Here is a 282,328-nt window from a genome sequence, read left to right as displayed (position 1 = left end):
GCATTTAAAATTTGGAAACTGCTTCACATCTTTCTTGAAGAGTATTTATAGAATTTATTAATATAACTTTGCTGTGCCCCTGAAGTAACAACTGCATCCAGTTTTCTTCTCACTCCCACTGGAGTTAAAATTGCAGACATATCACATTATACATCTGACAACAGTTTCAAAAATTCTGGTTCTTTTAACCAGAGTGACAACTGCAAGTAAGCTACTGACCTCCTAATATGAAGGGAGTTTGCACGATTTTTGTGGCAGTACGTAGCATTTGTTCCACTAGTTTTCTTTCTTGGAAGATACAGGAAACCTTGGCTCTCCAATAACCTCTTATCCATCCCAAGCTTCCAGGAGGGGACAGCCCAATGCACCAAAGTTATTAGACCTCTATTTACTTTAGGGAGAAATGAACAGCTTTCCTCTGTTTCTCCTTTCTACACTGAACTACAGAATGCCTTGAAGAGACTCCCTGACAAGAGCAATAAGCCACAGTCACTCTATGCAGTTCCTTGAGCTTTGGAATATTCCCTTTGACAGACAAGTGATTAGTTACTATTTTCTAGCATATGCATGCAGTTTATTCGTGTGAAAGAGGTTGGAGTACCCTTAGACTAAACTAGATGGCAGATCTTGTCTGTTAACTTTACTACTGATCAGTAAATAAGGCTGTGAGATTAAAGCCTCTTTTCCCCCCTTCCTTTTTCTAAGAAAACACAGTTCTTTGATAGGCACATTTCATCACTTGATGCTCTTGTTGACAGCATCTATGAATGTTGCTCATATTGCAATGCCTCTGAAAAGTTTGCTGAGTATAAGCTTGCCTTGATGCTATGATAGTAACAAATTATACAAGTAGGGTTTGATTTGAGTGTCTCCTTCAGAGGATTTCATAAATTCATTGTGAGTTTTATGCTGAATCTGATTTACACCTAAAGTTAGTGATTAAAACCAACACTGGATTTGGACACAGGATGTCATTTACTCTTCCATCAGAAAGGAAAAAAAAAAAAAAAAAGGCAAAGTCAAAATTTGGTGGAAAGGAGTAATTTTAAATTCTCCTGAGGTCAAGGCTCAGCTAAGCTTTCTGCTTAATCCTTACCCTTTCATCTCCCCTTGGCCACTTCAGTTCTTGACAGATAACAAGCCCTCAACAGAGAGGAGAGAGCAAGGAGCTTGCTTGCAATGACTGGGATACCTGTACTAACCTAACTATCCGAATTCTGAACTAACTTCTGCTGGCATAGCCCTGGAACAAGTTTGGCTGTGTATCTATAATGAACTAACAGAATTCAAATTCTGTTTATGGGATGGAAACATTTTCTCAACTCCATGAAAGAGAACTGAGCAAGGCTCCCTTTGGAGTTTCTGTATTAGGAGATGAGATAATTCCTGAACTTTGACAGCTCCCTTCCCTGATCTTGAAGAGCACATCTGTTCTGATGAATCCCAACCATGTCTATCCAAGGAAGATGAGGATGGGCTCAGTGCCAAGAATCTAGTTACCATCCAACACCAGGAATCTCTCACATGTCACTGTAGAATATTATAATTTTGTTCCTACAATTTCGTACCAGTTGCTTCTAACACCTCTGCAACAGAAAGATGAGTCTGACTATGATTCAGACAGCTTAACCTAGAATTTCTCTAGCCAGTCATAAATGATCAGAGAGCTAAGGCTAAGCTCACCACTCAATACAAAGTAGTTTAAGATTTTTAATTTCAATAGTCTTGAAACAAACACGGTATTGTAAGATTTGGTGGGCAATATTCTAGCAAAACAAGTTCTTAGTTGCAAAATGACAATTTCTTGAAATGGAAAGGTTTCATTAAGAGGTTTTAGGTCCAATAAATTTAGGCAGAGCAGAGGAAAGGTTCCCTTTCCGTCTTCCACTTTCTGCTCCAGTTTTCCACACAGGCTGCTGGGAAGACAGACACAGTCTGCTGTGAGTGATACATATACACTACAAGCCTTCTGGCTTTGCAACAAAACGGTTAGATGGCCAACTAGAGCTACTAGAGGCTTTTGAAGACCAGGTCCTCTCTCAAGATACCATATATGCTTCTAACCAGTGGGCTAAACTACGAAGTGATGATATGCAGAATGGAGTAGCAAAGATCCATAGTTATTAATTGCATACATAGTAATAGTATTGTCATTTCACTGTCTCTGGAGTGCATGTCTACACTATCGGACATCTGTATATGTGGCATACAAATCTGGACTATCTATATGGTTTTGTCTGATGAGTCATGGCATGCTTATTCACAGCCTGGTTGCACCTTTTTTATTTTTAAAAACAATGTCATTAAAATAAAGGAACACAAAAGAGCTTGTGATGGAGTGCAGCAAAGTAAAGGCACCCTGTAACATCTAGATTTCTTGCTTTTTGGAGGGACCTGGGTAAAGCTTTCTTGGAAATTCCAGGGTCACAGGAGTAATTCACTCACTTTGAAGGAGACTTTTTTAGAGGTTGGTGATTACAAAGTATTTCAGTGAACAGAGGTGTCAAATCAGCTGCAGATTGGACCAGCAAGTCAGCTCACTGTAGAGCTCCGGTAATGAGTGAATGTCACAAACATCCATCTTGACACAAGCAGGGATAAACCGATAACAAGTGAGTGTTGTAAACGTCCATTTTGACGGATGCAAAGGACAAACAGAACCTGTGGAGGCAAAATAATCGTCTTGTGAGCCCATTCCCCTGTTCCTGAAACACGTAGACAAAAGACCATCTGTCTCCTGAGCATGCGTGCCTGCGAAAGGTCGTTACTTGATCAACCCTGAAAGGGGGGGACTGTGAGACCCCCAAGACCCCCACAACCCACCAACTCATTCCTAGAACATTCCTGAGCACATACTGTGACTGCTCAGTGATGACAGACCCCCGCCTATGGGACGGGCACATTGGGTTATAAAAGGGGGAGACATAAGTTTTCAGCATGTGCCCATCTGCCACCTGAGGACTACCACTATGAGCAGACAACATCGCTGGATCCAGGGGTGGTGATATCTTTTCTCTTTTCCTCCCTCTCTTTCTCTCTCTTTTCTTCTGTCACTCTGTCTCTAACTTAATTTTCAGCACATTAGAGTAATATCATTACAAGTTTTGCCAAGCCTCTATCTTTTGTAGTTCCGCTGAGTTTTAAGTAAATTTGTGATTTGTTTGAACCTCTTGAGTAACTGTTGTTACTCCTGATTACCATGCAGAGAATTAAAAAGTTAACCTCACCCTTTCCCACCGAGTGGGACAGGACACTCACCTAGCTGACCTACTATAAATACTGATTCATTACAAGTTTGGAAACATAATCCGTCAGAAGTGGGGAAAGATCTGGAAAAATACCAATAAACCGCTGATGTTAGCACAGTTTAAGTGGTGCCAGAGCATGTATTTCACTGACCTTCATCTCCTGAACCTCCAGAGCATGTGTTTCACTGACCTTCATCTCCTGAACCTCTGCCAGACAGGGAGGACAAAAATGAAAAGGCTTGAACTCTGCCATGAGTAAATTCAGTAATTTATCTCTCCAGAGACTATGAACTTGGTTCTTACATTTACAAAAATTATTTTGCCTTGCTAATAAACACCTTGCACCCCTTCCCAAGTGGGAAGGGAACAGAAGGAGAATTTGAGATGCATCATGTAGGGAAGGGAGATCAAGCTGATGCTTATTATCTCCTCATTCCTTCCTTTGCATTAGTCCTAATATTGGTACTAATATGACTCCTTGGTGAGCCAGTTCTACTCAGTGAGTCAGCAGAGAACTCACCCAGCAAAATACAGTTTTCTGCTGGCTTAGTGAGCTGAATTCATCACTGAAGTGTCAGAAGAGCATCAGAGCTGGAGCAAGGGAGGCAGCAGAGCTAGGAGCACACATAAGGAGGAGAGGGAAACAGAATCACCTCTTTCGGCAGCACCAATGAATTAGATCAGGTAAATGTGTCTCATCTGATTGCGACTTTACAGAAACACTGTGGTAATACTGCAAATAAACCTTTAATAGCAACTGTATTAGCTGTGAACTTGAAAATGGGACAGAAAGGCATTTGAAACTGGAAACTGAAGATTGGAGACTTCAGTTTAGTGATCCTGAAAAATACCCAGTTGGGGCTTTTAGTGGGAAAGGTCAGGTGAAATAGGTAAGAAAAGAACCAACCCAGCTGATCTGTTACACAGGTTCACTGAAGCCACAAGTCATCCACTCTGAATCCCATCAGTAATTAGGTATTGTTTTGTGGTATGATTATTGTCACTTGAGCTAGCTAGAATGGAGCATGCTGCCTTGGTACCATTAGTGAGTTCTCCCATCGAACCTTAAAAAAAGCAAAAAACAGAAGAGAAAAAGAAAGGAGGCTAGCTGCACAGAAAATGCTGCAGCCTGGAGCATCCTATGGTTAGCCAGCATAAGGAGTGCTGGGCTTTCCCATGCTCCCTGTCCGCGTACCTTCTGCTTAATTAACAGTACAGCGAACTTGAATCCCAATTTAATACAAACTTTCAGTCACTTGTTACTCTCTGGTGACATCTCGTGGATCGAAGCAAGGTGTCCCTGCCTGCTGGCAAACCCTGCAAAGCCTCAGTGTCTGAACCTGCGGAGTGGCAGTCTCTTTCCCAAGTCTAAGGAGCTCTACAGTGTCCGACGAGGTTTAGCTTTCCTTTATTTTTCCCTTCCTTTCCTGCTCTGTGGATAGTGCAACTGAGCACTGTAGCAACAAGACCCCTACAAAGAATTTAAAATAGAGGTAAGCAGGAAAAAGGCAAATGAGAGAGTAGAGCACAGAAACCAAGAAAAGAGGAGAGTAGCGAAAAAATTTCATTAACTGTATTTTCTATTAGTAAAACAGATTCTATAGTCTAAAGCTGAGTATAAGCAAGTGTTGAGCAATTAGGATTTCATAGCTGAAGTCAAGAGGAACATATGCACTCCTTGCCACAGCGGCAAGAGCAAGCAATTAATCAGCACCACATAATTGTAGCTCATTGTACCCTGCAAATAGTAAGCAATTAAACCTCCCAGCATGCCTGTGCATCATTCGCAGGGGCTGGAAATAAAACCTTGTCCCAGATTCAAGTTGTGACAGTAATAAATGGAAAAGTTAGTAATACTTTGCTCAAAATATTAATTGATTTTGGATGGTTAATTTTGGAGCCTTCATTTCAAATTACTTAGGCATTCATTATCTAAGTTAAATTTATATGTTTATTATATAAGATAATTATGTAAGCTTAAATTATAGCCTCACAATGTAGGAAAAAAATCACTTCTACATAACAAGAAATACAGTCCCTTGTGACCTCTGCAGGCACCTTGAAATTCAATCTGTCCCTCACGGAGGATATTAATGCAGAAAAAAAAGGAGAGTTCCATGAATGTCAGCTATTATGGAAGTATAGCAGAAAGGTATCTTCCACAAAACATTGGTAGACTGAAAGCTGGAAATGAGGAGACTATGGAAATGGAGCATACATAGGAAGTCATAAACTCATTAACTGTGCACCCACTGAAACCACAGTGAGCAGCATCTTTTTGCCACGCAGCCTATACCTGTGCAGGCTCTGAAGGGGTGCTTGAGCAGTGCTGAACATTGCAAGAGAACTTATGCAGAGCATGGGCGACATCCAGCACAGGACAGCACTGCTGACTGCCCATGGTGGGCCAAGCCCTTGACCAGTTTCCAGCACAGGCTCAAGCACACATGCCTCTTGTAACACTAAACAAGTGTCAACCTGTCATAGGAAGCCCCATCGGGTCTCTCCAAAAAAACCTGCATTTAGAGTAGCTAACTGAAAGAAAAAAAAAAAAAAAAAAAAAAAAAAAAAAAAAAAAGAAGGTAAGGTATTAAATAGGATTTACTGAACTATAAAACTTAGCAAACAACTAAGTCAATGAAAAAGCACTCCTTGTCCCTAGGCTAATAATATTTAAATTGATACTTGGTTCAGCAAAAATACTGAAGCATACTGCAATTTATAGCCAAAGCAACAGCTGGTTTGAACAAAAATATCAACATACACTATGGCAGTCCATAACATTAGTCAGGCACAAAATAGCCTGCCTGGATTAGTAATTCCCTCACAAAAATAATTTAAAAAACAGAAAAGCACTAGCCATTTCAAAGTCACATCATATGTGACACATTTCATGATATACTAACCTCAAACAATTTACGAATTACCAGTTAATTGCCTATTAAAACTGCCATAGTAATGAAAAATACTTGAACAAACAAAACTATATCTAGCAGTGGACTAACACAGCTTCACCCCTGGGGTTACTGAAGAAAACTAGATTGTCTCAGTGTGCAGCACAGACTAATTCCTAACAGGACTTTGCTTTGTATGCTTTTAGAGAGCAAAACAAAACTTAGTCATAAATCAAGAGTATCAGAAGGAACACTACAGACATAGGTAGCTAGGGCTTGGTAAATGTCAGAGAAAATAACAGGAACTGAAGAAGTGTAGTCTGTTTCAAATTTGGAGGCTACCCGAATGCCTAGTAATGCTGACTAAACTGTTGAATTCTAGTTGCCATTGCTAGGTTAAGCATTGGTAAATACTGCCTCTGAAATTTAACTGTCTCAGCAAGCTAGCTAGTCTTGACTGAAATCTTTGTAGAGCTGAAAACCTTTATGAGGAGACTGTAATTGGAGGACAGTGGAAAAAGTTTATTTCAAGGAATAGCTTAGAAGAACAATGCATTCAGGAAAGCATGGCCAGCAAACCAAGTATGTGTTGTGTGAAAATTTACAAGGTTTTTTAAAAAAATCATCCTGAATAATAAGGCAGCCAAAGGTCCTTCAAAATGTCACTGGGGCACATTCACAATCAATTAATCTGAGGCTTTTAGCTCTCCAGGCTGCTGATTCCGATCCCCTACTAAAGTTACAGAACTAATGCCACTGCCCATGCGAGAAAGTCAGACACGTAACTGAAGAAGAAAAGGTTACATAGGAAAACTCTTCAGAAAGCCCATTGCAGGACCACAGCACAGTATTGCTACACACTCTTCTGAGAAAGAGGCTGGAATTAGTTACGGTAGTTCAGCAATGCTTTGGAAGGACTGGCTGTGAACATAGCCTGTAGGGTGTGCTAAGTTCTCACACGTCTCTGAGGCAGTTACCATCAGATAAAGAAGCTTTCAAAAATACTCTGTTGCTTTTACAGCTGTGAAGTAACTCTTAAAAAAACTCTGAGGCACCAGTTTGAAACAGTAGCTCTGTTACAGAAGAACTGTAAAAAACCCCTCAAATTTATCCAAATACTAAAGCCTAATGATAGTCAACATTTACGCTAGACATAAACCAGTTAATTTTCACCTGCGCTAGCTCCCTGAACCAGGTCCTCACTCAGTCCCATGAGTTCTAACGCTGGCTCATGGGGAGGAGTATGTGGGCAGGAAAGGCGTTGCTGGCTGTAGGCCACTTGCAATCCACCAGGTCCAGTTTCAACTGCAAAAGCTGCCTGGGAGGTCTGCCCACAGCTGAACTAACTGGACGGCTCTGCTCCCTCCTACCCTACTTGAACATCCAGCACTTGTGTTGCATTAGGGCTAGCCGCAGCTCCACCTAGCAGCAAACTGAATTTATCTGGCAGGCGGAACAGTCTGCAGTGAAAAAAAGTTTCCTGGCAGATCAATGACCTGAATCAACTCACCTTGCGGTGAGAATACTCGATTTTATAATAAAAGGGGAGCAGAAAACTGTGAACAAGAGAGCAGGAAACTGTCCTCTTGGTGGCACTTAGCAGAACATAAAATTAAAAATAACAAAAAAAGACAGAAAAAGCAGCCCTTATTCACAGTAATGGCTGCCTCACGAAGAAAAGCACTGGGTCGCTGGGTCCAGTCAGAAGGGTGAAATTCCTGGAGTTTGCTCCAAGGTTGTCTGAGCAACTAATGTGTCTCAGCCTTGGACAACAGCAAGACAGAGAGACTGAGACTGTAAATTCCTTTTGTGCATCTAGAATACTAATAAAAGTGGGAGGTTTTAATTAAAAAAAAAAAAGTCACACCCCAAATTTTCAGTTGGCTCAGCTACTCTTTAGATATTAGCCTATTTACCACACAGCGAGGAATAGCACCAGGACTGGTACGAGAGGGGGGTAGGAACATTTTCCCCAGGGCAGCTCACCACTTAATCTGCTTCATCCTAAATTTCTCCCGGGGTGAACCTCGACTAGGCATGGCTGCCTTTGCCACTGGTGTCTGCAGCTTCACAAGGGGACGGGCAGATGGCCCTTACCCCATGCAGGATGCATCCAGCCTCTGAGACGGGCACCGGCCCTGATCACAACGAAAGATGCCAACCTTCTGCCCTGAATCTGCGTTGTCTCTTCTGCTCCACCGCCGCGCCCAGCTTCTGAGACCGCATGCAGGCAGGCAGCCCGCAAGCACCTGCAAGGCTGCGACTCCACCTTGGTTTGCACCACCTGCTGCGCTTCCATTCCCTACAGATGTCACCAAGCAGGCCCTCTAGCTACGGCAGGGAGCGACCGCCACCGAGTTAGACAACGCTTCTGGGGGGAGGATCGACTGCGGCGGTCCGTCAGCACCTGGCGGGGCCCGCCGCCCTGGGGCTGTGAGGGGGGGGGGGCGAGCCGCGGTTCTCCCCGTCCCTCCGTGGGCGCGAGGCGCGGCCGTTAATCGTTCCGCCCCCCCCCGGCGCGAGGCGCAGCGGTTGTGCTCGAGCGCGCGGCGCGGCGGCATGCTGCACGCCCTGTGCACTGCGCTGGCGGGGCTGCTGCTCCTGCCGCTGCTGCTGCGCTGCGCCTGGCCCTACTTCTTCCAGGACCTGCGCTTCGCCCTCACCATGGCGCGGGTAGCGAGGAGGGCGCGGAGAGCCGGTGCCCGCCGGCCCGCTGGCACCTTCCTGGACGTCTTCGCGCGGCGGGCGCGGCAGACGCCGAACAAGCCGCTGCTGCTGTTCGGCGACGAGGTCTCCACTTACGAGCAGGTGGAGCGGCGGAGCAGCCAGGCGGCGCGGGCGCTGCGCGACGCCGCGGGGCTGCGGGCGGGCGGCTGCCTGGCCCTCTTCATGGACAACCGTCCCGCCTACGTTTGGGTCTGGCTGGGCTGCGCCAAGCTGGGCTGCGCCATGGCTTGCCTCAACTCCAACATCAGGGCCGCGTCCTTGCTGCGCTGCTTCCAGAGTAGTGCGGCCACCGTGCTGCTGGCGGCCCCAGGTGAGGAAAGCACCGGCCCCGGCCGGGGGGAGCGGAGCGGAGCCGCGGGGGCCTTCTCGGTTGCCTGTCCCGCGGTGGCGGGGCTCCTCTCCGGGCTTGTGGGCGCGCAGAGGTGGCGGGGAGGCAGCGCCGGCTTTGCCCCTGGGGCCTCTCTCGGGAGCGGGGGACGCTGTCTGCGTCCCGTCCTCTAACCGCGAGTTTGGCGATTTGGGAAGTTGCTTCAGACCAGATGAAAGGAAAAGATTTTCAACAATTTGCACCGTGTTTTCGTTTTCAGCTCATGTACAAGACGTGGGCATTGAGCTCTGATACCTTGTTAGCTATTTGATAAGGATAACAAAGACCTAGAAATAAAATAGCCCTCAGTCATAAACAACAGGATTAATTCATGGTTATGTTCATGCAAATGTCCCAAACAGAAATAAGGTAGCACAGAAAAATCCTCTCGCTGCTGCTGGACAGCGACTTGGACACACGCAGGTGGCTGCAGTCTAAAAGCTTTCATCAAGCTTCAGTTCAAAGCAAAACGTGTGGCTCCATGTACATAAACCATATTTCCTTTTCCGTAGAAGAGACTTTGACATAATAATGTGTTTCAGAGAGCTGCATTCTGTTCCATATAGAGCAGAGACCTTATTTCATGCCCAATCCTTTATATATATTTGTATGTATATGCATACATACAGTATGAATGACTGACGTATGGGAAATCAAAGATACTCTTTATCTGCCTAGACTTAACAACTTCTACAGGAATATATACTCCATTTCAGCTAAATAGTCAAACTCTTTCATCTACTGTATGTAACTGAAATATTTTATATGCCCTAAAACCTTAGGAGTTCCAATTTCTGCCTCAGAATAAATTCTACACAATCTCTGAACTTTTGAAATTAATCAGTATTTGAATTATTAGCATATGTGGGAAAAGCTGTGGTGTCAGATAGGAAATATATTTTTCCTCTTTCTATAACATACTTGCCTCAAATTTTCTAAAAAAGCCTTCAGCTCTGAGGAAAAAAAAAGTAAAACAAAAATTGGAGCCTTATTCATAAAAATTGACTACCAGCTTGACTCCACAAGTGATTGCTGGATATCAGGAGAGGATAGAAGTCTAGGTCTTTTCTGCTGGACCTCAATTCTCTCTGTTCTTATTTTGATCCTTTATTATGCAGAAGAAAGATACTGTCTCATCAGAACTTGCCATCACATGAGATCTTGTCTGTGTGCTTGCACAGATAAGTTTCTGAAAAGAAATATGCTGTATTCATTAATACAGTTTATATATCATTAAAGTTACTTATACCTACAATAAAATATGGATTTCAAAGTTTATTAGAGGGTTATTTATCTCAGTGGAAGTTTATTGTGGGTTATTTATCTCTAAAGTGCTAGCTCATTAGATACTTGCATAAAAGGCCTTATTTTATCTCCTTTATGCCTGATAGCGTCTAAGGAGAAGAACTCCTCTCCCACCCAGCTTTACTCTCTGTGCAGTCCAGCATCTGTGTAGTGCTGGAGAGCATAGGTGGAATGGAGGAAGACAGGCCAGGCTGTGCTAATATTTTAAGGTTTCCTTACCTCTTCACTAAAAGAAGTCTTCATTAGATTTTTGTGAGTAGCCTGGTGGCTACAGGGCACCCACAGTAATCCCAGGATGGTTTTTGGACCAGAGTTACAGCAGAAGTACAGAATTGTTTGATTTGGAATTCCGGAGTCTGCCAGACTTGAAAGGGTAATGCTTTTATTGAAGTTACTGCTTTTGTGCAATTGAGACGAACTTTTGATGTGGATCTTGGCTTTATCTAGTCAATTAGTGTGGAAATATAATTTCCAGTAACAGATTTAGTTTTCAGTATTAAATTCCCTCAGACATTTGTTGATTTAATAATATTTAATTTATTCTTTGCTTTCAAATAAAATAGAAGTGGTAAAAAATAAATTACACATTATGGAAAGTTTTATATTATGATGTTTCAGTGAAAGTGGTGTTAGGAATTAATTTTAAATCCTGTGGATTATCTATTCAAATAAAAGCACCTGTGAGTTGGAAGGCTTTTAGTCTGCATTCCTAAAGAAAAATGGTGTATACAATTGCATCATTTGTCTGGTCATCTTCACTTGAATCCATTATCCAATTATCCAGCTTCTTAAGGGAATAAAAGCCTCGAGGATGACTACATTCTTTCCAACTTGGTTGAAACTGGCAGTGAGTAGAGGAGAGACACCTGCATTACTGCTTCAATAAGAGAAAGGCAGACAGGACTTGATCATGCAGGGAGTTAGCCCGCTCATTGCTCATAACTGAAACCATCTTGTTGGTTGGAGATAGCAGGGGAAACGTGAGGCGAACTGGGATTAATCAAGGCACATGTAGGAGACTGGCATAGGGAAAGACAGAACACAACTATCTAGGAGTCCGGGCTTCAGTAGTACCACTACTTACTAAGTCACTCTTCATTCTGCTTTTCAGTGTTTCTTCCATTTGTGTTGGGACTTGAGAAAGATGAGTTGCATAAAACATAGTGGTGATTTAAGCAGCACCTAACTTTGTGTGGGCGCTTGCCAGGCATTTCCCCATGGTGGAGAGGGAAGTTAGCAACATGGAGCTGGTGATGCTCCCTCAGAGTCTTGCAAGGTCTGCAGGCAAGGGGAAATGTGCTTGGATTGCTCCTCTGCAGTTCTGTTCCCGCTGCAGAAAATCAGATCAAATCAAATCACTCCCAGTTCTGTGGGGAGACACTGTTCCTCTTCAGTCCTTTTTGCTGGATTCTGAAGTGACTTGAGCATGAGTTTCTCCCAGCAGCTAAACATGAAAGCTGCTGAGCCAAAGTTGATGCACCAATAGCATAGGTCACAAAATAATACAGAATTTTCATATAATACTTCTTCTCTCCTCTTTAAGAACTGAAGGAATCTGTTGAAGAAATACTGCCATTCTTGAAGAAAGAAAATGTTAAAGTTTATTATTTAAGCAAGACATCTGCTACAGAAGGAGTTGAGAGCTTTCTTGATAAAGTAGATGCTGCTTCAGATGAGCCTACTCCATTGTCTTGGAGATCAGACATAACCTTTAAAACTCCTGCCATGTACATTTATACTTCTGGTACTACAGGTAACGTAAATTCACAAAAACTATATGGATGGCCATACATTCCTCCCAACATTGTGATTTTTTTTTAGTAAGGAAAGAGAAGCTGTTACTTCACATTAATTCCTAGTCACATTCATTCCCCCTCAGGAAACTGGAAATTTGATATCTGTATCTAACAGCAAAAAGCACATAGAATGTAGGCTGACTTCACGCACTAAATCTGGGGGGAGGGACTGAAGTAAAAGCCAATTAAACATACAAGTTTTATGCCAGTAAGGTCACTAAGACTCTCTCTTACCCTAGACACACTGTATGTGTCTTGGCATCCACCTTATACTCAGTATCTTTGGAGCGTGAACTCTAAATGCTGGCCTCCTCTTAGGGCAGGAACTCCTTTGGAAGGGAGGAAGTACAAATTTGAATCCTATTTGGACTGCAGAAGGCAACTCGGGTGTCCTTCATCCTTGTTAACGTCTCTGTTCTTACAGAATAGGCAGGCACTGCCATTGTTTTGTCTTCTAGCATCTGTTTCAGCAAGTAATCAGCTCAGCTGTATCTGATGGGAAACCAAGAGGAGATTTTGTAGTATGAATTCTAGTTTCATCTAGGACGACTCAGAGCTGCAAGGAGATCCCTAATTCCAGAAGAGATGTGAGATCTGAGATTAACCTCTATTTTAGCATTTCCATTCTCTTTGCTCAGCATGCTAGATTCCCCAAATCCCATTTCCTTATTCCCTAGGTGCTTGTTATTCCTAGGTACCATAGTACTGGGAATTTGGGCACTTTAATAGAGGGGTTATCACCTAACAGTTACACTTGGGAAGACATAGGATCCTCACTAAGGCTAAACACTGATGTGTTGCATAGACATAAGCTGCATACCTCCCTGAACTCATCACTTGCGTCAGTAAATAAGATAAAATCTTTTCTTAAGCCCTTGTGAAACTGACTGGTCTTACTATGTTTATTGTTCAGGTGAAGTTACATGTCTTTTTGCTTGACTTTAAACAGGTCTTCCCAAAGCTGCAGTCATTAACCATGAACGCATAATGCTAGCTTGTGGTTTGTTTGATGCTGGCAATGTTACCTCAGAAGATATTGTGTACACTGCTCTACCCCTCTATCATAGCTCTGCCCTTCTCATTGGAGTCCATGGATGTATCATGAAAGGTACCATGTACTTGACTAGTATGAACAGGTTTCTGTGCAGAATTCACACACAGATACGATCACAGAACGTAAGCCTTTCCCTAGCTACCAAACTTTGAGCTGAAATACTTGGTTATACACATGTCTATTACCAGAAACTCTGTAAGTCAATAGACGTTCTTGTTCCTCTGTCATCTTCATATGAGTCACACAGATCTTCACCCTGTACAAATTTTATTTCACCACCTGGACAAGCAGGATATATTCTTTCTTACATGACAGTTCTTTGCACACTTTTAGGGTAAATTAGTAGTGATGTTTAACTTTTGATGAATAGAAATAGAGGTTAAACCAATTATTCAGCATGGATTGTATTTAAATATGTTTTAGGAAGAGTTCTTCCAAAAAGTATATAATCCTAATTCTAAAAGTTTTCCACAATGCCATGCTAAGAAATTCTATATGGTCTTATGATATAATAAGAATTGTTCCTTCTGTTGGTTGTTCTACTTCTTTCTACACAGGTGCAACTATTGTTTTGCGTGCCAGATTTTCAGCAAGCCAGTTCTGGGATGATTGCAGAAGATATAATGTAACAGTGATACAGTATATTGGGGAAGTGCTTCGGTATCTGTGCAGTGTTCCACAGGTAAAATTAACCGCCTTTCTTTTTTGGCTAATTACTGGGAATATTTGTTATATTATGCTTAAAATCTAACCATAAGTGGAGGGGAAGAAAAGTTTGGTAATGTTAGCCACACAGAGACATTTAGCTTAACCATTGAAGTGACCTGTTTATCAAAAATAACAGATTTGTAACAAAAAACAAGGAACGTGAATGGCTGAACCTGAAGCGCACTGAATGATACAGTTGAGTGGTATTTGAGGCTGTCTTACAGATTACTCATTACTGATGGCTGCTTACCTACACAGGCCAGATTTTAAGATAATCACAGATAACTTAGCTCTCGTTATTTAACATAAGGATTTTTGTTTACTCAGTACGTAGAATTCAACACCAGTGGAGAAAACACTTTTACATAAGCAAAGTTTATAAGCTTAATATTTGATCCCATGTACCCATATGCGTGCTACTTTGAGTGCACAAGTCTCCCAGAAAGATGGGATTAACGTTTTAGGAATGCAAGAACTTGACTGAATGGATGGTATTACTTAAACTGTTGTGGTGCCAAAAGGGCTTGGCCTGTTGTTGCAGCTGTAACAGAGAGACATCTTTTTCCAGGAGAAACTCCTGGTAAAAGCAAGATCCACATTAACTTTTATCTATGCTATCATTTCTTTCCTTTACACATGCACAGAAGAAAAAAGCTCAGTATGTTTCACAGATTTCTTTCTGATTGTATTTCCAGCTAACTTGCATTGTCATTTCAGAACAAATGAACAGCCCAAGTATAGAAATCACCTTAAGGGTGAATCATTAAGTCCTTCCTTCCTTCTTTCATTAACTGTGACTAATTAATAGCTAAATAAATTTCTTTATCTGCCTAAGCAAATGGGGAAGAAAGATTGAAAATAGAGACTTAAGAACAACCAAGAGATGAGGGACAGTGTGGATCCAAGCAGCATCCTTTCCCCAGTGAATCATTTCAAAATAAAGTGTTTAAGGTCAAACATATAAATCCCAATTAACTGCAGTTGGAAAAAAACTTCCCATGAGAGACTAAGGTATTGTGTACGCTGTTGTAGAGCATCATCTACCACCAAAAAAAAAAAAAAAAAAAGATTTTCTAAGAAGTGAACAAGTCATTTAGATGCTATGCAGAATTCCAGCAGATTTCATTGTTCTATTTTAAGCTTGGTTCTTTGCTAACATGTTATTGGCAGATCTCCCAATATTACAGAGAGGACTATATATTAATGTGTTTCTTTAGATTAAATTTAAACATCCATTTCCAGACTATTCTGCAGAAGAGCAAGAGTAAAAATCCAGAAGTGATGTGACTAGGTCCAAAATAAAATTAAAGTTTTACAGTATTTAAAAATTGTAGCCATTTTTATTGTGGCAATTTTTGGTCTTTTCTGAGAATATGACACTATAAGACCAATCTATATTTGTCTTAATGGCCACATTTCTCTCTTGAATTGCTCCTTGCAAGAGCATTTTGCAATTTCAATATTCCGTGCCCATCTTCTATTCCTACCATCTACTGCATTGCCCTCTGCACTGCATTCCCTGAACTACATAAAACAAACATACTTATTCTGCAGAAATACATATTCTAGTTTGTTGCTGACAGAACAGTCTTATTCTTTCAACAAGTATTGCAAGATAAGAAGCCAATATATATTTTAAAAGACTCTTTGTGCCTTAAAATACTATTAAATTATGTAATAAAAGAAACAGTAGGAGAAAAAGGCAGGAAGTAGGACAAAACAGCCTTTCCATATTTTGCTAAAATTCTCTCAGGCTATTGTTATTCATTAGCATGTTAGATATGTTTATGAATTACAAGTGTCTGACCCAGTTCAGTACTTCCTTTTGTTGAGGATAAATATAAACATCTAAGAGAAGGCATAAGTGGACTGCCATCCTCATTCTCTGTTTATCGCTTTAGTCTGTAAACAGAAAGATCTAATAGCACTGTTAAAAGTGATATGAAATGTGGTAACTTAATTTTTAGCAGGCTGAATCCTGCACTTTAATGGCAGAAGGGATTTCCTTTCCGCCCAAACACCATTTTAAATCCTGCAAACCTTTTGCTAAATTCGGAGTAAAATTACACTCTTCTGCAGATAGTCACCACAAGGCTTACAAATAAAATAGTTTAACATGGTGCCTGAGTTTCATTCTGTCCATATTTGTTCCTGTCTTCACCCAAATCAAGTTAGCTACTAACTACACTTAGATATATGGCCTAACTTGCTCAGTAATTTCCTTTTCCATATCAAACTCATGAGCTTAACTGTAATGATGTTTGCACACATTTTACTTCAGAATATGCTCAACACTTTTAGGCTAAAATTTCCTTCAGAATTTTCCAGAAGTAGAAGCTTTCACTCAGCAGAAATGTGAATTCATGAGTGTTTCCTGTTTCTAGAGAAACAATGATCAGGATCACAAAGTCAGACTTGCCATAGGAAATGGAATAAGGGCTGATGTTTGGAGGGAATTTATCCGAAGATTTGGAAATATTAATATTTTTGAGTTTTATGCATCAACTGAAGGAAACATTTCTTTTGTTAATTACACTGGAAAAATTGGTGCAGTGGGAAGAGTAAACTGCCTGCAGAAGGTAAGAACAACAACAAAACCTGGCATTTTGTCTGTCTTGGTGAAGTCTGGTGTATTGCCAAGGGCATATACCAGGCCACTTGTATGACATGTTGGGAAGAACCCAGGGCCCAGTTATGGATTTGTTCAGGGAGAAGATTCTCCCCAAGTACAGCATATAGCTGCCCATGCTAGATATCACAGATATCTCTCACTAGTTCAGGCAAAAGAACATTTAGACTCAGCACATCCAGTTGAAATGTGATGAATTTGACTCCTGTTAAATAGAAAGTTGACTATGTAGTATAATTCTGAAAATACTTTTCAAAGATTGAATATTCATGTGTATATACATTTTGCAAATTTTCACTAGAAAATCTTACGCTATGAACTGATTAAATATGACGTAGAGAAAGATGAACCAGTCCGAGATGAAAATGGATACTGCATAAGAGTTCCAAAAGGTAAAAACTTAACTGCTTTAAAAAATTTCAGAAAGGTATTTACTTTTTTAAATTACATCTCTTTGCATCACTTCTGTCTGGAAAGATGCTAAGAATTGCCATTGAGTAAGCCAGGTTTTTAAATACAAGTTAGAAAGCATACAACAGATTACATACTACTGTAATACAGCTTAACAGAAAGGTAAAGCACAGTGGGGAATGCAGCATCTGTATGGTTAGATTTTAATAACTTGTTTAGTTTAATAGTGGACACAGTAACATTTTTGAGTACAGATCATGACTTTCAGCAGGAGCTATTTAATCCTTCCCAGACTTTGTACTTAACACGCCACTAAAGAAACATTTGCGAAATAGAAAGCAGTTTTCTCCAGCAGTGGCTGAAACTTTTTGCCATTGGCAATAGAGAAAGCACACATGAAAATACTTCTTTTATAATATATCTTGATATCAGTTTTTATAGGAGGGGTTTATGTATTGGCACAGGCAAAACTGTGTTTAAACCAGATACTTGTGATACTTTTGATTTTGTTGCATTCTGTCATGTGTACAGTCATTACTGTGAGGACAGAAATGCTCACCTTCTCTGCGCATAAGGGAGGAGGTGGACGTGTTACCAACTGTGTTAAATTCTCATTGCTGAGAAATATACCAGTTATCTTAAGAGTGTCTTCTCTATAGGCAAACTCTCCTATGCCAACTGTCCCTATACAGTCTCTTGAGTTGGGATATGGAGGGATGTGCACACATATATTCCATATTTACATAAATGCACCCAATGTTTAAGTTGTTGAACTGCAGAGACGTGCAAAATATCTACAATGTAAGAGAGAAACCCATGAAAAATGTAAATCATAGAATCATAGAATGGTTTGGGTTGGAAGGGACCTTAAAGATCATCTAGTTCCAACCCCCCGCTGCGGGCAGGGACACCCTCCACTAGACTACGTTGCCCAAAGCCTCATCCAACCTGGTCTTAAACACTTCCAGGCTTGATGAGGACAGACTGTAATTTATATTGTATAGAGATAAAATTCACTCCAGTATGTAACATCCGTGCAAAGCTCTATATAACAAGGAGTTGAGTTTCAATTTATATAAACATATAGGTGTTCCTGCTCCCTTCATAAATTACTCCAGCTCTAGCACATGAAAGACTAAAGAACATACTAAGCAGCCTTTTGGTCTATTTTGCATTCAAAAGGAAAGCTGAACCCAAATATCTGGTTCCTAAATCCAGCTGAATCTTTCAATCGAGAAGTAGGGCTGCCCCATGCCAGCTGAGTTATGTGGAAGTAATCAGTGGTCACCTTCTAAAGACACGTCTGATGCCATGTGTAAAAGTTTCCTTTGTAGACACAGCTCCTATTGAGTCAGGTGTTTTAATCAGGTTGATGAAGCTGTCTAGAGAAACTGGGCAACTATTTTCCACTAACCAGACAAGACCTCAGAGATTCTGTTCTGCTGCATTAATATAAGCAGGTGATAAATTGTATTATCTACTGGCATTTCTGAGGGCTAGTGAATTGAGAGGACAAGGTAAAACTCAGTCTGTACCTCCACAAGTGATTTTGAAAGACGATTATGACAAAATTCTTAAATAACTCTATAACATCTGCAAACTTCACTGATGTAATGAAAACTAGGATTTTTTGGCAATTTACACTGTGTTTTTTAAACAAAGAGCAAATGTATTTCCTCTTCATAGGTAAACCCGGACTACTGATCTGCAAAATCACCCAATATGCACCATTTAGTGGCTATGCAGGAGCAAAACAGCAAACAGAGAAGAAGCAATTAAGAGATGTCTTCCAAAAAGGGGATTTATATTTTAATAGCGGTGACCTTTTAATGATTGACAATGATAACTTCATTTATTTCCATGATCGAACTGGAGACACATTCCGGTTAGTTTATTTATTTAAATGTTTGTCACATGAAAAAATTCTTACTCATTTTCAGGTTTGAATTCCCATCCAGTATTTCCTACTGACTGACAAAGAGGAATTCCTCTGACTTCAGTCAGAAAAAGAGAGGACTCCAAGTCACCTCAATCAATTGTGTTTACAGTTACATACAGAGCCCACAACAGTTTCAGTTTAGGGTGATGAATGAATGCTATTTTGAACAGTCAGAAACCAGTCACATTCATAGAACAAAAACATTGTGGTTTCACATTCACTGTGCTTTTAAAACTCAGAAAGCATAGAGCCTAGGATGGAATCTAAGCTAAGTAATATTTTGGGGTTTTGTTTGTTTAGAGCCATTTTAAGCATGATTAAACTAACTGTGTTAAAGTCTTCTGAGATTTGAATAAGCTGAAATGCATTGTTGAATTTTGCGGCATATTTTTCTCTACTTCTGATAACAAGCTCCTTGTTCTAGTGCAAAAGTGCTTTCTGGTCTCAAGCTCAGTGTTCAGCCCATTATAAAATCAGACATTAAAACACTGGAGATCACTACATGTATTACACATAGACATCATGACTGTAGGCTGTTTATTTTCCAGGTGGAAAGGGGAAAACGTTTCTACCACGGAGGTTGCAGATGTTTTAGGACTGATTGACTGTGTTCAAGAAGTTATTGTATATGGAGTATCAGTTCCAGGTATGAGTGAAATACTTGAAGTATTTAGAAAAAAGAATTTTTTAATATACTAACAAAATATCACTGTACTGAACTGCAGAGTATATGTAGCTCTACTTCAGCTTATTTTTTGTGAGCTACATTTGATACATTCCATCATTTAAATGTATGCAATATTAATTAGCTAAGAAAACACACCCAAAGCTTATATGAATGTAGTACAAAAAGAATACTAATAGGAGAATGGACAAACATTCCATTAAGTATCTTGGATATAAACATTGTTGTATCTTTTACAGAAATATAGCTCTGCAATTACTGTAGAGTGGGACAAACAAAATAAACTTGACTTTCTAGAAGAACATCACTTAAGAAATTGATTCTTCCCTTTTTCACCTTTCTTTAACAATCTGAAGGAATGCAAGAAGTTCTGACATGTTTACTACCTTTTTTTCTATACTTCTCAAAAATCTGTGAACTTTTGAACTTTTATAAACTCTTTAAGTGCTTTTAGCAGCTTTTTTCTTTTTTTTTTTCTTCCTAAATTGAGAGGCACCACTGCTAAAGGCAGATTCTCAGACACATTGGAAGACAAAAGAGGGAACAGATAGCTTTACTCTCCCTTCTTGTCTCCTGTATTTTGGACGTACCTTCCCATCCATGTTTCTTACTTACCCAAGATCTGCAGGGCTCCCATCTAGCTCCTCACTGAATTTGGTTGTGATGGACAGTTAAAATTAAACCCATTCTTAGAGCGTAATGTAGGGATCTGAAATCAAACAAACAAGGTTAGATTTGATTGAAATCCCCAGTATGGCATTGCACAAGTGGTTTGGATTAGGTGGCATAATACATTGTATGCCCTTAGAGTAGTCTAAGGAGGAGGAGGAATTTTGGATCCCCTATTAACTAGGTTAACAGATACATTAACAGCTATAACACATTTATATATATATTTATAGATATAGATAGAAAGATAGATATAGATATATTTAGCAGGTATCACAATTTTCCAGAAAGGCTTCCAAACTGCAGTATATCATAACATGGGTCACTTCAGTGACAATTTAGTATTTTGGAATGGAAAGGTGTGTTAAGAGATACTGCTCTTCCTACATCCGCCACTTCCTTCCACCATTCAACATGTGCAAGATTCTGTTAATGTTAAGATCCACTCACTGTTTCCTCTAGTGGAAGACATGAGACTAGAAATGCCCAGTGTTTCTGAGGCTAGAATAACAAGGCTGTTTTATAAACCAAAATGTTTATCAGAATAGTGAATTTAATTCAGATGAAGAAACTGTTTATTAATTATGCATGTCTCTACCTATTAATCTAAAATTAAAGCCTCTCTCTTTAAATCACTCTTGTTTTCATTTGCTTTGGGATAGGGATAAACACACAGCTGCCCTAGGAGACATTTCAAAAGAAAGGTAACAACTTAAATGGTGTAGAGTTCTTTATGTATTTCTCAAATTACACTCCAGGAAACGAGGAAGATACGCTCTTATTCTCAATGCTCTTGTAAAACCACACAGAAGAGGTGTTAATACCTAATTATAGATCAACTTTATGGAAAAAAAATACTGTTCAAACCAGTTCTCACCTTGGATTTGTGTAAGAACTGGGTGGATTGTGTAATTTTGTTTTCGGTTTTTACATGGCACAGAAATACTTGTACTTGAGTAATGCAGCTGGGGGTGATAGTACACATCACCTGAGAACTCATTAATTCAACACTCTAGATTTTGAATAAACAAGTTGGAATGCCAGGTGTCATCAGTATATAGTGTTAAAGGCAAACAGAAACAAGACTCAAAAGAAACTAAAGAACAATTAAATCTTAAATTAGCATGTGCTTGTGCTCTACTTTTCTGTAAGCATTAGATGCTACTTTTGTCACCTCCTCCTGTACACAATTCTGTGAAAGCATTCATATGGTTCTCATGTAAAACTTCGTATAAGAATATTACATATTTCATCTTGCATTACATGTAATCCCAGAAGACAAAAGGAACACCAAAGGTTTGTGTTAAAATGGTGTTCCATCCCTCAGCCACCAAAAGGAGAGGGAAGAAGCCCTCTCAGTATGTTAAACAAGTAAAAAAATCTGAAGCACTTAGATTTTTGCAGTGCTTAATTTATCATTCATATGGTAATAAACAATGGTAAACTGGGTCTTTATTCCTTTCTGTCCTCCTTCTGCACGCCTGAGCTTGTCAGCACAACAAGTACAAGCAGATTTACTGTGATTTATTGTAAAGTAAATTAACCCACACAATTAAATGCTGCTGCAGGCAGACTTCTGCCTCAGAGTACTGAGACCCGATTTTCCAAAGTCTTTCCAAAGACTTTCGAAAGAAGGATGATTTTTTCAAAATGTCTGCCATCTATAATTCTGATGCTAGGCTTTCAAAAGAGTTTGGCTTCTAACATGCTGAAGCCGTAAGAAAATCTAATCACTTAAGATGTCTAAAGGAAAATATGTTAGTATGTTTTCTAAAGTGGCTTAGAAGGAAGGGTTCACTTACAGGAGAAAGAAAAAAAAAAAAGGTTAGCCTGAAGTTCAAAGTTAGATATGAACTACAATTCTTTGCTGTCATTATTCCCTCAGGTTATGAAGGCAGAACAGGAATGGCATGTATTCGACTAAAGGAAGATTGTGAATTTAATGGAGAAAATACTTACAGGCACGTTAACACTCACCTTCCAAACTACGCAAGACCTCGTTTTATAAGGATAAAGGTAAACCAGTGTTCCTACGTAGCTTTTGTGTGTCCATCTGGATTGTGTTTTCTCGCTTTTCTATGAGGACTACGGACTTTCTAGTTATACTAGCAATTCTCAAAAAGGCTTCTTTTGTCTCTCACTTGCTCTTGTCATTTACCAATGTGAAGGCAGAACTGCACCCAGATGTTTCAGTTCAGCCTGAAAAAAACAAGTTGTATGAGCATCTACAGGATACCTGGCACATTTTAACATACAAAATCAGGAAGATCTCTTAGTGGAAAACACATTTCCTGTTGGATCCCTTCAACACAGTAACACAGCTGTGTACTCTGTTTAGTGCAGCTCCTTCTACGGACTGTTCTGTGCAAAATAAAAATCTACACGCAAACAAAAGCTTGCAATAGAGTTGTGTTTTGCAAGAGAGGCCTTAAATTTTTATCCTACCAGTGAATAAATAGTGAAACTTGAATTAGGAAAATGTTGCAAGAATGTCACTCTCACCGTACTTCTCAAGTTATTTATTTAAAATAAACATTGCTCCTTTAAGAAAGGTTGTGTATTCACTGAGATGATTCATGAGGACTAACACAGAGATACTAACATGTCTAATCAATCAATCGTTAAACGTTTAGTTAAACAAAACAGTTGACCAGCCAAGGTAGTGGTTTGTCTTGCCATCCCATGTAAAGTACAGTGAGTCTTGCCCAGTCTCCAACTGCCATTTTCTTTGCTCTTCTGAGAAAAATTCTGCTGTTTTTTGATCCAAGAACATAATTAAATACATTTCTGGATAAACCCCTTGATTCTCTCTGAGTAAAAGCTGAAAACTAGTGTTTTCCTGCCTCATTTAAATAAAATAGTAAGTTAAGCCTTTCAATAATGTTTCTGTGGCCTCAGCACTTCTTACATTCAGAGTAATTACTGGCCCACATATTCCACGATCCAGTTATCTGATGAATGCAGATAGTTTAGACCTCTATTAGTAAGCCTTTGACTTCTGTGCTGTGTAGGTTTTCTTTAAATATGTTTCCCTTTGAATTTAGAAAATCTAATCTAATGCCCACTATTATATGCTGACATTGATAAGTAGAGATGTACTTTTGTTTTTTAGAGTGCCATTGAACTTACAGCAACTTTTAAGTACCGTAAAGTACAACTAGTGGAGGAGGGTTTCAATCCAGCAGTCATCAAAGATCGCCTGTATTTCCTGGATGACAAGGAAAAGCTGTATGTACAAATGACCCGGGAGATTTATAACTCAGTAAGAAAACATGCCTTCAAATTGTGAGTGTGCTAAAAAAAAAAAAAAAGAAAAATCTCTATTTTATAATATTCAGTTTTTAAAGCATCTATTTTAACCTTGCCAGGAAATGCTATTTATTAATATTAGCAAATATCAGTACCTGAAATAAATTGTGAATGTGAGATTGTTTCAATAAAGCAGAAATTCTGCAACTCTACTTGTATCTTAGCCTGGCTTCTCCTCTCCTTCATACTTTGAATCTTACCTACCTTTCTACTGTGTATGGATGTATTATTACTGCTATGAATGTTAATATTGTGCACCTAAGCATGTGAAAGTGGGTACAATATAAGACATCTTTATGCAAATACATTTATACTCATATTAAAGGGTGATCCACTGCATCAATAAAAATTACATCCCTAACTCAAAATACAAAACTCATTAAAAAAGACCATTAATGAAGCTTACAGGTGTCTCTAATCAAAAAGAAGTCTGTATTAGATGCTTACATTAACTTTTATCCATTGCAGTAGACATGCCGCCTTATTTTTTTATGCATCAAATAATACATACACAGAATGAGGACAATTTATAAGAACAAAGATGTATTTTCCTTCGGGTGAATGGCAGGCCAGATACTTCATAATAAAGTGTGGCTTAAATTTCCCTAGGATCTAAAAAAAGGCAAATAACATTACAGAATGGAATAAATCTGTTCTTCCTAGAAAGGGCTAGCAGGCCAAATATTACTACTACTTGTAACACATGCCTCACTATACCCCACTGTGAGCTTAGCTGATGTTGTCTAAAGGGATGGAAATTGTTCTGATTAACCAAACTGATGGTTTATATAACTTGAGAATAGTTGTACTGGGTCAGACTGAAGATCCATCTGGCCAAGTACGCTGCCTTCAGGATGGCGTGATAGTAGACGTCTGGAAACAATTATGAAGAAGGCAGCAAGCATCCAGCAGTGCTTTCCCAGCACAATCTCCTAGCAATCATCATGCTTCCTGACTCAAGAGCAGTATCTCTGAATTTAAAGCTCCTCTCGATAGATTTTTCTCCCATCAATTTTTTTTAAATTATTCTTGAAAAATATGTAAATCATTGGCCTCTTGTAGCAATAAGTTTGCTGCATAGAGACCCTTTCTTCTGCAATGTCCCTTAGTTTTTCTGTTATGAAAAAGGGTGAAATATCATTCCTACTCTCTTTCCTCATGCACTTGTGATTTACAGACCTTAGGTGATGCTGGGAAAGGCCACAGGTGCTTAGCCAGGGCAGCTGCTCTCGCAACATGGTTGCATAAAGCCTGGCTGTGCACTGTAACTGATTAACACACATGAAATGGCACGGCTGCTGTGTTTTTAAACTCACAGAGTTTTACAATTGCCCTAATACAGCAAAATCTCAGAGATAGGTTGCACAGTTCAGAATAGATGTTGGCATTGTCTGCACACACAGATCCTCACAGCAGTCTAGAGAGTGAAGTCAAGGTATTTAAAAAAAAAAAAAAAACCAAACAATGGTGCAAATAGAGAGCTGTTTACCCCACTACTGAGGCCAGTGTACTTTGTCAAAATGGTTCTAGCCTAGCAGCTAGAAACTGTCCAATACCAGGACTGATAAGGCAGAAATTAGCATTTTCTTTACCACAGTCTACAAACCAGAGTTTTGTGTTGTATGCCTACAAGATTTATTTGACATTTTAATCTATAATACATGAGGTTTCTATCAGTAAAAGCACAGGAGTTTTCTCAGTGGTCATTGCCACTGCTTACATATTGAACAAAATAACATGTAGTATTGCATATGAATAAGCAAACTTTGGTTCTCTTTCTACCTGTAGAGGTCTTAAGGACCAATCTCTCTCACTTGTTAAACAATGGCTTGCAGAGGACAACAAGGCAGCTGAAGGCCACACTGAATGCTACACTCTGGAAAGCTTGGGACACTGTAGAACTTAATTAGTTTTTTGAAGGCACTTTTTTTGAACATCATCACCTCTTCCGGCAGCCTGGAAAGAATTCTGGCATTTGCATGAGACTCCTTCTTGTCAGTGGCTGCTGCTTTGGGGTTACATTGCTCAAGACTACCAGTTGTTGGCACACTGTTGCAGCTAAGGGAACGTGCTGTCTTTTTCTTGCCTTGAACAGACAAATAACTGAATAAAAAAGAGGTTAACTTATGTTTGTTAACATCTTGGACATCTTCTGGAAAACAGTCATCTAGAGGATCCCCTTGACTTTTCACTTGTTGACTAATCACACATGTACTGGCACTCACTGCTAACTTCTTAGGCTGAACTACTGTTTTTCTGGAAGGTGTTTTGTATTTTCCTCCATTTAGATAAAGCTGAGAAGTATTACTAATGACATTAGAACTAGGCTTAACTATAATATTAGGGATTCTTGCCCCATCACCGTAATTGATGTGGTGCAGCGCATAATTCTGGCTAACAATTTGGGCTGCAGTATGTTGAATGATGTTCCAGTCTTGCAGAATATCTTCCCTGGTTGTGAACTGAGATGTTACAGTAAAGCGAATGATGAACTTGTCATGAATAGTTGCTGGAATCAGGAAGAGCCTGCCAGAACTGCTTAGTTCTTTCAGGAGTTTTTCTGTCAGCCAGTTGGGACCCTGTTTTAAATATGAATAAGAAAAAAACAAAACCCTGTAGTTAGAATTCCCAGTGACATCCAAACATCTCCGTAAGAATTACAGCATTACAAATTCTTATGTGAAAATTTATTCACAGTTCTTAATGTCTGAGGAGAAATCAGCTGTGGTCAGTTCATTCCAAAGAGACATGCAAAAGGCCCAATCTTTACCTTTAGACGAAATACAACCAGTCCAAGATGTCTCTTGGCAGGAATTTCAAAGAGTGGATCACTTTTAACCAAGGATTCAAAGAATTTGGCTGTTTCGGTACCCTATAATTAAGGAAGAAAAAGTAGTTATGTATTGGTTTGTCACAAACCCACTGTAAGACACTAAGTAGTTAAAAAGAATTCCTTTCCTTACGAAAACACATTGTTCCAACGCATGAATGGTAACAAACAGAAGAATGACAACAAAGCTAAGAATTTTAAAGTGTCTCTTATTTGCCCAAACCCTTGACAATGAACAAGAGTAAGTGGACTATACATAGGAATTTTCTAGAATACTTAAAAACAGAATGTGCCTTCTCAGATTAGAGTCCTTTTGCGGCAACCGTTGACCCACAATATGATCCCTTGTATTTACATCCCATCAAAGACTTAAGCCTGTAAATTTTCATAGCAATGGGTTCAGCCATCCCTCACAGCCTGCCTCCCAAACAGCTGCCACTTTGCCTCAAAGAAAGCTTCTACAGATTAGTACTCAGTAATGTGCAGAAAGCATTGACTTATCGAGCTGCTTTCCATTGCTTATTGCTTCCAAGAAGGGTACAGGAAATGTTTTGTCTACACAGTCGATCTTTACAGATTACTTAAGAGTAAAATCAGCATGCACGTAGTGTTCACACGCAAGCTTTGTGTGTGAGAGGATTTCTATTACTCATCTTTTCATCACTGACTTTATTAAAGTCAGCTACCAATAAATGAACATAATACATTTCCGCCTGCATTGTTAATTCACATACATGTCGGACGTGAGCTTGAAGCTTTTTCACCCCAAATGAACGAATCACAAACCACAGCTTCAAAGAACGAAATCGACGACTCAGTGGAATTTGCCAGTGCTGTGAAAACACAACAGCTTGTCAATGAGTGCAAAAACAACAGAAAGGAGCATTCTCTTACACTGCTATGTCTGTTGCTTCAGACTCAGGTCAGAAATCTCCCTTGATACAAATAATTTTCTATTACTGAAAATCTGCTAAGCCTAGGAAACAGCCATCAAAAAACATTATGTCTACCTATTTTTCAATTATTTGCAAAAATAAAATTTTGGCTATCCCCCTTAATCTATGGCCTAGATACACTTAGAATTTTTAGTTAATTACCAGCTAATAACAAAACCTTTTTGCAGTTAAAGACCATTATCTAGTTAAGATGTGTCCATTTACACTTTAGGACTGAGTGCTCACTTCAGTTCCTTTAATTTGCATATTTAAGTGCCATCCTCAACGTTTTCCCAAATCAACTATAAACAGTGAGAGTTGATGGAAGGGTAGACCCTCCCAGAGGGAGTAACACCTGCTGCATGGAAAAGAATGACAAAACTCATGAAAGAATACTGCTGGGGAGCTACGCAATTACGTGCAGGGTCCTACTTAACCGCAAGAGGGACTCATTGATATTTTTTTCTCCACCCTTCTCTACACTCACCCTAGTAAAAAGCACTATTGATTTCAAGAAAACAATTCTCTTTTCAGGATCAGGATGAGATCATAGCAGAAACAATTGGCAGTGAATATTCTTTTGGTTTACTGTACTGAAATCTGCTGTAAGATGGATGTAAATTTAAATGCCTCTTAGCTCTCCTCTGAATACCTTAATCTGAAGAAAAAAATAATTAATTCTAATGCTGTTTCAGAGTATAGTGTTTCCATTGCTTACTCCTTTTTCTTTTTTTATTACATATCAGAGATACAAGAAAACCAGCCAAAATTCCATCAGTAGGAATTGCACAACACAATGCACAGAAATGACCTTTCTGACTAAAAGTGCAAGACTGGATCCCCATCTCTGTAAAGATCTTAAAGTACTTCAATCTCTATATCTGAAAGCAATTTTATAATTTATTTTCATAACCAAGGCTTGCTTCAAAATTTTATTATTTAATCTGCATTAGGATCTCAGTATAATTTGGTTTATGCTTTTATGTAATAAGACCAGCTATAAGATAAGCACACTCTGGAGTGTGAGGAATTTTGCACTTTGAACATTTTATAGGCCATTTAAAATACCAACTCAAATACCAACTTACCATGAAATCAACAGCAGCTCCTGAATTGGGATGTCTGAGGTAGACAGGGTTAACACTGAAGGTTTGATGTAACTTGTATTTATCCTTAACCCTATCAATTGTAGAATGAAGTGTATTTAGCAAAAAATCGTGCAGAGAAAGACTTTGCAATTTGCAAGTTATCCTTTTGGGTTGTGTTTTGCCTTTACTCACCAAAATCCAGTGCAGTCAAAATGAACCATCATCCATTTAGAAGGATTAAAAGTAAAGGAGTCTGCATATTCAATTCCATCCAAGAATGGTCGAAATTCAGGACACACAAATGCTGTTCCTGCATATGCAGCATCAATATGAAGCCAGAGTCCCTCAGCATCACCTGTTGGAATTGAAATTGTTGTTATGTAAGGGACATAAGGAATCAAAGTACATGCTTCATCAATCCTCTCTGCAAACCAGGTCCATGTTTTTGCAGGAGGCGGACAGGCTAACAACAAAATAGCAAGCAAGACAAACCATTGACAATCTAGTTTTATTCTAAAGCTGTGGATCCAGAACCCCAAAATATAGGATAACGCTGAAATCAGATGGAGTCTATAACAAAATTCACTATGCCTTATTTCATATGTGTGAGGCTTTTTAACTTTTGATTTGTCACCTGCCTTTTTAGTAAGTGAAATTCCCCGGTACAATGCAGTTGCACAAAGCTAGAATAAAGACACGGTGGAAAGCAAAAAGAACCCAGAGATAGAAGCCACACTCTGACCCATAAAAGAAAGCGTGGCAGGTCTTCCGCAACTGCTTGTCAGAATTTATGCTGGAATAGAATCTGCAACTATGTCAAATTTACCTATTGGACTGGTGGCTACAAAGGCTGCCGTACCAAACTCTACCTTCAAAACTCCTTTGCTAGATTTATGTATCCATCCTACAACAGTACTGCACTCTGTACTGTACAGTCTGTATTCCCTAAATAACGACATTAAAGATTTATCAGTTGACAAATTTAATCAATTTTGAGTAGAATGTGTTGTAGCATCCTAACCTAAATCTTACAGAAATCACTGCAAATTCTTGTGCTGACTCCACCAATCTTTGAGACACATCTGAAAAACTCAGCTGATTAGTGTTGCCACTCTCCTTGGTTTTAGCATGAAAAATTCTCATACTATCTTTTCTGTGCTATTATAGTTTAAAATCAGGAAGAAAGGACACTTACAAATTGGACCCAATTCTGAAAGATTGTCAAAAGCACAGACACCAGTTGTACCTAAAGTTGCACAAACCTAGAAGAACACAAACCTGTTAAGATGGCATTTTTAATAAATAGATGCAGCACTTTAAAAGCAGAGCAGCTATCATATACAGTCGAAGTTGTATTAATTTTTTTGTTCAATAAAAGAGAAATTACTGTACACATTTTAACCTTCAGCTAATGTATTTTAACCCAGTAAGAAATGTTTCAGATGCAATTTTATATTGACATTAAGAATATAACACTATGTCAATACCCCCAACCAGAAAGTTGAACATACAAAGACTGGCACTAGGCCTTTCTTTCTGTCTTCTGCAATGGCTTTCTTCAAGCTTTCACCTCTGAGGGAAAAGTTCTCATCCACAGGCAGAAATTTCATCTTCACAAGAGAAATCAAGCCAGCCTTTTCTACAGAAGAATGTGCCTTTTAAAAAAACAAAACCAAAAACAGTAAGAAAGCAAGCTCTGAGGCTGAACAGCTGTGATAAGTTATGGCCTTATAAAAGACAGTGGTTGAAGAAAAGCAGAGATAAGATCCATATTATAATCCATATTAATACAAGTCTGAAAGTTTCTTCTTTGTGAATAGCTAAAAGAAATAATACACTGTAATTCCAAGGAATGCATATGTGCTGTTTATTTGGGTACTGGTCTCTAAAATGTACTACTAGGCATCCTCACCTTGTGTTTGGAGGGCCATTTTATCAAAACTCAGGTCTTAAAGGACCCTCTAGAAATGGATCAACCTCAGTTTATTCCCTCCTCCTTGCCCTAAGAAGATAAAAACACTTGAAGTGTGCCTACTTCTGGGCTAGGGTAGACCAAAACGCCTCCCAAGAAAAAGCCCTTTTAGTTATACTAAGAACCAGGACAAGTGTCTCTCCTGTTGCAGTTTTCCCAGGGGAATACGATTGTTCCGTTCAGGAGCTAAAGGGCAGAACAGGTTTGCAGGCAGAGTCACAGTGCTGCATAGATGTTTCCTCCAAGAACAATCACAGAGGCCTGGAGTGGAGATCACAACCAGGAGCAGCATTGAGGCAACGCCCTGAGCATGCCTGTCTCGGAGTGGAAGGAGGCCATGAAGAAACAAGAGCTGAAGCAGCATGAGATCAGCACCTAGTTACTGGATTCAGGCTTTGTGAAAAACAGGAAGTGCAAAAATAAGTCATGTGAAACAGTCTCTTGAGGACTGCCGGGACCCTGCAAAACCCCATCTCACATTGATTTTGTTTCCTCATCTGCAGAAAGCAAGATTAGAGGGATTCATTCATGCTTGCGAGGTATTCATGTTTGCGTTTTTCTCTTGGAACAGAAATGCAAGTTCACATTGTATGGTCTGGGTGAAACAGAAGCAAATTTGTTTTCTTTCTAACCATAAGAACCTACTTGATCAGACGCGTAAGCAATGAGGCGAGAATTGAGTGAGGACTCATCAGTGTCTGGCTCAGAAAGCTTCATCTCCAGAATTTTGTTTTTCCTTGCTGCTAGCAGTGCAACCAGGGTTGATTCGCTCACAGTGCTCTGTAAAGACATTGCTCATTTACTGCAACGTATTACTACTTTATTGCTACTTTGTCAGGGATTTACTGAAGTCATTGCTGTGCCCACACCCTCTTTTATTTCTATTCTTGCTTTTCTGGGATGCAGTGGAACATCGCTAGCTGATGAGCAGCTCTCTGGGCCAGCAACGCAAAACAAAGCCTTTTAACTGCTGTATATTTTTAACGTGCAGGACCAAGCGGGGGGGGGAGTAAAAAAAAAAAAACCAAACACAAACCAAAAAACAAAACCCACCACATTGTTCCTTTTGTTCTTGTACAGCCACAATGTAGTATCTCCCATAAAAATCACAGACCTGAGCAAAGCTCCTTGTAACAACACAGCCTCAGCACTGATTCCAGTGGACACTTGCTTAGACCTTATGAAAGGAGGTAAAGGTTCAGGCCTTGAACTTGCAACTCTCAGGGACACAAAGCAGACATGAAAAAAAGGAAAAATATTTTCTTGTGTGGCTAAGGACTGCTGGTAGAAGGACAGTGACAAGGATTCCTTCTCTAAGTATATAATAATCAGTTCAGTGATAATTTGGTGGTGTGAAAGACTGAAGAAACCAAATCTGACTCTCATTTATCCTTAGTAAAGCCACAAGACTACCGGCTCCTCATCCATTAACACAATTAGGATTAAAAGCAATAGCAATTCCTATTCTATAATCTTCTATATTTAATACTAAAAATTGGGGAAGTAATGTCAAAATTGGGATTTGTTCTTATTCAGATCCATAGAGCAAATCTTGTTGGTTTTGCCTCCAGGAAAACTATCACCCAGAGGGAAATTCACTTGAGCAAAAACAAAAGGCGGATGAGGCCACCTCTGATCTCCCCTACCTGTAATACTCCTCCGCCCACACTGTTGGGATGGTGGTGCAGGAATTTATCTGGAAGGCCCAGCATTTTAGCCAACCAATCCATCATATTCATTTCTAGTTCTGTACAGGCTGGACTGGAGGCCTAGAAAAATCAAAAAAACTAGAATCAGGCTGTAATTCACCCTGCAAACACAGCAGCACTATAACCCTTAGAGTAAACCATATATCACATTTTAATTAATAGCTATTAACACTTTTTAATTGCCTTGGGAGGAAACTCACCTAGATGCAACAAAGGTAGATGACAAGCTTTGTAGCATTGGATATATAAGCAGCTGTGTAATACTATGGCCCATACCTAGCAGAACACTATGCTATTGTAATAAAAATTATGTTGTTTGGTGAGTTCTGTAATACAGACCTCTATGTTAAGGTTGCAGTTGACCATACCTTGCTCATTGCCAGTTGCTCTCTTGGAACATCAAATACAGAGACTATCACCAACCTCCTTACAATGCTCTCCCCAGATTATCTGCATCACCTCAGTGTTGAGCTTCTACACTAGCAATAATTTTAGAATCATTAAAGAAAGAAATCACAATGAGCCATTTGAGACAAAATTGTGGAACTGCAATTCACCACACAAGTACATGCTCTTGATCCCTAAAGAGAAAGGGCACTGATCTGTCTTCCAACTGAGGAGAGTTAAGGAAGGCTTTTTGAAGAGGGGCAAAAGAAAGATGAAAGCTGTTGGGCAGTGTCCAGCTTTCCACTTATGAAAAAATCAGTTTACATGGCAAACTTAACAGACATCTATCAAAACTAGATTGAAGGCATGGAAATGGATGTTTGTGTGCGTAATCTGCTAATCTGATACAACTCAATGCAGACCATAGCCATCGATTTCTTACAGGTTTATGAGCTTCTACTGCTTTCTTACACAGAGACATGCATCTAAAAATATGGGCAACTTCACCACTGGGGAAAACACTGACTTCTGAACACTACTGACCTATGTAGAGTCATAACTAAGTAGCACTGTGTTGCTGCTGCAGGAGGATATAAAATATTCAGATGTTCTGGGACAGGCCACCAAACAATTATTTTCAGAAGAGGAAAAATAGGAAATGTGTTCTCTCAAAGGAACAGGAGAACTGGAACTGAGCCCAACCTAGCCCGCAGTCATGGGTGGTGGCTGCTCAGTTGCCTGCAGTGCTTGTGTAACAGTCTTGGCAACGAGACTAGACCACAGGGAACAATGCTCACAGTGGGACAGGCAAAGAATAAGAAAACAGACATTTCTAGTGGTATATTTTCTTCATTCATCTCTTACTACTAGGTGATATTTGCTCTCATATATTCTATTTTTTTTTCAAGTGATATTTTTCATTTATGCAAGTAAATAATTATACTGACTCACAGAACAAGAAAGAATCACTATGACCTGCTCCTACATAATACACACAGGAGAAGAGTATCTAAAATAAAAACAAAAAAAAAATTACCCATGTGAATCCCAAGCAGTTAATTGCATCAGCCAACATATCTCCAAGGAGTGAAGGCCAGGAAGTAAGAGCTGGAAAGTAGGCATGCATGTGTGGGCTTTGCCAATGGACTACCTAGAACAAAATTATCTAGAAGTTAAACATGAAAATGTCACAAAATTCTGCACGAGATGTAGTGATTAGCATCTGTTTAAAGTGATGGAAAAGGATCACAGCAACATAATATGTGCAATTACAGATCTGCTAGCAGAAAGCTACAGAGATAATAATCAACAGGAGTGCAGCACTAGCAAATGATAACACTGTGTCGTTATTAGATAAATTCCAAATTATAGCAAAAGCATTTATCTGAATTAAACAGGCAGACAAAGATTCTGAACAGGAAAGAATGGTCTTTAGAACATTGCACAACAGAGTCAGAAATATTTATCAAAATATTTATCTTTATAAGGAGAATTCTTGCAACAAAGTCGCTCTTGCTCATTTTGTCAAACAATGGCTTGCCTTTAGCTACACACAGCAATTTACAACTATATAGCCCCCCTCTATACAATCATGGAAAAGACCTTTAAGATCATCAAGTCCAACCTGAAGGAGCTTGTATGTGGGACACCACAGTAAGCATGTTTAAAGTGAGCACCTTTCCTACATCAGACCAAGTTTCCACAAATATCTATAAAGAAAATTTTAAAATAGACTTTGAAACAGCTTCTTACATAAAACATTCAATTAGGTAAAACTCCCTTAGCAGAATCTGCAGTATTTGCGTACAAGAGGAAGGATACCTTTACATTCAAAGAGCAGGAGACAAGTGTTATATGTACATGACTTTGGGCAAAAGATATTTTACCTTGTTGTACCTGAATTTCCACATCTCAAATTGAGATGATGCAATTTAGCAGGTAGAGGCCTTGTGAAGCTAAATTCACTAGTGTCAGAAAAATCATTGTTTCCCTCTAAGCAAACATGAGTTATTCTTAATGTATATAATACTTGAAAAATACATTCAGTCTATCCCCTAAAATTATAGTTAGGAAAAGAGTAATCTCCAGAATCCTTCTGTGGACATCATGTCTACAAGACTTAGTCTACATTTTGGGTGTTTTACTTATTTAGATAAATGTTCTGCAGAACCTGCACATTCCCAGGATTTGGTGTTCATCCCAGGTAGTAATGACTTTTTCCTGTCACGATTACACTTTATTTCTTACCCCAGGCATAATAATCTTCTCTATATCTCCAAAGATGTTGTCCCAGGTGTCTGGGTCCATTGGGGCAGAATCTGGCAACTGGGCTCTCATGTAACCTGGCTGTACATCAGGAGTCACCCGTCTCTCTCTCACATTGCTCAGGTACTGGCAAATGTAATCCACCATCTCTTTCCCTGGAAGAGGCAAACCAGTGCTTTGAGTTTCGATTGCAGGAAAACTGACTAGCAGTACTAGCGCTTCATGCAATCTATCATTAGCATTGGACAAGGCTTGGAATACTGTTCCCAGGATAGCCTTCCTACACCTTACTTGTGCCATCTAATAGTAATGTAGGGACATGGCTTCTAGAACAGCGTCATGGGGACAGAACAGATTCACAGGGTTATTTCAGTGTTGTCATTGAATAGTTCAAACGTACCTTTAAAATACAATCACGATAAAAGTAGAGCTTGTTTGATTATTGAGAGACAGATTTTCTTGCCTACAAATTAACTGAAACTGCATTTCATAAAGTTTTCATAACGCCCCAATGCTTCCCTGCTGTTATCGCATACCCCCAGCTGCACGGCTACACACCTTTTCTTCACTTTTTAGACAATCACCTCCAGTCCTGAGACCAAAGTTTGCTCCCCATCTCCAGAAATGTGCAAGTATCACTGAAGTTTCATGGTGTCAGCTAGGGAAGAACCACTGTGCATAACCCCTTACTAGAAGTTTATTCAGAATCACAGCTTTGCAGCTTTTCTACGGTATTTTAAGTGTAAGACCCAAAAGCCTAAGTCATCCACTGACTCTAAACCCACTAAACTCATCCCTGAGACACATTTTGTTCCTCAGCCTCAGCAGATGTGTCAAAGACGTGTGCAAATAAAGAGTATATAGCCCATCCTTATTCTGGGTACCACTCCCAGCCCTGCAACAGTTGTCCATGAGCAAATGCTACCTATTTCCAAGAGCAAAGAATCACTCACCTCTCCGTCTGTACTCCTCAGGCTCCATACCAATTCCTTCTAAAAGCACCTCTTCAAACCTGGGCCACAACTTTGTGGGAGCTGTGGGCAGTTTGGTCTGGTGCCCTGCTACTGCTTCACCCTTTATAGCTCCCTTTATCTCTCAGACTCACGCATTCTGGAAAAGGTTTAACGTAGGCAGGTTATTGGTGAGTGTTTATCTAACTCCTCCCAATCAAGGGCTTTTACAGTCTCTCATATGTTCTCATCTGTGCTCTTTTGATGTGTTAGTGTATCTGTAAGAAGAGCTGTCTCTGCACTATCCCTTTCCCATTTTCAAACAATCTTTCAGAAGTCTCCCAGTAATCCGTATCATGAATATAACACACATTAACATCAGAATTGTAGGAGAGAAAAAGCTCAAGAGCTTCCAAAACCAAATAAAAGCAGCCATGTTACTCTAGCACACCTAGCAGTAGTCATTAAAACAAGGCATCAGCAGGTAACAAATTTGACACTGCAGGTGGGGACTATTTTTTCGTTTCCCCCCTTCCCCCCCCCCTTTTTTTTTTAATTATAGGACTAAGTTTTCCCAAGACAGTATACCTGCATCCCACAAGTCCTCAGTCCCTATGCTGTTAGTTCCTTGCTGCTAGGAGAGGCATTACAATTATTACCAGTTCCAGAACAGCAATATAAAGCAATGATCATCTTTGTGGATTTCCTCCACTGAATTCACCTGATTGCTGAGCTGGGAAAACAAATCTTCACCCCCTCCTCCTGTGCTTGCTTTTCTCACATATGATATGCATAAGCACTGGGATTTGGCCTTCTATCTCCAGAATTCCTCCAAGTTCTCCACCTGGATTGTTCTCAGTTTGGAAGAACATCCTTGTAGATTCCCCCTTGTTCCATCATCAGGACCTGAAAACACATCCTGACCTATCTTTGGCAGCACGACCTTTGACACTGTACTCAATGTTGAGCACTTATCTTGACCAGAGGGAACTCACTTGCTCGACACTGATACCAGGCAGCCCTGCAAAAAGAGAGAGGTAGGACTTACGGACTAAGCATCATAAGGTGAAGTTATTACATAGTACAATATGTGGTTGCCTAATTTCTGCTATACCCTAGGCTCCTGCTTAGGGCTGGCCCTGTTGGAGACGGGATACCAGGCTAGGCAGACCCTTTGTCTGATACATGACAGCAGTTTCTCTGCTCTCATCATACAAGAGAGAGCTGGCTATCAGAGCAGCTTTGATTTTCTGCCTTGTGGACTATAACGCAGCCTAAATACCTTCATTATTCTAGAAAGTTGTTATGTCTTTCTCCACATCGTACTTTCCACAGAACAGCGTGGAAACCTTTCCTAGTTTCTGCTGCGATTAGATATTTGAGAAAGAACTATTTCATAGATATGACAAAGATGCTCCGATACACGCACATCAGATTAATATACTGAAATAAAACTTTTAAAAAAGATAAAAAAGGCATTGAAAGAAGTGCAGAAAAACCCCATACTATATGCATATTCATCTGCTTTATCTCACATTTCTCTGGAAACATTAGGGAAAAAAGTAACAAGCTGCCCACACACTTAGTAAATTTATGAACATCTCTTGGCTTTACTGTCAATGTTACCACAAAGGGGAACAAAGAAGGTGAGAAGGGACTGATATCAAGCACAGGACCAACTCAAAAAGACCTCAGAGTTCTTAAAAACTGTGATTCTAGTTCATTACAAGTAACTAATACATTATTTTAATATACGGACGTCTGTTCAAAGAAAGCTGGTAGCTAATTGCATTTATGATTTCAATTTGGAACAGCAAATAAGGAGCAATACTTTTAACAATGTTTTCAGAGCTAAACTACACAATAAATATTCCATGTGACATATACCCTGCACCTTTGCTCAAAGCTGATAGTTTCATCAGGTTGGTTTCTTGTTCTGTGCGGAAGAGAACAAACAGCAGGTCCTGTTCAGAACTAGAATAAATTACAGGTAGGGTAAATATTGCTGGTGATAAATAAATTTTTGTATAGCTACCGTGCACTTGGAAAGATTTTGTTACAGACAACAGGGAATAGAATATTTGCTCACAGGAAGCAGAATGAATAGAAAAGGTTCTTTTCATTGTTTGCTACAAAAGGTCTGTGCCGTCAAAACCGTGGGAAATTCTCCATTTGGACATGAACATTACCACTATCACTACTCAGACTAACGCTGAAATTCTTATCGTTATTAAGAGTTCACAGAGATTAAACAGCAGTTAAGGCTGTGGGATGTGAGGACACAAACATTATTTTGATCACAGAGTAATTCAGTTGGAGCAATGCCTAACTAGCACATTTAACTTGACTAACTGGTTCCTGCATTTGCTAGTGACATAATGGATAGTTTCTGAAACAAACAACGCCCCCCCAAAACAACCTCCTAAAATATAGCAATTTCCAGTTAGTCACTGCACAAGACTTGCTTCAAGTCCTAGTACCAGCTGAACATGATTATATCCTTGAAAATAGTTCTTCTAAAAACCATCACCCCAGATTTTCCATTTTTACTATATTTTGATTATTTTGGGGTCAAATTTGCCAACCGGGATCAAATTTGCCAAAGTTATACCAATACTAAGATATGTAGGATTTCTTCCTAATTGCCAATTCTATAAACTCAAATCAAAGTTTAAAGAAGGAAGATTTTACTTCATATTGTATAATGCAATTCTTTCCCCACTCCTCCCTCCTATCTTTGAAGGCCATTCTAAGCCTACAATTGTTTTTTCGTATTTTTCTGAATGCCTAACACAGCACAGCTTTGACCTTCTAACGTGCATACACAAACCAATTGAAATTGAATTGATTCTACACTATATATATGTGTAAAAGATATTTAATTGTAAAATAGAAAAAGTAGGCCAGAGTACAGTTTTAAGGGTAATTCTTCTGTGTACAGTATAGGTAAACTAGACTTTTTGCTTAAGTTTATACAAACAATTCCATAAAAGCAGTGAAACATGGAACAACAAAGCAAAGCACAAAGAGTTTTATCTTACAAAAAAGGAATCTGCACAGTAGTTCAAAATTTAATGTTAACACAGCACTGAATAATCTTAAGGCAGCTCAGTCTAAGCACAGGACTAAAAAGCCAGGAACTCCCGAGATCTAGTCCCAGGTCTACCACAGATTAATGTGGTCTTGGGCCAGTCATTTAACATTCCCTGTGTTGCGCTTATACCAGTTATAAAATTGAGACAGTAACACTCACTTACCTGCCTCAGGCAGTACAGTAAGGGTTCTTTAAAAGATTTTACAATGCTCTGAAGATGTAACGTGCTATATAAATCCTAAGCATAATAGATCACTGCACAGACACACACAAACACAGTATCACAGTGAAGAACAATGATGCTAGTTAAAAGCAGCATCACCACAACATAAAAAATTTACTTGTCCAATTGCATAATTAAAATGCAAAAGTCTGTTTAGAAAAAAATGCATCACTGAAATAATTTCAAGGCTATTGGGAAAAGAGATCAATAGTAACATTCTAAAAGAACTACTGTTTGTGTTCCAGTGGAGACATTCTTTTCTATTCATTACTGAACTTTAAAATGTTTGTAAGACACACAAAGTGAAGTTTCAATGCCTCCACTACCAAATTTTAAATTGCCTCTAATATGTAAATTAAGTTGGGGTTTTTTTTGTTCTTTTTAATTACAAATTACATTCTTCCAGGAAATATACCATCCACAATAAAACTGGCTGCTAGCTTACTTCAAATGACCTATAGGCTAAACATTTTTCTCATAGTTTTTCTCATCTTTGCTGAAAAATACCTATGCAAGATGTATGTGTAGAAATTATAAAAACATGCAGCATATGTACAAACTGAAAAGTTTAAAAAATATTAGCTTCATATACATGTAAATCTACTTGGATATATCTGAAATTAAATATAAAAATTTCACCGCCTAAAATAAAAAAAACCCCAAAAATGGTTTTCAGAGAATCTGAGACAACTCCTTAAAGCTGTACAAAGATTTCCACCTGGAAATGTCTTATTCAGAGAAGTTTAAGTTGTTACCATGTAGAAATAACTGTTAATTCATTTCATCACATAATTAATTTTCAAGTCGTCAGCTTAAATCAACAACATCACCCTTAAAACTGTTCTGTTTTTCAGAAGTTAGATTCATACTAAAATCAAAAATTTCACAAAAAACATTGGCTTCTCGTGTTTCTGGATCCCTTCAAAAAGATTTATCAACTCATTTTGAAACTGTAAAAAAAACAACTATTTACAGTATTTCATTTTAAATACTTTTCACAATTTCTAAATTCAGAGTTTTTATGTTACAAGAAATTCATCAGAGCTCACGGCTTAAGTCCAGTTATCAACTTGTAGCATCTTCTCTATCATGTAATCCTGTGTGTGTACCTATATAGCGTACAGTTCAAGATTGTACTGCAGGTTTTTGGGAGTAACAGGCTTTGCAGTACGTTCATTTTTTATTAAACAGCTTCTTTATTAGTCTGGAGGCGGTTCATTGCCTCTAACTTCTGCCGATAGGCCTCTGCTTCTTGTTCTTTCTTTAGAAGCTGCTGGCGATATTTTTGTGCTTCTCTGTTTGCCTCATCCAGCTGTTTCTGAAGAGTTTCTCTTTCCTATTAGAAACAGAACCAGCAACATTTTGTCAAATATGTATCAAATACAAGTTAAAATGGCAAATACTTTTCCTTTACATGCAGCTGAAGTGTTAAGGTATCATCTAGAAACTGTTCAGTTCTTACTTGGGCAAACCTATATGAATGCTGCTGCATAAGTTAGACATGAACTATCACACCAGACAACTCCCCACAATAAGACTTGAAGTCCAAATATAGTAATTTCTTTAGCTGCAAAGATACAAGGCAAGTCTTCCTGGAAAAAGAGTGAAATAAAAAAGTGGAAGCGTGGTGATCAAATAGTAACATAATGTGTTAACATTTCTCCAATGATTCAATGCCCTTTGTTACTTTTTTAAAATTGGAATCCAACCTAACAGGACTGTCCCTTTCTGTTGTCTTTCTAATCAGATAATGAAAATCTGTTACCTAACAGCAGTTTGCACTGGGAAGTGACAGCTGCTCACTAACCCAAATATACACATAACTGGTTTTTGAATGATCTGAAGTGATTGATACTATGCAATCCAGAGGTACAATTATACCCTCAAGGACACCACATTTTTATGAACTAACAGGTATGTAACTAAATAAGCTTTTTTCAATTCAAAAGGAGTAACTGAAGGCTCCATCCTGCATACAAGTTTGTTTGGGGAGGCTATAAAATGGTTTCCAAGCAAAATAATATGGGAAAGGCCACTTCTTATGAAGCTGCCTTAGGAACTAAGGAGAATGTATTTCTGTCTCTGGTGACGTAGGTACTGTCATTTTGTTTGATGCTGAGCTGAGCCCAATTGAAAAAGCAATTTGCTTGGAAAAGAGTTTTGTTTTGATCTTCAACCAAATACCATTTCATTAAAGTGCATCATACTTTTATGAGTAAGGTAGTATTTGATTTCAAATCATTCTTTGCATTGTAGTTGTTAAGTAGCCACGGGAAGGAGGTTGTCAGAGAAGTGAGCCATCTCCCAGAAAAACAAAACTCTTGTCAAAGACTGAGGCCCAGGGAAAACAAGTTGCCTTTTAATCTTATTCCCATCCCAGCAGTTCAGTATTGCATTCCCATTTAATACCTCACACAGTTGTTAGAAGTTTCTCCCCCCACACCCCCATAACAACAACAACCCTATTCTTCACCTCTTTGATGCGCTTACGTATTTTCATGGTCAGAACCTGAAAATACAAAATACTCTGCCTCCCTTCTACTTGCTACTGTTCTCAGTACTTGTCACAGTCACATTTAGCAGTCACATGCTGTGCTGAATGTGCTGGAATATAACGACATAGGTGATCAGATCATTGCTAACAGCAGCATCTGTATAGCAAAAACAACAGGTGAAGGAGAGATGTTATTAACAAGTTACAAAGACTTGATATAATACAGCACAATCAACTCCAGAAAGCACAACGTGATTTTACATAGGTCTTTAAGAGCTGAAGGAAGCTAGCTAGGGTTTGCTTCATCTGGAGCATATGCTGATAAAAATGAGAGCTCATCTGATATTCCTTACTCATTTGAAAAGGAAGTTCAGCTTCCACCTCTGAAAATTTGGATTCTGCTTTTTAAGCAATTTTATAAATGGCCAACCCATGTAGCAACTAGATTGATGAATGCCAAAGTAGCAGTAGAGCCTACACCTCAAAGGATCTGAAACACACCAAGGATGTTCCAGCACCAGGCCAAACAAAACATACTGCTATTTCTCTAAGTTTTCTGTGAAGTTTAAGGGGAGCCAATAGCTTACACAAAACAGCCTCAAGGAGTAGAAAGTTGGTGAAAGAGCTACAAGAGTGTTCTCAGGGAAACAGTCTAAACAGTTGAGTCTGCTACATGTGGAAAGCAACCCTTCCCTCTTGAGGGCACTGAGCTCTGGGATAGATAATGCCCAGCTCAGTATATCTCATGAATTTGTCACATAAACCCCATCAGAAATCTACTACTGGCAAGAAGCAAAGCTGCACTATCCACTGGGCTGCAGAAGAGTAAGAACCACCAGTAGCTCACTGGACAGTGGTTCTGCGCTGGATTACCAAAAGCAAGGCGCTATCACTACTACAGAGCGTGCGCAGACTGCAAACACTTCGGGGTGGGCAGGGTCTCAGACCACATCTTAGGAGTATTTCCCATAGAAAAGAGCAATAGAGCCATGTACCCATAAGGAGCATAGCACATTAAAGAAGGGATAGAAAAAAAAGGAAAAAACCCCAAGTCTCAGTGGCAGAGACAAGAAGATAAAACCAGTATCTACCAGACAGACTAACAATTCAAAGCATGTATATTAGTCCAGCAACTAATAGGTGTAGTTTTTAGACAGTCATAGTCCTAATGTAAACAGAATGAGTTAGGGAGCTAAGGCCAAGTATACTGTCTAACCAGCCAGTGGAAAGAAACCAATGCTTCTGGAGAAGCAATGCAGATCTACAGTGGACCGAACAGTTCCTTAACTTTATTGGTTCCTTAACTTTGACATCTACAATAAGGAGGACTTTATCTGGTCTATTAATTTAATCAAATCCAGCAAGTGTTCTTAGGGCATTCTTTAGAACACAACTGAAAGTCCTTTTGTATCAGTATAAAAACCTATCCAGGTAAAAGTGCTCTTAAGAAATCTTCCATTTTATCAGGAAATTTTCTTCATTACATGGAACTTTTCTTAACAGTCTATATATTGACAACAGGGACATCCATAACTAAAATAACAAAGCCAAGCATTCTTTTTAACAACAGAAAAACTAGGGATATGAATTCACCTATATAATTAATTTACAACTAAGATTTTTTTTTTTCCCCAGTCTAATGAAATGATTGTCCTGGTTCTAATGCATGTCACTTTTCAAACATACAACATGGGAAAAACAGTCAAAATCAAGAATGAATATTAAAATCACTGTATGTTAATGAATTATGCATGAAAATGACAGAGGAACTGTGTGACAGGTTTTTTTTGCTGCCCTCCTATGTTTAAAATATCAAACTGTTTAGGAAAACTGCTATCACTCTTCAAAATAAGCTGAAATGTTTGAACTTAACAGACCCAAAAGAGAAAAATAAGAAAACCACCACTACAGCTTTAGTCATTCACAAGACTTTCAGTGGAAAGTTTGTCACCTCATGTGAATGGGAGGATGTTCAGCCTTCCGAACTACAGTTAACTGTTCATACACTATGAATTTAAAACAGCTGAAGAAAGCACTCTTAGCCTTGAATCAACTCTTTATAATGAAATAAAGGAATGAATCACCAGTGAGGCAAAGAAACCAACTGTACATGCACTTCTTTAACGTTCCTGTTACCAAATTGAGGTAGCACTATACCCTTGTGAACCACAATAAGGCTCCTGAGGTCAAGTGGCCTCCACACAGAGGCAGAGGTCTGCATGTGCATTTCCAGTTGTACAGGCAGGGACAGAGTCAGACATCAAAGCTTGCACTTAAAAGTAAAAGATGAAGTTAACTCATTTAAACCAACTTCTTTTGATATTTGAGAAATGTGTTTAATATATATAATTGAAACTGGTAATCCCCTTAAAAGAATTATTTGTACTGTTACACCAACTATCTGTAATTAGGAACAGGTCAATTTATTCCTTAACCAATCTAATTTTTTTTCCTTCACCTAGCAGAATCATAAAAATACTTAAGGAAACATAATTTCCTTTAGGAATAATTCAGGCAGATGTTTAAAAGTGTGAACAAAAGAAATGCTTTTATTGTAACAGTCATACATTAAAAAAATGCAGCAAGAAAATTTCAACTGTCATGATATTCTGTAATGACCACAAAGCTGCAAAGGCCAAAAGTATTTGATGTGACAACTTAGGGACAGGGAAAGCAAGTGATGAAATGTGGTAATTATTGTTATTAGACATGGATAACATATAGCACATACTGTACAATAAAAAGTATTCAATTAGGCACAATTTGATAATATGAACAGAAGATGGAGAATACAACCTTTGATAAATGAAATATCATGGAGTTGACAAAATGAGAACTTACAGCCTAGTCAAGGCAGACAGCAATTTTCATAAACTTTTGGCCAAAACTGGTCAGCACAGAAGTAACAGAAAGAATGAGATGGTTGACCTATTGTGGTGAATATAAAAAAGCTACAACTTTAAATTGAACAGCTACATCTATTTGTCATATATAAAAAGAAAAGCTCTCTCAATGTTGTTAGGTCTTCTGCACTGTAATTTAAAAAAAAAAAAAAAACCACCAACAAAACCCCCCCCACACACACAACAGGATGGTGCAAAGATGTGTAATAGTAAACTGCTCCAGAATTTAAAAAAAAGAGAAAAAAAAAGAAAAGAAAAAAGGACAGATAAAAATTGACAAACACAGAATCTTACTGTTTCACATTTCCATTAACAGTTATCTAGATATCATGAATGGAAAGGAAACATTGCTAAAAGTATGATCTCACAATCAGGACAAGCACGTGGTCATAACAGAAAGATGAGGGTACAGTACTCTCATTCACTGCTAGCAGAAAAAGTCAAGTTACTTGATAATATATCAGTACCTAGTTTTAAAAACCAGCTAGTGATCTTAAAGGTAAAACTTATTATATACTTAAACAAGTGTCACTTTTATGTGCATGACCAGAGGATGAAGCAAACAGCCCTCCCATATTCTTTTTACAACAACTTTGTAAAAGATGAATTCCAGTAACAGGGGAGACTGAACAAGTTATTGTTTCACACACTTCATTCTGTGGTAACACAGAAATTAAACTCTAGGACAACACAAAAAACCACAACCAGATACTCAGTGCTGAACACTCTGGTTAACACATATCATGTAATATACTCCTTACTTCTATTTCTGCAGACTCCACACGATTTTCAACAATCTCAATGCACTGTCTCTTCACTGGCGGTTCTTCGCTTATCACAGTTTCTTCAGCGATGTCTGTTGCTGGAACTGTTAATACTGAAAACATATTTGTACATATAAATAAATTTACTTCAAACAATATTTGCACTATATAAAATTCAGATAATTAAGTAATTTCATTAACGGTAATAAAATGCAAAGACTTCTCCTTATGCAAACACAACAAAGTGCATTATAAAGCCAGTACAGTGCAAATTTAATAAAAACTTTAGCTGCTTGTATGTTACTAAAGAATTTTAAAATTCTTTGTTGCTGGGGTCTACAATAGTTAGCTGTCACTCTGGAGTATCATTGCCATTTTTCACAGAGTAAATAGACACAGAAGTGAATTGCAGCAGAGTTACCAGTCTGTCAATTCTGTAACTTATGTAGCAGACCATCTCCTTCATAGTGTTTCTTAAGCAAATACTAAATACAAAACTGGCTTTTATTTTGATTAATTAGAACACCTTAGGTAATCTGAAAATCCAGTAATTATTAACCTTGGAGGAAAAAAAATCAAGGATCTAAAGAAATTCATACTCTAATTTATTCACGCAACCATCTGGCAAATAAATGTTGTAACTGGCACTTCAATTACTACCTACAGACATTCATGCTTTCTGATTAACTAGCTATACTTGTTCAGACAGACAGTGAACCAAATCATTTGTCTCCAGTGTACAACTCTTCAAGCTTCACACTGGGAGTCCTCATGGAGAAACCAGAGAGGGAATTATTTTTGTCTAAATAGTAGTGGCAGAGCATCTTTAAAAGAACACCCAAAACCACACACATCACAAAATAGCACTCATTACACTAGCAGCTTCTACAAAGCACGTATGGCCCAACAGGACAATTTGTGCCACCCTGGCTTCACTAATTCTGCCACTGCTCCCCGAAAACCTCAAGTACGTAAGACTTGGCTTTTGTTTTGTTCAGAACACACTCCATGGGACTTTCATAGTTTGACTCGTGCATCAGATTTCTAAATCCAAGCTTCACCTCCCCACAATATTTCCAGCAAGGCAACAGCATAAGTATTGGAAGAAGGCTTTTGTTTTACTCCATCTAGTTTTCACAACAAGTTTGCAATAATCAAGCTTATTAAAGGCAAGGCAAGTAGCTATCACTTTTCCCTTAAATGGCCCATTTCTATTCCATACAGTTTAGTAATTCTTCCATTCTTTTTCCTCAGCTGACACATGAACTGCAGTAGCTCATGTGTCTGACCCTTCTGCAGCATAAGAATTCAAAGATGTATTTAAATTGACAATTACACAGAGTTGTCCAAGGTATTTGCACCTAACAATTTATTATTATTACTGTAACTAAAATAGTTCCTCAAGCTCAAACTGTACACGTTTCCACTCACCTTGCTGTCCATCTGGCATGGTCACAATGATTGGTTGCCCTATTCCACTGGTTGGAATTGAATGCAGATTACCAAGCTGAATGCCATCTGTAACTATAGTAATAACTTGCTGACCTCCAGAACTGACAACTTGCTGAATAGCACCATCCACAGATTCTGCAGTCACCACCTCTTCTGTGGCCACAACTATCAACAGATTAGTAAAGGAATTAAGTCAATTTGTAAATTAAGCTTTATGATTTCAAATGCATTTTAGTACAGCTGAGAAAATGAGAACTTACAGCCTAGCCTTTCTTCCATGTCTTTTAAAATTTGATCCCCCTCCAATTAATGCATTACTACATATTATATTGTTAAGAGAAATCTTTCACCAGGCCAACATAAAGCACTAACATTTTGAAACATACATGCAACTCTGTCCTTGTTTACTTTGCTCAATATAATAATTTTTTTTATTTAGCATGTTTCCTAATAGATACACTACACTCAAAACTGACACTTTGGGTTCAGTATTAACATGGCAGCAAGAACAAGAGTTGTTTTTAAGAACACAAATAACTTTTCCATTGTACGTAAGCTGGACTAAGTTATACTAACAGCAGAATAAATATTAAAAAAATTGTACTTGAAATACTAGCTTGAAATGACTCCTCAACCAGTGCTTTGCCAGGTGCACCTGAGGACCCAGCCTCAATTTCTCTGTTTACCATAATGGTCTTCAAGACAGTAAGAGACTAAAGGACTAAAGGACCTCTAGAGAATCTTAAAGTTTTGTCTGTACTACATGGGTACTTCAAACACAACCACAACTTAATTTATTCTACAAAGTATGAAACAGGACTAAAAGTTCTGCAGAGAGTTGACTTTTTTATACCTTTGAAGGAGAAAAGATAAAGCTTAAAAAGTAAAATAAACATTGCATGTGTATAATTTTATATCATTTCACTTTACATGAAAGTAAAAAAACCCATCAAATTCATGAATTGATGAGTATACAGCAGTGAACTCTCACAGTTCTATATTACATCTATAAATCAAAGTAAGATGAGAGAAAGACTACATTCCGAACTACAACACATACCACAGCTTGCACTATACACTGTAATTGGGGTCTCACACTACCACCCTTATTTTTTAAAACAAGATACTGAGACAAAGAGCAAGATCACTAGTAGCACAATCAAAGAATTTCAAGCACACTAACTCTGTATTTTATTCTCAATTTGTCAGGATAAAAGCAAAGCCTTTGATTTAAATAACAGATATTAGAGTGCTTTCTATCTACAGAGATGAAATTAAAACCCTATAGACTGTGTTGTGATGCTCAAGATGAGAGAAGGTAGATAAAACCCTGGAGCTTTCATCTTTTATATTAATTACAATATAACACACACACAAATGACTCTGTAGTTCAAATAATGACTGCAGTCATTGCCTTCTGAAGATCTTTATGTTCAGAGATTACTGTCCTATAGCACTACTTAAATATTCACAGACTGTTTATTCAGTAAACCAAAACAGTAAGTCCTACATGAATAAGTGGTGTTGTAATGAACTTGATTTGGCTTTCAAGTACAGGCTCAGCAGTAAGAAAGATCACTGTCACAAAAATTTCCAAGTTGTAAGTGCCAATACTAACTGCTGTGGCGAACAGCTCTGATCTTTCAGTTTCAAACTCAATGTTGGGCTTTTAGTTCTGGAAAGAAACATTATTAGGACTTCTGCAGACCTTGAAAGAAAAATGGAGATTTTGTCTAAAAAAGAAGTTATTCTATAAAAAAGAAAAAACATCTCCATGAATACAGTCCTTATTCCTTCCTGGCTCTCCTTCCGTATCCATATCCATATAATCACTAGTTACCACTCTACTTCATATGCCAAAGGAAAGCTGAAGTCATTTAAAAGAGCAGCACTATTATCTCTTATTTTCTTCTGCAGTGTGTGCAGGGGGAGAACACCTGCACGTGCAGTAAGACATATGCCTAATTCCAACATAAGCACACCAAATACCGCATTCCAAATACACAAATCAAATTTTTATCTAATCCGACTCTGAGTTCCATACATACATTATGCATCATATTTGTATGCAACGTCCATGTCTCCATAAACATTTCCTGTGAGTAACAACTAAAAAAAGCATGATTCTATGCAGCTCCAGGGAAAAGCACCTTTCTTTCTTTGATTTTACAAGATCGATATGTTTTTAACTGTAAGACATGAGGAACTAGGGGGAAGAGATCAGAGTGAAGTTAACTTGGAAAGAGGAGAAAAATCTAGACAGAAACAACATAAGAGGCAGAACCTAAGTGTTTTGTACAAGTTTATACAGTCTTAGATACAGGAGGCCAAATACAAGGTAAGAGTCAAAACCAGAATTCTCAATCCTATATTTTTTGAGATTATTTATAAATGGATCTTTTACAAGATGAGCACAAAGAGAAGGGGGAGGTTTGTTGTTGTTCTTAGGTGGTTTTTTTTTTGTTCTTGAACACACAAAACCAGCTTTTTGTCACCTGTGCATCAATAGTATTCTTTACACTTTATAAACTATTAAAGGAGTAAAAACCCAGGAAATAATTTGCAGACAGCAAGATGCTGCAAGATTGCCCACACATCTACATGAAAATCAAAGCAGAAGAACTGAAATAAACAGGAAGGTTAGGTATGATGCACACTGCATTATTGAAGGTGGGAAGCTACTGCATCAAGATTTCAAGCTGATTTCTTCCTGTCTGTCATCTCCTGCCTCTTCTCTAATAACTTTTATCTTCAGTAGTTTACTAACATGCAATGTAGATTACGCTGCACTGCTGCAAGGGTAGGACCGTGAAACACGAGAACACTTGGTTACCAGTGTCTACTACCAGGTTCTGGATACATATCTAATGCTCCGTAATCCCATGCAATCCCTTCTTGAGTTTCTCTCTCTTACAATTAGATCTGAGTTTCATTGAAATACATTAATTGATTGAAAACACCAGCAGCTTCTTCTATAATGAAAGGCACTGCATTCTGGTTTTGAATCATCTGCTTCACTTGCGATATTTAAATGTCATAAAATAGTATAACTGTACTTATGTACCGCTTTGAGGAGAAGTAGTAGAAGAAAAGAGCTGCATTAAGAAGAAACCCTGCAGGACTTCAAAATACTTAAGAGATGGAAACTCAGGTATATGTTAGGATGTAGCTCTCATGCCAGCAAGTCTGAGAGTACAGATCTCTTCTACATTTTCAGCAAAAACTGTCCCCTTAAGAATGACGTCATTTGCAAAGCTGAATTCTGTAAGAATTTTTAAGTACCAAAGGCTTTGGCCATGCAAGGTATCTCGGTTCCTTAAAATTTATCATACTGAGCATCACCAACAAGAAAGCAAAATAAATGCATTTCTTTAGAAATGTGTTCAGAAAAAAAAAACAGGTTACCATAAGCATCATAAATCCTTGAGCAACAGAGAGTTGTTGCTCTCCATTGTGATCTCCAGTCACTGCTTTAATGCTAGGCTCATCTTGCTACATATCACATCACTAATCAGTGCTCAAAATCCCAAGCTAATTTAGAAATAAGGCTATAGTGCTACATGTCAGCGTAATAAATACTAAATAAACAAAAAGCAATCTAGCCTAGCATAAAACTCCAGTAGCCTCTGCCATACCATACTGCCTGAGAAAACTGGGGAGCAACATACGAAAAACAGCACTGGGCAAGTAAAGAGTACGTGAAATACTTCACAGCTTTCTTTAGAAAGCCAGGTGTCCACCAAAACACCTCTTTGGACTCTCAAGAGTAACGGAAGTTTTTATTCAAGTACACCATATAGCCTACTTCAGAGACAGAAACTAGAGATTCTGTGTGTCAGCACCTGATCTCCTAAGAGCTAGTCTTACCTCATTTTTTATGCAATGGCAAGATATTAACATACACCGTAATAAAAACATATGTCTGGAACAGAAGTTCAGCGGCATCCTCTTATAAAGTAACTTTCAATAATTCAGAAGCTTTTGATCACATTTTAACTTTATTGTAGATGGTATTACAGCTTGCTTAAATTATAAAAGGATATCTTTTCCTGCTTATCTCTCTCTCAAATCTGTTAGTGGTGATAACTAGTCTTTATAATCCACTTTGATGCTATAAGACTCCTGACTGCCAGTTTTCTTGTCAATTTGCATGTTGTAATGAACAAAAGTCAAAGAGTACACAAAGCAGGCACCAAATTATTCAGAAAGAATGGAGAAAGATATCCAGGACAACTTGCAGAGTATGGAACCTTGACCAGAGGTTTTTTTCAGACAAGCAGTAACTGGCAAAGATCACGGGGCAAGGATGAAGGGGTTTTGTCTTAAAAAGAGGAATGCAAAACTTGGAAAATAGGGGCAATGGAACTCCTTGTGCCTTTCTGGCTTCTTGTCATAGCCTTATGGAATAAGAGAGTGTACAGATCACTGCAGCAAGGGATCCAGGCTACTTCCTCCCAGGAGGACAATAATGTACTGCTAGGCTTACGTTTACCGGAAGTGCCATGACAGCATACCAGCCTGAAGTGGGACATACTAATCACTATGTATTTTTATAAATGCAAGTAGAATGCCTCAAGGTTGAAAAGACAATCCACAGACATGGGAAAAGCGCACACTGAGATCACCAAATATTCTTGTGCTTTTGGGGTGAAAGAATAAAACTGCTGACAAAGTATATGTAAACAACATTGGGGGCCACTTCCTAATATTTAAAAGAAGGAAGCATTCAAAGAAAACATTCTCCAACCAGATGCAACTAGACTGTATGTAGACAAAGATGTAAATTCAATCTCCTGGATTATGCTTGCTTTCAGCAAGATGAATGCTACCCACATTAGAGTCAGAAAAAAAAAAATCAGTTGTGGTCAGAAATCTTACTAAGAAATAATTGTATATATGAACCTGGCAACCTTCCGGTGAAAGTAAAGGAAAAATTTTGTTCATGCTGAAAAAAGGAAGGAAGATTGTCATCTCATTTCTGTATGAACTGTTCTGTCCAAAAGTGCCAGCTATGTACTTTTAGTTTATTAAATGAGGTTAAATGACTTAGCTTTCCAACCTGGTGTTTCTGAAGAATTAGACAGTGGAGCTGATGCTTCTGCTAAAGCTGCCAATGTGGCCAATACTGACGTTGATGAATTTCCAAACTGTACTGCAGACACTCCTGTTTCATCTAGTAGGATGAAAAAAAAAAAAAAAGCTGATTAAATGTTAAACCAGTGAAGTCTCTTTTTCTATTATCATTGCACTGAAGCTTCTAACACACACTCTGTTCTCAGCAACATTCTGCTAAACCAAAGTGCGATTCTGAAGGCAAGTTTGTTAAGCAAATGCAACTTCTGATAATTTATCTCTATGAAGACTGTTGGTTTAGATATTTACAACACACAAAAAACACTGAAGAGGAACATGGTAACTATTCTTACCACTGTTTTTCCTCAAGCCTTTTCACTAATGGTGAAAAAATCAATTAAAGTATAAAATCCTAGTAGCTACCCTATAGGCATCTAAATACCTGTTCCATTTGATGTATTTGCAGAAGATACCAGACCTGTTAGGTTCACCACCCCTCCAGGTCCGATGATGAACTGTGGTGTTGCTGCATGTATTGTTACAGTGTCCGGACTCTCTGGATTCGTATTGATTTGGTTCTGCATTGCAATCTAGGATACAAAGGTAATAATATCATTCTAATTGTAGGTATAAGTTATTTATCTTGTAAGAAACAGAATTATTGCACATTCCACTCAAACAGGGAAGATCTCCCTCGTTATACTCATGCAATATATACACATCATGTCACATCTTGTACTCTGTGTAAGTACATGAGAAACAGTTTTTTCGCTGAAATCTAAAGACAGAAAGTCTGTTGAAGTGAAAGAGAATAATGACACAACACTACTCCTTACCATTTACTGTAAGCGAAGACGACCACATAAAGACAAGGCCCCTCTGTAGATGTGCAAACTCACGTATCTAAAATAGAGGCCTGAAGAATCAAGGCTGCTGTGGCAGCTACATGCCATGAAAATCAGCTCTGACAGCTTAGTAATCGCCATAAATTGTAGATGGCATTCTTCTTTTTGTCTTTCTCTGAATTATTATGGACTTTTATTTACTCTATCCTTTCTGCAATGAAGAGGAGGCTAACAGAACAGACCAGATGTTCATATAGTTCAAGATATAGCAGAACAATAGATTTATACAGTGGCATAATGATATTTTTCATTTGCTTTCTATTCTTTTCTCAATAATACCTAGCACTTCATTTCCTCTTAAAAACACTACTGAACAGTGAGCACACTTCCACTTTCCATGGAAGTATCTATTATAATCCCGATCTCAATCACTTCAATAATTCAATCCTAGTCTTTCTAATTCAGGAAAAATTGCCATCTCTTCTCTCCTCTCCTGATCTCCAATTGTTAGGAAACTAAAATCCATATATGAAGCTAATTGAATGCTAGGGTATAGTCAAAATTTCCTACTCTGCCAATATGTCACGTTTTACACCTTGCTTGCGAAGACTCCACCTAGTTCTGTGTACTACAGCACTCAAATTTAAGAAAATAAAGGATACTTATCCTTGACTTTGTAGGTGTGAAAATGCTCTTTGGCCAACTAATGTTTATTAACATTAATCTCATTTCCATGTTGTGAACTAGACTGGAGTTTAGCATTATCAGTCAATATATGGTCTCTCAGCTGCTGTATTAAAAGCTTAGTTTATCCCATGTGTAAACAAGTACTTTGCCATAAACTCCCTTAACATCATGAATCAAAAGTTACCTGTAATATTTCTGCAAGGTCTTCATTTCCATTGTCTACTGCAATATCTAATGCCGTTTTGCAAAATTTACTCTGAGCATGAACATCTGCTCCATACTTTATTAAGAGTTCTACAACTTCTTGGTGGTTATGTTCAGTAGCCCAGTGAAGTGCAGTCATTTTGAGCATGTCCTTCGCGTTGACATCAGCACCGTGCTACAAACAAGATCATTGCATAAACTATGTCATTAGAAGTATCTGAATTAAATAATGCTGGCCACAGAATGAAGCCCAAAATTGTCTTTTTCTAGCAGTAAGATCCTGTTATCTTACATTTACAAATGTATTAGAAGTACTTCAATGTAACTACCAATAAATTATTTGCGTCAAAGGATTAAAGACTCCCTAAAGTGTAACATGTCTTGGTTCTAAAGGCTGTTACTCACACAATGTCAAACTAGAAAGTAGTCTTATTTTGAAACAACAATAATTCAACTAAAATCATGATTATTTCAATGCTAAAATAAATTACCTTTTAATAGGAAAACAAAGCACCCAATGCATGCAGCATAAATATTCATGTAATTTCACTGTTGGTTTCATGACTAAAAGGAAATTGTGAATATTTTATCATAATCCATTGTAATATCCCCACCTCCGACCTTGTTTCAGGAGTCTTTACCTTAAGTAAGACTTCTACTATACTGGCATGGCCTTCTGATGCTGCCATATGCAATGGCGTTCTGTCCACTTTGGTTCTGGCATCCCGACTTACACCTGCTCGCAGCAACACTTCTGTTGTTGAGTAATGTCCATACTGCGCAGCTAGATGAAGTGGAGATGTTCCCAACTGTAATGTAATGGAAAAAGTGGAGTTTTAACAGATGTCACTATGAAGCATTTTTTCTTATTCTGGAGCTATCAAACTCAGTTGTCAGGCCACCACTTCAACACCATTTTCCCTTGCAGTCTCAAGGAAAGAAGCTGTCAGGGCTTTTATAGAGTACGAAGTTTGAAATTTTGTTTTCAATAATCCCAACACGCTACAAACAAGCAACTTTTTGAGGTCTGTGCTATGTTTTTTCTGTCTTTTTGAGGTGTGATGTTTCAAGGAGCCAACATGCCATACCAACATTGGAAGGGACCTCTGGAAGTCGTTTAAGTCCAATTTCCTGTTCAAAACATAGTCAACTTGAAAGTTAGGTCACTTTCAAGATTACAGCTCTTAAGGGCTTGTAAATACCCTAAAATTTTAGGTACCTGAACTCCCCATACAACCTATTCAAAAACAGGCACCTCCAAAAGACAACTCAGAGCCCTTATATCAGGGAACTCTCAGCTGCACATATCAGTTGGGACTGCTTTCTTAATTCAGACCTCTTACTGTATTAAATGCATAAACACAGTAACTAGGAGGATGATTGCTGCTTTCTCCCATCAACCACTCCAAAGTTCATATTAAAAGCCACCAGAACAAGCTCATTCACAGTCTGTTACTAAAATCAGTAGGAGATCATATGAAGAAATAGAAAATTTTAATTTTTCATTAGACATTAGATGACGTGATTGCAGAATTCCACAAAGAAACTCCCAAGGCTTGCAATATAAATGCTTAATTGTAATAATCCTTTCTTCTTCTTCACGTGAGAAAAGAAAGAGGCTTTACTGAACACTGCAAAAGTTTTCATTACCCAGTCTGTGGTAAAAGGTGCTCCATTTGCCATCAAAATGCGAACTTCGTCATCTTGACCTGCTCGTGCAGCTTCTAAAAGTTTCTTTCCCAAATCTACTAGTGACATCTATCAAAGGACACAAAGGAATAGAAAGAAAACAACGTTAATGCTATTTTAAGTACACAAATGCCACTGTCATTTTTTTAATTATTATTTCTGAACTACTCTGAAAAGTTCAAAACCAGGAGTTGGTATTTCAGCCATGAGAACAAGCTTTATTGATTGCAATAAGCAGTTTGATTTTATAATTACTTTTGTCAACCAAATGGAACTGGCACTGGGGTAAAGACTGCAGTATTACAATGCTTTAACCATAGCAGCTGCGAAGTTATAGCAAACTAAATTTAAACTAAATGGATGAACATTGCTTATAGCAGAAAGTGGTTTAGAAGCTCTCACCTGATACTGCAACTTGCTGCAGCTTTGTCCAGCTTTCAAATGGTACTACATCATGGCTGCTATGTCACACACCCAAAGGCGCTACATTCATTTCTCCAAAATGCCTACATGTATTTAAGAGTTACCGCTATATAAATACATTTAGGTAGATCTGAAACACAGCACCTTTCTGACATTTTGTCCATCACTATCACTTCACTTTGTTCACCCTAAAATATAATTTCTGTATTCCTAGCTACAAAACACATGTGTAATTGTACAATTTGCATCAGATATATGAACTAAAATGTCTATCTGAAAGCAAATACTATTACCTGCTTCAACTGTCTACAGTTACTAAAAACATGTTAAGTGCAAAATTTTGATTGAGACATGACTGAGATACTAGCTGAAAAACTTTCACATCATCTTTAGGTAATTTCCCTTTTACAGCACTCAAAGTTGCATATAACACAGAGCATGCAAAACTATATGTAGACAAATGGGACCTATCTATGTTTTTGTTGTGTCAAAAATTCCTAGTATAACAGCTTTTTAAACCCACTCTATTTCATACTTGCCACTAAATTTTTTTCAGTAAAAATAAAATTTAGAACTAAACCACAACTCATGCCATTAACCAAAATACTTTATTAATGTTTTAGTCCTACACCTATGTCTTCCACTACCAGGATGCTAAGGATGGAACTACTTTCATCAGTTTAGTTTCCAGTCACAAGCAAAAGTTAAGCCTGTATTACTAATAACAGCAGTTGCAAGGCCATGCAGCCTATTTCCCACACAAAGCCAGAGTATATCAGTTCAAAAAGGAATCCCAATAGGATCATTTTTTAATACCTTTTCTTAAACATACACTTCTATCCTAAAACCAACATATTTAGAAAGTTCTCTGCACCTGGCTCAACTGGCAAAATCTGTGTAGTATATTGCTCAATAAGCTGAAAGCTATTGACTTTGGAAGAAATTATGAAGACAGAAATACTGCAAACGCAGAACTCCAACATGTATCAGTGGAGCCATGAACTGGAGCGATTACCTCTTGGTCTACAGAGCTGACTGCAGGCAGCAATATCCCCTTCACCAAGATAATATTCCATTTATGCCCATCCTTCTAGTACACATGGACATGTTGATTTGTCTCCAGCCAGAAAAGGGAAGAGGAGCAGGAAGGTGGCAGGATAGGACAAATACTGACAATGGGAAAAGGAAGGAAAAAGGAGCACAGAGTCAGATGCGGAGGAAGGGACAACAGCTGACTCTCTTCCATAAAGAGCAAAAAACCAAACAGGAATAAGAAAATCTACTATCCCTGTTAAAGGGAGACACTAGGATTAATGATATAAAACAGTACTCAGAGAGGGCATTTGGCAAGTGCAGCAGTGAAATGAAGGAATATAGTACTCCCTTTACATGGCACCTTTTTTCTTTTTCCTTTTTTTTTTTTTTCTTTTTTGAGGTGGGGGGCAGGGCTGCAATGTAAGAAGGAAAAAAGCACACAGACACATTTTTTTCTAGTGGTTTAATACCACCACATCAAGGTCCTCAGAAGCAAAAGGAAAGCTGGAACTTCATGCAAAATACTAAAGTTAGGAACTAATCTAGAAAGACAACAATTCATTTTCCTTGTATTTACTTTTGTTTTAAACACCAGTAGAGAAAAGGAACTAATAAAGACTCATTTTGAAATTGCAAAATAACTGAGGCTGGAGAGGACCTCTCAAGGTCACCTAGGTCACCAGTCAGAGCTGGCCCAACAGGCTCAGGCTGTGCAGGGCTCGGTCCTGTGGAGTTTTGAATGTCTCTACGGATAAACATCCCACCATTTCTTCAGCCCCGTTATGGTATCCAACCACCCTCATGGCAAGAGCTGCATTCTGTGTATACCTGTCTTTCTCCATTAACCAAAAAAGACAGCCCTGATAACAAGCTTATACTTGATGTCTGTTAGACAAGAAAAATAGGTGAATGAAATTACATTATGTACATTTAGCAACTACACCTATTCAGAACCCACTGATCACATCTATACTAGTGAAATGAACTGCAAAGTTGTTACCAAAACCCCACATAGCAAGATCAAGCAGCAAAAAAACTCAATTATGGTGGCCTGCAAAATACAAGTCTCAGTCCCAGGAGGTTTTAGGGACAAACTTCAGGTTGAGATTGACACCTTTTCAGAGTCTCTCTGAATCACTACTGTTGAACATGCTGTCAGAGTGACAGTACATCAGTTCTCATCTCAATGCGAAACTAAACAACATTGTACTGCAGTCAATAAAAAATGTTTTGATCAAGGAAATAGAGGGACATGGAAGATCATGCATAACTTAACCTTCGTTACCACATATTACTTACACTAACCAACACTCTCTTGCTTGATATAAAGTGTTTGTATTTTAAACAAGCACAAAGCATCACAGAAGTTTACATATGTTTCATGATGTAGAATTTTAACCTCAGTTAAAATGACATGAATTTATTTTAGAAATGAAGTAAAAGTTTCAGTTTTCATAGGGTACTTGAAAGCATGCTCAGGCCATCTAGTGGAAGAAAGTTAAAAACCTAGCAAAATTACTATTGAATTCAAAAATAAAAATCACATTATATGTCACTAATGCACTAACAACAGCAATTGAAGAGGCCTTTCCAACAAAGCTTGTGTACATTTAGTCATGTTTTACCCATGAATACTAACATTCACAAAATTTCTCATGAGTAGTCAACCCAAAGCTGATTTCTACTTGGCAGACTATTCCAAGGACCAGTACTGTAAGGTCAGGAAACCCTGGAGTAATAACATGCCCCACACTTCCCCGCCATACGCTTCCACTGCTAGTACTGAGACATACTGAGAAGGGTCTGCAGTGTCAAAATTTTTTTCTTCCCTTTCCAGAAAAATTCTTCAGCTGCTCTCTCGAGATCAATTAGTAACACCACAATAACACAGTGATACTATCAAACTTCTATATATAGTACAATAAAATAGATTTAAAATTGAAATGAGATTTCCCTTTCAAAGCAGCACTCTTAGTTAAGTACCACTGCTACTCCATGTAGTGTTAACAAATCAACTCTGCTGAACTGCATTAGAGGGTACTCTTCGGTAACTGTGTCATTTCCATCAAGCTTGGCTAGCACGACAGCTGGGTAGTGCCTTATAACAGGATTCTTTCAGACAATAAAAACATCACTGGCTCTGAAAAAGTCTTGAGACTATTACAGTTATTCTTATAGCAATCTGAGTATGTTTCCAGACTTCTAACAGCTCCTACACATCTGTGTGAACAGAGGGTTTTGTCTACAGTTGAGTAAATAGGGAAGAGATTCTGCTGGGTTTGGACTTCTTTGCATTAACCACCTCCTGAACTTCCACATTTCATTACTGCAATGCATTCTGTACAGTATCATTAGCCAGAAGCCACAATGAACTGGTAATTACAATTTACGTCAAGTTATTATTGCTATTTTACTTCTGTTCAATAGGAAATCATACTGGTTTTTTGTACCCATCTTAGATTTGGTTTTATACATTCTGGAAAACTCTGGACATTGTGCTGTTACCAGAGGGGTATATAACAGCACTTGACAAGAGTTTGGTTGGAACTGTGTGTGAAATGAGCTGTGTGGGGAGGGAGAGGAGCTGAAAAACATGCAGCTTGGGGAGCCTACACCACAGCCAATGGAGCAGCAGTCTGTAGTCCAAAGATGATTAAGTTTAGCTTAAAATATTGCAGCACCTGTCAGACTGGTGTCCTGCCCCAAGGATCTTGGACCCAGCCTTTATTCCCCTTCTATCACTGCAGCAATGAACACTGGCAGTCAAAATCAACAGGCAAAAACAGTTGTTGCAGAACACCTGCTAACATGGAGATCTTGCAGTCACCGGTGTACTTCTACCAAGGCATGCTCCTAAAAGAGACATACTTTACACTAGAAGAGCATTGACTGCACCAGTGCAATTTACTAGAAGGTAAACTGAATCAATATATACCATATCTATGATAAGGATTTGCAATAATTCCTAAAAACCCCAGGAAAAAGTTCCATTAAATGCTAATTAAACAGGTTTCCCTACTGAAGTGACACACAGCAGAATTGTACTTGGAAGACAGCTTGAGACTCATCATCTTGCACACTCATTACATCTGCAAAAAGAATGACCTTTTCTGAATGTCTTTTCCTTTCCACTATTTACAAACAAATAAAAAAACCACAACCTGCTTCCCCAGACCTGTTCTTCAGAAATGCTATCATCTTACCGATTTCAACATTGCACAGTATCACTAGAAATTTAGAATAGCGATTTCTAACTAATTTTATATGCCTATCCATACCAAGGTCAAAAATATTTAAGTACAGAATATAAATAGTTAGTAACAACTATTTCAATCTTTAATCAAGCACTTCGTTTTGATCATTGTTAGAATTTAAATAATAAGATCAACTTCCTTTATTTTTTATGTTTTTACATCCTGATATAACAGCACAATACTTGAACTCAGAACAACTCTTCCAAATGTTTTTCATTTCCATTACTGGTTTGTAACTTTCAAAGGAACGGGAAGGTCTGCATTAAACTCGGTGGTATTTCCATGCACTAGCATCTCTTAAAAACTTTGGAATGATTTTACATTATATATAATTTTTATAGTGATTATAGTGACTTACATGGGATAAACTCAAAAAGTTCCAGGATTGTTTCCTAAGGGAGTCATATCCTTCCAAATGTATTTTGACAATCATTTCACATGTCATATTTCAAATCCTAATATAAATATCATAGGCTTAGAGTGTCCATGCTTCTATTACGATAATGAAAGTTACATTAACGTATTAATAGCAGATTGCTTTAATTCCAGTGCTTTCATCTTTCCCCAATGACTGTGTCGTGTTTGTAACTAAATTCTCTCTAGTTTGTTTAAACAGACTATGTGTGTATCAGATGAAAAATATCTGATTTAAGAGACCAGAAAAGCAAACACATTGTTGAATAGTGTAGTGGTTAAGATAGTCAAGCCTGTATTTATGCAGGTCTGTCCTCCAAACAGGCTCATACATTAATTTAAATTAGCACCAATCACCAACATAACTCCACTAAATAATGCAGATGGCAGAAAGGTCTTGTCCTTAAAAACGAGAGAGCACAGATTTGGCCATTACCTGCAAAATGCAATATCTAAAAAAATATTATTATGCAACAAGGGTGAACCATTGGCACCAACCAAGATTCGGGCTGGCGCTGCCGCCAACCTACAAAGCTTTCACAGATAAGTCTGGCACTAGATACCAAAAAGGTTACGTTGCAGCAGCTGTGATCGACATGAGGAATCTAAGGGCTTGTAATGTAGCCTTTGAACTGTACTAGAGCCTTAAGAGTATGTTTCAGATTGACTGAAACTTGAAAGTATCCTCCAACAAAAATCACCAGCCTCTCTAATTAAAACATCCATTTTATCACGAGGAATCTTCCTCGACAGTTTCTGTCTAGCACATAGGCCTAAAAAAACTAGAAAACAAACTGTTTTCAGCAAAGAAAGTGGGTCACGAGCAAGAGTCTACACATAGTGTATGCTGATCTGCCATGTATGATCTTAACCTTATTTACACAGCAGAATTAGGTACCCTTACAAGTATTTCTGTGTGCATACACAATTCAACCAAACTGCTTAGTCTTACTAATACGTCACAATCCATTAAGAATTAAAAAAAAAAACCCAAAACATTAAACTAAAGTACTCCAAGGTGTGCATTCACAACTTTCAGCACATTTAACTCTAATATACACCATTTGTCATTAAAGAAAAGCTACCTTAGTAAGCAGGATAAAGAACACCATACAATTGCTTTAAGTTAAAAACTCTAAGCACAGACTTCTTACAGGGGACTTCACTGATGTGCTATCAGACAGCATCTCACCAACAGAAACTACTTTGACTACAAAGAGAGAAAAGAAAAACAGCAGAACTAACACATCTTATCCCACGTTTATGCTCCCATCACACACTTTTTATTGAGTCCAAAGCAAGAGTTACAGACTCCGGGTGAGGGACACTGCAGAGGAGGGAAGCGCTCCCCTCCCACCGAGGCTGCCTCTCCTCAGAGCACCTTTGGCGCCAAGCTCCAACATGCAACTCAGCCGCTGCCGGGGCGCCGGGCCGTGACAGGAACCGGCCACCCCGTCCCACGCGAGGTCCGAGACCGTCCCCACGCGGCCCAAACCGGGCTGCCCGGCGGGGAAAGACGTGGGACGAGCCGGGCCCCGCTCTGCCCCTCAGCGCCCGGGCCCCTCACCGGCCGCGTCGCGCTCGCCCGGGCCTGTGCAGCAGCCGCGGGAGAGAGGCCGCGGCGGGCACCTGGGCCCCGAGGCGAGGCGCCCCGTGCCCCCGCCCCGCCGGCCGCGCGGCGCCCCCCGACCCCGGCGCAGCCCCCTGCCCCACAGGCCGCGCCCGGCGCCCCGCGGGCCGCCCAGGCCGCCGCCGCGGCCCAGGCCGCCACCGGCGCTGCCCGCGCCCCCCGCGCGGCGGGGTCCCCGGAAGGCCGGCCAGCGCGCCCGCTCTCCCCAACAGGAAATCCTGGCTGGGCTGGGCGCTGCGGAGGGAGCCGCGGCGCCGGGTTCCGGGGGAAGTGGAATTATTTTTTACCAGCGAAGAGATCAACTTCCACATCCGGTAACAGGGCCCTATACAAAGGCGCAGACTGACCTGGAAAAGCTTGGCCGGCCCGGGGGGGGTGAGGGAGAGACGAGGCGCGGGGATGGGGCCTTACCGTGCTGCCAGCCCGGCCGCCGCCGCCGCGACAACAACCAGGGGCACCGGAGGCCGCCGCTCATCGGCGCCCAAAAGCCCCACACAAAAGTCCCCTCTGCGCCTGGCGGAAGAACACGGCGAGCGGAGGGGAGGGGCGCCGTGCCGTACCGCGCTGCGGTGCCTCGCCGCCAGCCCGCGCTCGGGCGTGAGGCGGCGCGGTCAGCCCGCAGGCAGAGCATGGAGGGGCGCCCAGCACTTACCATGGGGTGCAGGTATTATCTTATTACACAAATATCCCGACAAAAGGGGCTTGGCGGAGGGATACGGCCTCTGTGCCGTCCGGCGCGCATGCGCCGCGGCGCGGGGAAAGGCGGGGGAAGCGGGGACTGGAGGGGCCCGCCATGTTCCGTCCCGCTTCCCGCCCGGCGGGGGGGGAGGGGGAGGGGGCGGGGGCAGGGCGCTGCCCGCCCGCCGCCCTCAGCTGGTCCCGGCGGGTGGAGGCGAGCTTTCAGCGTACCGGGGGCGGGGGGGGGGGAAGCCTCCCTAAAAGCAGCTTAAGAAATAAGAAAGAGGGTCGCCATCCCGCACGCCGGACTTCTTGGAGCTCCTCTTTGCCACAGGGCGGCGGGGGTTGCTCTTCCCGCCTCATGGCTGCTGAGGCTCCGATTGTGCTCCCAGCGAGGGTGCTCTGCCTGAACAAGGCTGCCTTGCGTCCCTTAGGCAGGGCTTTAGCTACGCTTTGGGATCCTAGGGATAGGATGTGATGTGGATGACAACTCCAAAATGATCCTAAGCCGCTGCTGCTCAGAGAGCTCTGGCCTTCGGTCTCAAACTGGCATTCGACCTGACAGCCCAGCCCCCAAAATGCTCCTGGTTTTGTTTCAACAAAGCAACATTGTCATGCTCACATTCTCCCCAAAGCTATTCCGAGTCACAGATCTTCTGATACCACTGCAAAGCATAGATCCCATAATCTGTGTCCTTCAGAAAAAGGTATCGATCACAAAATTCCACTCTGTTATTTTGGAGATCATAATACCTACTAGATAATCAGAGGAATACTCGTAACAACGTTGTTTACAGAGCCATTATTTTTTGCCCTTGACTTACCTAATACAGCTTTGGAGAAAAACAAATAACCAGATTCCAAAGAGCGAATATCACCTCACAAATGTCACAGAACTGAATCCTCGAGTCACTGCTCAAACAGAGACACGTTGAGTCACTGCTCAAACAGAGACACGTTCAGTCCAGGAGAGAAAAGAGCATTTCCCACATGCGGCACAGAACAGCCCTCCTGGCTGACGGGATGCTCTCCAGTTCTTGCAATATTTTTGATCAGAGTTAGACTACAGGGAGGAATTCTCTGTACTTTTTGGAAAGCCGTTTAATCTTCCTTGATATGTTATCACCAGGCTCGGGGACCTGTTGAGTTATTTTTCTAGGAGTGATCAGCCAGAAGGTGGCACTAGCGAATGAGTCCAGATACCTCCTCTTGGGCTGTCATTTGTCACCAAGGTACAGAAACCTTAAATCAGCCTGCATCACATCTCTTTTCCATTGTTGGTAAGTGTTCTGTGTCTCTCAACAAGCATTTAGCTTGCTGTATTATGGATTTTCATTTACACAGTAGTAGTAGATACAGAAAACATTGCTATGTCCTCATAGGCATGTGCCAATGAGTGGGAATGCCTTGTGGCGTAAGCTGCAGTGCTATGGAATTGCAAAACGTTCTGTATTATTGAATATCTTTTATAGAGGTGAAGAATACAGTCTGCATGTAGTCCATTAGCACTGTATATGAGTTTTCACTACTATGATCACAACTTCCATCTTTAGAATAATCATGTTAATGTTTTTGACAGAATTCACCAAGAGTACATTTAAGGTATACTTTTGATGTCTGATATAGGCAAGTCAAAACACATTTCACATCTGTAAAGTACCTGGTTTCTTTTCCTTTATCTTATCCTGCTTTATAAAATGTATAGGTTTTGTTAACTAAATAATCTAATACATTCTATTAAAAAGCACACTGATTTCTACTGAAAATTCTTTTTTTTTATTTACTCTATACTGCTCCACAGTAACATGTGCTGATAAGAAAATGTGTTTTAACCTAAGGCAACACCGCAGCATGTTATAACGCAATCAACATATTAGCATGTTTGAATAAGTTCTTGAATATGGTAAAGCTAATTGTACAGGCAGGTCTTCCCCAACACCTTCCTATATACGGTTGGGGTTTGCCCATACAAGTAAGACCAAAAGATTTTATGACACAATTTCTTCATATAAGAGAAACAGTAAAAGGGACACTCAGTGCAGTTTGGAAAGCAGCTAGTACAACGCTCAACATTAATTTGCACACTTAGATCCCAAGCCTTGACATCAGCAGACGTACTCCCTTCATCTTGTCATAAATTTCTGGCATGACCCATCTTGGCTAAAACAAATGGAGCAGTTCTGAAAAAGACAGAAGAGCATTGTGTTATTCAGTTCAGTTTCATGTTGTTAGAACATATCAACTCACTTTGGTATTAACCTCTCTGCACAATGCAGAAGACTTGGAGCTGTACTCGTTTCTCCCAGAATCTTTTACATGTCTGATCACTTACATGCACTGCAAATGAGAGATGGAGGATATTGTTTGAGCCTTTCATGTACCCAACACCAACCAACATTACTGTACCGCTAAGTACTGTGATACAATTAAGCTTTCTGGGCAATGAATCAGTAGTATTTCAGAAGGCTATGTGAAGATGCATCTTTCTCATTTTGGCTTCATGACCTCCCTTTTTCCCAGAGTGGCAGAGGGAAACAGCTCAACTTCACAAGACATTTCCATTGGCAAAATGGAGCAGTAGGTTAAAGTATCTGAATTAAATCCCCCACCTTGATGCAGTTAGGGGACAGATCGGGACTGTGGCAGGACACAGCATCTTTCTGTTTGTGTAAGATCTCGATGACATGACCTGCCTCACCGACTGACTGGACACAGGCTCAACATCACCCTCTTCCCTCCCTTCTCCCATGTTTTAAATCCCAGTATGACTATACTGGCACATCAGCACGTACCTGCCATCCCTGAGGTACGATGCTTGTAGTAACACCACAAGCTGCACAGAAAACAACAAAAATGAGATCTGAACTTGAATGTCTGCAGCCAATGCAGTTTTCTCTAGAAAATAAAAGGATATTTTCTAAGGGGAGGTGTGTCGCCTTCCCACACCAGGTCTCACAGTGCAGAAGGGTCAGTTTAACACCCTGTACAAACACTGCATGTCCCACAAAACGTGTCAGACCTCAGAGCCCGCTTTTAGTGGCTTGGCCTCGATAACACAAAGCGCCCAGAAAGGAAACGGGGCGCCAGGCCCACGGAGCTGGCAGGGCACGGCAGGGCAGCCTCGGCCCTGCAGAGTGCCCGAGCGGCAGCCACGGCGGGACTGGGCTGTGGGTGACCCTACGCTTCCTCTGAGCCCTCTCCAGGGCTGACCCTGAGGAGCCAGCGCGGGTGGCGTTGATCTGAAGTGAGCTGCCTCTTCCTTCCCCTCCTCACACCACCCCCAGAGCTACTCCCGACTCCGAGGGAGCTCCCTGGCTGGAGCGAGTCCCCCGCCCGGCTCGAATGCCCCTCGCAGGCCAGCAGTCCGGCGCCAGGCTCCCGCCGCGTCCCCCCACGGGTCGAGTCCGGCCCCGCGGCCCGGATAGGGCCGCGACGAGTCCCCGCCCCCGCGAGGGAGCGGAGGCCGGGGAAGGAGGGAGGGACACAGCTGAGTTCCGCCTCAGCAGCCATGGCCGCGTAGCGTCTTCTCGGCAGCCGCGCTCGGACATGGGCCTGCCCCATGCCGCCGGGCTGAGGCAGCGAGTCCCCGCGGCGGTGAGTACGCAGCCGGGCTTGCTGCGTTGGCCGGTGGCAGTGCCCGGGCCGCCGGGGTAGCGAGGACTGCAGGGCAGGCGGACTCGCCTCACGCCCTCCTCCGGCCGCGGCGGCGAGGGGGCGGGCGCCCTTGGAGGGGAGCCCCGGGCCCGGCCCAGCCGTGCAGGGGGGGGAGGGCGGCCCTCTAGGAACTGCGGGCGGTGGGGGGAGGCGGGCTGGGCTGCACGGCGGAGAATCGGGCCTGGCTCGGCGGGCAGCCCTCCGCCTCGATGCCGGCGGTGTGACCTTGGGCAGCCCGCAGTCTCCCCCTCCCAGCCCGGCCGGGGTGACGCGTGAGCGGAGTCCGGGGAAGCCGCCCCGGAGCCCGCGAGCGGATGGAGAAAGATGGCACAGGAGCGGCAGTTCCCAGAGTGCACTCCTCCGGCCGGAGAGGGCGAGGCGGCGAGCTGCGGTGTCATGGAGACTCCCACAGCCCCGGCCGTTCCTGCACCGGCGGGGTCCCGGGCCCGCAGCCGGGCGCCGCAGGGTTTTTAACAGCCCGGTTACAAACTTGGGAGGAGTTTTCAGCCTCTCTGTCGCCTCTCCGACTTCTTACCACCTATACAGCTTGCATACGCTTTGCAGATTTTTGTTTATCTAAATAAGAAGCGAAGCTGTTTTTACAGCTGCTCTTACTTAGATGGAATAACTTTCAAACTTCCTATATAAAATCCAACTTGCTTGTTAAATGACTTAACTTTGTAGTGTCTTCCCTCCCCACCAGTGTCAGTTAAACTGTTGGATGAGCAAATTGTCAGAAAGGATTTTCCTCACTATGCGGAAAGAATGGTTCCCAAGCTAGGCAGTGCAGGTGGTTTCAGCATGGTACATGGCCAAAGACAGACCCACAATGTGTTACTGCCATGATGACTGATAGTTCCCAGCAAAATGATGAAAGTTTGAGTACTCTGTGTGAACATAATGGCCTTGCTCTAAGAAGGCCCAGTGGTTAAATCCTATAGGTTATAGCTTATACGCATTACGATACAGGACCAAGGCCTGTAGTATTAACAAACAGTACCAGAGTCTTTCTGAAAGCAAGCTAGAGGGCTCACAGAGATAAGTATGCTGATTTATTGTATAGTTCAGTCATGTTAAAATACTGTGTGTTGAGATTAATACTAGTAACAAAACTAACTCTTGTGTACAGACTACAGATAGTAAAACTTAGTTTGAGGAGAATTGAGGAACTTAATGCCTGTGAGAAACCTGTTTCTCACTTGCTCAAGTCTTAAGAGACAAAAATAAGTAGGTGAATAACACTTCATTGCATACCTGAATTGGTGATGCACAGTACTTAGCATGTCAGTTTATTTCAGACTCTGTTACTGTATGCTGCTTGCAATATAACTGCTTCTGTGCGTTGTTCTTGCTACGGTCATTCCACTTAAAGCTTACTCATATCCTTAGGAAAACAGGCATGATAATTAGATGTTGAAAAACCTGTTACCAACAGGTATGTTTCCCTGTCAGTGTAAAACTATCCATTCTAAGTATTTTAAATGCTTATAAACATCCAAGCACGGCTTCCCTTATATTTTTGGGATATTGGCCTGGTTTTCAGCAGTATGAGAAAGGAGCCAGAGATAATATTTCAGCTGGGGCAGAACACATCCATGGTTTCAAGTTTGATCTTGATTTTTAAGAAAAAAAAGTTGACAAACATGAAATAGGTTGTTTCCTCTTCCTCATGGGGTTGACTAATAGTAGATTTAGCTATTACTGCTTCTTCAGTTACTTGTATTTATGGTTTTATGATCCACTTCTCTTTTCTTGTTGGGAAAGAAGATATCTCTCTTCCTTAAAGATGTATGAAAGATCCACCTATAAAATTGGAAGGGTTCATTGATGCCTCAGTGTTGTCATTGTATCGATATGGTGATTATAAGTGTGGAGGGAAATGCAGTGCTTGGCAAAAGTGAGCACAATCTAGTCAATACAGCCTGGAACAGCAAGAGTTGATCCTGACAAAATGGATGTGATTCTGGTAAGAAAGCACCGTTCATTGCAACTCCTCTAGTGGGAACAAATACAGACCTTGAACAGAACTTGCAGTAGCTGGTCTATCTCCATGCATTTCACTGCTGTATGTTAACTACCCCTGGATGTCTTTATTTGCACAACTGATTTTGGTGGAAGACCATCAAGACCAGGTCAGCTAGGAAGCAGATACCTGCAAAGATTAGGGTTCAAAATCAGCTGGTTATATTTATATATGAAGGAACTGATTTGGATTCTAAAAATCAGTGTTTTCCCAAGCCTGCTCAGAGAAGGAAAAAAAACCCTCATTCATTTGAGTATAGAAGAAAGTCAAGTTACAAGCACATCTTAAAATGTAGTAGAAGCTTAAGGAGTTTTACAGGTGGTTCTGAGCCAAGAGTCTGTGCAGTCAACTGGGAAGTAGTGGTCAGCCTGTAGGTTATAGTTACGGAATTTTTACTGCATAAAACTGGAAATGCTAGTTATAGTTCCATACTTAAAGTTTTGTGTAGAAGAATGAATTAGAAACTGCAACTGAAATTTCATATTAACAGAATTACATCTAGAAATGTCATAAGTAAGCTGTTGAGAATTTTGTATTTTTTTTTTCACTAAGAAAATGTTATTCCTGATCCATTCTTACTCATTTTACTGCAGCATATTGTATGAATTATGGTGCTGTGGGAGGTCAAAGAGTAATCAAAGAGTAATCAACTTCATCATCAGATACTGTGGTTAGTAGCTCATGTTTTGAAAAAAGGTGTAGAAATTTCTTCAGATCAGAAAATAAAAGTTCAGTACTGAACTTGTCTGGCAATTTAAAGACCTGCAGTTATAACTTAATAACCATAGCAGAAAAACATGGAAAGCCAATTTTTTTCTGGGCCAAACCTCAAATTTGGCTTTTATCTACTAGCTCTACTTTCATACAGATGAGGTTCCAGAAGAACTGCCCATATCAAGGTGTGTCAGCAACACTTAAGAGTTTACTAGCATCTTTTGCCTTCCATTAAATGGTTCATCTTCAACATAATCTTGGGTTTCTTCCTCATACACACACAGACACAGTAACATTATATTCATATCTTTTTTGGACATATTTAGTTACAATATTCTGTCAGAACACAACCAAATGCTGCCACTTAAGATTAATACTGGTTACATAACAGAGCAAACATTGAAGATATATTTGGAAAGGACTTAGCTTCAAAGAAAAAGTCTATTTACAGTTCCAAGGGGAAGAAAAAAAGCCAGGTAGACATGCTCTGAAGGTAGGATTTGACAAGCAATTCTAAAATCCTAATAGGAGTGAAGCCTTCCTTTGTAATTCTATGATGTTGTAAAAAGTATGACTTTATTTTAGGCAAAAAAGCTTTTAGATTGGAAAGGTGCTTTACTTTGGGGCAAGGGGTGTGTCTGTGTTTTGTTTTAACTGAATGCAATTCTTTTAATGAATTTTCTGCCTTGTTTTCAGCACCTAAATATCTCCCTGAAAATTAAAGTTGAACGTAGGACACCATATGGGGGGAAGACAATATTTTAAGATGAGCAGGGTATGGGTTATATTATTAATGCATTAAAATGAGTACTTGAAGAGTTTATTTACTTCCTAGAATTATCTAAAAATCAGTCCCCTAAGGAAGGATTTTTTACAAGTTTATCAACTTTGGAAAGTTGCTATGTAATTGGAAAATTAGCAAATACAGCATCTGTGTTTAAGCAGTAAATTACCTAGCTGGGTATTGTTTAGTCTGACCTTGACATGCCAGACCTTAAACCAAAGAATCTTCATTAGATGTGTATATTACATTATTTTTGCATTTATTTCCAACATGCACTTACCAAAGGTTTGGGTTAACTCAGTGTCTTTATTTGATAACCAGTTCCTAGACCAAGAATAATCACCCTAGTGATACTATATATGCAGTGATGCTTCAAAGAATAACAGCTATGTGCCATGGAAAGGGATCACATTCCCATCTCTGCTTGTCATTCTTGACTGCACATGCCAACTATTCTCCTTGCACAAGATATGTAGCCATTCCGCCTCTTCTGCAAGCTGAATTGGCTCAATAAGAGGTTGGACAAGTACCACATCAGCATGAGAAAGAGGGAGGGAAATCAGGACCACCTCATTTGGTGGCAGTCAGCTACAGATCAATTCAGTTCTGTGAAACTTCACTCTGAGGTCACTGGCTGGTGGTTTTTTGGTCACACTTGACATGCTGATCATCACCTTGAGGGTGGAAGGGAACTGCCCTACCTTTATCTTGTTAAAGGTCATGTGGGTTTTCACTACTAGGAAATAGTAGCACATTTGAGCATCTTTCCTCTAATTAGTTTCCCTTAATTTCTTCGGTATTGCTAGCACCTTAATGTCTCACCATTTTGAGAGGGAGCTCAGTTCCTCCCCTGCCACCCCCAAGGGCTAAAATAGCTTATTATGTATTAGATTCAATGATTTTTAGTTAGACTATCTGTATGAAACTTAATTGACTGCTCTATGCAGAATGTTAGATGAGATGATGTAATAGACCCTTCTGGCCAAACTCTGCTTAACTATTTCACGGCTGCTTGGAGAGCACTTCCAAATGAAAACAGAAAGACAATGATGCCTAGGAGTTTCAGACCTACAGTATGTCCAAGAAGTTTCAGGTCAACTTTAACAGTGCAACCTACTTTTCTCAGCTTGTCTCTTACCAAGACATTAGAAGTCATATTTCTGTGGATGTAGTGTGTATTTGCAGAGGTTTATACTAAGGTAGTGATAAAATAATTATCCATTACTAATTTCAGAGAAGTCAGCTAATTTTTTGTAATATACTTACTGGTGTTATAGTTGAATAAGTTTGCTGGATATGAGAATTTTGAACATTCTTAAGTCAGCATTTCTTTTCTTATTATTTTCTTCTTCTTCTGTTAGCAATGTATTGCTAACGGTCTTGATAAATTACCTAGAGTGGTTTCAAATAATTCTGTCACTTTGCGACGATTAATTTATACTGTTACCTGTTCAGCCACTCTTCATCGGTAATACTTAGAACTGATAAAAGAGGACTCAAAGATATTGAAGATTAACACTTCAATAGTTGCAGTTTAAGCAGCTACATTATTCTTCTAACTTCTGGCAAACAGGTTCTCTTAGGCTTCTGGAAATATTTTTTTCCTTGTATGCTTGTGTTACAAATAATTGCCCAGAATAAGTGACAGATTTTTTTTCTTTTTGCTTTAAACATATGTATCTTTCCATGTAAGTAATTCTGTTTTAATAGTAGTAATGTAGATTGATATCAAAGACATAGGTGTATTGATAAGTACTGATGCCATAGTATTATTATAACATTTTGCCAGATAGTTGTGGACCAGATCATATACTAGAGCTTCAATTCATTACCTACAATTAAATTACATTTAGAATTTTTTGTGTTAGCTTAATCTTTAACTGCGTAAGTTCCATATTGTTTTATACTAGTGATAATTCACATGAAGTGAGAGAAATCATTTAATAACCCCATACAGGTAACTATAACTGTATTAAAAGTCATTGTAATATAATTGACTCTCCATGCATTTTTCCCCCCCCACAGAAAAATATTGATAGAGACTTCTAAGCAGCAGTACCATCCTAGAAGGGACATAAGTAACAACATTAACATGCCTGCTGTGGCATCTGTACCTAAGGAGCTGTATCTCTGTACTTCATTGAAAGATCTCAACAAGAAGACAGAAATAAAACCTGAAAAGACGAGTACAAAGAGGTATATATATTTTAATTGATTATGGACTAATATTACAAGTATTAGTGTTACTCTGCTGAGCAGGTTCCAGAACACCTATGTTGTGGATCTAAATTTCCTCAATTATTTCTGTTAGATATAAAATCTTTGATAGTCTTACGTATATATCTCTCTACTGTCACATTGGATATGCTTGCTGCCTATAGAAGGTAACTTCACATACTGCCAAAACATGACTTGGACAAAGCATGGTGCCCATGAAAACTTGCATACTTAGAGAATAGGCTACACAAAGGCAAATTCTTAAAAATGATAAGTTTAACAAATGTGCGAATAGAAAATATTTTGCCTCTAGCATTTTTAGACAATCAACAATTTTCATTTTGTCTTACTATGACTTGGTTTTTCCTTAAAAAATGTTATTTTTTTAATGGAAAAGTACTTTTTCCGTATCTCAGTATCCTATTTAATTATGGAATATTTTAAATAAGACTAGTAAACAAACTAGCCAAGAGAAACATTATTTGGACAAACATGATTGTGATTCATATTTAATGAAAGCCTTATATTAAGATGGTAAAATAAAATGCTTAATATATATGGGCAGAGGCTGCGAACACTTAAAATGGCATCTTGTGATAAAAAGGTCAACAATAACGTGCTTTATTCCTCTGATTTCAGTTATGTGCAGAGCGCCCTCAAGATTTTCAAGGCAGCAGAGGAAAGCAGATTGGACAGAGATGAAGAAAAAGCTTACATCCTATATATGAAATATGTGACTGTTTATAACTTTATTAAAAAGAGACCTGATTTTAAGCAGCAACAGGTATAAAAACTTTCCGACTTACCTCTTCTGCATTGGTAAAAGTATTAGAAGTACAGAGAATTACACTAATGCACATTCAAAGGACTACACTGGTATTAAGTAAACTGTCTCTCTTATGATGATATTTTTTCCTTCCTATTTTTGACAAGTCTATTATTAATTGCTTTACAGTTTACTTTTAATACACATATTGTCAGATCTGTGAATATTTTTTCAGGGAAAGGTGTTCCTGTCATCTTTCCCATTCAGACTTTTTTAGTGCAGTTACCTTGCCTAGCCTTTATTAGTGCTATAGAAGAATTTTACTTACAAACTCATGTTTGAGAGGAAAATATTTTGATTCAAAACAGTTACTTCTATTGGCATTAATATCATTATAATAGCAGTTCTGTGTACATTAGTGGCTCTTGATATGCACAGAGTAGGCATTATCAAGCTGTTATATTAACATGTGGGGTGATGCTTGTAATTTCAGGATTATTTTCATTCAATTCTTGGACCTACAAATTTAAAAAAGGCTATTGAAGAAGCTGAAAGACTCTCAGACAGCCTTAAACTCAGGTACGTGAAAACAGTTAATAGGTAAGATACTGTTCATTATACCTGATGCCTGTGTATATGTGCAATTGCAGGTGTTCATGCTATTTAGTAGTAAAGGATTGCACTTGAGTAGACCTTAGATACCCAAAACTCTTGAGTGCTTAAATTGTTTATCCTGTTATTAGGGATAATTTTTGTCATCACATACTCCAGTAACTTGTCACTGTATACATTGTCTCTTAATTCTTGTAACTATTATTTGTTGATATTGACTCCTATTTTTGTTTAATGACTAATACAAAGAAACACAAGATATAAACTATATGTACGCTAGACATGATTAAGAGCCATTTCCTCTTTACCCTTTTCATCATAAGGTCATCTGAAACCAAATATACTAGTGAACGTTCCTAATATTTACATATGTGAAAAAGTCCTCCTAGTGTGGATTTAGTTTACACTAATAAAACACATTTTCAATTCTTTAGCTACTTGCTACACCTTTTCTCTACCTCTGCTACATGCAGAAATGAATATGGAAATGCATGGTTTTGCCAGTATGTAACTGCTAAAGGGCTTTTGGGTAGCTCATTTACAACTGTCTTGTGCTACAAGGCAAAAAATTGTGTCGGTAAGGTAGAATCTATCTTTCTGTGATATTTAGTGCAGTATGTCTTGCTTTCAGGCTTATCTGCTTCTCGAATCCTTAGCGACTATTTTTCTCAGCCCTTTCTCACCCTTTTAACTCTTTCTCTTCAGTTAGGCACATTTTCCTTCCCACGTCTCCCCTGTCCAAGAGTTTTTGTGAAAGCAGACTTTGAACTGCTTAATCTGTAAAGTTAGTTTAGGTGAACAAGTAAGAGTGTAGTCACACATGTATGAAAAGAGATTTTTCCGAAGATATCTCGTGATACTACGCATAAAACAATCTTTAGGTTTTCCTTAGAGTTTTACAGTTCAATAGAGCTACAAATTCACTGTAAGAGTAAACACTGATGGTTATAGGAAACCAAAACTATTTAGAGATTTATTGTTAGTAACTTGTGGCTTTTTATGAAAGAAGTAGAGTTCTGAAAGTTGACACAATTAATAACTTTCAACTACTCTGGGCAAAATATATATATACTTAAAGGGAATACAACTGAAACATGACTCCTATGTAACCACATAAGTGGTTTCAGGGAAATTATTTGTATAATTTCTTCTCCAGGCATTAGGCCAGCAAATAGTTGAAATGTTAATTGTTAACTAAAAGTGAAGCTGCTGAAACATCATTTGTATAGGCGTGGGAATACCTACATGAAAGACCTATGTGCTTCAAAGGCATAAATGAGAAATTCGTGGGTAAATATTCCATATTGACCGAATTAAATTAAAATCTGAAGTATGCTTTAGTGCCATTAACTCCATATGAGAACAAAATGCTCTGTTCTAACTTATGATGCCTTTGCCAAATCAAGAAGCCTGTTTAAAAAATAAAATTACAGCTTGCAGCCTCCTTCCTATTAGTGGCGAATTAATGGAGTAGACTTTGAGGCAGAATTTGATTTAATGATGTAGTTTATTAACACAGTACTCTTGATATGAAATACAGCTGTATTATTGTTGTCATTTGAATCTTGATTAGGGAACATCTGATTAAAATGAGCAATTACTAATACAGTTCAGTATTCATCTTTGGTTCAGTCATCAAAATTGTTAGTTCAAAACTCTTTTATGGATCACTAGTAACCCTTAAGCTTCTCAGTTATATTAAATAGAATGCTATTTAACATATAGCGATGTAACTATACAAACCTGCAGTTGGTGATCTAAAAAGCTGTAGTTTGGAGGCCACCAGTTTACAATATTGTGATTGTCCTTACAATGACAGAAGACTGGGAGTTTAATTTTAAAGTCTTCATGATGACTTTATTTTAAAGGCTTTATGAAAAGGACAGGTGTATGCAAGACCTAGGTCCACCAGAGCTCTCTGTCTAGCATACGTGATTCTTGCAGTGACTTCACAGTAGCCCCAGCGTTTGAAACAAACAGCAGGGACACAGGTGAGGACATAACAGTATTGGAAAAATCAGCTTACATCCTGAGGGTGACTGGTCGCTACCATATAGGTAGTTCTGATCTGACTCCTCAGAAAAGGGAAATTTAGATAACTGAGCAAACTTATTCCTAACTGTTGTTACTTCTGTTGCAAAACCAAATTAAATACCTGGGATGATTGTTATAATATACTGAAGCTTACCCGTAAGTCACAAATACTTACTCTTTCCTCTGTGAAATGAAAGACCTGTTACATTTAGTGACACCATAGCTACGCATGACCCCAGATTTAGAGGGGGAAAGAAATTAGCCTCAAGAGAAGTAGCTATGAAGTAGGACCCAAAGCAGGATTTAAAAATAAGAAAACCAATCCAAGAGTAGGAGAATTACTATCATGTAGTCATGGAAGAAAATGGGGTTTGTTGGAAATACAAACTTTTTTTTTTAAACTTTAAATACTTTTTCCTCCTGAAGACTTGATGCTAATTATCCAAGGCTAGCCAATAATGCAATATTAAGGAAAAAAAGGTGCTTTTTTTCCCCCCCACCAATAGATATGAGGAAGCTGAAGTTCGGAAAAAACTTGAAGAGAGGGACAGACAAGAGCTGCAGAAAAAGCAAGAACCAAAAGATGATGGAAAGAGTTCAGCCAAAAACTCCTCAGAAAGTGCTGTGGATTCCAAAGGAAAGAGCCAAAGGGTAATTGAAGATGTTTACAAACTCTCTAATTCAGTCTAAATGTATAGTTTTAATCTAGCATTTGATCTTTACTAGTAGCTACTTCCAGTTCAGAATCATTTTTTAAAATGAACTTACACTCCCCATAACCCTTCTTTGACATTTCTTTGGAACATGTTGAATCCTACCAACCTTCAAGTCTTGCATAAGATAGTCTAGGTTTTTTTTGTAAAGCCAAATTCTATTTCATAATAGAGCTAGCTACCCAAGGTAATGGTAATAAGCTGATGTTATGGATAACATGTCTCCTCTTTAGGAGAGAACTAACTTTTCAGCACTAGTGTGGAAAGAAACTAATTTCTCTGCAAATGCTTTACGAATTTCATCTAGCAGATGATGCTGTCCTAGGTTGTATTACCTTTTTAACTGGTTTTGGTCTAGGTAGGGCAGCAACCTTAGTATCTTTTTAGTACGTCTGTCAACACATCTTTAGAAGCAGCTTCCTTTTTCTAGGTTTCTTTCTGTAGCCTACAGTCTGACCAATTTCCTTCAAGCTCTGTGTGAGTCAGTGTCTGTTGGCCACCTTTGTTCTGAGTATTAGGTACTAAACGAACTTTTTTTTTCCTTACAACACAGTTTAATGGTGAGAGGAAGCATTCGCTGGAAAGAAAGGATCAATCTGACAGTCTGAGTGGTAAGAGATGCAATGTTCACACAGATGTGAAAAGGATCTCCATATACCTATGCACCTATCACTTAAGCAGTTGCAGTTCTTTTAAGGAGTTATTTCACAGAGTATTTTGATGAAATTTTAGTACCCTGTATTTCAGTACAGCAACTTAGTAATTAAGTAAGCTCTGTATTGCAGCCTTCGTCACTTCTCTTGAACTTAGAAAGCCGTACTTAGTTTTTCAACAGTTTAATAACTAAAGCTGAACTAGCCCTAGAGTGGTCAAAGTAGAAAGAAAAATGTCTCCTCAACTGATAAGAAAAAAACCTAGGCAAGGCTGAAATGCATCAGCTTTCTCAGTTAAATAAGAATTTTTTCCTTTCCCCTCCCAACCTTCTGGGTTTTGTTCCTGTAATAAATATGTGAAAATGTTCTCTAGAGCTTAACTGAAGAGGAACATCTGCAGTATGTAGTTTACAAATGCTTGCCTATATAGCTTGATATAAATGAGACCACAAAAAAGTTAAACTAGTTTATCACTGAAGTGTTCAGTATTGTCTAATTCAGCAGATCAGGTGCTAATCACTACGGTAGTAGGAGCAAAAGGACCAATACGTTTATTTTATAGCATCTCACCTCCATGACTTTGTGGGAGTTTTCTGTTCTGTTTCATCTGTTTGCAGTCTTGATTGCACCAGTCAGATGTGATCATAGTTATCTCCATTTATAATGTAGCTTTTTACATCTAATAGCTTCTGTATTTCAAGGAGTCATCACAGCTGAGAAACTGTTTGCAATGATGTCAGACAAAAATATTGAATTGATTATAATGGATGCTCGAAGATTGAAGGATTATCAGGAATCCTGTATTCCGAGATCTATCAGTGTTCCAGAAGAAGCTATCAGTCCTGGGTATGAAATAAACTTAAATGATAGTGAAATATTTAATTTTATAAATTTATAAATTAACTGAAAAAAGATCTTTTAAAGCTTGTACACTTAGTTTCAGAATCCTTGATATATACAAGTGGGTGAGACTTATCTGGACAGCTCTGTTCTTGCATGTACTGACTTCAAGCCAGAGCATACTTATTTTATCCAAGCACATAAACATAATATGGATTATATAATGTTGGACAAAATGTTACTTGTAAATTTGTCCTTAAATGCATATTTATACATTTCAGAGTTACTACAAACTGGATTGAAGCTAGACTCCCAGAGGATTCTAGAGATCCATGGAAGAGGAGGGGACACTTTGATTACGTTGTACTGCTAGACTGGTCTAGTTCTGCCGAAGACTTAAAGCTAGGAACAACTCTTCAGAGCCTGAAAGATGCACTTTTTAAGGTTGGCAAATTTTGTGTTTTATATTAATTCATCTCAATAAATAAGAAGGTCTTAAAGCACCTATAATTACAAAGTATGTGGAAGACTTAATGACACTTTAGGCAAACATCTTGGTTCAGTTTTCTGCTTATTTTGATAAGCAGAAGTGTGGTCTGAAGTCTCAGATTCCCATGCTTTGGCTCTAGTAGAGGACAGTATAATTTATTAAATAGGTAAACAGCAGAATGATTCAACTCCCCTCCTCAACAGCTAGCTCATAAACTTTAGAGTTCTTGGTTGACAGTGTTAATTGGGAGAGTACTTAGTTCTGTTTGCCAGAAACATTGTCACTCTCTTTTCTGGGTTGGCAACAGTAATTCCTTATTCATAGGCACTGGCTGGCCACCTGCATAGGCAGGCTGAAGAAGCCTAGCCTCTTTGCAGTCCTATCAGCCAGGCACTTTATAGAATGGAATAGTTTTATCAAAGGAGATCCCAGAAATATTTTGAACATGGTTAACTTTTGTGTATTATTGAAAATAACTTTTAGAGAAACATTAATTTAAATTTGAGCTTCATCAGTGGAAGGAGTCCATAGACTGAGCATGAAGCAGACACTCAACATTTTCAAGTCAGAACTCTGGCTATGTTGTCCCTACCCTTTATATAGGTGGCTCTTGTGAAAGACTGCACATCTTTCTGTTACCTAAGCATTCAAGACTGGGGTTCAGAGGTGGTTCAGGCAGTTTTCTGTATTTATTGCTTTACAGAATATTCTCTGAACCTCTGTGCCTTGCTCATGTTCTAATACTGAGGACCTCAGCATGAGGCCAGTCTGGAGCCTGAACTCATAAGGGTTTTTCAGAAAGTTAACATTATGCTTTCTAAAGCCAATACCCCTAATCACTCAGTAAACTTATCTGATAAGAAACTGAAGCAAATATTACAATAAAAATATTTTTCTGCATGAAGGATTGTTACCTGAAGTAGCAGTAAGTGGTTCTTTGTGTATTGGAAATATTCAGACCCTGTTGTAGGTAGAGCTAGGAACCTCACTGTCGGGCATTGTCCAAACACAAAGAGGATCCCTGTTCCCCAGCTTGTTTAATTCCTATTGAAAAATCTCAGAAATAACCTGTCTCAACATAATGACTAGACACAGAAAATTGTAAGATGTTAAAGTTTCTTCTCTGTTTTTAAATAATGTCATTTCAAAATTTTTTCTTATAGTGGGAAAGCAAAACTATACTGCAGAATGAACCTTTAGTTCTAGAAGGAGGTTATGAAAACTGGCTCCTTTGTTTTCCCCAGTACACAACAAATGCTAAAGTAACTCCACCTCAGCATAGCAGGAGTGAAGCTGTGACTGTTTCCTGTAAGTATAAAGGATGACACCCCCCCTCCTCCTCCTGAAGTGTTTATAATTACTGGATGTGTCTTTATTCAAATATGTTTGGGATGGCCTTGTTCTGGGCTAGATCTTGTATCTAAACGTTGGGGTCTGGTGGAACATGAGGGTTATTTTGCTTTTGCGTTTTTAAGAACTCTCTCATGCTTAACTCCTCTCCCCTCCTCTCCTAAAGTGGATTTTACATATCCATCTCTGGAAGAGCCAGCTCCTCTTCCACCTGTTGTTGCTATAAAGCCATCTCCAGCACAAGTGATTGAGAATGAAGAAACAGGAGATAATTTGGAAGAGAGACTAAAATCACTGAACAGACCAAATGTACAGGATGCTGCTGTTCCAAAATCTGACAGTTCAGTTGTAGTTAATCCAGTATCAATTACAAGAAGTATCCCTGAGGTAAGATGTATTTCTTTTTTTTCCAGAGTTAGTATATGGTTCATCTACTAAAGACCCACCACAGACAGAAGCCTAAATCCACAAAGAAACATACTCAGTATTTGTTTAAGGCTTGTATGCAAATATATTGGTACAGAGACTACTGGTGGTCTGTGAAATAATCTACAGAACTTTACAAAGCTGGATATACTTAACATAATTGCAAAGCTTTTCATTAATATTTGATTTGAGCATCTGAGATAATGAAGGTCAGCAATTGATCATTCATTCAGAAAGTCTATAAGCAAACTCTTCCACTCAAAACATACATATGATAAAATATAGGGAAGGCAGTTGGGCCATGGCTTACCTTGGCTATTCCAAATGACTGTATCTTCTTTCAAATAATAAAAGATTTAGGTGGCTCATCATTCTTGGCATAGTAGTGAGAGTCTAAGGATTTGTTTCGTCCTTTCATGGGGATAAAACTTTCTAAAGACACCTTTTGTAGAGTCCTTGCACTGAAATAATGTTTTCCTTCAGAGACAATGCTAAAGTCAAAATCTTCACTTTCACCCTTCTGGATACTGCCTTTAACACAGATTTCAGCCAAGGGACCCTAGACTAATAAAACCCCACCCCAAAACCAAATGCTATTTCTGTTCTTCCCTGAACTAGACTAGCTTTTATTTCTCCAGAACTTCCACTGCAGCATCAAAACCAACTTGCTCTCCTAGGTCTGAGCATAAGCCATTCTTAAATACCTCTCCTCATCAGACAGATCTGCCTTAATCACATGCTCTGTCACATGATTGAGAGAGCCAAGCCCAGATGACACTGCCTGATTGCCCTAAAATATTCACCTTTGAAAGCTTGAAAATCAAGAGTTGTAGTAATCAGTGCTTAATGTTGTCCTTATGGTTCTGTAGGGCTTGTTGATTCTTATCTCACATCTGTAAGTTAAGTGAATACCTACTTTCACTAACAAGCAATTTGAATTATCAAATTTAATTTAATAAAATTGAAAGTTCATTATCTCTCTGGCAGAAGTCAACTTTATATCATCTTTATTCTCTTACAAATCTCATTTAGAAAAGGCTTAGCTAACAGAGCAGTAACAGCTGTAGTGAATTGATGTTCTACACTTTGTGTTACAGGTTGATCGTACTAAAAAGCCTTTGCTAAAAATGCCTGATGATAACAGACCAAAATCTGAAAGTACAGTCAGTGACAGCCAGCCTGTTGAGAATGGACGAATAATTCCAGACCGGTCTACAAAACCATTACATGATGCAAAGAGCATTCTGACAGAAGAAGAAAAAAGTCGTGTACATGCAGAAACTGCTGCTCTGTTAGAGAAAAACAGACGGGAAAAGGAACTTCGTGAGAGGCAACAAGAAGAACAGAAAGAGAGACTTAAGCGAGAAAAAGAAGAACAAGAACAAAAAGCAAAAGAAGAACAGAAAGAAAAGGAACACAAAGAAAAGCTACAGCAATCTAAAGAGGACAGAGAACAGAAGGAGAGTGATGAACAAATAAAAAAAGAACAGGAGGAAAAGGAACAAGAAAGAGCACGCAAAGAAGCAATAGAAGCAAAAAAGCAAAATAAAAATGAACTAGAAAGCATTGGTGCAAAAAGGATTGAGATTGACAAAATATCTATGGAAGAAAGAGAAAAGGGAACTCGAACACCAGAAATGCAGAGACGGGCACTGGTTGATACATCTCAGACCTTTGTGACTGTTTCAGGCAAGGTTAGTGAAAAGAGAAAATCATCAACAAATGCGGAGTAATTATTCAGGATGATTTGTGAGTGCATACTCTAGTATCACTCTAGAGATTTTAAATACATCCTTGGATTTTTATTTAGGCCATTTTTACATAAATGTAGAGGAGAAACTTAAAACTAAGACATAAATGGTTAGATTTAAAAATTTTTTTTTCAAGACAGCCTCGATTTTTGCTTGTAGGTGGGCAGCAAGGAATCCCCATAGGATAATGGACCTAGAAGGGATGGTTTGTAGGCTGCAATCCTGTTTCAAAAAGAGAGACATGGTGACATTTTATCTCTTGTACCAGCCCAGTACTGTATGTTATACTGTTGTAACACATCCTAGGGACAGAATTAAGTATCATAACAAACTCTTTAGTGCCCCCAGCTGCATAAACACTGATATAACAGGATTTTGTTGACTGGCATAGGAAGCAAAGCAATAACCTGCTGTAGTATTTTTTGCTGAGAACAGTCCAGTTTCAAGTCTTGGGGGATATCACAGTTCCATCCTTCCTCAGATTCTTGAAAAAAATGGGAAAATTTGTGAGAGCGTAAAATTCATCTCATCATGAAACAAGAGCCCTTTGTGAAGCTGAGTTAATAACAGATGTCTTTAAAACCATTACTCAAAAACATGCATTAGGATATTTTTCTCTCCCTTTTCAACTGCAGTTGTTAGTTGACCAAACTTCAGTTCTTATGCAGGTGCACAAGGAAGCCAAAGTAAATCTTCCTGGGCAACCTTAGCACAGTCATTCTTGAGGTTTTGTTTGACTGACAGAGCAACTTCATGTAATCCCAGAATGACTGCCCAGGATAAAATAAATTCATAATGTTGGCTTCACAGTTTGCCTTTTTCACGGAGAGGCTTTGTCACAGTGAGAAGTAAAAGGGGAAAAAGTCTTTCATTTAAAAACAAACTGTAAACCCCACAGCTTTTAGGAGGAGGAAGTAGTGTAGGTGGAACTTCTGCACTTTATTTCTGAGCTTTTGAAACTACATAACAGACTGTATTATGTAATACAACATTCAGCTAGAAAGGCTATTCCAGCGAATTGCCTGTAGTATCGACCAGGAAGAGTAAACATGATGTGTAGATACCTGACTTTTGTGGTACGTGCATTTAACAACCAAAACCGAAAATATAATTCTTCCCTATTTTGCTTTATCAGCATTCTTTACTGACATTCCAGATGAAAATTGAAAGCCTTCTCTCAAAATCTTTTACAGCAAACTGGGGTTAAAGGACAACCAGACAGTGGAGCTCAAAAGCCAGGACCCCTTAGAGAGGATTCTGAACAAGATACTGAAACACTTAAAGTAAATACAATGTGTTGTGTGTAGCCAAAACTAATCAAGTGCAGATGCTTTATGATTATTATGTTAAATTCCACCTCATTTCAATTTTTAAAGTCATCATCTTAAGAAAAGACTATGCCATGTTTACAGCTGTTTGTTTGCTTTTTTTCTTTTGTCATATTCATCTGAAAAAATATTTGAAATTGTCACTAAAAATCTTCATATGTTTCTGATGGCATTAACAAGCATTCCACACTTGTTAGTCATCTCACACATAGTCCTTTGCATAACGCTTTGAAAGGGAGAAAAGATCATCCGTATGTGTTCAACAGAAGTACATGTTCCTAAAAAAGTAGCTTCTTTAGGGAGGAAATTGAGTATTGAGACTTTGTGAGACTGAAGTTTCCTTTTTTTCTGGAGCATGTCTACAAATGGGTTTTGTTTAGATTGAGTGAAACAAAATAGTAGTACTATATTACCATTACAATAAATTGTATTTCCAGCTATAATCAAGGATTTCTTATTGAACTGTTTTGCATTAAATCATGTAACTATATAGGGAAAGTCACAGGTAGCTTGCTGCTCTGCATAAGTAACTGTACGTGCCTTACATGTCCGTTTATTTATTAGTCTCAGCGGGAGCCGTTAATGAGAGCGCGAAGTGAAGAAATGGGAAGGATAATACCAGGACTGCCTGCAGGTTGGGCAAAGGTAACTTTCTATTCTGATGTTACAATCAAGTTGCAGTCTTGTAATACATTTCAATTGTGACTTATTTCTAAGTTGGATAATTTGCTATTTTTGGAGGGGGGTTTTTGCCCCCTTCAACTTCCACACAGTTATTTTCTGAACTTTAAAATTATTTGTAATGAAACTAAGAGAGCTCATCTGCTGTTTCTGGTACTAAGCAGTTGCTGTTTAATATGCATTTTGGTGAAAGTGGTGCCTTCCGGTAACTTTAAGCCATTAAGTATTGAGGCCAGTCATGACTGCTGACATCTCAATGTTTGACAAACTCATGCACTGTTCTTACAGTAGTTTAAAAATAGGTAAGTAAGTTCATGATGGATTTTTACTTGGTTTTAAAACAATGTGTTTTTTTTCTCCAAGTTTCTGGATCCAATCACTGGAACCTTTCGTTACTATCACTCGCCAACAAATACTGTTCATATGTATCCACCAGAAATGGCTCCTTCATCCACTCCTCCATCAACCCCTCCAACTCATAAACCCAAGCCACAGGTGACTGTTGAACGAGAAAGAGAACACTCCAAACTGAAGCGCTCCTACTCTTCCCCAGATATAACCCAAGCCATTCAGGAGGAAGAGAAGAAAAGAATTCCTGTAACTCCTGCAGTGAATCGTGACAATAAGTATGTTTGACAAGTTATACCACAACTCATGCAATAGAATAGCATATAGGACTTTCTTTGTGTTTAACCAACTGATTAATATTTTCTAAGTAGATTTGAAAAGATGGAAGAGCGATAGACTTAAATTTCATTGCCACAGGTTCAATGTATAGGGCAGTTATCTTTTGAGAATTAATGTAATTGTTATGTATTAACATGAATTTCAGAGGTCATGGTGTAACTGGACAATAGTTGCTTTTTAAGTGGTGGTATTTGTGTTAACATTAAATGCCAGTCTTCTGACAGGCTGTGATACATGGAGTTTTCAGTTTTTAAACTAGGTTAAAGCAACAGCTAATTCTTCCTCTGTGAATTTAAAGAAAACAACAACTACTGATGCAGCCTATAACTCAGCCTCATTATAGACCAGTGTACGTGGATTTCTCACTACTGCATTGACTGGCTTTGAATACCTTAAGCAATGGCATTTGGAGACATCCTGTGCCAGAATATTTCAGTCCTTGCGAGGGAGGGCGGTTCTGCTGGCTTACGTGCGGAGCCTTGTCAAGTCTGAGACTCCTAAAACGTAATTTCTTCCTTACAGACCAGTCTGTTACACTAAAGCAGAAATTTCAAGACTCTCTGCATCACAAATTCGGAATCTTAATCCTGTGTTTGGGGGATCGGGACCAGCTCTCACAGGACTTCGTAATCTAGGGAACACTTGCTATATGAATTCCATATTACAGTGTCTGTGCAATGCACCTCACCTGGCTGATTATTTTAACAGAAACTTGTATCAAGATGACATTAACAGGTAACAATCTCTTACTCTTATCCTTTAATTTATAATTGAAAGAAAAACATCTGCCTTTACAATTGTTAATTTAAAAAAAAAACCACTTAGTGTGTGTTTTTTGTAGGAGACAAATGCTAACTTCTAAGTGTCTTGACATTTTCAAAATTCGTGTGACAAAATAGGTTTTACTGGACAGTCTTAACTAAATTGTGGTTACCACATTCATAAATATCAGTGTACTAGAGTCTTCTAAAACCAGAGTATTTAAATAGCAGTTTACAAAACGAGCTGGAAACAGCTGTGCCTTCTATCAGCCCAGTCTTGAATATGGAACCAAATTACAGTGCCAAAGTAGACAAAAATTTTAACTCGGTCTAACAGCCAGTTTTTCTTTGGTCTAAAGAAATTACTTTGAAATTGGGATAATGTCTTGAATTAATAAAAATAATATTTTTTTTAAAAGTTATTTGAAAGGCTTACTATTTTTTTTGTCTGTTTAATTGTATAGATCAAATTTCCTGGGGCATAAAGGTGAAGTGGCTGAAGAGTTTGGTGTGATAATGAAAGCTTTATGGACAGGACAGTATAAATATATCAGTCCAAAAGACTTTAAAATTACAATTGGGAAGATTAATGACCAATTTGCAGGATATAGCCAGCAGGACTCTCAAGAATTGCTTCTCTTTCTAATGGATGGCTTGCATGAAGACCTAAATAAAGTAAGCAATACACTTGTAAGAAGTTTTACATCTGTCAGATGATCAAGAGAAATAAATTTTAAAAAGACCCTCTTATTTCATAAGAATTATGTCACTGGAACCTTGTATAGAAGGAAATGCGAGTATTCAGAATTAAAGTAGGAATTTAGTTTGAAACAGTGTAAGGTACTGAAAGGAGTAATGGAAGAAGCCTAACTAGATAAGAAATGGATGGCTACACTGTCACGTTTAAATATTCTTTGCAAATATTCAATAGCATGCTTGCCGACAGATGAGACTTCCTATTTTTATATATGTTAATCTATGGCTATGGTATTTAAACTTCTGTTATCCAGGCTGACAACAGGAAAAGATACAAGGAAGAAAACAATGATCATCTTGATGACTTCAGAGCAGCAGAACTAGCCTGGCACAAACACAAACAGCTAAATGAATCCATTATTGTGGCACTCTTTCAAGGCCAGTTCAAATCTACAGTGCAGTGTCTTACATGTCACAAGAAGTCCCGCACCTTTGAGGCTTTCATGTATTTGTCATTACCGCTTGCATCCACTAGTAAATGTACACTGCAGGTATGGTGGCACTATAGGGAAATGGTTCTTGAAGTAAAAATGTTTCTCTGTGACTTCAATATGATGTTGCTTCTGCTCAGCCTCTTGTTGAAGCGGTTGGTTGATGTTCCAGCTTAATTTGTACTAACCTGAAACATGAACAGATCTGAGTCTTCATTATTTTTTAATTCTTCTCAAGTTTTAAGGAAATGACCTATTTTTTTTTTTAATGTTTTAAAATACACGCAGGATTGAAATATCGAGGCTGCAGTAGCAGAAGACATGTATAGTATTTGCTTTTGTGGGTCACAGTATAAATATTTTGTGTTTTTAAACAAAATATTGTAGGTGTATTTTGAAGGACTTGCAGCTAATTAAGATATGCAGTAAAATTTACTTCCACACATGGATTTAACTCACTTTTGTTAATTTTTGTGAAACATAGCATGCGAATAATTGATGCAGGTTAACAACCAAAGAGGAAACAAACATTTTTTGCTACGCTTTGATAAACAGCTACCCTTCACAATCTGTGTTTGTATTTTGTTTTAGGAATGCCTTAGATTATTCTCCAAAGAGGAAAAGCTCACTGATAACAATAGGTTTTACTGTAGCCATTGCAAAACTCGAAGGGATTCTTTGAAAAAAATAGAAATTTGGAAATTACCACCTGTTCTTCTTGTGCATTTGAAACGGTAAGAGAAACAGGGATTGGTGAAAATCAATTAGGATGAAGTGATCAGGCTTTGATGGGGATTGATTGTTCCAGTGCAATAGCTAACCATTTTTAATTAGGGTTCTGGATGTATTTCCAGGTGTAATGGTGAAAGAATTTTCATCTGATGCCTCTCTTATTAGGCTGTAGTTCACAAAGCACTTTTTTACAAGTAATGTCTCTTCATTTGTGCTAAGAAACACATGTGCGAGCATTAACAGAATTGGGGGTCAAATGCTTTAGTTGAGATCGTGTCCTGGTTAAAACTGGGAAAACAAACATACTTAGTATTCTTAAATTCTTGTATTCTTGTGAACAACCTGTAACTTTTAATGATGCTTTTTAATCCTCTAGATTTTCCTATGATGGAAGATGGAAACAAAAGCTTCAAACTTCTGTAGATTTCCCATTGGAAACTCTTGACCTTTCACAGTATGTTATTGGTCCAAAGAATAACTTGAAGAGATACAATCTGTTTTCAGTATCAGTAAGTAACCATGTCACATCTCAAAGTTCAGCTGGTCTTTATGCCAAGACTTGGGTTTAGCCTGCGTGCTTCATCTAGATTTCCAGGCTGCCTACCTGTTGCAGATTAAGTTGTATTCTAAAAAGAATGACTGGAGTTTAGTAAAAATCTCACATTCTGCTTTATTTCCCTAATCAGGGAAGAAATGGCAGCTTCCAAGGCCATTAATTCTTTTCATATGTTTACAGAATCATTATGGCGGGTTGGATGGAGGACACTACACAGCCTACTGCAAAAATGCTTCAAAACAACGCTGGTTTAAGTTTGATGACCATGAAGTATCTGAGATCTCAGCATCATCTGTGAAATCTTCAGCTGCGTATATTCTCTTTTACACTTCTTATGAACAGCGAGCAGTGGACGTGGCCACGTAAAGTAGTGTGGGTTAAGAAAACTGGTTTTCTTTTTATAAGAGCAAAGTAGGTATGGGAACGCATAGAAATATGCAAAACTATGACAAACATAGTCACGTACAGATATGGGGATGATTGCAGCAGCTTTTCTGCAAAGAAGCTCTTTCTGGTCAGTACTAGTGCTTAAAAATCCGAAGACTGATTAATAATGCTTGTGGTAATACTGCCATCTGTGAAACCATTTAAAAAGCATACTTGCATTACCATTTACTTCAAAAACAACTATATTTTTAGTCTGCTCCAAAATTAAATTCTAGCTTAGTCATCTGAAATCTATTAACAAGTAGTTTAAAATGTCTTAAAATCCCAAGGCATATCTTGATTTTTTTTTTTTTTTTTCTTTCACTGTTACGGCCTTTTCACATTTCTAACCTTAAGCTTGATTCTACTGTGAATACTCTAGAATGATGTAAACAGTTAGGAATGTAAGTGTACATATTGATTGCATACTTGCACATCAGAACTATGTATATAATAAAATGTTGTCCTTTTTGTGAGAATCTCTAAAACTCAGAGGATTGCATTTATTTGCCAGCTCTAAGTAATTGCAACACTACTTAATAAAAAAGCAGAGCTGTATTTTTTTTCTGTTAGCTTTTGTCAATATTTGTGCACTTCAGAATTATTCTAAACAAACAAGACTTTCCTTTTTAATTTTTTAATATAAATTTTCATGTACACATGCATTAAAAACCTTAATGAAGAAATGATTTAAAAATATATCCTGTTAAATGTATGTTTGGGTTTGGTGTTTTCATTCTCAACATTGTGTAATGGTCAGGATTCTACATAATGACAGTCTGAATCATATTCACACAGTTTAAAGGTTCTTCAGATGAAAAAAATACTGCTTTGTATAGAAATGATTCACTTAGAAACTTCTGTGGTTGCATCTTGTGCCTTTCCCTGCTCTGGATTTGAGTTAGTTTTCCCTCTCCAATTGGGTTGGCATTCAGAAATCGTAAATCCTGCATTCTGTGCTTTTATCTGTCTATGTGCGTGCATCTTGCTGATGGGATTAAGACCAGGACTGATTGTTTTCCAGAAGCTTACAAGCTGCCAACAAATTTGCAGCACTAGAGGGACAAAAATGCCAGTACTAGAATAATGTCTTTTTCTTTCTGTTATATTAATGGTCACTTCATCATCCCCTGCTCTCTTCTGAAACACATACCCTCAGTGATCTGGTCATTTGCTTTCACCTTTGTATCCTACTGTCAAGTTCTGAAAGGCAGCTTAAACAACATCATATATTTAACCAGCAGAGGAGCAGGCAGTTTCAGGTCTGTGCAGCTGTGTGCTCGGCATTTGGTTTTTTTGAGGGCTGTAGGAGGTTTGTCACGGAGAACAACCATTAGACCTTATACAAACGGAGCAGATGCATGTTCCTTAATACGCTTGGAAGCTGTAACTTCTCTCTAGAAATTAGTTCCTGAAAGACCAGAACAGATGATCAGTAATGCAGATGCTCTAGTTTATTGATGAAACAGGACTTGGCTGATGCTGCCTATGAATTCTAATTGCTGGCCTACTCACTGTTCATTTTCCATGGCTAGCAAATTTTTAATGGGTCCAGAGAAGGCCTTGACAGGCGTAGAATAGGAGATAAGCTCTGTCAGTCTGCACGGAGGAATTTGGGATCTCGGTGATCTGTGCATCATCAAAGCTGTACCAGGTTTTGGTGACTGAGTGCTTGCAGAACGCCGTGTAGTGGCCATCATCCAGAAAACCAGAGTGGTTCTGTAAGGAACACCACAGTCTTAAAACAGAGGGTTTGCTCTTTCTTACAGGCAAAGCTTGGCTTTGGCAATCGGTTTTTGTTTGCACTTGGAAAAGATGGGAGAGAAGATTCTATACCCCTTTGGCTTACAGTGAGGAATATTAATTCAAATAAATGCTTTAAAACAGAGCAGATGATAGATGATGATTATGCTTTTCCATTTGCAATATTAAATTTGCAACCCAGCTATTAGCTATGATATGGGTCACTATATGCAAACCACACTTGCAGTGAGTGCTGGAAAAAGAGCCCGTTTAGTCCTTATTTATAGACGGAGCCACGCAGATCAGCGTGTGAGTGTATGCTGGAGAGGCTCCAGCCAGGTATTATGTGCCAGGAGTGTGTGCTCTTTAAAGTGGGGGGGGGGGGGAGGAGAGAGACATGGTAACTTCTCCTTTGGTTACATACTGGTACTGGGTTCCATCTATAGCAGGTTAAAAAAAAGTATGAAAAACACATACATAAAATATAAATCATACATCTAAAGTGCAAACTAACACTGGCTTCATCTGCTCCATGAGGCAGGGCATTACAAGTACAAACAGGGAAGGGAAGGCTCACCACAACAGCACACAGGCTGTATGTGTCCTGGCAGCAAAGGGGGGAACTGTAAGGAGAGAGATCCAGGCTGCTGAGGGGATAGCAGATGTCAGTTGAGAGTTTCCTTTTGTGTTTGCCTTGCCATTCAAACCTGAAACAAAATTTTGAGCTATTTTTAATAACACTAAACTTTTCTTGTATTGTGCTGGTTGCTTAACTGACTTTCCTAGGGGAAGGGAAAAACAACCACTGACTACCCCGCATTTTTTTGAAATAGATCTGTATTACTATTGAGTACTACTGCAAACTGACAGAAAAGACACTAAGCCCATAAGAGATGCCCAGCAAGAAAAGCAAAGATCTTGATCCTGATCCTTCCGTCTATTAGAAATGTCAGAAGTCAAATCTCTGCGTCACTGTGTCCCAAATCTTTTGGACTGCACTGTTGTCAGCCCTTTTGTGCCAGGCACCATCCCTCTTCCCTCTGTAACTTTTAGTACCACACAGTGCTTTTCAACTGTTACGAAGTGGCCAAGGGCTGTAGCTGGGGACCACAAGTTCATTTGAGTGTGTCAAGGAAAGCAGGTGCTGAATGGGAAATTAAATAATAACTTTGCATAATGTAGTTCTGGGAAGCCAAATCGTCCCAGAGTAATTTTCTGTATAGATGGGAAGCTGTTAGGAATAAATTTAGCATCTGGCCATGCGTGGCTAGTGAAGGCTGCTAGTCAGGAGCTCTTGCACTGATGCACTGCTTGGCTTAGTAGACCCAGCTGCTTAGGCCTGATGAGTTAAGGGATTAACAAAATTCCAGTGTCTCAGCTGCAATAATGACACGCAAAACACCCCGTTTCAGTCCTGCACTGAGAACCCAAGTCACAAGCTCTCCCACTTGGCACAGGAACTTCTGCTCACAGGGACGTCTGATCATACGAATTGCTGTACTAATCTGTAGTCAATCACTCCTCGGTGGAGTTTTTCTTCCCTTTGGAGAAGAGATCCCAAATGTAGTGAGTGAAATTTGGTGGGCCAGGTACAGAGTAAGGCAAAACAGACTGTCTGAGATTTCAGGAATGCAGCTTGCATGTTTGCCAGGTCTATTTCTGTAACTACCCATTTAGCTTCCAGGTATCAAAAATGCTAAACCCCCCCATGGGCAGTGATTTTTTTTCCTTTTATGCAAGTGACTGTCCTTCACGTCTCACAAATCCCACAAAATGGCCATGTCCTACCCCACATAGACTGTACCTCTTTAGGTGAAAAATAATGATCTGCGGTGCCTTGGTTATGGTGCACTTTACTGCAGCATCTTGTTTGGTTCCACACCAGGAACAGTGGATTTGGTTGTTCCAAGTCAGCGTGTCTTGCTGAAAGAAGCATTTGAGACAGTCCTGTCAAAGACAATAAAAATAATTTGATCAAACAAATCTCCACCCCTGAAGATCCTAAGCAAGGTAAGAGAAGGGTTTGCCATATTTTGGAGCTGTCTTCCCAATTGAAGCATGACGTCGCAATGCTGACATTACAAATACGCTTGGAACAGAAAGCAGCCAATGTTGGCTTCCTTTTTCTCTCAAAAAAATGAGGAAATACTTTGATGAGTGCAAGAACCCTCACGGTTGCTGTTGAACAATCTTAATCTCCTTCATCACACGGCAACTCAGGAGCGTTGATCCCATAACCTTACCAGCCTCTGCGGTCAGAGACCAGTAGAGAAACTCTCCTTCTCTTAGGACCAGTTCAAAGACCGTCCATTAGTGCCCAGGGAACCAAAGCAACTAAAAACCTGCATCTTTTTAGTAACACCTGTTAGTCTAAGCCACCTATTCCCATATGAAACAGAAACCAGGAGGAATGTGTCGGAAGCCATACCTGCAGAGAGCATGGTCTCTTGGAAGGGATGGGCAGGGAAAGAACGGTGAAGCTCTCAGGTCTATCGGTGGTGGTCTTGCACTCCAGACACGTGATACCGTACCTGAGTTGTCCCTCAAATAACTGTGTGATAATAGATGTTTCACTGACACTCTCTCTGCTTGCTTTTGCGTCAGTTACACATCTTGTGCTTGACTATAAAGAAGAAGAAGAAAAAAAACTAACAAAGCATAGGTAACTGACTGTTTCAGAAGTGCCTTCACTGGGTTTTAATGGTCGCTGCCCACTGCCTGCATAAGCTAGTCGTTAGTCTTGTCACAGAAATTGGTGCTAAAATGCTGCTACTTTACTTGATGTTTCATACGTGCAGAGTAACCTCAATTCTTTTTCTGAGAGAAATTAAACAAAAATGTAATATTCTGGACATTAGATGGGAGTGATTTAATTGCTAGACATGAAGCTTTCAGGCAGATGAAAAAGGGGAAGAATGTACAGCATGGAAGGAGCAAGGAGAGGAAGAGGTGAGGATAATGGAGCTACAGACAGCATTATCATTTAGCTGCGGGCTGCAATCCAGTGAAGCATTAGACAAGAAGCAAATTAATTATTGCATGTATGCGGGTATGAAACAAAGGAAGAAAATGACCGTTTTTAGCAGCCACATCATGGCTTTGGAAGAGGAGGGTAAGCAATTATTACATGGAATGCTAAATTGCAAAATGTAAAGAGGAAAGAGCTAGAGGCGCCAAAACATCACAGCTGGGCTCTTACCTTCTTGAGAGCCTCATGGAGCTCATTCAGCATGCAGATCAGAAACTCCTGTGCGTCCTGCTGAGTCCTCCTGCTAAAAGTTGGGTACCGCTTCTCTAGCACTGAATGAAAACCCTCCGGGGAAACACAGTTGAACTCTCCAAGCCACATATCGGACATCAAACAGCCAAAGGCAGTCACAGACTCGCTAATGTCCCTTGGAAAAAAATAAACACAGATTTCAGGCAAAGTATGAAAAGATGGTGGCTCTACCTTCAAATGGGAGCGTAATACATAAACTTAAAAAACGTATGTGGGTACTGTACAGCTCTGGCAGCCTCTCATTTGGTTTGAGGGACTCTGCAGATACTAGAAAGGAGTAGGAATCACCAGAGAGACAGCAATGACAGTAACTGGTATTCCCATCAAAATGACAAAGTATAATGCTTGAGTTACCAGCAAGGAAATGACTCAGGGTGTCAGAGGAAGGAGAAGGAAACCAGCTTGTGGCCAATTTGACTTTAAGTGCCTGGTGGGGAGCTGGTAGGTGGCTGCCTCGGACACTCTGCTGGCAACATGTATCCTTTGGAAGGAGAATGGCAGTACCATGCAGAAAAATATAAGTAGCGTGAATAAATCAACTTACTTCTGTAGGGCTGCTTTGTACTTTCCCGAGAGGAAATACTCCACGAGCGGTGGCACACTGCAGAGGCACTGCAAAATCGCGTTCATGTAGCATGTGTTGCCCAGATTCCTCAGGCCGGTGAGCCCTGGACAGTGGCTGTTCATGTCCTCCATCAGTTCCTTGCAGGAATACTTCACGCGTTCCAAGCAAATGGAGTCATACTTCTACCTACTAGGAAAAAAACCCACAACAATGGGAATCTAAAATGTTGTGGTGCTTTTTGTGCTATGTTTTTCAGAAAGCGGCACTGTCTTGAGGAGACGTTTCCTGCTGTTTCAGGATTTTCGTTATAAGTCATGTTCCTATTTACTTTTATCAAGCTAATACAGTGCTAAAGACTTTCTCCCACACTAAGTTCTTCCCAATATGGTGAGATATATCATTAAAAGATATTATTTAAATACTTGGGGGTTTAGAGTTATTCCTAAAATTCCACTGAGTCTTTGACTCCATACACAATTACTCAAAAACTATGACCGGCTGCAAATAGCTATCCTAAGCATTTCTCCCTACAGAATGTATATCATTATTTCCTCAGTGCTCTCCAGGTGCTACTATAAACAGATGGCTCTTTAGTCTTTTTTCATAAAATGTTACTTAATTCAACATTAAGACAATTTTAGTAAGTTTGTTTTCTTGCTGCACGAGTCTGTCCTGGACCAGCCTGTCCCCATCCCCAGTTAGGCAGAAGAGAGGTCTGAACACAGACCCTGCACAACTCAGATCTCCTCACTGATGTTGCCTTTCTTGAATTTTTAAAGGCCGTTATTTTATTCCGTATGCAGGAGGAGGGAAAATTCTGAACCCTCAGCAATCTTTGTAGAGCAAGAAAAGCCATTTCTTTCCCTTCAGCTCAACAACATGTGCCCAAGTTCCCGTGTCTGGAGACCTCCCAGGCTGACAGCCATTTTCTATCATCCAACAGCTCCAAAACAACTACAAGACTATTTTCTTTTACATTTCAGCAACAGTAGAGCCAACATTTCCAAATAGCTCTACCTATAGACCAGTCTCCTACGAAAATGTCATCTTTTATAAAATCCATCTTTTATAGCCATCTCTGAGAAACACCGACTCAGAGGAGAAAACATGTTGGGAGCACCAGGTAGGGAAGATGGCTGGGAAGCCATCGGCAGCCTCATGCCCCAGCTCAGGCCGGCTGCCTCTTGCCCTCTGTTCTTCACACCATCACCTCTTCCGTCCGGTTTCACGGCATAACCGACACAGTCCTGCGTGTCACGTCGTGTCCCGTCCCCCGGGCTCCCCTCGCCCCATTGCTTTGTGATGCCGTTCTATTCCAGCAGTTCCCATCTGGGGGAACGTGCCCGGCCTGACCTGCCGCTGTCTCCTTCCTCTGTGCCAGCCAAAACCTCGGGAACAGCTGGGCACCCACCCATTCCGCCGGGCAGGGAGTCTCGGCTTAACCCACGTTTATTCATGTTTGCTCATACTTGTATTAGTGTTTATTATTGCCATGCTCTGGCGGAAGGGCAGTGATGACCGAGGGTGTTTACCATAGATGGAACTACTTCAAAACACCATGCTGAATTAATTTATTGGCATTTAGAAAATTTTCCTGGGAAAAAAAGGTAGAGTGAAAAAGGTAGAGAGAAAAAAAGGTAGTGGCAGAGAAGTGTCTTTTTTATTAGCTAATGAGACAGTATAGTTGATCTCTGAATTTCATATACCACTGAAGAGCAGCAGATTTTCCCTATTTAACATACAGTTTGGGAAGTAACAATTATCCACAGAAGAGGAACAGGAAGCCATTAAAAAAAAAAAAAATCCCCAATTATCTTACTAGTTAAGCTTCAAGCCAGGCACATCTCCCAGCGGTCCTTGGACAGCTTATCTGCTGTCACTGCTGTTAAATCTCCCAAACTGTGCATCTGCAAACTGAGATCTGTAATACATCTCTACTCTGCACAGAAGTATAGGTCTCATGCAAATTCTGCGAAAGCCTGTTCTGATGGAGCCTTCATTCCCATGTCTATGAGAGCATCCAACGTTTACCGTGATTCCAAGGCCCCTTGCTTATTCCCGCAGCCCTTCGGGGGGAAAAAAGGTATGAATGAACTTCTAATAACATACACTAATACAGAAATCAAATTCAAACAGGAATGAGGACAGTTGCAACATTGGAGAAAATATCAAGAAAGGACAAGACCAGTAAAGAATTCATTTTACTTTATTGAAATTTAGCTACTTAGATAAATTGTATTCAATGGGATGACACTCCATATTTTCCTGATTTATCTTCTTTTTGACAAAACGGTCACAGTAAGTATCTGTTCCTAGTTTGGAATACAGGGTACAACTTGAGCAGCTTTGCATTCTTCCGGTTAAGGAATTTTTGATGCTTTGTGTGATTTTTCTCAATGTCTCCTTTATCCTTCATTTTAGCAGCTTTTCCAGTCTAAAAAACAAAAAGTCAAAAATCAAAACTGTATGTTGATGATGGGATGTATAGCTTCACACTTCATTAGGGTAAGAAAGGGCTAATGAGGCTTTCTGGCTTTGGGTCACTAGCTTACCTTGTCACACAGTTATAAACATCCCTTCATAGACAGATAACCAATCATATAATCGGTTTTATTCTTCTGTCTTCCCATGAACATTTTTGTCACTGGTGATTGACAGAGGTGCTTCCAGTACTTGTCTATCCGTGTTCCTAGCTGCTCATGGCACGTCTTTCCTACCCACGACTCGCAGCTTTGATTCACACAGCCACATCCTGGTTTCTGCATCCCCTGCTGCTCCCTTCCCACCGCCTGTTCCGGCTCAGGCGATGTCCATCCCCAGTCTCCACACATGAGTGGAACAGAAGCCAGATGATATCAGTCATTAAGTCTTAGAACAAATACTGTATTTTCTACCACGGATTTCACAGAGGGATGTACGGACTGATACTCATGTGGGATGGAGGAAGTCAGATATTTGATGCAAGCTTTGGGAAAGGCTGAGCTAAGGCCACGGCAGAGGAATGACCACAAACATCTGACTCAAAGAAACAAAATTCTAGCAAATTTCTGCAACAGATCTGCTCAGTTGCAGCAAGGGGGTGAGGGATGAGGAAGCTCGCTCCTGCCTAGTGTCATCTTCCAAGGGCAGCTTTTCTTAGTAGTTAATTGCATTTTTGTGGAAACAAGATGAGAGAAGGCTGCTACTGGTCACAACGGTCATTACTCACATCTTCTGAAAAGGGAAGGCCTGAAGTTTCAGTCTCAGAAAATCACCAGCTCACTGTTTTCCTTGACTTCAAAGCTCCCTGCGAGAAAGTATTTTTCAGGTACTGTTCAAAAAGCAGTTTGTCCTAATCCTCCTCTTCCTGCTCTGCAACACCCCAGAGCAATTGTTGGGGCTGAGTTTCCACTTCCACTACTACTTCTATCGCTATCTGTATCTCATACTCAGCAAAAACCCAACAATATAGCAGCATGCACGAACATGGAAAACCACTGTCTGGAACATTTTATTTATTTATTTATTTTTATTAGCTTCGGGTGTAGTGCAACCCCACATACTGACACGTCTTCACCCTTCTACACAGTTAAGTAATACCGAGATATATTTCATTATTACTAATGAAACAACAATAATTAGCCCTATAGCCCTGGTATATCTTACCTTTCCTGCCCACTTCATCTGGAATCTCCATGTTAGGAACTTGCTCCTTGATTTTCTTGACAAGCTGCTGTTACTGGACTAAATATTCTCATCATCTGCTCTAAAAAATGTAAATGCACAAAAATAAATTACAACCCCCAAAGGCTTAGCAGGTACAATTTGTTGACAAGCTTTATGTTTACAGTGAGGTGCTAGTGCACACAACCACAGGATTTTTAGAGTAATTCGATGTGTTTAAGTTCTGGCCCACCGTAGCTGATATGAAGGAATTATATCTCAATTTCATTCCATTCATGACAAGCACGAGCACAGCCAACTATTCATTTAGAGCAAGAGCAACAAATAAGTTATGTTGTAAAACATACTGAGAACAGCAGACAGAAGGAAAGAACCAATTTGTTTTTTCTTATACAGGACAGGGAACAATGACACTGCCAACTGTTCAGCAGCTGGCAGCATTAACAAGGGCTGGGCCAATCTCTACTAATTCTTAAAGACATTCTTACCAAAAGTAAGAGTGCTTGCCTTCCTCCAGAGGGGAGCACGTTAGCAAAAAGAAGGAAGATAATATGAAGAAACATACTGAAAACTAAATACTATGGTCACATACAGGCTGATGGCAGCATTAAAAAGCACTTTTTTAAACCATTATTGGGAAACAATAAATTAAATTTGATCTATAATAGCTGTCACGCAGGTAGAACAAGATTTGTAGTGAAAACTATAAATCACTGAAATTATTAAATATAGTGTTTTAAAAAGACTATAAATCCACATAGCTGAATTTTAGTACTAAAATCAGCAATGCTATCATTCATCATTCAAAAGGCAAAAGCACATGCTTATTCCTACTTCGTGCAGAATCCAAATCAAGATCTTGACTTACTATTTTAATGTAACACAATACACAAATCCACATCAGTGCTACCTGCTGCAAGCTCAGGGGCTGAGAATTAACTCCTGTTACTCTCACTACAAAATGTATTACTTGCAAGAAAAAGTGTTAATTTTAAGAAGAGAGATTAAATCATCAAGTCTTTTCAGAAGCACTGTAATATTTTTTAAAAATGTATTTTTTTCCAACTGATCTTTTAGGAACATTCAACATGAACTGTTACTGCCAAGTTTTCAGGTGTAGTCTTCCCCCGCCCCAAATTCTTGCAGTGTTAAGAGTTGTGGCATTAAGTGAGATGCAACCACAAAGAAGGAAAGCAAAGGAAATCGCTGCCACAGGCTTAAAAGCCAAATACCTCCTTTTCCAAACCACACAGCTGCCGGGCAGCAGCTAGGAAACCAGCTCCTCAGGACACTCACCTTTGTGTATTTTGCCACAACGGATTCGGGATTGGTTATCTTTCAAATGTTTCAGCACCTAAATACTGCAAGAAAGCACTCAACAATGCTGAATTTGCTGGACTGATTAAAAGACTAAATTAGCGCACACATATTTGAGGCTTTTGCATACAGAAATATTGATGGTGGAAGAAATCAAAGTGATTTTTAAGACAGAAGTTATGTAAGCATCCAACACTAGTATACGAGTAATTAATATTCAGTTTAATCTGTTATTCAATGGTTTTTCTTCTAATGAAAATATCCTGAGGATGGTGGTAAGGAATCAAAACTATCTGCCAAGGAAAATAATGTAGCTGACCTATTTCCCTATATGAGAGATATTCTTTAAATATCCTTTCAGTAGGGAAGTCACTGAAGCATTTCAGATTTTTACTAAAAATAATTAGAGAAGGTTTGAATTAAAATTCCCGTACTTAAAAACTATGGTCTAACAAGATGTGCTGGTATTTTGTTTCTAGAGAGTTAATAGAAGTCCCAATGCTGTTTCTACTTTCCTCTTCTTCAGTAATCTAAAGGAAATTTAAAAGCTAAAGGATCACAGCTCTTCTCTATTCACAGAGCACTTCAAGAGTGATGAGGTTTCAGCAGACGAGTGAAACTTGATGTTCTCAACCAAATTAAATTACATGGGGTAATCTTCATGTTCCTACAGCCTGACATCAACAGGACATGGTATTATCCTAACGAGGTCAGGCTACTTCTTCAAAACAACTTTCTTTTCTTCGCCAGTACACCTTTCCAATGCCTTCCCTGAAGGACACTTACATTTATAATTTTTTTTTTCTGCTAGTGTGAAGGAGAAGACAATTTGTGAAAGTTGTACTTCTCCCCCCGCTCAATTCAGACATAGGCTTCTCATATAATTGTAGCTGTAAGTCTCTCAGAGCAAGTTAGTGCTCCTTCAGGAAGATGTACAGAAACACGTTAGTGTTAACCACTCCAAGTCTTACATACATTCCCCAAGCCTATTTGTCCCTTTTGGTCTTGGAAAGGCTTCAGGCTCTAGTCGCTGCAATACTGAGCACAGGAAACACTCCCCACTATCACACACCCATTGCACAAAAGTCACATCTGTTTGTTTTGTTAAGAAATGATTCACAGGCAAAACTAAATTTTACTGAATTTGTAAAAATTAACTGTGCATTGTTAAGTATTTGTCAGGAAACAAAGGTTCCTATCCTTTACTCACAATTTTCCCAAAACCATTTTCCTATTTCATACACTGAATTTAGTCACATTTTCACAACACCTGATGCTCCTCTAGAAATCCTTCCCAATTTGAAGAGCCAGCCTCACTTACTGATTATCTGTTGCTGTTACCTGGCCAAGAATCTAGCATTAAAAAGGTGTAAGTACATCTTGAATAACTGCCCATTACCTCACAGCAACAAAAGGGGATGCAGTCAGGCATCCACAAAGCAGCTCCTAATTCAAAACAAATATTGTAAAGAGCTTTAAGATATTTTTGTCTCATTCACCCATTAACCCCATCACATATGTTTGTCTACTATGAGAGTTTTCACTTTCCTCCTCCCTAGTTTCTGGTGTTAGCTAAAGTTGAGATACCTCAACGGTGGACAACTGCTTTGATCCAGCATGGCAAATTCTACTTTTCTGCATAGAGTTACTTAAATTCACTCAAATAACCTTTCAGACTAAGATGGACAGCAGAAGTCTGTAAACAAGAATAAATTTATTTTAGATTCTTTAAAGATTTAATGATATACAAAATGTATACAGTATTATATCCTTATAACATTTTACCTTTCCCCGTCAAACATAAAACACCATTTAAACAGCTATTGTGTTCGTGCCTTAGGTCTGTATCTATAAGATACACTACTGAATAGAAAATTTATAGAGCTATATACTGCCCTTTTAATTAAAAATTACAAATTAGTACCTATGTAACAAAAAAAAAAAATCGCAGCATGAAACTTCAGTTGGACAACATTTTTTTCTTGCTGAATGCTCAACAATATTTGGGACAGTTAAATTACATTTTATTGGCATGAAGGTGCATTGCAATCTCCCGTACTTTACATAATGCTAATCCAACCCTAGTCTCTCTTAAATAAGTACCACAAATAACATAACATTAAAGATGTTTTCTACACAATTTTAAATACATTTAAAAGTTATGTGTACATTCGGTTTTGATATACTGGTTTTACGAGATCTTTGGAAGGCATAACTTCTGAAGCAGTCACTACATACAAGGAAAAGCACTTCCAACTTGTGTTCTTACAAGGCAACTTATTTGGACCAGTACATACTAATTCTTCTATTAAATATGATTATACCAGTCTATCATGGCTTTGTTACTATTTGACGGTGACTTGATAAAATTGAAATGTATAAAACAAGAAATTTCATTATGCACAATTAGGGCTCTATTCTACAAACCCCTCCCAGCTTTACAGCCATGAAGCTGAATCCTGATTCAGGAGACACTCTCTCGCTATTGGAACAGATCAAGTTCCTACCTTCAGCCTCAGCCTACACGCCTCATTTGGCTCTGTCTTCTTCAAAAGGCCAGATTAAAAGACATCTGGTGAAAAAATATTAGTGGAACGCTTCCAAAACCACTCAAAGAATACTCTGGCATTACAGAGGTAGGTACTTTCTCCTGTCTTTTGCTGATTGACAGTAAGACAGCTGCCAAACAGACAAATGCTTTACCTTAAAACATCAACTACCAAAATCCTTTTGGTTGAAGGCATATTGCACACCACAGGACTACAGAGAGGAAATCTTCCACTAAATAAACAAATAAACAAATAAAAATAAATAGACCTTCTGCTAAAAGCGCCTTTAAAAACGTATCTTAAATACTTGTCATTATTCAACCTTTAAAATGATCAGCCGCCGAGCGATTCTCTGTAGATGGTTATCACATGTTGTTAGGTCCTTAGATTACAGACCAGCCAAAATTCCACTTAGACAGAAATCCTTGTTTTGACATATCTTTCTTTTAATTATAGTGAAGGAAAGATAAGTGACAACTTTGTGACATTCCACGAAGTTTGGATGAAGCCACTGATTTGGTCACATCATTAGAGCATCAGACGAATAGAATTAGCTGAATCGGATTCTTTGGTGCAGCTTCCAGGCTGAATTGTCAATTCAGGGGAATCATCCTGAGGAAATATGATCTTGTCAGGTGTGTAATCATTTCTCTTCAGATCTGTACAAACAAAATGAAGTCATATTGATTACTATTTCTTGACCTAATGGAATCAATGGGGCCTAAAACTATTTCAAAGAATTGAGTATACATATGTACTTATAAAGAAGAATTCCTCAATATGCATTGTATCAAAAAAATGTTTTTATCATTTTTTTATCAGCCTAATGCTCTGCTTTAAAAAGTGATGGAAACCTCAGAATTATTTCCTTTATAGATATGACAGCAAGTATTGAGCCAGCTTTCCATGGAAATCAGATCCTTCCATTGTATGCTTTGATATTACCAGGATTTACAACTCAAATTTTAAATAAATGACCTCTCTTCATGTGAGACAGAACCTGGAAGAGAAGTGTGAAACAAGCAGGAGTCATGCAAGTTCCTTATGTTGTTCTGCTGGAGTCTAAAAGCCTGGTACAGTGAAACAATTTCAAGGTTTGAGATGAATGTAACTTAGTCCATGCAGCAAAAATATCTGGAATTGAAATTTTTTAACAGAATTAATTATGCAGACCTAGACATGGGCTTTTTTGGGGGGGTTTGTGTTTGGTTTTTTAAACCAACAAAAAACCCAAACCAAAAGAATCATACAACAAAAACACACAAAACCCCCAAACACCAAAAATACCACCACCCCCACACACACACCCCAAAACCCCAACCAGAAAACAAGCACCATTTTGTTTAAAAAGCCTGAAGGTTTGGAGTCATCTTGACCTGGTTTTCCTATTTTTTCAATAAAACTTTTTTACTGTATCTTCTGAAGTCTTGATCAATCTAGTCCACCTTCCTCAAATACTACAGTATGGATATAGAACACACAGACATTCTTAATTCCTTAATTTAGGATTTTATCTTAAGAAGGCGTATCGTTTCAAAAGTAAAATTACAAAACTGCTGTTTAGTACTTATTCCACTTTCATAGCACAACATAACTATTTCATTAAGTATTATACAACATTCCATGTGTGTTGGGTTTGTGTGGCAAGGTTTTGGTAGTGGGTGGGGGCATGGGCTATAGGGGTGGCTCCTGTGAGGAGCTTCTAGAAGCTTCCACAGTGTCTGGTAGAGCCAATGCCAGCCAGCCCCAAGATGGGCCCGCCTCTGGCCAAGGCCAAGCCAATCAGCGCCTCTGTGATAACATATTTAAGAAGGGGGGAAGTTTTTTTACATAGGGAGGGGGAAGTGCGGAGATGTAACATCAAGGTCAGTGCAGGAGGAGGGGGGAGGAGGAGGTGCTCCAGACACCGGAGCAGAGATCCCCCTGCAGCCCGTGGTGAAGACCATGGTGAAGCAGGCTGTTCCCCTGCAGACCGTGGAGGAAGGATGAGGGGGTGTAGAGATTCCACCTGCAGCCCGTGGAGGACCCTACGCTGGAGCAGGTGGAGGTACCCGAGGGAGGCTGTGGCCTGTGGGAAGCCCGAGCTGAAGCAAGTCCCTGGCCGGACCGGTAGACCCATGGAGAGGGGAGCCCATGCCAGGGCAGGTTTTGGTGGCAGGACTTGTGACCCCGTGGGAGACCCACGCTGCAACAGTTTTCTCCTAAAGGTCTGCACCCCATGGAAGAGACCACGCCGGAGCAGTTCGGGAAGGACTGTAGCCCGTGGGAGAGACTCCATTTTGGAGCAGGGGAAGGATGAGAGGAGTCCTCCCCCCGAGGACAACGAAGCGGCAGAAACAACGTGCGCTGCACTGACCGCAACCCCCATTCCCCCTCCCCCCATTCCCCCCCCCCCCCCCCCATTCCCCCCCCGCCACTGAGGGAGGGGAGGAGGTTTGAAGCTGGGAGTGAAGTTGAGCCCGGGAAGGGGGGAGGGGTGGGGGAGGTGTTTTAAGGCTTGATGTTATTTGATTTTTTTTTCATTGCTCTATTCTGTTTAGTAATAAATTAGATGAATCCCTTTTTTCTAAGTTCAGTTTGTTTTGCTCGTGATGATAATTAGCTCTCCCTGTCCTTATCTCGACCCAAGCCTTTTGTTAACTTCTCCTCCCCATCATGCTGGGGAAGGAGTGAGTGAGCGGCCGCGTGGTGCTCAGCTGCCGGCTGGGCCTAAACCACGACACCATGACATGAGTGTATCACAAGAAGAAATACAGCAACTCTTACCAGGAAGTTTAAGTTTCCTGCAGCAGGAATTACAGTGATGCTTTGCTCTGAAGTTTTTTATTGCATCCTCTCCCAAATTGGCCGGACCAAACACCATATCATATGACCTTAGAAAGAAAGTGCATGTGAATATGGGTTGCGCATGTTCTCTGGTGAAAATTTTATACTACTCTTCTTTAAACCCTTCTTTAACCTTACCTTTTTTCTCCAGCTTTTATCACAGAGGGATCTGTCAAATTTTCACCAACACCTTCAGACAGCACATGAAGAAAAAGTTAAATCTGATACATTACATAAATGCATTAATATTGAAAAGCCTTGGCATCCTTAGCTATGACTTCTCAGCTTCCCCAAGAATAAAAGCAGAAGGAAAAAAAATAATTCAAATGACATGTGATACTCTTTACCCTTATAAAGGTTGCTCCTAAACAAGCACTTTGTACTCCTCAGATTTCTTCTACCTGTTTTTACATCTGCCTGTAATTCCTAACTTTAGTTTTCACCCATGAGAAAGAAGTTTCCTAGATAGTTCTCACAGCAAGAATATCTGACACACAATTCAGAATAAATACAGCTTACCATACTGGCACTACAGAAATGTGCCAAAAAATAGAACTTTTAATGGTACATATCATTAGGAAAAGATGTATATATTTATATTCCCTGTGCTGCTGTAACATTTAATGCCATATTAAACAAGACGACCATAGATTCAGATTAACTAGACCAAGATGCACTAAATAATGCTTGTCATTTATTACAGGCATACGAATTCTTAATAAAATGCTATCACCAGAGAAAAACCCACATACATCTATCTTGGCCCCAATCCCAATTTCAAAATAAGGACATTACCTTGCAGATCCAGTACCAACAATTCTCCTCTTGTATATTCATAAGTCCAATGGCTGAAAGCTAGCATAACCTCCTCTAGCATGTTAGCTGGAATTATTTCATCACCATTATTGTTGTTGTATTTTCTAAATTCTCCAGTCATGCACTCTTCAACTGCAAACCATTGCCCAGCAGAGTGGCAATATAACAGGAAAACTTCCAAGAACCTAGTAAAAAGCATACTTAATGAATGTATTTCCAAAATAGATGACAAATTTATTATTGCTACTAGATTTTTATTTGATTTACTAATAATTTAAATAATTTGAAACTATTGTACAAAGTTATTTATATTATTACACTAGGCTAGAATCAGTGCACAAAGTATCAAGAGAAAATACTGCCAAGGATAATTCTGCTTGACACATCCATAGTAATGTTCTGAGACGTATATTCACACATCAGTACCTTAACATATTTGATCCATCTGTTAACAACATACTATGTCAAAAGTATGCAACATAATGAAAGTTGAAATGCACTCACCTTGGAGAGTATGGAATGGATTTGGGCTTCATTTGATTGAAAGCAAAGGTGAGCTTCTGTGCTGCCCTCTGCTGTTGTATTTCCTACAATTCAAAGCCCGTATTTCATTAGCTGTATTACATGACAGGGAACGGTAAGGAGCCAAAAAGGCAGCAGGAACAGTGTCTATTCCCCCAAGGCAGTGTAACTAATTGCTTGCTTTTTAAATTATGTCTACATTTTAAGAGTTTGAGCTCTTTTATTAAGTAAACTATACCGGAGCAGAGTTTTTAACTCTTCAGCTCACAGAACTGCAGACTAACCTTTTGTTTCTTTTTTTAAGAAGTATATACTATTTTTCAGAGCGGAGGGAATCCTGTTTAACATATAATGCCCATCTATGTTTAATAATTGACAAGTATAAAACTTACTCTCAAGCACAAGTGTAACACAGTGTCCTCCTTATAAATGCTTGACCAAGTATTCACAACTTCAGGAAGAAAAGACTTGATGATGTAAAGATGTCCTGACTTCAGAATATCATATTCTGACCACGTGCACACTACTTTAAGAGCTCGACGTAAACCTCCTCCCATCTCCTCTTTACTTAAAAATTCAATTTTAGCGCAGAGTCCTAGTTGTGACCAGGAAGACATGCTGTTGTTCAAGATGCTGGGAGAACTTTCTTCAAGGCGGTACACAGTGACTGGTTCACCTGGGTTACAACACAAAAAGCAATTAGTGCATTTAATTTTCCAATTAAAAACACTGAAAAACCTACAGTTTCTTAGATTTCAACATGCTGCAATATTAAGTTGTTACTAACATCCTGAATTTAAAAAAAAATAAATAAATTTAAAACTACCCAGTGGGAAGACCCCAACTTCTTTCATACAGCAGTTTTGTCCTCCTAATTAGAACTATTAATGACACTGTTCAAACAGCATTAAGAACACTGAATAAACATTTGTTTACACTTTATATGAGTCAGGACAACTTAAAGGAATCCTTCCAGAATAGTTTGTTAGAAAAACTGTTAGTGCAATACTATCATCATTGCATCACCATTTCTGAGGACAACTACAATTACATCTAGATTTCATAATCAAGTGAGCTGCCCTCGAAAAGGTGTCATACTCATGTATGACATGAGTGCTACAAGACAGACACTAGACTTCTTTTAGTTCACTAAAACTTCAGTTTCACACTTGCTTTGAGCAAGTGTGAAATTTGGCTTGATTGTTCTATATTAGAAGGAATCTGTACAGAGCTTCCTTTTGCTTTCTTCCCCAAAAGACCATAGTGAACCAACAACAAGGAGTACAATTCTTACCTCTGGGAGGCACAGGAGTGAATGGAATGCTCTGTGATAATCTCATCAAGTTATTTCTTTCTACAGCTAGAAGAAAATCACAGCATTTGTTAAAGGATCTAGTAAGTGTCATTAAAAATATGAACATTAGTCCATTAGAGGGACTGACCTGAGTAATAGTAATTGATATCCATGATAGGCTTGAAAGGAGAAGCAATGCCTGGAAGATTTAAAAAAAAAAAAAAAAAAAAAAAAAAAAGAGATTAAAAAAAAAGAGATACTGCCTGCTACCTGTATTGTGTATTAAAATTACTACACGCAAAGAACACTTGCCAAGTAACTAGAGTTTGAAAGATTTGCTGTGCAGAAAATTAAGTATCATGTTTAATTCTTCAATGGGGGGGGGAATAAAAAATTGTAGTGCTCAATGGTAGGCTATTTATAAAACAAAACAAACAAACCATTATGTGTCCATTAAGTTCCAACTTATCAGTAGTTAAAGGCATTCTCATACAAGATCCAAACAGTTGCTTGATTGAAAAGCTCCCAGCTTGTTTATAACAGAAACAAACTTACCATTCAATGCATCTTCTTCAGATGGCCTGTGAAGTGCCAGAAAACCAACAGTCATTGCTTCTTAAAAACTTATTTTGTATTCACCTATTTTGACACATCATCCTAGGTCACTTTGTTAACCTGGCAGTATTGCTTTTATCCTATTTTTTCCAAGGGCAGTACAAGTTTCTTAATTACAAAACAGTAATGGAAGGCTGTTAAGTAATCTCGTGTTTTTAGAGCTATACTTTAAATACCACCAAGTCACGCACAACATTATGTAAAGTTTGCATCACAAGAGCTCATTCCCACAGAGGCGTTTTAATTAAAACTTGTTCACAACAGCTTACCCTTCTGTTATCAGATTAATAAGGTAATGGCTTTAACAGTTAACTCAGGGGATAATTGTTAACAAGAGCAATGTCTGCACAATTTCAGAGAAGGTCTATAGTTTGAAAGGTTGGGTAAAGACCTTTACCAGGAAGCTAGCTCCTTAATAAGTGTCAACACAGTCATTTTCATTTAAGGGCATGTTTTGCCCTCTGACATGTGACCCCATTAATCTAAATAGAACCCGTCACAGCATTCCAGTGAACGCATTCAGTTATTTATTAGGAAAAAAAAACCCTTAAACCTTGTTTTTTCATTAAACACAACTGAATACTGCTATAGCCAAAGACAACAACCAAAAAGAAAAACAAATGTAAACATACAGTAATAAAATCGCTCCATTAGTAGAAAGCTTACTTACATTTGACTGCTATTTGAAGGTCTACCTTGTAACCAATCCTTTAAAACAAAGGAGAAGAAAAACAAAGAAGGTTTCAGTTTTGCAAGGAAAACATAGTACATAGTATATTTAATCGGAGGTGATAATGTGTTTTAAGATCTTGCACTACAGCCTGTTTATCGGAAATACTTTGCCTGGCTGTACTGAACTGCAGTTGAATGGAAAGACTCAAATACAGCTAAGGAATGGTAACTACAGTTAAAAGAATAGATAAGGTTACATATTCACTATTGTTTATGGACTATATAATTATTTTCTTAAACAAAAATTTGTGGTTTTCTCCATAATCAGGAAGCGGCATATGTTTTCATAGTGAGAACATGCACGACTTTCCCTTCAGTCAAAACAGGCTTCCTTCTGTTGCCTCCTTGAACAAATGAGTCCACAAATCAGTATTATTCTTTACACAATCTGTTTTATCTCCTTTATTTGTTCATAGTTTCTAGTTCTGCTTAACAACAACAAAAAAGGAGGATACAAACCGTCAGTAAGGCTGCTTTAGAGTCCACTTGCTGAGCGTCTTCACTCGATGCTCTTCTACTCTTGCTGTATACTACGAATGAAAGAGATTCATAACTGGACAAAGAATAGCATGCGTCATTGTTACTTACCTATTTTCTAATAGAGCGAGCAACCAGAAAGCTTAGTGTAGCTCTCAAAAAAGCCTGATTCACAACTATCTGATCTTTACGAGTTTCCAGCACAGTCCTGACTAGAACACTTAGCTTTTTATGACTCTAGCTGTCTGTGGCAAATGTAAGGTAACAGAATTCAGCTGGCATGACTAGAAAAACCACGATGAGACACAGGAGCAGATACAAGTAGCACCAATCATGAGAATATTTCAAGATGCTTTAACTTTTTGTGTTTCCTTTGTATCTTCTTAGAATATGCATTATCAATACAATTTAGAGATAAAATTAGGTCACTTGAAAAGATGACATACTTACATTGTTCTGAATGGACTGCCAGAGGGTCAGTAAACCCACCGCAAGAACTAGATTGTCTTAGACCACAGTCAGTTTGAAGACCCTACCAAAAAAATACACATATCATTAGTCTTCATTATAATTGTTTTCAACTAGTACTACTGTGGCACACAATCTGCCTAGTTTTCTTTTCTAGGACTATCTAGGATTTTTTTTTTTTTGAACTTCTGGATGTACCTCAAACAACTTGCTGCATAAAAATGTACAAATTAAGTGCATAATCCTGTTAAAATGCTCTTCATGGTCACCATCAGTTCTAACATTTTCAGGTGCACATTAAGACTACTGACCCATACTGAAAGAATTCTTTTAAAAAGAACGTTACAATAGGATACAACTACAGAAACGTACATTACACTGGATCTCTACAAGCACCAAGTTCAGCCATTCTGTCACATGCCTTCGTTAACCATCAATTCTCATTTAAGAACTTGGCTCTGGCAGAAACAAAAGTTCAGGCTGAAGTCACTGAAAATAGGTACAGAAAACTAGAGAAGCCTTGCCATCTAAACCTCTACAGTTTACGAATGGAATTTCCTCATGGACTTATTCTTTAATAATAATTACATACTGCCTGAGTATCTACCGAGGTGGTCATCTTTTGACAACAAAATATTTCTTTTGCAAAAATGAGAAAGGCAGTTTCACCACAAACTAGAGCTACATGTAGGCTGGCATAAGGCTAGAAAATTCCTTACAGCCAGCCTAATAATTCCAATGGTTACCTGAAAAAAAATTTCAAGATTTTAAAGAATAAAAAAACCTAGAACTTGGAATGCTATACCCTGCTTTGATTCCAAGATTTATAACTTAGGAAATTGTAACCACTCTTTTTCACCCTTCTCTCTTAAGGAACGCACACACACACACATGCTTGTGTATATGTGTGTCCAAAATATGTGTGTGTATATGAGAGAGAGAGTGCATATGTGTGTGTATATATACACATATATATCTAAGTGTGTGTGTGTATATATACATGAGAAAGACTATTACTTTACATCTCTAAACACAAATACTTCACTGGAAGGCAACACAGAGAATGCACCTACTGAAAGTGTCCTCTGAAGGCCCGTTTTTAGGTCTATATGCATTTCAGTGTTCAGCATACATCTTCAGTATCTTAAAGCCAATGACTGTAGGGCCTACATGAAAGGTAAGAATCAAACCAGTCCCGCCAGTTAAAATGGGACAACTCTATTACTAAGTGTTTAAAAACAGTGGTACTGTCTAGAAATGCTACTGGAATTTGCCTCCCAACGGCACCAAACACTGGAACTATTTAGACCTACGTCAAGGAGACATCCGGCTGTATTTGTACAAAGGTTCCACTGTACAACTTTTTTCTTTTTCTTTTTTCCCCCCACAACCAGGGTTTACTTACAGATAATTATGTAAGAAAATAAGAGTTCCCTGTCTTTGATGTAAAGAATACATTGGTATCTAGCAAAAATAATGCCTCTTATAAATGGAAACTTTTACTTACTTGAAGTCTGGTTGTCTCTATGCCCTCCAATATAGCTTTTTTGAAGTCTTCCTGTTGCTCCTATTAAAAAAAAAAAACAACCACAAAAAAAACCCCCACCCCAAACAACCCAAAACATGAAGCAAATTGTAAACATTATTACCAAAAAAGCCATACCAAACATACACACACACAAAAAAGCTTTTTGTCACACATTATACTTATCAGAAAGTCCAGAAGGAGAAACTCAGCAGAACACTGACATTGCAAATGGTCATAATGCAATTCTCAAGTCAGATTCTCCCCTGAATAAGGGGTAACTGCAAATAGTAACTTGTATTTACTAACTTATCTCAACAGCTACAGTGAGAAAAGTAGCTTTTTTATATATACTACAGCACTTGGAGGACAGGTTTGTTACAATTAATCACTTTCCATTTAGTTATTTTTATTATTCTTTAAGAAAATGGAAATTATATGCCATTTCAGTTTATGATAAGTTTATTAGAAAGGCTTTTAATTCTTGAAACCATAATGAGCAATTTTTGTCACTTTTAAAAATCATATATGCTATCATCTTGCTCTATAAAATACTATGGAAATCACCGAAATCTTCCTAATTTTGAAATTTATGAGTGTGAAACATTTCATTAAACACTAATTATGAGATATGTAATTTTATCTTAATTCACAGTTGTAGTCTCAGCTTTCATAACCTCAGATCTTGTTTAATATTTCATTGGCCTCATATTATGAAGCAACAGTACTTGATGTGTAGTTAAGATTTTCACTAGATTTTTTTTTTTTTTAAATCATAAACCAGACATACATTCTTTCCAGGCTGCATTTTGCAAGTTCTTTTATTATATTTGCTCTTAGACTTTTTCAAAACATATTGTGAAGTTACAGTTAAAAAAAAAAAATTATCCCCATTAACATATTTGATAAAGTCTTCCATGCTTACCTCGATGTCAGCACTTCTTTCTTTCATTTTGCTTGCTGCCTCTTTAAACCGCTGTAACTCCATGCTGTCTCTGTGACCTTTGACACAGTGAATTGAAAAACAATATTCAAAATCAAAGGCAACCTCTGATGTTCTGACCATGCCAATAGTTTGCATCACCATAGCAAAGGGTTACAAACCATCTAAGTTCTGTGTGCCTGTTTGCACTAGAGAAGACCGTCCAAAGAGAGTAAAAATCAGTGTAACAAAATATTAATATGAAACTATTGCTTTTCCCGCATTAAGGTGTGGATTACCACAATTCAAAAAGTAAAACTAACATCTTAACATTTTACTCAAGCACATGCTCCTCATGTGAAAGGAGCATGGAAGTCTGAATTACAGTATTTTTATGTAGGTATGGCAAATGAAGGAAAAGCAGACAGTTTTCTTGAAGTAGCTTTTACAATATACCCTTCATCCTCCCAGCTGCAAGAAATACTTTTCAGAATTTTACCAAGCATGTGGCTTTATAATGAATGAAAATCTACTTGGCTTTCCAATGGAAAGTTGTAATGTGTCACAAGTTTCATCAAATGTGGACAATAAGAATGAAGAGTATGCTCTAAATGCTACAGATATCAGAGGACCATACACTAAAAATTTGGCTCCAGTAAAATAAGTATAGTTAGTATTCAAAGTTATTAGTGGTGAAGGACATTTAAAGATTAGAGTTATACAATCACTGTCCATTATTTCTGTTTAGTCTTGCTTTCTGAATTTAAAAAGTTTTCTTTTTATAAACCATGAGGAAGTTATAAACAAATAGCTAGAGAGTATACAAACATGTAGATACTCTTCCTACGTACACATAAATCTAAAAATACGAGTGCATGTAGGTAACTTCTTAGAACTCCACATTTCACAGCAGTAGAATACACTCTTGTCTAAAGATTTAAATTTTTACATCCTCAACAAACCTTTGGAAAACACTGAGACATCCCTGAACAACTGGGGCAAGACAACACCTCTGCAGGCAACCTGACAATTCCAGATAGTGATCTGCTATACACTAAGCGTACTTAAAGTATTATCTACTTTACAGAAATCAGTTAGTAAACCCACACCTGTGTTTTGCAATGAATCTGCCACTGTTTTACCATTCAAATACATAGGTAACTCTAACCAAAAACATGCATCTTTTTACTGTTAAGCATAATGCTGTATTTAATAAAAGGACTTTGGAAGCTTCCAAAACGACTGCCAAAAGATACGCTAGCCGAGGCAACAGTGGAAGATCCAAGTTATAACAGTGTTTAGAAACATAGTATAGGAGGATCCCTCAGCTTGACACAGATACCACAAAGATATTTCTCCAGGATTCCATCAGCCTAAGAAGTCTTCTGTAATTACGTCAAGGAATAGACAATATTTTTAATTTATGCAATGAGAAGGTAGGAGCTTTATAATGAATCACAAAAAGTTTGGTCTACAATGCCCGTACCAAGTTGTAGAGCTGCTAATTGCATAAAACTGCTATACTGAACAACCAGCTAACGTTTTTCAGAAAAATATTGTCTATGTGACAGATTATAAAGAAATTTAAATTTAAGTAAAAAAAATAAATTCAAGCAACATAGGGAAATTAGAGATGTTAAAAGCAAAAAAAGCAGAGCAAAATGGTAGAATAAAGTCACCTGCAACCGGAATACACCCAAAATACTATACAATTCTTGATAAGTCAAACCTTGTGGCTTAGATTTGGTCCACAGTTTATGAAGCAGTCCCATAAGGATGTTAGAACATAAATCTTGGTTTTGTAGTTCCATTGCATGGACATGCTGAGTTTTGGAAAGTTCATCTTTAATATTCAATTTTCCATGCGAGCCGCCACAGTTGACTGTTGACATCAAGTTGCCAGTTGACAAAGAGAACTTCGTTTGGGGGTTGTTCTTCGATAAGTTGACAGAGGACTGGTGATCACATTTGTCAACTCTGCAGCTGTAGTTATCATTAGTGTCACTCTCATCATGAATAAAACCACAATTAATGTATCCTCCATTTTCAACACAAGGTTGGGTGAAAGCAAGGCAAGCAGAGCCAGAAGCAAGAGGATAAGAGCAGCTAATAACGACTTCAGGACATTCAGAATCTACTTTGTCATACTTACCCACAAATGCACCAAATTCTACATTATTATCTCCTTCTGTGGCCTTAGAGAAAACAGTCTCTTCATGCTTTGCTGAAGAATCCAGCTGACCTTTGCAACTGGGCCGAGATGGAGTGCTAACAAAAAATTTAGCTGTTGGGGATGTTACATGTGGCATGCTGTTGGACGAATTGCCTAATTTTTTACTTTTACTAATAGATTTTGAGATCTCTGAAGCCTGTATTCGTTGGCGAAGTTCTGGAGGGGAAACAGCATTTGAAAACAAGGCACTGCCTGAGGAACCTGCCTCTTGAAAGTTTGTTTCTTCTCTTCGGGGAACTGGAGCTAACTCCTGACCAATTGTCTTATGTTGGACTTCTTTTTCATCACGTATAGAAATGTTACAGAGTAAAGCATTATTACTTTCAAGGCCTCCTTGCGGAAAAGAACCAAAGACATTTCCAATGCTATGCTTTTTCCACACAGATGATCTTAGAGAGCCATCCTCAATGAGGTTTTGTGCCAAATGTTTTGAAATGCTCAATTCGCGTGTGATTTCATTATGAACCTTGCTGGCTTCTGAAGCTTTCTGTGCAGTCAGTGTTTTCAGAGTATCCACAGTTAGAGCAGAGAGATCCTGTAGGTGGCCAATCTGTGAATCTAAAGACTGTAATGACCGTTTTATGTAGTTGACACGATCACCAACTTCCTTTATCTGAATGCACATTTGTTCCACCCTATGAAAAATCAAATTATGAAGTAGCTATGAAAGGTATTTTTCTCAATATGCAAAAGAAACATCTTTTCAACTCTTTCTGCTCATTTAAGGAAAAAACCTCTGAAATTTCAAAATTTGAAATATAGTGTTGGACTATTTTATAATACAACATTTGTACATACTTCTGAATCACAGAATTAACGTACACATCAATAGGGTCCTATAGCACTTTTTCAAATTTATCAGTTCCTTAAAACATCATGAAAACTAAATAATACAATTGCCTCAGCTTACTGAGTGCTGCTACAGATCAGGAAGCATCAATCACATTATTAGTTTCTGCATAGCAATAGAAAGACATCATCTAAAGTTTGCATAAGCATTTATTTTCTTTAGCTGCATTTTACCCCCCTTAAAGCTCATTTCATAAAACTGCAAAAAGTTCTAAGCTTCTCTATTCAGAAATTTTAGTTGTAAATATTCTACCGTTCAAACGTGACTCGAATCCTCTCCTCACTTCCAGAATGAAATTTATCATCCTTTTCATTGAAATACATCTCAACACACAGCTCCTCAAAATCATGAAGCTTCTTTTGATCTTCTTCTGTCAGGAAGAGTTCTAAGGAGAGATTCAGCAGTTAAGAAGGTGGATATTCAGTGAAGTAGTACAGGTGTTGGAAACTAAATACCCACAACTTTACAAAAGGTGTTAAAAATAAAATAAAAAACCACCAAAAACCCCACAACCAACAAAAAACCCACAGTGCCACCAAAGACCCTTCCCCTCTCCTTGCTAGAAAAAAGTTCAAGGTCAAAGGTTTCCAGTAAAATAAAAATCAAAATAGTAATTCTGAGAGGATCTGTGCACCACATTACCATTCCTTACACTCCTACCCTCCAACTCCTTATTTCTTTGAGGCAGAAGCTAGTTCCTTAGCTGGATTTTAACATCTGTGGAACACTTCCCCCATCCCCCCTTTTTAAGTTTTCAAAGGTTTTCCAGAAAGAAAAAAATTCTTCCTCCATTAACACTAATAGGAAATCTAATACTATTTTTTTGTTTCTTTGTTTTTGTCATATGTCAGCTTGACTGGAGATTTCTAGGGGCTGTGCATTATACCCTTCATAAAAATGCTGGACTTTGAACAAAATTAGTCTCACTCAATATTATAAACATGGAAAAATAAGACTTACTTCGACTTTCTTGAGAACATGTATTATAACCAAGAACACAGTACTTTTATGACAGTTTGCCTTAATCGTATCAAAAAAAATACTGCAATTTTTTGGATAATAACTGTTCATACTTGGCCCATCTGAAGTCTTGTCTGTCTTTCTTCTTTTACATATACAACAGAACAGGGAAGCCATGTGGCTAAGAATAATAAGTGGTGGAGGCAGAACAGGTTTTTCATGGTAGGCCATAATGAAATGATAGCGTTGATACTTCCACACAATGTTTGAAATTGCCTTGACTTGTAAATACACGTTGCTGAAAGGGAACAGAAAAGAATTAACAGATCAAGGTGGTTTTTGGTTTGGGGTGGTGGGGGAGAGGGGCAGTTGGGTTACTGTGGGTTTTTTTTTTAGTTTTTAACACTTTGATAACAATCTTGAATTCTGAAGCTAGTTAACTAAGAGACAAAAGCACATACTTGTCTTTTACTACAAAATTATTTTAGCGGAAGTTGGAAACACAACCCATTCAAGAAAACACCATGATCCAAAGCAAGTAGAGGGTTAAAAAATTCTCTCATTTGGTAATATTTCAGTACCTTTCCTCAGAAATAAAGTACACTGAGATCAAATTTCAAGTTTGCCAAACAAACAAAATTAATTCTAACTAACCCCAGATTTTTATATCAGACCACAGTAATTCTGCAGTCTGCCATTCTTCAGTGTTATCGAGCTGCTTATACTCATAAATCTAACACTTGTGGACAACTGTACAAGACAATTTACTACAATTCAACTCAACCAACTAGACTATGTTAAATGAATTAGGAACAACAGTCAATATACAGATCCAGAAACAATTGTTTGTTTTCTGACAAAGAGAACTTAAAAATGCTTTGAAATTATCTTAAACTTCCAATTCCCCTGGCCTCAGAGATGTGACACATACCAGTCACATCACACACTTCCCTACTTAGTCACAGGCTTGCGGTGAGGAGGAGATGATGACCAGCCTTAGAACCTGTAAATACTTCCAGCAAATGGGATTGCTTTCAGCTGGCATCAGTTCTTCTTATCTCGCCATCTTATTGCAGTGAAATAGAAACTTATCAAAGGATTAGCAAAAATTAACAATTATCCATATACTTACTTGAAAAATGCAATAAGGAGATTAACCATAATGATGTACTGTACAAAGAGGTAGACGGCTTGAAGAAACGGGGTCAACCATGTTCCTGGGCCACAGAGATGAGCAACTTTTTCATCAGAATTATTTGCACATACTGCGTTGGGAAAAAAAAAACACAGAGAAAATATGTACAACTTTCAGAACTGCCAGCAGTTATAGACAGAGGAAAAAAAAGATCACTTATAAAGATTGCAACAACCAACTATCATTCACTGGTTCTGCAAGTCAAAACGTCTCCATGCATTTAGGAATATGGTAGAAAAATACAGGAGACAAAATTTCTGGTTAATACTATGGTATAATCATATTATCGGAAGAAAAAATAGCATAAAGCACCACCACAGCCAAAATTTTGGCATGACAGCTGTGAGGGAAAATTCCAAAATATTGCTAGGAATAGTCTCGTGAGAAATTGTGATTAAGTAAAGTTTTCCATCTAAGCCATTCAAGCTTTACAAAAAATAATGAAAAAGTCATGAAGTTACACAGCTGCAACCCACAAAGAGGAGATAATCCAATGAATGGAATCAATGGCAACAGTACTGGACACTTGATTTCATAAAATCAGGATTTTGTAAGACCTTGAGAAGATCTTATCAGAGTAAGTTTTCTCCTTACTCGCTTCAAAAGTGCAGTGTCTTACCATCAATTTCATAGGCATACACTTCACCAAAAATCATCCAGTATGGATGAAACACAATATCTCTAGCAAGAGTCCAAGATGGTGCCTCATCAGGATACAATATTGCCTTCCTGGGAACACCAAAACTAAGTAGTACAAGCGCCATGATCACCACAATGTAAAACATGTTGGCCACCTATTAACACAAAAAAGTCAGTTAACCCACAAGGTCATAACTATGATTTCACAACTGTAAACACTTTTACACTGACAGTGTAAGCTTGATAAATTCTATGTATTATATAAAGAAAAGAGTCAGAAATTTTCAGTCAGAAAATTTTGTTAAATAACAAACCCTGTAAAAAAGTCTGGGTTATTCCTGTCCGTTCTTACAGCCTATTCAGGATCCTTGGCCAAAGGCAACTGAGAGTATTTCCTTTGTAATACAAATACCTATTATGTGGATGAGTAGCAGCTGATAAAGAGAAACATTCTTTCCTAAATGCACTCAATAGCTGCAAAAAACACAGAGGTACTTTTCCAAGGGCTGAAACGGAGAACCTATGCCTCTTGCAAGAAATCCAAGTGAGAAATGAGCAACTTGATGCCCTTATATTTAAGGAATGACAGACTTCAACTTAGTAGGAACCATTTTACGAGGGGGAAAAAACCAAACACTCCTTCCACCTTTGTATATACAGCCTTAAAATCTCAAGCCTTAAAATCTTTTTTAACATTTAGCTTTACTATCAGTGAGCTAAGTTGTTTATTTTAAAATTTAAACAATTTGAATATTTTTTGTGTGAGAGAAAACAAGAACAGAGAACAACCTATTCCATTTTCCACAGCACAAAATACGAAGGTGCTTTATGACATAAAACAAGTTGGTCTTGCACTAGAGTGCGCAAAGGCAAGAAAACCAAGACTATAAATAAATCTCAGACCCAAAAGGGAAGCAATGCTAGATGAATCAAGAAAAAGGCATCATCATATTCATTGAAGTGTCTGACATCTAAGAACAAAACAGACCAGAGAAGGTTTACCAGCTTTTTACAGATATGTGATAGAGAAAGCTCCATAATAAAAGGAAGCCTTCTAATCAGTGCTTGTTTTGAAACACATTAAGTTATATTCCAGCTAGCTAATTCTGCACACTGAGTTGCTGACATATTATACCAGGATAAACAATCTTTTTCTAAATAAAACTTTGAGAAAATTTGTAAATGGATTCAGAAAGAAAAATATATTTCAGTTGGGGAAAAAAAAAACCCAAAACAAACCAGTAACAGAAGTAGCACTTACCATTTTCCCAATCATCATAACGTAAGGGCCAGCCTGTTGATTTACAGCTAGAAAATCCAGTAATCGCACATACCAAAAAATTATATTGAGACAATATGTTATTCTTCCAGCAACAAAGACGTAATTTTCTCTGTAAGTATTTTCACCAAAATTTCCCTTTGCTCCAAATCTTAATGCAAACCCAATGAAGAAAGTAACAATGGCAACTGTGTCACTGATATTGAAGTAATCACTGAACCACACTTTAATCTTCTGATTAATCTTCCCAGCCTCTGACATAAAAATCTGCAATAAAAATAAAAGTCAGGTCTGCTCACATTTATTGCACAGGGACTACCAATGAAATATATGAATCAGTAACATTTTTATACTTGCAAAAATAAAATATACATTCAAATGGATAACTCTTTTACACTAAGGAATCAAAACCAGTGTTTAACTGTGTCAGCTTCGCAACAAGGACTAGGAGGATGCATGTTTCCTTTTGTCTGAACAATTTATGAAACAATTTTGGGGTTGGGGTTTTTTTGGTGTTTCCTTTTGAGGCAGTTACTGTTAAAAAAGCGAGCCCTACGTTCTGCCCCTTTGGTTAGGCCTGAAGTACCAGGTTAATGAACTAACTTTCTCTCATTTAAAAATTCTTACAGAACTTCTCAAAAGTCTCTTGCTGACCAGTAACATCATAGTTGTGATAACTATCCTGTCCCCATAAATTTTTTTTTGTTTTGTCATCTTGGTCATAGCATAGTGGTAGAGTTTGACTGAAACAAATAAATACACATTTCACTCCTCAGAAAAGTAAGCCTTGGAACTCAGGGTGGGGTGTGTGATATTAACAAACCAAAACCAAAACAAAACAAGAAAGGAAAAAAAAAAAAAAAAAAAAATCAGACCAGGATGTCATGCCAGTTCCTTGAAATTTAGGAGGAAAAACCCCATCTCCTGTCAATAGACCTCTATCTCTTCCCCATTGAAAACACAAAGAAAAGCAAGCTAATTCCAAGCAGTAGGCCAAGAAACACTGGTATTGAAACTAGCAGCCTACGCCAAAGTTTAAAATGAAGGTATTACATCATGTACTCTGATGCTTGAAGCTTCTTAGGTTCTCTTGTTTATAAACACAGTTTAAAGCATATTGTTTTAATTGACAAAGAAAACTAAAATCCCAGATTGTTACAGGCATACCTCACGAATTTTCTCAATTGCTGATGTGAAAATGTAAGCAATAACAATCCACTCTTGAATGGACGGTAATTCTTCCATTTTTACAAGAACCACAAATGTGTAGAGCATGAGGAATCCTAAGTATGCCAACTAAAAAAAGCAATGAAAATTATACATATAATTACCAAAGGGTTCTTTATAGATGTGCATGGAATCTTTTGATGTGGTATACAATAAAAGCTTCAAGTAGGATTACAGTACTATATTTACCCCTTTAAGCAGACAAGTTATTATTTGTAAGGGGATACAAACATTTTCTTCTTAGAAGAGGAAAAATAGCTGTAATAAGCTATTTATTATTAGCTAAGCTTTGTTCTTGTTACAGCTATTTTTCCTTTAATACAAATTTTAGAGTTTCTATTACAGTAATTTAAACAAAGCTGTGTATGAACACTTAAGCCTAACAAATTATTATAGAAATCCTGCTTGCAACTGATGAAATTGATTATTCAGACAAGAATAAAAATGTTGATGCTAATTACTCTCTTAGCTTAAAAAAACCCAACCAAGCAAAAAAGTATTTCTCAAAGCCAACATCACAAACTTAAAAAAAAACCAAACCAAACCCAAACCACAGAGCACCACATATGCATATACAAGTTTTTCAAAATCAAGTAATTCTCATTTCCAGCTAAGCAAGGTAAGGGGTTTTTTGTTGGTTTTAAAAAAGTGCTTAAACTTTGATTCAGGTCACAGAGCTACATGTTGGAAAAAGAACAAAAAAATCCGCATTAGATTTCCAAATAAAATACACATTACACAGAAGAAAACTCACCGTATTAAACCAAAACTTCACAATTGGTGCATGATAAAATGCATAAAATTTCTGTGTAATTGGAAGTCTTTTAGGTTTTGCTGGAGTCTCCATATCATGCTTTTCTGAAGTACTGTCCAAGATCCTTACTTCTTTAAACACCTCCTGAAATGAAAGGACCATTAACTTCACATACAGAAATACATGCTTTTAGACATTCACTTTAACTCTTGCTTTAATTTTAAAATGCAATAATTTTAACTTAGACATATTGTTTTTAATATCACGCACACACACATATTACCATAGGTATTTCATCTGCTGCATTCTGGAAGTTGTTTTCACTGTCATCCATTGCCATTTGATGTGCATCTTGAGATTGAGGAATATGTGACATTTCAGCCTTGGTCTTATATTCCAACAGCAGTATAGCAGGGGGGAGTAAAATACTCAGTATCACCTGGAAAAGATGAAGACTAAGTGCAAATAGTTCACAGCTACATTAAAGTATCAGAATACACCAACACACAGAAAATCCTCTGAAAATATATTCCCAAATTTCACTTGCTTGTTATTGAAGAAAAGAAATGTAGAAAATAATTAGTTGTTATTATTCATACACACACTTAAGAGGCTAAGATCACATATACAGAGTGTTACTTGACTTGAAGTTTTAGGAAAAGGGAAGAATCACCAAATTCCAAAACTAAAAGCCACTAGAAAGAATGTACTCCAAGCCTGAAGATCCAGAGATATTCTGTTTACACTCTGTTCTTTAATCCACTCTCAGAAACTCTGGAACTGCGTACTGTCAAGGTGTATTGAAGAAGTATATATGAGTCGAGGTTGTGGTTTTGGTTTTTTGCAGGGGTGGGGGTGGGGGTGTGGTGGCATGTGGTTTGTTTGGGTTTTTTTCCAACTTATGGTAGAAAAATGAGCTAAGGTATGGATGAATAGAATAAGTGAAAGCTATTTATTGTTGTTAGCCTGGTACAAAGCAAGCAAGAAAACGATTAATCAGTTATTAAAGAGGATTTTAGTAGGTCACAAGTTAAATGACGCTTGTAGATATTTTGTAGGAAAGTTCTATTTCGTTATAATCCTATCAACAACTAGGGTTCGGTACACCATCTCAAAGAAATATGCAACTTCCGTTTTGGTTCAATTGATCTGTATCACAAAGGGCACCATTGGAAAACCTATCCCCGATTTGCCTACCCTTGTTTGATTCTGTGCCCTGCTTTTGCTCAGTTTCTTCCTCCAAAATAGGGTATACACAAAGCTTTTCTATATCAAGTCTTATGTGCTGCCTGTAAAAAGCCAAAGTGCACGAAACTGTATTTTTACAGCCGGTTTTCTGTCTGTTAAGGTTTTTTACCACTATGTTTTTAGTAGTAGATTAGTATTTACATGATCTCTAAGCCTCTGATTAAAGGCTACTTGCCTGTTTTTTGCCTTCTATATTTCTGTACCTTATTTGAAAAGATAATAGAGTGTCAAAAGAAGAGTTAACAATACATACACTTCCAGTTTTGATTATGTTAAAGGAGACTGTTTTATGGGATTTATTAACATAACCTAGAGCTGTGAAAGCTTTATACTAATAGCATTTAAAACACATGCTTTCCTTCCTTTTAAACATAAATTCCATTGATCCTTCTTACACCAATAAACCGCAACAATGCTTACTTTGTACCATGAATTCTTCCTCATGTTCAGCCTTCCCATCCACATGTCTGATAACAACATCTGTGTACAAGTATGTGCTACAAACGGACGAAGCCTTGATGACACTGCTAGCTTCAGACAAGTTGAGTTGCTCCAATTTTTAAGTTCATAGGTTAGTAATTTCATTGCCATAGTTTCATCTTGTCGGAAGGACTGCTCTAACAGTTCAACTGCCAGTTGACCAAACTCACTAGAACAAAGAAAAATCAACAAAACAAATTTTAGTATCTATGGAAATTACCTTGAGTTTAGGTCGAATTTTCTTGTGCAATCAAATTCCCAGTAGCACAACTTGAAGGGATTATTACCTGTCCCTTCTCTACACGTATGCCACACAGTAATTTATAACAACATGTGAATCTGTGACTTCTATTAAAAACATATGCAGGCTACAAACAGGAAATTGCAAGGAAATGCAAGGAAATAGCGTGGAAGTAAGTAAATGGCACTTGTAGTGTCATTTTAATTTAACTACAAATCATGACTTGGTAACAGCTCTCAGGAGAGAGCAATATCTAACATAAAACTCCTACTTGGGTGCCACTTAATCCTTTTTGCAAAAAGGAATTGTCTTCAAGTGTGCTAGTAGAACAGTTTGGGTTTTGTTCATATATAGCCCACTACTTTTATTGTAAATTTCAAGATCTTTAACTATATAAACATAATTTACTTGGAATACTGTTTCAGTTCTTCTGAAGTATCATCAACAAGGTCACTTTGTTTTGCTTCATATGCCATTGAACGATACACTTTGCAAGCAACTAAGGCTTTTGCCATGGACTCCTCCCCATGCTGCCAGAAGAACAGGGCCATCTTCTGCCTCTTCATTAAGACCGCCCAAAGTAACAGCTCGTTGAGAGGATAAGCAAAACGTCTCGTTTCAGGATCATCTATGTCTACTATTTCATCTTTGGTTCTTTTCTTTTTTCCCTCTTCTGCACCAGTGTCAATCTTTAAAATAAAATCAGAAAGTTACATTTTAAATCTCTAAACTTGGTCATTGCATAACTTGAAATAAAATGCTGAGAGATCCAATATCAAATTATATGTAATTCTAAAAAGAAAAGTGAATTTCTGAAGACTTGAAAAGCAGCTAGAATTTTTGTTCAAAAACTTCAGTTGAGTCCAATCCATTTTAATAACTGGGAGACTGAATTACTTTGATTTATAGATCAAAAGAAAAGCAGTAACTAATACACCTACATACGAATGAGGAAACTCATGGAGACACATGGCCAAATCTTGCCCTGTCTACAAAGCCATGTGAGCTCCCCCCACTGCTACAACTGTGCCAAAGATAAGCTTTTTGCTCCCTAACATATCAAAACTTATCCAGAAGACTACTATACAGAAAGTTAAACACTCTTTACAGAATCCTGTAAGGATGCTAGACAAGTACAATAGCAAGGCTGCAATTCCTACTTTACCAAAGTCAGTAAAACCGCTGCTACTTACACTTCAATGGCACTTGGATTTCAACCAGGTTCTCCCCTCTTAACTACTTAAAATAAACCCCACCACGTTCCCCTCACACATCTGTACCTTTGGTTTGTATGGCTGTGCTGTTTTGATGAAGTGATTATGGCGCATTTTTTCTTTCTTGTCTGCCCTGTTACCAAAAGACTCATGGCTTTTACACATCTGAGGAGTAGTGTTTGAAGGATTTCGCCCAGATCGCTGTAACAAGAATAAGAGGAAGGGGTTTGGTTTTGTTTCTTTACTCTTACCTACTCTGCATTATAAAATCATCTATTTATAGCTACTTAGTTGAGCAATTAAACAGCTACTTTGCTGCTGAAACAGTGATGAACTTGTATAACAGCAACAACCAGAATTTTCACTGGATATTTAACAAGTTTTTTGTTTTGTTTTTTTAAGTTACAGTTGTTGCTTTACAAGAAGCTAAGATATTTGCATCCCAAGCCCAGGTGAATCTGCATGTTTAGTGCCCGTTCTTCCCCTATGAGTAGGAAAAAGGGAAATAACAGAGAAGGAATTTAGATATGCTAGAACAAGGAGCAGGAGAACAAAATCTTTTGTTTGTCCTCAATCCCAAAACAGTGACCAGCTGCCCTCACAGGGCCTTTAAAAAAACCAGTCCATTGACAAGAAGAACAAAACAATATGGATTCAATTTTCCTCCAAAATATGCAGCTTTTTTTAATTGAGAACATATGTTATCCAACTGCCACATACCCGATTGTTCCCACTGAGACTGTTGTATATAGCTCTAAAGCGTTTTCTTGTATAGGTGCATCGATAGGTTCCTCCCATCAGATATTCAATAACCAGCCCCACATCAATCAGGTTGATTTTATAACCCGGAGGAAGATTTCCCTAGGAATACAAGAGGTATTTTTAGTTTTATAAATCATAATCTTAAACTTGCTTAGAGTGTTTCTACATGTCACATCACAGCTTTAAATAAAAAACAAATGAAATCTTTCATGATTTAAAAAAAAAAAAAACCAAACCAAAAACAAAACCACAAACAACCAACAACAACCACACATCTACATGGCTCAAATATTCATCAGTTTCAAAAAAGGCAAGGTTATAGCTTCTTTTCTGTATGATCTCCCCTAGGAGGGTAGATGTTCATTCCACTGGGGGTGCACATGGGTTGGTTTTTGTCTATTGTTTTAACAGCCAAAATTACTCCTAGCCAAGAATATCAGTTTTAAATCCCCCCAAAAAGCAAAACAAATCACAAGGAAGATGAGGAAGACAACACTCATCAGGAGCAGGGCAGTAAGCATATAACAGCAAGTATTGGAAACAATAGAATGACTGCAGAGGTAGCTTATTATTTACAATAAAACCTAATTAATAAACCCAAGATTAAATTGACAGTCAAACTTAAGAAAACATAAAAAAACCTAACACTGCTATAGTTTGGCAGATTTTTACATCTATAGCATACCTGTTTGACATCCCGAACAAGATGAAAGAGTGTTGGGTTAGTTGGGCCTTGTTTCTTTATAAAAAAAAAAAAAGGGGGGGGGGGGGGGGATTTGGAATGAGAAATTAGAGTGCAATGACAGCATGAGAAGATTACAGTAGAAGCCAAATATTTTTGCATGGTGGCTCAAAAAAAAAAATAAAAATCCCTGGTTTTTAAACAAACAGTAGCCATCAAATAAATGCAAATTATTTCAAAACTACCATATTTGCTATAGACCATTTCCTTTTTTGTTTCATATTACTTCTGTTTCAATTTGGGACATAATTAATACACCCGTAGCTTGTCCAAGAAGGAAGAAAAAAACCCCACCAGAATTCAAACAGCAGCATTATGGGGTTTTTATATTATTAAAATATAATATTATAGAGACAAGTTTTAACAAATAAGCATTTTAATTTACAGGAACACACACAGACTGATATTCATGTTTATAGTACTGCAGAATCCGTAGTAAAAGCTCCCTTACTTTTATAAGTTTTAGTCTAAACATTCCCTCTTTTTACCCAGGTGGATTCTTCTTCTTTCTCTGATTTCCTGTGAGTGGATGAACTGTTACATTTTTAGACATATGGTTACCCTTAGCTCCCATACAGAACTCAATTAAAAGCACATCAAGTGTGCAAAAGCAACACCATAACAGGTTAATTAAAAAAACCCAAATAACAAAACCTGATCACATAGGCTCCTCTACAGAGCTTTATTAGCTAAAAAATTCTTTCTTTTTTCTTCCTTTCTTTTTTTTTTCTTTTCCAAAAGCAGATAATGAGAATGTTAATGTAAGCCTAAATCATATTTGTGTACTACTCACTTTCGCTACTTTTTGGTGGAAGGTTTTTTGTTTTGTCCCGTTAGGTACCTAGTGTGTTACAAAACTACCTTAAAATTTTTAAATCAACACCTATGGCAACAAAATTTTTCTAAGTAATATTTATAACTATGCAGGTTCACAAAATAAGCTATGTTTACAACTATTATGATAATATTAACTGCTACAGACAGAATTCATCTTAGGAAGCTCTAACAATACTATCTATAGACCTCATATTTTGTGCCCGAGTTTCACCCATCTGACTCTCCCTCGTTCTGCTCCCCACTGTGGTTTACACATTTCATACATTGCACAACAAGGCTGCAATTTTCCCTTTAGTATCTATCCCATACGTCAGATACAGATGAACATCCCGCTGACGAACTATTTCTGGTACCATTTCTGGAGAGCCAGAAAGCAGCTGTGGCACTACAAAACAGCCAGACATCATGCACTTCTCAACTCTAACCTCACGCAAGGGATCCTTACCTATCAACATCCCATGGCCTTCAGACTGGTGCACATGACTCAGTATACAACACACTGAGCAACTAAAAAGCTGTTCTAAAAGAAGCCTAAAAAGCAATCAGTCACTTACTGTGTTATAAAGTTCTTCCAGCCTGGGAATTGTAAGAAATTTGTGCATGCTTACTCCATTTTCAATCAGAAGTTTCACAAATGCAACTCTATCCATCACAAGGGCATCTAACATAGCCTGTTCCAGAGAGCCAACCTGCAACAAATAATAATGAGGTAGAGCCTGAAGAGAACCAGTAAAACAGTACATCACAAAAGCAAGCATACTTAGATTACATATCAATCTCATTCATTTACAGGGCTGGGGAAACCTTATGCGTCTAACAAATACAAAGATGTCACCCTTGGTTCAGAAAATCCCCTGAACATCACATAATTACAGAGTGAGAGAATATTCTGAAGACTTAATCAGCAAGTCTTATATTCTTCCATAGGTATCTCCTGCTGACACAGTACATGGGACTAAGTAGGCATTTGGTTTAACATAGTTAGGCTGTTCTCATAGATTGATGTTGGATACAACAAAGACATAAAACATTTAAAGCACAATTTGCTTCAAAGACAAATGCTCAGAACCATCATTGCTATCAACAAGCCTTACAGTATGTACTTTCGACTACATGCTCGTCATGTAAGATTGTGCTTTATTTTTACAATAATATGGTAAAGAGGCGAGATTCACAATGTAGTTTTTGAACTAATTTGCAGACTATAAGAAATAGACATTTTGTCTTCCTCCTCAAAAGACACTGCAGTGCTGCCAACAGTGCATTTTACTAGATGCTTAAGAACTTCCTATGACCATCAACTGTAAGGAAGAAAGAGCATCTGACTAACATGAATTCAGCTTCCATCTTTCGCAATGTCTTTTCTCCCATAGTTATTCAGAACATTTAGCACATTTCTAAAATTTTTGGACCATTTTCAACCACACAGTAACAAAACAGCTGTATGACTATGCACTATGCAAAAGTTACTGTCCTCAAAATAAATGTATCAGTATTCTACAGTCTCTCTCTACAAAAGTCAAAAGATTCATTCTTTACAGTAAGTTGAATTTGTCTTCTAGAAAATATCATTCTGCTTAATCCAGACCATTACATACCAGCCATTGTTGCCCATAAACAAAAACATGATTTTTGGCTATGTCAACTCTATCCCACGCAAGTGTAAGAACAAGCTGGTCAAATGCAGATGCATTCGTGCCTTAAGAAGCAAAAAAAATGAAAAAAATTTAAAATTAATTAAAATATAAAATAAACATTCTTGCTTCCTAAAAAGGTCAAATCAAGCAATCTACCACAAATTTATACAGTATATTTCATCATTTATGACACATTACAGTATTATACAATGAGAAAACATAGTAGATAATTATTTGCTTAAAAACTCAAGATTCCTACAGACTATAGTATTTTATAAATAATTCATCATATAAACACTAAACAACAATAGCTGAGGATTTCAAATGCTCTTAAAAGTCTCACCTTTTAACAATGCTGTAAGTATTGCAACATCAATGTCCTGATGTTCGTCTGACCCAATATGAAAAACTGTGATCTGTCCAAAAGAGTAAAATGAGGAAAACATATTTTGAAGTTATTTTCAGGCAAAGGTGATTAGCTCCAGTCTTTTATGTCAGGAATTGAAATACATTAAAAAGTCACCTTAACTTCGATGCAGCTGAAGCCTATGCTTGATTTAAACTTACCTTTAGTGTACAGTCTGTTTTGTTTTCCTAACTGGGTGCCACACAAGACATTCCTTTATGATAAAAAGCATAGCAGACACCCTTTGCACTCTCCAATCAATCTCTATTGTCTATAAACACCACACAGTATTCTGTTTACCCCTCCAGTTCATTCTAGATTATGAGATTAACCTGTCAGCAAACATGTTTAGCTGAATATGACAATTTTAAACCTCAGAACAGCACAATATGATGTCCAAATGAGACACCAGTACCTGAACGCAGGCTACATATAAAGCTTTAGGAAGTGCTTTTGCTTTAAGCATGCAGTGATAGTAGACCTTTGCTAGTATGGTCATAATTAAAAGATTTAAAAATGAGTCCTAAGACTTAAAAAAAAAAAAAAAGAAAAATAAAGAAAAAAGGACAGCAACCCAAATACAAAATACATACACATACTATAAACAAACCAGAATCCTGTCATCTGAAAACAAATAGGCTTGGAAACAACAAACTCAGATTACCAGAACTAATCACAAAAATGAAGTCTCTCTTGGCCATGAGATAAAGTATACACGAAAACTGTATTTGACTATCTTCCATAACTGGAAGATCCACTGTGTCCAGAAAAGATTTCTGAATGACTCTTGATCATATACAACATTGAGATACAATTTACTATTGTATCCACAAATGCATGCACTCTGCATAAAAAAATTTTATGACAAGATCTACTTACAAGCTCTTTTTTTTTCATGCATTCCAGCAATGTCTGAAACAAATGAACTGCTTCACTTTGACCAAAGTTAAATGTCTTTTTGATGGTTGAAATGATTTCAGGCTCAGCACCCTCAGGAACATTCCTGAGATTGAAACAAACAAACAGGAAAACACATTGTTATACATGAACAGTAAGAACAACAATGCATTTATTTAGTTTCAAGATGTCCATTCAAAGTTCTGCTATCTATAAGCTTATTACTATTTCAGTGGCAAAATCTTGGGTAACCTTTAGAAAGAAGTATAGGTTGCTTAATCTACGACATTCTACTACCACCTCATTAAAAAGTAACTCAGCTATTCTCTATGTTATTCTCACATCTCTGGAAGGTTTGGTTAGCTCTCACTGCTGTTGAGCAAAACTCTGAGGTGCACACTTAAGAACAGTCACATTTATCATTTAAGTTACTGTGGCTTAGTCAAAATTTGAAGTTGAAGTAGACAGGGCATTTAAACCTAGAGTTTTGTCCTCTAGTTACAACGGTGTAACAAAATTACCACATGCAACTGAAGTTACACATGAGATGTTTCCCCTAATTTAGGATACAGGTGTGTACACTTTTGCTATCCTTTTTGTAAGTATTGCTCAAGCAAGCATAGGCTACAGAATGTGGTGCAACTGCTACAAGGTACATGGGAGGAACCTAAAACTAGAAAAGAAGTCTTGGTCTTTAGGCAGAGCTGTTATTGCAGTCATCCTGGAAAGCTGCATCACAGGCAAGATTAAACTCTCCACTTAGTTTTTCCACAGAAAAAGCTCTTGCACAAATTTATTAAGGAACGGTCTCAAAACTCATCTATGTATGAGATGAGGACTTACCCTCCCTCCTCTGTTTGCTTGTGAACATACGCCAATATGTCTGCAGCTCTACCAGTTCCTTCACATACTACCACCGGCACAGGAGGACTTTCTTGAAGGAAATCTAAAACTGTGAGAATGACGTTGGGGCCACCTTCAAATACAAGTGCCACCACTGGCACACCTTGTCCGATTCCTATAAAGTTGCAAATAAATAATAAAAAACAGATAACGTTGTAAGTGTACAGAGAATGTTAAGATTGATTTTATGTATTTAATAAACCAACTACGTCCCTTCTATTGAATGAAAATTAAAATGCTGCCTGCCAGACATTTCAACTGTTGCTAATGCACAGTTTCAAGCACTCCTTATACTTTGGGCTGGGAGGAAATAAGCTGATAAATGCAATGGAATACAATCTACAAAACAGGAGAGATTCTTCACAGAAATCTTCCTGAAATAATGCAGAAAAGGGAGCTTTTTTTCTTTAGGGAATTCCCCTTCTACCTTCCCCCCAAATAGTTTCCAAAGATGACGACACGTATACAATTTGAACATAGTTACATGGAAACCTTCTATTGACAAGGAGTATTGCAGAAGCATTCCTAGAAGAGAAAAAAACACACATGTGTTGCTCCATAATTGGTAAAACACCAAAAGACGACATGGCTTCTTTGCACAAACACAGATGATGTTTTACAAACTCAATTGCCGTGTTGTGAAACTGCAAGCGATCATTGTCAAAACCATGAATCAATCAGACCAGTAAGGCCTGACAACATACTAATAACTCAAGTGACGTACATTTGCTTTATGAAAGAAAAATTGACAACTTTATTCAGAAGAACTCTCCTCTCTGGTCCCAGGAAAATCCTAAATCTACCAGCAATATCTAGGGTCCAAAGCAGCAGCTGAAATTTGCAAAATAATCATTCAGACTTGAAACATAAACAAGAGACTAATTTTTCTATTTCCTCATTCGGATGTTTGGTGCACGTACCTTTGTCATTAAAGCACAGTGACACTTGGCCCCGAGGCATCAGAATTACTTACTTGCATGGATCCGTTGCAAATTAATAGTTTTTTCCAGTTCTCTCCGCAATTTAACTTCTGCTCCATACTTTCCAACTGTTCCATCATCCACCAGAATGAAATGGGAGTGGAGGTTATTTAGGACATTCAGTTTACTTAATGGATTTAACAAGGTTTGATATGGAGCAACCACCTAAGTATAAGCACATAACAACGTATTTTACTTATAAAGAATCACTTTTTTTTTTTTTTACATGAAACAACTGTTTGTGTAGACACAAAGACTGGTGGCTCAACAAGAAGCACTGACACATATAAGCATGCCTTGGGTCAGGATACACTAACAGCCGTAGCTCTTAACTTTTCAAAGAGTTTTTTCTCTATTATCCTTCAGAACAGAATTCTCTTGTAATAGTTATCTGCTTTCCTTCACAAAGTTATCTTGTGATAACTTGTGATTGCTCACGCAAACAGCATTGAAGACTGCATCAAAATTTTTCAACTTATCGGCCTCTGTAAACGTGATTTCTCTGTAATACTTTAGCATTTTTGTTACTTGATTCAGTAATATCAGTAGGGGATGTGGAAAGGATTAAGTACTTGAGAACAAGCTCCTCCTCTAGTGCATTTTCATTTTGCAACTTGTTTACACTAATGATCTTGCATAAGTCACCGATGTCAATGTATCTTCATATTAAAGCAAGTATTACAATGATGCAAAGCAAGTGAAAAAACCCACGCTTGAGCAAATTTGTCAAAAAATAAGTCAGGTAAATCATTATTTCAGTTAGATAATTTATCCTTACATCTCTTCCAACAAGGTCATTTCTGTTTTCAATCACTCCCCACGGAGCAATCCCAATAGTGCAAATCTTTCGAGATGATCTGGAAGCATGTTCTCTTAGAGCATCACCAACATGTTTTGCAACACCTGTTTGTGCACAAGAAGATTTCAAGGTCTTAAATGTTGTATCTTGTTAGGAAATACAACTGTTTTATTAGTTAACCGGGCCTTTAACAATCTGGGAACTTATTTGACAAAACACCAAAGAAAGAGCACCATAGTGCACCTACTAGAAGGAAACAAAGTACTATGTATCAGTAATTCAACAAAATAAATATTAGCCTAGAAAGAACCAAAGAGTTTCCAGTAAATTACTGTATGTGTTTTGATTGCATTAAGTTTCTCTTCTTGTGGTTTCAAAAATAAAAGCCAAAAAAACCAACAATAAAAAACCCAAACCAAACAAGCCCAAGAAAACAAAACCCCCTACCTTTGTGTTGTTTCTCTTTGCAAGACAAAACAGCAGTCCATTTCTAACTACATATGTTCAAAATGTATAATTTTGATTTCACTTGACCAAACTCACTCAAATTTACTTCACTTTAAGACGAACCTATGCATCCATTAAATCTCTTGGCTCTAATAAATCATAATCCACTTAACTGTGCACAGTTATTGGTACTTCTTTACCTGTGTTCACTCCTCCAGTTATAATCCAGGCTCCTGTTGTTACTGCAGCTTTAATAAGACCTTTGCCAAGCAACTGTTTGATGCGTGGGTGAAGTTCAAATTTCTGCATGCCCCCATGTACAGATATAACAAGCTTCGGCAACTCCATCTGCCATTCTTTCAGCATAAGTTGCAGAATAGCTTCAGGCTTAGTGTCATATGACAATCGCACATACTGGAGGCACAAGAAGAGGGTTAAAAGGTTCTTAAAAGAAATCATCACAGAATCAATGAGCAAAAAGAACCAGGATGTACTTCAGGATATATTATCCTATTCCTGGCTATGGAAAATGTAATTCACTTTCTCAAAATACAGTGGATGCAATAAATGAACAAGCTTACTTTATGTCCTCCAGAATTAAGGACAAGACAGTTAATGGTTTTGGAAGCAAGTTTTGGAAAGGGAACAACTGTAGAAATATTATACAGAAATATATTTCTTTTATATAGAAAGCACCTCTCCTATGAGGACGTACAGAGAGCTGGGGTTGTTCAGCCTGGAGAAGATAAGGCTTCAGGGAGACCCTATTGCAGCCTTCCAGTACCTGAAGGGGCCTACAAAAAAGCTGGAGAGGGCTGCTTACAAGGGCATGTACTAACAGAACAAGGGGGAATGGCCTTAAGCTGAAGGAGGGCAGATTTAGATTAGACATTAGGAAGAAATTCTTCACTGTGAGGGTGGTGAGGCACTGGAACAGGTTGCCCAGAGAAGTTGCGGATGCCCCATCCCTGGAAGCGTTCAAGGCCAGGTTGGATGGGGCTTTGGGCAACCTGGTCTAGTGGAGGGTGTCCCTGCCCATGGCAGGGGGGCTGGAACTAGATGATCTTTGAGGTCCCTTCCAACCCAAACCATTCTATGATTATATTAGTCCATCCTACTGGCATAGCGACCTAGAAAAATGAGTCTTTATGAAAGCACTGAATGATCTCTAAATGAGATTAAATTCAGAAATATTTATAAAAGTTCTGCCATCTACTGGGGAGAGGCTTGCATGTCTCTTGCGAAAAGTTTTATGGAGAGACAGTTGCTTGTTTTTCCTTCCCCATTCCTGGTGGGAAGGAAAACCATTCTTTAATAGAAAACTTCCAAACTAGCAGCTTTTTAACTTGCCATGTCTAACAGCATAAGATGGTTGATCAGTTAAAAATACTGCTGCATCTTTAATACAAACTATTCAATAAGCCCTACCTGAATCAAATTCTAACTAAAACCCCATCACTATTCCAATAAACTGGTTTTAGCAACCCCACCAGCACTCGGTAGAGGTAACCAGAGAAAGGAACACATACACTGCTATTACCAACTTGAAAGAATTCTGCTAAGAGCCCTTCTCTCCACGGAGATGCTCTCACCTAAAGTGCTGGAATCTCCTTGGGGACTCCGCTAGCTGCATAAAGAACAGAGCTCCCTCATTCAAGCTCTTCAGTTTGGCCACAGGAGCCACACTGTATCAGACAGAACCCCTTGCAGCTTGTAACTACAGAAACATTAAAATCAATTCTACCACAACGAGAAATCCTTTACAAAATGGTTGCGGAGAATGTGCCAGAATTTCCAGTTTTCTAGCCTCTTGATTACATGTGCACTTGTGATTGGAGTTGGTTTCCAAAATTTTTTATTTTTTTGGTATGCTTGTTTTTAACTAACCCGCTCTCCCACAAAACTTGTATTATTCTGATCAGTATGATTCTGCTTTAATATTTTGAACAAATCTACTAAAGAAGCATATTCCACATCCGTCCATAACTTTTTAAATTTTTTTCAGAGTTTGAAAATCATGAATAGAGGGTTAAGACAGCAGATGTTACTTAACAGGTCCTATAAAAATTTATCAGTAGTGAGTAAGCAAGCAGCACAGATGAGTAAGCTGTATTTTCATGAAGTCTGAAACGCTGACCACTGAATTCTTAATGTTATGTTTTGCTGAAGTGATTATGAATTCTTGTCACCATTTGCAATTTGAAGGTAAGCCTGTACATGAATACAACTAATTCTGATAGATCTGAGCAACTTTTGTTATGAAATATAAATTAAAAAATGGAAATTAGAAAGAATCCAGATCACAATTAAAGAATACTAGAATAGTAGAGGGTACAGGTTTGTCACAGTATGGGTGACATTGTTTTCAGCCTTCAATTTCAAAAGTTAAATGAAGCATCCACCATCTCTATCAACATGTTTAGAGTAAGAAAAAAGAAAACATCATACATGCCTTAGCCCTGTAAGAATGAGAGCCACCTTGAAAGTTGATGACACCGTAAGCATCAGTAGAGGTTTGTTCTGTATGTTTTTCCACTGACCATTCTTCTATTTCCTGATTATAGCTTTCACCCAGCTTCACATCGGAGTATTTCATAGCAACGCTTGCAGTAAAACAAGCATGTTGTCTGACCAAGCGTCCACAACAGCACCTGCATCCAACCATATCATTTAGAATACTTGAGTAAATACTATTATTAGAAGACAAGAGAGAAGAACTTCTTTTATCTATAACGGAGACACATCAGATTTAGAAAGCAAAGATTCTAAATATAATATTAACCTCTTTTCCAGAGCAAACCTTGTTGCCATAAATATTATAGCAAGAATTAATTAAAATACATAATTATTATGCAAAATACTGAAACTCATGGAGATAGCAAGTTGGAGGCCAGAAGAAACTAAATAGTCAGGACATTGAAAATTGATTCTTTGAAGCCAAATAATTTCTATAACATTTGTAAGTCTGTGATCTATATAGTGCAGACAGTTCTTTATTCATTAGTTATATTTATTTTATATCTAACCTTTCACCGACTTGTCATTTGCAATATTGATCAAAACTTTTTAAAACCATATTAGGAAAGTGCTTATTTAATGGAAAAAAATATTCATAAATATTGTAATTACAAAGAACTCTTACCTGACAAGTTGCTGACAAATCTGACATCCTGGAAGGCATCTATAAGAAATATTTAAATATACAAGTAAACTTCAGATTCAATTTTTTTGTGTGTGTGTGGGAACAGACCACTCACACCACATCATGTGCTTGCAGAAAGATTACTGAACAAAAGAGATCTCCAGTAAATGGAAAACATGCTGCTCAAGTTTGCCTGTTTTTAACGTGGTAACTTGTCTGTCTGTATTTTACATGACTGTAGTACACTTGGCAAGTAAACACACATAAACAGGCAAAAGCTTCAGTCCTGAGACTTCAGAGGGGTTTTCAGGGTTTGAACCATCAATATCTGAAGCCCAGGAATGTTTCAGACTGGATTATCTGCAGTACTCAAACTGAAACATTTTGCTAGATGCTGAGAAGTTACTTACAGACCAGCATTTTCTTGGACTCATTCTAAGTATACATTGTTGTATCTATTCTACAAATTCATCCTTCTAATATACATGCAAATTGAACTGCCTGTGTCAGGAAGTTATTTGATCATTTCTGAGTTGCATGTGCAGAAAAAGATATATTTGAACAAACCTTACACAGTAGTGTCTTTACATAAAGTTTATTACATAATAAAGAATTCTTCATTTCTACCTGCTTCCATCTCAAATATTTTCTGTGCTTTCCTGCTAACAGCTTTCTTAATATTTAAAATTATCATAGTAGATAAATTTATACCACTGTTTTCCATAATTTTCATAAGCAGCTGTTAAACAATTATGGTTAAGAGTTAGTATGGAAAAGTGTACAAATAGAGATGGTATACAGTAGTCTTAAACTGCTTTCAGACTTTGAGCCCAAACAGTTTTTTAATTTTGTCCTCTATAGAAGTTATACTCTGCTATTAATCATCTACAGTTTTAATAGTGAACTATACCTTTAGATCTTCTCTAACAGTTATTAAAGTATAGTTATCTATACCAAAAGGTGCAGATCAACAAAACATACCAAATACTCCTGTCTACATTTGATTCATTTATGCATAATTCATGAACAACAGTAAGCGTTTCTTAGAAACTGCAGGACAAAACCTAATGGAAAAGTTGTAAAGTCTGTCGTATGCTACAAATGGGTTAAACTAAAAGGGCAAGTGTTGAAGATCATTTTGTTCCTCGTGAAATGCTCTGGAAATTTTAACAGCTTCCTAATTACTTTGTTTGCATTTGCAAATTTTCCGTGTGCTACAATCATGGCTATAAATTCTAAAAGCTTCTCATGTCACATGGTTTCAAGGAAGGTGGTGAATTATTTACAATAACTTAAAAATTCTACAGCATTTACTTTGTTCTTTTTCTGCCTAAACCCAAAGTTCTTAAAAGAAAAATACTCTGCCCCAACAGAACAAGAGAGACGTATAATTTTATTTCAGTCTTTTGCATGAATAAAGTTTTCGAAAGTTCAGAAAAAAAGGTTTCTTAGCTGCTCTCAAGTACACATAAGGCTAAAAAAAAAAAAAAAAAAGCTGATCTGAAATCCATAATGACAATAGTAAACATTTTGGGGGAGACAAAACTGCCTTAAAATACCGATTTTGAATTTATTTTCAATTTGACCTTATTTAATCTGTGACACAGATGATATGACCATGCACATCAAGTTCAACCATTTTAGGAACTCTTAAAAATTATACCTATACCATTTAGTGAAGGTAAACTCTACCAACTAGCTATGTTAGATGTATCACTAACTTGCTTGATTTCACATCTCTAAATTAGCATAAGGTAAAAGCAGCACGTGAGATATGCAAAATATTCTTCATTAGTCTCAGCCTCCCCTCTAGAAATATATTTCCCCATTTTTCAGCCTCATTTTTTCCTTACAGAACTTAAGGATGAAAAATTACTAAATACCACATGAAATCTTTTGATACTCAAATTGTTCTTGTTTTATCTATCTTCTCTGGAAGCAAAATTTTCTTCAGCCGTTGTTTTGTAATTTTTTTCCTCCCAACACAATTCTTGTTTTTCTTAATTCTTCCGCCCTTTTCCTGCACTGTCAGGTTTATTTTTACACTTCACCCTACACTCACAGTGCTGTTCTTTAAATTCCAACAGAGTATATCTTTATCACACTTTCTGACTTCAGAACTATGCCATCAAAAAAACCAAAAAACCCCAAAAACACCTCCCCAAAAAACCAAACAAAAAACCCAAAACAAACCCCACGCACTGCAGACACACCATAGACATCACTAGGAAGACTGCAAAGAAGCAGCAAAGAGAACAGGGGAACACTTATTAGAGATTTCTGCAATGTCCAAGTACTTTCAGAAAAGGAAAAAAAATAATACGCAAGCTAGACACCAAGAGTGACAATATCCAGTCACAAGACAGTGAACTAAAGACAGTATTTTATACAAATAGAGCAGTTAGTCCAAAAATCTATTGTAAGCTCTCTTTACAATGCTGACTTTTTTTAATTTTAAAGAGCAGCAATGAGTTCTTGCATCATTTTTTGTTTACCTGTGGGGGTCTTTTGAACTTGGTATAATATAGACACACTCCCTCTTGGTGAAAGTATTTTCTATCCAGGATTTCTGGGACTGAAAAATAAAAAGTGTAACAGTATTACAAAATACAAATCATACAAGTTTGCAACTAAAAATGCCTTTTAAAGAAAAAAAGAATGAGAACATGAGGGTTGTTTCTGTTTAAAGATGAAGGTAAGTAGTGTCTAACATAAAAAAGTTAAATTGTCATTTAATGTTTTGCTGTTTCCCAAAAACTAACAAAACCATTTATGACCCTATAAAAGCACCTCACACTGCCTAAGAGTTTAGATAACCAGAATCATTATGTAAATTTCATACACAAATCTGATAAAATCCAAAGTAATATTTATCAGAGTAACATTTAAATATCAAAAATTTGCAATATGGAAATAAAGATGTACCAACACCCCCAAATAATTTCAAAATAAATTGTTTACCTACCATGCTAAGGAAAAAAAAAAAGTTAATTTTTAAAAATTTTAACTGCACTACACTGAGATAACAGTAATTTCATCTATTTACATCTTTAATAAAGTAAAATTTTCATCTTGAAATTGCAGGTAATGAAGTTTTCTAACAACACTGGCAATTTTTTCTAGTAGCAATAAATAGGTCATAAGCTTTGTTTTTCATCAAGAAACTTTTCGTTTCAATGAACAAATTTAATTAGCATCTCTAAGGTGTGTTTTAAGCTTAAACTTGAAATACGTTCCGAAACATGAAATTAAGGATGTTTACTTCTTTAGATGCTTACCTACTCTAATAGCTGGACATAACTTCATTTCAGTTGCTTAAAACAACCATATAACATTATCTTACATGATAATCTCAGGATTACATGCTAAACAATATGCATAACGCCCAATGTCTACGTCATGTTTCAGCAATACATTGGGAAAGAAACTTGGACATGATTTTTAGTAATTAAAAAAAAAAGAAGAAATCTTGGGATGCCAATTTGTACCTTATGTAATATTGCTTTAAATCCTTATTAAGAATACATTAAAAATGTCTTCAATGCTAACAGCATGTCCTCTTGTACATTTACATTTTATCCTTAGAAAAGTTTGAGAAATTTCATACCTGTTCTATTTTACAATGAGATTTACAAAGACCGATGTATATTATTCACAGGTATCTAAATACAGGTCTGTGGAAACGATGAAAAAATTAAGATTATTTTTTTTCCTCCAGATCCATTATAACAGAAGATTCAGTAAAGATGGATGGTTTCTCTCTCACCACAATTTCAAGATCAGTTTAAGAAAATACAGAGAAATTATTACAAGTAAGAATGTACCAGCTAGTTTTAACATAGGTCCCTGGAAAAGTGCTCCTCAACTGCCCACCTTCTTTCAAAACATTTCCCAGACTCAGCAGATCTTTCTCACATTATTCATCATGATCTCCTTCCAATATTTTGTTTTAGTGAACTTTGACTATGAATCTGTCAAGACAGCAACAAACTGCTGCTCCAGTTTCTGTCTTCACATTAAGAGGGCCACCAGTCTCTTCCAAGAAAAAGGAGAAAGGTAGAGGTACAATCCACAGGGAAGAATCATGGCAGGGAAGAGGAGCTGTAAACAACAGAACGAGCACTCACACCATATATTTTACATTTAAATTAATATGTTAAACACCTGGAATAAATAGCCAAACCCATTATTCACTACTGTCCTACCTCCCTTCCCTATACATAGGAAAGAATGCTGTTGTGGAGGAGAAAGAAAGAAGGCTTAGCAAGGGAAAAGCAGGATACTAGACATTATATGCAAACATGGTGTTATGAAAGATTCTATTACATTTATGGTGGTTTTTCCTTTTGTTTTTATTTTTTTTATGAGTTGTTTGGGTTGGTTTGGTTTTTTCCTCTCCTTCTTCCCTTCCCCTTTGGAGCAGAAGATTGAAGTGACTCTTAACAGGCTTGTGAAAAAGATTTCTTCCTCTGCTGTCCTCAAAATTCACTGCTGAACTCCTCAGTTCTTGGATAAGAAAAGAGAAGCACATCACTTTCCAGGAAGGAGCTGAGTATTTCATTGGATACCTGTGCCTTACATGAGCTGGACTCAAAACAGCATTAACTCTTCTGTACCTTTATCAGAAGATTAGCAGTGTTCTAAAAATAAAGTTGATATATGTGTATATGTACCTTTATATACGTATATCATATTATATGTAAAAAATACACATATAGTAGGCAGTCCAAATTTTTAGCTTCCTCCTCACATGGTATTTTTTTAACACTAATAAGCCTTAGCCTTTGTGATATGAATCCCAGTTCCGGAAGCTGCTTTCTGCTTAGCTGAGTGTCCCCACTGTTTATACGGGTATGGGTTTTTGGGGTTTTTTTACTTTATTCCTTAAAACTGAGGTCTTGTATAGATCTTCCCTTTAACATTGCAGTAGTTTAAGCTTACATATGAACTCTGCAGATCCTCCAGAATATAAAAAGATAAAGAAGAGTAATTTAATACTTAAATGTTTTAGTCAGCTGGCTAAAACCACACCTTGAAGCAAGCTATCACAGGCATAACATGCTAGATATTGGAATCTGAAGTATATAAACCACAAGTAATTGCGTCAATTGCTCCATGCAATATTGTTTTATTATTAAGTGGTGATCAAAGCTGGGGACAAGGAACACTAGCTCACAATGCACATCACTTTTCATAATAAATGGTTCTGAATATTTTTTTAAAATAATTTGATTAATTTTTATCTTAAAGAAGGTACAGTTTTGACCACTCATCAAGGATTTCTCTGTTTTCAGTAGAGCATGGGTACATCTACGCCATTTATGCGGAGCAGGCTCTATAATGTTATTAAAACACACTTTGAGCTTTTCATTTGGTAAAATTAGACTCTCTCCAGAAGCACTCTTGTATGCTGATCAATCTTTATCACAAGAGATTTTATACATTTGCTCATTACAGAGTCTCGGGTTTAGTTAAGGAGAGGGGAAAGGGGGGAGTAAACCAACAAGAGAACAGAGTAAGCGAGAGACATTTCCCATAAACAGGTAAAGATCACATTAAAAATGTAGTAAGAACTGACGCACGGTATTGCCTTCCCTGTAAGCAAGAACTACTATTACATAATGTTCCTGTGATGACTAGAAAAAGGAAGATGATGTGAGGACACTTACTGTTAAGACAAATTAGTTGCAGCAATTACCTATAAGAAATACTTCCTTATCAGCTAGAGATTAAGTTAAAATAGGAGATCAAGTCAGTAGTCAAAAAAATTAATATGCAAGTTATCAGACTGTTTTTTAAAATTTGCCTACTCTCACTAAAATTTCTTAATCATCTCTACTGCATACACAACTACACATCTTAAGCTGCTTCCAGTAATGGGGCAACTTCTGCTGATTGAGTGTTCTGTTTTGCTAATGTACTTTAGAAGGCGTACCTTACATGATGGCTATGGGCAACGTGGGTCAGGAGCTCTCAATACAGTGAGCTCTGTAGTGCTGCTATTCAAGAGAAAGGAAAGAAAAGGAGGCAAAACAGAACTATGAACCCTCCCCAAAAAAACATATGGTCAGATATTAGCAAAAAGCACAAGTAGTATCAACATATAATGAGCTACTTTTCAATTATTTACTTTCTTTCCTTTCAAACTTGCATCTTGAGGAAAAAAACTTAGCTTTCCAGATTCTCTTCTGTGCATTTCAAATCTCAAGCTAAATAAAATTTAAGACTTAAAAGAAAAATGTTAATACAATTAATATTGCTCCCAAACTACCTTCACTATCTTTTTCCTGCAAGTGAGATATCTATGAAAATTTTACCACATTAAGACCTCTTAGCAGTCAATGTTGGCAGGATCTCATCTGCACGTCAAAAAAAACCTTAAGTTTGACTTTTTCGAAGATGTACAACAGTAACTATTCACTCCTAGTCCCAAAGTGGCCAACAAGGCTTTTGCTCAGTCTTTAAGCTGTAGAGAGTTATGCAAGATACCTCATTCTGGCTGCACTGATTTCTGAGCAGACAAAGTTCACTGTGTCTTTCAGTACTTCTGAAAGAACTTCAAGAAACAAAAAGCACACAGATTTGATTCAATAAGCTACAAGAGATATACTCACCCTGGGATCATGATTAAACAAAATACTTTAAACTATTTCAAATAAATAAGTCCTTTCATAACAGTTTCACAATTGCTGAAATAATTACAATTGCTATTTGAAACAAAACATACACAAGTATTTGCTGACCTACAAACTCAAGAGAATGTACCCAACTACAGTACTTCCAACTTCTGTAAGTATCTAAATGCCAAAAATAATCCCATAACCTTTCACAACAGATGAAAGTTTTACCATAGCAGTTTTAGTATTAGTTATTTTTGATACAGCAATGGCATTAGCACTCAAAAGCATCATTAATAGAAATTATTTAAGTGTACCTGCTCAAGATGCAAGTAACTCCTTATGTTTTGTTTACTGAAATTCAGGATGGATATTTTTAGCAAGTCTCCTTGTAGGATGAAACTTTTAACACAAAGTTAACTATAATTTAAGGTTTTGTATATAGCAGGTTACAAACGAAAAGAGGCAGTCACCAAATTACAGTATGAGATCAGGTCTCTCTCCTCCCTTCAACTGCCCTAAGTGTTTTTAAAGAGCCTCTTATTCAACACATTAAAATAATAAGACAACTAAGTTCTAGCATGGCAGCAATTGATAGACAACAGTACAAAGAGCTTCATCAAACTATTGTGAAATTCTTCACGTTTACTCAACAAGTTTGGTCTGAATTATTTTCTGTACAGAAAGTAAGCTTTCCTATTTGGCAAGATCTCAGAATAACTCGCATTTACACAAATATGGCAGGTAGAAATATACTGTATAGCTGACAACCATGAACTTGTTCATGTACAACAGGATCCCAGTTTATTCCTTCTACTCATTTGTAATACTGTATACTGTTGGAGGCTCATAAGTTATAGAATATTTGTTACAAAACTAAACTAACTTATCCTAAACGTATCACTCTCAAAACTGCAACACTGCATACCAACCTAGCAGTTCCGCTGACAATTTTTCTACAAAGTTGATCAGGTGAATCAGAAAACTGAACTGGATTAAAAAACAATATTCAAAACTGTGACTTTTGTGGAAGGCTGATAACAAGAGATTTCAATTACTGATTGCATAGACCTCAGTGTCAGATTTAGAAGTCATATCACTTTCTACAGCATCTCGTATTTCAGCTTTCAAATCTTGCTTACACTACATGGCAGTTCAATATATGGAATAGTTTTTAAAAGAAAAGATCTTCCAATTTTATTTGTCCTTTATTTAAAAATAAATACTCTGTATTCTTTCCCCACTGCCTCCAGTTTTCCAGAAAGCTGAAGTTTCCATTTGGACAAAAGAAAATACATGGAAAGTTTCAGGAAGCCTGAAAACAAGAAGATACAGTGGAAACTGTCTGCAGCAGGAATACTCATGCTAGCACTGCCGTAGAGCAGTCCTATCCATCTAGGTCACTTACGACCGGGAAGATAAATTTCAAAACATTTCTAAAAGACATTCTGTACTAAGAACATCCTTTAGCTTGTCTATTCAAGGAAACGTCCACTGACAAGTTACTGCTTCTTATATAGCTATACACACTGCACACACTCTTTTCATGATTTACAAGAGGATCTCTTATCTGAGAAACCCATTCCCTTAGCCAAGCACGTGCTATACCATGGGACTGAACTGTGATCCCTGCCCAGCTAACTAACCTCTAACTGTGTACTGGGACCTGCAAGCTATAGCTGAAAGGCAGAAATTCCAAACAAACCTTTATCTTATCGCTTCTATACTCAATAAAGCCAATAAACCCAAATCAAGCCAAACAACCAGAGTGAATATGATATCCAATTAAGTTAATGCATATCAAGTAGTTTAGAATTCATAAAACTTGTGGGAAGAAATGCCATAAATAAAATGCATGCTAGCTCTCACTGCAAAGATTTCCAGCAGGGGCTTCAAATCCTTAAGGCAGTAAGAACTGTGCTCCAGGCAAAGTACCCGGACTCATTCTTAGTACAAATTAACTGAATGATACTGAAAATGTGTATCTCGGGACGAGCTAACAAAGCTGCTGTGGATGGGGTGGAGAGTTATCTGAAAGACAGTTAAGCCTACATTTCTCAAAGAAAATACCTAAAATTTTGTATTAAAAATGCTAGCAGAGCACAACTCAGTTCCTCAAGGAAACATTTATCATTTGAGGAAAGTCTTCAGAACTTCAGCTAACATTAAGTAAATGAGTAGATGGGAGGAGAAAAGGAAAAGGTAGGTAAGTTTGATGCCATATATTTGCTAACATTTGTTTTAAGCTCTTGGCTCCAGAAAACCCCAGACATTTAATTTACTTGCTTTCCTTGCAATTTAAAATTACATACCTCTATAATTACTGTTTGAGGTTGGGGTTTTTTTTTGGGGGGGGGGGAGAAGAGAAAACAAAGCACTTAGCCTGCTAGTATTACTAGCTATATTTAAAAGACTCTCTGCTGAAGAATAACAGCACTGTCTAGAGCATACACAACACACACAAAAAGCTTACAGAATTTGTTCTTGAATCAATAACTAGAATACCAGTCAATCTTACCAATTTTTTAAGTAACTTCTATAGAAAGTATGGATACGTGGGATGTTAGAAAGACAAAAAGACCCCCATATTATCACAATGCCAAATGATATTTACAGAGTGCTTTAATGTATCCCTCTGAAGTATGTCACTCTAGATGAAAATTGTGTATTAATCTTAAATTGTTGTTTAATCCACTACAAATGAAATTTTTTTGCAAGGATTATTTACCCACAGTCCACGTCAGGATTATTTTATTATTATTCTGAAATGACTACCAGCCTCATCTACAAGAAAAAGTTGTTTCATATAATTTTTCCCAAACCGATTGGGGCACCTCTTGTCACAGAACCCGAATGACTCAGACACAGACAGACCCATCGTGCACACAAGGCGTCTCTGCTATGTTGAAGATCCTGTTCTGAGCAGAACGGTTCACCCAGCTTCACTTGACTCATAAGAAACCAAACAGTTTTCTGGGTTGAAAGACTTCTCCAGTGAAAATATTTCTACAGTCCTGAAGATACATTGCTCAACAGCAAAAAAATATTGGTTTTATTTTAAATAAAAACTGTTGAGGAAGCAGGGAAGGAAAAAAGAGCAGAGAAAGTCTTCTGTCGATTCTCCTGCACACTGTATTCAGAAGCAGACCTCAAACAAGCCAGCGAGCAATGACACCAATCTTCACATCAATGGCTCCCTTAGTGCCGAAAACAAACCTTCAACAATCCTATTCTTTATTAAACAGTTCAGGAGATTTGCTCTGAACAGTTTTCACAGCAATCCAGGTTTCTAACAGAGTAGCTATTGTTCCATCAAGTTGTTCTCTGACGTAACGCAGTCACCACCAAACTCACCAAATCCACGTGCAGTTTTGGATGCAAAGAATACTCAGGATTTGTCAAAAAAGGATTTTTACAGCACTCTCAAACTTGACAACAGTGATTCCAATGGAGCCAACAGGCTGATTCTGGGGGAATTTTCTCACTAAACAATCACAAATCATAAAATTAAGTTGGTTGGGGATTTTTTTTTGTAGATTTAATTCAGAAGACCATAAATTCATATAGAGAATTTAACATTCTGAATTTGTTATTTTCAATCCTGATGCACCAGAATAACACCCACAGACCTAATATTTTTTGGACACTTTTATTACATTCAGACTCAATGCATTTTACCCACATTATTGGGAAAGTTATCTTCTAATTGCAATACAGGTCTTTCAGAGAGAAATTCAGAGCAAATCCAGCACCTTTTTAAATAAATTTCTAAAACATTGCTGGTTTAACACCAATGCGAAGATGCATGCTGTTCTGCAGTTAGACTAGTCATAAAATTACTCCTCCTTTTTAGAAAGCATTGAATCTTAAAATGCATACACCATCCATACAAGGCATATAAAAAAACCTTAAAATATACCTAGAAAATATTTCACAACTGATTCTACAGTATAAGAACCTCAGGTCACACTGGAATAAACCATCAGTTGATTTCAGAAGACGTGCGCACACTGGTGTTAATTCCAAAATGGCTTTCTCTCAACTGAGATAACAATAAACACCTTCAGAGTTAAATGCCCAATTAACAGATACAGTAATTAAATAAACTTGCCAAAACCAGAGACTCTATAAGACTATGTCAGCACAGCAGATGGCACGCTGTTCCCAAACAAGCCTTCAGAAAAGCGGAGTATTCTGGGGGCGGGGGAATGTATTTTGCTTTTTATTTCCCGTCTTTCATCAACAGAATTTGGAATTTTGGTAGGAAAATGAAAACACAAAAGAAGGTAAACCAGTTTCACTGCCGAAATCAATTTACTTACTCCAGTTTACAGCAGTTTACATTTGCAATCCTCCCAATTATGAAATACCAAGCTAAAGAATTTTAGCCCATCTAAAGAATCTATAAATTACTTTCTATGAGCTCCCAGACCAATCAGATGCATTCCATAAAGCATTTCAAAACATATACCAAAGCTATGATCTGGAAGCAAAAAAACAGGAATTAGCCCACTGAGTTTTCAAAGGAGATGAAAATAATTCTTCACTCCCTAAGACTTACAACCATGGTTTAAAAAAAAAAAAAAAAAAAATATAGTCATAACTGCAAGGAAAACATAGCTACAGCTTTTCAGCCAACATTTTAACTCCAATACCCAGTTTGTTGAAATGAGACATTCCAAAAAAATACATAGCAAAAGTACACAGCAATGTTTTCAAACCTCTCATACAGTGCCTGCTTCATTCTGCAAGGGTCCCTTGTTCAAAACCCTTTTTTAATTGCATCAAGTCACCAATGTAAACCAGTCCCAAATCTGTTACATTTTTAAACACACAACCTACTTTTCCTTCCTTTTCTACAGTGATACAATTGTACAGTCTGCATCCTCTTTGCCTCTCTCAACATCAACGACTTAGCTGCAGTCTGTGTTCTAATCTTATCGTTGATGCAGATTGCAAGCCTACACACTCTCTTCAGTAAGACCAGCAGGAAGGTAGAATCTGCATACCTACTCACCTACATGCAGCAGAAACGATGCCAAGCCTTGTTAAGTGGGTCAAATAATTTCTGTGAGTATCAAGGATGGCCACTCAACTTGGTCCTTTCTGCAGGGATTGATGGGACACACTGTGCATGGCTGCTAAAACCTCTGCACTTCCTGGCTCACCAGATTTACTCCACATGAAAGAATTAGTTTGGTTCATGCTCCACATTTCTGGCAAGTGCTGGGCTTACCTCACATGTGCTACACAGGGTGTATGAACAGACAATCCTATGAACTCTGGGTTTATTTTTGGAAGGAATGAGGCTTGGGGCACACTTTCAGAGGTTAAACAATTCACATAGCATGGATCCATTGGCTGTCCTCCCCAAGCAACTTCCAGTCCCTTCCCCATCACACAGGGAATACAAATCACAGATGCAAGAAAGCAGTTAGTGGTGGCCACTTCTGGAAATAAACCAGCAGGAAAAGGCTCCTGTGACTAGCCAAATAATTAATTTGCTCAATTTGCTTCCAATTTGTTCCCAGATGAAAAAAGCTCAGCTCTGGCAGCCGCTATTCATAGACAGCATACAGGCTGCAAGTTCACTTCACCTAGCGCAAAGGATATATTTCAGCTTTATTTGAGCTGCAGATTTAAAGGAGATCCTGCCTTTCTGGTTCATGAAGTGCATGAACATCTGATTAATGCATTACGTGCTGAAGCACATTACAACTACAAAAGCAAGCTGAAAGGGTGGATGTTGTTGGTCTTGCTCTACGACTTTTTTAGCCTGTTCCATTTACAGATCTGACTTATTTTTAATGTCATACAAAGAAAGGTACTTCTCTACCATCGCAGTGAAGATTTTGGTGCCTGCTGACTTAAGTAGGCTATTATTAACTCACTGGAGCAATGGAAACTTGTTATCACTATGGGATTTTTGACATAGCTAGCCTCATACAACCCTTTGAATATCTAAAAAAAAAAAAAGCCAAAAAAAAACAAAACAAAAAAACCCCCAACCAAAAACCAGGAAGCCTTATGCCCACATGTAAATTAGTACAGATCAGTAATATTTCTCTGAATAGGATGGATGAGAGGGAAGAGCAAGAGAACATACTAGTGGGCACGTGAAATAGGCGACAGCACCAGACCACTGCTAAGGATGATGAAATTTCACATAACTTCTCTTTAGACACAGTATCAAGGAAAACCAATTTGTTTTTATAATCAAAGCTACTAACATTAGGAAAGAAGCCCTTCAGCAAACATGCTATCAAAGTACGACCTGAAACGGATTTGGAATTTTGTTCACTTTAACAGCGAGTCCCGTAATTTAAAAAAAAACAAAAAAACAAAAAAAACCAAAAAAACACTTTGTATAAGTTATGCAAGTCATCTCAGAGCAGAAAATTAGTTTAAAATATTATTAAAATATCAGCATTGGACCTGATGTCTGAGGGAGACAGAAGTTAGTCATACAACCCCTGAACTGCCTTCATTTTCTTGGTAAGGGGAATATGTGCATTACTCATGTACAGGATCACAGAGGTGTGATGGGGTACGTTGTCTTAGGCCTTATTCTCCATGTTCTCCCAGTCTATACACATGTTTATGCCAATGTGCCAGTATTTGCTAGCTACAGTAGGGGAAGCCAATATTTTGGTCAACTCTCCACAGTGACCAGAATTCTTGGGAGATTAGAATAGGGTGGAGAAAGTAGGATGAGCTGAGACAAAACCACGACAAAACAAATTTGCTACAGTATAGTTCACCTACTATAGAATTACAAAGACTTAAGCATTCTTAAATTCAGCTCATTAACAAAGAGCTACTGGATTCGATTACAGTTTCATTGCTTGTCAAGACAGAGAACTAGCTCTCCTAACAGAGCTAGCTAAGTCCAAAGTTGCTCAACAGTGTACACTGACTACAGCCCTCATCTCGGGGCCTAAGTAGCCTGACAGCATTCTAGAGACATCCATGTACCTCAACCCTTATCAGACGATAAAGTTCCCCACTAAAACTATTTAAATAGTTTCTGTTTACTCTAGAAAAGTGCAAAGAGACTTAACTGGGTTTATTTAGGCAAATGTGAAAGCAGCTAATTACTGCCTGAAGTAATATATAACACTTATTTAGGCACTTCAAAAATTTCCACCCTCTTTTTTTGTGGGGAACAAACAGTTGCTTGAGCTACTGTGTCTTATTTTGTTGATCTCTCATGAGGCTACTTTTACATAAAAATTGAGCTTTCCATCACAACCTCATACTGACTGCTGAAATATTCTTTTACACTGATTTCCCCATTAGCATTCAACTATTTTATTATTAGCAAGTTTTGAAAGCCTCAACTACATCTTGCATCCCTCTTCATGAATGTTTCTTTTAAATATTACAGCCAGAGCTGTAAAACCTACACAATGCAGGTACTATGAGAGAGCTTAAAGTCATTCATTTTATCTCCAGGTCAATACTCAGGCTGCTAAAATGTACATTTTACTGCACCATTTACCAAAAGCACTACAAAGCTTCCTATCACACCATCCTGCACATGCACACAGCACTGCTAATTAAGATACAAGCACAGAGATCCTAATGTCTAACTGCTGATTTAAACCAAGGTCTGGCTGGTTCTAATGCAGAGGGAAACAGAAGAATGTCTTTTGGTGTTTCTCTTATGGTCTTACAAGGTTGCCTCAGCAAGCTTAAGCTCCCAAGCTGAATATTCAGATCTCAAATCAAAAACATAAAACTCTCAAACATTTGTATGGACTTGAAATACTGTGATTCATCAAGTTGGACAATAACAACTAAAAAGCAGAATAATCTGTGGGGACAAAAACTTGCTTTTTGCTGTAGCAAGGAAAACTAAATATATTCAATAAAAGGAAGATCAACTCAAGAAGAAAAAAAATTTGAAACATAAAAGAGATCCACTCCAAATGACACTTCACTAACTGAAAGTATAATGAAGCAATGTAGGGACATCCCCTGGAAATACAATTTACTGTCTACAATCTACTGTCTCAATCTTATCTCTTAATTTTTGTTTATTGCACAGTGATACAGGTATCCTCTACTTAAGCAGATCAAAGAAACTACAGTTTATCAGCTCTCCCACCAAATGCTGATGCAGAATTGCAGACTACCCACAGAACTGAACTACCTGCAACACATCTATGTTGAATACCACAAGCCTAAATAATCACTCAGAAATTAAATATATGATTTTTAGAAATAAAGTAACTTTTTTTTTTCAATGTGGGAGGAACAACTAATTAAATGATACTGAGAGATCACACCACCACTTGCACTTTGTAAATGTTTTCTGTTTATTATAATTTCCTCCAGCGTACTCACTTCAAGTAAAACTCACCAATGCCGAGTGGTATGTGGCACAAAAGCCTGCCTAAGCTGTACTGGACTTCTGCCTCGGGTTCCTCTCTGGCCTACTGAGGGAAAGGAGTGAAGACAGACCATCATTCTAGAGAAACAAAAGACAACACTAAGGAGGTGGAGGTCCTGGCAAGAGCAAAGCCAAGATACGCAGGGGAAATATTTGCTTTAAGAGATGCAGTTCTTCAAATTATACAGTGATGGTGCAGTCAGAGCAGACAAGCTTAGCAAGTTACTCCTCTGCCCTCCCACTCGTTCTCCTGCCACCTCCCTCCCACCAGCAGTTGTGCACTAGCCATTTGGTGAGTTGATTGAGCTCCCTAAACCAGCACGACATTATTTCCAGGAAAAAAAAAAAAGAGCAGGTAGCTTTGATGTCAGAATGAAAAAATTCAGATGCAAACTGGGCAGAAAACTAAGGCACAGGAAAGGACCACATGGCCATGACCAGGGTAGGAACAAGGGAAGTAGGACATCCCCTTTGGTAGCACTAAGATCCTGGGTTAGCAAAACAGCTGAGCTGATCTAAGCATACTGTCAAGGTACATCAAAATAATCCCCCAAGGTACATCAAAATAATCCCCCAAAGCACACTTACTCTAGGCATACAGGAAGAGACAACAGATCTGTCACACAAAAAGGCATTCTTTTTAAGCACCTGTATCCTGATGTTCAGGAAGGAAAGGAAGGTAAGACGGTATTTCTTTATTTAAGGTCACATTTTAGGTGAGCAGATACCCTGCATTTGGGAATAGCATCCATTCTCATCTGGCACTGAAGATGTTTTTTCCTAATTCATGGTATAATTAAAACTCAACTAACTCCTAATACGTTAATTACAAATGATTTTTCTTGTCCTACATGCAGGATCTTTAAATTTGTCAGAAAACACTGAAAAATCCAGTAATGACACCCAAGAGGACAGTCAAAAAGACTAACCTTATCTTAGCAGTGCTAATTTTCCTACATCCTCTCTGCAGACAGAAAAGTGCTGCTCTGAATCCCCCTCTGAATCTCCACTGAGGAAGCCTAGGGACTCACTGCCTAATTAATTTTTGTGAATAATCCTCCCACTCTCTACAAAGTCTACCTGTATTCTGCAGATTGTCTACATGCATGTGACCAGCAAACATTTTTCTACAACCTGAAAACAGGATTTTTCTGAAGGCAGAAAAGCTTCAGTCTTTTACATATTCTATGTCAGGAAGAAAGTGCAGGCCAGAGTTTACTGCATCGTGATGTCCAGCAAAGTCCTATGATTGTACTAGCACCAAATATTTCTCTCGTGGGCTACAGAACACCAAGCACAACCAGACTGGTGCATTCAAACAATGACTCATTTGTTAGCAGCCTTCATCGCTGCAGAATGTTCACCTGTAACACTAGCTGGCAGCCCAAAGCAGGACAAGGATGATGAGTGGGTTTTTGCCTTCTTTCCCTATATAAGCAACATAAAAAGACCACATTGTTTCACTAATGCATTTGAAACAATTACAGAGAATATGGAAAACTGCATGCGTACTGTGTTTTTCCTACAGCTGAAAGCTTAAAAAGAATTTTTCTGCACAAGATTTTTATAAAAGAAACCAAGAATAAGACAGACCAATTGCTTAACGAGGCAAAGACATAAATCTGAAGTTGGCACAAATTAAAAGGACAAAGGTTAGTTAAGGGGATATTTCTGCTTTTCAACGCCTCTGGCTGCAAAGCCAGTAAATGCCAGTTTAAGGGCTGTAAGTCCATCCCAACCTCCACATCTTTGCTTAGTGCCCCTTACACAGGCCAAGGTAAGTGCTTGCAGGGCTGCCCCGTAGGTTACTCTGCAGTGTAACCCCATGAACGTTTTCAATAGCATAATTAAGGAGTCAGCAAACTGTAGCTTGTGAAATCGGGAGGAGCGAGCCTCTTCCAACTAATTCCACACCCAGAGGCCTTGCAACATCAGATGATGCTAAGTTCCTAGAAAGTTGTCTAGGTTATTTGTCAGCTATGGTATCAGCGATCCATTACTCTTACCCTAGTGTGAGATTACTACCATGAGCAGGAATTCCTTCAAGATCAATCACTCTCGAACTTTTTGGCCGCCCTCAGCCATGTACTATTCTAATGCCTTCAACTGAAGATTTATTAAACTTGCCGTTTAACAGAATTCTCCAAACTACAGTTTAGACAATACTGCAGCCAGGGAGCACAGGAGAAACTGGTAACACTTTGACATTTAAAACATCATTAACTGCACCTACTCTTGTAGATTAACTGATTGTTATAATAGAACAGAAAGTTGATTAACAGTTCTGTAATTACACAGCTGGTATTTTTAGGCTCCAATCATGTGTCACTTAAGCACATGCATAATTTAACCTATTCAAGTGACTTAGTTACACCTGACCAAATACTTGCATGACTGTGACAGCCAAGGGGACAGGCTTTGAAAGGAAGCTGAGTTTTTTCAGACTGGCTCTAGCCACAAACTACTACACCGCATTGAGCTTACTACACAAAGCCAATACGCATGCAATTTTAACTATGTTGTACATCAGCACGACCGTCTTTGAACCTGGTCACGTGGCTGATGTGCTGAGCTCTATCAGATAGATTACTAGATTGCAGCTTCACTCTCTCCTACCCCAAAGGAATAGGTTCAGCTTCTTGAGAAAGTTAAACAGGAATGGGAATAGCACTAATAAGCAGCATGTTAAGAACATGGAGAAAAGAGATCTAGCAGTATTTTGTGACGGGAGGAGTCAAACTCATCTTGATGCAGCTCAGTTCACAAACACAGACTACAGTGCAGCGTATCTGGTAAAAAAGGTTATTTTACATCTGGTAGCACACATTCAGAAAAGAAGGTCAAGAAAACATCCTTTGTAAACAAGAATTTAGACACAAATGTATTCAAGCATAGCTAGTACGTGCCTACAGTACAATTAGACAAGGTCCGCAATGCAATTTGGTTTATACTTTGAAGAGGCTACAAAACCTGACTTGTGGTGGTACAGCTCCATCCACGCCTGCACACAAGGCTGTAAGATTTAAGAAAACACTCATGTAGAGTGGGCGACATAGAGTAACCGAACACTTGCTAATATGATGGCACAAGTCAACTCTCAAGCACCTCAAAGCAAGCTTCATAGCTGATGTCAAGTTTGGGGTGCCACAATCCCATTTTCCTAAGTCTCTGCACGCGATCCCACCCCATCTCATACCAGCACCAGCATTTACGCAGTCACGTGGAGAGCCAATTCAGGGAAATTACCGACAAAAGAATTAATCCTCAGAAAAAAGGAAGTGATTAGATGTTTATTCAATTTAGATCCCCAAAACAGCGACAGAGCACAGAGGGAAGCACAAAGGGATGGGCCAAAGGGTGACAGCCAGGGCTTATCTACGTTTAGACTAGATTACAACCACACCTTTCAGAAGAGTTTTGGCAGATTTGGGAGCGACTAGTAAAGATGCTATGGACTTGAACATCAACCCTGCCTCGTATCTGAGATTACTGGCCTGCAACACACTTATCCACACCTCAAGCACTCCAGGTCGGTCTTGGGAATTACATTGTCAATGAAGTGAGTAATAGTGGGAAGACCTGGACTGCTAAGTAATACTAGTTCTAAAAGTGCCCCGAGTCTAGAAATTTTTAGGCAGTAAGTGCTTGTGAAGCGCAGTATTCCTAACAGAGAAACTAGAAATTCATTTGCAGAAGGCATAAATGTAAATTTATTTGCTTATTAAATTTAAATTTTAGAAGTCAAGTTTGTCAGGTCTGCATTTCATAAAAATTGATTATCACTTCGCAGTATTAGAATTAGGAGGAAAAAATCTTAGCAGGTATTAGGATAAGAACTGTCAGCCAGGAACATCTTGCAAAATTCCACCCAATATGGTTTCTGTTCCTCTCTTAGCAAAGGTGACAAGAATCAGGTAGATAAGCTTAAGAAAGTAAGTACCTCTTTGGGTAGAGGTAAGTGGGAACAATGCACAGAACAAAGGCTGGTATTCAATTGCAATAACCATTGTGTTAAGACTGACTGAGCTGTAACAGACACTTTTCCAGTCTTTGAAGATTACAGAGTTATATTATGGTGAAAGACTGAACACCTAGATTAAATTAACTTAGAGCTGTGACTGAGAAAGTATTCTCAAGCAGCAATGTGTTAGTGCATGACAGCAAAAATACACTGCAATAATCACCCAAAAGGTTGTCAGTAAAAAAAAAAAAAAAAAAAAATCAGCAAACCAGAACTTAATAGAAATATGCCAATTCTCAGAACCTGCAGCTTTTTTTTTTTTTTTTTTTTTTTTTTAACTGATTTGATTAATAGCAAAGGCATAATCCAAAAGCATTGGGAGTCACCCACATCAGGCTTCGGGATCCAAGACTAGGAAGCAAAAAGCCTGGCCAGGCTGCCACAAACCTTGCAATAGTTCCAAAGCTCTCCAACTCAGAAAGAGACCTCCCCAAATTGTTGCAATTACAATTACTAGCAGTAAGTCTAGACATTGATAAGATTTACATGTGCGTTATTTTCAGACATAGACAAACTATATGCACACATCTACCTATACTCTTTGAGACACTTTATTAGCCAGTTGCATGCTTTTTGCAAAACACACCATGTGCATTTAAAAAAAATAATCGCTTTATGTTGGACTGTATCCAAATGTAAACTAGCCATCTCCACAGACAGGTTGAAGATGAAGTAGTAATAAAAACTTTGCAGAGGATTTACAATAGCTGTTTCTGAAGTTGAATCATCTGAAAACATTAGTTGTCAAACTACACACAACAAAGTACCAACTTTATTACTGAATCAGTCTGTCAAATTCTGATTTTGCAGCTGTAGAAAATCAATAGATATGCTAGCACACATATCACATGTCATCCTCCTTAGGTTGAAAATCAAATGACATAAAGGTGGGTCGGGATACACTAACTCAGGAACTGCACATTTGCCATACACAGAGTTCAAACATTTCAGAAAATCTGACAATAGAAAACGTGTGAAACAGCTCACATTAGAATGAGTTTGTAAAAGTTTTTAGGAAAAAAAATTATATTGCTCTTAATAGCGTAAGTATTGAATAATCTGTAACTTTTATGTGACTTTTAAATTTTTTGGTGAAAAAAAAAAAAAACCAAAACAAAAAAACCCACAGAAATTCCCAGAATTAAGGTTTAATCCAAGCCCACCACCTCACTAACATCTGAACTTTGCTTTAGTTAAGGGGGAAAAAAAATGCATAACTTATAAAACAAGTTCAACCCACTCTAATGGGCTGTCACTGTTAATATACTTTAAACTCTTCTTGGCAATCAACCACTATATTTACCTTACAGACTATTCCTGCAACATTCTCATACCATATGTTGTCAAACCATTTTCCACAGTTAAATATTCTAGTTCTTTCACAAGGCACCTTTTCGAAGCTATCAGCACCACAATCAGCAACACAGTTATTTTTCTCCCTGTATTTCCCATACATTTAGAACAATTTTCATCGGATTCTTGGGAAGGAAAAAAACTCAATACAGTTAAGGATAACAATGTTATTTATCCCAGTTTCTTTCATTTTTTTATATTTCATTATCCTATCAGAAGTTCACTGGCCTTTCCTTCTTGGGAAGAAGAGAGGGATAAGAAGTTTCCATTGCTCACCTAACAGCGATTAGACAACTTGTGTTGTCCCTATTTCTGTGCAAGAATTATAGCGGCTGGAGAGAAAAACAAACTTGAGCTGTACTGCGGTTCCAGCAAACCTGGTAGTTAAAGAAAGTGGCTCACACCCCAGCTCACATCCATTTTACATGCTGAGCAAAATATAGGTGTAAAGCAGACTGAAAAAACCTCACCACTCCTCAAAAAAATAGCATTCCCTCCGTCAGTGTAAAAGCTGTGATGGAGACTGGTCCCCGAAACACTGCTGCTTAGGTCTGTGGCCCCATACAGTTACATGCAATGGTTCGGCGTGCCAGGCAACACTGGTTTAATGACCGGCTGCTACCAAAAAGACAAGTCACCTCCTGCACATCCTACCTCCTCTCTTGCACGGCAGCACTGATGTCCAGCTAATCCTGTGCTGAGCCAGGTCAGGAAGCGAAGCTTGCCAATACAAAGGGTTTAGAGGTTTACTTTTTCTGTTCTTTTGCTAGATTAGCTTTCTATTACTTGAAATACAAAAACATCTACAATTCAAGTAAAAGAAAAGCTAAGTTTAAAGTAATAAAAATAACAGAAACGGAGGATTAGGTAGATCATTTTCAGTATAGGTTGTATCACGATATATTAACATGACACCACTATCTGAACATTTTCATTATGTGGGCAGAACAGATAGGATTCAATCAAATAAAGGACAATAACAAGATTACAGAGAATATAATAGTGGAGAAAGGTTTCAAGCCAGCGAACATGAAAAAAGCATGCAACAAACTTTGTTCAAGTTTTACCACAGATCAGAGCAGCATCACTCACTATTTTTTGTGGAAGTAATGAAGCACAGACTCATCTGTCAGAGGCTACCACTACTTGTCAGCACCAGAGGTAAGAAGTGAAATTACCTTTAATAATCGTATAAGTATCTTATCCAAATACACACACAGAGTGAGATTATTCAGTAATTTATCTGCTGAAAACCCAGCTGCCAGAATTCCAACCAGTGAAGCTAAAATGCACAAAGACAGAATTATTCACATTAGAAACAAGAAACATGACCTTAAAGACAAAACTTCAATTCTGGAAAACACACACATTGATTTTACTATCAGTTTGCCTTTTTTAAAGTGGGACAAAAATCAGAATGTTACTTGTTTCAGCAAATTAACATGGCACACAAATACTGTGGCCAAAGTAGACTCAGTTAAAGGAAATGAGGGATTCTGAAAGAAATAAATATCTGATAAAAAATAAAAATATATATTTTTCAGATTAAGTATATTGACATGAGAAGTATTATTTTATCGTCTTGATTTTTCAAAGTGTAAGCCACAATTTCAAAATCCAACCTCAAGTCTTTAAATACTGGAACTTCATATTTGGGCTTTCTTCAGACAATACGGTGACAGCATCAGAAGCTAAGTAAAAGCGTCACTGCTAGTATAGCTATGTATTAAACTCCTAATTAGGCTCATGAGGGTCTTTCTGGGAAAGAAAATTAAACTCACTGCGCAAAATCCTGTCAAGACACAAATTGTAGACTATAAAAGCATCTTCCTCTCTTCACACACATTTTTTTTGACAAGTCCTTTTAGAGATTTATTTGCAACGTTACTGGTGTAAAATCAACAAACCAATATGGCCAAACTCTATTGTGTCAGCATCAATTATTTAAGTTGAAAACAACATTGGTTTGTTTAGAAAATACTCATCTGTCATGGCTGTCCACAAGGAGTGAACAGTTAATAAAAATGCACCTCATGAAGGGACATGAAAGAGAAGCAGGAAAAGGTTGGGTGTTGGTACAAATCTTCCAGGAAAGGGAAGCACAGCAAGTGGCAAAGATAACTATGAGAAAAAGAGGGGACTTTGGATGCTGCAATCTATCACCAGCAGAGCAGAGAAAGCAGGGCTGATGGGATAAGACAAAAAGGTAAGGCAGCAAGGCTCGAGTTACCCGGAGCCTCAAGGGACAAGAAGGGAAAGTTTAAAACACAACAGAGTACTTCTCTCCAAGACAACGCATGTAGGGAGGTAGACAATCTGATAGAGTATCTTTAAATATAAGAGATAACTGTTAAATGCAAGGTGATGTTTCAAGGTGCCTTTGTATGACAAGTGCAAATTACCCTTCCACTCCTCAGCTCAAGCAGGAAAAAAAAAAAAAAAAAAATCACAGTGAAACATCAGGAAACTAAGGTACAAACAGACCAAAACCAGCCTAAACAGTACATTTACAAAGGTTTTTTTCCCTCCCACCTTAAATAGCAAAGTCAAGAATGGCCTCATACCAGAAGGTATGAAGGGACGATCTAGCAGACACTTATCTCACCCACACAGACACATTAAAAATAAAAAAAAATAATTAAAAAAGACTGAACTCCCGGAATTGCCACACTGAACAACTCACTCTTTTGAATAATTTCTGATTTAATATTGGACACTTTCCAGCAATTCTTCAAAATTGCTAAATAGTCATGGAGCAGCAGGGAAATTGTTAGCAAAATGAACTTGCATAAAATATCCTATATCCAACTTAGGCAAAACACCTGTTAAACAGTGGTTTCAAAATACTTAATAAACACAGGGTAAGTATATACCACTGCAAATGCTGCATTGCCAGAAAAACTGCTGAGCCATGATCAGTTTACAAATCTATATTGGTTTAACCAATCTGTACATTTTGTACATTTAGCATTGTCAGCACCAAAGCTAAACCCCCCTCCCCAAATCCAAACACCAAACCCAAAAAAAACCACTTCAGTTGAGAAGAGCAAGTACCACACAAGCAGGAGATGCTAAGTACTATTTCAAGTCAGAACGGAAGGTTACACTTTCAGCTTCTTCCTAGAAGAGTGGTAGATTCGCAGATTCTAGAAAGAGACAGCCCACATTTCTACACAGTTCACAGATATAGTCAGAAATGGAAGATTCATGGGTATGAATCCTCTTGGTTTTGAACAATATACTGCGAAATAAAAGACCTGAAATAAAGCATCTGACTAGATGTTCAAGTAGACTGTAAAAATCCAGAGATTTACACTTCACACTTAGATTTTCAAAATTATTGGAAAGCACTTGATGTGACAACTCATTAAATCCTCTAAATATCAATTAAGGAATAAACTTACAGGAATAAAGAACTGATTAGCAGCCAGAAGAAGGAAGAGCTGGAATTAAAACGGTATTTTCTTTGTAGAAGCTCACATACCTCTTTGTAAGGGCTTATACACTCCCTTGTATACGATAATGTGTAGAAATTGTAAAAATGAAATAGGTAGAAAGATTAGAAGGAAAAAAACAGCAGCATCCCAGAGAACTACATTGTCCACTATATAAACTCTGGTATTAGGCAAAACCGTAGAGGATTACGGCAGTACTCAAAGAGCACTAAAGGAAAGGTCACGTTTCTAAGCCGTGAAGTCCCCTCCGCCGCAGGACCGGCTCCCAGAGCGCTGCTCTGAGGAGCGGAGGGGCGCGAAGGGCAGCGGCCGCCCCTGCGCGGGGCCGGCGGCAGCAGGACGACGTTCGCTGCCCCGCAGGCACCACACGAGGAGGGTCCAGAAATGCCGGGCGGCGGCGGGAGCCTCGCCCCGGCGCCGCGGGTCAGCCCCGGCCGGGGAAGCTCCAGGAGAGCAGGGCAGGGCTCGCCGGGCCAGCAGGGTCGTGGGTGGGCGGACGCTGACGGGGGGGCACACCGGGACGCCCCGCCAGCCGTTAGGGGCCGGGGCACCGCGCGCAGACGGCCCTGAGGCGCCCGAGCCCGCGCCTCCCCTTCCGGCCCGGAGGTGACAGCCCTGCGGGGTCCCTCCTCCCTCCTCCCCGCCGCGGGGGCGCCCCGGACGGGGCGGGCAGGGAAAACCCGCCGCGGCGGGAGGCGAGCCCGGGCGCGAGAGGGGCCGAGGCGGACCAGGGCGGTCGCGGCAGCCGTGACCCGGAGCAGCCGGCTGGGACAGGTCTGATCCGGCAGCCGGCGCCCCCCGTCCCTTCCTCCTTCCCCGCGCCCCGCCGGGGCGAGCCTGGCCCCGCCGCCGCAGCACCCCGCCGCCGCCCTCACCATTCTCCTCAGGGCCGGGCTGGGTCTCGGCGCCGACTCTGGTTCTCCTCGCGCCGGGCAGCTCCTGCTCGTGGTTCGGCGTCGGCGGTGGCGGGGCCTGTCTCCATCTATCGGGGCTGAGCTCGGCAGCAGCGGAGGGCTGGATGGGGAAAAGCCGGGCGAGGACAACGCTCCCGGGGCGAAAGGGAGAACGAGGCGAGGAGAACGGCGCTGGCTCGACTCCGCACCGGGACCCAGCGCTGGCGGCGGCCTCGGCCCGGCGGCTCTTTCTCATAATTGTGCGACTCGGCCGGCGGAGAGCCGCGGCGCTGCCGCGTCAGCGCGCACCGCCCCCGGGAGGAGGGGGCCGCCGGGGCGGCGCGGCGCTTCCCGCTCTTGCCCGCCCGCCTGCCGTAGCCCCCTCAGGGCGGGATGGCCTCGCCACACGAGAGGAGGAAAGAGGGAGCCCCGAACAGCGTCCCGAAATACCCTGAAAAGGTGTAAATGGCTGCCGGAGGGCAGACGGCTGTGCCCCCCGTGCGCTGTTGGTGAGGTAAAGGCCAAAGAGATGTTAAAAAACGGAGCTTTCCGGGTCAGAAACCAGTCTGACTGGAAACGCGTGGTTGAAGAGGGAAGCTCTGCTCCTGAAAACCCTGTCTCTCTAAAAACATCAGCCTTAGCATGGGACTTTCCAGCTTCCCCGAGGCGCTGGCGCAGTGCGGACGGTGGGGCTTGGTGGGTGAGGGCAGAGACGGGTCTGGGGTTGGGTCTCCGCTTCCCAGGCGACAAAATGTCACCTCAAACTGGATCTCTGGTGTACCGTAAATCACAGGTAGCTGTACCTTGAGAAAGTAACCCAGCGTTATTCATTATTTAAACTATGTAATAGGGAATAGCATTAGTTCGTTTGAGCTTTTCTTGCTAGCCATGCTTATGCATGGAAGCGCTGCCATTAGTGCTGCGTCAAACACATTTTGTAACTTGGTCTGAGGAAAATTGGAGGAAAGTTCATTTTGGAGGGAAAAAGGAGGGTGCATTTCTTCCACTTCAATCAACTCTGTTCCCAGTTTAGATTAGGAACTGCCCAGGGAAGGAACCTTGACTTCTTTTGTCAGCGAAACTTGAGAATCAGCATCGCTAATAAAAATCCCTGTACCATAATTCCCACTACATGTTTCAGTATTTATCTTTTGCAGCAAACTATGCTAGAATAAGCTGCATTTTTAAGGGAAGAAGAGGTGATTAATTACATTTGGCTCAAATTATTGGTGTTCCCTAAATATGAAAAATTAAGATTTTTCTAGAAAAATCTCTGAAGTGTATGTCTAATATTACTGTTATGCTATTAATTTTTATTTAAGACATAGTTAGATAGCTCAGTGTTTCCTTTGCAATGAAAACATGGTTCAAAAGTGAATTAAATCTGGCTTTTGAGTAATTCTGGTACTGGTGTTTCTATAATACCATAGCCATTTAAGTGTTAATTTTCTATAAACTCAATCAGAATGTTCAAATTCATTTAAAAACCTTGATTTTCATTGTCAGGCCTTATTATTTGTGCTGTTGTGACATTATGTTGAACAAAGTATCATCCATCTCCCTTTGCTGTAAAAAGCCAGCATTAACTCCACATCGTGTTGGGCTAAGCTGATAGACATGCAAGCGTGAGCTCACACATGAACCATCGGTTTGTGCATCACAGCGTAACAGAGCTTTGCACGTACTCACAGCTGAAAACTGGTGAGCCTCAGCATGACAGAAAGAGTCTCTTAAGAATCTGAGGCTCGGTATGCTACTAAATTTACTAGACCCACTCCAGTGATGAGAAAAGGATGATCAAAAATCAAGCCAAGCAGTAAAAAAACTCAGCAGAATTGGCGGCTGCTAGTTTAAACTGAACTGTAGATATGAAGAAACAAAACATCCTCCTGCCATTTAGCAGGGCAAGTCCAGTAGTAAATCCCGGTAGCAGAACCCATTTGCTGCAAACAATAGGCGCAAATTTGAGAAGACCCATGCAACTACAGATACTCAGCTCCGCATTACGGTGTTGCTGCAAGGAGTTCCTCAGCGGCCGGGGAGCTCCTAATGCTTGGTTTTATAAGATTTTGTGCTATATTACCTAGATATGAAAATTAGGCTCCTACGACTCTTTTTTTAATTCTGTTTCCATAGAATACAAAAAGTAGGTGTTCCCAGGGAAAACTTAAATTAGTTCTGAGTACAAGATCTCACAACTAATGGCTAAATTCACTCTCTGACTGCAGGAGAAATCCCAAGCCTGCTGATCTGCAGCTACTTGTTCCCGCCCAGATTCCCGTGTGCCAGTGCTCATTCTTGGCTTATGGAGCAGGAACAGACGGAGCAGTGGAAGCCCAGTAAGATTTTCTGGAGATGGTTCAAGAACTTTCCAAAGGAAAGGAGAGAAAATGGGGGATTTCTGAATTCTTCAGCTAACACTATAAAGCATTTCTGACAAACTACCACATTCCTGCTTCCTCCCTTCCTTTTGCCCTTTCTAATTAATTAATCTAAACCTCCTCACATTCTACATGAAGTTAATCAGCAAGTTCTTCCATGACTAGGTCCTTCATCTCATCTCACAGCAGTATTTGGGCTAAACTGACTTGATTCTCATGGCTATAATGTTAGTCTCTACGTTTAATATTTGTAAATCCAGCAGCTAGAAGGAGCAAGGGAATTAGGAAGAAGTAGCTGGAGGCCAGTCTGGGCATGAGACTTCTCTGGTACAAACTGTTGTTCTAGGAGAACGTGCTTGAGGTGAGGAATTTTCCATGCCTTTTTTCCTGTTGATCCTGCAAAACTGTAAAGAGATTGACATCAAATTATTTGAGAGTTAAACTGTTTGTGATAAGCTTAGATGGAGAGACAGCACATTGTTTCACTGGAACAGCTTGTGAAGAAAATGAAGGGAAAATGAGTCATCGACATCCTCTCTGCCTCACTCTGTCTGGGGGAGCGTCAGCCTTCAGTGTTGTGAAGGGGGGGCAGGACATAGCACCACAGTGAAATACATCCCATGACCTGGGACTGATGGCACATGGCATAAGGAAGTCACCTTACATCCTTTTATTACGTTGATCAGCCATACAGAACATGATGTGATTTGACCCTAAGCTAGCAGCATTAGTCATCCAAAAAGAGTGAATTTTTGTACATTCAGATGTTAAATCTTGTTTTCATCACTGAAAACCTTAGAGGGCTAAGCAGTAAGATAAATATTTGCTACTTGTCATCCTAAGTGTTACCTTCCACGCTAATAGTCAACTCAAAATTCCTCTGGTATCTTTTTCCAAATCAACAACTGTCAGCTGTGAATTAGAAGGAAATAATGAAGCATTATTTTATACCTTATTGCATTTAAGCACCTTTAACCTAAAGCAAGCTTCTGTTATCTCATATGGAATATAACCGGTTTAAACAAAACTCCTTTTGCGATGTGGTTCCCGTATCTCATTTTTATATCTCAAAACAAACTATCAGTCTGTCACTGGCACTTTATGTTGAGTAATTATTTGTTATGTAATCATCACCAGAACTAGTAAAATTTGTGATGTCAACCTTAATAGGTTTTACATCGCATTAAACCAGCTGTAACTTGATCTCACTGCAATAAGTGTGAAAGGATTATAAGAAACTTCTCTAAGGAAGCCCTTATCTCAATATTGCAATGTCCAGTAGCCAGGATGAGGCTGTTTGATTGCTCTCTCACTCTCATGTAGATGAAATACTGACTCAGGTACAGAAAAAAAAAAAAAATACAGCATTCCTCTTCATGAGAAATGAAATGAGTTATCATTAAATAAAAGTAATCTGGTTTTGACTTTTTTATTTGACTCTGTAATAAGTTTTCTGAGAGAAACGCTGTTAGTCTACAGCTGTTCTTTTAAAGTTGTTCAAAATATGTGCTGGAGTTCATATTGTTAAATCAGATGCAAACACCAACTGATAAGGAGATTAGTTAATATCCTACTCAAAGTCAAACATATTCTGTGTAGAAACCATTTTTGTCCCTTACTAAAGTCACCTGTGGCAGAAAAGAGGTAGTAGTGTTCAGTGTTCTTATTCTTTTAACAAGAGTGAATTCTCCCAGCTTCCCTTTTTTTTGCCACAAGTTTGTCCATTTCTGATCTATCTAGGCAAATCAGCTGTCTAGCTGTAACTAAAGCGGCAACTCACTAGTTTACATTCTGACTGCTACTCCTGAAGATACTTATTTTTTCAACATGAAAGTTTAAAATTTGTCAAGTAAGGAAAAAAAAAAGCATAGGATGGCACAGGTTAATGGGATCTGTAAGTCCCTTCCATTATTTGTGAAGGGTTTTTCTAGTACTGGAGTTGCAGAGTTTCTGTGAAAATATCTTGCCCCATCCCTCTCAGGTAATACACCAAATAATAACCTTACAAACACACAACTTTTCAGCAATTCAAAAAATGCTATTTCAAAATGGGATGAAGTAGAAACAGCTTATTGCTGTTGATCACAACACTTAGGAAATACAATCTAAAAGGAGGAGGCTTGTTTCCACTGAAGCCAGGGTTAATAAAACTCAAACAATGCCTAACTTCACAGGTTTTAAACTGTTTAGAAATTTTGGTTCTTTTGTTGGTATGTGGTACACCCCAGAGTTACAAATCTTCTGAAGAGATCCCAAAGGTTTAGTAATCTTTTTGCACTATACCAAGGTTTTTCAAAAAGTAGTTAGTCTGAGCAATGTTTCAACAGCTGAGAAGGTATGTATTCCCTCAAAGGAAACAAGTGCCTCAGCTGTACATTCAAGAAATAGGTCATAAAATCTTGGGTAAATTCAACATATATCGGGAGTAAAATAATGTACAAATTTTAATTTTGCATATTTAACAGTCATAAAGCAAATTATCCCCTGTACCTGATTTAGACTCCGATCTCACAATCAATGTATGTATTTAAATTAAAGTAACAGAACTGCTCAGGTATTAAAATTGGCAAAATAGCATTGACATCTTCCTGTATGAAGTAATTACAAAAGGGGAACAGGGAGGTAGCATGCCTTTAGAGATAAGAGAGCTGATTTGGTATCACCTGACTGCCACCAGTGCAGTTCAGCTCCCCTCTAACCTGAGACCCATCACAAAAGCACAAGGGTGTGTTCTCTGCATGTAGCCTGCTAACTCAGGGCTCCAGCATTATTTCATTTACCAAGTCAGCCATTTGCTTTGCAATGCAGATGCAGGGAAAGCTATCTGAGTGCCTGGTTTAACCCACTGGCAGCTAAAACAGCCACACAGGCCTTCACTCACTCCCACCCCGCAGTGGGATGGAGGAGAGAATTGAAAAAAAAGGAAAACTCGTGGGTTAACACCAGTTTAATGACAGAAAAGGATAATAGTGATAATGATAATAATAATAATATACAAAACAAATGATGCACAGCACAATTGCACAGCACCCGGAGCTGATGCTCAGCTAGTTCATGAGCCACACCGCTTTCCTGCCAACCCCTAGTTAAATAATGGAGTATGACATCATATGGTATGGAACATCCCTGTGGCTGGTTTGGGTCAGCTGTCCTGGCTGTGTCCCCTCACAGCTTCTTGAGTGCCCCCTACCTTCTTGTTGGCAGGGCAGTATGAGAAGCTGAAAAGTCCTTGACTGCTTGGCAACAACTAAACCATCAGTGTGTTAGCAACATTATTCTCATCCTGAATCCAAACCACAGCACTAACCAGCTGCCAGGAAGAAGATTAACTCTATCCCAGCTGAAACCAGGACAGTGAGGCTTCTCACTTTCTCAGTGCTTCCCCATTTTTCTGGGACTGGCAGATTACCACCAACACTAGGAAGGGATTACAGAGTGGCTTTCTGATGGCAGTGCAAAGGGCCCAATGACCTCAGACCGCAAAACCAGTAACCCAGGTTCGGCTTTTTCGATATAGCTTGTCACATCCAAATGAGACTGTGGGTTTTCCAAGCTTTAAAATCTGCATTAAAGATCTTCCATATTAATAGGAAGAGATATGCAAGTTAATGAGCTAATTGAGTGCACACAGTAGTTCTGAATGCGGGATTTTTCCTTTGACATGCTCTGTAAGCGTACAAAAAAAGATACATTACCCAACCCATCATCTAAAGTATAATGTAAGCGTATCCTGCATTTGGGAATATGATACATTACTTACTGGTCAGAAAACAGTGTTTGAGAGCTTAACCAATGCAGGCCGAAGTCTTGGACGAAACTGCCAAGGGTGCGCCTCCAAATTTACATGTGTAAAACCAGCAGCTGCCAGGAACAGTATGGGGACATTTACAACATAATGGTGACACTTTGCAAGATTTTATCGGAGCCTGCCTTTAAAAAAATAACAGCCTTGATAGGAACACATCACAATAAAGCTTGAAATTAAAGTAACTAAGTTATTGATGAACTTTTAAATATACCAATGCCTGTTATATTTCCAAGGATGTATAATATAGAAGTTTATATATTCTAGTAGCCTTTCTGCAAAAGATGGGGAGAGCCAGCAGGAGTGCATTTCAGCTTCTGATAAAACTGTAAAAAACTTCCTTTTGTTTTTCAAATCTAAGCCAGGCTGCTGCACCAATATTAATGCAACCCCAGAAAGTCAATGGGACAGTAACACAGCTAGGGATGTGCAGAAGAAAACTATTGTTTTAAATTACTGGTGGGTATGACTGCTGCATTTGTTTTGACAGAGTCCAAAAGATTACACTTCCTCATAAACACTGGTCTCCATACTGGAACAGAGGCACATATTATTGTCCAAGACAAAGTAATGTGCAAAGATGCTGCAAAACATGCTAGTATTGCCCCAAATAGAAAAGAGGAGGAAAGAAGAGAGGTGAATATGTGCACAAGCAAGGAGAGGGAACAGAAAACCAGACAGCAGAATACCTGTGAGCACACTCCCAAGAAGCTGAAAGGGAGCTCTTTGATCTAAGCACTTTCTTGGTTAAAAGGTCTTTGAGCTGCAAGCTAAAAACTATTCTCAGCTATTTGATGCCCTCTGTGTTCAGGGAAACAGGATCTTGCACATTCTTTATAAATAAGAGGGATTCCAGAGATACCTGAGCCTCCATCATCAGCCTCTCTCAAGAAGACAAATCCTTGAACTTTGATCACTCATTTCTGGCAAAGGGGATAACAGTCTCCCCCTACTTTCCTCAAAACTTAGAAAGATAAATCATTCACACACTAAAGTGCGCTATATAGGCTACTGGAAAATAAAACAGTGTTTTAGCTTCTGAAAGCATTACAAATCCAAAGACAACTTTTAAATATGCTTAAATAACTGTTTACTAGAAGTAAATTATTCCAAGTGAAAATCCAACCATGTTGTGGTGATAAAATTTTTCTATGAAGGAAAAAAAAAGATTGCACATTATTCAAGCTGGTCAAAAAGCACAAAAATGCCCTAATACTCAGAACAGTAGAGTTGGAAGGCTCCTCTATAGCTTGCCTTGTCCCACACCCCTGCTGAGAGCAGGCTGCCAGGCCTGTGTCCACTTGTATTTTGAGTATCTCCAAGGATGGAGACTCCACAACCCCTCTGGGCAACCTGCTCCAGTGTTGACCACCTTCACAGTGAGAAGGTTTTTTTATGTCTAAATAGAATTATACTGTCAAGACTGGCAAGCGCTTGTTAGCTAATAATGGTAACGCTGTTCCTTAGAAGAAAATGCCTCTTCTGCTTGCAATTTTGAAGCCTCTGAGATTTGCAGTTTTGCAGACATGTCAAATGTACCAGCCTTAACAATGGAATGCATGGGCAACAGACAGTGAGAAACAAGTCTGCTGATTGCAGCTGTGTCTGTTCTTCCTAATTTTACTATTTTTTGAAATAAGTAAATCCAAACAGCATTTTGGAGCATTTTCTCCCAGTTTCACTCAATTACTGTGACTCAGTGCTACTGGAACCTGCAGTGTATAAGCAGAAGAGGCTGAAAATAACTTAAAATCATGTTAAACACAAACATGCATTCACACAGTTCTAGGGACGTCTCAAGGATCGCCTATCAGGTGTATTCAGGTTCAGGGATTTTTTTTTTTTTTCCTCCCCACTAACATTTCCAACCCAGCCTGAGTTTCAAGACAGACGCCTGGCTTTTACTTGCCCTTCGTGTCTAAGGCTAAGTATGCTCAGTTGAACAATGCTACTGCAGCACTATTTCCTGGGCTGAATGCAAGTAAGCTTGTTACCATCAAGAAGTTCGCACGTGTTAAATATCTAACTCGCTGTTTGTCAGGTACGCTTTCACAGAGCCCCACAGCTAACAGCTGTGCAAGAAGCATTTCCTGAGTTAGACCAGTGAAATTGATGTAGCTCAGTTCACAGAGATCAGTTTGCCTCTCTGTACAGCAAAAATAAATAAAAAAAAAAGGCAATCCACCAAAACCTACCACATAGGTATTTACAAACAGAATCATAACTTTGATACATCAGGCAGGATGGATAAAGACTGCGACTACATATTTATGGCGGTGTATCATGAATTATTAATTTATTTAGTATTATGAAGTGTTAACTGTTTTGCCATGAGCTTTCACAGTAAGAAAAAGACGAGTCAGAACAAAGCAATTACTCAACTTTTTTTTCCCAAGTAACATTTATTAATAACATTCTTAAAGTGATAACTTAAGAGTCATAAGGAAGGGGGCTGTTGTCAGTAAACATACAATGAAAAAGCAATAAGATTTTTGTATTAAAGTATGACTAAAAAGGCTTTTAACATAGTGTTTAGCCCAACCAAATTTAATATTAAGAACATTCAAAATTGCTAAGTGTTGCAATCAGTTCTATTGAACTTATAAAAACCTCATTTCAGTAGTCAATACTAACCTATTATTTATATAAAATTTTAAACTCCATTCTTAATTTTTGTAAACAAAGCACCTAAGCATTTGAAAGAAAAGAGTTAGTTTACATCCCATTAAACTGCAGCACATGTGTGTGAAACCTCAGGCATGATCAGGCAGGGAGCATAATTAGGCACAGAACAAGACTCAGCCAGCTGCTGAATACACTTATGTTGCCAAAGGTCTTCCTTAGTTATATTAATTCTATTATCATTTATAGCTGAAAATTTAATAAATCCTCCATGCAGAAGATTTCAAAGAGAAAAAGGAGTCACATTACATAGATTTGTGATGCTTCTGAGCGCTTTGAGTAGTGCATGACTTTGAGTTATGACTTCTTTATCTCTCAAGAATTTTCAGAAACTTCTTCATAACCATTTAACTTTGGCAGACACTGGACTTGTCAGAGAGCATGACAACACATCAGAGGACAAGTTTTCAGTCTGCTATTGCAACACTGAGGTATGCTACAATTTATCATTAAGTGCCAGTCAAATAAACATTGAAGGTGGTGCACAAAATCATTGTATTCTGAGGCTGTCAGTTCAAGCTTAGGTCAAGAAAGTCAAGAGGGGCAACTACTAACACATGAAAACTGCTTGTAATTTTTATTTTCTTAGGGAAGTTGCAAACAAGGTGGTTATCTTACCCGTATCAACTGGCACCACGGTCAATCTGTGTGAATGGCAACAACTGATACTCAGACTGTAAGTCTGCCTGCTCCTGACTCTTGCGAACAAAAGTTTAAACTTGATATAAATTACGTAAAAGGGCAAATTTGCAGTAAGCCTTTGTTAACTGCCAATATAGATTTACAATTGTCTTAATTAGCATACTTCCAAAGTAAATCTAGCTAAACTAGATTTAATCTGGGTAAGTTTTCCTGAGCCAACATGCCCCAAACTAACTATAAATGTCTAAAGGTGACCTTCAGACGAACAGCGAGGCACTTACGTGAGGCACTGCAGGAAAGCCTGCACTGCCACTGCCCAGCATGTGCTGATTCGGTTGTTTGCTCCAGGGTTCTTGAGCTTCGACTTACTATAGGAATGACATTTATTTAAAGAATAGAAAAAATGTTTTAACGACTACCTGACATTAGCACTAAGTGAACTCAGTGGTTTCCTGTTGTTGCCTTCTCCAATTTTCTTTGGTGTAAAGTGTTAGCATTACAGCTATACAAATTTTCTATGCCTAATCCCCCTCAATTTGCAGTTTCCTGAAAAAAGAAAAAGTGTCAAACTCAAACTCTTCTAAACACAAACTAATGATTTAAACTATTTCTCCTTTTCCAACTCTTTAAAAGCTAACACAAATTGAGATTAAACAAGTTAAACACATGCATTGGCCTTAACTAACACAGGCGCTACTAGCACTATTCAAACCTGTTCTTTTGTCTATCAATTGCAAAGAACTTTCAAAAATAGTTGGGTTTTCTTTTTTAAAAAAGTATGGGGTAGATGCAAAAGCTAAAAAAACAAAAAGAAACTGTCCTGCCTTCCCCAACCCTTTGAACTGATCCACAGCCAAATGAAGCCCACAGACACAGACCTAGTCTCAACGCGTAGGAGAAGAACCAGGCCAGAGTTAACATTTCACCCCACTCCCCCGAAACAGCACTTCTTGAGCGAAAACCTTCTTGCCTTTCACACCAACTTGTTTGTCAACTCTTCCAGGAGCTGCACCTCAGTTTCCAGGACCACTGTGTAAGTACCTCCCCCGCTTTTATTTTTTGGAAATGGTTGGCAATGTATATAATCCAAAGACTTGCATCAAAGCTTAACAATTTTCACAATTAAGGCATAAGCTAGTGATACTACAAGGGGCAGGGGGGGAAAGAGCTCACAACCCCAAGTTGTATTTGCCCTGTTATCTATTTTATGGCTTACAATGTACAGAGACTAACATACACACTGTTTATTCAATTACTTGTAGTAATGGAACTATAGTTTAATTCTTTAGTTGCTATAGTTACATTACAGTCAATCTTCACATTCAAAAACTGGAAAGAAATCCTATGAAGGGTACTGTATTTTTTTTAAAATGAAACTTGACTAGTCTTAATCAAAATTAAGAAAACATTTCATGCATGAAACTGATATGGGCAAGAAACCTTTATAAAAATATATTGTATAGAAACACATTTGGAAAATTGCATAGAAAATATCCTTTTATTTAAATCGAAATAAGGCACGGTTTTACTAGCTATGGTTTGGCTGTAAAAATGCAAGTCTATTTTGATTATTTTTACATTTTTCACAATATTTTCCATAAAAATATACGTGTGGGAGTAAAAAAACCCATTTACACAGAGTAGGAAATACACTATTGTAAAACTTCACCAAATTTACTGTAATTCATTTGTAGAAAATTTGAATACTATTTTAAATCAGGATCCTACATGTTATTGTCCTCCAGGCTGTTCACTGGCTGATGCTGTGCTTTCTTCATTTCCTGTATAATCCAGGTGTTCCATCATCTAAATATAAAAAGAAAAAAAAAAGAGAGATGGCTCTTTATAAAGAAATACTGCTTTTCTCCCATTGGTCCAAAGTATTTGTTAGCTAAGAGAAATATAATTAAACATGTGTTAGAGTGCGTTTTAGCAGCATACAGGTAGGAAATCCTTTATAGATCAGAAAAGTATTCAAGCCAAATAATCAAAGCTCTCTTAGTTAATGCTTTCCACTACAAAGCTTCTCCAACCAGGGATCCAAGTCCTCTACAAGAAATTAAACTTACAAGTCAAAAGTGTCTCAATTATTAAATATAGAGAACAAAAAAACCCCAAAACTACAGGGGTTTAGCAAATTTTTTAAAGACACCATTTGGAGAACTGGAAATAGACCCTAGGGCCCTATCTAACATTTACAGGTAGCAAGCAATAGCTCAAATAGAAAACACTAGCTTTCTCTTTTTGTGACAGTAAAAGCTAGCTATATTACAGTTAGTAAAAACATACTGTACTGGCAACATTTCTTTGTAAGTTTTCCTTTTATTTTAAAAAGGATAAAGGAAATGGAATTGTAAAGTCCTGCAACAGAAGAGAATCTAAACCAGATTATTATATAGACTGATTATACTTTCCAATTAATGTAAGTGATTATGTCACCTGAATAATGCAAGACCAGGTTGTACTTTTCCTGACTAAAAAGCAGCCTGTTTCCCTATCCACTGCTGTATTGAGGGCAGTGAAGGCTCTCCTTTCCTCCCTGGGACAAGGCATTGAATAAATTACAGTGGGAATACACACATTTGTTAGCATGACAAACTGAGACCCATCAGTTTGAGGGCTTCAGAATTAAGCATAATTAACAAGAGGCCAAGGATTGGACAGTTTTGACAGCTGACAACCAGAGACAGAAGGTACAGAAGTAGCAAAACTAATGCTGAAAAACAGAACGTGTCAAGAAGTTCATATGCCCAGCGTGGCAGGATTATTAGGACAAAGGCATAATGCTTTCAGCATCAAAAGGTAGAAAACCCTACATACGTTCTTCGATAGTGGCATAGCCTGCCCAGCAGTAACGAGGCTGGCTGGCTGTCAAACAGCTGCTCACCGTGTGGGTTCTAACCTGGGCAGATTTCCACACGATGAGGACACGACTGCTTTCTTGTCTTACTAGCACCAGCTACAGGATCCTTGGCGAGACAAAGCCAGGCTCCGACACTGTTGTGTCATACGCACTTTAGCGTGGTATGATTCTATACACAGGGCAAAGACAGTAGTTCTTCTCTAGCCATCACCCACCTCTGTGCCATACTTTCTTTTATGCCAACACAACTGTTTCATTACAATCATAACTTATTAAAAGCAGGTTTGCTTAAGCAAGCTGTTTCCCAATCTGGATGCACCAACATGCCACACAGTAAATTGAGATGACAGTTCCATGACAGAAACAAGTCACTGGGACTTGGGAAAGGCCTAGGAGACCCTAGTGGCCACAGTATCAATGGGACCAAAACCAGAAAAGGTCTTTCACATCCTCCCTTCACGTGTCAGAATTAAGACAACAAGAACTAAGGCAGGCACTAATCTTGCAACACACCTAAGAATGAGTTAGAGCAATAGTGCACGCTCAGTTCCACAGTGAATACCAAGCTCCTGTGCTGATGACAATCTTGCATTTCACTTCAGTACATCTAGAACTTTCCCCTTGCACTGTGACCAAAAATCCACATCAAAAGTCACCCAAAGCTAAACACTCCCTACAATTACAGAAATCAAACCGTCATTTTGAATGAGGATTAAAGTATTTGTTTCCAGGAAAAAAAACAACAACAAAACCCCACACAGTACCGCATTACATCAAGTAATGCCATGTATCTTCCTTCAACCTAGGGAGGAGCACCTAACAGCTGCCATAGAGAAGGTTGTTTTGGGAAGCATTTTTCTAAAATGTTTCCCTATTAAATTGACAAGATGCTTCCAGAAGGAAGTGTTAACACTATTTGCAAAAATTCGGTGTATCCCAAAGTTAATGATTCTTCTTTTAATCCTACAACAAGGTAAGTAGCACAAAGTGTACTTACACCGGAGATAGCGCCTGTATTGAAATTTTAAAGTCTCTGCTTAATATACAGGATTTTTAAATTAACTTTAAAACCAAAATGGCTAGCAAAGCATAAAGGGTGTTTGGGGTTTTTTTGATATACATAAATGTTAAAAGGCAAAAAAAAAAAGCCACTCCACCCCGTTTCTAATCTCTCCACCATACAGAAGGAGGACAGCCCACAACTTGAAGTCAGGGACAACAGCTGCCTTTCTGGAAGTGTAGGATTGCACTAGGCAGCTTTTTCCAGAAGTCTCTCTCAGTTGTAGGTTCTCTCAGGACAACCCCATACTCAAAGCCTCAGCAGAAGCTGCAGGAATCTTTACAACAACCACCAGCAAGATGAAGACACCATGCTAAAATCCTGGACAAAGTTGTGTTTCAAGCCTCAAAAGAGCCAAATGAATCAGATCGTACATTGTGGAGGGCTGATGAAAATTCCTGAAGTGGAAAAGAGATTCAGAAGCTTTTCTCCCACATTCCTGACAGTTGTTAAGGGGGGGTGCTTTGTAACTAAAGCACATTTATGTTTGACCTATTTCCTAAACATGGTGAACTATTAAAAACCAAAATAAACAAACCCCAAAAACAAAAACCCCACAGACCCAAATCAGAAAAGGCAACACAAACTCCTACCTGTAAAAGGGTACATAGCACCTATGCACACACTTGACTGCAAGATTCATTCTGATGATTTGCATTCACATAATTCTTAACAACTTATAGCTACGATCAATTTGCAAGTATCTAAAAATAGGATTTAAAATGGCAGTACTAAACAGCAGGTGTGTGCTGTGTAACATGCCAATGACAAATCTTTTGATTTATTATTTCAGAGAGAGATAAGAAATCTTGCTAAACACTTCAAAGTGAGAAACTCTAAAAAGTTGCAAGACTATTGTATCTAGAAGACTTGGAAGTTCCATTAGTCCACTAGATTTTTCATGTTACTAAAATGATTTCATAGATTTTACCAATACAAAAAACAAATAGTATTTTTAAATTAAATCAATAACTGGGAAATAAGTATCAAACTAGTTTATCATGTAGGCATACATGAGGAATACAAGCAATCCAGAAAACCCTTTATTATACACTTCCCAGGAGCAACACTGCCCATTTAGTGGTAGGAAAGTAGGTATGTTACCCTCCCAAGAAATCCCTGTGCTTCAGTGAATAGTTAAAATGTTCTTCTGTGCAGCAACTCATTACAGCTCAAGACTACTCCATAAAAAAGCTGCACATGGCATAACTAGAATTTAAGACTGCATCATTATGCAGAAACAGAAGTGCTCTCAGCTCAGAATTACAGGACCTCAGAGCTATCTTTGGGAGTCAAGTATTTCCCATATGTATGTAGTAGAAACTGAAAAACTGATTTTAACAATCCTGTCCAAGAACTTGAGTGCACACAGCAGGACAGAAGAGTTTTAAGTTAGAAATACAGCCTGGCCATCTGATTTTAATCTGCACTCGACCCCTCCCACTTCCTAGCCTCTTCTTGGGTTTGTATCTACTTTATTATTAAGGCTTTTTAACGAGACTTAAATTGTTAAGGTACTGTCTGTTAGAAGAAAGAAGCTAGTGAGAAAAGTACTTTTTAGTTCAGAATTTGACATAGGCACAGTTCACCATCTCAAAGTGTCATCGGTGTACAGGGCAGACAAGCTATGCTTTATAAATAGATGTATAACTCTAGACTGATGACTATAATTCAAGTTTATATTTAAATGCCTAAATTCTGCAAGAAGTTGACATTTGAAAGCTTGCATTGCTCTCTCCATGCTGTGCTTGAGACAGCAGACAGCTAAAATAAATATCATCAGTGTTAGCAGCCACGAGCTGTAGCCTATTAATGTTAAACCTCCTCGCTGCAGGATAGAAGCTGTACAGCAGCAAGACCACAAAAGCTGGTCCAAATCCTTGCTCCCTGTCCCACTGCAAGCACTGCAGACAGTACAGGACAAAGTATACCGTTGAGTAATAAGACGATAAACTGCAGACATGGTTACCAAAGGCAAATTGTAATGCTGAACATTATAAGAGGACAACAAAATTGTTGTTTAGCACTAAGCAGGTTTTCATGTCAATGCAGTGGCACAAACATTAGGTAAAGGACTTCTGTATAGGTAACAGTGGAGGAATTAACACCAATTCTAAATATTGAAGACACTACTAAGGATTTGGGAAATTATAGAGAGGCATACAAAGCTTGCCTTCAGGCTTAGGACTGATGGCTCCATTAGTATTTTATATAAAGTTTTCTTGTACTCCTTTAAAGAAGGAAAAAAATCCCCAGTGCCTAGGCATAAAAACAGATATATAGCTTGTCTTCACTTCTACCCTCTTCTATTGAATTAAAAGGAAAAATTTAATAGAAGATAGACACAAAAAAGAATGAAAAGAGGAAGCGGAGGGAAAAAAAGAAAAAAAAAACCAAAACATAAGACGATTCACAAAGTTGCATTAAAATAAGGCCATAATCACACCTTGTAGCAAAGGCGTCCTGGAGGAGTCCGATACCTAAATAAAATTCATTCCATTATTAAAATCATATACAACAAAAATCAGAAAAACCCAAAAATAAACTAATAGACTATAAACAAACAGCAGCATTTGTGAAGGTTAGTCACCTGATACAGTGTACATGTTCTTGTACCCCTATTCTTAGGACGCTTTGCTCAAACGAGCCTGCAAGGCTTCTCTGTTCCCATGAGGACAAAGCAAACCTCTACAGAAGCCTGGTCACCTTTGTCGATGGGACCAAATTACCACTGTTGTAGCAAAAAACAGTGTTCTGTCACCTTTCTGTATCTTTCATCCTCAGAAAAAGCACTGAACACTGGAGACTTCAACCCCAGGGTTGTGTGGAGTTTGTGGGGTCTTTTTTTTGTGTGTGTGTTTGAGTTCAGTAAGGACAGTTCAAAACAGAGGTTTATGTGAGCAGGACAACATATGAGAAAGATCACCACTGCAGCATTCAGAGTGCAACTTGAACACCCTCTGGAAAAAAATTAATACAGAAAAAGTTCTTCAGAAAGTTATAGAAAAAGAGGGGTTAGTAAAGTTACACAGAGGTGTTCGATCGCAGACAAGTCTAACGCAGGGGTGGTGGAATGGGGTGGAAATCAACATTTTAAATTGTGCCAGAAATGAAGTCATGTGACCTCAAAACAAGCTGAAGTTCAGAGCACTTTTAATCCTTCAAGAAACCAGTTGAAAGGACATGAAATAACTACTATGGCAACATAATTCTTCCAAGTATGAGTTTCGCTATGAGAAATGCAGGACATTTTTGTCGCTAAAGAGAGCTGCCAGATACTTAGGCCAATCTTACTCGGAACTAAAGTAACAAAAATAAATTGCAAAGCTTCTTCCCCACAATCGGCCCAGAGTTACTGGGCTTCATATATGCGACACTGTTTATTTTAGAGTAGCAAAGAGTCACCAATTTATATATAAATGCATGGGAAGCCAAATTCATTCGGACCTACAAAGAAACATTTTTATTCACTGCACCTATGAAAGGAGAAGAGTTGGTTTTGTAGACAAAAAGACAAGATACCTAGTTAAAGCTGAGGATCTCCTGAGTAATTTCATACCTCCAGCTGAAGCAGGTAGAGAGTATTAGTTAGATCAACACGAGGCAGCGTTTAGCTGATAGTACTATAGGAGCTGTGTGCCTACAGTTTTACATTTACAAGAATTACCACCACCTGGACTTCCATTGATCCACTTAAACCTTGCAATCCAGAAGGTGAAAAAGCAGGAGCTTTTCAGGAGCTTCGCATCACCCACCTCCCCCCGCAAGAGACTATCCATTCTCTGAGCAGAGTCCAACACAGCCAAGATACAGGTGATAGTTTCTGAATTCAAACAATATTGGACTTTAGGTCTCAAACAAAATTTAGAGTAGTCCTGAGACTGGTCTCTCTTCTGATAAAGGCCAGCTCCTATGGGCAACTGGCACGCTCGGCTACTACAGGAAGTCAAATCAGGGAGGACGTGCACGTGTCAGCTGGCAGAGACAGACAGCTGGTGGGATTGTAAGGACTGCCACTCCTGGGTAGTGTTCGAGATAACTGAAGGGGAAATGCAGAATACCCAAGGCAGCGTGCACAGAGCGTGCGCTGTGATAGAAAGCGGTCATATAGCCACCCAGCTATTTCATTGCTGAATGCTCCATATAAGCCTGACCATGCAGAACACCAGTGATGCATGGAAAGTTTCTAAAATTCTAGTTGATTGCCAGGTGTTTTTGAACTGTCTCAATACAGGACAGCGCAGACTGGAATCTGCAAACTCAGTTCAGTGACTCATGTTATACCACATCAAGACGATAGTTGAGGAATGTTAAAACATTTCAAAGAAATTAAACCAGAACAAATGACTTCTTCCCATGAGTACCAAACCAGCTATTTCATCTCCCCTAAGCTTTGTTCTGCCATGTCAACTACTAGACTAAGATTTTCTTAAGAGTAAACACTATTTTTCCTTATTAGTTCCAGAAGATAACATGAAGACTAGCAAAAATGGGATTGTGGGTGATATATTACCAAGTACTTAAAGAAGCGTATACTCAGAGGAACCACCAACAAAATACTAAAGGCATCCAGCCTACCTGATAACTGCTTCCTTTCCAAAATTTCTTCATCTCTTTGCGCCTCCAAGCAACAAGCGAGCTAGTAATGAGTGTACATGGTACAAGATAGAGAAGGGCAGGTTGTCCCATCTTCATTAATGCCAAAACAATGAAAGTCAGCACCATACCAATGGCATAAGCTACAAAAAGATATTTATACATACACAATCAAGAACAGGAGAATTTTTAAATTAAGTCACTCATTTAGTAAGCCAGAATTTTATTTTTTTTTTTAAAAGTAGTATCTTCCTTGTTAATATAACTGAAGAAAAGAGGGACAATAGGTTGCTCTGTATTTGCAAGCTTTCTCAAAGCAACTACTATAAAGAATACTCACCTTAAACATGGGCAGGCACATTAAGAAGAGATTATAATGAGATTCTTGACAAGATTGAACCTTTACCTGAAGAAAACTATCTAGTTCTGCCATTTAAAAAAAACCTAGCATGAAGATTAACGTTGCTGAAATATCACGATTTACCTATTGTACAGGAAATGTAGTATACAGAAGATGAACTTGTTTGAACATCAAATCTTCGACAATAGGCAACTAGAAGTCCTTGAAGAATAAAATAAAAGGATTAATTAAGTATTTAGCCATAAATTTTTTCTTCCCAATCCTCCAAATCAAAACAGCACAAAAAGAATTTATAGTAAGACTTCCCATTACTGTGTGTTATCTTCTTCCCATTTATTTCTGGAAAGCCAAGAACCAGTTTAAGAAATCCTATGGTAAGGCCTCAACTTCAAAACCATAAAGGAAATATGAGCCAAGTGAGCTTGGTATTAAAAGGTTTTGGTTTTTTTTTTTTTTTTAAGCAAGCTAATTACATTGTGCTATTTACAATTTTCTAATACAACAGAGTAACAACCTAGTTTTAATGCTTTTCTGAAACAGGATTTTAATGCTCGCTCTTAACAATCGGCAATTTTGCCTGCACGCTGTTCATGAGATGGTGCTTTGTGCCTGACTTAAGTAATTTGCTCAGGACTCCAACTATGGCAAAATTCATCTCTTTGAGAAAGATGGAAAAAGTCGGTAATACATTTTCCGTTACCTCACCTCTAATTAGGTAGTCTAGGATACAAAAATACTATGAAGTCACAGAATACTTGCTTTCTGTGAGATTTCTATAAGATTTAATTAATACTGACAACTGGATTTATTGCTAGGACTTGTATTTACACAATGCAGCGCAACAGAAAAGCAAAACCCCTTTACTATGTGTTCTGTGACATAATAAGCTTTCTTATACTGTAGCTTTTGTTGTTTTCTGCACTGACAGATCAAGGCAAACTGCTGCATTTGAGAGAGTTTATTCTACAAAGTAATTACTAAAAGTCAGTTGAGAATCAAACCCAAAATATTTAACCATAATTTACAAGTGCCAAAAACATTTGCTCACCTGGGACAATAATGTCTCCAAAACCCAGGAGTGAAAATGGCATGTCACACAGCGTCGATGCAGAATATTCAAGTCTAGGCACTCTAATAACCACAGGTAACTGTAAAACAGTATTTCAGAAGCCCACATAAATCTAATCTAAAATCTCCTGGTGTTCTGGATTTTTTTTGTTTGCTTAAATCAATAAACAGTTTTAATATAAATAATTTATTGTTAATGCAGAACTTCAAAATAAGTAGAACCTAAAGTAAAAACCAGAAACCAACATACAGTGTGGATAAAGCTTAAGGCAACAGGTAGGCTGGAATTTCAGAATTACAAATAATATGCACACACACACACAAAAAAAGTTAAAACAAGATTTAACCGTATAATGGGAATAACAAGTCTGGATGATTAACCTAACTATAGAGTATTGATCAATGATATCCAGGCCCTGAAGAGAAATTTGGACAGTCAGGTTTTCCCCAAAAGAATAGTCTTTTCAGAGGGAATCATTTAAAAATCCAGTATCTGAAATACAATCCTTACTTTCTCATGGGGAGCTGAGCGTTCAGTAGGGACTTCCACCAAGTTTCCATCATTCTAGGATCAAACCCAAGTCAACAGGTATTTAATACTTAAAAGAAAATAGCAGAAACTGGCTATATTTTGTGAGAAAGTTATGCCGAAAAGCATACTATGAATTAGCTACGCAGTGTCAGTACTTATGTTGCACATATTAAAACTGTTCATACCTTTTCACTGTTTCCAAAAGGACCAGCTGCAACTTCAACCATTATACTTGCCCCATTCTGAAATTAAGGTTATTTTTCAGAAGTTAGTGGTTTAATATACCAAAGCATCCACACTACGTTTACAAAAACTGCTTGTACCTCATCTTACAATTCAGGATTGGGAAAATCCTGAATATCAAAAGGAATGCACCAGTATTGTACAGTACTATACAGTACTGTTTTCCATTAAAAAACACGTAGTCCAGCCTAAAATAACTGTTTAAAAAAACCCAACCAAACAACAAATCCACTAGACGCAGCTGGAAGTTTAGATAAAAACGTGTCAGCTTTTTCTGCCATGAGCTTTCTGCTTCAAAATAAAAGAAAGTATGCTTGCATACAGTTCATCCGACACTGCAAAAAAGCACTGCAGAAAGTACCAGAACATGTTCCAATAATGGGTGTCAAAAGCAAAAGAAGGAAGAAAACTGGAGGACCGTCATTTCTCACCATCATGCTGTCACACAACGGGGGACAGCTTACTTCTGGTCATGTCAGTGCTGAAAACTTAGTCACTTAACAAAATTTACAGCCCATAGAAGATGAAAATTTAGGCCACTGCTGTCTTAAATGGGGAAAAAGAAAAGGAAGTCAGCATTTCTACATCAAGAATACTGAAAACACTAATCTGTTTGACAAAAATACTGCCTCAATGACCAAGAAAACATTTTTGGTTTTATTTTAAAGATAAATTCACAGACATACCTTTGTGATAAATGGTGTTATGAAGACAAAAAACACATCGTATAGAAGAAGAAGGCCTAGAAGTATCACACAGGACTGGCAAAAAAAGAAGAAAATATTACCGTAAGTTTTCAAGGACTGCATAGCCAGAGTCTGGTACCATTACTATACCCCATGTTAAAAAAAACAAAAACAAACCAACCAACCAAAAAAACCCCACCACACCAAAACCAACACCACCACTCCCCTCCTCCATGTTTTTATTCTGGCATAACATTTAGATCAGGATTAATTTCTTTTAATAATTATTAAAAATGGTATATTTTTTAAAAATGTGTATTTCTTGAGGCCCCATCCCTGGAAGCGTTCAAGGCCAGGTTGGATGGGGCTTTGGGCAACCTGGTCTAGTGGAGGGTGTCCCTGCCCGTGGCAGGGAGGTTGGAACTGATGATCTTTGAGGTCCCTTCCAACCCAAACCATTCTATGATTCTATGACTGAGTGTTGAAAACCTAATTCCTCACACTAAACTTACAGATTCATGGCATTAGAATACTTTCTTAAGGTAAGCAACTTACAGTACCTTGAAGTTGGGCATTTTCAGTGTTTTAATAAAGTTTAGGCAGAAAGCAACTCCCAAAATATCTTGCAAAATCCAAGCCCACCTAAAAATAAGAACACATTTTTTTGTTTTAACACATTGTTCAAACAACTGCTGGAATCTAAGCGCAATAACAATTTTAGATTTTGCTGGAAATAGCAAGATTGCAAAATAAGCAGGAAATTAGTTTTTAGGAAGTACTGCTACCAACACCACTAGTTTCAAGATGGTCAATTTACACTAGCCTCTGCTCGCAGATAGGTAACTTTCTGTATCAGCGTACTACAGAGAAAATGAGTTGAACAGAGACCATAACAGGGCTGCAGTGTTCACTTTCATGACCGCTCACTTGATTGGAAGCCCTACTTAACGTCTACCTCAAGGTGCTACTTAGGATTGCACTATAATATTTGTGGTCCTGTGCTTCCACTGGACTGTAGAAAGCATAGGTCCTATGGTCCCTACGCTATTTTTGCACTTCTTTTTTCTTCAGTGGCAATCATGAGCAATCAAGCTAGTTCTTCCTCATCTTCATAATTTTTTGTAACTTCAAATTACCACACAGTTCATTTGTATAGCTTTGTTCTCTATTCCCATGCTTCTTAAGCTTCCTAAGTACTTTCATGACTTTTTTTTTTTTTTTTTTTTAAATCGGCACTGAAGTTTAGGAGGATGCTATGCTCCAGAATTAGTTATACGGTGGGAAGTTAATTAATGACAATTATTCATATTACTCTTTTTAAGTCAGAAGACATCACTTACCTATCTTCATTTCGAAACACCGCCCAGACGACAGCTGCTGCTATGCAGAATACAGCAAGAAAAATAAGCCTCACTTCAATGTTTTTGTTGCAACATGTAATCCTAAAAGAAAATAATTAAATTAAAAAGAGAGAGCCCACAACAGCCAAAACACATGCCTGTGTTATCACAGGTCCTTAAGCTGACAAGGTGTTCCCATCACTATTTTAACTGTTGATTATGCTACAGATACCTTTAATAATCTATTAAAGGAGCTTGTAATTTTCTTTTGTAACAATCCAACACACTAAACCATACAGGAAACAATTTATCAAACTGTTCTCCTATTTTCACACTATCCTGAGTAGCAACCAGACAATTCCCAAAAGAAACCTCACACGTATAACTGAAAGGTGTACAATACCTGCACTGCCCAAATGGTATTTCTCCTATTAATGCTGCAAGGCAGTTGTACAGACTCATTGCAGATGCCAAGCAGAAGACTGATATTATAACATACACTAAATAAAAAGAAAGGAAGATGGGAATCAGTGACAAAATACAATAGAAAAAAAATAGCAAACAGGAATCAAACACAACGATGGACGTTTGATATAAACTGTTAACAGTGCTATACAGTCATCGGAGACTCTAAGTCAGCTGATTACAGAAAGTGCTGAATTGTGAGTGTCTCTGCCATCCCAAGAGTTCTCATGAAGCAAAGGCTTGAGTTAGGAAATTTTTGAATTGAGTTTTTTTTTTTTTTAACTTTGCCTCCCTTTTCTGTAAGAGGAAATATGCCATCTATTACTGCTTTTACATACTTTTATTTGGTTATGGCTAAAACCAAAGAGCTATTTTATTCTCCTTTAAGAAGCCTCTTTGTTCACTTCCTCCTAAATCTCACCTGAAACAGCTCAGAGTAATCAGGGGACATTTTTAACCTACACTTTTTGATCACATTAAAAGGTTCATCAGTCTTTAAGGGGGCATAAGTAAAGGTAGCATTGCCCATAGTCAAGATAACAAAAGCTAAACAAAATCAGAAGTTTCTTTTGCAGAAGCAGGAGGTTAACTGGTAACAAATCCTAGGGAAGAGTGAATTTAGGAAGCTTTCAGAATGAGAGTTACATTATTTGCACTAAAAAGTGTAATTTACAACAGCGTACATTTTCTGGTTGCATGATTTCAGGGCAGAAAAAATAAAAATCAACCAACGGTTTGAAACTACATTTTACTGGAATTGCATAATTCAATAACTGAGCTTATTGCTAGCATGCCTGAGTTTACTCCATTATGGTAATGCCATTTTACCTGATGCTTTAATTAGGGCACTGCAACCCCAAACCCGAGGTCAATGCAGCAATACCTAACAAAACTGTCACTCTAAACACTACTAAGTTGTCATTGCCATCCTCCCAAGAACATCGACATACATCATATGATCTTCTTACTAGTCGCTAGTCACCCCTCCTCCACATTCCTTCATTCAGAATAAGCACTGTCAAGGCAGCCTTTTTGTAAGAGTAGAAGAAAACTTCTCGTTTTTTTAAGTAGCAACTACATCTTTTCAACCCTCAACTCATACATGGAGAGAACAATTAAAATAATTACATTCGTTTTAGTTTAGAAATCTAGCTTTTTCATAATAAAATCATACAGAAAAATAAGTCAAATGAGATTATCCATTGTTTCTTACCTAACCATTTGTAGAAGAAATAAAGCAACACCAGCATGACACAACAGATGACAACAAACAAGATAACTGTCACAGGGGTGAAAGTAACATTTTCTTCCTTCTTCCGCCTTGTTTCTCTCTCCCCCGGACTTGCTATTGCTTTCAAATTCTCACTGTTTTAAGAAAACAACAAACATTTACCTCAGGTGACAGATAATGAAAACGTTTTACCTGGACCAGAATTGTTGGTTATAAAGCAATTAGACTGACAGCTTTTCAGTCTAATTCTTCATACCATTATTAGACTTAAAAATTAAGAAAAATGGTATGCTTATTGTTTGAGTTTCTCTCCACTTTTTAATGCACTTCTAACCTAGCATAGATCACAAGGAAAAGATTCTTAACTGCCATCCCTTCCAATCGTGTGGTGATTGCGAACTTTAAGGAGTAGCCCCAACCAAAACCCCGATCCATGTGACGAAAAGCAGTTTGATATCAAAACTCTTAAACTCCCTTGCAGGATGCACACACTAAACTCTATTAGCGCAACACCTCTGACTACAAAATTTCTTGGGCTAAATGTAGTCAATCTGATAAATATATCTATGATAAATCAAAATCATAGGTATGACACACTGTTTTAAAACATCAAGTATAGACATTAAGTGTCTGCAAAAAACATTTATGTTAGCAGAATGAAGCTAAGTACTGATTCTTTTACCCTTACACCTCATAATTGCAGAGTAAATGAAAGAAAGGGGGTGTAATTGGGGATTTTCACTGGGAGTAAGATTTCTGTGCATACATACTCCGTATTTATACCTCACCATGCAAAATAAGGAGATTTAAGTTGTTGCATTTGTTCTTTGAGCAGATAGCCCTACTGCTCTTTAGTACAGACACTAGTGCAACTTGCCCATCAGATAGCATGTTCCTGGTGAATCCTAGGACCTACCTACAAAACGCTGAATTCAGCACTGAAACAGCTACCTTCAAAAGGGAAAAAACCACAGGAGCAAGACACTTGGTTAGATGAATCACTTTCTCAGAGGACATGCTTTGAATAAGCAGCTTTTAAAAAAAAAAAAGCTCACCTTAGATTTATGAAAGAGCACTTTAACGAGTTTAACATAATTACATCTAGGTATTTTACAGTATGGGAGACAGCATCACATTTTGTTATTTTAGCATTCAGTGCAGTTACACCCTAAAGCACTGCAGGGTAAAAAAGAAGCACAATCACATCCAACCTTTAAAAAAAGAAACACACCTCCCTCACCCTTCTACATCTTTAATCTCTTTAAAATCACTAGATTTGCATAACTAGTGGGAAAGAGGAAGCTGTTTTTATCACATACAATCCACTCCCCGTTGTTCTGGGGAACACGACTGACAACGAGAAGCCCCAGGTAGCAACGCACACTGGCCCATTCAGTGTGTGCAGACCTCCAAGAAGTACTGCAGAACAGTACCATGCTCTGGAAGGCCAGCTATATCCAGTTTAACACCAGGCTAAAACCAGTTCTGTGCATCAAGTGTGCTTCACTTCACTAAGCAAAGCCGCAGACTCCTCAAGCACAGCACAGAAACCCCTACTAGCCCTGCTTTTGCCAAGTTCTACACTTCCGCTCCCTCCCCTTCCCTGCGCAGGGACTGCCGCTGCCTCCTTGTCCCAGCCTACTGCCCCAGCTCTGTTGCTCCAGCAGATAACACACAAAGCTGAAGCAGATAAGCCTGGTTGGACTTTAACTGTCTGGAGCCAACCAGGCACAACCAAACAGCATTCCCCCGTGCTCCCAGTGACAGGAGTGCGGTGCAGAGACATCCCAGAGTATGCTGCACAGCCAGCTGGGATAAAGCAGTTGTACCGATCCCTGCCAATGCAGACACTATGCACAACTACGTATGCACCTCTAGGATCATTAGATTTTAAAGGTGTCATTAAAATACCTACTGTTGGAGTATTGTGATGTTAGTTACAGGGTATTTGGTAATTTGCCAAAATGTTAACTCATTCTTCCTCTCAAGAGCTGCACTATCCCTCAGGGACTTTTACAATCTACTACTCAAGGTTCCTCAAAGACCTACAGTAATTTTTCAGAGGTTGCACTGCTCAAACATTTCATGGCAAAGCAGCTAACTGCACCTAGACCTGCTATTTCTTTTTAGCTTCCAACCTAAAAGAACATAATTTCTTGCTGATCATAGTGACAGTTTTCACAAAATTTGTAGTTCACATAATTTAAGCAGTTCCGTTTAACAAACTTACAGTTCTGCTACTCCGCTCCAGTAGCCTCCTAGTGCCACTGCAAACACAGCAATTAGGAAGATGACAACCATACTGCAGTCAAACTCTGGCAAAGGTGGTGAATACAGAGTCACATTAACTTCATTTCCAAGCGTCTGAAAAAAACAACATACAAGTTGGTTCATAAGGATGAAGAAATTATATTGCTTATTTTCCAACAAGATGCACATCATGATTTCCTGCTCTTAACCTACACAATGCTGAGAGCAAGTTTTCATCTTACTGCACAAAACATCCCATATATTTGCCTCGGTCACTGTAAAGAAGCAATGCTTTCCATGCTACCTGTCAGGATAGTCAGGTTTGAAAATAACCCCATTACTACTGCTGTGGAAACACAGGGATACCATAAGGCAAAATGGTACTTATTTACGTTCTTTCAACACTTCTGAGATGTTGTGCTTCTAGCCCAAATGTTTTTCATCCATCAAATATACCAAGTATTATCACAGACTTCAGCTCTGGAGGAAAGCACAGCTGAGTCAATCAACTTGAAATACAAATTCACAGGTCCCCCGAGATATCAGCAGAGGTCTGCCTCTAGCTCTTGAAACCACAAAACTCACAATTCGGATACAGACACGATGCTTCAGACAGGACACAGTGAAGACTCAAGGTGGCAGACAGTTATTAAGTAACAGCTTTACACAAAACGCGTTCAAAAGAAAAGCAATTTCACGCTACTTAAAGAATTTAAGACTAAAGTAAAAAAACAATCAGCTGAAGGACACTGAAGAAGATGGGAGGGAATGTGGAGATATAACTGATACTTTTGAAAGCAAACCCAAGATGCTTGCATTTGACTGAAAGGTGAGATTTAAGAAGCAAAGAAAGGATGAAAAATTGACAGGAAATGGAAGGTGGTAGGGAAGAGAGGTTTTCTGTTGTAGTCAAAGTAAGTCAAGGCATCTAAAGAAGTGAAAGCAGACTTCAGAGAAGCAGCAGAAAACCCGATTTGTTAACAGCCTGCATGTGGGATAAAAGCAGGAGAGGAGATGAACATGCCAGGCAGGCTTGGCTACAGGAAGATCAAACTGGCAGCGGAGAAACTGAACGGAAAGCTAAGTGGTGCAGAGGAATACAGCGGCCATATGTGAAGAAGGATGATTCATTTCAGCAACTGAATTATCTAATTACAGATTTTAACCTTGCTGTAGGCTAAGAAGTCAGAATCATTCCTTTGCCTGAAGTTACGGAAGTTCAGAAAACAAGAAAATTAAATTCTAGTGAAACATTGCAGTTGTATGAAGTGGCACATAACATTAAACAAAAGCAAAAAAACCCAACCAAAACCCTATTCAATTACAGCATCCTGTATGTAAAAAAAATACAAAACCCCAAACAAACTAAAACACAGACACAAAAAAAGCACCAAAAAATCCAAAGAACCTAAAGGCTTCTACATTTTTAGTATTCAATTCCAACAGGTCTTAATCCAGCTTTTCCTTTAAGTTTCTTATAAAGTATAATTCATATTAGACTCTAGAGTGATTGTTGCCTTTTGTTCCTCTTGTTCTGCTAAAAACTCGCAAAGTCTCAACTTCCACCACAGGGAGCACCAGAATCAAATACATCGCCTCAGACAACTCTGCAGAGAGCTGTCCACTTACAGAAGGGTCGGAACACTCTGCTATTGCTATCAAGACTCACAGTGGACTCGAATGGTGAAAGCTAACAGAGATGAAGTCTTCTAAGAAAAAGTAAAAAGAATTGCTTATATAAACTAGCTACCCTCAGACCGCTGCCATCTCTCTCTTCTAAATAAAAGGAGAAAGTTGGAAGCCTTGAAAAGAGTTAAAACAGAAATACAACTGTAGTAGGAAGATTACAATGGCTGTTGGCTTCTCAGCAGCACATATCATTCAGAACAACAACTGCTGGTGATGTGACAGAAGGCTTTGGCAAAAACTACATCAGAACTAGGAAAGGATCACTTGTAGTCTAGGCTGTATTCCTCACTACTTTTATGAAGGCTGTCTCATTGTAAGACAAAACTAAATTCTTTGATTCACCAGCAGTATGAAACATCATCTGGCACACTAATCTACCAGCAAAGATACTCTGGTGAATTACGATAGCTATACAGAATTAATTCTACGTGAAACCACCCCAAGCAGCACTAGGCAACGAAGTGGTGCAGAGAAGATTCAGAACAAATTAGGGATCTAACCTTGCCCTAGTTCCCTTTCATGTTAGTAGGTCTTACCTTAAAACCACTCCATTAAGCAAGCAACACCTTTCTTACTTGAAGGAACAAATTTCAAGACAGAGGACAACCCGAACCAAAACAGAGTATTCATCAAGACTATGGCAGACTGAGGACAGTCATCACAAACCTTCAGTCGTGCCAGTGCTTGGCAAGAACCAATCTTTAATGGGAACAGACAGGGAACAACCAAAATCCTATACATCCAGGCACGGTTTCAGTTGGCATACTTACCTAAGACAACCTCCCACGGCAGCTCTGAAGATTAAGAGCAGAAATGGTGAAGTGAGCTTGCAAATTCAATCCAAGAAGCTAAGACTACGCAGGTTAGTGCTAGCCTCTGCTGTTCACAGATAAACACATGCAGTGCAACTCCTGCCTAGCAAAGCTATTTAACACTAAATAAAAACCAAAACAACAGAAAAAGCCACACCAAAGAAAAGTTACTATTTTCTTTAAAACCCTCTGCAATATTCTGTCTCCTAATATTACATGTCAAGGAAAACAAACTCCAAATACCCTCAAAACAAACTCCCCTGCTTATAAAGTGTAGGAGATAGCACAACTGCCACATTTTAATGACACACGCTTGGCACCTCACCGTGAACGCCTCAGCAGAAAAACTATACTGCCTGACTTCTCTGTAACAGATGCTGTCATGCTATATAAAGAGAGAGCTCATCATCCGGAAAGACAAAAACCCCTCACACCTTCCTCAAGATCCAACCTGATAAGTACTGTGTGCCTGAAAGATATCATGCCAGTAGATACAAGCTCAACTGTTCTAGCTTCTGTGCTAAAGGAACAGCCCTCTCAGGCTACAGCTCCTGACGCATGCCAGGTATCTGCAACTGTATACAAGGCTACCGGAAGGCTGTTTATGTTGTTTAGCAGGAAGACTTCTAAGATTACTCTCCCTCCAGCTAGGTATTATGTTTCCCATTCTTAGTGTTTTAATTAATCATTCTCTCAAATTAACCTGAATTAGGAAGACTAGCACTTCCACGACTTAATATCCATCCCCTTCTGTGAAAATGAAAGCAGATCTATGCACATTCAAATCAGGTAGACATCCATATCTGACCTGAAATTATTTTATTTTGTTCAAAACCCTAAGTTGCTACAAACTATAAGATGCTGAAGTTATATTACTTACCAGCTGCATATCTACTATGTCATTGTATCTTATAAGAGCAACTGGAAGAGTCACATCTTCAAAATCCGTCTTGTTATCTGAAAGAGGAGACTGAAAGAGAAAGTGTCAGTGATAAGTATGTTGAGCCTATTTGCAAAGCAGGTTAGAACCCTAAAAGCAGATTATCCTTTAAATTTCAGTGTATGTGTAGGAAGGAAAAAAAAAGTTCATCACCTTTTGCAAAAGGTTAATGAAGAGACATACTTAAATCAAAACAGGTGATACTACCAACACATCTGGATTCATAAAGTTCTTGTGCTTTTATAGTATTACAAGGGATAATGAAAATTTGTTATTCTACATGTTTTTAAAACAAGATTAACTTTTTGTGATAATCACACAAATTCATAAATTGCAAATATTTGTACATACATGTTGCAGCTGTAATAGAGAACAAAAAAGCAACAAAAGTATCTGTAAAGATATCTCAAAATGCCTTTTTTTTTAATTTCCAATTTTGGATTACATTTTCCTAGCTTATTTTTGTCTCGCGCGTCTAAAAGAAAGCATCACCTAAGATTACCGGGAGTTCAGAGTACACTAAAATTAGGGAACGACAAAGACAAGCATTTGCATTCAGAAACATGATTAAAGATACAAAGACCAGATTAAAAACACAATTCAGCTGCAGATACTTTTAGATGATACGACACAGCGTTGCACAGAGCTAACGCCGAGTGACCCTTTCTGTCTCGGGAAAAGCAGTCGCGCCAGTGCAGCGCTCTGCAGGGAAGGTTAACGACTCACCCACACCTTGCTAGGGTCCCCTGCTTTTGGGGGTTCTCTCAGCTAACCCTGCTCAACAGTGCATCGGACCAAACAGAGAAGACACTATTTCACTACAGAAGAAAACTCTATGTTGTAACTTACCAGCCTAGGTTTACTGGCAATCAACAGCATTTTAGCACCTGAATTTTGTGCAATTCTTGCTTTCTCCAAAAAAGTGCAGTTTCCTCTCATCACTACAACTGCTTTGTCCTTCATTAAGCCAGATGGAACTTCAGAATAATTGCAGAGTACCGTAGAAGTGAGGTTTTCCAGAGTCCTGAAAGTCTGCAGAGAGTAAAGGGAGAAAAGGAACGTGATGAAAGTAGGAAATTTGACACTGCAAATTAATCTAGAAGAATACATTACTATCCTCTCTAATTTGAAGTTTGCCAGAAAGAGGCATAACAGAAAGGAATCATTAATTCAGCAATATAAAATCAGAGCAGCAGTTTCTGCAGTCTGCAATACTGAGAGACTTTTAGAGCAGCATATAGCAGAAATACCTGGCTATTTCTAAATGCAATTTCACAGTGGTTATTGCTATAATTTAAACATAAGAAACTGGGTATATAGCAAAATCACTGCTTGTAGTTCTGAGGAATCCAGTGTACACTCTGTGATATTTCCAGGCTTCACAAGCCAAAAGGAGACTAACGGATACAACCGGAGTTCTGAGGTATAATACTTGTTCAAAAACAGATGGCAAACCTGATAACATATTACTTATTACAAAAGAATTAAAAAAAAATCTGTCCTTATTTCAAAATTCAATTCCATATTGACAATGATTTCAAAATTATTTTCAGTTTTCTTCAGTTAGTCAAGACATCCCAGTGACCAAAGTAGCACAGCAAAGAAGTCTGGGGCAGACAGATGATTTTTACTTTGGTTTAGATTGAGTTAACCTGTTAATGAATGACAGGAGGGAAGGGAGAGAAGAGTGCCTTGATCACTTCCAAACACAAAGTATTTCCTGTTTATACTAAGAGCACCTAAAGAAAATTTGTTTCTGCTTCGCACCCTAGTCTGGCTCAAAGAAATACATTCAGAAAATACGGCATGATGACACATTCCAGATACTCTCCTGTTTCACCACATGTTTTCAAGGCAATTAAGCAAAAGATCAAACTGATGAACCAATATAAGAAAACTGTTTCACAAGTTTACAACATTTTTGTAAACAAACAGAAGTTTCACTCCAAAATCTAAAACTTCAACAGACTGATAACACCTGAAGAAAAAAAATTAACCATACCAGATGAGTATGTAAACATATTTAAAACCATTTCTAAGTACAGAGAGAGTATCACCTTTGTAAACTTTAGAAGCTGATTTTTTTACAGTATAGATGTGTTCACTATGGAGATTGGGCACAGGGAGACCCCCAAAGGTAAATATTCAATGCAGCACCTATTTAAATTTTGAAGACCAGTTATAGGTGACCCAAATTCATACTGCATTCTAGTTTTCTTAGGGGCTATGATTATAATCTACTTACAGCATTGTCCAGGCTCTTTGGAAGAGATATCCAATTAGAATTGTAAATTATGCAGTAATCCTTTGCTACTGGAGTTACACCATTTCCAGAAGCGTGCAGGATCCCCTCATCTGCAGTTACCTGCAATAAACCAGGGTGTTCTCAATTAAACAAAGTTCAGAATGTCAGAAATTCTTTTAAAAAACTGTTAGGAAAGGAAAGAACTGTTAGGAGAAAAGGAATTTATTCAATTAATTATTTTAAATGATGGTTGATTCCATGAGAGAGAGGTAGCTTGAGAGCAGGATGGAGAAACAGTAAAAATCAAGTCACTCTATAAACTATTTATCCTCATTTCAAATACAATGTATTTTTTACATGTATAGTTCATGTCACCAGGTAGAATACCATCAAGAAACCCAGGTAAATTATTTCAGATTCTGTAACCTATACTTGCCAAAAAAAACTGTAAAATTTTACATAGAAAGCAATTAAAATAGTGCATGGAAAAATGGATTAAAGTCTTTCCTTCTTTGCAGACTCTAGAATTTCCCCTACTAATACAGGTATTATATAGCAATTCCTAGAGTATTTTTTATCAAGTAAATGTAAACACAGAGAGATCAACTAGTGTACTTTAAGAAGAATTTGTATAGTTAAGGACTACTCTCAGAGTCCCTCACGTAATATGATTTCTGTTATTTACTAATATATATGAATTTTAAAACTTCTGATAATTTTAGGGATATATACTTCTCCCCAGGCATTAATATACTAATAAAGGTCTGGTATCTAAGTAGACAAATTAACAGACTAAGGATTAGATGTAGCTGCAAAGCAGTGAAAACAAGTAAGTGTCATTTGTATCTCAAAGAGGTGTCACCTTAAAAAAACTGGGAGATGATCTCATTTCAACTGTTTGTCTTGAAAGAGAAACTGACCTAAATATCAGGAAACATCAATAGATTAATTAAAAAAAAAAAAAATCCTGTTGTAAATTCCAGGTTTGTCTGATATTAAGCTAGAAGTAGGCATGGGTAATGGGGGAAAGCCCAAATATTACTCAGATGTACAACGCTAATCACTAACAGTGCTACAGAGGCATTTCTCCTCAGGCTAGCATATCAGTATTCTGCAGCAAGTGAGACCTAGAGAGAAAAGAAAAACATGTGACGATATTGTTTCAGAGGTTTACGTCTGCCTGGTTTGAATAGCAAAAAACCTCTTCAGAGGAATCCATTATATTGGCCATAGCGCATGAACATCTGCTGGGAGAACTGTGTCAAAGGGCCTGAGCACATTAACTGTTTAACATGTAACAGCTCGTCAGCTGTCAGCTAAAATAACTTGTTTCATGATTTATGATCAGCGCAAAAATTATCAAGCTTCCCCTTAAGTGCACTCACCTAAAAGTACAAACTAATGGCAAATTAAAAGCAATAAAAACCTCCAACAGGTGCAAATCCCAGATGTCTCCATCCATTAAAAGCTCTTTCTGCTTCATGAAGTAGCATAAGTGTTTTCTGGGTTGCAGGAAATCAAGTGTTAATGCTGCACAAGCCTAAGTCTACCTAGAAGGAGTGGTTACTTGCTTAATTGATATGCATGGTTTGTTTGGCAAGCTTCCCTTCTCTGGGGATGAATCAGGGAACACAATTCTTGCTCATGAGGCAGGGGAGGGAGGACCAGAGCATAACATTTACCCTCACAGATTCATTGCTGAGCTATAAAAACAGCATTTAGAAGTTAAAAATTAAGAGAAACGCTACGTGCTACACCTCATTTGGAACATCCCCACTGAACTCTTGTTGCATCCACCTGAAGTTTTATTATTTCCTAATTGCTTCAGTATCCTCCTTTCACAACAGATAGGGCTACTAGTTTGGGTACGTGGCCTTGCAGCCAGCTGTGCCACTGAGCAGTACACAACAAATCTTATTCTCTGTACACATGCAAAGTAAAAATTTCTTACTGAGCACATTCTCAATCTTGTCACTTAAATAGAACACTGTTGCAACAAAATTGCTCCTGAGAAGATTAACCTGCTTCCTTCCATAGGCTGACTTACTCCAGCATAAAAATGTTCCCACGTGGAGTAGAGAGGCATGACAGCTGTCCTTACCTAAAGGGGCATCACCATCTCCTTTCATTTCAGGTTCAGGCAATTCCCAATGGCCCCTCACCTTCAAACAAATTTCTTCCTATTTTTGACAGGTGGTTCCCTCACTGTACTTCCTTTCCTTACCACCTTTAAACTTTTCTTGTATAATTCCTTATCTTTGACACAAAAGAAGACGTCTCATGCTGTCTCTTAATCCTTAGTTTTCCTAACACATCCCTGGATATAAGCTTGGGCTGACGAGCTTTGGAGTGCCCCAGTAACACCACCACGTAGAATACTGGAAATTATATGAACCAGTGGACACGGAGACCAAACCAAGCCTGTATTTACAATGTCTGTCACAGTATCTAGATAAGAAATACAAGAAACTCAAAGTTACAGAACAGGGAGGAGATATTTTGTATATAGCAAGTAGAACATAAACCTCACAGAAACAAAGAGGTAGGAAAAAACTAGCCATGAACAGAACAAGCATCATTTCCTAGTTCTGCCAGTGGCTCTGTGACACACACAAACCGTCCCTACTTCCCTCCCACCAAGCATTGCAACCCATGGGAACCAGTGCCCACACTCAGAGAGCAGCAGTGGTCCTTCCCTGAGCACCTACTTCCTTCTGAGTGCCCAGTCCCCACCCTGTTAGCCTCAGGATACTGTTCTCGAGGCTGAATGACCCAGTCTGATGCTCACCACTGCTGCAAAGGAGGAGGCAGGACACGGGGCCCGGAGTCTTACAGGAGGGCAGGAGAAGCCCCTTCCCTTGTCAGAAGCAGCAAACCATCGGGGTAAGTAGCAAAGCCGCTCTTCAGAAACCCCTGACACAACTAACAACAGCGACATGGGACTCACAAACAGTGAGGGAGCTCTTTGCAGAGAGACACAAGCTACTTCACCCATATAGATTCTCAAGACACTAACGAACTGCCCTGTGCCCCTATTGTTGAGCATATCCAGTGGTGACTTCCTACATAGGAAAGTACTCTGCATCCTGCCTTACCAAAACAAGGTAAAAATTACGTTAAAAACAAGCAGACAAACAAACAAACAACTTAGTGGAGTAGCATTTAGTGCTGATACGCCCTTCATACTGCATAAGCAGATTACAGAGGTTTCTGGCTTCCCCATTTCACAACTCCATTGGGCAGAAAACAATCTACCAGATTTCCACAGTAATCTACACCTGTGTGCAGACAGAAGCTGCAAAGGTGTCCCATACAGGAACCAAAATAGCATTTAAGATGAACAAGCAAACTAAAAGCTAGGACACGCACACCACAAGTTTCCCCACCCTTCCCCTGAATCCTAATTTAAGTATCTCTAAAAACAACATCAGCGTTTATCTATGCAGGCACCCAGGAGATTTGTTATCTAAACCCACCAACGTGTGACCGGAGCCCGGGCCCAGCCTGCGCTCCCCGGGCACAGGGGAGAGGGCAGGGGCGACCGAGGGGCCCTGTCCGAGGCAGGCCGGGAGGCCCGAAGCCACCCCGGGACACACTTCAGAGCCAAACCGCCCCTGAGGCGCTCGGAGGCGGGGGCACACACCAGTCCAGCTGAAGGAGAGCTACGCGGACCGTGCCCGCGGCGGTCGGGGTCCTCCCGGGAACGGTTCCAGGGGGATAAGGCGGACAGAGGAAGCCCCTCGGCCGCCACAGAAAGGGAGCGGAAGAGACCGGCGGCCCGGCCGGCCCTACCGCCACCCCGTAGCGCTGCCGCCACCCCGCAGTCGCCTGAGCCGCCAGACGCGGCGCGGCCCAGGCCGGCCCAGGAGCCGGCCCCGGCAGTTCCCACGGCTAGGGCAGCGCAGCCTCTTACCGGCGGGAGCAGCAGGCCCCACAGCGCGGCCCACAGCAGCCCGGCGGCCCTCATCTTCCTCAGCCACTGCCGCCACCCGCTCGGGGAAGGGCCTCGGCCGGCCTCGGGCTCCCCCCGCCCGTCACGGATCCTTTCGCCGCCGCCGGCTCCCGGAGCGGCGCCACTTCCTCTTCCGTCCGCCGCGGCCGATGGGGGCGGCTGCTCCTGCCGCCGGCGCGGCCCCCGGGCCACTGCGGCCCCCCCCCCCCCCTTCGCCTCCGCCGCGGGGACGCCCGGCCCCGGCTGCAGGGCAGCAGGCCCGGCGGGGGAAGGAGTACCCCGTCCCGCCGCCCCGTCCGGCCCCTGCTGCCGCGCCCGCAAGGCCGAGCCGGGGAGGCGGCTGGGTGGGTGCGAAGGGGTCTGTCACGGGGAGAGCCAGGGCGGCCCACGCGTGTTCCTGCTGACGGCCGGGACTGTCCCGTGCCTGCCCCGTGTTTCTTTTTGCCTTGTTCTTCCACTGTGGTTTTCTGGGCGTTCAGCAGCTGTCAGCTTGTAGGGTTTTCTGCCTAGCAGCTCCACGCTGTGCAGGTTTGAGGTACTTAATGCTACCTGAAACCCTTCTCAGCCATTACCAACCAAAGGAAACGGTCAGTTTTGTCCCACATCTCCCGAGACATATCTGAGTATTTCATCTCGCTGCATCTTTCTGGATGATGAATGCACAGGAGAGAGGTACAATGAGGAGAGCAGTGGCTCTTAACGGAGAGCAGCAGCTACACGAGAAACAGGGAAATTGCATTATTTGCACGAAAAAAAACCCCCACGCATTTCAGAGATGTCTTCCAGGCTTTGAAAATACTAAAAGGGCTGTGACAGACCAAATCCAAGAACCAGCTATGATTTGCAGCAAGGATGGCGCCTGAAACAGCTCCGTGATTTACTGACTAAGGAAGTTACGCAATGTCTTTCACTGGAGGTTGTCAAGTGCTGGTTACCCTTCTGAAGGGCCAGGGCCTGCCCTGGGGCCAGCATATGGGGAAGTGGAAGAGGGGAAGATAAGAAAGATTATTGGAGAAAGGAGGGGATGTGGCCATGAGCGAGGTGGTGGAGGCATGAGGGAGGGAGAGGCAAAAGGATGAGAGTTGAGCAGCAGTCCAGCATTAGTAAATCAAAGCCCTAGGCAGGTAAACCCCTCGCTTGAGGTGCTCACAAACTAAGCAGTTATAACTACTGAGGAATGAGGTTCCTGCGTGCATGGTTTTCCCTCTGTGTGAATTTAAGGACAAAGCCATGTAACACATCTACAGGGACCACTCTCCACTGCATTATTGCAAATTTTGATTAAGCTATTCTGTTGCTGTAAAAATCTGAATAACATTTAAATACCTGTAAATAAATAGTGTTTTGGTCCATACAGATGTTTTGATAATAGGCAAGCTTTCCCCCTTCCCACTGACAACCTGCAATTCATCTTTGTATCAGCAACAGAACAGGCTTATGCATCTTGTAGATTTGCTAGGCTGCAAAAGTGCATCTAACAATTTAATGTACTTAAACAGTGAAAGATAATGGCGTGTCGTGACACAGCTAATAATTCATATTCCATGCAGAACTGGTATTTTAAAAAAACAGCTAGTACATTGTCCATCTGTGCGTTTCTATTTTAGTGCTGTTGTCAGAGTAACCATGACACTTTACGCCCACTACTATCTCTTCTGAATCTAACGTGATCTGGATGACAGATTAGTACAGATTACTTCAATAAATCTATCAGTTCTGTGACCTGTAAAGAGCTAAGGGTACATGACAGTGTATTTTGGGCATGGGAGAAGTGTTTAATTTGAATTACAAGTGCATAGCTGCTCACAGGATCAGATTCCATGGCATGTCCTGCCCTACCAAACACTAATTCCTCTCCTTGTGTACCCCAGGAAAGCACAGCAGTTTGTATTCTGTCTGCAGCTGAAAAAAAGATGGGTGAGGAGAAATACTAGAAGTACAATTTCCTTTTATTTAAAGGAAAGTGTAGGTTTGGTTTGATCTCCCCTGCCTTCATGCATGTTTGAAGATAATTGTGTAAACCTCTTACATTAAACACATTCCCCTCAGTCCAGTGGGACTGCACAGGTAGAAATACCTGTACTGAAGAGCCCTAATGTTAGCTCAGAACTGGGCAGTTCACATTCAGCACATCAATAAAAACTTCTTAGGTAATCTTTATTGGCACCTGAAGTTGTCCCTAATTTTTATCATTAGCTTTAATGTGTAACCAAAACTAAAAACAGATGATCTAGTCTCAAATTTCAGCACTATGAGGAAAAAAAAAAATAATATATTATTTCCAATCCCAGGCAGAAGAAAACTAGGTTATAAAGACCTTCAGAGCCTGAAGAATAACTTCAAAGTCTAAAGGATCCTCCTTTTTTTCCAGTTTTAAACCTGAAAAATGCTTATTTGGAGTGAACAGTATAGTTTCTATCCATAATCAGTGTAAGATACTAAAAATCTGCACCAAGAATTGCATACTTTCTATACCACTATAATAATTTCCATCAGAGAGAAGAAGAGCAACACTACACTCAGAAAAATCTCTTTCCCAACCAAAACATCAACATGAAATAAAATCTGTGACTCAACTCAGGCATTCCTAAAGCATTAAGGAACAGAGATGTTTAATGTAGGCTTTAAGCACATTAGTTAGAAAGTGGAAACTGAAGCTAAATAACCATTAGCACAGAAAATAAAGTGCTGGAATAATACAACATGTATTTTAAATCCTTTTCAAAGGGATAATAAAATTATCCCTTTCTTCCCCTTGCCTGTTTTTCTCCACATACACACACTTCTAAACACAAATAATTTGACTCATAAGGAAAGACATCCAAAACATCTTCCATTCCAAGGCCATTCTCCTGACTCTCCCATTGCATTAAGTGCTACTTTATGTTTTTTTCATATTATCAGCCTCTTGGCTTTTGAGTAAACTTAACCAATGTGTCTTTTTCGATTCCTTTTGCTATATCTCCTTATGCAATTAAATTTGCTCTTCCATTAGCTTCACTTTGAATTACTGTCTAATTCTGTTAATTTTGCATAAAATACCATAAACAAAATAGTTGCCTTGTTATATAGGCAGATTTGGGAGGGTGGCTGTCAGCATTAAGTAGTTAAGAGAAAACATATTGCATAATTTTTAAAGACTAAGATTGTAAAAGGGACTAGACTTTGCTCACTAAACAGTTATGTCATACAAAAGTCAGTAAAGAGGGGATTTGGTGGTCATTAATCAATACACAAGATTCAAAGGGATGAAGAAATTTTTAATATGTTGTATTAATTTCTAAGAAGAGAACACACTGACCCAAATACTGAATGTAAATATATTTCTAAGAAATATAGTAGGCGGTAGAGTAATAGGGCAGAATGAAGCAGGTGATAAGCAAAAGGAAGTGGCTTAACCAAGGAAAATTTTACCCCATTCTATAAACTGACTCTTTCAGTGCTTCATATTTCCACAGCTTTTTGGCTGGAGCCTGGAACAAGACAGCAAGATAGCAGCGTGAAACCTTTTGAGTAAAGTGACACTGGGACCTTTGTTACTGAAACCTGCCTTCTCTGAGAGACATACACACATGGCAAATAACGAGGACATGTGCAACAGCCTGATGGGACCTCTATCTCCTGGCAAGGAAGTGATCCAAAACATAGAAAGACTGGTATTTAAGAATTATTAATTCTTAAATTAATAAATTAAATTCAAAACACATGCCTAGCAATTTTTCCCCATGTACTAACAGCCTGAACACCAGTAAATATCAATCTATGCAAGCAAGAGATACCCTAGTTCACTGGATATTATGCAGCAGAAAAAACAGCCAATTCAAATGCATTTTCAAAGGTGATGTTTAAAGTAGTTGAAAGAAACTAGTGAAAGCCTTCCTCATATGCCATTATGCAGCAAGGTCACATTAGCATGCACTAACAAGGACTGTAAACCTTAATTTTCAATTATATTTTCAAGCTTGTATCACACCCTGAATTGAATCAGGTATTGAATCAGATTTTAATATTTCCTGGTGGTAGAGACTGCAAGGGTAAACGTGGGTAACTGCATTTAAAAACATACTAGTTTCACCATTAATATGCCGCTTCAGCTCACATTGAGACTGGACTTTCAAACTTACATATATTAGATCATTTTTTTTAAAAATAGATTTCTGTCTAGAATAAGTGCCACTATTTTGCCTGATCTACGAATCCTTAATTTCAGACAGCTCACTGTGAAGAAATTAATTACTGGTTATCAGTATGACTTCATTCACCTTTAGACTCAGCTCAGGTAAGTTATGTAAAATGTACATGTCTGTCTTAAGCGCCAGCAAGATCAGATGCATGTAAATACACTATTAGATATATTAAAAAAAAAAAAAAAAATCTGTAACCAAACACTTTTTCTCGCTCTTTGATGAAGAATCTGAAATTAGTTACTCATCCACTTGTAGAGGCCAACATCGGCTTTAAAAGAACACCAAATTCTCTCTCAGTGGTTTAAATATAGATTTTAAGTCCATTTTTTTAACTTCCAGTAAGCCAGAGCAATCATATTAATTCCACTTTAAAAGAATGGATTATTTCCTTCCACATTACATAAGGTGAAGCTTTAAATATAATATACATATATATTAAAACAGTAAAAGACATAATTCAACTTTTTTTTTTGTCCCTGAATTAGGGCGGGCCCTTAGTAATAATAACCATGATTTTGTTCAGTTTGGATTTATATGCAAACACCAGAGGAAACTTCAAATTTGTTACGAAGAGAATATTCTTCCCATTTACATTGCTTTAATAACAAAAAAAAATTAAAAATGTTCACTGAGTAAAGTAGTTTCAATACAGCTTTGTGGCCTTGATTTCAAGAGTAATTTACTCTTCTAAACAGGATTAAAATTAGGTTAAGAGCACTTCCTCCCATTTGAACTAAGTTTTTGGGTAACATTTTAGGATTTTGGTCACGCTAACAGGATGTGCAGAAACGTATGGAACAAGTACCACAAGGCGTCCGGTAGCCATACCGCAATGCTTGATAAGCCAGTTAGGGCTGGACTTAGACGATACGGAGGCCAAAGCACACCACACCATGGGTGCCTCTGCACACCCCACTCTCCCTGAAAGGGCACAGCCTTTTATTACAACATGAGCTTGCTCATCCCTAAGTTCCCAGGTGAAGACAGCAGTCCTAGTTCAGTATCGAGCACCTAAAGTTGGGACTTTTTTTGGCACGAGAACACATACTAGTAATGTTCCTGTCTACTCAAAGTGCTTTCACTATTTTCTTTCAAGTTTTCTTTTTCTACATAGCATTGGGAGAAAAGGTCTTAATGGAAACCTGGTGTGGCCATGGTGACCTCCTGGAACCCCAGCCTGCAGAGAACCCAGGAGAGCATTACACAAACCTTCCCAGGCACAAGGAATTCTTCATGACCTTTCAGCTCCAATCCATCATACCCTCCCACTGCCTGGAAGCTGAATATCAGATGGATCTAGTTAATTTTCCTGAAGTTTTAGCAGCACGGCGGACTGAAGGCAAATACCCTTTTACTGCTGCTATTTTGTATTACCTCTAAATTTTGATTTGTGTTCCATGGAGGCAGTGTTGAGTGCAGCAGGCCTCAGCATTTAGAACATCTACAACCTTACATTCATCAGAAAAAATGTGCCATCTTGTCTTCCAGATATACATATGCCATCAGTCTGCAACTGCTGAAACTAGCTGTCTGGATGGCTCCATACTTTCTGAAAACAGCTTTGTAGCCACTCCGGGAAGAGTATACTACCATCCATTAAAGTTACATTGGCAATCTGTGTCTCAAAGTCCCAGCTTAGTCATGCGCTTAAGTGCCCAATTTCCTCCATATACCAATTACGCACACATTACGAGTATTTTCCAATTGGTATCAACAAAGCTGTCCTGTGCCTTGCAGGTAATAAACATTAACATGCACATGTTCTGCTCCCTGCTTATTCCTTAAACATATACCACATCGCCTTTCCATGGCTTCTAAACCTGCCTCACCTCTACATCTCATTTTTCTGTAGTTCCCAATCAAGCCATTAGCCTCTCTGACCACCTTCCTCTGGAGTATGAAGAATTAAGCAGTAACAAGGAGACTTCATGCTTTCACGCAGCAAAGTACAAAACTGGCTCAGAGCTGCAGGTAGCGATAAGTTTAAGTAACTCCACAGCTTAATGCTCTTTTGAGGAAACAACTGTCCAACACGCCAGTTCCTGGAGAGGACCTATTCTGTACAGGACTAGGAAACCTTTTACAAATACACTGTAATCACATGAATATCAACAGGAAAACCACTGATGTAAGGAACTTGGGCCTTGTGTGCCAGACAAATCACTGTGTACAAAGGGCAGTTTGTCTGCAGAAGCCTGAGCACCAACCTCTCTTTAGGTGCACAGGGACTTCAACTGTAGAGGTAAGCATCTAAAAATTTGAATTTCAAGCATTAACTGCTACTTTGGGTCTAAACTCTATTGATCCAGTCCCTGTATCAAGACAGAAAGGTACATAATAAGAGTGGTACTACAATAGCAAGGAGTTAAAAATGCAAGTCTGCACTTATTTTTAAAAATAAATAAGAAATATTTTATTATAAGCAGCCTTGTTTTTAGAAAAACATTCTATTTATGGTTAGTCTTTGTTTTCTGCCCTGAGGCCGATCTAATGAGCCAGATATTTTTATTTCAGGACTCCACACTTGATATTAACCCTTAGTGTGTGATTCACCTGTCTTTAGACAGGTGTGACAGGCTTTAGAATTCAAAGTCTACCTTCAGGAGCCATAAACTAGAAGCATAACCTAGTAAACCAGAGTACTGCAAATACTCTTTTTAATCAGGCCCACTGAAGAGTTTGTTCTCCTGAGGGAAAAAGATACAAAGCTAGAAAGATGTAGCTTCTACTTCATATTCCCTGACTGCCTAACTTTATCTGAATGATTTCATAGCACAGTACCATTGAAACAACTGCCTGAGATTCTTGACCAATGAAGTTTGCAGAACCACAAAGTATCTGTATCTGGAAACCTTACAGGAACCTACTCACCAGAGATCTTTTTGACACCACTGTAACACAGCACTGTTTTCTTCCTGCAGTTCATCTTGTCTATCTCCACAGCGATTACAAAAGGCAGACAAGATCATTCTTATCTTCAACTGTTGGGTTTTTATGGCAGTGTCACAGTGCTGATAGCAAAGTAAATCCAAACACAATCAAGAGCAGCCATGTGATCATCTTTCACTGACAGATTTGACTTTTTTTTTTCAGTGTTACTGTATTTAGTAACACATAATGAGTTTTATAACCATACCTCTGTGGAATTTGGCATTGTCAGATTATGCTTATTCTCACTGGCACAGTAAGATTAAGGGTATTTATTAATCTCTCAAACATTTCTTGTCTATACAGCATAGAAGCTACAGAAGCACCTGGTAGTCCAATATGGCAAGACCATACAAAGGAATAGTACTACATGCCTGGGTTGGAAGTTATCATATTACAGACTAATTTGGAACATAGCATAACACTATGTAATTGTTATCAAGCTGCTACAGGAGGTAAAATGACATATTAGGTTGTGAAAAAGCCAAATACCTTTTCTATATACTGATTACAGATTTATACAACATTATGGGATAGTCAGTAAAGCCTAGCAGAGAAATCCCCCCCCCTTTTTTTTTTATGCTAAGACTTTGCCAGACTACACATGAAAGACTTGATCCTGTTCCACTTGCGAGTTATTTTACTTTAAACTACAAAAAGAAACCATAAAACGCCATCAACTCAGTGCAGTAACGTTTCATTGCCACATTGTGTTGATATAAGGTCTTCGCAGCCTGCAAGGTGGATTAACAAGTTTGATCCTTTGGTCTCAATTGCTGTATTTTATCCCAGCCAAGTTAAAAAACCAACCAACCAACCAACCTACCCAAACAAAAAAAAACCCCAAACCCAAAACAACCTCACTGGAGTAATAGCTTGTATAGAGCAGAGAGAGAAGAGACTCGATGTAAAATTGTGCTCCCTAGTGGAGATACTTGATTTTGTGCAATAAAGTTCAAGCCATGCTGATCCATCCGCCTGACCAACAGGTTTTCAGTGCAGAGAAAAATACCAAGATTTTCACACGATGAGAAAAGTGCAAGTGCCTAGTTCAACAGATTTATTATAACCAAGATGGGTTCATGCTGAGTTACATGAAAGATTACAGCTAGATAATGTTTCTAAATATACAGCAAAAAATACCCAAGTCCTAAGACATGCTTTTATGTTTGTTTAGATTTTAAAAGTAATGGCACCTTTAATGCAATAGCAAAACATTTCCTTTTAATAATGTGAAAACTTAGCTAACTTTAATATGGTCCTAGTTAATACTATATAGGCTAATGAAAACAGATTAATTTTGCACCAGATAATGCTGCTTGGTTTACATAATGAAAACTAGGATTTTTCTATAAATAAGGGTTTAATAACAAAATTATCTCCATTGGTTTATTTTTAGAAAGAGGAACTGACATGATCACAAACTTTTTCATTTCTAGTTATGCATATACCACTAATCTTAAACACATGAATGAGTCTTACAAACTCCTGTTCAATTTGTTTTCTTACAGTGTTAACGAAATACAGCCCTTTTTCTTCAACACAGTTGTCCTACCACTATTCTTTCTGGGCAAGTATGGACCAACGAATGCATGAACTCAATGTAATAGCAGATGAATTTAGAGTTATTCTTTAAAACAACTTGGCCGCTTTATGCTTCCTCAACAGTACACAGGATTTAGTTTCTTTGAACTCTGTATCTTAACTAGGCTGTTGGAATGCATCTGAAGTTAGAAGACAGACATATGAAAGACCTTAAAAAGGTAAGTGCACAGCTAACTCATGCCAATTTTAAGATATTTTAAAATACAGCATGTATTCTAATTCAAGAATAAGGATTTTTTTTTTTTAATGGTAAAAAGTTCATAACTGATCTTATGCCTAGAGCAAGAAGGAGAGCGCCCCACTGACTTCCAGCATAACTGGTGCTGAATTAGCAGTAATTTGAACACTTGTTTTTAGTTAATCCCATGACAGCAAGCAGATTTCCTAAATTTCTGAACTGGTAGTCATTAAAAATTTTGAGTTTGGGAACAGTTGCCAGTGATTGGGCAAAAAAACCACCTAGCTCTAGCTCTACTTCTGCAGTATTTCATATCACTTAATAGACAGATGAATGAGAGCCAAGTGATAAACTGTAGTTTGGGTATGGCTAAATATCTGTATTTATGAAGTGCTAGAACTCTGCAAGACACTGTTTCCATTTAATGTTCTCCTGCAAGTTTTCACAATATTCTTTAAGTTTTTGTCCTTCACATGGCTGTATCACTTAAATCATAGTTTTTATTTAAACCATATCATTTAAAAGCATATACAAGAAAAAATTCAGTTAATCTAAAAAAAAAAGTCTTGAAATTAAGGAGCCAGAAAGACAAGTGAGATACCCCTTGAAGTCCTGTGTAGTTACTGTTACAGATAGATAACAGAGAGTGAGCTTTAGTTTAAAATTCAATAGTACTCATGCAAAATTAACACAATTGTGAGCATATTGTAGCACTTGAAGTTAACTGGTACATTTTATTAGCTCTGTGGTAGTAGTACCTGTCAGTCACACTACTGCATGTATGGAAGGGAAGCAGCCCAGTAATTGAGAGAAACATCTGCTTTTCTAAGCCTCATTTGAGAGTATGTTTACAAAACTTCCATTTTTAGCTCCAAAAGCATTATCACAGCAAGGCAGAAGTTTCACTGGGGTTTGCAGACTCAGCTAATTATATTGCATTAGGAGTTCATTCACCATGAAGAGACATTAAAAAGATACCAAAGTGCAGCTCAGTAGATTTATGCATTAGGTTGTAAGCCATCAAAAAATTAGGTCCAAAGTTTTATTACAGGCTACAAGATCCTACTTAGCAATTCCATTTAGCCCAGGTAAGAAGTTCACACATGATGTTTTCCAATTAAATCAACCTCTGAATTTCTTGAGGGGAAAAAAAAAAAAAAGACAGAGACCAAAACCCCAGACAATTCATACTGACTTCCAATCCCATCCTACAAGACAATTTTGTGAGGTTTTTGAGGTACAGCTAGAAAGTCATCTACAGTGCAAATTACAGTTGCTACTACAATACTACCATGACAGATCATTTTAAGAATAATTTACAATAACTCCTTAAGAAGCTATTGTGCAAAAAACACCAAAGCTTGCACTAACCTATTTATAATTCAAGTTCTCTCTCTACTCCATGATAAAGAGGCTTTAGAGAATATGAAAGCACAGTCCAGGAGGGTCCTCGTAAGACAGAGCAGATTTCAGCCTTCTCTCAGTTTCTTATATCTCAACAGTCGCAGAAGTGCCATTTGTGTAGCCACCTTTAGACTTCATGTGGTCCTGAATTGATACAGCCTAGAAAAAAAAATAATTTAGAACAAGCATCTTACAAAGTCCGGTTGCCAGAGCAGTTATTAAAAGCACCAATTTGGTGAGGCAGATGAACCATATGTTTACAGTGCTCCGACCCTGAAATTACAACTAAACACAGAATTGTTAAATGCTATTTTAAGTCTGTGCACAAGATGGGTCTTGCTATCTAAAATCCACTTATTCTTACATCCCTCACCCTGGCACAGTTTTGACTTGAGGGTGATCTGTTATCTGGACCTAGTATCAAGTGCATCCACAGAATCCTTATCCAAAAGGTTCTCATCATGTGTAAAGATACTGGGGAAATAAGCAATTCTTGCTGAATATATCTTCCACAGTATCTTACGTTTACAAATCAAAGGACAGTTCTGTTCGGATGCTGTTCTTCTGATGAAAAAAAAAAAAGTAGTCAGATTTTTCTCTCTTACAATTATCTAGTATTTTATTAGCTATCTGCTCTACAGGTTACTGAGTGGAGATTTCTGCTTATCCAAGAGGTGCACACTTACTGATGAATAGTCACTACTCATCTCTCTTGCCCCAACATGTGCAGTATGTACAAAGTTCATTGGTTCTCCTATCATACTCCGGTCCAGTCTCCGACGCCTCTTCTATAAGAGAGAAGACATCTTAGGTCTCTGTTCAAAAAACACAAGCAGCTTTCAGACAGAAACAGGCAGCTGAGTTTAAAAAAAAAAGAAAAAAGAAAAAAATAGACTGACCCCTAATGACTCCTCATGGCAACCAGTCTGAATTTTCAGACTGTTTGCAGTAAGAAAGGGTCAAGTAACTTTTATTATTGCTAATTTTAGTAAAAACTTTCTTTAACATTGGAAAGTCAGAGCCTAAGAACTGCAAGTGGTCACATGGACAAAGTTTCTGACAAAACATACATAGTTTAGACATTGATAACAGGTCTGGGTTTAGCTTTTGCATTAATTAGCCCAAACTAATCAAAACAACATGGCAATGAAAGTGTTTTCCACATAACTGAAAGACAAAATTTAAAATCTGATAAAGGATGGCAGTTGTGCATCTACCTACCGGCTGGGGCTGTTCTCCATTGCACCAATTAAAACAAACCAGGAATTCAGTCATTATATTTTTCAGTAGGTGATAAGGTCTTGTTAAGTGTAATTATTTCTATGGGAGTTAAAGCAGTACAAGGACCAAGATGCAGTTCCTAAAGTGAGTTGAAGAAGGAATTGCTTGTGCAGATTCACTGATAAAGATCACAGAAAGCATCTGATGAGTACACCTGCAAAGAAATTATGATTATCATTTAAATTTATAATAAAATATATCAAAATCTTATATAAGTTATTGAGCAATAGATATTTCAGAAGACTAAAACAAGACTGTAACATTCTTAAAGCATACCTAGACAGAAGAATAGCATCAATTTAAAAATCAGTATGTTCATGTCAGAAATCAGGGTTAAGAAGTCTGCACATTTATTCCCAGACAGTAGTTTAAGTTCTGGTTTCTTTACAGAAGCATAATAAAAGGAATGCTAGAATTAAGTCAGGTCTTGTTTTACAGTCCACGATCTGGTTGTAAGCAGAGCTAGCCAATGCTTAGGAACTATTTAGTATTTCAGAAGAAAATAGCTTTGAAGTACAACAGATTGAATGCCTAACATTTACAAACAGGTGCAAATAAAAGTTTCCTTTTTACATCTGATATAGTTACTCTTCTTAGACACAGAAAAGCTCAAAGTAAAGAGTATTCTACAATTCCAAAAAGCCCTTAAAAGAGGGGGGGGGGGAAAAAAAAAAAAAGAGAGCTTTGTATATCAGCAACAGAAACTGTTCATCAGATAGATCTTCCCAGAATGTATAAAACTACTAACACAGCACTCCTGAGACACAACCAGGAAACTCACAGACTTTAAGTACCCTGAAGCTATGATGAAAACCAACTTTTTTAGTGGTTGCTGACTTCTTGTAATACCTTCCTTCAAATCAAACCCAGGGCTACAGAGTAGTCTTTCATATCAACTTTCTCACACTCCAGATCACCGAAACAATATTATAACATATTAATTGGTAAAGGGTTTTTTTAAAAGCTTACAACTTAAGAGAAGTTACAGTTTCATCAATTCAGCCTTTCTGAATCCCCACTGAAGTCTTCACAACCAAACAGCATAAGCTTCCCCATTCACAGGCATTTCTTATGCAGTTCCACAAGTATGTAATTAGCACATCTATTTCTTTCACCTTTGTGGTTTTCTTACACTTCACCACTTCTCACACTTCAAGCAGATTTTTTTAAATTTCTGCCACTTATCTTTCAAAGCGTTTGTTACGTTTGCCTCAGCTTTAGGTGGCCTATATGATACGTTATTGTAGAATGTGTCATATATTATTCCATTTTATCCTGGGTTTTTAATACAACTCATTTTCTGGCTCAATTATCATTTTTTCACCTCACTTCATCCTCTCACAATGGTCTTCAACACCACTGATGCCTTGTTTGGGTGCAGCAAAGAAAGGACAGTGACCTACACAACCATAAGAACATGCAGACGCCGAAGCTTTTGACTGCACATTAGTTGCAGATCTTCTGCGTTTACTTCCTGTTAAGGAGACTGTATCAAAGCTAAGATTGTCTTAATAATCAGAAAGTGTGTCACTGTACACTAATAACCTATTCTGAAAGCAGACTGACTGAGATGAGCATCAAAGTAGATAGAGAAGCATCCCCATCCCAAAATAATGGCTGAACGCCTGCTCTCCTTCTGCCATACCCCCCAGCATTTGGCCATCTACCCCCGTGGGGCTCTGTGCGTACCTGGGTGTTACCTCCTGCTCCCAGGGGGTCCTGACGGGATGGTACGTCCTCATTCAAGTGCTGACACGCAGCCAGCTCCTGTCTGCACAACTCCAGCGCATTTACAGTTCGTATTCCTGGGTTATAATTAATCCTGATTGCTAAGCAAGAACGCTTCGCCGTGTCTCCATGCCTTGCCACAGTTCCTTTGCTCTGTAAGGTGCTGCAGAAGTCTGTTGTGCACTTCACGCTTACCTACAGGTGTCAGAAAAGCAGAACGGAAACCGAAAATAGTGCCCTAGTTTGGCGTCAGATTTGTGCAGCTGTGCAGTTTTCTCAGCACTATCCATACAGCCTGTGGCTCACTTCCACCCCTGCGGCGGCTCTGTAGGTGTCCTCCTGGCACACAGCAGCGTGGGACGTCTTCCTGTTGTGTTTTGCAACAGAACTCTTCTTTTCCTCTGCATGAGTCAGAGTATCATCCTCCAGGACGGGACTGTCTGTGCCAGGGCACAGGGCACCACCTTCCTCCTAGAGACTCAAGGTTTCCACACTAGCTGGAAGAATTTAAAAAAAAACCTTAGTGTGTTCAGGCTGGCCCAGGACTAATAAAAGCCAACAAGAATCCCCAAACTGAGGACAAAACAACATTTTGTCACCATTGGCACACAGACCAGAATTGGACAATATCCTGTTGTTCTTTCTCTCTATTTTTCACCATAGCAGCAGTATCATCGAGGATAGAGAGACAAAAGGCCAGGGAAATGGCTAGCACACGCAGACACAGACGTTGAATGCGATGGGCAGGATGCACAGCCATTCTCCAGTCTGTAGCCTTAAAGTGCCTGAGAGCTTTATGAATGTTTAGATATACTTTACTGAGCATAACATACAATTTTTTCTAGCATTGCTGTGCATTAAAAAGTACTCAAAATATTTTGTATTTTACTAACAAAACATCAGTTCTGTATGAGGTGGAAAATGTTTGCCTGAGTCAAAACAAAAGAATCCTCCCTTTCCACAGACATGAGACATGCACAGTAATTTTGATAAATAACATCCACTAAACACATATCTATTCTTTAGACTCAAGGCCTGATCATGACAAATCCTTGACTCTGAGCTACTAGTGAAAGACAATGAGTGTGAAGTTAGCGTACATTATCACATGCCAGACTAAAGCTACCTTCATCTTGCCTCAACCAAGTTGTTAAATTGTGATAACTTCTGAGTTCAGCTATTGTCATTTTCATTCCAGCTCTCTCAGTACTGAATTGAGGTGAGCGAAGCATATTTCAGCCTAATTGCCCTTCCAAAAACCGCTGTGCTTGTGATTTGTTCATTATCCTGACTTTGCTAATGTGATATTTATGTCATGTTAAAATAGTGAAACATCTGTATGTTTACATATTGGAATGGCAAGGTATGGTAAAAAACAGTGGAACTTGCATTTCTAGATCAAAAATTAGTTTTCAGCACAAAACTTGAAGAGTCCATCTTGCTTAGTGAAAGGTGAAGAGTAAAAAACAATAAATTAACAAGACTTTGGAAGAACCTTGGAGCCGAACAGCTGAAATCCTGCTGTAGAATAAGCTTAACTGCTTGGAAATAGCATCTTGGATGTATTAATATATGTATGGATTACAAATTTAGTTTGAGATATAGTCCTCAAACTACATAATATCACTATTATATAGTCTGATTATGTATGGGTTTTCTGCCATCCTGAACTTTCATAAAAAGCTGAAAATAGGGTTTTACCTGAGACCTCCATTAATCTAGGTGTGTTGGTGTTGTTAATCCAAGGAATTTCGGTGTAGCCTCTGAGGAGATTTGAAGTTTCTCCATTTAAAAGCTAAGTAGACACACACATTTAAAAGAAATTAACAAAAAAATACAGATCCTCTATTGCAAAACAGAAATTAGCTTAGTCACAAAATGAAAAAAACCAAAAAGGTATTTTTAACTAACTGTCCATCCTCCCTCAAAAAAGAAGAAAAGCCAAGAGACCAAATTATGTCTTCTATTTGGAAGTTAAAAATAACTGCAAGAGAAGTCAACTGGGATTTGCCTGGAGTCTTACCAGAAGAAAATTAGTAAAACTCACAAAAAGATGAAAAGTGAGCTGAATGGTTGGCAACACACCAACTACTGACATTGTAAACATGTTGACCTGAGTTACTAGCTTGTAAATGATGGAATTTAATGTTGCTAAGAATAAACTCAGATTAGATTTAAAAAAAAAAAAAAAAAAAAGGCTGTCGCCATAAACTTTATTTCTTCATAGAAGGGAAAAAAGCCTTAACAAGAAGAGGTAAAGTCCCTCTGCCATAGCACTTTCCCATCCTTGGGTTTTCTGCGGTCTGCAGGCGTCCAAGCGCTGTCAGCCCGCAGCCGGGGGACAAATGCAACCGCCAAGGCAACGCGCGCTCCTCCAGTTACAGGAGGAGGGAACTGCCCTTCTCTTGAGACCTGCGGGTTACAGGAGACAAACCCTCCACGCCGTTTCCCGGTCAAATTTCTACACGCCTATCAAAACTCCCTAATTTCATGGCCTAGGGACAGATTTTGACCTTGAACGCAGAAGATGCTTGTACGACTGCTGGTGCATTTTCCCCTGGAAAACTGCAGGGGTCACCCTGCCACAGAGCAAACCGCAGCGCTCGCAGGATTCCCTCCCAACTTTTCCCACTCGGAGCAGCCCTGCCTTACTGAGTCACGCCACGGGCCAGGCGATGGAGGGCAGCGCAGCCCGAGGGGGCGGCGGCGGGACCCACACCTGCTCCGTCCTCCTCAGGGCGCGCCCCCTCGCTACCACCACGAAGGAGCCCGGCGGCACCGAGCCGCCCGCCGGAGCTGTCGCTGGCGGCGGGGCCGACCCCCCGAGGCTCCAGCCGTTCTCGCAGGGCCTGAGGAGAAGACGCGAGCCCCGGCGCGCCACACCCACACCGCGCTGCCGCCGCCAGACTCCCTATCGGGCGTCAATGGACGCGCCCTATCCAATAGCCGCGAGGCCTCGCGTCGCTCGCTCTCCATTGGCTGGTGCGGCAGTGGCGTCAGCCCAATGGGCGCGCAGCAGCGCAAGGGAAGCCCCACGCAGCAGGTCCCTGCCTCCCTTTGCGGAGCGCTCTGGTGCGGCGCGGACCAGCTCTGCTGCTGCTCCTCCCTCCTCCGCCGACCATGGCGTTGCCCGGCAGTTGACGTTGGGTTTCTCCCCTTTCTACCTTCTCCTCTTTCTCCAGCCCCTTTCTTTCCCCCCTTCCCCGGGTCCCGGCTCAGGCACGTAGGCGGCCGGTTCCGGAGACACCGGGTTCCCCCGTCCCGTCCCTCTCCCCGCCCCTCAGGAACAGGCTGTAGGAGCCGGGCCGGGCGGCTGCCGGACGCGCCATGAACATCATCATCGGCATCGGCGGGTGAGAGCCGCGGGGCGGCCCAGGGGGAGGTGGCTCAGGGGAGGGAGGGAGGGAGGGGGCGGGTTGGGCCGCCGGGGTGCTGGGCCCGGCCCGGGCACGCTTCCCTCCCCCACCTGGCCCTCCTCGTGCCGCTGCCGCAATGGCGCGAACGCGGAGGACGGGGAGCGCGTGGCGGGGGGGGGGGGGCGGGAGGACGCGGGGACGGCACCGCGCGCACGTGCCCCGCGGCGCTGCCTGAGGGCCGGGCGCTCTCGCCGCAGGGTCACCAACGGCGGCAAGACCACCCTCACCCGCAAGCTGATGCAGGCCCTGCCCAGCTGCAGCGTGGTGCACCAGGATGACTTCTTCAAGGTGAGGCGGGCGCCTGCCAGCCCGGCCGCCCTCTGTAGGCCGGGGGAAGGCGAGGGGTGATCCCCGGGTGCTTCCGCCATCTCTTCTGGCGCCCTGCCGGCCTTCTGCGCCGCCCTGCCCGCTCTTCCCTGCTCCCCTGGGTTCCCCGCACCGTCTGCGGCGGCTCCTCTGCAGTGCTTAGCTGGGTTGGCTGCGCGGCCGGTGGATGAGCCTGCGCCCTAACCTCCCGGTGACTTTCCCTTTTCCTAGAGCGCTACACGGTGTGCTTGTGTTGGTGGGAAGATAGAGCAGCAGACTACTTTATCTTAGTCTTGTTACTACTGCTTTTTATCTGCATGCAAAGAAACGTGGTGGAGGGTTAAGATTCCTCTTTGTAGCTTCAGGGTTTGATCTCAAATCTTGCTTTGAAATGGGTATCAAGCTTCCCAGTAGCTGTACTGACCAAGCAGTTTTTTTCTTATCACTGTTTCAGCCCCAAGATGAAATAGAAGTTGAAGATGGGTTTAAACAGTATGATGGTAAGGCTTTGCTATAGTGTTATCAAAGTATAACTCAAAACCTTTGAGAATTTTCATCCTTTATGTGCACTTTTTTGTACTGACTCTGTTACTAGATGATACTTAATTACTGCTTCATGATAGTTGTCTGTTTTGTCTTAGTGATTAGTGCATTAGATATGGAAGCTATGATGAATACCATAAACGCTTGGATAAAAGACCCAGTCAAGTTTGAACGTTCTCATGGGATCAACAACACACTGGATGCCCAAATATTAGAAGACAAGGAGGGAGGAAATGAAACAATCCACATTCTTATTGTTGAAGGCTTTCTACTTTACACCTACAGGTAATCAAGTGTGACTTCATGTATTTTGACTTTTACATGATTTTACATGACAGGCAAACCTCCAAGGGAATAAAAAGATCTGTTCTAAACCAAGAGTTAGCAGCTGGTATTGACTACTGCTGAGTTTGGTGGGTGTCACAAGTCTGGTACAGGAAGTAGATGTAGTTTTATCTTTCCATTTCTTGCTACTAATCAGTCTAGCTGTAACCAAACGTGTATCTCTTCCAGGCCACTGATTGATGTATTCCACCATCGGTACTTTCTTTCCATTCCATATGAAGAGTGTAAACGGAGAAGAAGGTAAGTTTATCTAAGTTCCTTGCTAGCCCAGTAACCTCCTACTCCATTCAAGACTGTTTCTCTTTAAAGCTTTTAGATAAGAAAGGGTAAACTCTAATGTAGCTGCTGTGTCAGAAGACTGCAGCTTCCTACACAATAGTTTGGTATGTGAGACATATTAAACTTGAAAAAGTTAGGTTTCAGAGGAATAAGCAGATGGCTATTTTACCCAAAGTTCTGCTAAAGCTTTAAGAGAAGGTTATTCATCAATGTTAAGATTAGTCTGTCTTAGGAATCCTTTTTGCACTTTGAACATTTTGGACACTCACATCAAATTCCAACTTTTTTTTCTATCTTTATGCTTGCAGCTTATGCTAAATACTTACTTCTGATAAGCTCAGAAACTACACTGGAGGCCACAGGCTCAGGCTAGTGTGTAGAGAAACTGAATGAACTGTCATTTCCCTAAAATGTAATTAGACTGATCTTGAATAACAATCTCTTAATTTCTAGTTCAAGGAATTACACTGTACCGGATCCACCTGGATTGTTTGATGGCCACGTTTGGCCTATGTATGTAAAACACAGGAAGATAATGGAAGATCTTGGAGTTGATGTGGGTAAGTCTTTAATGACAAAAGCACTTTTGAAAGATTGCTTTATGAGAATGCTTTTCAAACCTGGGATCTATGTACTGGTTTGATGCATGAGAGGAGTTGAAGCAGGTGGATGAAGTCTTTCTCTCATGCCAAGTACATGCTCTTTAGATTAGGATCTGGGAGGCTTACAGAAACATTCAATTATATCTCTTATTTTACTTTTTTGAAGTGCACTTGAATGGAACAAAATCAAAGGAGGAGCTGTTCAATGATGTGTATGGACAGATCCAGAATAAGATTGAAGAATTACTTAAGATGAAGGTACATGTTCATGCTTATAATTGCAACTCAAAGGCAAACCTTTTAAAGGCTATGTTGAAAAAAGCACGAAGCTATAACTCAAAATATGTTAATTTGTATCTTTCTGTTTAGAAATAAACTGCTGCTGCTGATTCTTGTGAGTGAAGATTAATCCTGTTTGCTCTGCGCTGTCTACCTGACTGCCACTAAAGTTCCAGCTTCTATGAAGACTCTCAACTCTTTTAAATTTGACTCTGCTCCATCTTCCCTTGAAATTGAGTTATATATGGTCATTATTAAAAAGCACTTGCCCCTTGTCTGTCATCTTCATTTGTGTTTTACCCCAGATGATCTCGATCTTCTAGTCTCCAGGCCATGGGAATTATTTTATCTATATTCTTACCCTCTGAGTGTAAAACATAGTTGTACCACTTCACCTCACTTCCACTATCCTGGAATGGTGTGTGTATATAGGCACAATACACATATAATGCTTTGAGTTCTTGCCATAATCAATTTAATTAGGCAGTAAGTATGCTTAAGTATGTAAGAAGTTAGGACTGATTTTACTCTTCAGAAATGAGAGAACAATAGGTGGTGTTCAGGCCATTTTACTAGCATTGAATTATTCTCTTCAGTGCATGCATTGATCTCAAATGATTGATTTAAACCACCACCACCCCCCCCAAAAAAAAATCTACTAGGTGATTGTCCAAGAGGGAAGATACAATGGATCAATATGTAAGACCAGCCCTTTTTCTTCAAAAGGGTTTTTGACCAATACAGACCCAGCAGTTACTTCAAGCCCAGATGCATTAGCTTCCTGAGAGGAGCTGGTCCTCCCCAGTATCCCCTAGAAACAAGAGAAGTTGTTTTATGTAGATACTATCAAAGTAGGTTTGGAGGGAGTGTTTCTGTTTTACTCCTACAAGATACCATACTTGTTAAGGAGTGTTATGGGTTTGTTTTGGAAAATTATCTTCAGTGAGGTTTTCCCATGGGCAAGGGGTCCCCTTCTGTGCAATTCAACCCTATGCTGGTTGAACAATTCCTGTTACTAACAAAGTGCCCAGAATCCCCAGAAAGATGAGGTCTTAGTTGTGACTAAGGATGCACTTCGCTTGCTTCTGTTCTACTACAGAACTAAGCCAGAACAGGTGTCTGTGCCTGACTTCTTTCTGAATGATCACAGCAGCTCTGCCTGCTCAGAATTGAAATACTTACTTAAGTAGTGCATTCCAATAGAGAAAAGGCATCATATCAGCTTTCATGTGGTACATGGTTACTCTCTCCTTACTCTGGTCAATAGGAAAGGTCTCCAAAGGCTGAGCAGCATAGTCAAATTCTGCTAGAATCACCTTGTTGTAGCCTGTTACTAGCGGGCAGGAAGTATATCCATCATACTGCAATGAAGAACACCATTTTTTCATTAATCTGAGTAAAGTCTAAATACTGAGGTATTACAAGTCATATTGCTAACATTCATACATCAAAATAAGTTACTAAGAAGTTTCTGCATTTATAGTGTTAATACCAATGAGTTTGGAAGGCTAAGCCAATTATGGTTTAATAACCATAATACTAAGCCATTTCATTTCAAATTTAGATTGTAGATTTGCTTAACAACATTGCTTAAGTTAGAACTAAGCTAGAACAATAGGGCTTGGTCTCATTCATTCCTGGTTATTATTGTAACCAGCAAAACAGGTGACCAGTAGGTGAGGATGAGAGCTGGTGCTAGCTTTGACAGTCAGTGTATAAACAGGATCTTGAATCTACTAAGAATTCCCAGAGGACTGCAGGAGCATGGATGATATGCAGGTAAGTACCCCCAGGAATATTAATTCAGAAGCCATATATAAAATGAAAGCCAAGTCTCAAAGAGAAATTTAAACATAGTTGTAGGCTTAACATCTTCTGTAGTACAAAGCCTTCAATGTGTAAGTTCATGTTCTGTACAGGGGAGGCAAGTTTAACATACTACAGATGTGTAAAGTTTGCCAGGGTTTTATTGGAGTAGGAATTCTAATAGTCAAGTTTTACTCTAAATAAGTCACCTGCATTGATGAAGAACCCAGACTAACTTTCAACTTCTTGCAACTCAGAAGTCATGGATTTAAATAGATAATATTTTTAAATGCAGTATCAAGAATATGAATTGTGCAACTAAAGCACTATTATGACAGAGTATTTAGCACCCCAATTGCTGATGCAAAGCCCTTCCTGCTTTCCATTTCACATGGTTTAGCTGCTTGCAAGACTTCCTGGATAACAATGGAGAAAACATTCAAGAAAACTTCTCCCTAAGCCAAGAGCTGTAGGTACCTTTTTAGTTGGCAACTGGTTCTTCATTACCAGGGAAATAGTTTTATCCAGCACTCCAGACTGGGCAGCTACATAAGAAAGAAAAAAAGAGTGTATTAAGGCTGTTTCAGACAGTAATTAGTGTCATCACTAGAGCAAACATTAGTAGCCAGGCATTTTGTTGGAAAATTCAGCTGTAATTGAACTTAGATGTCCAATCAGTTTGGGAAGTTTACAGTCCCAGATAAGAAAAAAAAAAAAAATTGGAGTAATGCTTTGAACTCACAGTTTCCAACATGCTAAAGCTTAATGAAACTTGAGCTATATGTTTCTAGCCTATGCCCATTGTCCTATGCTACATTATACCTGCTTAGTCTTCCCAAACACTAAGATTCTGGCACACTAAAGTTTTGTTTAATTTTGAGTGCTGGAAGGGAAGTATTCTAGAACCCTTTGCTGGAATACTTGACTATACCATTCTTCAAGTTACACCACTAACATGCTGTATAGCCCTTCTTTTTTTCCACCCTCTTATTTACATTATTTTTTTTTTAGTTGTGAGACCGTATGCCTGAAGTGTTTTTATACTGGACCCTGCAGCTACAAGTACAGAACACGTGATTCTTCAACAGTGAGTTATCAGTTAGCTGACACATATGCATGACTTTCTAAGATAGAGCAGAAAGTTTTACTACTGAATTATGATGGAATGCAAGAGTACTAACTCATTTTAAGCCATTGCATGAACAGAGAAAATAGAATTAGTTCATCTGTGAGACATTTGGACCAAAAGAATTGTAGGCTAATGGCATGAGCATGGTCTGTAGCTAATTAGTTGAAGCTGGAAATAATTGAAGTGAAGACCTCGGGAGTAACAAACTGAACAAAAAGCTTACTGTCACTCCCCCACTTTTCATTACACACACACAAACACACACATGCAACTTTACCTACAGCTGCAGCAGTCTTTGATGTTGGAAGGTTGGTGCAGTCTCCAATACCAAATACATTAGGATACCTTTTATGTTGTAGAGTTTCCTTATCTACATCCACCCAACCAATTTCATCTGAGACAGGACTGTTGATGAGTACATCAGGTGGCCCCATCGGGGGTGTGACATGAAGCATTTCATACTAGACAGAAATAAAAGGCACTCAATAACTAATTTATCAGAGAAAGTCATACCTGTGCTGATATGAGGCAATAAAAGCAGTGTGGAGAAGAGGTTTTTGGTTTGTTTGTTGATGTTTTAATAAAACACAAGTATATAGAATGAAAATTTGCTCTCAGATTTGAAGTGCATCCTTTTATTAACATGAACCTTCTCAAGCAGCTCCATTTAGACTGGCATAGCAGCAATTTGCCTTCCTCCATGCACACCCGAGACATTCTAAAGTTATACTAACCAGGCATACAGGACTCCAGGCATTGTTTATGAGATACTCTTTCTTCTCTCCACCTCAAACTTTTTAATTTTCTGCTAAAGTTAGAGGTGGTACTCTCAGAAGGTAACAGCAGTATACTAAGGAAGCAGATATGATGTTGTTACAGTACACAAGGAAAAGAAACAGAATCAAACTAGAGGTCTGAAAGCTCCTGACCTGATGAACTTCAGTCACTCCGGGTTTGTCCAAGTTTTCAAACACAGCTTCCTGCTTGTCTGCTCGAACTTCTACAAGGTTGCGCTTATAGTTAACAGCAATATTCCTCTCCTTTATTATTTCAAGCAATGCATCAGCATACTTCTTAACACCAAAAATGACACCAAGCGAAGTGTTGAACATTATGTTTGCTTTGGAACGCTTTCCTGTCTGCACAGAGAGACCAAATTAGCCTTTTTTTATTAAGAAACTGTGACAAGCTAGTCAAGACAAAAGAACTATGCTGCACTACTGAAAAGCTGATAAAACTGTTAATGCAGTTCAATTATTAATGAAGTATTAACATTAGAATTCTCGAGATACAGGTATTTCACACCATGTCAGAAGCTAGACAAGACAGTCTTTGCACTTTTTGAGTGAGGAAATGAAGATATGCCACACACAAATTGCTAGTGAGAAGAAGTGGCTGCAATTCAGAGGAATTACTGTAAGCAAGTTAAGCACTTGTAGCAGATTAGCATTACATAGCTTTCTGAAACCTTCAGCTCTATGCATTATTCAGATACTCCCCAGCAGACAGCTCATGAAACAAATACATATGAAGCCCGACACTTCCACTTGAAGTTGTCTTTTGTTTCCACTAAGCTTGCTTTAACAGCCTGGCTAAGACTCCTCCTGATCCCAAGACAGCATGCCACAAGCAGCAAGCATAGCCAGACTAGCAGAAAGACAAATGGCAACAGATATTAAGTACTTAAACTAACAAGAATTACTTAATTCCAGCCAGCATTATTTTAGTGCAACACCTGAAGTTATAAATCAGGCTGAGAACAGTTTATCTGTAGCTCACGAGAAGCAGGGAAGCAGTTCTTTCCTTATGGATTCTGAATTCTATAAGTTTCCCCAGTATTATGTATATGCTAAATATTTATGTAAGATTCAGTTAGCCTAATTTATTATCCACTAATAATAGAAAAAGCAACTCAGTCACTTCAATAATCCTGAGTCACATTCCACTCGTGTGGTTCTTATTTGTTTTAAAGGTAACATGAACCCCTTAGAACAAGCCTTCCTTCCAACTGTGGGAATAAGCACGGGCAGAGAGTAAAATACTTACTTTCCTCCAGTAGGCCTCTGATAAATACATGATCTTCTGAGGAGCCCCTGCACATTTCACCGGAGTATTTGGAAAAGTGAAGATAGCATTTCCTTCCTTGAAATCTTGTAAAGCTTTCCACGTTTTCTCTACCGTATGAACTGAATAATTGGAACCTATTTTAGGGTAATGAAAACCCTCAGGCAAGCCTTTGATCTAAGAAAATGAAATTAAGGTTTAAAGTACAGATGGCAAAAATTTTGTCTCATCATCAACTATTAAATGCAGACTTGAGAAACAGCTATTTAAGAAGCCTCTAGCAAAAAGAAAGCCCATAGATACTTGCTAGTTGGCAGTTTTAAAAATAAGCCTAGCAATCACAGATATTTCTAGTAGATTATTTAGTAGATGTAACATTTACTGAAATGACTCTGGTCTGCAACATTTGTAGTTTAAGTGATCTGTGCAGAGCCAGGCCCAAGTTTTCGTAGACTAGCACATGAAATTCAGAGTGAGAATATATAAAGTCACTGGTACATCATCATAAGTAAAAATCATGCAAAAAAAAAAAAATTACGAAAATTTATAAGGTTCATGAAATTTTTCAGTAGTCATCTACAGATACCTATTTCCTACAGTTATTTTAAATCAACTGTCTCCAATAATTATTTCCCTACTACTTTTATTATGCCTGAGCATCTGTTTGTGAGAAAGGGAGTTGTCCCTATTTCAAAATAATGGATTGCAGAAATTCTGTGAGAAAACGGAGTCATGTTACATGCACTGCAATGTGTTTGGGACTCTACACCAGGAAGTATGATGTTGGTGACGACAGATAAGAGAAACCATCCCTCTTTTTAAACTGCCTACTTTTGTTTTAAAGCCATATAAATATGTTACCATGAATTTTGTTTGCTACAGAGTAATAGCGTTTAACTGTTTTACATGGCTTCTACTACTGAATTTAGTTTTATCAGGTTGTACTGAAGAGATATATGTGAAGACTGAGAGGGTCACTGAACACAAAGCAACTCCTCATTCCACTGACCTAATCACCAGAATTTATTTGGTGTGACTATAGTTAACTAAGACTAGCTCTTGCTTTACATGTGCCTTGGGAGTTTGCAAAGAGATACTCAAATATATTATCAGGTACTACATCATATCCAGGTCAGGTTAAAACCTCGAGAGTCAAATTGCTCAAACATCTTGCCTTTGTGTTTTCCTCCTCCTCCAAACAACTGCAGTCATTCTTGCGCCATACAATGGTATTGTCTTCCTCTGAGTGCCGCTGTATAAAGTGTACATAAAACCTAATAGGTGGGAAGGGCCCCAGGGCCTATTTAAACACAAGTGTAGTTCCTTTTGAACTACATCCTTTACGAAAGGTGAGGGTGGGTCAAATTAATTCTGCAGGACAGATTTGACTACCTGCCATGTGTTCCTCACTTCTGTTTACATTAGAGATGCTTCAGACTACAGTAGCATACCTGATTATCTCATTATTACAGACTGCCTTTAAGTTCCAGATTTAACTTGCTGCCCCATCTGCTGATACTGCCATAGAGATGCAACAAAGCTGTCTCAAAAGACCTTCCCAAGAGTAATTTGGGTTATTACATAGAGATCTGGGGAAGGAATAGTCATTAGGCTGTCTTCTGGCACTTTAATTCGTATTAGTGTTCAATATCTTGCAGTAAAAAAAATGTACTGAAAAGCCATTTACTTTAGTGAATCATAGGGGTACATGATGCCATTAAAACTAATAAAAACATGATTACTGTAAAACAAATACCTTTTCATAATGCAGACTAATCCCAAGGGCAATTATCAGATACTTGTAAGATATCTGTTGTATAAGGGGGGGAAAAAAAAAAGTATTTTAGACAAAAAACAAAACACTACCTCAAAGCAAATTTAAGTTATCTGACTGCAACAGTGTCATACAGGAAAGAGAGAGAGAGCATTAGTAACATAAATGTTAAGCTCCAAGAATAATTTATAGTTAAAATGCTAACTGTGTTACAAGTTATACACACAGCCTTTGCTATACACAAAACCAAGTCTTTGGAGCAAAATATTCTCTCTTTTGTGTTCAGTTCACTATAAATGGGGAGAAGACTTATGATAATGATATTTTAATTTGATATTATTCTAACCAAGTTATCTACAACAATTTTTATTAGAAATACATTTTAGGCTCAAGTACTTCTCATAAGGCTAAGTGGAATTTCATGCCCTCCTAGATGCTGGAGAAGGGTCTTGCTTAATAGACAGTTCCAAGGGGACCTGCAGGAGATAGGTAGACAACTCATGACATAGAATAAGAGATTAACTTCTTAAAAAAAATTTTTTTACATTACCTTGATATCATTCTCCAGCCAGACACAGTTCTTATCTGGATCCAATGCTGCAACTCGAGATTGGATCCACTCAACACCTTTAGGCATTACACTTCCTGTTGGACGTGCTGAAGTTGCCAGCTGCTTTGCACCACCGCCAACCAGGGTCCACAGTGGCTGATAGTAATGAGTCTGAAGAAGTGTTCAAATGCACATTTAAGAACTGTTTAAAGGGACTTTAAGATGAAGGCACATCACTCCAAAAAGGAAGCAATGTGCTCTTAACATTGTATTATTCTTAACAGAAGAAGCTGTATAAATAAATAACCAAGAGTTTTCCATGACAAAGCTGGAGGGATGCATGTGTCTATCGTGGAGCAACAAACTTCACACAAAGCTTTCTAAAAGATGGCTAGTTGGCTTCCTCTCCACAGTTAAAAACATGTGAGGTTGAAGAAGGATGAGAATCAGCCCAATCTGGTCACATATGTAAAATGCTTATTCTTTTCAATGTTTTACATCCAAGGAAGACTTACCTTACTTGGCTCAACAACAGCCACATTTCCTGCCCCCACTTTCCTCTTCATCCGAGCACTCATGGTGATTCCACCAGCACCTCCACCCAACACAAGTACTTCATAATAATCCTTGGCAGCACACCTGGCTGCTGTATGTAAGCTGAAGGAGCTCATCTTCTGCATTCCTGGTTTCAGCAGCCATACACCAGGACAGAGACAGGAACAGGAGGACACTACTCCAATTACTGACATCTTTCAGTAAGCAGGAAGCTGCAAAATAAGGAAAGGCACTAGTAACAATTACAGAAGGTAGAATTTATTAATATGCCTGGATGAATCTTCAAGGCAAGAATTATAATACTAAACCTTTGTTGCAGCTAAACCACTAATTTGCAAATGGACTGTAATCAATTTGGGGAAGGAAAAAAAAAAGTGAATCATGACCTCTTCCAGAAAATTGAAATTTCATACAAGCAAATGAATTCTAACAAAGCGTAAGAATATTTTCTGATTATCATGGCAGGAAAGGTATCTGATCCTATAGTACAGGCGATGCATATGCTGTAACTCCAGCTGTAATATTACAATCCTGAAAAGACGAATGCCGCAAAAAGGAACAAGAATTTGCTAAGTGTTGTAGATCACTGATACATTGAACAAGGTAGCTGTGCGAACATACCAAGTGCCATTCCACTAACTGCAATGCGTCAGCCAAACACATCATTACATTTGTATTTTAATGTCAGGACGTACCAGCATATGCACACATCAGACATACCCCTTCTTGCTGCCTCTCAGGTGCCAGGCCATTAGGGTAAGCATGCCAAGTTCTATGGTGCTTTGAGCAAGGGCACGTGTATTGGTCTATTCTTGCAGGAGAAGTAGTGAGCCCTAAGCTTGATAGGAAAACAAAGTTCAATGAAACAAGAGTTTACATCTTCCTAGATCTGCGATCTTTGAGTATACCCCAAATACTTAGTTCTCTATCCATAGCCACCTCTTAGCTTTTACTTCACCCAAGTGGCTGGAAGCGAAGGTCAGAAACCCATACTTATCCTTGCTACAGCTGCACCTTGTCACCTAAGTGAGAGCCAGAACCCTAAGGTGTGATATATCTCCACAATTGTAGCATTGCACATTGAATTGCATTATCTAGAAGACAGCTGAGGTTGACCCGCATGTTTCCCTCCCTCTGCTAGTGCGAACAAGAGCTTTTCCTGTTCTAAATCAATTGTTTGCACACGCTGAATATCAGTTTTTAGCTTTTCAGTGATAAAACAGGTACAAACTCATTTTAATTCAGTTCCTTGTTGCCACATTGCCAATAAAGAATGAGTAAGCATTATAACTTGAAGAGCAACTTTCCTGTGTTCTATACCTGCTCCCCTTTGTTTAGGTCCTTGAGTCATCAAGCAAGAATTCCATCTTTTTCACTTAAAAAGGGTAGAACTCATTTATGGTAAACACAGGAGTTTAAAAAATAAACTAGAAACCCCAAATATTTTAAAAGAAAATCTTCCAACGTCAGCTTCAAAAATACTCCACTATGCTAGATGTAGTTGAGCAATTCATTCTCCACCTTCATGTGCTATCCTAACATCCCTTATCTCCATGTACCCTGAATTCCTTATGAAGTCCCATTATTAACCCCTACAGTACAATTTGGGACAGAGAGGGAAAATCTCAGATGTGTCCACTGTAAAAATAGTTTTAATAATTTTATTTTACAGGAAGTTTCCCAGATGCAGATATAGCCTTCTCATCCCCCTCCTCATTCAAAATAAAAAAAAACCCCAGCTCTAGAATAAGTAAGTTTCACTTTAGAAGGGTGTTTATCATCTATCTAGTGCAGGCAGTTGTTTAAAGATGTGGACAGACTGCTCAAGCAAGGGGCGGAAGTTGTTCTAACCCTAGAAATAAGAGTTACCTGATGGAGATGTGTCCTGCTTTCTCTGAGTCAGAAAGAGACGATTGTGAAGAGTAAGGTTTGCGACTTCAGTTTGCGACACTGTTTTAGGATGGACATCCTGTTTCCGGAAGCTCATGAACACAGCATTTTGCTTTGGGTTTTATTAAACACACAGAACAGGCACAATGGCCTGCTGGTTGACAACACACAGACCAAGAGAACAATACGTCACTTTTGTAATGCTCATTAAGGACTAATTATCCTCTCTGACCAAATCAATTTTGAAATAAGCATGCTTATAAGCACAAGATGCATTTTAGCTAACAGCAGTCTAATTGATGAGAATGCAGTATTACATTGCTTATAAGTTGTTTCAGAGTATACAGAAACAAACAATCTGAAGTGTCATTTGTAGACAGCTGTTTTAAAAGAAAATCTTTCATATTAAAACTCCCAAGTTAGCCAGCAGCTGTACAATTGAGTCAGTCAGCAACACATCAACCCTCTACTTTGGACACTGGAGATAAAGGGACAAGGGAATTACAGAACAAAAATGAAGGTAAAGGGGAAAATTTGTAGTTAGCCTACTGAACTGAGCAGAAATTTTAAGCTTTTATGAGACCATTTTAACACATAGCACGTTTATCCATCATCCTTTAAGCTATGCACAACAAAGCATGACAATTGATACTAGCCTTAGATAGCATGAAATCACATTCCTAATGAAGATCCACATACAAATCTTAGAGCACTGCCTAGAAAGCTAAAGCCTACAATACACTTCACCTTAGCGAGGGGCTCCTCTTAGCCTGAGACAGTTCCGCTGTTTAAAACTAGTTCTGTCACCAGGAGAGGTAAGTCTGTTCTACAAATGCTTTCCAGACAGTGGTTTGTTACAGCTTGTGTAATGCTCCCGCAGTACAACTCACCTCGCACCACATAAAAGTCAGGGCGATGCGAATCACACTAAGTACGCAAAAAATGTCATTTCTACCAGGAGAACTAGCATTTCAAAGTTCCTCCCCCTTTTTAAAACAACACACTTGTTTTTAAGCAGACTTAGCTTGAAGATAATCAGTGACTGTCACACCTCCATTCATAAATCTCTCTTCCCTTTTACTGCAGGGCTATTTGTTTGCATGCTTTTAGAATAAGTCTGCTTAATACTGAAGAAAATGCACTGTAAAAAAGAAAATAAAAAAATCACAGTTAAGACTGACCAGGAGAGCTCAGTATTATTGAGTGTTTGAATGCCATTAAGCAGCTTAAGGTAATACAAACATAAGAATAGTGACTTTTCAGTTAAAAAAAAAAAAAAAGGAAATAGAAAACACTGTTTCCCAGAGTTACTGGCTTATAACCCTTTAAGAGATTGAGAAAACAAACCATAAGGCACTATCTTCATCAAGCGGTTCTTAAACGAATGACATTTCTACAAGAGTCAAGGAAGAAAGGAATTGGTTACCAGTTGTTCTGGTTTTTTTAAACAACCTTGCTGAAAATAGAATTATTTGTGCATTTTAACCAATTTCAATCTCTATCCAAGAAAACAGCAGAATCAAGAGAACAAGGTAAGTGTTCCTCAGCCAGTTCTGTGCAGAACCCAGATCAGAGCAGTTAAATCCACCTAACTGCATTCATTACACTTTTTGCTATAACCTACCATCTGGCCTATAAACAGGCTCAAGGTGTAGATGTTACCTTTGGCTACAGTTCTCCATGTATTAACAGCCACAACTAAGTAAAATCCACTTTATGCAATAAAGACATGGACAACAAGTCAGAAATACAATGCTGGTAAATCACAGGAGAAGTGGTTAATTACAAGCACCAAAATTCAATCTCTTTTCGCATGCATTTATTACATCCACTAGCTGATCTAACATGGAAGGCACTTTGTCACAATTAATTTTTGCAGTATTACCTATGTAGAGGAGGTATCAACAGAACAGGTATATAATCAGACCCAAGGGATGGATGCAGAATACCAAGCGTTATAAGCCATTCTCTTGCCAGGTCTGTAGATTTATATCCAGTAAATAAGCCTTGAGACACACTAGTGCCTAGAACAAGCATTTAACCGACACAAAGCCACTCAGGACAACTAGTTTTTTCCTCTCTGGAGTATCTATCATAGGCTTAGCTCCCAAGAGTGACTACTTCATTGAGCCAGTTTATGAACAATCTGTTGCAAGGAGTTAGAATAAATGAAGTTAGAAAAGTCTAACTAGCAAGAATAAAGATCACTGCAAGTATCCTCTAAACAGTTGGCCACAGATTAACAGCTTAAATATTCCACCCATGCAGAAATTCTCATCAGCTGGAGTGTGCCAGCATGGCAGGCAGCAGTTTTTCACCCATCACAAAGCCTGCATACCTTACGTATCAAGCTCTCAATACGGAAACTGTTACAGCCTCCGCACCGGGCACCCAGCAGATCAAGGCGCACGGGTCTCGCTGTCACTGCGGCTGTTGCCCAAGTTAGAGGTGCCAAGGCATGAGGGGAAGCAAACACAGTCCTGGCAGGTGCTACCTTTCGGTAAATCCAGCTCCACACCCGAGATGAGGTACCGCACAGCACGGCGCCTGCTGCTACTGGGGAGGCAAGTTCCAAACAGCAATAGCTGTAGGCACCGCAAAGCACACGCGAGGCCCCTGCTGTACCCCACTTTTCCTCGCGCATCCCCGAGACCAAAGGTACCCGGTCCTGCAGGAAGCCCAAAGCAGGGCTGCTTCCCCGGCCGCGCTCAGCGAGGTACCGCTGCCTGCGCAGAGGCTGAGGCCCGCGGGCAGTCCCGCCGGGCACAGCCGGGCCGGGCCCTCCCGCCCTGGAGCCGAGGGCCGCTTCCCTCGGGCAGCCTTGGCCCCGCTCGCCAGGGCGAAGCCAGATCCTCCGCTGCCATACCACGGCCGGCCCCCTCGGCCCCACTCACCAGGGCGAACCCGGGACCTCCGGTCCCTCACGGCAAGACTGGCCCCCTCGGCCCCGCTCGCCAGAGCGGGTTCTCGTCCTCCCCCCTTACGCCAGGGCCGGCCGGTCGGCCCCGAGTTACGGCGGTGTCCCACACTTGCCTGCCTGTTGCGCCGACAGCCGAGCGCTGAGGAGAAAAGCGCGGGGGGAGAGGGGGGGAGGACCGCGCCACCGCCCCATGCGCGATAAGCGCCGGGTCCTGTCAGCGGGAGCGGCGGGGCGGAGCTCGGCGGCGCCAGGTGGTGCCCGGCCGGCGGGCAAAGGCCGGGGTCCGGCCAGGAGGGCAGGCGGGTCCGGCCCGGGCGCTGCAGCCGGTGGTCGTGAAACCATAAAATAAGTCAAACTGAGTCCTAAGCTGAAATGAGCGTGAAACTCACCTGGACGAATGAGGAAAGAGGGTTCTTTCAGCTGAAGTACAAGCAGAGAGCAAGGCTGCCACTCTCTTGTTTCTCTTCTGCTAACTCCAGTCCATGGCTGAGCCAAGCTTTAAAATGTTTCCCCCTAAAACTTTATAGAGCCTTTGATTTATGGCATGGTGACAGCGTGAAGTAATAACAGCTGTTAATCCACTAAATTGCATTTGCCAAGCCAAAAAAAGTCACGTGAAGATTAGTGCTCTGAGTTAACGCACACGGGCAAAATTGCTTATGCCAACTCATATGCATCAAGCAGCCAATAAATCCATGTTGGGCCCTTTCCTTCTCAGGCTCAACCTTCCCCTCTTGGCACCAAGTTTCTGCACAGATAAAACTGCTCAGCTGATACACAGCCAGTTGTGGGAAGCTGTAAGAATGGGGGAAAGGTGTTGAGGAGTTAAACAGGAAGATAACGTAAGATTCTTTCACCCTCTGCATGCAATTGAGAAGCAGAAGGGAACGAGACATTCTGCAGGGTGCCCATTTGAAAAGCAGTACATGTGTCAGTCTCCTGGCGCATCCAGGCACGTGCATTGCAATCACATCCTATGCTTCCCAACAACAGCAGTTTCTCTGTCCCAGCTCCACACTTGTCATTCATTCAGCACAAGTACAGTGCCACTCCTCACAGCAGCCAGTGACAAACTGGCTAATGCTCTTAGCTTGCTTCTGCCACTTGTCTTACGCTTTGTGGTACTTTGAACTTCTACTTGTAGAAAAGCAGCTTCAGTTGTTTTTCTCAACTTATGGCTGAAGGCCAATAATCATAAAGTCAAACCTGACAATTTACCTCTGTTCTACAGACATTCCCTGCCAGGTACAGAGGTTGTTGGAGATGAGGCCACAGCACTTATCTGAATTAGAACAACTCCTTTTGCCTGCTTGTAAAAACCCACACTATCATTCCCAGTCAGAATCCCAGTTCTCACAAAAATACGCAAAACAAGTCGAAGAAGCACATTTAGCCAAAAGATACCATTAATTTTGACAGGATACAAGTTACGCTTTCAGAGGAACTTCTCAGTATTTTGTAGTTCCATACACATCTGTGAGGTTTCTGTAACGCTTTCCACAGCTACATAGAACCAGCTACACCAGACTAAAATGTGTAAAGATAATAAAAGAAAGCCCACAGTTAAAAGGCCTCTGAAACAAACATTTTTTTTCCTGCTGCTTGCATAAGAGTTGGCTCATCTAATACTAGTTCCATGGCAGCTCTGCACATTATTCTACGTGAAAGCACTGTCACATAAATAAACCCTCTCTCCCAATTTTAGTCTAATGTCTTCCCTTTTGTCACTTCTGAGTGCATCTGAAAGCAAAACCCTAATACATGTACTTCACTAAACTTTGAAACAAACTCTAAATCTGGACCCCTGCCAAACCCTGATCTAAGCCACGCTGCACATTCAGCTGGCACCGGCCTAGAAGTCCCACCTCGATCTACTTAGCATAGGTCACTCACTTCACGCTGACCTAAACCAAAATCACAACCACTACAGCAGCTGTAACCTAGTGACCACTGATACTTTGATATCTAAACTTTATCAGGTTACCCGTAAGCAGCAACCCTAAACCTTAATCTAGTGGTCCTTTTCTATAGGCAGAAAAATAACAAAGTAATTAAATTCAAATTAAAAAACCTAAACCACTTGCTAGATCAATAATTAATAAGTGACCTCTGATGATACAGCATTCCTCTGTAGAGGCAAAGGCTCATTTTTCAAAGCTGCTGAACACCTACACTTTCATGGATTTTTAATAGAAAGAAAATGTACTGGCAGAAGACACAATCGGTATCTTTAAAAATATGACATGGAGATTAGACATCTTTGTTAAACTGTCAATACAATTTACTTAAAGAGGGGGGGAAAAAAAAAGCATGGTTTACAGTCACATCTTTTAAAACACCCAAACTCCCCATTTTTATAATTTCTGAGAACTTCCTGTTCCCAGCTGCCCTGGTGTAGTCAGAATACAGCCTTTTTCACATCTTTTGTTCCACAAGGTTGATCCTTATCTCTGTCCATGAGAAAATGAAGTTTGGTGGGTTTTGTTTTCTTTTAAAAATGTATTTTTAGGATTGTCTTTAAATATTAAAATATCTTCTTTATGCTCCCATGCCTATTTCCCCACAGAGTTTTTACAGAGATGGCCTGCCATTTTAATAAAAAAAGTACTTAAATGAATACCTTACCTTAGAAACAGACCACACAAACCAAACACAAAGAAACTACTCACTCATACCACAGAGCCCTCCTGCAGCTGCAGGGAGTGCTGTCTAACCCTCCCGCAGCAAAGTGCGGGCAGGACGACAGGGTGGAAGTTACTGCAGGAGGGCTGCCCAGTTGTGCGTCTCCTCAGGGCCACTTGCATCCCAGGGTGGCTGTGGGAGCAATGGGCAACTCTCCCTGCTCACCAGGCAACTGGGCGTTCCTGGGAAGCCCGGAACACACACCTCCTGGCCTGTTAATTACACTGACCCCTCCACAAGGCAACATCTACACGTCTGCCCAGGCTTAGACTGCCAGACCTCCAGGATGGGGATTATTCTTCTGTGCCTACCTGATAGTGAGTGCAATCTCAAATGAATTCTAGTAATGCTGGGTGATGTAGAAGAAAAGCAGTCATTTCCTCACATCATCTTTGATATTTTTTCTTGGAGATATTCTTCTCCTGGCATACCTCTAAATCATAACATCTGTAAGGCTAACAAAAAAGAAGCAGTAGTGAAAGCAAAAAAAAAAAAAAAAAAGCAGCAGAAGCAAAACAGAGTAAGAAATACATTCTCATACATAATTTACCAACATAACTTCTACTCAATTTTAAAGACTGGAAAACTAGCAGCTTTAGTTGAGCACTGAAGGGCTGAAGCATTGGTTTCAGGTAGTGGGGTGGCAAAGAGTTCATATAAACTGTTCTATTATAACTCTTGCAGACTGTATTTACACAGGAGGATATGACTCTACATGAGCCCCAGGTGACAGAAGAAAAGTCCTGCTCATCAAGGCAATAAACTATACTGCTAATTTAGAAGTAGAGTGTTTTGCTGACCAGTACATGTAGATGGTCTTGCCTTCACAGCAGCACTGGCATGTATTTTCATTGCAACATACGAAACAGAATAGACAAGTCTTATCTTTTGTCTACATCTCAGTGTGAGTATCAGTGCAAAATTAATTACTTCTGTAAATTACTGCTTTAGAGACTATTGCCTTTGCATGTGTACAAATTTTTAAACTATTCTTTCTCAAGCTCTAAATTATTTGCTTCATGAAATTGCAAGTTTGTAAAAACTTAATACATTTGCTGCAACTTTTCCCTTTGCCAAACAGGGTGTTCTATTTCCTTTTTTAAACCCCATGGCTTGACATCTCGGGGATAAACAGATAGGTGCAAAACCAAGAAGGAAATACTGAGTTAGCAGGTATGGCCAACAACTATGCTTTAAAGCTACATAACACTTCATGAACACCACTTAGATTACGGACTTGAATTAGCCACAACCTCCCAGATCCATGATTGCCAACAGTTACTGCCTGGAGGAAACCAGCAAGTTCTCCCCACCAGCACTGTTGTGACACTGTCAGGTACCAATAATAGAGCTGTTCTTCCCATCAGTTTTAGATCGATCACCTACACAGAGATTATTTGAGAAAACTAAATTTGTCACATCATAGGAGCTCTTGGCTGCACTGGTATCACAAAGGACTGGTGGTGGTGGGGACAGAACTGTCCAGTTTTGGTGCCTGTTTTTCTACAAATCACTTTGCCAAGGACTAAGAAAAGTAAAGTAAGTACAAGTGTATTTCAAATTACTAGAAAACAGTGATATTCATGCCAAAATCAGCTGTTTACTTCAACTTAAGCTTACACTGTGATTTAAAGATAGATAAATTAATAAATAATCTTTGCTATCTTCATATATTGCCTAAGAAACTTAGTGCATGCTATTTTGCCCAGCGTGCATAGCCCTATTAATATTTATGCTGCTCTAATTTGTATTCTTGCAGATGTACATCACTAAGTCCAAGTCCTGCAAAAATTTTAGCAGTAATTTAGTTATATTCACACAACTAATCCAACAAAGATCAAATAACTCATTAGATTTAATGAGGTTTAAAAAAAAATTTGACGCCTGCAATGTGAGGCATTAAAGCATCAAGCTCAAAGTTAAAATAAAGAACAGCCAGCATTGTTGCAAAACAAGCAGTAGGTGGCAGAAAGCGTCTACTGAACTGTAACTTGGAATAAATCGGCCAGAGAACTCTCTCAGCTGCTAGAATCCCAACAGAACAGCTACAGAAACAACCTTTACATTAGTATTTAAGTTATTATTACTTAGGTCACAGGACACAGAATAAAAACAGATAAGACACTCTAGCCATTTTCCAAGAAGAAACAAGTATCTGTCTTATGAACCTGGCAAAGCTACCACTATCAGGGAAAGAGACATTTTTCACTGAATTAAAAATTAGCTCACATAAAGCTGTACAGCTATAAGTGGAAGAACCCAAATTAAGCATCCAGGTTAACAGCAAAGATAAAACCATGGGAAACCATTAGCAACAGTAACTCCTAAATTTGTAGAATCTTACAAAATAAGAATTCAGTTACTGCACAGTTAAGTGTCTGTCTTCTGCTGCTATAACTTGATAGTTTAAAAACAAGTAAGTACACCAAGTATGAAACAAACAGCAGAACAAACAGTTTTAAAGCTGTCATTTTATCAGTTTCTAAAAAAGATGCAGCTAGCTGCATCGCCTCATGTGGATGGAATAAAAAGTAAGAAAATGTCTAATACTACCACATTTATCTACTTGGTATTTTTTTTATAAAATCAAGCAGGACTAAATTTATACAGTAATAGAATTACTCACTCTAGCTGTGCGTATTAATCCAAGCATACAAGTTTAGATGCCAGTATCAAATTAATCCAATGTGGCATTTACTTTTTATGCATTAAGACACAAGAGGAGTGTTCAGAAGAACAATATCCTATAGAGATAATGAATTGTAGTTTTGACTGAAATAATTTAAGAGCTCATTAGTAAAAAAAAAAAAAAAGTTACATAAAGTGACCAAACTTTCCCCTATGTATGTTAATTCATTTTCCACCCTCTATTACAGAAGGGTCATTTATTAGAATTATCCCCTTATTCATAAGAAAACCAGACTTTACTACAATTTTATGGGAAAAGTTATCAACTACATTTTTGCATATGTGTATGTGATTCCTCAGGCAAGCACTGAAAGCTTTTATTCCTTTGATCAGAAATTATTCCAAAGAAACACTGAAATATGCAATTGCAAAAGCACAGATTTCTATGCTTAGAATTCTGTATTTTCAGTAAAAGTAGACATGATTTTTGAAACCAAACAAAAACCCCTCACGGTTCTGTAGAAAAAAGCCCCACGGCTCTTCTGTGGGGCTTTTTTCTGAAAGACACTACAACATGAAACACTAAACTGGATTCTAGATGAGGGAACACAAATCAAGAAATACCACAGGAATTTAATCCCTATTTGGATACTGAGGCCTCTAGTTTCATCTTACACTTTAATAAGAACTGTTTAAATTCCCAGAATCTATGGTTGAAATTACATTACAAAATAAATTTTTTAAACAATATTTCATTATGTACATTCTGCTCCAATAATGGACTGTGGAAATTCTTTACATTTCTCTTAGAAATACATACAAACCACAGCACAGGTCAACAATCCACTGGCAATTAATAGGCACAAGTCACTTAAAGGAAAAATACCTGTAGAAAGTTTTAATCTGTTACTCCTTCAGTAACAGCATTTCAGTGTCTCTCCAGACTACTTTTAAGTAGTTTGTTCTCCTGGCCCCAAAACATTATCCCAATTCACATTGGATGATTACTCATTAGAGTATGTCTTTCACAGAAAAAATCACAGATATTACGACAGGAAATTAGTAGTTCAGAAGATTATAATACAGGAGAGTCCAGGCAGGTGTAGCCTGTGTAAATCATCTAAAAGGGAAGAAAAAGTAAAATTGACTGTGCCCCTCTGATACTATACCATACATATTTTATGGAAAACTTTATATAGCTTACCCTTCATCTTATTTCAAAACTCGCCACTTACATTACTACTTAGAAAATAATACAGATATAAAATAACTAGTTTGTTAGACTGTAGGAACAAATAATTTAAAGCTTTTACCAGTCTAGACAACATGTACATTCATTTGAATACAAGTCCACACCAAGTGCTGCAAGAAAGCAATTACATTCAGAGAAATGGCTATCAACCTCCATTCCACATTTATCATCAGTATACACTATTAATCATCAATTTGGGTGAGGACAGGGTAACAAAAATTCTCTTACACAGCCCCAAAGTGCAAATCAATCATTTGTTAAGGAAAAAAAATAAATGCAATAGTTTTTCCTACAAGTAACTGAATTTCACGTGAAGTTGAAATTGTTTAGTTTTGGTTGAAATTGCTTAGTTTTTGTCACACAAAATGAGGAAATCACAACTTCTAATCCCCTAGAAGTCTGCTTAGACCACACAGTCTTCCTGTTGAACCATTAGAGAGGCAACAGTTCTCTGGTTTGACTCAAATGTTTGTGGAAGCACAAATTCATTAATCTTTGTATTGCGCACACATCAATTCTGAGAATCTTTAGCGTTCTGCTTCCCCCTGCCCCAATCAATTCAGCTGGGAAATTATTCAAAAGTTACTTTAAAGCTGTTCTTAAGTTACTTCATGACAAAACAAATAAGACTGCTGCAATAAAGTGAGCTTTCAGGCAAATGCATTGGAAGGTTCTTCAGTTCGTCAGAGATGCATCAAACTAAGGCTGCACAAAAAGTCAGTATTTATGAATCACGGCATCAAAAAGTGATCCCAACTGCCTGAATCAAACCAATTTCAGTGAAACAGGCAGCCACCCAAGTCCAGGGATGAGAACAGAACTTTTACTAGTATTCTGTGTGTTGTCTGAAAAACATGTATGCCAGTCACCAAGTATCTCTCAGAATTCTAAACACCAGAAGAACAGATGAAAAAAAATGGATAGGTATTTAAAACTGCGATGCCTAAGTTTTCCTATATACATATAAAAATTAACTTACATTATAATAGTATCAAACTGTATAGCATTACAAAAGAAGGCAACTTGAATGGCTGAAATGAAAAAAAGTTTGAATGTTACCAACCCTATTATTACTATTCTGGAATTTATAATATCATAGAGTAGACTGTTGCTAGTAACAGCTGGAGCCCAGTTGAACCAAAGCCTGCTTTAATTCCAGAGAATGCAGAAATGATTAATTTGGACAAGTTGTTGCACGCTCTGCTTTCACATCCTCCTAGCAGGCTTTGCTGTTAACTGCTTCTCTCTTTCAAGTTCCTTCTCACGCTGCTGTTCTCGTTCTAGTTCTTCTTTCTGCCTCTTTTGTTGCAGCTTAAGTGCTCTTTTCTAAACAAAAAGACAAGAAAATAATTGCAAGTTTTAAGCTGTATTTAAGTTGGAGTTACAAACAAAATCCCACCCATTCTCTTAATGTTATCTTCTCCAATCCACCCTGCTTATGATTAAATGTTGCATAAACTGTTCCATTTTTTTCTTCCTCCCTCCCACTTCCATCTTACCATTCAGAAACAGCAAGTCTGTGACCTACACAGGGAAAATACAAACTGGATTCCTCTCAGTTTCACCAAAAGTCATCTTTCCTGTATACCAGAGAATATGCATACTGTGCAATTTATTGCCTCCAAGAGAAAATCCTTTTGTTGAACGTACCGAAGGACTAATCTTGCCAGAATGTAACCACAGACTGCTTATATTGCATGAAGTCAGTGAACTTCTGCCACTTAATTTTACATTACATAAAAGGAGAAATTCTTACATTTATGACAATATAGTTTTCATTAGAAAGGCAGAGAAACTGAAACAAAGAGAACTAGTTGGAATGGAGTGGATTAAGCAACAGAACAAAGCATGTGCCCAAAGAAGAGCAATGAAGCTGGTGAAGGTCTAGAGGCAAGTCTGATGAGGAACGGCTGAGGGAACTGGGGTGGTTTAGCCTGGAGAAAGGGAGGCTGAGGGGAGACCTTATTGCTCTCTACAACTATCTGAAAGGAGGCTGTAGTCAGGTGGGTGCTGGTCTCTTCTCCCAAGTAACAAGCGACAAGACAAGAGGAAATGGCCTCAAGTTGTGCCAAGGGAGGTGTAGATTGGATATTAGGAAAAATTTCTTCACCAAAAGGGTTGTCAATCATTGGAACAGGCTGCCCAGGGAAGCGGTTGAGTAACCATCCCTGGAGGTATTTAAAAAGACGCGTAGATGTGGTGTTTAGGGACAGGGTTTAGTGGTTCGACTTGGTAGTGCTACGTTAACGGTTGGACTTGATGATCTTAAAGGTCTTTTCCAACCAAAATGATTCTATGATTCTGATACCACCTAAACACAATGACAACACCGAGATTTACCAGTAGTTCAGATGCTTAAGTTGCTTGAGCACAGGTAGGAGTAAGTGAAAGTTTAAAAACATACATGGTTTGGCACTACTGAAAACATCCATTTAAGAAAAGGACTTAAGATTCTCTTTTAATCAGAACTTTCAGCATGCATCCAAAATAAGAGTTAGATATTTAATTATGTATTCTTGACTTCTATATTGGAAAGTAAAAATATTTATCATCCCACTCACTTTTAACTTTGATGTCTTCTCATGGAGCATCATCATTTCATTTCTAATATTCACTAACTTGCTGTGATAGTGTTTAGCTTCTGAAAACTTAAAAAACCATGCAGTTAAATCAGTGACTGTCAAGCTGGAATAGTTGTTTTTATAAAGCTACACAGCAAAACAGCAATCAAAACCACAGTTATTACCAGAAGAGTTTGATAATGGATTAAACACGTTCAAGTTTATATATATATAAAGTTTACATATCACATGTATTAATACAGAAAACTACCATATCTCAACAGGTACAGCCAATAATCTACTTAATTAAGATTCATTAAACAGAATAAAAATATTACAATTTTATGCACCATATAGCAGTGTTCTGTGGACCCTTCCTGCTAGTCTGGAGAGGTCCACGGAGCTCACACTGGAGCCTCAGTCCTACCAAAAAATGGCATATATTTGCTTCGGCTACTGGTTTTGAACAACTAGACTTAATACCCCTGGCTCACTGAGCCTGCTTTTTCTTCCCAGTGCCCTTCCTATTTAAGGGAAATATGCTGGTTCCACACCCTCTCCAGCAACAATTTGTCCCATATATCTGAACTGGTTGGCTCTCTTCCTGTAGGTCATTAAGAACAAGGAAAATCCACAAGTTGCTACTAATGCTTCAGCAAGAAAATCTACACTAGTAGAGATCTAAGAAAGCATTAATAGTACTTACCAAGGCATCGATATCAAGAATGGAGTTACACTCTCTGAATTTTGAAATTTCTTGTTCTAATGTTTCCAGTAATACCACTTGGTTCTGTCTGAAACAAAAAAAGATGTATAAAACTGAATTAAAGCAGCACATATACTTTTCAACCAGCCATTTAAATAAACACTACTTTGGTCATAACAATATAAATACATGCTTCCCAATATCAGATAACCATTGCTAGGTGATTTCAATAAAGATGCAAGTAAATGGTTTTTACAAAAATCCCAGCTGAGTACACACAAATTCATCTGGGATTATACAGCATGATAAGACATCCAGGATGAGTATCTGAAAACCCTGAGCAGGCACTCTGCAGGCTGCACTGAGTAAACACCCCAGGTTGAACAAAAGCAAAACCAACTAGCTCTTGACTTTCCACTCAGTTGCCTCTGCATCATGCTGCAGGACTAAGTTATTTCTGTGGAGAACCTGCGTGGATCCTTGGTGCTTATTAAGAATCTTTCATCCCACACAAATCAGCTGAAGTCTTTCCAGACACATGCTGTCCTTGGCAGCAGTGTAACTGCATCACGCATTGTGAAACCCAAACCAATGTACCCTGCGAAACCCGAGATGGCTCTGGTAAAGCCCTTCCCAGTATCTTTGCATCCCTAGCAGATCCAGTCTGCACTTGAATATAAACTATTCTCAGTTACCAGTGAGATGCCAACATACAAAGAACTCTTATCTGTTTAGCTCCTTAATTATATTTTCCAAGTGTATCTTTTGCAACACAGTTTAGAGACTAGACAACAAACACCACATTGCACTACAAGCTACCCTGAATATGAACTGCATCTCTGCAAACAAAATAAACCTAGCTTTCAGCAGACTTTCCACTACAAAAATGATTGAGTATTTAAGAAATCTACATGCTTTCTGCTATACCTGGCTTAGGGGATTTTAGTGTTCCAGCTTTATATATTCTTTAGTCAAAATTCTGATAGGCTACACTGCAGCTACACCCCCCCCCGTACTCCCACAAATCACGTAACTATTCAGGATGCTATAGTCAGAACACAGAAATGCTACAATAAATTATATCCAGTTAAGGGTAGCTAGAACAGTATATTGAAAAAAAGTGGCAAACAAAGTATGCATGTACAAGAAGTTGGTTTTAAAAATTTGCTTACGTAAGTTCCTGTAGTGCTGATTTTGATCGCTGAAGATCAGGCAAATAATGAGAAATCAATCCTTCAGTTAGCTGCTCCACAGCTCTCTCATCTATTAACGGCAGATCTTCTACTACTCCTTCATCTGGAGACGCATCACGAGGACCTACACCAAAGAACAGCAAGGTTGAATGCAACAGGTCAGAATGCACTTCAAGTTTCACTTAGAGCAACTATATGTTCCTGTTTAAAAAGTAAAAGCATTTAAACACTAAAGTTATAATTCTTTGCACTTTTATCAACTGGACTGTGCTTCTTTTTTCCTCCTCTTATCTTTCCTTTATTCCCAGTCCTGTATCATGAGGTTCCTGGTGAACAGTTTTACCCGAACACCAGCAGAATAGAAAGAAAGAAACAGAGTATTCCATTTTATAAAAAAAATTCCAAGTACTCCAGTCTACTGGAGAAAAAAAGGAGCGATACGAGTTGTTCTGGCGATGCATGAACAACACCTAAACATTAACACGCTCCCACTCTCTGCTTTCAAAGTTAGAGAATAAACCTAGGCATACCAAATAAAGGCCTTCGCCTGTCACTCAAAACATATGAGGACCTCATTAAAACACCACATGCTGATCTCTAAAAGTTTGCAAGAGTTAGCTAACAGTTACTGTGAATTTTGTCAGGCCAAGCTACCGTGATTGCTTGCGTTCAGAGCTCTCGGAAAATAAAAACCTTTTGATCTACAGGCCACACCACACGGGAGAAAACGACGACAGCGGCACGCATTTGGTTTCTGAGGGAACGCAGCCCTAAGACTTCTGGCAGCTCTCCCCGGGGGCAGGCGGCCGAGCCAAAGCCCAGTCACGGCGGCGTGCCCCGCGGCCGGGGCACAGGGCGCTCCGCTCTAACCGGGGCCGGGGGCGGCTGCCTGCGGCCCCAGCCCCCTCCTCGGACCTCCCTGCACCCGCCTTCCGCCCGGCCCGGCCGCCCCTCACGTACCCAGCGAGCGCCCGGGGCTGGCCACGTCCGCCGCCGCCTCCTTCACCTCAGGCCGCTCCGGGACGCTCATCGCTGCCGCTCCCAGCAACGCTGCCCGGGCTGAGGCCGAGGCTGCGGCAGGAGGAGGCGGAGGCAGGGCCCCGTCCGCCGCGGGAGGCAGCGGGGGTCCGGCTGCCCTCACCGAGCGGGGCGGCACAGCGCCACCCGCCCCGCGCCCCGCCGCCTCACCATAGAGTCTCCTCAGAGCGCACCTAGCCGGAAAGGCTGCCGCTCCGGATGTGGAAGTGACGTAGTCTCTGACGTTAAGAGCCCCGGCCGCTCGGCGGGGCGGTGTCGCAGTGTCGCACTCGCTGCGCCGCTCCCCTCCTGTGAGCCGCCCCGGGACGGGGCCGAGGGCGGCCTGGGGTCCGGAACCCACAGGCGGGCACCTGGGTTACGGATACGTGTACCGGGAGCGAAGCGGGTCTGTCGTAGCGACGTACCTGTATTTTGTTGTCCAGCAATCACGCTGATCATTCACTGCTTTTAGCTTTTCTTCCTTAGGAAATAAAATTCTGAGGGGTAGTTTTCTGTCGGTAGCTGTCTCTCGAACTCGCCCAACAGTCTGTAAGAGTACCAAAAACTCGCAAATGTATTTTAAATTATTTTTTAAATGAAAAAAAAAATAAAACAACCACCCCATCTTTATATAGTATGATTTTTTCCCCCTCTTTTCTCTATAAAGGTCTTTTCAGGAAAGGCAGACACAACTGTGGAAAGAAACCAATGAGGCAACTACTCAGTGTTTGAATGTAGTATTTCGATAAACCCCCAAACCTTCCAGATAAAATTAAATTCAGGTAGTCCCACTAAGGTTTGTCAGAAACACAGAGACAAAAAATGGACTTTTGAGATGTCAAATTCTCAGTTACAACTGGTTAGCAATTTTACTTAAAGTTTCTTTTGGGGGAAAAAAGGAAACTTTTTTGGAAAGTTTCACTGGGAAAGGCTTCTCAGCTTCCAGATGGAATTTCTAGTAAGAACAAGTTAGATAATGACTCTGAAATAGTCTCACTTGAGATGTGGGAGTTTCAGATTTGTGCTCCTGCTTTGCATGTTCCAGGCGCTCCCACGTCTTGCAGAAATAGACTAAGGATTGGAATATAAAATTGGTATCTGTTTTTCTAGACAAGTTAAAATTTAACTATTTATCAACCCAAACGCTCCAAAAAAGAGATTGATAGAAAGCCTCTCGTTCCTTTTCCTCTACAAAATGTTCTCTGTTTCACAATAACTATTTCCCAAGTGCATTACCAAGTTCATTATCCTGTGAAGGATTAGATAAGGTTTTATTCTAAGAGAAAAAGATGTTTGAAAAGGAAGTTAAGTGAACGCTATAATAAGGAATGTAAACATTTGGTTCAACTAACAAGAAACACAGTTACCTGCTAGTCTAAATACTTAATTTCAGGGAGCTGTGCAAAATCAGTACGAACATTACTATTGTTATTTAAAAATAAGATACCATGCAACAATAAACTCCATAACCCATGGAGCCATACAATGAAACAGCTTTAATTAATCAGAAAGAAAATCATGCTGAGGACATCTCCATATAGTTAGCTGAATTGGATTTATAGTCCCTGCACAGCAGCAGAGCTACCCAAAGGAGACTGAAGAACCTGGACTCTTCAGCTGATGGCTCTTCTACCCATCCCTGGGCAGCAACGTTCCTGAATCTGTGTTTAATGTCCTGGTACACTTCCTTCCTTTCTCTCCCGTTCTCCTACAGTACTCTGTTGCATTCCTGCACTTATTTGCTACTCCTAATCCTACAGCAATTCAACACTTACTCTCTTGTCCAAAGTTTGTACACAACTTTCTAGCTTTCTTGATGAGGTCTTACCTTCCCGGCAAGATTGCAGGCAGATATGCTGGAAAGGTGTTAAATTTCAAACTATTGACAAGACAAATGCCTATGTACGTGACACTGTGACGGCAAATGATCACATTTCCTTTTCATTTTATATTGTGGCAACTGCGTTCGGAAACTTTTAATGCAACACTGTCACCTACACATTCTGGATTTTTTTGTTGTAACTGATTTAAGCAGTTACATATATAGTGACACACACACCCTGCCCTAGAAATCCGAGTAAAAATGGAATGAGTTAGCTGGAATTGTATGGCAAATAGTATGTTTTAAACCATCAGCTTTGCAAGTGCTGTATGACTTCAGGGATGACAGTACGAAAAGGAAATATTTCACATTAATAGGTAACTTCTTAAAGGCTTTCTGTCCTATTAAGTAAACGAGACTACAGAGTACAGCCTGGGCTATCATCATAAAGGAGAGTGTAACAGGCTGTTACAAAAGGCTCTGTTCAACAGAGGTTCATCTTGACAACAGGACTTGGTTCTTGACAACACTTCAGAAAAAAGTGGCAAACCTTGGTACACTGATTTAGGATCTTAAGTCCCCCCAACTTACTACCCTTTCTCAGTGCTGGAACTTTCTGTTCCTGTAGAAGGAGCAGCAGAATGGAGCATGAGCCTGTTCCTCAATCCCCAATGCAAAGCCCAACATTTTAAGGCAGAGTTTTACAAGCAGTTGTTTTGGCAGCTCCTACCTGGCTAGTCATTCATACCTGTGTGTCCTTGCTCACTTGGGCTGGTACAAGTGCTGAAACACAGAGTGAGTTAAATCACCCAGAGAGGACAACAAAAACATTAAGAATGGCTGAACTGGAATACAGCTTGGGAGTGCTTCCCTAGGCAGCAAGGCTGGCTTAAAAGGTTCCCAGCCTTGACTGCTCATTCTGACTCCCACACTGACTGCCCCCTCGGCTCTCATACGGACGTCTGTGATCTCAGAACCAGTCTTAGTTACATGTACAAATATATCCCAACCCCCTCCAATATGTATTTTTTTAATTCTGGCCCAATTCAGGGATGCAGTTCGTCATCTGGCCCCAAAACAATTGTGCTGATAACCCTGCTGGGGGAATTACAAGGTGGGTGAAAGGGCCAAGGATGGCACCATTTTAGCCACCTGAGGAAGAATAACTTGAGATAACGTGCTCAGGACAACAGCCACATGATAAGTAGCAAGGGAGCTCAAACAAAGCAAGCATAGTACTGTTTATTTTTGGACATCATTACTGAGAACAACAATAAACAATCTCCACCCAAGGCCAGTTTAGCACACACAACTCCTCTCCTGCAGGGCCTGTTCCAAGAAAGGGCTCGCTCCACGTCCTGGAGCACTGCCCCGATGCGTGCCAGAATCTGCTATCAGCCCTTGAACAGAAAGGGAGTGCCCTTCTCCAAAATCTAGCAGTTCTATACAACTCTCCAGTCTTTACTTGGTAATTTCTTTCAACTGAGTCAAAAAACAGGATATGTACTTTCCCTCAGGCAGGTATGTTTTTCCAGTAATGTTTACGACTTAGGGAACTGACTGACAATTTGGCCACGGGTACAAACTGGCCCTGAATACATGTAGGCTGATAATTAGAAAATTTCTAGTACTCAGACCAGCAAGCAGGGGGACTAACCTCTGAACAGAATTAATAAGGGCAAAAATCTAATTACTTTTTTCAGGTAGAGCACGATTATGAAAGGAATTATATGACAGCAGGGCCCCTGAGGTTTGTCTGTCCCTCCATCCTTTAAGGAATGTTCAGAAAGGCACACGTGACTTCCTACAACACGGCACTGCGCTAACGGGAGCTGTTGGAAACGGTGTAAAGAACCATGCCTTTGACAGGGACAGAAAGAGAAAAAGCTACACAATGCAAACTTGTGACTTTACAATTTGAAGCCAGAGCATGCAACTATGCAGGTCAGGCTTCCAGCGTACATGAAAACAGCTGCTCGTCTATCAACAGAGCCTATTTAGATTTTATGGCTTTTACAGTTAAAACTCTCTACCTCGCAGGACATGTATCCACCGAACACAAACACATGTAGGGATGGGAACGGCCTGTCGGGCTACCACGAGGGAAGCGCGGGTGCCGCAAAGGCTGGGCGCTGCTGACCGCCACCGCGCCCACCGGGCGACCCCCTCGCCGCCCTCGCACCTCCGCGGTCCCACCACCTCCACGGCCGGGCTCGAACCTACGGCTTTTCCGTGCCGGCGGTGCAGGCGCAGTACCGGCGGCCCGCGGGCTCGCAGGGGATGCCGGCTCCGCTCTGCCGGCCCGCCCCCTCTCCGCCCGCTGCTGCCGCCCGCCGCGGGGCTGCTCTGGGGGCAGCGCGGGAGCGCGCAGGGGTTTCGGCTGAGGCGCGTACGCCCGGAGCGCGGCGCTAATGGCTGTGACGCGCGTGGCGGCGGCGGCGCTCCCCCTGCGCCGGCAGGGAGGCGGCTCTGCGCCCGGCGCCGCCTGCCCCGCCGCACCGTGAGCGGGGCTGCGCCGGCTGAGCGCGGCGGGCAGACGGGCTCCGCGGGGTGGCCCGGGGCTCCGGGGGGGGCGGTGCGTGTGATAGCGCCCGTGGGGCCTCACAGCTCGGTGCCGGGCGCGGAGGCGGGGGGGGGGGCCCGCGAGTTACCGGGAGGCGGTGGTGGGGAATCGGGAGTGCCGGGGCGCTCCGCGGCAGAGCCCCGCGTTGCGTTCCGGACGGCCTGCGCCGGGCCCGGCGGGGCGATGTAGGGGACATGCCCTGACGGGACGGCGAACGGACGGACGCCGCCTGCGAGGGGGAGCTGCGCCAGCGGAGCCGCCCGCGGCGGATCGGCCGCACCCGGCGAGGCCCCCGGCGCCGCCGCTATGGCTGGGCCCGGCCTCTGGACGAGCATCAAGTCCCTGCTGCGGAGGAGCGAGGACCCCTTGTTCCTGAACGACTCCAGTGCCTTTGACTTCTCGGACGAGGTAGGGGACGAGGACTTCCCCAGGTTTAACAAGCTGCGAGTGGTGGTGTCGGACGACGCCTCGGAGACGGCCCCGGAGACGCCGGTGAACGGGGCGCCCCTGGGCCTGCCCTCCGACGACGACTCCCTGCTGGACCGGGACATCGCCCTGCGCAGCGCCCGGGCCGGCTGGCCGGACCCCTGCAGCAGCTGCAGCAGCCGGCGGGAGCGCTCCAAGCAGAGGAAGGTGAAGAAGCGGCTGACGCTCGCTGCCCTCCTCTACCTCCTCTTCATGACGGGGGAGCTCATAGGTGAGTCGGGGGGGGGTTTTGCTGTCTCGCCGGCCCGAGTGCCTCACAGCCTGTTAACGCTGCTCCGGCCTTGGTTTTAAATACTAAGAGAAACCATCTCTCATTGAGACAGATCAGAGAGATTAGCTGCAAGTTCAGAGAGAAGGAGCAAAGTCCACCTGTATCTTCCATGCAAGAAAAGAATGAGGAATTTGCAACTTCCCTTACCTCAATCTCATCAGTCTCCCCCAAATGGCATAAAATATGCATTTTCTTTTTGTATGTCTAATAGCTTTTTATTTCTTAAGTTTATAAGCTTGTAAGGTGCAAAGGAGAAGTGACATTTTGTCACAGACATAAATAACAACAAAAATATATAAAATAAAGAAGAACAGTTTCATCCTTGGTATTTTTAAATCACTGCCATAAAGTCTTGCTCTGTTTGCAACAAGAGAAGAAGAGAGAAATACAGTTGCTAAGTGTGACATTTACCATAATAGCAAAACTGCTATCGGGGTATTTGTCCTTATTCACCAGATACAACAATACACTCTGTTACTTACAACTGAAAAGACAAATCCTAAGCCATCAATAATGATCCAGGGGAGAAGCCACTCTCTTGACAACTTCCTGCTGTCCTACTGTGCCCCAGACTAGCATATGCTCCAGCCAGACATCAATCATATGAGCAAAGTCAATTAGAATAATAGGTATTTTAACATTTTCCATTACAACACATAAGAATACCAAGTAGTTTGATTAAATTCTTTGTGGTTTTTCTTTGTTAGTACTTGGCAGAAGTATGGTGGGTTTTTACCTGAAAATTTCTGTATAAGCATCTGATTGTTGGTCAGAATGAATCTCGTCCTCAAGTTCAGCTTTTATTGCTCCCCCATAAAAGCACGCTATCATTTGCTGTTCAGGTTGAAGAGAATCTGTGCATTATACAGCAGTCTGTACAAAATGACAGCGCTTTATTTAATAGGCTATAGCAGCATATAAAGTTGAAGGTCCCTTGGATGCATAGATGAGCTATTAAATGTTATGCCTTTGCCATTATCTAATCATTTTCACAAAGGATATCTTTTAATCTCTGTTCAGTTATCAATATCAGCATCCTCTTACCATCTGTCTTTTGGATATGCCATTCAGTGCAAGTGTCTGCTTGGTGCTACTCAGCCTCCGGAAGAATGAATGCTTAAACTCTCTCATCCACTTTTACCCAATTTGAAGTAGTGGGGAGCATTACACAGTGCCAGTACATTGATGTGTGTTTTGAGCTAGGTCTCTCTAGCAACTATAACAATTAATTGCTTTTAAATTACTTTCATTTTAACATACAAGTCTAAATCAGAGCTAATCAGATTAATTATTGGCTATAATTCACCAGAAAAAAATAATCAAGTCACAAAGTAAAGGAAGTAAAGAACAGAGATGCCTCAGCTATAGTAACATAGGCCCTACATCCTTCCTCCTCACTTACACAAGTGTGGTCAGTAATGACTGAAGATCTGACATTTGCTCATGTGAAGTGAGCTCTTGGATCACTTCTCCTAGGACAGCTGTGAATTGTATCTTAAAGACAGAAACTTGGTAAGCAACATAGTGCTGTGTCTCAGAAGTAGACATCCTTTACCATGAGAGTGATTTTATTTGATTGTATTCATATCAGAGTTCCTCTGAAGGGCCCCTTACTGAGTAACGTCTGACCTGTTGGCAGCTTGTTGCTGAAGTCAGTAAGAGTGTATCTGTCAGGGGCTTCAGATCCCATTCACGCTACTGTAGACCTCTCCATAGCTAGTGCAGGGAGAGCTCTAGGAGTACTAGGTGTTGAGAGTAAAAATACTCTCATCACTGTCACATCATCTGTTGTTTCTCCTTTACAGCCAGGACTTCTGCAAGCTCAGCTCAGGGTGCCGGATTTGTCTGTACAGAGCATTAGCACTGTAGCCTGGGCTCATCTTCCTCAGGTTTATGTATGCTGTTACCAGCCCTGTTTTATTATTTGGGCACTGAGGAAGACAGCACTAAGGGCCAGACTCATAAAATATTCAGGCATCCAACTTCCACAGAGAATAAATAGAGGACTTGGGTATCTCTGTACTTTTGTGGATCTTGACCTGAATGACTTGTCATAGGACAAGTCATCATCATCAGTAATTAAAGGGGGAGGCCTCAAGTCCTGGGTCAGTGCCCCTTTTGTTTGATTTAAATTTATTTTCCGCCAGCCCTGTATTGTGTTCTGACTGATTGGTTTCAAATTTTGGAACTTTTTGAATTGATATGTAGCTCTGGTATTTGGGAAATTTTGTTTGATCATATAGCACATTTTAACTGACTTCTATGATCCTTGACAGACTTGAATTTCTGAGGAAAAGGCAGAAGACCCTATCAGACAATTAATTGTTCAGTAAAAATCCTTCTGCTGTCTTTTACTGATGTCAAGATAAAGGAAATCTTGTTTCAGCAGCTTTTTCGTGAAATCTTGGTTGGCGTAGTTTTTCCAAAGTATTGCCAAGCTCATTACCCCAGCCCACCTCAGTGTTTGTTGTTTAATTGGATGAACAGTCCTTGTAAAAGTCAGGTAACAACTTACACTTTGGGGGAACCATTTTCTGTCAAGATACGAAAAACATTGCAAGTCCTAGTTAGCTTTTCTGACAGGGTTTTATCTTTTCAGCTATGTTTAGAAATTTCTAATTGATCGTCCATGAGGAGGACTGCTGTACTTCACAGGTCACTGAAAACAATGGCTGAGCCATCAAGCTGTCTATTTGTAAAGGTTATAGATGTCTTTTTTTTCCCCCAAGTTGCCAATTGTGTTTAAACAGCCCTTGACAGTACCTTTAACCAAGCAATGAACTGATAGATTTGCAAACAGAGAACCTTTGATTTTAGAATTAAATAAATCTCAATTATGTTTTCTTAATCCACATGCTGCATTACAGTTAGCTTCAGTACCTGAGTTCCTTCTTTATAATTTTATTTTTAAAATCTTTAAAAGTTAGAGACTAGTTGAAATAGAATTGACTTGACTTAGCGTAGACTGAAGTGATTCTCAAAATTAATACACGTGAATTAACATACATACTTTAAATTATCATATTGAATGTCCTTAGATATAAATTAGTTTCTTCTGTGTTGACTATAAAAGAGGCTAAATTGCACATTTCTAAGTAATTTTTTAAAAATTATGTGAAAACACAAATTAATTCAGAAAGGAAAGGCATAACTCATTTTATTAAAAAAGCTGCTGAATTGCTAAGTCTTAAAAACTCATTATTTTTGAGCTGTGATGGCCTTTGGAAAATTTCAGCATCAGAAGAATTTGACTTAAACTTACGAACAACTGAAGAAGGGGGGGATAGAGGAAAGGAAGTAATTGAAATGTGGTTTAGTTACCCACAGTACAAGCAATACTACAGGATCAGCCGTGCTGCTTGCGTTTGGCTGGGGACGAGAATGTATCTCTGTCTGCAGGTGTGTATGTACAAACACCCACAGCCATACACACACTCACACACTTTTTATGACTAGTCTTGAAAGCAGTCAGCCAGTAATGAATTTCCCTTTGCTATTTCCTCATTGTCAGCCTCTTCACTAAGACAGTTTTAATTGTATATGTATATATCTTTAGTTGAAATGTTAGTTGGGAGTCTCAAGCCTACCAAATGGCACACCAGCTGTACGCTTTGCTCAGTAGAATTTACAGGCTGAATGACAATCTCAAGGTAGAAAGAGAAACTAAATCAAAGCTAAGTTGACACTAAAGATGGGATCTTTTCTGAGAAAATGGGCTTACCTTCAGGCATATGGAAGACAACAAAGCCGGTCCTTGATTCCCCTTTGGATAAGGGATGCTTAAAGAGAAAGGCGCATTGTTTAAATCTCTCACCCATCTTGATAGTAGCATTAGCAATTGAATTGGAACAAAGATATTAACCTTTGATCTGAGGTTATTTCTCTCAGTGTAGCTCATTATTACAAGAAAAAATGATGGTAATAAATAACAAAGAGAAATGCTGCGCAAGTGAAAGTTATTGTCTGCAATATATATTGGCAGAATTTACAGACCCCTGCCAGGACAGGGAATAACAAAGGTTAAAAGATAATGTAATAAAAATAAAAAGGAGGCAGAGTAAATTTCCTTGCCATTGAGTCATTACATTTTCGTCCCTGTTCCCCAATGTTAAAATATTCAACAGATGTAGTTTAATAAAAGGTCAGCTGATTAATCACATATGCAATAATATATAGAGAAAAGATACAAAACTATTTTGGGCCTGATCTTGCAAGCGTTATGATACCAGTAGTCTCTGCAAGAATAACAGGAGTGAATCCTTCCTATGTTATTCTTAATAGAAAGCACACTTCACTGCATTCGTAACTATGGTAGCTTTAAATTATAGCATGGCATTTTGATTGTAATGGCAAAAAAAACCCCCATTTAGTGATTATAAGAAGGGCTCTTATGCACTTAGTGCACTGTTCTGAACATAAATAACTGTAAGCTGTGCCAAGAGGGTATTATTCAGAATCATTAATGTCATACACCTTGACTTTTCCAACTTTGTTTTCAGGCGGATATGTTGCTAACAGTCTAGCAATTATGACAGATGCACTTCATATGTTAACTGACCTTAGCGGTATTATTTTGACCCTGCTTGCTCTCTGGCTGTCTGCAAAATCTCCCACAAAGAGGTTCACTTTTGGATTTCATCGCTTTGGTATGTAGATATCAATTTTTGCTATTAACAGAGTATTTTAAGCAACAACTGTAAAGATCATCTAATTCTAGAAGAATAGCTAGAAGTAAAGTAGCAACAAATCTAAAAGTTGCTTTATGCTGTTAACATCCTGACTCGAATATTCTTTCACTGGCCATTGTGGATCCACTACATAGGTTGTATTGCCATAGAGGAATAAATGAACAAAAAAATATATTTAAATTTTAGACCTTAGCCAAAACTGAAGGTTGATGGCAGAGTTTCACTCACTGGGAGCAGGACAAGTCTCTCCATTTCTGTGGAACTTACGATATACAGAGTTAAATTACAAATGATTGATTCTTCTTCCATCTTAAAGAGGAAGGTTGAGGATTTGGCTACACAATGACATCGTAAATATGACTTCCTACAAATGAACCATGGCCTAAAAAGTTTAAAAAGGGTTCAGAGGAGGGAAGCTGTCCCCAGCAAGAACAAGAGTGGATACGCAGCTGTGTTTCACAGCCCATCCATAGTTACTGGGCTGTTGCTTTGGTCAGGCCCCTGCACACCTTTGTGCTTTGGAATTGAGGCTGTTGAGCAAAAGAAGGACATTAACTCTTTGGTCGCTCCCTGCTGTACCACTGTTACTGCTTGTGTGACACACTGAAGAGCTTGTTGGTGCAGAAGTGATACATGTCAGTCAGTTGTTCACAACAGATTATTGCTAGTGCCCAGGATTTACTAAGTCTCACTGACTTCAGTAGAATTATGACAGTGGAAAAGGGTCCTATTCAATGTGAAAAATGACATCTTAATCCAGAACTAAAAAGTTTTGTAGGGCACACTATCAGAGAGCTCTGCCCTGCCAGAAGCCGCAGAAATCAGTATTCCTCTTGCACTCCCCATACTACACAAAGCAGAGGTAAAAGTGTCCCATGGTTTGCAATACAGTAAGTTACTTTACTTCTGCCCATTTTAGGTGTCTGTAAAAAGAAGTATAAACAGAATTATGTACTAAATCTTGGAAGGGTATTTTCAAGATTCATTACTTCATGTTTGGAAATGTAATGATGATAAAAGGTGTTTTCATGTGGTTGCTAACTGGATGTAATAATTCATAATATATAGCTGCAGGTCTTGTAGACATTTTACCAAAAGCTTCAACCTTTATTTCTCATGAAATAGATCACTTCTAGTGTCAAGTTTGCTATCTCTGCTCTATATATTCTACAGTGTATATTTTTCAAGGAATTTGAAAAAGTCTTGTCTAATCATTATTTGCAATTCTTATTTTTGGCTGCTAGAACAGCAGTAGAATTTAACAACTCCATCACTCCTAGTCATTTGTCATCAGTTAGTCACTAATGCATGAATGCATAACTCTGTACACTAGCAAAGATCTTTAGGGCTTTAGCAAGAAAGCCTTAACAATGCCAGCATTTCCCATTACAAACTTTTCTTTCAAGAACTTTTAATTTTGCGATAGGAGCTCACCTAATACTGAAACCTGACCTTGCAGGTATGCCCCTAGCATTTGCTCATACTCTCCAGAAGGATGTTTGCTAGCATTTATACATACTTTAAACCTATTAAAAAATAATTTGAGTAGGTTATGTGTCTTTGTAACTTTTCTAAATCCAAATAGTACATCCATTGAACATGCCATGGCCTAGCTTAAAACAGGAGTTAAGAAAAATAAATTTACTTAACCATTAAAATCTTACTCAGTTCTGTAAGTTTTCCTGACTCTTCAATTAATTTGAGGGCTTCATAGCACTTTGCAAACAGAAATCCCTGAGGATTCCTGCCACCTCACTTGCTGTATATATATATATTTTTTTTTTTCCATTTTGCAGCCAAGAAAAATACTGGCTAGACTGATCCAATGGCAGCCCGTGGGACAGATCTGGCCCATAGAATTAGTCCATATGACCCGCCATCTTCTCCCTGGGAGAAGCTACAGGGAGCAGCTTCTCAGTTCTGCAACAATCACTCCTTTTCTGCTGCCCAGGTGGTCAAACACCACAACAGGTTGCAGAGTCTCCACAGTTGGAAATACTCAAAACCCAACTGGACGCAGCTCTGAGCAACCTGCTGTAGTTGACCTGGCTTTGAGCAGGACTACGCAGTTTCCAGGGGTTCTTTTCTACCCCAGCCATTCTGCGTGAGTAGCAGCAGTGCAACTTTCTGTAGGAGGAAGAGGAGGACTATAGCCTGGGGGTGGGGAGAAGAGTTTCTGTGGCTGCAGTAAGGAAGGGGAAGTGGGTAAACATCCTGCATGAGACCCCCAAACCTTGACCTAGGCTCTGCAAATACAGAAGATGGGATAGTTCAAAATTACTATATGCAGTTTTTTTAAAGTCACATTTGCGACATTTATTTGCCTGATTTCAGGCACCCAGTCTGATCGCTGTGGCCTGAGGGCCCAGTTTCACACATCAGTGAATGCTGGCAATGGAACAAAGCTGCTTCTAGGGTATATCCTCACTGTAACACATTTTTCTAAATAACCTATATGTAAGAAGCTTGTCAGCAAATAATATGAGCTTAACAATAGCTTGCATTTCATGAGAGAGATGTTAAAACATGACCGAGCGTTAAAAATAGGGTACAGATTGAGCATTTGTCACAGAAAAAAGTGGAGTATTTGTTTAAAGCTAGGAACATGTGCAAGAACTCTCTCATCACCAACCTGCTTTGCATTAAGTTTTAAGATAATCTATACATGCAGTAAGCATGAAAACATTCTAATGAACAGTGTTTCTGGTGCTCATTATCACTTTTGTTTGCAGAACCATGAATTTTCAAACTCATTCCCATAAACATTGCATTGTAAAGACAACAGACCTATTAGTTGTCTTGTCAAATTCCAGAAGGAAATTAGCACTAGTTTTCATTTATTTGAATTATCTTTGAATACATAATATGTATGCTCCATCTTCAGTTTTCTTCCATTTTCTGTGGTGAAAAGGGAAGCTGACAGATTCAGAAATGAGTTAGAAAAGTGAAGACAAAATAATGGAAATTGCAGTCATGTCTAAAAAGGATTATATTCTTGAAGCCAAAAATACTTCTGTTTCACCACCAAGTGGAGATACCTCCTTCACAGCAAGACACTGGGCAGATTTAAGCATAGATACAGAACCTGGCATTTTTCCATTGCTGCAGACTCAATGTTAGTAATGACAGAATCAGTCAGTCCACTGAGACAGGGCATAGCTCATTTCACATGAAGTGAAAGATCTCAGCACAAATCTACAATGCTGACATGACAATGACTGTGAGAGAGAAAGTGCAAGGAAAACACGGGTTTCCATGGCAGAAAACGTAGGTTTAGATTGTAAAACCACAATACGTTATTTCTCTGGTAAATGCTAAAGTGCTACGGCTTCAAATTTTTTTTTAAAAAGCATTCTGGAAAACCTTCTAAGCAGTGTATTTTCTTTTTAAGGCTGTTGCCCTGAATAATCTGCCTGCTTTGTAAAGAACATTACCACTTGCATGGATATTTCCAGGATTTTCATGTTGCTCTGAAAATATCTGAGATTGTGACAGTTGCCTCTCAGAGCCTTGTTACTGCCTGGTTATGCTGGTACTCATCCAGGCATTGACACGCTACCGAACAGCTGAATGCGTTGGTGTGAGTTTCTTCTCCCATCATGATGTTAAAAATTCAGTGTATGGATCAAGTAATTTTGGTGATATTAAAATGGTTAGATAGCTGCATGTTTTTTACTGTCATATCTAATAAATAAAATTAAGGCAGTTCTGCATTAGAAATGACACCTTCTGCAGTAACCAAAGTCATACTACACGCTGACAGATTTAAAGCAGGGGGAGAAGTGAGGCAATTCTCAGATCAGTATTCTTAGAGCTATGGTACGGCCAAGAGCAGAACTTTGCCCTTACTGGGGAATAAATCAGGGCAACACGTGGAACAAGGGGGAAGAACAACCATTACAGTTTCAAGTAAATAAATTCCAACTCTGAATTCACACAGGAAGGCTAAGATCTCAGTGATCCATCTGGCAAGATGACAGCAATGAGCATTACACATAATCATTACAGATTACGCAGGCATGGCTGTGGATTTACACGCAATACAATGTAGCATTAAGGTTTTCTCCAGTGCTTTTTGTACAGCCCTGTATTAACTTACTTATAACCAAGCCAGTGTTTTCTCTGTCACGTATCTTGCCTCTTCCCCTCTCTGCCCCCCTCCCCCCCCCCTTTTTTTTTTAAGTTTCAGCTGCAACAGGGCAATCATTTTCAGAATATGAAGCTAGAGGGTAAAAGTATGTTTATGTTAAAAGGAATTTAGTAACCCATTTGAACATACCTGTATTCTTTATAGTAGGACCTGCAAACTGTAGCGTGGACTCATCCTCCTCAGGTTTATGTATACTATTACCAGCCCAATTTCATGACTTGGGTACTGAGGCAGACAGCACTAATGTCCAGACCCATAAAATACTGAGGCCTATTGACCTCACTTCAGAACAGCAGGAACCTGGCAGAGAGCTGTAACCACTTTCCACAGATGTAAGTGGCAACGGAAGGTGCAGGACAATTAAATATTAGGAGTTTTTATTAACTTTCTATTTTTCTCCTTATTTAGATGTATGTACCCTTTTGAAAGTCCCTGCTGATCAAATAGAACTCCTATACCAAAATGTTCATCATAACAGTCTTACTTTTGTGAAATATGAGTATTTGGTAAACATTAGATAATGCTAACATAGCATATTACAGCAGTATGGAAACTTACATTAAGCAATCTTTCATAGCTGAAATCTGCAGTAACTAAAATGTACATACATATGTGGAGAGGCTTAGAAGTAATGTGTCTGACAAGTTTGTACTATTCAGTTCCTTAATCTTTTTATAATTTTTTTCTATCCTAAATACAAAAGGATATATAAAAGTAATTTCTAAATCCAGCTTAATACTGTGGACACTTGAAATCAACCTTTCTCTTATTTGTAGGTGGGCTGGTGATGTTTGAGATCACCTACCTCCCTCTCCTCTGGACAGGGCCTTTGTCTGTGATTTCTCAGGCAGAAGTTCTGGGTTGTCTGAAGAAGTCAGAGTCATTGCTCATGCAGAAGTTTTCAGAGAAAACATTATTTGAGGGATATACTGACAGGGAAGTGTGAAGGAGTCTATTAGAACAAACTCTATTTGTTAATCCTATTCTACGAGTTTTATTTACCGCACAACTTGTTATTAGGGTTTTAATACACATAAAATAGTTAAAATAATTAAGGCTCTGTCCACATTCTAATTTGGAAATACAAATAGATGCAAGACTCACTTTTGTAATGTTGTTTCCTTTCTGTTTGCAGAAGTATTGTCAGCCATCATTAGTGTTTTGCTGGTCTATATCCTTATGGCATTCCTCTTGTATGAAGCTGTTCAAAGAACTATCCATATGGACTATGAAATAAATGGCGATATCATGCTGATTACAGCAGCTGTTGGTGTTGCAGTTAACTTAATGTAAGATCTCCCTTTCTCTCCATTAACACTCATAAATGTATTTCTGAATAAGCTGCTAATTCATTCATGGCCTGTAACTTTCTCATGGGATGTAATTTTGCTGGACCTCTTCATTTTCAAAAGTAAGACAAGAAATCATACTATTACTTTTTGAATTCTTTGGTTTAAAGGGAAAAAAAAAAAGCAACACAAAAAACCACCCACCAAACCCTAAAGCCTGTTTCTTGGAGTGTTTTTCTTCTTTCCCTTTCAGAATGGGTTTTTTGCTGAATCAATCTGGCCACCTTCACTCCCACTCCCATTCCCACCCTCACTCTCATGTACCTCAGTCGAACTCTCCTAACACAGCCCACAGCAGTAGCCATGGTCACAGCAGCCTTGCCGTGAGAGCAGCATTTGTACATGCCCTTGGGGACCTGGTACAAAGTATTGGTGTGCTTGTAGCTGCATACATCATACGCTTTAAGGTAAGGAATGGCTAGTCTTTGATGCAGGGGAGTATTTTTATTTTATTTCAACTCTGGTGATTAAATTAAATTAAAAAAAGGGACTTGTTTTTGTTACTAAAAATACTTTGTGATATTCTAAGTGTCATACATTCACGCAAAATAAGCAAAGACTATCTCTGTTACACATTTTGTAACTATTCAAACAGAAAGAAATATTCATGAAAGTTGGGTCTAGTAGTAACTGCATGTTCTGAGTCACATTTTTATAAGTAAGCCTATTTTCTTACATCCTTTAACACTTTGGAACTTCCCTTATAGCCAGAATACAAGATTGCTGATCCTATATGTACATATGTATTCTCCATACTGGTGGTTTTGACAACAGTTCGAATTCTGTGTGACACAGGAGTTATTATTCTGGAAGGTAAGATCTGCGCACAGTCTGCAGTACTTTACATGCCAAATACCCACAGTGAGCATTGGTAATTTTTTGACATAACAATTACCATATTTAACAAAGCAGATTGTGTCTGGAGACCTGTTTATCCTGCTGTTGCTTTAGTCTATAGATTCTTGATGGCTCATTTGAGTTGCAGCAGCGTTTAGGTGTCTTTGACCTCTGCCAGAATGACACAAGTCCTAGCTCTACTCACTCCATCTCCTGACCGTAAAGTGAAACGTATAGAACTTTCTTGTGCGTCTCAGTGGCTATCAGCTTAACTAAGTGGATATTTGCCCAGACTCAGTTACATGCTTTCACTTTAATTATAAAGTTAAAGTGAATGCGAATGCATGTAAAAGGAGGAAGCAAGTTCAGGCCAAATGGCTGGACAGGTGGTTCATGCCTGTCTTCCTCTTTTCCACAAGTGCTGTTGTATTTTTGTGTGCTTCTACTGTTACCATACAGGAAGCCACAAGCAGACAGTGGTGCAAAAAGGAAGAGGAAGAAGGAAAAAAAAAAAAAAAAAAAAAAAAGAAGATTCTTCATCTTATGTTCTGCTTTTTATCTCATGTGGTGACTTACAGGGAAAGATGCCAGCAACATTCTTTGCATTGTTAACTATTACTGCTTGATCTAATGCTTTTACCTTATGAAAGTGAAAATATCAGGGACAGGAGAAAGATCCTAGGTTTAAGCTTCAACTTCTAGCTGTCTCATGTGAGCTATTATTAACTTTACTTTTATTATGTTATGAGGTTAAATCAAGGACCTCAAAATCTTCGTTGTCAAGTGCTTTTGCTGTCATTTAGGAGAAAAAATAAAAATCCCACAAAATGAAAGTTCACCAAGAAGGCAAAAATGGTGAAATTTGCTTAGGAAACATCAGTTAGCTCCAAGGCAATAGCTAAGATTTAGCTGAAGAAAACAGATAAGACAAAATAATGGTGTATCAGGTTCCAGATGTTTGAGTTGTAGCTGTATGCACAGGTATCCCAGTTGTCATAAAAATCTCCTAATTAATAGTGTTATTAAAAGTAATGATAGGTGGACTTTATGTATGCTAGGGAATTTTTCCAACTCCCATTCTCTGGAGATCCTGAATGTAAGTGCATTTATATTGGAGACTACTGTTACAACATCAGGGTCCTTGGAGTTGTATCAGCTTTCAGTATTAATTTTAACTTAAGTTTCATCATTATAATATGAATGCTAAGTTAAAAACTTAAATTATTATCTAATACAAAGAGATTTCAGCTTTTAATATAGATTTATAAGGCAGCATGGAAGTCTATCAATAGTAGGATGTGAGATATCAAAATTTAAGTCTATGTTTCCTGTGAAAGAGAAAGCTGTAGAAATAATACCAGGCAGTTAGCTAGTTAGTTATCAGCTAAATAATTTTCTGTTAATCTTCACTAGAAGGAAAATTTTGTTTACTATGAGACAATCCTAGACACTGAACTTTCAAAAGAGACGGTACTGGAACTAACATAATTTAAAAGACAGTAAGGCATCAAATTCAGAGAGGAGTCATCCAAAAATTCTGAGGAAATTTGAGAAGCAAGTGGCCGAACTCCTTGTAGTATATATAATCGAGTTCCATAAAACTGGAAGATAAGCAGTAAAAAGCTATGACAGAAACAAAACTATCCAGAAACAGAGTTTATTTAGTATTTTTGTACTAGTTTTTGAGCCAGTGTTGATAACCTAAAATTTTGATTCTGCCTTTTGTACAGCTAAGGTGGAGTAGGGAAGCTATAGATATGCTGTAGCTGCTGAAAATGCTACATCCAGAAGGGCTTTGGTCAGTGCAATCAATGATTTGCCAAGATGCCACACTGTAAGACAAAAGTCGTATGTGTGAACCACTGCAGATGGATTAGTATGAGCATTTGAAAATGATACCAGTTACCTGAAGAGAGAATTTTCAGGAGACAGCAGGAGACAGGCCCTAGCATTATATTTTTTATTATTTTTATAATTAATTTTTTTAGATTCTGACCTTAGAGTCTGGTCTAAGCAGTTACTAGGGGTTAGAAGCTGCAGTAAAAGTCTACACAAGTAGATCACTTTAAAGGATCTAATGCTGGCTATTGCCAGAGAGCAGATTCTGGACAGGACAAATTACATTTGAGACAACACTGCAATTCCTGTACAACTTCTGGATACAGAAGTTATCCACAATATGCCAATTTGCACATTCTTCTCTATTGACAACTTGGAAGTACTAATCACTTCCAACAGCACAAATGATAAGCTCTTTTGACGTTGAGAGCTGTCATGACATTTTAAAGGCCACTGAGAGTTTGCAGAAGACAGAATTAATTTTATCTCATGTTTGGTATCACAGGAGTTCCAAGGCATTTAAATGTGGATCGCATTAAGGAAGACTTGATGAAAATTGAAGACATCTATTCTATAGAAGATTTAAATGTTTGGTCTCTCACTGCAGGAAAAACAACTGCCATAGTCCACTTGCAACTAGGTAAGCTGCTGTGTAGCATAATTCTAGATTAAATCTAAGTGTAGGACACCCCCCCCCCCCCCTTTTTCTTCTTCATATTGTTATTGAAGCAGGAAATATCATTCTAAGGAAAAAAAAATAAATCTACTAACTATGGTTTTGCAGAGCGCGGTATAGAACCCATTGGCCCAGAAGGACACAATCTAAGTGAAAAGAAAATATATTCCTACTGAAACATCCAGTACAGATTCTTTGGAGGAAGGGGGAAGAAAAAAAGAAAGGACTTCTCCTCAGAAAGACAGGGTGAAGTTCTAATGTGGAACAATCTGACATAGGAAAAATAAAGCACGTTTTGGCAAAACATGCTGATTTAAACATCTAACAGTACCATGAATATTAATTCTTAGTAAGAAAACTCAGGTTTTCTTGGGGGTGGGTGGTGTCCGACACACACAGTGTTATCAAGATGTGATTCTAGTTAGACGATACAGACCTAAAGGTATAAAATAATATAGAGAGAGTAAATATTGACCACAGAACAATATTAAATGAGCATGAACAAAGATTGTTCTAGTTGGTAATGCTGTGATAAGTTTGAGAACAGCTGGATTGTCCAGGTTTCTTGATGAGTGAATTCTATCTGTTTTCTTGATTTTCCAGTTCCTGGTAGTTCATCTAAATGGGAGGAAGTTCAGTCCAAGGCCCGACAACTGCTGCTGAACACATTTGGAATGTACAAGTGCTCTGTCCAGCTTCAGAGTTACAAACAGGAAACGAGCAAAACCTGCGCAAGTTGTCAGAGTTCCAGTGCCTAATTTCATATGTTTTGGGAACTGCTGCCTTATTCTTTACCTTGTAGTCAAAGACTGAGAGCAATAAATTAAAAATGAAAATTAGGAAATAGAAACCATTAATATGTGGATTTGTACCATGGAACAGCAGCAGGGAGAACTGATGCTGCAAGAAGTGCAGTGGTTGCCCTATGGAACGTGAATTTCACTCTCCCCCTTGTTCTGGTTTATTCAATTTATTATGATTTTGAGACAAAGCTGTTTTCAGATTATTGTTTACAAACTGCAAGGTGGCTCTGCAGATACCTCACAAATTACAGTCCAATATTGTCCTTTAATAACTATGTACCACAAAGTACCTGCACTCCAAATGGAGCTTCAAGTATTCAGTATTTCAATTAAAGTCTCTAATACTGATCATGCCAGGGTTCCATAATATGTCATGATCCCTGAATTCATCATACAGTATTTTTGCAATAGTAATTTTCATACAGTATCTTAAACTACAGTACATACAGTGCTAGTTGAATTCTTTTGGAAACAGTCTCTTTGGAAACACTGCAAAAAATCCCAGAATTTACTGTACCCCGACCAGAAAATCAGCTTTAATTTGGGCATTCAGAAATCCAGACAGGAAGATCCTTGCCCAGACTTCTGGTATTTAACTAAATACCCAACACTGGACCCAAAGCATTTTAAGTGATCAGTTATCTTTAATGTATTTTAGAATAGGGTTTATACATTAGAAACGGGTTATTTATTTTATGAAGTTTTGACTTGTAAGATAAATTTATTATTAATAATCTTGAATGTCTAAACCGACATTTGATTCACATTAGAAGGCCAGTTGATTAGCATGCATTCTAATTAATAAGCATCTTGTAATTGATCATTTTTCCACAATTGTTTTGTTTTAAAAAAATCAAATGATAGAAACTATGCTTGACCTGGAGATACTCTCAAACACAATCTGGAGACATGCAAAATATATGCATCTTCTAACAGGAAAGCAGGGAGCAGAAGTTTTAGATATGTACTATTCCCTCGGTCACAGATCTCTGTGACCTTTTCATCTTTGCTTTGAGCACAGTATGGCAGTATCCTGGCAGGAATGCCACTGCAATACCAGTCCCTCACTACTTAGCTTTATGAATAAAGCAAAATCCAAGCAAGCTCAGTAACCTAATGGTGTTGGACAAAAATATAACAACCTACAGAGGTAGAAAGGCCTTTCCTTATTTCTAGAGGGATGAAGCAATTTGAAAAGACTACTTTGAAAAGACTATTTAGTCATCCTCAAAGTCCACAAAACTGAACGGTGGAATCCCTGTACTTTGAATGTACACAGGATAACAAAACTTGACACTAAGTTATCATACACCTCCACACTCAGATTTATGCCAGCTTCTGAAGTTATTTGCGTTGAAGAAGCTAAGAGCAACAAGAATGACCTGCAAAGTTCAAAAGACAGCAAGAACTTGGCTTCAAATATTTTTTATTCTATACTTTATGCAGAAGTTCCACTGACATAAAAAGTAGTTCTGTATGTGGATCAGAAAGTAAACTTTTTGCCCAGTAACGGATATTGTGATACTCAGCTGTGAATACTTAAGCTATTGTCTGTTTTGAAACTTGCTAGGGTTTCACATATTTATCAGGCTGATGTATACCTGCAATTGGTGGTAACACTCTTGGCTTCTCTCCCCTTTTTTCCCAGGTAGGGGGTCACATGATGAATTTCTAGAGGTGAAAACTGACAACAGTATTCATTTGGACAAAGCGCACATTAACACTGGACTATGTTTGTATCTGTTCTGGCAAGAAATGGGAACACTTGAGTACAGCATGGGAGCACATACAGCTCAGAGGCAAAGTAGCACTGTGCTTGGGAAGTTAATGCTTCAATACAAACACTGTCATTAATTAAGCCATATCACAGTTCATGAAAAATGTGCATCCCATCCTTACAAACTTACTGGAAAAAAATACCACAAATAAACAACAGGTATTTTGCACATACTAATACTCAAAGAGGTTTTAATTAAAGTGGGGTTTACAGTTGCTGTAATTAGAAGTTGAAGTACAGTAGACATGTATTGTATTTGGAGTTTTTTATTGTAAGAATTTACTACGCATTTGTTTAATTGAAGAAAAAAGCAGAAATGTGTTGCTTTATTGTGGGTTTTATTAAATCAATTATTAAACTTCACATTGTTGTCATATTAATTTGTATTGCTGTCTCATCATCTTTGATTCTTACAGCAGCTGTTTTTTGAAGTATCTGAACACTCAAGCTTAACTCAGTTTAGAGATGCTGTATATAGAATTAATTATGTCTCCCTCTTTAGTCAGAACAATTTAAGTCTTGTTATTTCCCATGCAATCATTGTACTTTAAAAAATATAAGCTGACAAAGTATGGTGAAGGAACAGCCACAAAACAACTGGTGAAACGTTCTTGAAACCCTACATTCACCCTTGAGGGGCCCTTGTCATCAAGGCTTATAGACTGGAAGGAGTTCAGAGAAAAAGCAACAGAAGATGAAGTGAGAATCAAGAATAAAAGAATCAATGCATGTCTCTCAGGGAGACTGAAGCGTACGTGCCCTGTTCTAAGATCTAACTAAACTCACACAGAAATTTTTATCATGTGGCCTACCTCTAATCCTTTTCTTATTCTTTTAAGTTATTCAGGGCACAGGTTGTCTGGCACTGCTATGTTTAATGTAAGAATCCAGTATTCTGAATCTGCTATTAATCAACATCAAAAGGAATATGCATATTATCACTTATAATACTCCTAGTGATGGCATAAACGAACACAAGAGAACTATAAAAATAACCAAGTAGAAACAATTAGTACACTTACTGATAAGGATAGAAATATTCATAAAATAACACTGATTTGCAAATAAACTACCAGAGATTTATGACCTAATACACAATTGCAGTACTCAGGAAGTGCAAGTGCCTATAAAAGACAACACATTTTTATAGACATTGCAAGGTCATTTTCAGTGTCAGCTTAGAGGAAAGGGGCCTTAGTATATAAATAAAAATCGGGTCTAATGTCTTTCCAAGCAGCTCTCTAGCACATACAGATTACATTTACGCACTCTTACACTACTCTTTCTTTTACAAAATCCTCTGCTTGAAATTAAAATGCATTTACTTAACAGGATTTCTCTCTCACCAAGAGACTCATGAGATTTGAGCAAGTTTCCACAACTAGTGTTCCTGCTTTCCAAAGGGACTGCAATACTCTGGTTGACTGAACAGCTAAAAATCCTGTGAAAATTCTGCCACGTCTAACAGTCTACGTTGGGAAGAGATTTTTCCTTTCTCAATCTGTGATTGTCGCCCATCCTTTTCTGAAGCATGGGTACAGCTTTGATGACAACCTACTCATGAGTCAATAAAGTTTGTGGGGGTTTTTGGGTTGGTTTTTTTTTTTCCTTCAATCAAGCAGACTGCAAACCCTTGCATCCCACTTTCTATTCTGAAATGTTCTTATCCTAAGCAGAAAATTAACATAAACCTATTTTATTTCTGAATGTCTTCTTTGCTTACTTTTGTGAGGGTTTTTTGGTTTTCAAACTGTGTTGACATTTAGTCCTTTCAATACCAGCAACATTTCTTTCTACACCAGCAGCATTACCATTTAAAATATCATACCTGAATCTGTTCCTCAATTTTTTACTACTGTACATATCTGCCATTTCTTGCAGAATCACTCCCAATTGGCAGAATGACTAAGAAAAGCAGCAGGCTGGCATTTAAAAGTAGCTTTCTGACATAAAACAAAAAAACCCAAAAGACACCCACCAACTAATGAGTAGTAAGTCTTTTGTTCAGGTATTTTGGCAGAATCTCATGAGGACACTGCACTGATGCTGCATACAGCAGGGCTGTTAAGTATTATTTCACTCTACAGCTACTAAAAGAATGTAATAAATTAAGATAGGCTCTTGGGTAATTAGATATCATACGTACTGAAGTAGCTTCCTAGACTCCAATAAGCTAGCCCATTGTCAGAGAAGTTCCCCTGAGAACTCAAGGGGAGAGAACAGTCCACTGTAAATACTTGTTTCCCTCTATCCATCCAAAATGACATCGCCAAGATCTTTTTTCTTGCTGGTTGCTCCAAGCCCATTCCATTGTTCCAGGAGTTAGCACACCTAGCTCAAATGTCATGTTTCATCAGCACTTTGCATTATACCACTGCCCTCTGCTTCTCTCACTGTCTTCCTGTCTCTACCATCTTCACAGCTTCACTAATAATGTCCAGCTTGCACCCTGTGCACCTGCTGCTTACATGGTCACTAGGAGCTTCTCATGCAGCACTGGGTGTGAATCACCCCAAACAACTTGCAAGGCCTTGTCTATTCAAATACATGCTTGCTCAAAGTCCATTTCCTCTTTGATCTCTAGATGAAAAAAATCTTCTAGCCATCAAGTTTCTAACTCACAAAGACCACCTAATCTGAAAGCCTCTAGATTCTCTACCTCAAATGAAAAAAAGCCCTTCACCTTCCTTGCCCTTAATCACTACCTCAAATGAAAAAAAGCCCTTCACCTTCCTTGCCCTTAATCACCTTTCCAGTTTCACACCATCCTCCCTCTCTTTGTAACAAGTCATGCTGTTCACTAACCGACACTCTCCTTGCTCTGGAGCTGGCAAATCCCCTTCCGTTGTCCTCTTCTCATTCCATTTTCCATGGCTGAATGCTCTGGGAAGGACTATACATGCTCTTCCATTCTGTGAAATACCTGACACAACTTTGGAAGCTACTAGAATAAATACTGATCCTTTCCACTTACTGCTACCACAGCAATCTGCTATTAGAATGCATGCATACCTGCCTCCTATGTTTACAGCTGTAAAATAATGATATCCAAATCAATATTTTTGCTCTTTAATCTCTCTTTTCCTTTTCTCCATTTCTGCTTTTTTTTTCTCAGTATCACGCAGTTTGAAAACAAAGTAATTTAATTGCTTTTATTACAGTTATGAAGCATTCACACCTTTTATAGCATAATTTCTGTAGGAAAAAAGAAGCCATTTCATAAAACACAAGCATAATTTTACCCATATGGTGACTGCTTTATGATTTCTTTACTATTATACCTGGTAAAAAGCTAAGTTGTTTTTCCAGGATTGTGACTGGCCAGTACATAAGGGTATGTGAAACCAGTTAATGCAATCTGCCCAGAGTGTGCCTGACATTAAACTCAGTACTGCTATATAGAGGGATTTTTGATTCAGCTGATGAGTACATAAAAGCAGCCAGATGGCAAGCAGACAAAAAATTTGCTTTTGTCTCAGGTACATTAAGAGCACCCAAGTCCCTGCAATTTTCCTGTTTCTTTTTCCCAAAACACATGCAGACAAATTATCTAATAAATCCCTAAATAAATTGATGAGATGTAAGCATATAAAAATAGCTATTTAATTGTAGTAACTGGCCTTTTAAATTCAAATAGAGTTTGAGAAAAACACCATAAACATTTTCATAGTTAAGATGATGCTACATATTTGAACCTAGCACACAATTACTCTTGATGGTTTTATAGATTTCATGTGTTCCTTTTTCCAAACTCACTGTAGGAATACGTCTGACAAAGCAAATACCCTTCTGAACTGTCAAGCTTCAAGGCCCTTCCCGAGTTTACCAGAAGATGGTGCACTAGTCCCAGTTTTAATAAAGAGTTGCGTACTGAGTGTAACTATCGAGACTTCTATGTCAAAGGAATATATTTTGTCACAAATTTTTAAAATGTCTTATTAGTAAGGAAAAAACAAAAAGGTCTTAATTTTTCGAAACGATAACACTGGAGATTGAACTTTATCATGGATGCAATAAGGAAAAGCACAAACCTAGCACAGATTTGCTAACCAATTACAGGGAAGTACTTAAGGTACTTCTTAAAGGCAAATATCATGCAACACAACGCTCAAATGCCTCCCTCCAGTTCCAAGTATGTAATAAAACATTATATGAGCGGAAATTGCATTTCAGATACCCGTAGCCACAAGTAATTAGAACAAGTTATAGTCATGAATGTAAACAATATAAGTTATCATGCAAGCCCTTTGTTTCTGTGAAAATAAGTATTGTTTCCTTGAGGTGCTGAATTCATGTTTCCAGGACAACATATATTTGCATTTGAAACATCCTTGACTGTCTGCTTTTTTATAAAGGATCTGATGACACTTTCAATCAAAAACATACACTGAGGGAAGCAATTTTGTTTCAAAATAGGCAGATACAATTATAAATGTAGAATATCATTGTGTTTACACTGCTGCAATTGCTAGTATAAAGTTGTCCTCTGATCAAGTTGAACAGGCTTCACAGAGAGAAAATACAGATGACAGAGGCTGAAGAACTCAGAACCACAACTTCCTTCCAGTAAAGCCTTCTTTCATTTCTTCAAGCTATTAAGCAATTCTGTATTTTCTAAGCTCCTGCAGAAGACACACACCTTCAACTGGAAACGGAAATTGCCCAATCAGTTACACACACTGTTTGCTTTCTGCTTAGATATTGGCTTTAAATATAACCTAGATGGAACAAATTATGATGTTTTTCAGGCAACCTAGCTGCTTGAATTTGCCATGAAGTACAGGTCAAGTCATACCATAGAACATTTAAAGGACAGTAACCCCTTGCATATCAAAAGTTAAAGGGCCATGTTCAGCAAGCTGTAAATGAAGATAGGTTTTGGAGATGCTCACTTGTGTGTTGCTGTGCAGAGTATCACATTATGAGATCTATTAACTGTCTTTGTAAAACAGCAATGAAATCAGATTATTATTCTTCCACACTCAGACTTACTACATCTGAAGTTGCTCTGGAGGAAGAATTGGGGGAAGAGGTGGTCCCTAATTTTAGCTGTCAGAGTTAGAAAGAAGCAGCTCACAGAGCAGGAGTAATAATAAAGTGAAATCCTACTAATAGGCCCTCCAACTGCTATGGCTAAGTAAAGGTATTCATACTTCTGTTTTTTGTTTGGTTTTTTTTTTTTTTTAAAGAGTTCATACGTTGTTGATGATACAAGGTGTGTTTGTGTACAAAAAAGGAAGGAGGGAAGAAAACAGATAAAGCCAGGTCATGTGGGTACTGCAGATAACCAAAAAAACATTAGACTCCATTACATTACCATACAGCCAACTATGGAGCATACTAGTATTTCTGGGCCAAATTGTGGTGGTCACAAATCAAGTCAATACCAATTTTGTTTACAGATTGCAGCATTAGTTGATCTGTGGTGCAGTTCAACTAGGATCTCTGATAACTAGTTTTACAGTCATTTTTCTCTTAAACAAGGTATGCTTTACTCATCTAGCCCACACAACACATTAATTACTGATATTAAGGAAAAAAAAAAAGATTGGAGGGTTGCCCCCATCTCCCTTCTTTGTTAGGTTGCCATATTTACTTTTATCTGTTTAGTGAAGAAGAAAAGAAGTCCAATAGGTAAAGAAGTTCTCTCAGCTTTTGATTTTCATAACTCTGATTACACATTGCTTCAACAAATGCTCATCTCTAACTACCATAATACCTTTATGCTTTAGCATTCCTTATTGAGGAATGTACATTCCATCTGTGGTACAGCCAAACAGACAACTGTGAAGATTTCTAAAAACCAATAGTAAGGTCAAACACTTTGCCACCGACATCGTAGAAGGATTGATTCAATAAAGAACCAATTTTGTTTATTTAAAGCACTTGCCCACAGAGGGCGTGTACCTTTGTCCTTTACACCTATCAAGAAGTTATACACTCAACACATACCTCAAACAGAAACTTCCATATATCACCCTATTTGCATATTGCAAAAGCTTCCTCTTTGTATTAATACACATACAGGAACTTGAGCAAAGACATGCCTGATTCTTAAATGTTTTTATTTCTCCTAAGATAGAGAATTTTTAAAAAACACATAGTGGTACATACACACAACCTCTACAAGCTTTGTTGTATTAATTCCATGCCTCCCTGAAATGAGTATAAAAATGTTCCCATAACGTCAAACTAGTTTTGGTTTACATCTACTTTGTATGATGTAGTATTGTAATTTTAAAATTATGGCTAAGAGTTTGGCAATGAACAGAACTGCAAGTCATTATGACTAGGATTTTGCTGTGTATTTCTGCTTTTGGGAGTGAAGTGGATACTGCAGTCTTTAAGCCAAATCCTTTTTTTCTGACCATAGCATGTTTCATTCAAAGTACTTCACAAGAGAAAAAATAAACACAGGAGAGGCAACATAATGCTAAGAGTGATTTTAAAAAAATATTCAGGCTTTACTGAATTATAAAAGATGTCATACAGCAGGAGGGAGAGATGCATCATTAAATGAAACATTCTTAACAGCTTTAATAGAAAAACAGCTTTTCCTTTGTTTTGATGTAGTGAATCAGTGATTTATTACAAGTACATGACTTTGCTTTTCTTTGGCAAGCTGATAAGATTTTCCTGTTACTACCAGGGATTACAACTGTACTGTATTTTCTGCATTTACTTCCTTGTTTGTGCAGCAGCAGCATCAAGCCCGGTAAAGGATGGTGTTTGTTAGTTACCTATTGCAAACACATTTATTTCAATTAAAGAAATGACACAGAACAGGAAATCAAGAATGCCAAAGTTCTGCTAAAGTTGAAAACTTAAACACATTTATTTACACTTAAGAAGTTTTTTCAAACTTGCGTGGCTTTCTGACTGCTTGGCTCATCTGTTTGCATCCACAGCTACTCCCATTTGCCCTCTATACATCACACAATGTAATACTGTGTTGAAATAAACTGCATCTGTTAATGCATCATGTTGACCCTACATGAATTTTGCAATTAAAAATCCACAAATTCTACAATACTGAAACAAGAAAATAGAGAACTCCAGCTTTTCACAAACATTGTGCTGTTACCAATCCATGTAACAATCCAGTGGGGTGATAAGGCGGGCATTCCTCACTTACACCTCACAACATACATCAGTCCTTTCCGACAACGAAATACAGTTCTATGCAGTTCTTCAAGTTTGGAGTTACAGAACATGAACAAGTTATTTTGCCATTTTCTTGTAAGGAAACAACCAGATGGATCAAAATACAGTAACAGAACAGCTCTTACTCAGAGTAAGAGATATTTTGATAGAAGTGGGTAAGAAGAGTCTCCCATAATATTATTAGCAGACATGGCCGTTATTTTTCTGTAGTAGCATAATTATGAGATAGCTTTCCGTGGAATGGACCCTACCTACCAATATAAGGTTAATATGTTAACAAATTTAAAGAAAAACTGCAAGTGTTTGTGTAAGTCTATTGAAAGACCATACTTATGTATATGAATCAAATTTCTATTTAGTTTTTTTTTCAAAATGGGAAGACAATACTTAAGTATTTACTGTTATTTATGCATATACTGAAAATCTACGGACTTCTGCTTGAAGAGTTTACAGTCTATGTATCCTTACTTTATTAGTAAGGCTCTTTTTTTTTTAAAAAAAAAAAATGATCCCTATGGTGCATTTATTATAATACTATCAACATAAAGCAAAGCAGAACAGGGGAGATGGAAAAGGAAGACAAACATTACAAGCAGGGCCTTTTTTTGCTTAATTGTTGAGTTTAAGCCACGAGCCTAATTATATTCTGATCTACTAATTTTATATGTATAACTTTCTAGAACACAGTGCAGGTGTACTAGTAAGTAGTAGTAACAGTAGAAATAAATTAGGCCAAGAAAATTTTAAGTTTTTCTGATGTGTTTGTTTTGGCAGGCAAGACAGAAAGAGATTTGGCAAGAAGAAAAGATGTGTCAGCAAGGGAAAGAAGTCTCAGTAGAAAATAGGGAAGAAGGTGTGCGAGACAGAAAGTGAGTAAACCAGAGTCTAGAATAGTCCAGATCAAATGTTTCAAGTTGAAGAGATTGATTTTTCTACTCCTTGACAGCTGGTAAAACTGGAAGCACATTTATCTGAATTTTAACAGGTACGCACAAACACTTTTTAGATCTTACAGAAAAAAAATCATAAAGATGACTCACTTTAAAATAATCAATCATGAAGTCTAAATTATTTATACAGAACGCTTTTTAGGGAATGTTACACATGGTCAAGTCTTGGCCAAGAGCAGCAGAAATGGCATCATCACCCAGGATGGGCACACACCTGCAAGCCCAGCGTCAAGGCACAGCTGTGGTGGGAGGCCCAGCACCACAGTGGCCCAACTCCTGCCCTTGCTGTCACTGGCTGCTCCTCACTGCGGCCACTTCCTCAGGAGCCACCACATCTGACTGACGCACCCCAGGGACTACAGACACACAACCAGAGGGGCAGAGGCCTGCTGAGAATGAGGGAGCACTCAGCACCACGTGCACGGGAGGGCCACAGCCACATCCCACAGCATCCACATGGTGCATTGGGCCAAACCTTGGAAGTCTTACGAGAAAACCAAAGCCAGACACTTTTGTGCATGCTCCCACTGCCAAAAGATAAGTGTTTTTTAAAATTAGTTTTCTTGACTAGCAGCATCAGCCAGCACACGGCCTATATCCTTAAGTCCAAATTAGTTTTAGTACTCTCCCTTGCTAACACAGCACCACGCCAATTAGAGCTCTGCAATCCCTTAACACCAGAGTTACAGTTTTCTTAAAACTCCCTCATTTGCTACACAGACAAATCCTTTACCAGATTGCATACAGCTGAATATCTAAGCAGCACACCACCACAGAAAGAGAGCTCAACTCCTCTAACCACACACCTGGAAATCCGACATTGACACAAAACCCGGAGTGGGAGTTTTGCTCGCTTGTACCTGCTTTTCAGGCCTTCTCCCCACTGCAATCATCAGCACTGCTGAGGGCTTCAGGCAGTCACACAGGTATCTGACAGCGATGCCCGGCGAGGCTCGCCCCCCTCGGCTCCCAGGACGTGAGGGAGCAACCTTCCACCAGTCTCCTCAGCAGCAGCCGTGAGAAAAGGGAGCTGAGGCGCTAAGCAAAGCCCCCCGCCCCCGCGGGCGGCCCGGCCCCCCCTCCAATGAGAGGCCGCGGAGGGAGACGGTAACGGCGGGAACGCAGGGCGGACTCCGCGGGCTGCCTCAGGGCCACGGGCGGTAGCGAGTAACGGGCGCGGAGAGTTAAGTGCTGCGGCGCACTTTTCACTCGTAATGGCTTAATTTGTCACGGGCGCGGGTTCTCCGTGAAGGTCCTTAGAAGGACTGCGCGTTCCCCGTGAGCCCTGCAGAAGGGCAGTGCATCCCCATTGACCGCTCTGGCCAGAACATACACATAACAAGGTTATCTAAAAGTAAAAGCTAATTAAACCAAAATCCTTTGGTCATCGAGTCAAGGTACAGCATAAATAGGGCTGGTACACCCTCCATGCAGCGTGCTATAAAGGTGTGTGATCTTTGATCAGGGTGAGGCACCCCAGAATGGCTCTTTGGACCGACTGGGTGCCTGTTCACTCTTTGGACTTCCTTTGAAGGGTGCAATTAGCAGCGATGGCGGTTTGATGATGGGAGATGGCTGTCAGCAAACAATCTGCCCACTCTCTCCTCACATCACCACCTGAAGGTCAATAGTTACTTAGTCCAACTGCAGTGCCCCAAGCCCACCTCCTCGCTAACGCTTTTTAATTTCCATTTCAGCTACACTTTTAGGTAATCTCCTTATCTTGTGCGCTCCCCGTATGGCAGGGATGTGCTGTAGAGTGACACCTTCAGACAGCGAATTCAAACTGTGCTGAGTAGCATGGTCATGTTTGTTTAATCTGAAAGCTTTTTTGGGAAATGTCCAACGCTAAATATTAGCCAGATCCAGTGAATCAATCCCATTACTCTTGTTTGTTTTCTACAGCCAGTCCTAGGGCCAACAACGCTCTGCACTGAGCAAGACAGATGACAACTGCAGGATGAACAATTTCCTTTAATGATTGCATCAGGCCCCTCTGTTCTGTTACTATTTTCTACAGAAACCACACGCGCCACTGAAGTAACTACAGTACCATACTATACCATCTTGTGGTAGAGAAATGCAGGAGGTAGGGGACATCAGACAGAGAAATTATTATACCAGGGCTATCATATGCAAAGAAAACCGAATGAAAAACTCAACACAGCTCTTGCATAACTGCAGATCTTGTACCATTGTGGTTAAGACCTTTAAGTGCTGCTGTAATAACAAAAATTAGTAATTAATTAATTATTGCATGTATACTGCAGAAAGCAACCTTCTATTCTTCCAGAAAACTATTTACAAATAGACTATTTGTCATCCACCTGCAGTTAAAAAAGCATGATCTTAGATTCTAATAATGCATTTTTAATAGTGATTAGAGCCATTAAAAATATTTCTAATGGTTTCTAATCTATATTTGAAAATTTGACAAGCATTTTAATTAAACTTTGTAATATGAAAGTTGAAAGTGATACAGTTCCATGGAAAAGTACTAGACAGGGTGAATAAAGATAGTGATTGTTTAAAAAAACCAAACCAAACCAAAGACCGTGTAGAAGACAAAATGGAGAGAACAGAATGACGAGAAGAAAGAACATTGTTAAATTTATTTCAACAGTCTCTAAATTGTCCATAGAATAAAAAGCCACGGGTTTACATAACACAGGACATGGAAGTCTTACTGTTCTCATAAAATTCAGCCAATTAAATCTTTACTATCCTAACTCTGATGTCTGTAGAACAAGGAAATAATTTGTATATTGTTTTATAGATTTGTGTAGAGTAGTTGGGGGGAGATACAGTAATTGCTCTTGGTGTGCTCTACTTACAAGAAAAAACCTCATCTGTGCAGGAGACAACAGTCTGAGAACACACAAAGCTGTCCAAAAACTTTAACATTACTCATAATCTTTTTGAAGTGCAGAAAAATAATTTGATTTCTCACATTATGTGAATACCCTCCCCACAAATCTATATTAAACAGCTAACAAAGCAAAACATTCTATTACCTTTGCTATTATGCTTCAGCACAGGATGAGAGAAGCAACAACCTGTGACTGATGGCAGTCACACTGCTTAATATGCTACTGAAAGATACCACTGCAAAGTAAAGTACAAAAATTACATAAAAATTACTTACACTTATTTCCCTAATGTTGACAGATACTTAGGTGATAGTATTTAAAGAGCATACAATAGATTTATTGAAGAACAAACTCATTTAATTCAGGCATCAACTCAGAGCACAGCACTTTTTTTTTGTTTGATACAGTCCAGTAAAAATACGGAAATACAGAGTAACTTACAGAAAATATTTTAAAATATTTTTCTGTTAAAATATTCAAAACTTGTATTCCTCAGAGCACTGGATTTTTGTGGTTATATGCTATCAAATAATCTTTTAATGTCATACCTTAAAATGAAAGCTAAGAATGTATTCTGAAATCTTGTAATAGTTCTCTCTTACACAGAAATGCTGCTGAGTCATCCTTACTTGATAAATATTTATGCTGCATCTGCACACAGGTATGGGATAAAGTAACATTTTAACTTTTCCAGCATCAATAAATCTGAAGAAAACATTAAGCTTCTGAAGCCAAGCTACCTTAAAATTTGGGAGACAGCTTTACTAACTTCAGTTTTGTCTTAGCTGCAGCAGAGTAACCTAAAGCACCTCACTATTACTTACTTACGGGGACTTTTCCCAATTAGCAGTTTCACTTTTGCTTTCTTCCTCACAGAAATTAATATACATTCTGAACATCTGTTGTAAAAGAAACTGTATCATACATTGTGAAACTGCTTGGAAGGGGCCACATACAGAAAATATCTACAAAAGACCGTTCTACCATCGGATGCATGTATTACCTCATTAATTTACTGGGGGTCTGCCCATTACATTCTTTCCATGGCCAACTCATAGGAAAATACACAGATGCGTAAAGAGGAATGGTCTCTTCACAGAGTCATTCCTAATTTTAATCTGTTATTTTCTCTTTGCTCAAGCAGATGTCCCTAATAGCATGTATCTAGAAATGTTTAAAAATATTTTTAATTGCACAGTACATTTGAGCTTGCACGTGAACTACCTTGCACAAAAGAAAAAATTAACATTATGTAATTAGTTTTGGATAATGTAAGTTTCCTAATTCTAGTAACTTTTTCTAAATTTAAACACAAATGATATTTAAATACAACAGAAGTTATCTCATTTCCAATTCCCTTTTAGCCCTCCTTAACTCTTATGTTCCAATCCTGCAGTCTCAAATATACTCTTAAATAACCTATGGGACTCAGTGGGTTGAGGTGAATGCATGTGTAAGTTTTACTACTATCAGCAGAACATTAGTTTTGACTTAAATTGTCATCACATCTAAGATAGAAAACAAATGCAAGTATACTTTATGACTACATATGTTGCCATACAAAGACATCCTCTGGCTATGATGACTATTTGGTCTGTATACTGCATTGAAATACAGTATAGAAAGGGAGCAGACCAGGAATCCCAATTCAGAAGGGCTTTTGGGTAATCTCCATTTACGGAATTTACATGGAATGTTGCAAAAATTTAATATATATTTTATTAAAAAGTATATAAAATTACAAAATGTATTTTGAGAAAAGCAAAATTCTACAAAAAAGCATGGAGGCTTTTTCAATCTATAATTTCCGTCTGAGTATTTAACATCTGACATAAAATGACTACTGAAAATGAGTATTTGAGATTTTTGGACTGTGTGGATGTTGTATGCCAGCTTCTAAGGCAACATGAAACTCCTCATCCAGAGTCCAAAAAATGTAGGGAGACCCTAAAAATGTAGCAGAAGCATTTCCGCACACTGATTTCAGTAGTCAAGTTTGTGCAGAAGTGATTCCACTAGATTCATAGGGTACCTTTTTGAGGCAACAGAAACTTGTCACTTCGTGAGCTTTTTGACATCTTCCAGCTCTTCTATAGGTTTCCATTTCTGATGGATTGTTAATAGCTGGAAGAAATTCAAAGGAAAATATGAAAGAAATTAGCAAAATCCCAGCAAGTATTTACTCCACTCCCATCCCTCCCCATATCGTACATCAACTATCAGTGAGGAAGGATTTCTAGTAGCTTTACATTTTCCTTTCTGAAGTAAGCAAAAATAGCAACTGATTAAATAATTTGTTGAATAAAATCACTGGGATATTCAATAAGTAATAATGCCAAATAATTTTATTTTTCCTTATTCTAGATGTTCTACTAAACTAAGATTTTTTTTTTTTCCTTCAGGCTGCAGTACTCAAAAACATTCTTAGTCAATTTTGTAATTCAGGAACAAGGCAAGGGTAAACAGCATTTCCCCTGTACTCCAAATTCCCACTATTATCAATGGAATTGAGTAAATGGATGTTGGGGAGGGAACCAAGACTAACCAGACGTACACCATAAACTGAGGATCAAACCTAGAGTGTAATAACTGAATCCCTATCATTAAGTAATACAGGAAAGATTACTTTATGTAAAGTAATGAATTAAGCAGTTAGTTCCACTTTTAAATAGATGTATGCCAGCTTTACAGGTTTTTTTTCCCTCATCAGTATTTTGCTAGTTCTTACACATTTAAATAAAGTTATTGTGTTGGAAATGTATGCTATTTGTACTGACTATATTATTGGTACAAATTACCTTCTGAGGTTTGGTAGGATCGACAGTTTCCCACGGTTCTGGATTGCCACTCTTGTTAATGCTTTAAGAGAAGATAAAGCAAACATGTACTATGCTTTAAGAAAAAGGTAGGCAAGATCACACCTTATATAAGCAGTCTATTGTCAGTAGAACTATTCATGGAAGTAAGTAGTTCCCTGAAACACAAGTTTACAGGTTTGGGCATTTCTGTTCTAAATTCTGGGTAGGAATCAATGATGGCTTGCTTTATTTGCAGCTTCCAAATCACCAAACAAGCCAACACTGTTCAAGTATAATGTGTTATCATAAGGGAAGCAAGCTGCAAAATCAAAGCGGAATAATGACACAGAGAAAAAGTAAGGGGATTCTTACTCTGACAGCTAAAATGTCTAGTCCATTCACTTTAAAGTAAATATAAAAATTCCAAAAAGCTTAAAGCATATAGGACTTAGCTCCAATCATTAGCCAAGCCATTCAAATACTAACTTATTGTAAGTTCCTATTATCAAATGCTGTGCTTTATAAGAATATAAGTCAATAGCCTGGTTGCAACTTCTCTGCATGTTGTCTACCTATCTGATTATTTGAAATTCTTCATAAGAACATTTAAAACCTATTACACTAAAGCAAAGAAAAATATAATCTATTAAATCAAAAGTTAAGAAATAATTTGGACTATACTCCAAATGAATTAATTTCTCTGGTATTTACAATCTGCAGATATCTTAGTCATTACAAATAATATGGAACATCTACATGGATTTTTTTTTTTTTTTTTGGTGCAGAACATCATGGTCAAACGCCTCTGTTGAACAAAGAAGGTTAGGGTAAACGCCAAGCAGTAAGTATTTTGCTTACATCACATCAGATTTGCTGAATATGGAATAGGCAGAAAAAGAGAGTGCCCCAACTGCTGCAAAGGACACCACTCCAACCAGGGGAATGAGCTGAAAGACATAAAATGGAGAAAAGAGTTTAAGAACCAGTGTTCTGGCCACAGAGCCACAAGTAGGGGGAGTGACAGTTACAAGGAATTAAGGTGTGATTACCTGTTAAGGTATATTACCTCTACATTACTATATTTCAATGCATTAATTTCAATTTACCATGTCCCTTGCTATCACGATTTCCCCTACAAGGTGCTCTTTATTAAATGGCACCTGCTTGAGCCAGCTCGCGTCACCCTGCCAAAGGGGGTTATCGCAAAACCAACGTCTCTGGCAAACTTACTTCTTTTTTCGCTTTTAGTATCTGGAAGAAGCTCGCGTTCATCCTCGCTGCAGCTACGCACCTGGAACAAACGGTTCGCTGTTACCGTACCCCGGGCCGGGACCCCCCCCCACCCCCGGCACGGCTACGGGACCCCCTCCTGGCTGCCAGCCCCGGGGGGAGAGGGCACGACGCCTCCGTTACCTGGCGGAGCAAAGAACCGGCAGCGCTGCCGACGGGCACCAGCGCCGGGGCAGCGTGCTCTCCGCGTTATATACGCCCAGCAAAGGCCGCGAACGTCGGCGCTGCCCCAAGTCACGTAGGTGGGACGGCCGCGGCCGCGCAGCGCCCCACAGCCCACAGCCCGCACCCCGAGGCGGCCGGCGGGCAGGGAGGGAGGGAGGGCGAGCGCCCCCTGGCGGCCGGCGCGGGGAGCCGCTCGCGGGCGGGCAGGCGCGGGGGAGCGCACTGAGCTGGGGTCGCACAGCGGCACTGCGGGAGGCAGCGGGGGACGCGGCCTGTGCTCCTCTCGCTTTCTTTCCGCAACTCCTCCTCTCTCTGTTACTGCATTACTCAAACCTTGCTTTCCCATTTCTCCTTTGTCGTTCGTCCCCTCCTCCAGCCAGTTGCCTCAATAACAGCATATCTAGGTAATGCGCAGTCAAGGCCTTGGCCTGCCTCTTTTCAGAGCTCGGCAAGGTGCGTATAGCAACCAAAACAGGAGCCCAATTTCACTCTGTCCCCTTTTGCTGCAACAAAACCTTAACCCTGGCCCAGGTTCCCACCACTCTACAGTGTTACACAGCTTCAATCACTTCCCAGTACCCCCATCTGAGAAAACCTCCTACCGTGGGGAGGCTGGAGGTGCACGCTGCCAGCAGCCACCACCTGTAAATCTGTTTCTCCCTTTCCCTCTTGCCCACTGGAAAGCAGTAAGAGGAAGGAGAGGTGCCTTTGCTGCATGCTCTACTGGATCCCTGTAGCAAGGGGGGGATGTGACAGGGCACAATTAGCTCTCCTGGTCCTTCTAGAGAAGGAGTACAGAAGTTAAGCAGCAGCATCTTTGGAATGAAGGAGCTGACAGCATTTTGCTGTCCTGACAACTTTCAGGTCTGCCAATTCTAAAGCATTACTCTCAAACTCTGGAAAGCAAAACAGAGAGTTACCTTGAAGGTTTTCATACTTTATCGCCAGCACTGCTGCTAAGAAACCTTTCGGGTGTTTGGGAAATTCAGTGGCACTGGCCTGCAATAAAGCAGCAGGATGGTCCTTCCTTACGGAATGGTGATCAAAGCCACCAAGCTGTAGGACAGTCATTTATATCTCAACTCCTTCGTAAGGTACAACAGCTTCTACTGCTCCCCTTTGCCCTTCACAGTCACTAACTGCTTTGGAATTCCTTTCATGATCCATCTCATTGTAAACCACACTGCAGTGCAGTCCCTAGTGTCCCTGTTATAAGAAAAAAATATTTGTTAACAGGTTTATAACTTAAAAACCTCAGCTGAAATAAGAAACTATCTTTGAAGGTGGAGTATTTTGTTCAGAAGCATTTTCACAGGGAAAAGGAAAAAATGATTAAAAACTTCCTACCCTGGTATGTTAAAATGCACATGTACCTATATATAATAACCATTTCCTCTGATATATCTGTGTATTTAAGAAGATGACCTACAAAAATGTATTGACAAATATATGAGTGGGGAAAAGAATTCTGCAGAAACTGTTACAAAGCAAACTCACTTCTCTAAAGAAGAAATTATTATAGTTTGAATTGATTACAGACTTAGTATCTGCTTACTCAATCCAAATGTTTGTACAGTAAGCAGTAACTGATCTAAAATTACTCCAGAAAACCCAGACTCCCAAACTTACAGTAAGGTATTAAGCACTGACAGCCTTTTCACTGCAACTGTATTTTGGAATCTGCTTGTAAGAAAGTAAGCACGTAGATATGCACATATAAAACACCTTACATTTTATATAGTATGGGACTTACTCCTATTTAACATTCTGAAAGCTTTTCTATTTTTTTAAATATTCACTGTCCTTTGTAGACTTCAGAACACATTTTAAATTAAATATTCTTATTATGCCAGTGTTTGTACTGAAAACTAGGAAATCTGCAGTTACACTAAGCCATTACACAGTGCTTTATCTAAGTATCTCAAGTACTCATTTCATCAGATGGAAACCTAGCCAAAGCAAACAAGATTTTAATTCATTCTCCGTTATTGAAATCACAGAATTTTCACAAGTGAAATTTTACTGTATTTCATACACAGTATGTACAATATTAAAAAGCAGGAAAGATGTAAGCCATTGCAAAGTCTCTATAATATACTTAAAAATACCTATGCCACATCACTCCTTTTTGATTCAAGAGGCTAATTCTTGATTAGAAATTTTTTCATAAAATTCCAAGTCTTTTAGGTTTAAGGATGGTTTTACAGTCCTCAATGATTTTACAAAATGCTCGTGTTTTACAGCAGTTGGTTCCAGTCCATTCTCTTGCAATGCCAACAAAGCAGCCTTTAAAAGAAAAAGAAAAAAAAAAAGAAACAACTTTAAGTGCTTATGTTTTAAGTTGCAAAGAAGTTACTGTAGGTATTGTAAAATATTTTACATTAAACCAAATTTTGGATGAAGCACTGAAAACAGTATTGTATAATTTATGGTTATTTAACAATAGATAAATATAAAATAAGATGATTATAACTTTTTCATTCACTTTTTTGCCTGGATTAGACAATATATCCTTGAACACTTGTATTTTTTAATTCTCTTCCTAGTCTTCTCTCTTCTCAGCCTGGAGAGGAGAAGGCTCCAGGGAGACCTAGTAACAGCCTTCCAGTACATAAAGGGGGCCTGCAGGAAAGATGGTGAGGGACTGTTTATCAAGGAGTGTAGTGACAGGACAAGGGGTAATGGGTTTAAACTAAAAGAGGGTAGATTTAGATTAGATGTTAGAAAGAAATTCTTTACTGTGAGGGTGGTGAGGCACTGGAACAGGTTGCCCAGAGAGGTTGTGGATGCCCCATCCCTGGAAGCGTTCAAGGCCAGGTCGGGATGAGGCTTTAGGCAACCTGGTCTAGTGGAGGGTGTCCCTGCCCATGGCAGGGGGGCTGGAACTAGATGATCTTTGAGGTCCCTTCCAACCCAAACCATTCTATGATTCTGTGACATTACATGCAAATTTCAGCTAAAAAATGCTGCAGTTGCTTGTAGTACACAATTCATCTAGATGTGAGCTTGGATTAGAAATGGCCATGAGAAACAAGTAAATTATCACAGAAAGCCTTTATTCTTATTTGGCTTTTTTAATTTAAAGAATTAACCCTTGTTCAGTTTTTCTGTTTTACTCATTCTCTTTACATTTTCATTACAAATTGTGAAAGAAGCCATACTACAGATGGCTTGGTAACATCAATGAGTTAGCTCTCTTTTTTCATTGAAAAGTTTCATTTACAGTTTATTTCACAGATTAACCATGAATATTTCTTACCTCTTTGCACAGATTTTCAATATCAGCCCCAGAGAAGAGGTCTGTTAGGACTGCCACGTCTTCTAATGACACATCAGTAGCTAATGGAATTTTTTCTGTGCAGATTTTCAAAATGGAAAGCCTTCCCTGTAAGTTGGTGCATATTATACAAGAAAACAAAAAATCCAAACAAACCAATAATTAAACCCTCTCCGAAGCAGTACCAAATTTGAAATTAGAACTAAGGAAAATCCAGAAGAGTATCAAAACCAAAACTACATGTTTTTGGTGGAAGAGTGAATAAAATGCTATTAATGGAGATAATCTAACCGTAAAAGTATATATTACAGTCTGTTACTCACAGTTACTCATTACTTCATGAGAACACATTATTTTAGACTGAAGAGTCTATATTTGGCCTTGGGTCAACTCTTTTTTTTTTTTTTTTTGGAAGCTCAGAACAAGTAGCTACACTACCCTTGAGAACAGGGCACAAGAATGATTTGAAGCAAGGGCAGACAACTTTTTATAGTACTTCCTAAATTGCAGCTTGATTTTGTAAATAGGGAATTATTCCAGATTTTGTCTATTTTCTATATGCAACAGTATAACTACATACACCAGTTAAAATGTTACTGGTGTTTAAATTACAAATGTAATTATTGCTTTTTACACTTTTTCATTGTACCTTGAGTTTGGCGACTGATCTTCAGTGAATCATCCATCGTTAAATATATTATATGAATATGTCCCTTTGCTCTTTAAGTAAAGTATGCTGGCAATTAATATCTCTCCATTTAAAGCCACGAATGGATTTGTAATACATCACCTTCAGATCCGGAGGTGGAATATAGATCACCTTGTCTAGCCTTCCAGGACGCAATAAAGCATCATCCAACATATCTGGTCTATTTGTTGCGGCAACTACCATGTAATCTTTGTTCAAAGTTTCCTGAAACTCTAGCTGAGTAAGAGACGATATAAACAAATTAGTGCAACATTGTTAAGATAGATATTATCTAACGACTTCAGTTAGCTACTAATAAGAAAAGGGGAAGGGTAAAAAGATGATGTACCTTTACATGTAGTTATTTTCCTGTCAATATTTTATTTTTCTTGAGTTAAAAAAATACTTTGGTGCAGGCCAGATTAGGTGACAAGGAAGAAATATAGTTAGCATCTGCCTTGATGATAGATACACTTTTCTTTGGCCAGACTGTTATGCAACAAAGACCTTTTATATGCAGAAATTCAGTATCCTACAATTCTGAAACTGTTTTCTTCTATCTTCCCCCAGAGAGTATCATAATATTAAGACAGAAATTTAAATACAGAAAAGCTAAATATTAAATGTTATGAACAATTCACTGAAAAATTTAAGTAAGAAGTTGCAGCTGGGTAATAACTGATCATAACTGTACTGGTTTGGTATAAAGCTGTAGGGGAAATGCTTATAAAAAGTAAATTCAGGAAGGAACCTGTATAATAGTAAAACCAGCACAGTTAGTCTGGAAAAAAAAAAAATCACCTTAGTGTCAAGGAAGAGGATTTTTGTGACAGAAGATGAACACCAACTAGTAATGCTCATTAGTCTGTGTGGGTATTTTGTTCAAACAAACGAAGTCTCATTGAGAAACAGTGTATGTAAAAACAGTTAGCAGCCTATATAGGGTATTTTCTAAAAACCAGAAATTACGACAGAGTAGAAGAACATTTTGCATATTTTTAAGCTTGAGGATTTTAAGTTTAAAAAGTGTGAATGCCAACAACAAAAATTTTTGGAACAACTGGACAATATTTATCATTCTTCCTATACAGAAAAGGGACCATAAATACCTTTTTTTCCTCATCACTTTGTTCTTGACATTGACCCTCAAGCTGTAGTTTGCTTACTCTTCTTTCTGTAACTTTCAGCCCAATACCATCCAACTCATTGAGAAGAACAGAAAGAACCCGTTCTGAGACACCATGGCCAGTTTTGCAGTGTGACCGAGATCCCAAGATAGAATCAATCTCATCTAGAAATATTATTGCTGGAGTATTTGCTCTTGCTTGGCGAAAAATCTTTTAAAAAAATATTAAAGTAAAAAGTTAATGCAGACATTCTATCAGGTAAAGGTAAAACCACCTATTAACATACACTTTGTATTTTCCTTACTTAACTTTAAAGATACATTCATAAAGATTCATAAGAGCTGTTCATGCTTATGTTTACTACAGGCAAACTCTGCTTCTTATTTAAATTCTTAAATGAACTGAAAGCAAAAGGATAGAAATACATAAAATCATAGAATCTTAAGGTTGGAAAAAACATCTAAGATCATCAAGTCCAACTGTCAACCCAACACCATCATGTCTACTAAACACCACCATGTCCACTTTCAAAGTGTAACACTGGTATCATTCTCAGTTTATATAAATGTGAATCTGTAAGCCATTTCCATTTAATAATCAGATGAGAGCTTTAACTATCATCTTTTCAATAACTGAATTTAGGCCTAACTAATACTTCACAAAAATCAAGCAAAAATAAACTATACACCTTACACACATTAAAAACTGTACCTGAGACAAAATCTTCTCTGAATCTCCAACATAAGGTGAGAAAAGGTCAGCACCACTCACAGAGAGAAAGGAACAGTGACAACTTGTGGCCACAGCCTTCACCAGTGTGGTTTTGGCACACCCTGATGGCCCATAGAGAAGAATGCCCTTTGGATGGGACAGGCCCATCCTAGCAAATGCCTGAGGAAATTTCATAGGCCACTCAATACTCTGTCAATACATAAAAAAGGGATGAAATTCTTAGTAACAAAACTAGAGTTCATAGGCAATCAGTAAAAATGCTGAGCACATTACTTCCTCTCCTTGATACAAAAATTAATTTGAAATCAGAG

The 282,328-nt window shown here is 39.0% G+C and overlaps 14 protein-coding genes and 1 long non-coding RNA gene across 53 annotated transcripts in view; 4 read left to right on the top strand and 11 right to left on the bottom strand.

Moving 5' to 3' along the window:
• Positions 1-8,682: 8,682 nt before the first annotated feature.
• On the top strand, positions 8,683-24,226 carry SLC27A2 (solute carrier family 27 member 2). Of its 2 annotated transcripts, XM_075764667.1 has the most exons (10): positions 8,686-9,179; positions 12,085-12,294; positions 13,287-13,445; positions 13,949-14,073; positions 16,484-16,678; positions 17,030-17,120; positions 18,826-19,024; positions 19,627-19,724; positions 22,318-22,448; positions 23,545-24,226. In XM_075764667.1, exons 1-10 carry the CDS (start codon positions 8,702-8,704, stop codon positions 23,719-23,721), a joined length of 1,863 nt encoding a protein of 620 aa, XP_075620782.1. In that variant the 5' UTR covers positions 8,686-8,701; the 3' UTR covers positions 23,722-24,226. The 2 variants fall into 2 exon arrangements, with proteins under 2 accessions (XP_075620783.1, XP_075620782.1); XM_075764668.1 differs by lacking the exon at positions 16,484-16,678 and having other exon boundaries at positions 8,683-9,179.
• Positions 24,227-25,151: 925 nt separating this feature from the next.
• Positions 25,152-36,620, bottom strand: HDC (histidine decarboxylase). Of its 3 annotated transcripts, XM_075764664.1 has the most exons (13): positions 36,599-36,620; positions 35,881-36,037; positions 34,910-35,082; positions 33,699-33,812; positions 32,213-32,335; positions 31,212-31,346; positions 30,106-30,249; positions 29,790-29,856; positions 28,787-28,949; positions 28,595-28,685; positions 27,306-27,404; positions 26,512-26,613; positions 25,152-26,320 (listed from the first exon to the last, which is right to left on the bottom strand). In XM_075764664.1, exons 2-13 carry the CDS (start codon positions 35,906-35,908, stop codon positions 25,559-25,561), a joined length of 2,001 nt encoding a protein of 666 aa, XP_075620779.1. In that variant the 5' UTR covers positions 35,909-36,037; positions 36,599-36,620; the 3' UTR covers positions 25,152-25,558. The 3 variants fall into 3 exon arrangements, with proteins under 3 accessions (XP_075620779.1, XP_010298780.2, XP_075620781.1); XM_010300478.2 differs by lacking the exon at positions 36,599-36,620 and having other exon boundaries at positions 35,881-36,040; XM_075764666.1 differs by lacking the exons at positions 25,152-26,320; positions 26,512-26,613; positions 27,306-27,404 and having other exon boundaries at positions 28,431-28,685.
• A 2,119-nt stretch (positions 36,621-38,739) lies between these two features.
• On the bottom strand, positions 38,740-62,781 carry GABPB1 (GA binding protein transcription factor subunit beta 1). 16 transcript variants are annotated; one of them, XM_075764799.1, is made up of 11 exons: positions 62,473-62,562; positions 59,445-59,616; positions 55,708-55,811; positions 55,267-55,374; positions 54,258-54,425; positions 53,597-53,791; positions 52,323-52,470; positions 51,867-51,980; positions 46,787-46,972; positions 45,353-45,468; positions 38,740-40,530 (listed from the first exon to the last, which is right to left on the bottom strand). In XM_075764799.1, the coding sequence occupies exons 4-11, from the start codon at positions 55,372-55,374 to the stop codon at positions 40,378-40,380; spliced, it is 1,188 nt and encodes a 395-aa protein (XP_075620914.1). In that variant the 5' UTR covers positions 55,708-55,811; positions 59,445-59,616; positions 62,473-62,562; the 3' UTR covers positions 38,740-40,377. The 16 variants fall into 16 exon arrangements, with proteins under 16 accessions (XP_075620914.1, XP_075620912.1, XP_075620908.1 ...); XM_075764797.1 differs by lacking the exon at positions 62,473-62,562 and adding an exon at positions 61,712-62,128; XM_075764793.1 differs by lacking the exon at positions 62,473-62,562 and adding an exon at positions 56,744-56,897 and having other exon boundaries at positions 59,445-61,988.
• Positions 62,782-66,178: 3,397 nt separating this feature from the next.
• Positions 66,179-88,839, top strand: USP8 (ubiquitin specific peptidase 8). 7 transcript variants are annotated; one of them, XM_075764784.1, is made up of 21 exons: positions 66,204-66,333; positions 68,161-68,359; positions 71,940-72,110; positions 72,771-72,915; positions 73,391-73,476; positions 76,050-76,194; positions 76,810-76,867; positions 77,596-77,755; positions 78,031-78,193; positions 79,403-79,547; positions 79,756-79,976; positions 81,113-81,709; positions 82,960-83,049; positions 83,659-83,739; positions 84,139-84,401; positions 84,985-85,197; positions 85,688-85,898; positions 86,234-86,470; positions 87,002-87,144; positions 87,519-87,651; positions 87,879-88,839. In XM_075764784.1, exons 3-21 carry the CDS (start codon positions 72,007-72,009, stop codon positions 88,062-88,064), a joined length of 3,381 nt encoding a protein of 1,126 aa, XP_075620899.1. In that variant the 5' UTR covers positions 66,204-66,333; positions 68,161-68,359; positions 71,940-72,006; the 3' UTR covers positions 88,065-88,839. The 7 variants fall into 7 exon arrangements, with proteins under 7 accessions (XP_075620900.1, XP_075620904.1, XP_075620902.1 ...); XM_075764786.1 differs by having other exon boundaries at positions 66,205-66,333; positions 77,611-77,755; XM_075764785.1 differs by lacking the exon at positions 68,161-68,359 and having other exon boundaries at positions 66,179-66,333; positions 77,611-77,755.
• Positions 88,840-89,325: 486 nt separating this feature from the next.
• On the bottom strand, positions 89,326-93,843 carry USP50 (ubiquitin specific peptidase 50). The gene is made up of 6 exons (XM_010312620.2): positions 93,692-93,843; positions 93,067-93,262; positions 92,296-92,490; positions 91,672-91,814; positions 90,445-90,574; positions 89,326-89,843 (listed from the first exon to the last, which is right to left on the bottom strand). Exons 1-6 carry the CDS (start codon positions 93,841-93,843, stop codon positions 89,667-89,669), a joined length of 993 nt encoding a protein of 330 aa, XP_010310922.1. The 3' UTR covers positions 89,326-89,666.
• Positions 93,844-96,020: 2,177 nt separating this feature from the next.
• On the bottom strand, positions 96,021-99,102 carry LOC142603493 (uncharacterized). Its single transcript, XR_012837432.1, has 3 exons — positions 99,012-99,102; positions 97,358-97,457; positions 96,021-96,146 (listed from the first exon to the last, which is right to left on the bottom strand). It is a non-coding gene; the product is annotated as an uncharacterized LOC142603493 (long non-coding RNA).
• Positions 99,103-100,389: 1,287 nt separating this feature from the next.
• Positions 100,390-160,341, bottom strand: TRPM7 (transient receptor potential cation channel subfamily M member 7). Its single transcript, XM_075764511.1, has 40 exons — positions 160,027-160,341; positions 137,806-137,885; positions 135,311-135,349; positions 134,621-134,819; positions 132,369-132,582; positions 131,701-131,825; positions 130,916-131,087; positions 129,883-130,057; positions 129,022-129,145; positions 128,080-128,152; positions 127,698-127,798; positions 126,654-126,788; positions 125,206-125,259; positions 124,479-124,619; positions 123,825-123,959; positions 122,953-123,233; positions 122,244-122,472; positions 120,859-121,014; positions 120,576-120,719; positions 119,762-119,890; positions 118,577-118,861; positions 117,296-117,470; positions 116,614-116,746; positions 115,595-115,779; positions 114,774-114,906; positions 113,168-114,306; positions 111,442-111,518; positions 110,499-110,558; positions 108,974-109,055; positions 108,506-108,576; positions 107,985-108,022; positions 107,255-107,280; positions 106,848-106,898; positions 106,700-106,765; positions 105,798-106,081; positions 105,388-105,470; positions 104,863-105,068; positions 104,206-104,257; positions 104,008-104,114; positions 100,390-101,900 (listed from the first exon to the last, which is right to left on the bottom strand). The coding sequence occupies exons 1-40, from the start codon at positions 160,027-160,029 to the stop codon at positions 101,770-101,772; spliced, it is 6,093 nt and encodes a 2,030-aa protein (XP_075620626.1). The 5' UTR covers positions 160,030-160,341; the 3' UTR covers positions 100,390-101,769.
• An 8,271-nt stretch (positions 160,342-168,612) lies between these two features.
• Positions 168,613-196,074, bottom strand: SPPL2A (signal peptide peptidase like 2A). 6 transcript variants are annotated; one of them, XM_075764512.1, is made up of 17 exons: positions 195,849-196,048; positions 191,936-192,055; positions 190,540-190,722; positions 189,631-189,720; positions 186,230-186,363; positions 183,982-184,133; positions 182,707-182,803; positions 182,304-182,405; positions 181,524-181,605; positions 180,964-181,038; positions 180,220-180,276; positions 180,014-180,067; positions 179,483-179,582; positions 178,558-178,635; positions 178,056-178,216; positions 175,924-175,957; positions 168,613-171,360 (listed from the first exon to the last, which is right to left on the bottom strand). In XM_075764512.1, exons 1-17 carry the CDS (start codon positions 195,900-195,902, stop codon positions 171,329-171,331), a joined length of 1,605 nt encoding a protein of 534 aa, XP_075620627.1. In that variant the 5' UTR covers positions 195,903-196,048; the 3' UTR covers positions 168,613-171,328. The 6 variants fall into 6 exon arrangements, with proteins under 6 accessions (XP_075620627.1, XP_075620631.1, XP_075620629.1 ...); XM_075764516.1 differs by lacking the exon at positions 175,924-175,957 and having other exon boundaries at positions 195,849-196,074; XM_075764514.1 differs by lacking the exon at positions 180,014-180,067.
• A 7,975-nt stretch (positions 196,075-204,049) lies between these two features.
• On the bottom strand, positions 204,050-208,387 carry LOC104635405 (CDC42 small effector protein 2-B-like). Its single transcript, XM_010302186.2, has 4 exons — positions 208,252-208,387; positions 207,411-207,624; positions 206,876-206,977; positions 204,050-206,348 (listed from the first exon to the last, which is right to left on the bottom strand). Exons 2-4 carry the CDS (start codon positions 207,462-207,464, stop codon positions 206,274-206,276), a joined length of 231 nt encoding a protein of 76 aa, XP_010300488.1. The 5' UTR covers positions 207,465-207,624; positions 208,252-208,387; the 3' UTR covers positions 204,050-206,273.
• A 3,846-nt stretch (positions 208,388-212,233) lies between these two features.
• LOC104631042 (nicotinamide riboside kinase 2) lies at positions 212,234-215,243 on the top strand. Its single transcript, XM_075764222.1, has 8 exons — positions 212,234-212,551; positions 212,812-212,902; positions 213,375-213,420; positions 213,562-213,748; positions 213,977-214,048; positions 214,541-214,647; positions 214,856-214,947; positions 215,059-215,243. The coding sequence occupies exons 1-8, from the start codon at positions 212,526-212,528 to the stop codon at positions 215,062-215,064; spliced, it is 627 nt and encodes a 208-aa protein (XP_075620337.1). The 5' UTR covers positions 212,234-212,525; the 3' UTR covers positions 215,065-215,243.
• A 409-nt stretch (positions 215,244-215,652) lies between these two features.
• On the bottom strand, positions 215,653-228,152 carry SQOR (sulfide quinone oxidoreductase). 5 transcript variants are annotated; one of them, XM_075764561.1, is made up of 10 exons: positions 228,046-228,152; positions 222,807-223,058; positions 222,292-222,462; positions 221,724-221,777; positions 219,950-220,144; positions 218,833-219,042; positions 218,181-218,364; positions 217,252-217,319; positions 216,151-216,329; positions 215,653-215,779 (listed from the first exon to the last, which is right to left on the bottom strand). In XM_075764561.1, the coding sequence occupies exons 2-10, from the start codon at positions 223,038-223,040 to the stop codon at positions 215,722-215,724; spliced, it is 1,353 nt and encodes a 450-aa protein (XP_075620676.1). In that variant the 5' UTR covers positions 223,041-223,058; positions 228,046-228,152; the 3' UTR covers positions 215,653-215,721. The 5 variants fall into 5 exon arrangements, with proteins under 5 accessions (XP_075620676.1, XP_075620673.1, XP_075620674.1 ...); XM_075764558.1 differs by lacking the exon at positions 228,046-228,152 and adding an exon at positions 227,631-227,683; XM_075764559.1 differs by lacking the exon at positions 228,046-228,152 and adding an exon at positions 224,716-226,178.
• Positions 228,153-233,579: 5,427 nt separating this feature from the next.
• On the bottom strand, positions 233,580-242,342 carry BLOC1S6 (biogenesis of lysosomal organelles complex 1 subunit 6). Of its 2 annotated transcripts, XM_075764759.1 has the most exons (6): positions 242,248-242,342; positions 240,121-240,176; positions 238,658-238,802; positions 237,486-237,573; positions 236,780-236,866; positions 233,580-235,544 (listed from the first exon to the last, which is right to left on the bottom strand). In XM_075764759.1, exons 2-6 carry the CDS (start codon positions 240,152-240,154, stop codon positions 235,425-235,427), a joined length of 474 nt encoding a protein of 157 aa, XP_075620874.1. In that variant the 5' UTR covers positions 240,155-240,176; positions 242,248-242,342; the 3' UTR covers positions 233,580-235,424. The 2 variants fall into 2 exon arrangements, with proteins under 2 accessions (XP_075620874.1, XP_075620873.1); XM_075764758.1 differs by lacking the exons at positions 240,121-240,176; positions 242,248-242,342 and adding an exon at positions 239,639-239,912.
• A 1,468-nt stretch (positions 242,343-243,810) lies between these two features.
• Positions 243,811-261,333, top strand: SLC30A4 (solute carrier family 30 member 4). 4 transcript variants are annotated; one of them, XM_075764754.1, is made up of 7 exons: positions 243,817-244,777; positions 249,337-249,483; positions 254,811-254,964; positions 255,218-255,431; positions 255,732-255,837; positions 258,206-258,340; positions 258,980-261,333. In XM_075764754.1, the coding sequence occupies exons 1-7, from the start codon at positions 244,387-244,389 to the stop codon at positions 259,132-259,134; spliced, it is 1,302 nt and encodes a 433-aa protein (XP_075620869.1). In that variant the 5' UTR covers positions 243,817-244,386; the 3' UTR covers positions 259,135-261,333. The 4 variants fall into 4 exon arrangements, 3 of the variants coding, with proteins under 3 accessions (XP_075620871.1, XP_075620870.1, XP_075620869.1); XM_075764755.1 differs by lacking the exon at positions 249,337-249,483 and having other exon boundaries at positions 243,815-244,777; XR_012837480.1 differs by lacking the exons at positions 255,218-255,431; positions 255,732-255,837; positions 258,206-258,340; positions 258,980-261,333 and adding an exon at positions 252,917-253,105 and having other exon boundaries at positions 243,812-244,777; positions 254,811-254,938.
• Positions 261,334-271,654: 10,321 nt separating this feature from the next.
• On the bottom strand, positions 271,655-276,274 carry COXFA4L3 (cytochrome c oxidase associated subunit FA4L3). Of its 2 annotated transcripts, XM_075764752.1 has the most exons (6): positions 276,152-276,274; positions 275,969-276,029; positions 275,597-275,685; positions 274,739-274,799; positions 273,973-274,064; positions 271,655-272,839 (listed from the first exon to the last, which is right to left on the bottom strand). In XM_075764752.1, the coding sequence occupies exons 2-5, from the start codon at positions 276,008-276,010 to the stop codon at positions 273,996-273,998; spliced, it is 261 nt and encodes an 86-aa protein (XP_075620867.1). In that variant the 5' UTR covers positions 276,011-276,029; positions 276,152-276,274; the 3' UTR covers positions 271,655-272,839; positions 273,973-273,995. The 2 variants fall into 2 exon arrangements, with proteins under 2 accessions (XP_075620867.1, XP_075620866.1); XM_075764751.1 differs by having other exon boundaries at positions 271,655-274,064.
• A 1,872-nt stretch (positions 276,275-278,146) lies between these two features.
• The window catches only part of AFG2B (AAA ATPase AFG2B), an 8,595-nt gene continuing 4,413 nt past the window's right edge, over positions 278,147-282,328 (bottom strand). The window contains exons 4-8 of the mRNA XM_010297691.2: positions 281,997-282,206; positions 281,268-281,495; positions 280,261-280,395; positions 279,453-279,578; positions 278,147-278,479 (exon numbers count right to left, since the gene is read on the bottom strand). Of these exons, the coding sequence (XP_010295993.2) occupies positions 278,327-278,479; positions 279,453-279,578; positions 280,261-280,395; positions 281,268-281,495; positions 281,997-282,206 (852 nt within the window). The 3' untranslated portion in view covers positions 278,147-278,326. The remainder of the gene's footprint in view (positions 278,480-279,452; positions 279,579-280,260; positions 280,396-281,267; positions 281,496-281,996; positions 282,207-282,328) is intronic.

Source organism: Balearica regulorum, chromosome 12 (assembly GCF_011004875.1).
Source record: "Balearica regulorum gibbericeps isolate bBalReg1 chromosome 12, bBalReg1.pri, whole genome shotgun sequence".
NCBI classification, from domain to species: Eukaryota; Metazoa; Chordata; class Aves; order Gruiformes; family Gruidae; genus Balearica; species Balearica regulorum.
This window is presented reverse-complemented; position numbering and strand designations above follow the sequence as displayed.

What these genes read in the sequence shown, in the direction of transcription:
- SLC27A2 (XM_075764667.1), top strand. Translation starts at nt 8,702, where the DNA reads ATGCTGCACGCCCTGTGCACTGCGCTGGCGGGGCTGCTGCTCCTGCCG. An exon ending in CGTGCTGCTGGCGGCCCCAG is followed by an intron (nt 9,180 to 12,084) that starts GTGAGGAAAGCA and finishes CTCCTCTTTAAG; the next exon opens with AACTGAAGGAATCTGTTGAA. An exon ending in CGAACTGGAGACACATTCCG is followed by an intron (nt 19,025 to 19,626) that starts GTTAGTTTATTT and finishes TTTATTTTCCAG; the next exon opens with GTGGAAAGGGGAAAACGTTT.
- HDC (XM_075764664.1), bottom strand. Translation starts at nt 35,908, where the DNA reads ATGGAGCCTGAGGAGTACAGACGGAGAG. An exon ending in AGAAGATTATTATGCCTGGG is followed by an intron (nt 33,813 to 34,909) that starts GTAAGAAATAAA and finishes ATTTTGTTCTAG; the next exon opens with GTAGTCCATTGGCAAAGCCC. An exon ending in TTCAAGCTCACGTCCGACAT is followed by an intron (nt 26,614 to 27,305) that starts GTATGTGAATTA and finishes CCTTAATTATAG; the next exon opens with GGTACCGAAACAGCCAAATT.
- GABPB1 (XM_075764791.1), bottom strand. An exon ending in AAATACATCAAATGGAACAG is followed by an intron (nt 51,981 to 52,322) that starts GTATTTAGATGC and finishes TCATCCTACTAG; the next exon opens with ATGAAACAGGAGTGTCTGCA. An exon ending in CATGCCAGATGGACAGCAAG is followed by an intron (nt 45,469 to 46,786) that starts GTGAGTGGAAAC and finishes ATATGTTTTCAG; the next exon opens with TATTAACAGTTCCAGCAACA.
- USP8 (XM_075764783.1), top strand. Translation starts at nt 72,007, where the DNA reads ATGCCTGCTGTGGCATCTGTACCTAAGGAGCTGTATCTCTGTACTTCA. An exon ending in TCAATCTGACAGTCTGAGTG is followed by an intron (nt 76,868 to 77,595) that starts GTAAGAGATGCA and finishes TACATCTAATAG; the next exon opens with CTTCTGTATTTCAAGGAGTC. An exon ending in TTGTGACTGTTTCAGGCAAG is followed by an intron (nt 81,710 to 82,959) that starts GTTAGTGAAAAG and finishes AATCTTTTACAG; the next exon opens with CAAACTGGGGTTAAAGGACA.
- USP50 (XM_010312620.2), bottom strand. Translation starts at nt 93,843, where the DNA reads ATGGAGGACATGAACAGCCACTGTCCAGGGCTCACCGGCCTGAGGAAT. An exon ending in TACAAAGCAGCCCTACAGAA is followed by an intron (nt 93,263 to 93,691) that starts GTAAGTTGATTT and finishes TTTTTTTCCAAG; the next exon opens with GGACATTAGCGAGTCTGTGA. An exon ending in TCCATGAGGCTCTCAAGAAG is followed by an intron (nt 92,491 to 93,066) that starts GTAAGAGCCCAG and finishes TCTTCTTTATAG; the next exon opens with TCAAGCACAAGATGTGTAAC.
- TRPM7 (XM_075764511.1), bottom strand. An exon ending in GTCTCAGTGGGAACAATCGG is followed by an intron (nt 123,960 to 124,478) that starts GTATGTGGCAGT and finishes TTCTTGTTACAG; the next exon opens with CGATCTGGGCGAAATCCTTC. An exon ending in AAAGAAGTGCTGACATCGAG is followed by an intron (nt 110,559 to 111,441) that starts GTAAGCATGGAA and finishes TTTTTTTAATAG; the next exon opens with GAGCAACAGGAAGACTTCAA.
- SPPL2A (XM_075764516.1), bottom strand. Translation starts at nt 195,902, where the DNA reads ATGAGGGCCGCCGGGCTGCTGTGGGCCGCGCTGTGGGGCCTGCTGCTC. An exon ending in GCTCAGCTCCCCATGAGAAA is followed by an intron (nt 179,583 to 180,013) that starts GTAAGGATTGTA and finishes ACTGTTTTACAG; the next exon opens with TTACCTGTGGTTATTAGAGT. An exon ending in GGAAAGGAAGCAGTTATCAG is followed by an intron (nt 171,361 to 178,055) that starts GTAGGCTGGATG and finishes TTTTATATTTAG; the next exon opens with ATGATGGAACACCTGGATTA.
- LOC104635405 (XM_010302186.2), bottom strand. Translation starts at nt 207,464, where the DNA reads ATGACTGAATTCCTGGTTTGTTTTAATTGGTGCAATGGAGAACAGCCC. An exon ending in ATGGAGAACAGCCCCAGCCG is followed by an intron (nt 206,978 to 207,410) that starts GTAGGTAGATGC and finishes TCTCTCTTATAG; the next exon opens with AAGAGGCGTCGGAGACTGGA. An exon ending in TGAGTAGTGACTATTCATCA is followed by an intron (nt 206,349 to 206,875) that starts GTAAGTGTGCAC and finishes TTTTTTTTCTAG; the next exon opens with GCTGTATCAATTCAGGACCA.
- LOC104631042 (XM_075764222.1), top strand. Translation starts at nt 212,526, where the DNA reads ATGAACATCATCATCGGCATCGGCGG. An exon ending in ATCATCATCGGCATCGGCGG is followed by an intron (nt 212,552 to 212,811) that starts GTGAGAGCCGCG and finishes CTCTCGCCGCAG; the next exon opens with GGTCACCAACGGCGGCAAGA. An exon ending in AGATCTTGGAGTTGATGTGG is followed by an intron (nt 214,648 to 214,855) that starts GTAAGTCTTTAA and finishes ACTTTTTTGAAG; the next exon opens with TGCACTTGAATGGAACAAAA.
- SQOR (XM_075764561.1), bottom strand. Translation starts at nt 223,040, where the DNA reads ATGTCAGTAATTGGAGTAGTGTCCTCCTGTTCCTGTCTCTGTCCTGGT. An exon ending in CTGTTGTTGAGCCAAGTAAG is followed by an intron (nt 222,463 to 222,806) that starts GTAAGTCTTCCT and finishes ACACTTCTTCAG; the next exon opens with ACTCATTACTATCAGCCACT. An exon ending in TTAGTCTGCATTATGAAAAG is followed by an intron (nt 220,145 to 221,723) that starts GTATTTGTTTTA and finishes TCATTTTCTTAG; the next exon opens with ATCAAAGGCTTGCCTGAGGG.
- BLOC1S6 (XM_075764758.1), bottom strand. Translation starts at nt 239,708, where the DNA reads ATGAGCGTCCCGGAGCGGCCTGAGGTGAAGGAGGCGGCGGCGGACGTG. An exon ending in CAGCCCCGGGCGCTCGCTGG is followed by an intron (nt 238,803 to 239,638) that starts GTACGTGAGGGG and finishes TCTTTGGTGTAG; the next exon opens with GTCCTCGTGATGCGTCTCCA. An exon ending in TTCTTGATATCGATGCCTTG is followed by an intron (nt 236,867 to 237,485) that starts GTAAGTACTATT and finishes TGGTTTTTTAAG; the next exon opens with TTTTCAGAAGCTAAACACTA.
- SLC30A4 (XM_075764754.1), top strand. Translation starts at nt 244,387, where the DNA reads ATGGCTGGGCCCGGCCTCTGGACGAGCATCAAGTCCCTGCTGCGGAGG. An exon ending in CATGACGGGGGAGCTCATAG is followed by an intron (nt 244,778 to 249,336) that starts GTGAGTCGGGGG and finishes CTTTGTTTTCAG; the next exon opens with GCGGATATGTTGCTAACAGT. An exon ending in GGTGTTGCAGTTAACTTAAT is followed by an intron (nt 254,965 to 255,217) that starts GTAAGATCTCCC and finishes TTTCCCTTTCAG; the next exon opens with AATGGGTTTTTTGCTGAATC.
- COXFA4L3 (XM_075764751.1), bottom strand. Translation starts at nt 276,010, where the DNA reads ATGAACGCGAGCTTCTTCCAGATACTAAAAGCGAAAAAAGAA. An exon ending in TACTAAAAGCGAAAAAAGAA is followed by an intron (nt 275,686 to 275,968) that starts GTAAGTTTGCCA and finishes TATGTCTTTCAG; the next exon opens with CTCATTCCCCTGGTTGGAGT. An exon ending in ATCCTACCAAACCTCAGAAG is followed by an intron (nt 274,065 to 274,738) that starts GTAATTTGTACC and finishes AATTTCTTCCAG; the next exon opens with CTATTAACAATCCATCAGAA.